This window comes from Corythoichthys intestinalis, chromosome 2, assembly GCF_030265065.1.
Source record: "Corythoichthys intestinalis isolate RoL2023-P3 chromosome 2, ASM3026506v1, whole genome shotgun sequence".
In the NCBI taxonomy this organism is placed as follows: Eukaryota; Metazoa; Chordata; class Actinopteri; order Syngnathiformes; family Syngnathidae; genus Corythoichthys; species Corythoichthys intestinalis.
In genome coordinates, this window is record NC_080396.1 from 38,608,118 (window position 1) to 38,859,236 (window position 251,119).

At 39.1% G+C, this 251,119-nt stretch overlaps 3 protein-coding genes across 7 annotated transcripts; 2 read left to right on the plus strand and 1 right to left on the minus strand.

The window, feature by feature from the left end:
- Positions 1-225: 225 nt before the first annotated feature.
- Positions 226-9,973, plus strand: si:dkey-32e6.3 (uncharacterized). Of its 3 annotated transcripts, none has more exons than XM_057855887.1 (6): positions 226-564; positions 833-1,005; positions 3,419-3,637; positions 6,018-6,178; positions 6,261-6,393; positions 7,408-9,971. In XM_057855887.1, the coding sequence occupies exons 1-6, from the start codon at positions 306-308 to the stop codon at positions 7,582-7,584; spliced, it is 1,122 nt and encodes a 373-aa protein (XP_057711870.1). In that variant the 5' UTR covers positions 226-305; the 3' UTR covers positions 7,585-9,971. The 3 variants fall into 3 exon arrangements, with proteins under 3 accessions (XP_057711870.1, XP_057711878.1, XP_057711888.1); XM_057855905.1 differs by having other exon boundaries at positions 541-682; positions 7,408-9,973; XM_057855895.1 differs by lacking the exon at positions 3,419-3,637 and having other exon boundaries at positions 7,408-9,972.
- Positions 9,974-19,262: 9,289 nt separating this feature from the next.
- Positions 19,263-170,056, plus strand: LOC130912546 (kelch domain-containing protein 8B-like). 3 transcript variants are annotated; one of them, XM_057830694.1, is made up of 7 exons: positions 19,263-19,781; positions 59,929-60,374; positions 60,900-61,333; positions 126,997-127,161; positions 132,761-132,985; positions 154,101-154,202; positions 158,975-170,056. In XM_057830694.1, the coding sequence occupies exons 3-7, from the start codon at positions 60,943-60,945 to the stop codon at positions 159,169-159,171; spliced, it is 1,080 nt and encodes a 359-aa protein (XP_057686677.1). In that variant the 5' UTR covers positions 19,263-19,781; positions 59,929-60,374; positions 60,900-60,942; the 3' UTR covers positions 159,172-170,056. The 3 variants fall into 3 exon arrangements, with proteins under 3 accessions (XP_057686677.1, XP_057686679.1, XP_057686678.1); XM_057830696.1 differs by lacking the exon at positions 126,997-127,161; XM_057830695.1 differs by lacking the exon at positions 59,929-60,374.
- A 13,836-nt stretch (positions 170,057-183,892) lies between these two features.
- si:dkey-8e10.3 (serine/threonine-protein kinase SBK1) lies at positions 183,893-188,885 on the minus strand. The gene is made up of 4 exons (XM_057829657.1): positions 188,736-188,885; positions 188,239-188,411; positions 185,336-185,538; positions 183,893-185,185 (listed from the first exon to the last, which is right to left on the minus strand). Exons 2-4 carry the CDS (start codon positions 188,399-188,401, stop codon positions 184,574-184,576), a joined length of 978 nt encoding a protein of 325 aa, XP_057685640.1. The 5' UTR covers positions 188,402-188,411; positions 188,736-188,885; the 3' UTR covers positions 183,893-184,573.
- Between the last annotated feature and the right edge of the window lie 62,234 nt (positions 188,886-251,119).

Below are 251,119 nucleotides of genomic sequence, written 5' to 3' on the forward strand. Positions count from 1 at the left end.
GTCTGTGTTGTCCGCCATATATTTATTTTTTGTCTAAGTCCCAATATGATAAGGTAATAATGCAACTGACATTCATATATTTTGTATCATGTTAACTACTTGATTTTGAGTTGTAATGTCTGAATGTATTTTGTATTGTTATACACTGTATATCACCAAAGGATGGCGCTCAAGTTGAGCGTAATGATCCTAACCCGGCGAAGAAGTAGAATTTGACAACAGACCGTAATGAGGAAGTTGTCGAGACGGCGTAGTTAAAGGCAGGTTCAGGTGTGGTAGCGTCGTCAAACAAACCTCCATTACTTATGGCCGACATCATTCAGAACAACAGCCATCAAACAGAAGACACTGACGAAGAAAATTACCGGGATGACTCTAAACCTGCCCACGGTCCAAACGATATTCTACCGGCGTGTCCTCCCCAAATCAAGAGTAGTAAAAAAATAGTTCTGCATGTCGACCTGAACAACACCATTCTAGTGTCAGACGCCGTGAGGTGCCAAGGAACAGTGGCAGCCCTGGATTATTTTCTGACCACTGTCACTTGGGGCCAAATGAGGAAAGGTGAAACATTTTTCTCCAGGCTTTACAAACGAAAAACCGCTTGAGCTTCATTTGTGCTGAATCAGGTGACGCGGAGAGGACAATACAAATGGAGCTTGAATGGACCGCTTAGGGCAAGGTTTATGTCAACTTCATTTGTTATCTGTATAAATAAGGCAAAAGAAGATGTGTGCGTGACTGTCGAAAGTTGGGCAAGCTATTCTAGAATCCTCAAGACTTGTGCGGTCCAGACAGTCCACACCTCTAAAACGTCATTTTCTATTTACAGGAAAGTGGGAATGGTTGAGTGACTCCCCTTCTTTGCACCCACCATGTGATAATGCCATCAGCTACTATTCTCAATTTGGAGCCACTCCTTGCTTTACCTCCACTGCAGGTAGACGCTTTCGTGGGATCCTGGAGGAACATCTTCAGCAGCTGCGCTGGCCTGAGGGTGTGAAGGTAAGACTCTCATGAAGGCAGAATGGGAAATTTCCAAAAATGGCAAAAGTAGAAAAAAAAAAAAAAGACAAAGTATTTTATCAAATTAATTGATTATAAAATTAGTAGAAAATTACCCAGAGAGCAGACCGACATTGAATAAATGTTGATTTTCCATCAGATTCATCAGTGTGGTTGACATTGAAATTTTTGACAATAAACAATGTTGAATCTGTCTTGTTTTGTGCTTTTTGGTCAACAAAGGTATACAACACAGGACATGCTGGCACTTTGTTTCTTTATTAGCACATGGAGCTTCAACATTAACACAACTTGTCTCTCGGCAGGCCGTAACTCGAACTCACTCCCACATCATGGGAGCAAACAACACTGACGTTGCGTGCACTTCAGGGTGCCTCAGAAAATACTGTATCAGAATATTACAGAATCAACATTGCAAATCTCCATGACACCTGACTGTTATGCTGAAACAACATTGTTCTGTGGTGTGTCAGGTGATAGTTGGGTTAACATTGTTTCATAGTTGATGAAATAATGTCGAAGAATGGTTGACTTTTGATTGACCGGGAAATATTGAAAAGTCATCGAATTACGAATGAGCGGGAGTCATGGTAAAAATATAGTTGTGTTTGTGGTTGAGCGGGAAGACAGTGTATCACTTCAAACCAACTCCACTGGAAACGCCTCATTTAGGGATAGCCATATTTAAAGGTAAGCCTGTTGCTTTTCTTCAGAGCCTTTATCAGCAATCTTACGGTAGAATAAACCGCGTTTGTCATCTGAGTTGTATAAAAAACAGTTTGCCTTACACAATGTGACAAAGTTGACAGAATTGTAAGAAACGGTGCATTTGCTGTGACGAGCGAAAACCTACTTAGCCTGGATGTTAGCTAAGTAGAAAGTTCAGGCAAACGTAATTCTTTTTCCAATTAAAGCACTAAAATCGCTAGATATGACACAATAGAGCCTTGTCTAAATTAATTTATTGAACACCAGGACATTGTGGTCATTTTTCAATCTTATTTAGCTAACTAGCTAGCTCTGTACCCATATGTAGCCCTAATTTGGTTTGAGATTGGTCGAGAAACTCGCTTCACCACAAAATACTGAAGTAAGTTTTTAAACTAACCCATGATACCCGCTTGAATTCCTTGATATAAATTAACATGAATGCTGTTTTGTTTGTATTTTTCAGATTCACTGAAGAGGCAGAAAGGGATGGACACGTCACGACATGCATTTGCTACTGATGTGCTGAAGTAGCTACACTATGCCCCAGACCATGTTGGTGGCAAAGTTTGCAGCGAAGTTCATCAGACTGAGGAGGAGGCTGAAGTTGGAAATAACGTTTTTTTTTTTTTTTTTAATCGTTCATGTATAATACATTATTAGTCAGCGTAGCTGTTTATTCTGTCTGTAAATAAAGCAGGACCTTTAAATTTGGGCATCTTTAAAAGCATTAATAGCATCATGGTTGAAAATGAGAGAAATCATAACATTGATTCAGCGTTTTTGCAATATTATTAATAATTGAAATGACATTTAGGTTATGTAAGGATTTCAACATTGGAACAACATTGATCGAGGGTGCAAAAGTAATGACAAATCAATGTCAGGTGTCAGCGTTGATTCACTGATATAAGATTGACAGTGGAATGTTGATTCAACATCATTTCAACGTCTGTCTGCTATCTGGGTATTTTACTCAAAATGCTCTTATTTGGCAAAATTGCTCTACAAAATAACCAACTATTGTAAAACTTTGCTAACAATTGTTGACACGTATGGTGAAGCTCGGTCATGGGTGTCCAAACTACAGGCCAATTGCAGCACGCTGCCCAGTATTTATGAACAATGTTCAGCAATTATGAACATTTTGAATACGGCGTGCACAGGAAGCTTAAATTCAGCCTACTTTCTGTTGCGCTTCTGAACTTCAACACTAGATGGAGCTAGTCACTTAAAAGTGCCCCTCCCAAAACCTGACATGTTAAAATCAATGTAGCAAACTAGAATTTCAGTTTTTTTGTTTTACATAAATACAAAAATAATCCGATGTGATAAACTGAGTTGACCTTTGTTGTGATTTTCTTAACCTCTTTGCTGTCACTGGACATATTCTTTTTGTTTAGCAAAGTTTTTTTCGGTATTGTAAATATATATATTTTGAAATCCAACTCAGGATGTAGCCTGCTTACTGCCGATAGTTACTGGGATAGGCTCCAGCAACCCATGTGAGAATGAGTGGCATGGAAGATAATTAATTTTGCTGAAAATTTGGACACCCCTGAGCTAGGTCTTGCCAGTTTACCCACTTTATTTACAGACCTCAAACATACATACATTCCTAGTTTTTCGAACCAAAAACTTATTTAAACTATGATGTGTGGTGATCCGACTGAACTCCCTTCAGGGAGACCGAGAACTGACAATAAAGGCGGAGGATGGGCGACTTTACCACTGGATCCTTCCCTCCTTTTTCCAACTGCTCAAAGACCTGACATTGCAAGGGACAGAGTTTGCCATCCACTTTCGTACATTTGGATGCGACCTACCTCGTGTGCTGAGTGCTGTATCCAAAGCACTGACCCAGGGAGCTCATCCTCTCTTTCCTGATCTTCCTGATCTGAAGGTATTCCACCTAAACATTGTCTACTTTTACTGATTTTAACAACAAAAGACACAGGTGTGGGGTTTCAATCAAATGCGCTTGAATTCTAAAAAATCTGACATTTATCTGAAAACAAATCACTTTCCTGAGTCACAACTTGGACACTTATTCCCTGATGCCGATGGGAAATCTTCTGGGAGTGGTCGTTTACAGCTTCAGCCTGCTCCTTTTGAAAACCCACCAGTGTTCTGGGAAACCTTTCTTACCTCTGTTACATTTGTGTGTCATGCAATAAAGTGCTTGAAAACACAATCTCTTTCTTCACAAAGACAAAATTAATGCAGAGAAATCCACCTATTGCTCCGGCCTGCGATCTCATTGAAACTAATCAACACAATTTAGCTTTTAGCCACTCTGCCTCCCAGCTCTGGAACTCCTTACCCCCTGACATCAAAAAAAGGTTCTTTTCCACTCTTTGAATCCAAATTCAAAACACATCTGTTCAAATTGTCTTATCCAGTTTTTTATTCTATGACGTCTTAGTTTCTTGTTATTTTGATGAGCGCTTTACCTGTTCATTTCCATTTGTATTTCTTGTACAGTGTCCGTCGATGTTTTAAAAGGCACTTCGAAATAAAATGAATTGATAATAATTATTATTACACAATCAGTGACTGCAGTCCTGTGATTGTATTGAAAATAAACTTTTTAACACATTCCCTTTTTTTTTGTTTGGGAGAAGTGACACTGTGCTATAAACACACTTGAGTAGATGAGGTTACCTGGCTGTAACCTGTACATGAGACACACAAAGTCTTTCCAGCATCGACAATGACAAAACTCTTAGTTACGTCAGTTGGGGCTGCATTGATTGCTTCCGAAGACAATCTCTTTTCACATTTAGTCCTTAGATTATAGAGGTTGTCAAAACCCTTTACTTTTCAAAAAATTAATTGCTGCAGTTGAGAACTAATGGGTCGTTTTTCTGAGCTGTCAGGGTATGTAATTCCCCGTGCAAAGTCTAATAATAATCACTTGTCAGGTGCTATTTATCCTCCAAAGAGAAGGCTGGAGTGTAGAAGACTGCACTGCAAATGTTTTTTGAAAGGCTGCATTTATCTGCCATGAAAAATGATTGTAAATAAAAATGTTGTCCTTATGACAACTTCGTACTAAATTAAGCAAAGTGAGCGTGAAGGCGATTGTGGAGTGGTGCGATTTGGCTTTTGAAAATGCTGTCACCTACCGTGTGTGGAATTGCGCTTTTTTCCTTTTTTTTTTTTCCTTTCCAGATTAAATACCCAGATGATCTTAATAAAGGTTTTTCCACTCACGATACAATGTCAGTATCACTGGGAATTGTTGGGATGATTGTGAAAATTTTGATATACTGTACTTCAAAGATTCATTAAATTAAGATTTATATACGGGAACTTGGAATTGCCTAAGAAATGTATAAAATAGCATATATGCTATTACTATATTATTATAGAGTGTATATATACTGTATATGTGTGTGTATTTTTAATCAAATAATGACTTTTATTTTGATACTTTGCCTCAGTCCACTTGAATAAAACTGCATACCTTAAATAAAACCCTCAAGCTAGAGTTGCATAGCATCCCTCACAGATAAGATGTGTCTTTTATCCATGAGGCATGTGCATGTGCATGTGTCATCAGCCACAGGGTGCGAATGTAACGACTGCATCCAGCTGCTTAGCGCGTGCGATATTATTGATAGTTCACATAAGATCAGCGCGCGATATTAAACAACAAGCTTGACGGTTTATAGGAACACCCACATTGCTTGCAAACCATTTATCCCCATATGCTCTCCCTGGTGACAAAAATATAGTTCTTCGGCAATGCTCTTTCATTTGCTTTATTGAATGTTTGACAATCGAACAAACACGTTAATAAAAGTTGCTATCTGCCACAAGCTCAGTTGCTACCGCACTTTTTTTCACATCCTCCTTCGTCCTCGCTCACAAAATATACAAAAATAAAATTCTTGTGCAATGCTTTCATTCGCTTTATTGAACTTGCAAGAAACAAACAAACACACTTGTTATTAAAAGTTCCTGTCTGACAACAGTTCGTCTGCGCCGTTCCGCTTTGTCACTCCTCCTTTCACTGTCTTCCCCCCAATGCATTTCGATTGCTTCAGCAATGCTGTCTTGCTCTTCTTGCTTTATGAATGTTTCATATAAATAGGATGTGATAGAAATAATGGTAAGGTTTTGACCATTCAAAATAACATCTTTATTGACTGACTTGTGAAGATAAGACATTTTGATTCTTGAGTTCAACTGTGGCCCCATTATTACAAGAAAGATAATTCAACGTATTAGCTAAAGTTTATTGTGTAATGTTCTGATAATATTTCTCTTCTACTCAGTTGAGTGTGAATAACACACCTGGCAAGATTCGCTGCAACCAGAAAGGAGTTCTTCTGACCAGAGGTGCAGAGAGGCTGTCAACCCGCGATGGAGAGAGAGGCCTGTACCAATTCTTTAGCAGCGCAAATGGGGTGGGAGGCTTCCAGGATGATTATCAATGGTATACCTAATTTCCAATGTTCGTTTGAGTAGATTGCCCCTTGAATGTACCCTTTTCCATATCCAACCCCTCCTTCATTCAGGTGGATGATGAAGAATTTCTCCATCCAAGGTGGGAAGCCTCTGTGGGTGGACCCCTTTGACCAGCATGTTCATCATATTTTCATAGATGACAACATACGACAGAACGATAAGGATACAGTAGTGCATCCCAAGGTAGTGCTACTATGACCATTGGCACAGCTTTTTATTTATTTATTTATTTTTAATTATTATTATTATTTTTTAAAAATCATGTTCCATTTCATTTGTCATACTTCATAGTATGCATAATGAGAAAGAGGCAGTGTTCTGCCTTCCTATCTCATTCATGTTTTATCTAAGGTGTTTATTTTTTGAAAAGCCATGTTAAATGAAGTGAGAACAACATTATGAAACCATTTCAAGTACCGTAACTTACCAGGTCAGCTCTACTTGAAGGAAACTGCTGACTCTCTTCTAGATGAGGTGTACGTGATAACATTTATAGAAGCTCCATTCATTAGGAGCTTCAAGGCCCTCATGCTGTGCTGTACATGCAGTTGCCAGCAGTTACTTCTGTTTATTTGCCCTACTGATGAGTTTCACTGAGTGTGTTTCTTTGCAAATGAGCCCAAAACATCATAACAAAAATCTCAACTGTTTGCTTCTGAATTTTGTTTTGTTACAAAAGTAATCTCCTCCAAGCTATAGGCCAGTGAAGAAGTTACCGCAATTTGGTAGAAGTTGGTTAAACTTGTGACCAAAGGACAACCTTCAGTGTTGGAAAATGAATCTCCGGAAGTGTTTTTAAAACCTGCACTACCTGAGATTGATACTGGAGGTTGGCTTCAAAACAGATCAAAGCCCAGTCCTTTCAATTAAAAAAACATTAATTTTCACCCAATTTAAAGCTTGGCGTTTGGTCTACATGGCGACATCATTGCTTCATGACGTATTCATGTATTTGGGAGGATTGTTTTGTACCATAATCATGAAGTCTCTACCCTCCTGGCCCTAATGACGTCATTGGTTAGCCAAAGCCGACATGAATCAAAATTCATTACTATTGAATAAAAAAAAATCTGAAGTCATTATTGTCAATCTGTTCAACAAAACTCCTGATTTTCAACTAGTAATGTTTAGTTGATCTTTTTTTAAATTTGTGTGATCTTTAATTTGATCTCTAATATCTATATGTGTGTGGTGCAGGTTTTCATAGACCCAGAAGGCTCAGACACTCGCACAGCCTGCATCTCAGAGCTTTATGACATCGCTTTGATCCAGACTGACCTTCTCAAGGCCATTTCTGAGCCCAACTACTTCACTCGCTGTGTCAGCGTCTGCCAGAAGAACTATGAGAAAAATATCCAGCATGGATCAGGCTAGAGCAAAGCTGAGTGTCCATTCCTGACAGTGTGTGGTGTTGATGAACTCCAATATCAGGGTTATCTCAGGGTTGGGGAAATTTTATTGAGATGGTTTGGGGTGAAAATATTACTTTCTTTTAAAATTACTTTTACATGTTTACATGAACAATGATTGTAAAAGTAGCAGTGCACTGTAAAGCGGTTCTAAATAGTATTAAGCTCTTTATTCTGGAATGGGGCTAAATCAAAAGCATTGTTACACGCTAAGTGCAAAATCAATGACAAAAAGAAGGGGAAAAAAAGTATTAATACAGCTGCAAACTGCATTTCATGCCAAAGCATCAGGTGGCATTGTGACCATTACCTCTTCTTTTGACCTAAGGCAGGGGTGTCCAAACCTTTTCCTACGTCGGCTGTTTTCAGAAAAATCAAAACTGTCAAGGGGCAACTTGAAATCCTTCTTCATTCATTTGTTAGAGGATTGGAATCATGTTAAAAATAGCGTTGTTAAAATGTAAGTCTTAACTCATTGGCTGCCATTGACGGCGATAGATGTCCAAACCATTTTGACTAGGACAGGGGTCGGCAACCCAAAATGTTGAAAGAGCCATATTGGACCAAAAACCCCCCCAAATATGTCTGGAATCGCAAAAAATCAAAAGCCTTAAATAAGCCTAATAATTAAGGCAACCCATACTGTATGTATCTGTATTGGCTACAGTATATTAGCCTACTATCAAAATGACTTAAGTCGGCTAAAAGTGCATAATGAGCCTTCATGAGATAATGTTTATTTTCCCTGCAGTGCATCCAATGCACCATGTGACTACTATGTTGTATGATGCCACCTCAAGTTTAACTTCATTACTATATTAATGACTTGTTTCATTGCTTTTATGCAATTATAGAAATGCAAGAAAGAAATCTGATTTTTTAAATGTCATTTTTATTTTGAGGTTTCGAAAAACAACAAAATGGAACGTGCATAACATGCCCCTTTTCTGGGCATGTCTTTTATTTTTTATTTATCTATTTTTTAATTATCTCTGTTTTGTTTTTGAAGTCTGCAAATAGGTGTTCTGATATGATATGTATGGGCAGCGGACCTTAATTGGCCCTGGAGCCTCTAGTTTGGACACCCCTGGCCATCTATGTGCTGCCACTACACATTTGTGTGCGGAAAGGACAAAATTGGCAAAGTGAAGGAAAGGAAAAATTACCTCATCTGAACAATTTAAGTAATTGATGTCCAATGTGAATCTTGTCCCTATCGTAGAAAAAAAACATGTATCTCCCAAGTTTATTAAAAAAAAAAAAAAAAAAGTGATTGTATTCAGTTAAAAGAAAAACTGGAGATTTATTTGCATTTTAGCTATAGTGAACAATAACAATAATAATAACCCAATGAACCCCCCCCCCCCCCAGGAATCTGCAGTGAAAAAACGTAAATTCTGCAGAGAGCAATTCTTGATTGTTGTTTTTCCCTCAGCAATAAAAAAATTACCTAGTTGGAAAGCAAATTAATGCAATGGCCAGATAGGTCGAAACTAAGCCGATGTTGAGACTGGAGCCTGTACCTGTGGGTGGAGTGGAGACCACCCGGGTGTCCAAGGCTCAAGCAGTGCAAGCATGTGAGGCGTAGACAGCCCAGGCGTAGCCACAGAATTAGTAGGGTTACGGTCACCCAGAAGGGACCTCAATTCCGCCGGTTCCCCGTGCAGCCGAACTAAGTCCAAGGCACGCTGATGGTCAGCCTTCAGTTTCTTGGATCGAGGGGAGTGTTGTAATGGAACATTCGCCTTGGTGGTTATACCTGGAATGCACCCGACAACGTCACCATGTGCCGGGCTGCGGAATGAAATGAAAACGTCAATTATTTTTTCAAACGGGGAAAATATGAAGTCGGAAAGTATAAGTAGGAATTTATAGTCCGATAAATGAGGTAATTATAAATAGTATACTTTTCTAAACATTACCGCTGACCGCATGTAAAATTGTAAACATTCAGTCAATTGAATGTAGTTTCTTTTCTGTGTGTGGCGGGTGCTATTTAAGAGACATCCGGCTCCTTTAATGAAAACTACAGGGAAAATGTAATATTCTGCTCCTCGCCCTGTATTCCGCGGACCATTTTGACTTCCATGGAAGATGTTAATCTATGGTAAATTCCACGATTGCGGATTCCTGGGGGAAAAAACAATATCTTTACCCATTATTCAATGCCATGCTTTGCCCACACATGGAACACGATCATTATGCAGCACTTTACAAAAATGATTGTGGACCACCAATACGCATTTTTAGTAATTTATTATATACGGTTTATCACAAAATTGAGTACACCCCTCGCATTTCTGCAGATATTTAAGTATATCTTTTCATGGGACAACACTGACAAAATGACACTTTGACACAATGAAAAGTAGTCTGTGTGCATCTTATATAATAGTTAATTCATTTCCCCCTCAAAATAACTCAAAATATAGCCATTAATATCTAAACTCCTGGCAACAAAAGTGAGTACACCCCTTAGAAACTACGTAATCCCTAAATGTCCAAATTGAGTACTGCTTGTCATTTTCCCTCCAAAAGGTCATGTGACTCGTTACAGGAGTGCTGTCAGCATTGCTGCAGAGATTGAAGAGGTGGGGGGTCAGCCTGTTAGTGCTCAGACCATACGCCGCACTCTACATCAAATTGGTGTTCATGGCTCTCACCCCAGGTGGGTGTACTCACTTTTGTTGCCAGGTGTTTGGATATTAATGGCTATATTTTGAGTTATTTTGAGGGGAAAATAAATTAACTCTATTATATAAGCTGCACACAGACTACTTTTCATTGTATCAAAGTCTCATTTTGTCAGTGTTGTCCCATGAAAAGATATACTTAAATACCTGCAGAAATGCGAGGGGTGTATTCACTTTTGTGATACACTGTAATATATGAGTAAATTGCAGCAGAGGCTCTATGAATAACACACTTTGGAAATAATTGCTCTGCTTGCTTTTTTTTCTGTTGCGGTTCCTCAGTAATTGGGGTCAAATGGAGTCAAAAGCCTATTTTATTTACGTTTGTTCAGACCTGGAAGGCATGACTTGAATTTTCTGAATCCTTTGATGAGGTTTAAAAGGGCAATACCTTTGCTAACACCTCATGAAAAGCTTTGCAATCTTTTCGGCCGACTATTTTTAATGCAGCATTGCAGCTGTAAAGATATATTATGCACTCAAGGGTTTCACATAACTATTTACTGTACTGTGAGATGTGGAATCTTAAAGGCACCGAGTCCAATTATTAAATTGGAATGGTGTTTGGGTCAGGTTTCCTTTATATCTTTTTTTTTTTTTGCCTTATAACAACCTGACTGCACATTTGTTACTGTGGCATAAAGTGGTTGTTGTAGTGATTATGACTGCACAGTTTGATTATAAAAGATAAGGACATAGTTTTATTTATAATTATCATTGAGTGGACAAAGATTAGGCAAGGAAAAAAAGCATCCTTTGGGCATTGCATTGCATTACATTTTTATGCAGGTTACAAGATGGAGCTGAACAACTTCAGCGTTATCATGACCAAAATCCTCCATAAGAAGGTACTGTATACTGTATTTTGGGATATACAATTTTGTGATTATTCAAATTAGGACTTTTAGACCTGGGATCATTTTACACTCCACAGATGATTGTTTACCGAGATCCACTCAAAGATGGAGCGTCATCTAGAAAAATATTGATCCCCAACAGAGAAATGCCAAAAGTAGCCCCTTTCTGTACTAAAGTGTTGAGTTTGGGATAATTTGAACATTGGCTGGTTGCCTAATCCGTATAGTTATGTATCACAAATAGTGAAATTATATCTTTTGAGTAGTGGTTTCAGTAAGGTTGTGAATGCCCATCAAAATGTTGATCCAATATCTCCATCTCTTGTGAATAATAATTTCAGTGCTGTTACACATACTGAACTTTGACAATAATTCATATTTGTAATACATAGGACTGTCTTGTTATCCCCTTCTATACGCTTTTCTTTTACAACGTTTGCGATTTATGTCAAATAAAAAATGTTAGTTTAAACATATCTAAATAAATGTGACTTTGTCAATCACTAATTGACAAACTTCGCTGTATGTTTGTGATTGGACCACCTTGGGTCTGTGGGGATCATTACAAGTCAAATCTTGGTGAACAAAGTTAATCAGTAGCTGTTGAAAGCTGGAAAGATTCCAGATCATAACGTTTTGGCAGCCATATTTGAGTAAGTGTTTGAGGCGTATTACTTTCGTTCCCTGCAGTGTGTATTTAATTGAGGATGTCACCAAGGAAGGGTCAAATGGATTAACGGTTTTTGTGTCACAGGTTGATGGAAGATGATGCCCTTCACCCAAGGGGCTGGCTGGGCTCAGTTTTTATTAGCTGTATAAGCAATGTGATACTGCTGATTCTTTACTAGATAATCTAAATCAGTGGTTCTCAAACTGGTCCATGAGCTGTGACATGAAGATCCACGAAGTCATTTGAATGATTACTTTTAAATTACATTTAAATTTTAGTGTATATGATGTGCATGGCTGCATTATGCATATTGTGATCAGCGCACAAACAACACAAAAATACGAAATAAATTGCTCCACTCAAAATTTGTTTTTGGGCAATTAAAAACTGATAGGATTCCAGTTTTTCAAAATTAGACAACCCCCACTGCTGTTTAGCAAGTCAAATCATATAGATTTATAGCCTGAAATTATGAAAAAGATCCCAAAGGGCTTTACAGAGTAAATATTAGAAATAAAAATTATTAACCTGTTATTATTTTCCTGCCTTGATATATACTAAGTGGAAGGAGTGCACTGGGCATACAATTAGACCAGCAGAAAAAAGGTTGTTTTGTGAAATATATAATTCTCATTATGACATCTAGCCTTGCATATAGCTGTTATGTTTGGATCTTTTGACCACAACTTCACTCAGATTTCCAGGAAGCAGAGGACTGAGCCTTACACTTGTAAACAAGCTTTTCTACTGTATGTTACTTGAAGTGTTTTTGAAAATGGGGTTAATGGACGAGAATTACAAAGTATGATTTGAGGCTTTCTATCGCTGTAGTTTGAATGTATAGGTCAGGGGTTGGCAACACATGCTGTATGTATTTATATTAGCATACTATCAAAATAACTAAGTTGGCTACAAATACATAACGAGCCTTCATGATTAAATGTTTATTTTCCCTGGAGTGTATCCTACAGAGAATGACGCACTACGTGACAACTCTGTTGTACGATGCCTCCTCAAGTTTAACTTCAGTACAATATTAATGAATTAGAATGTTCGTTCTACAGAAAACATATTAAAACAATACATTTTCCTCCCCCATCTTTTTGTATTTTCAAACATTTTTGAAAAAGCTTCCGGGAGCCACAGGAGCGCTAAAGAGCCACATGCGGCTCTAGAGCCGCGGGTTGCTGACCACTGGTATAGGTCATCAAAAGACATTTTGGACATCATTCATATTTAGACAAGTACCCTGGTTAATACATATACAGTATGTATGTGTGTGTATAATATATGTAGTGCAAATTCAGACATTTAATGTGATCATTGAGGGTTTGGATGATCTGGCTTTTCTGTTACTTGGATTAATGGCAAAGATGTGTTAATTTCGCTGTTGGGGTAGGCGGGGATAACGAGACTATTTCAGCAACCTGTAATTAAATGCCATCTGCTACCCGACCGAGGGTGGAGGTTTGGTTAATGTCCAAGTGTGCCCGTTTAAAATACCTAAACATATTGGGTTCTAGCTGGCAGTTTAACCCCAAACCAAGTTTTTGTTATCGTTCCCTTTTCTGCCTCCCAATTACTTAACAATTACAACATTACAATGCCTAATGGGGTCTGGATTATGAGGGTGTTCTTGGAACAAAAATATTCTCAATACATTTTTAGAACCTAATGGTACATGTAATAGTATTGAACCGTTTCGGTACGTGGTGCTCGGTTCGGAACGGACGCGTACCGAACGAGTTTCTGACGTAATATTACCCTTACTTTTCGAGGCTGTGAGTTGATCGGGTTACAGTTTATTTGTGTAGATTATATTTACTCTGTCTTTTCTACTATATTGAGGCTTCTCTACTATATTGAGGACCTACACGGTAGGACAGTATAACCCAGAAACGTCAACGGTGCGACAACGTGGCCGCCGCGAGAATGCAGTGAAACGCGGGTGTTAGAGTCAATCAGCCAATACACACCAGTCGCAGTGCGGCCGCGTGTTTGATGTGTCCCAGAAGCGGCGCAACGCGACGCACGCGAAGAGAACGGCAGAGTTTATTATTTGACGCGAGACGCGGCCGTCGTGCGTCAATACTACTACCGGTAGCTAGGATCGGGCCGGAAGTCACGGTGGATCCGGTCGATTTTCAAATTAATATGCAATCGTAACCTACATTTTGAGCCCATCAGATCTCTTGAGTGGTAGATCCGGGCACAATTGACTTGTCTTTGTTGATCTACTGCTGTCTTCTCTGCTTTAATAACCAACACGGCCCCGTGTTCAATACAAAACCCTCCTACCACAACAAAACAAGTAGGAAGTAATATTCACATAGGAACTAAAGTTATACAACATAAAATATACAATATAAATGAATACTACATCACATTTGTAAAATATAAACACATAATAAAATAAATGATAGCCCATTTGAATAAACTGAAATGAGCTATAACACCTGTAATTAAATAATAAGAATAATACATCCTGCTTACACAATTAAATGTATTAATTTCTGTGTGAATGGGATAAAACACTTTTGTAGCAACAATACCAAAGTATGTTGTTTTAATAAAGCAACTGTGTCTGATATCACAGCTAGTATCCTGAGCATTGCTGCTCAGCATCCAACAGCCACTACTCTGATAATACACACAGGAGCACTCGATATTGCGAAGCAAAAATCAGAGCTTTTAAAGCAAGACTTCACTGAACTGATAAACAAAGTCAGTACTTTAAATACTGAGGTGTTTTTCAGTGGACCCATACCAGTGCCCAGGCTGGGGGATGAAAGTTTCAACAGAGTGATGATGCTCAACAAATGGCTCAAAGCTACATGCGCTGGACAATCGATGTACTTCATTGACAATTTCAACATATTTTCAGGGCGCAGGCATCTCTTTAAAAATGATGGCCTTCACCTAAATAAGTCAGGAGTGCGGTTACTAAGCAGCAGCATGTTTTATCTCTTGAGGCACAGACAGTCTGCTTATCTCGAGGAAAGGAGGCAAGCTGTCCCAAAACATCTGATAAACATTGAGGCTGGTGAGCACGTAGGATCGTCTCCTCCAAAAATGGAGCCTACAATCGCTGAAGGAGAAGTGACTAAGCCAGCACTGCCAGGCTGTGACCAACCCTCTGCTGAGGCTCCACTGCCTCAACGGGAGGAGACCCTGGTAGCAGGTGATCGACCTCCTTCAGACGAGACCCAAGAAGCGGCTCCATCAGCTCAACAGGAGGAGAACCACCTGACCGTGCAATCCTCTGCTGACGAGGCCCCATCCAGCCTCAAATCCTCACACTCCAAGACGCCAACACGCCGCCGACTCCAGGATAAGGCCCCATCCAGCCACAAATCCTCACACTCCAAGACGCCACTACGCCACCGACTCCAGGATAAGGCCCCATCCAGCACCAAATCCTCACACTCCAAGACGCCACCACTCCGCCGACTCAGTCAGGCTAAGGCCTCATCAAGGCCTAAATCCCCACAGTCCCGGAAGCCACCCCGCCGACGACTTAGTTTGGATGGAATAATGAGTCAACCTGGTGTGGACTCCATGGATCTAAATAGCAAGGTTAACCAGTCTCTTGATCTCCTCAAGTTCATGTCTTCGCTTCCACCCTGTACCTGTCACACCCGACAGGTGCCAGGGGAAGATGGCAACAAACCAACCAGCCTCCCCTGGAATTCTCTCGGGGCAAAGCCAAAGCACTACAACTCTGGAACTACACGGTATTATCCTTCTATGGAGGAAGCCATGTTTGCGACACCAATATGATATGCACCGGGTCCAGGCTGTGACAACATTACAAAGACTGTTCTGTCCCAGCAAAAGCCGGGGCCCTATGGAGTACAGTCTGTATGCTCAACAATCCCAGTGGTGATAAACAACACAAAAAGGGCTAGATTGGTGAGAAATAAAAAACGTTCAATCAACTCTGCCAACCTGTTAAGCATAGTATGTCATTCCCAAAACTCACCAGTGAATCCAGTCTGGCATCTCCAATTGGCTCTGCTAAATATAAGATCTTTAGCTGGCAAATCTTTCTTAATTAATGATTTTATCAGCAAACATAACCTTGACATGATGTTCCTAACAGAAACTTGGTTAGATAAAGATAAGAGCTCGACAGTTCTGATTGAGGCAACCCCCACAAACTTCAATTTCTTTAGTGCGCCAAGAACCCATAAGAAAGGAGGTGGGGTTGCCAGTCTGATCAGGGACAGTTTCCAATGCACAAATATTTCATGTGGTCAGTTTGATTCCTTTGAATATATTGTCATTCAGCTAAAAAGCCCTTGCAGAGCTGCCTTGGTAACACTTTACAGACCACCAAAGTATAACACAATGTTTTTTGATGAGTTTACCAAAATGCTGTCTTCTGTCTGCATGGACTTTGATTGTGTTGTTCTAGTGGGTGACTTTAACATTCATGTTGATAATCCTGAAGAAGGATGTGCTATAGAGCTTTTAAATATTTTGGATACATTTGGTTTATCTCAGCATGTCACAGTTCCAACACATAACAGAGGGCACATACTGGATTTAATAATATCCAAAGGTCTTAACATCTCTGAGGTCACAGTGAATGATGTTGCTCTATCTGATCATTACTGCATTATGTTTAAATTGACCACCCCTGTCCATCCTCTGAAAAGGGAAACAGAGGTTATTAGGAAGCGTTACATAAGTGATAACACTTGTGCGTTACTCACACAGGCCTATGCCTCACCATTAACCCCTACAATAGCTCCAGTGGAAGAACTTGTAAATAGTTTCAGTTCCAGTGTGATGACTGTAATTGACACTATTGCCCCGATTAAGACAAAATCTTTGTCAAGAAAGAGGAGGTCACCCTGGAGAAATGCCATACTAGCTATAAAACAAAAGCAAGTTTGTAGACGAGCAGAACGCAGATGGCGAAAAAACAAACTCCTAGTTTTTTATGATATCTACAAAGACAGTCTTCGCAAATACAACCAGGAACTGAAAAATGCTAGACAGTCATATTTTTCAGAGATCATTAGTAGAAACACTAACAATACCCGCACACTATTTTCTGTTGTTGACAAACTGACAAACCCACAAGCATCAATACCTCAGGAATTGGCATCTGAGGTGTCCTGTAATAATTTCGCAGCATTCTTTACACACAAAGTACTAAAGATTAGACAGACTGTGTGCAACTCCAGATTAACAAATGTTACACTAAATGCCTCCCAAAATGTCCCCCATGTCAATCTTAGACAGTTTAGCCTCTTGGACTATGCCACTTTAACAGAAATTGTGTCGAAATTAAAGCCCACAACATGCTGCCTTGACATCCTTCCTTCAAACTTTTTCAAAACTGTTTTTCATTGCATAGCCCCAGACATACTTCAGATTATAAATACTTCTCTCCAAACAGGAGAGTTTCCTCAGACTTTAAAAACTGCAGTAATAAAACCTCTCCTAAATAAAACTAATCTGGATGCCTCAACCATTAGTAATTACAGGCCAATATCAAATCTGACATTCCTGGGGAAAATTATCGAAAGGGTTGTGTTCGAACAGATCCAGAATTATATGATGCAAAACAATCTTTTTAACTCATTTCAGTCTGGATTTCGACCACAACACAGCACCGAGACTGTGCTTATCAAAGTCCTAAATGATATTCGTCGGAATACCGATGCAGGCAAATCATCTGTTCTGCTACTATTGGATCTCAGCGCCGCATTTGACACGGTTGATCACAACATACTACTCAGCAGATTGGAACAGTGGGTAGGGCTTACTGACACTATTCTTCAGTGGTTCACATCCTATCTACATGATAGGGATTTCTTTGTGTCAATCGGAAACCATCAGTCAGAACGAACCAAATTCACGTGTGGAGTCCCTCAAGGGTCAATTCTTGGACCACTCTTATTTAACATCTATATGCTTCCGTTAGCTCAGATAATGGAACAGTATGACATCTCCTATCACGCCTATGCAGATGACACACAACTGTACATTTCTGTGTCCCCACATGATTATAGTCCCTTAGTCACCCTGAGCAAATGCATTCATCAAATCAATGAATGGATGTGCCAGAATTTTCTCCAGTTAAATGTGCAGAAGACAGAGGTGATCATTTTTGGGCCAAAAAAGGAAAGGTCAAAGATAAGCAGCCAACTTAGCACAATGTCACTTACAACTACAAATCAAGTCAGAAACCTTGGCGTAATTATTGACTCAGACCTAAAATTTGATAGCCATTTAAAGTCCGTCACTAAATCCGCTTATTACCACCTAAAAAATATAACCAGAATTAAGGGGCTTCTGACTCAACAAGACATGGAAAAACTTATGCATGCATTCATTTTCAGCAGATTGGACTATTGCAACGGTATATTTACAGGTCTTGATAAAAAATCAGGAAGTTGCAGCTGGTACAGAATGCTGCAGCCAGAGTCCTCACAAATACAAGGAAGCTGGACCACATTACACCAGTTTTGAAATCGCTACACTGGCTTCCAGTAAGTCAAAGGATAGACTATAAAATACTACTGCTCGTCTACAAAACACTTAATGGCCTTGGACCAAAATACATGCTTGACTTGTTAGAGTCCTATGAGACATCTAGACCCCTAAGGTCGTCTGGAACCGGTCTTCTGCATGTTCCAAGAACAAGAACCAAGCAGGGTGAGGCAGCATTTAGTTATTATGCTCCTCACCTCTGGAACAAGTTACCCGAACGTCTGAAGTATGCTCAAACTGTTAGCTCTTTTAAATCAGGGCTAAAAACGCTTTTGTTTAGCACTGCATATCTATAACTGTCTATATATTTCAATCTACCTGCTTTCTATTCCTCTTGTTTTTATCTCCATTGCTGGTTTCAATTATTATTATTTGTAGTAGTTTTTGTTTTATTTTATTTATTTTTATTCTGTGATTAAATGCGATCTTTTGTCTTCGTTTCTACGTTGTGTTAATTTCAATGTGATTTTTATGATCTTCATGTGATGTAAAACACTTTGAATTGCCTTGTGTTGAATTGTGCTGTATAAATAAATTTGCCTTGCCTTGCCTTGCCTTGCCTGTGTGGTGCTTTAACTTGAGAAAATCCACCAATAAAAAATGTTTTACTGAGGCATTTCATTTGTAAAATACATGTTAAAATCTTTGTCATTGGGATTGCTTTTCTCTTTAGCACAGGACTTCTTCTTTCTTTCAGAAAGAAAGCTGACCAATACACGGGGTCTGAAAGGCAAATTGTTGTTGGATTATCATTAAACACCCGCTACTTTTTGAGCAGAATTCTAGCTTTGTATAGGCTAATGTTCCTATTGTTGAAAGCACAAAAGTGTGTAATGAACAACTAGCACATTTATATTTTGCATGTTGTTTTCTTACTGTACCGAAAATGAACCGAACCGTGACCTCAAAACGGAGGTACGTATCGAACCGAGATTTTTGCGTAACATTACACCCCTACGTACTAGTATAGTTAATGACGTGTTGGGTGTAACAGTGACTGCAATATGTACTTTGTCCGCATGAGAGCAGCAGCGTCCCTCGTATTGCCCATCTCTCAGGTGATTTACCTGGTTGTATTGGAGGCAAAAGAAATAGACCTGAGCACTTTTTTTTCACACCTGGAGTAGCATGTTCACGAGTGTGTCAGAGTGACAAAATTGCTTCTTGAGGATGGTGGATAATGCGGCTTGCGCCCACTTGATAGTGGCGTGCGCAATGGTGCGCCACAGAGGGGATGAGAGAGCGAGAGAGAGAGAGAAGTAGGGAGGGGATCGAAGGGCATCTGGGTATTATGAAGAAGGCTGGAAACTGTTGGATGTCGGCGCTTTAGAGGAGCCAAACATTGGCAGCTGGACTGTGGGAACGCGTCACGAATAATTCGGTACCTGTGGATTTACTGGCACCAAGACTGCACCATATCTGCCCTTATTGAAAGGTACCCTCTCTTTACACAACTTTACGTGTCATTGCTCATCAGATTGGAAACATTATGTTCTCTCGGGGATAGCGGTTCGCACATGCAGAGACAACCGAACACCTCCAATGTCTGATGCGTCCAAATTTAGCAGTAGTGCGGACTTCTTATGTTGAGAGCTTTCTTGACTTAATTCGGCATAACTTTCCCCGGTAATTTCCGTCCACCCTACTTTTTTCAACCATTGTAAAGTGGTAATGCAAATACAATGAAAGGTGTGGAATTTCTGACTTCTTCAGTTAGTACCTCCAAGCTATATTGTGGCCACTTGTGACCTATTAAAACCCACTAACACTTTTTTATTTATTTATTTTTTTTATTATTATAAACGATTAATTTATCCCCCAATGCAATTTCCTAGTTTGCAAAAGTGGCTGGGAATGTCTTACTGTACACCGAGTGAATGATGCAATATTTTAAGAAGTGAAGATGCCTTCTGCTGACCACAAAGAAGAGGTGTTTTTTCCCCATCAAATTATACTCCGAAGCGCTACTGAGAATGCGCGTGGCCACACGCCCCCCAATGGTTATCACAGGTCAAATGTCCATCAATCGGAACTACCAGTTTGACTCTGATGTCGTTTCTACTAGTGAGTAGTGTTTTTTTTTTTTTTTTTTTGTGCCTTTTGACCAAATTACGTATGCAACAAAAACATTGAAACGAAATATTTATGATATTGCAAGATAATGGCTGTGCTTGAGTTACGCTGCTGTGAACAAAGGTGTGCTTACTTCGACAAAGGAGCCCAAATCAACAGAACATCAGATCCTGCTGAACAGGATCCGGTACTTTTTAATTTTAGCTTCACTGCGTTGCGGGACTTTTTGACCAGCCCTGTTGTAGTCGGCTTGTCGACTTGCTACAGTTGTGGAGTATTACATTCGACAGCAATTGTTATTAGCTGTGACCACTAGGCGGTGTTTTTGTAATGGTAAATGGTGTTACACTTATATAGCGCTTTTCCACCTTTCAGGCGCTCCAAGCGCTTTACACTATCTCACCATCCACCTACTGGTGACACAGCACCAGGAGCAACGTGGGGTTCAGTGTCTTGCTCAAGGACACTTAGACGTGTTCATCAGGGTGGAGAATCGAACCCACAACCTGTGGGTTGGGGGACAATTACTCTATCACTGAGCCACGCCACCCCCAAATTAATGCAAAGCGTTATTGTTAGATTTTGTGTTGGTTACCTCCTAGTGCAGGGGTGGCCAACCCTCGTCCTCGAGAGGCGCAATTCAGCTTGTTTTCCATGTCTCCCTCCTTTAACACACCTGAATCAAATGATCAGCTCATCAGCAAGCTCTGCAGTTGCAAGCTGGATTGCGGCTCTCGAGGACCAGGGTTGGCCACCCCTGTCCTCGTGTGTCCCTGTGATTGCCCATTGATTTCACCTGCAGTGCTTGCTCCTAGAGTAACCTCCAACCTACATCCTCCTGTGTCACTCACCTGTTCCTTGTTGTCTCGTTACCCCTTGTCTGTGTGTGTATATATTAGCTCCCAGTTTCTTTTCACTCCTTGTTGCGTCATTGTTGAAATCAATCCCAGTGTATATGTGATATCTACGCCTATGCCCTTGTGTTCCAGCAATCCCTTTTTTAGTAAGTTTTGATGCCTTTTATTTGTATTCGGTGTCCCTTTGTTGGTACTTTGTGTTTTTGTCAATTATCATTAAACCATTTTTGAGTTCACTGCCACCCGGCCTTGCCTCCGTGCCTTGGATTTGTTTCCCTGCTGTTGGGTCCACAACGCTCGTCCGCCCACGATCCGTGACAGTTATATACTGTGATATGTAAATAATATGTGTCACCTTTAAGAGAATAGAGGTGATGGGGGCATGACGGATGCGGAAGAAGTCTGATTGGTTGCAGCGGTTACTGACCTTGTTTGCTTTGATGTGGCCGACAGTGGCTTGTTGTATTTTTAAAGTTTTTTCCAATACATGTTAAAGCGAGTGAAACGAGCATCGCAGAGTTTTTCCTTCTATGTGGTCACGTGATGGCATTAGGGCATATAATCTGTTGTCTGCATGAGATGTCATTCACTTAAAAAAAAAAAAAAAAAAACTACCAAGTCAAAACACCTTCTTAGTCACTAAATGAGAAATCATGCAAACAAGCAGATGTTCCATGTGACATGAAATGTATTGCAATTTTTTTCGAGACTCACAATTAAATTTTGTTATTTTCTGCTTGACATCATTTACCAAGGATATTATCTGAAATTGAGGCTTGTAAGACCCTCAGCATGGCAAACTGGCATTTACATGTTGAATTTCAACCCATTTTGGATGTACTGTACTTAGGATGTGATCTCTCTTTTTAAGAGCAAGAGCATGACAATAAAGGCATGGTCAATTTGATTTGTTTGGGAAATTGGCTACTCATTGGTACAAACAAAGCACCTATTTTGTGAAATGAGGCCAACTCAAGTTGGCACTGCCAACATCGCATACTTTACCTTTTAACGCAATATTCACAGATCCGTTATATCACTTCTTTCCACTTTAAATCATCCCTTTTTTACATACAGGTAATCCCTGAGTTACGAACGAGTTCCGTCCCTACACTGGCGACGTAACCCTAATTTCCCCGTAATGCTGAGTTAAGCCTTTAAATTTCAGAATAACTATCGAAAAACATGTATTATATGTTATTGTACTGTCCTCGCCAAGACGTTGGAGCTAAGTATTAGTTGGACAACGAGCTAAACTGTAATCTTTCCCCTCTCTCGCACTCAGTCAGCTGCGGGTCTTCTTCGTGGGAGCAAATGCGGTCTTCTCCATGTGTGCAAATACGTTTTTCATGTATACATGTGCTCTTATTCGCGTACGGAAGTAGGAAGTACTGCCTGCTTTAGGTTTCCTGCGCCAAAAACAAAAGCATGCATCGCAAAACAAAAGTTAACATTATAATCAAACACGCATTTCGCTAAAGGGCAGAACAGTCAAGTTAATAAAATAAAGTAAAAAGATACTGTGAGGTACAATTAGATGCCGTTTACATAACTTTAAAAAAAAAAAAAAAAAAAAAAGACTGGAGACAAAATATCACACGGAACTCTCCAGCATTGTAAAGTTGAAATCACGTAAGTCAGATATTTCCAAAATCCGGTCCGGGGGCCAAATGCGGCCCGTGGTCAAATTTCATCCGGCCCCCAGCCTCTGTCATAAAATCAATAACGTCTGGCCCCCACTCAGACTTAATAAATTGGTCAGCTGTACTGCTACCAGCATATGAAGTAGCTTACACACTAAATGCTGCTCCTCATTTACCAACTAAAAGGCAGCAGCACTCTAAGCAACATTACCCTATGTGACCCCTTACTTCCAATTTTCTAAAATGGGGACTATCAACAAAAAAAAAGTTGACTGCGACAACAGACGCTTCAAGGATAGGTGGAAATTGGACTATTTCTTCACTAAAATAGGCAACAACTGTGTCTGCCTCATTTGCAAAGAGACAGTCGCTGTTTTTAAAGAGTTCAATGTGATGCGATATTACCAAACAAGAAACGCTGACATGTACGACAAGATTAGAGGAATGATACGCAGCCAGAAATTGAAGCAACTTGAAGCTAGTTTAATTTCACAGCGGCAGTATTTCGCATGAGCCCGAGAGTAAAAGAGAACGCCACAAAGGCTAGTTACGAGATTGTTGAAATTATTAGTTAAAAAAAATAATACAGCAAATGTGACACAAAAAATGGCTTGCTAAAATTTCCTTAAATATATTGTTCTACAGTACGTACAGGACGTCAGCCAAGGTCGGCCCCCCACATTTTTTCCACACCAAATCTAGCCCCCTTTGCAAAAAGTTTGGACACCCCTGACGTAAGTCTTGTACATCGTAACCCGGGGACTAGCTGTACTATAAATGATGAATCTTTATTTTTGATGTAGTTTTAACTTCCAGAGTAGCGAACCGAACAGGGTAATTTAAACAAAGGAAGAATCTTTGTCCTTCATGCATCCCCTCTTTTGTTGTCTTGTCAGTGCACGACATTGTTTGCTTTACCCTTCCTTGGTCTGCTCTTTGGGGTCCTTTTATTTAAAGTCTGCTACTTAAACTGGGATGTATTGTCGATAATGGGCCACAAAGTAATGGTCAATCTATTTAGGCAAAACTCACAATAGTGCCTGTTTGTTCAACACAAATGTTCCCGGTAAACAAAAAAACGCAGGTTGCCGTCGTGTAGTTTATTGAATAACATCACGCATCCAAATGTTGAATTATTACCATGATTATACGGTGAAGGAATATATTCCTTCAACAGCCAAAATTATGGATTCCCGAGTAACTACAAAATTTTATAATGAAATTAAGGATAAAATGTTTCGCTAAGTTATGAATTGATTGACATTTTTTATGTGCCCTTTGGTTTACTGGTGACCAGTCGAGGGTGTGGACTCCCTTTTGCCTGAAGTCAGCTGGGATAAGCACAGGAAGTTAAATTCCAAACAGGATGAATGGTATAGAAAATGGATGAGTAAATGTATCATCACCTGTTGTTGGTTAACACTTTATTTTTTAGATGTACCTAACTAAGCGACCAGTTCATGTAAAGTGACTAGTGAAAGTAGCCAGCGAATATTAAAAAAAAAAAAAAAAAAATCAATAATCACAATTAAACATATGATGCAAAAATAAAAAAACATTTAAAAAAAAATACTGTGGCTATCATCATCTCATAATTTCACAATCAAGGCCCACAAACTAAATCGTGTAAAAATGTTCCTGATGTCCCTGATCATTTTTAAGACTGAAACGAAGCTGTTATAGCAACTACAGTATTATTGTGTTATCTCCACATCTCTGTCGCCATGGTTACATATTGAAACATTTTATTTTTTATATAAGAAGTGGAGGGTAGTAGTGAAATGATTTAGTGTCATATAGTGCGTTTTGTCTGTTGCTATTTCAAGATTAATGTAAAGGTTGCAGGACAAACAGTTGCATCTGTAAGGTTATTTCTTTTCTCATTTTTAACTAGACAAGTGAGCACCATCTGCTGCTCTTTCCACGTCTGGATCACCAGTTGAAAGAAATGTTCACTCTCATACAATATCTGGTTAATCGGAATTTGCAGTATGCACCCCCCGTCCGCTTTATCTCCGATTCCTAACACATGCGATGATCAGCGTAATGAAGATCACAACAGACATGTGACGTCTGGGCCTGTCTTGTCGGGTTCCAGGCAGGCTTGTGTTGGACGTTGGCGGCCCTCATTGTGCCAGTGAAATGCCACATTTAATCAGGAAGAGTCACTATGAAGGCAAACTCTCAGAGGGACACTGGCTTATATGAAAGAGGGATGATGTTATTGAGTCATGCATGACTTAGGTCACGGGTGTCAAACTTGTTTTCATCGCAGGCCACATCATACTTCTATTTTCCCTAAGGGTACCGCTCATATTGTATAATTGATAGAGGTGTCATGGTATGTCAAAAAGCATGGTTCAATACAAGCCTTTGGTTGAATTTGCACTGCGATACACATTGGATACAGCAAGGTAACAAAATCCAAAAGAACTTTATGTAAACATGATCACAATTGATGTCATTTTAAATTAAGCCTCTAAATAAAAGGGCTGTTTACAATTATTAAAAAATAAATAAATTAATTAAATAAAAACATGCGTCATGGCTGTTATACTAGTCACAACCAGTCAGTCAAACAACCAATCAGAGGTTGTTTGACGTTGGGTGGTGTTCATCATTTGTAATTCACGTGCAAACCCCTGCAACCTCACATTGACCTTTTCCCGGAACCCCAGAAGAGCACATTAATTATGAAGGAGAGTCATTTTCACAGTGCATGTCATTGGTTTGAATTTGTATTTTATTTTTCAAGGCCATGGATGAGGGCCCCGATGTGAGAGCACAGCAAATGATTGACACCTATTATTCATGCCTTCCATCTTTAATTGGTTGTTTTTCCTCAAGTGCATTGATTTCTTGCATATTAGACATTAGAGGCACAATATGAGGCTAGAAAGAGCTGATTGTCACATTATACAGTCAATTCATGTGTTTGTTAATCTTATTTATTATTATTTTTAAATCGACATATCCCCCTTAAATCTTCTGTCCTGGAAAATTAAAAATCCCTTATTTATTTACCTTATATTTCGGACTATAAGTCTGGTTTTTTTCATAGTTTGGCTGGGGGTGCGACTCACCCTGGAGCGACTTATGTGTGAAATTAATACATTATTATATTATTTCACATGTTATTTTGGTCTTTTGAGTGACACTGATGGTTTGGTAAATTTGTTTGCATGTTCTTTGTTGCTATAGTTATCTGAATAACTCTTAATAGCTATGTTACGTTAACATACCGGCCACGTTCGCATTTTGTTGTTCATGCATCATATAACATTATCATACTGTACACTTATTCGGCATGTTGTTCTATATTGTATTTTTATTTTAAATTAACTTAGAAAGATGACGTGTTTTATGTGTTGGATTTTATCAAGTAAATTTCCCCCCAAAATGCGAGCTATACTCTGGTGCGACTTATATGTTTTTTTTTTTCCCCCTCTTCATTGCATATTTTTGGGCTGGTGCGACTTATACTCAGGTGCGACTTATTGTCCGAAAAATACGGGATTCATGAAATGGAATACACATAAATCACGCAATAGTAACAGTTGGATCAGTCTGAAATTTTATGATTTTACAGCATTATGACAAAGCTGACGATCATGCGAGAGTATCAAAAATTGTTAGGAAGATGTCCTAGTATTGCACTTCTTTATTTTTCATATTTCAGTCATATTCAAATCAAAGTGATTCTATCTCACAAGTTGACAAGTTGTGTTCTGCAAAAATCAGATGAACCATAAACCATAAGCTTAGCTGTACTGTGTTTAAGGACTAAGCATGTGCTTAGTGTGCACGGTGGTAACACTTTTGTCGCTTATTAAAAATGTGGGAACCCTATCATATTTATAATTTATCAATATTTTGTATTATATGCAATTGCAATATACGTTTGATTGGAATGAATTCTATGCATAGGTTTTCAACAAAATATCTTCCCCTACACCAGAATCTATAATATTATGTGGAGGGCTGGATCTGATCAGTTTGACACCTGGAACCTAGGGAGTAGTACTATGTTGTGAATCATGAGTTCATTGATCACCAGTTTTGTGGTGTCCACTGTTTAATTTGCCATGTTTTGTGTATGGAGGATGCATTGGCTCAATGGGCTTAAGCACCTCTAAAATCTAACACATTAATAGTGGATTTTGTTTCCCAGTACTCACAAATTATTACATTATAGAAAAATGAAGTTGACTTTTGTGTTACAGTGTCTTAAAATGTGATTGTTTCAAAGTCCTCCCACATACTGTACACGCACACACAAGCCGGCAATGCAGACATGAATCTGGGTGGATGAGTGTGGAATGGAGCCAATTTTCCCATCAGAGGATTAAGTAGGACGCTTGCAGCGGACTGTTTGGACATTGTGAGCTGTCAACACTGACATCAGTGTCAGATGTTTGAACAAAAAGAGCATATGCAGTCGAGATATTGTAGTATATACCATTATCTTTTCAGTTTTATTTGACTTAGGAGAACCAATTTCCATAAATGCAACTATAGCACTTTTCCTCATTAGGTTAGAGGATGTGCTGAAGCCATACTAGCTCACTTTGGATGAGAAGCTTGGTACACCTTGGACTAGTTGCCAGATAATGGCACTGCACATATTACCGGTGTGTGTGTGTATATATATATATATATATATATATATATATATATATATATATTAGTGCTGTCAAATTTATCGCGTTAATGGGCAGTAATTAATTTTTTAAATTAATCACGTTAAAATATTTGACGCATTTAATGCATGCGTGGAATGACCCGCTCATGCATTGCCTCAAACAGATTACAATGACGCCGTTTTTTTGCACATTGTGAGCTAAGAGGCAGAGAAAGGCCAGTGGACACAGGCGTTCATTGGACCAGGTCGTTTATTGGCATAAGCTTTGGCAACTCCTAAAAATAATATTCCTATCTCTCAAAAAAAAAAAAAAAAAAAAAGTACACAAAAAGAAAAGCTGGCATTCCCAATAAAAATAGCTATGCAAAATACACATAAAACTTACTCAGACTTTGGGTAAACTCTATTTAAACATTTCGTTTAGCTCAACAAATACACTGGATGGCAATATTTAGTCATAATATACAAAATATCAGAGGTCTCGTACGTTGTGAAGCCAGCACTCAAATAACCGTGAAGTACATTGGATGGGAACTACGGCGTCAGTCGAGGGACAAAACATAGTTATTGGCTTGATTTCTAAGTAATTTAAAACTTGCCATTGACACCTTACATAGTTAAAGACACTGTGGAAGAACAGCAGGGAGCCCATGTGACGTCATCGCTCGGCGACGTCAACAATGGCTACTAGTTTATTTTTAGATTGAAAATTTACAAATTTTAATTTTATTAAAACGAAAACATTAAGAGGGGTTTTAATTTAAAATTACTATAACTTGTACTAACATATACTATCTTTTAAGAACTACAAGTCTTTCTATCCGTGGATCCCTTTAACAGAAAGAATGTTGATAATGTTAATGCTATCTTGTGGATTTATTGTTATGATAAGCAAATACAGTACTTTTGTACAGTATGTTGAATGTATATATCCATCTTGTGTCTTTCCATTCCAACAATAATATACAAAAAAATGGCATATTTTAGAGATGTTTTTAATTTTTAATCTGTGATTAACTCGATTAAAAATTGTAATCGTTTGACAGCCCTTATATATAAATATATATATATAATTTTTTGGGGGGGGTGTATAGGTGAAAAACAGTAATATAATAAGGGTATTAATGCAGAAACCGCAGACATCAAGAAGTGGTCGAGATTTTTCGTTTTTTAAATATTTGCCCTTTTAAACGTTATTTTTCAAATTTTCTTTGTTTGGATCGATTATCATCTAAAATATTGGGGAGAATGCAACAGTAACCAAAAAATTACAATTAAACCATAGTTATGAGGTAGATATCTGTGACCTATTTACAAATATTAGACATCAGTTAATGATTCAAAGCTAAAAATGATAGACATTTTGAATAATAAATATAATTACATACCCTCTTTTTATGGCTGGGTTTAAACAAAAGCGGTTGCGCAGTGTCTGTAAAAGGAGGTCTCCAGGGTAAAATGGACAAATTAAAAATAATTCAGGGGCTTAATGCACCATGAAACTGCTATGGCAGCATATAGACATGTTGTTCTATCAAACACAACAGTTCTTTTGTTCTATTGTTTTTGGCGACCTTTTTCATGGTGCTACTGCTATCCTGTTGAACCTACTCACATGTGGAAAAATACAATTGTACAACGTTTTAAATGTATTCATTTGTATATTTCACCACGATTTGAGAGCTCATTAAATTGAAGAAAAGTACGCCTTGTGTTAGGAGGGTTTGTTTTTGGGTTTGCTGGGTATAGTCTAGGTTCTATTTATTTTAATTTTATTTAAAATATTATATATAGTTTATTTATTTTCACATTAATTTATTTTCACATTATATTCATGTTCCAATTTGCAAATATGTTCTGAAAAAAAAACAACTGTTCAATGGAAAAAAGTTTTTTTTTTTTTTTTTTAACCCATACATCTCAAAATTTTGGAGCTATAATTGCAATACCGTGAAACCGCGGTATTTTTGCTCACGGTTATCGTACCGTCAAAATCTCATACCGGCACATGCCTAGCCACAGTACATATAAGAGCAGCTTGGTGGTCACATGCAAAATTTTTCCATAGCGATGTGAAAGACTCATTACCAGTTATTGTCAACACTTAATTTCAGTTATTGCTGCCTAGGGTGGCACAACCTGTTATTAGGTTCAGGGGGCAATTACAGTACTTTTTCATATCAGAGGGAAGTACGTTGGTATTTTTTCCCCTTTAAATTTTCAATCAGAAAATGCTTTGTTTTTCTTGAGCTGTCTTTTTGATATAATAAAATGAGTTTGATTTGATACACTGAATAATAAAAAGAATTATGTAAATAATAAGCAATTATTATATATTTTTAAAATGATTACTTATTGTATTTTTACATTAAAAAAAAAAAAATTATAAATCAATAATTTAATACACTACAACTGGCTGGCAACCAGTTCAGGGTGTACCCAGTCCCCTGCTCGTAAATAAATAAATTAAAATAATTTCAATACGAACTAAATTAAAATGAATACAAACAAAAATACACAGTGGTTACGGCCCCAAGTAAGTTGTTATTTTGAGCATTCGCCTCTCCCAGTCAAAATTGATTGGATGTCTGTCGCCGTCAATGGCAGCCACTGACTTCTAAATGAATGAAAAAAAAAAAAAAAATCATAATTCATTCATCAAAGGGTTAAATTTCAAAGAAACAGTTTCTCCGTTTTCAAATTTCCCTTAAGACGCATTTGCAAAGAACACTACTGTCTACTTTTAATGTACAAACCGTGCTTGAATGTCCTTGTGCTCTTGTGTTTCTTGGCCTCGAGACTGTAGATTGAGATATTATGCAGGAATTAAAGTATGTAGATTAATACCATCAATTTACTGTGTAGCCAAGGACTCATTGCTGTCATAAACTTCACAAATTAAACGTGAAAAATTGCATTTGGAGTTATGCACAAATTGAAAACCGTCTTTTAGGTGAATCTCACTTTTTACAGCACTTTATGTAGATTTTATACATATCTTGCACACAGCTAGCAATTTAGTGCTGTGAAACAATTTAGGGAGGAAAACAGTCTGGAATGCAGAGCCAACAACGCTACTCTGCAGCGTACAGCTCTTCGATTATTTTTGCAAGATTGCCTCCACATTTGTGTCTCTGCGTGTGAGAGCTTGGCTGTGTGACACCTGCTTCTTGGAATTGTGGGCTTTATCACGACTTTGCCAGTGGCGCAGCGATGCATCAGTTCATGGCGACTGTGTGCCCTTTGATGGCTTCGTGAGAGCACTGTCGCCACAAAATACACACTTTGAGTTCAGGGCAACTTGACACTCAGAACTAATAGCTGCCAAAATATTACTGACAAGAATGACTTTAAATAAAATAAAGTGATAAGGTGGCTGTAGGTGGCATTCAGTCACTGCAGTTGAATTGATTCTTTGCCAAGTGTTCAATTGTCTCATTACTTATGGTGCCTTCACTTAGTAAAGACAAGACAAGGGGTTGACGGCAGGAATACATTGTTATTCCAAATTGCACGATAAATGTTCCATAATCAGTACAGTGGTACCTCGATATACAAATTTTAATTTGTTCCAGGACCTGGTTTATATGTCGAAATGGTCGTATGTCGAGACAGATTTCCCCATAAAAATACATTATAATTCGATTAATTTGTTCCACAACCCAAAAACCTTAAAAAATACTGCAGGTACAATTACAAATAGCAATTACACATAGCAAAACAAATAAGAAATTTTTTTTAAAAAAAGTGTTTTTATTGTCAGCTTAACTGGCGAACAGAGGTCTGAGGAGACAGCGGGTATGGTGGTTGAGGAGGATACGTTGAGCTGTGTTCTGTCTAACTCCAGTTGACTCATTCACACCACACTCATATTTTCCTATGATTTCTTTCTTCATTTCAATGGTAAGTGTCACCTTCTTCCTTTTTTCACCGCTACTAATCACCTGCACTAACCTTCTTGGGACCCATGATGATTTCCCTCACTAATAAATCCAACGTGCTTCCGTCTTGCGGGAAAATAATGAAATTGCGACGCTGTTATAAATTATCGTATTTTAAGCTTGTACTGATATGTTAAAACAGATTACGAGTCAAATTGTACGTCGTATGGCGATGGGTTCTTATGTCGAGGTACACTGTACTTCCCCTTTCCATTATGAATTAGCTCTGCATGGGTTTTCCTTCATGTAACAACACTGGCACACAATTGAACTGTAATAAGAGGGGGAAAAAAGTAGGGAGAGTCAGTGGCTGAGACGCCCTGCTGCCGGTTGCCTCGTAACCATCTCATGCTGAGGCTGCGGAGGGAAAGGGGACACACAGCTTGGACCAGCTGAGATGATCTTTGTCAAATGGGCAGTGGATCTGATGAATGTGATAATAAAAGTTAAGCTTTGACCATGCGGAACAAGTACAATCCTAAATTTAGAACAATCACAAAGCATACAATCTTTAAGTATCGAGGACCAGGAATGCAAATATTAAATAAATTTTAAAATAATTACATGTGTCATTAAAATGTTAACATTTCAATATTTATTCAACCAATATTTCATTATTTATTTATGTTTTAATAATTTTTTCAATATTAATTTCATTATATAAATATTGATTTATATAACTGTTTCTGCATTTCAATTTACATTTATTTCAACATTTGTATACAGGATATTTCCATTTTTATTGAATTATGTGACTGCCACTTTTAACCTTTTCAGGGAAAGTGGTCAATACAGTGGGCAGATATTTAAATTTTGACACTAACGTGGCCACAACCTCGAAAACCATTCCTGTGTTGGGGGCCGTCTCATTGTTGCCCCTATGATGTACCTGTTGTTTATTTTTTTTTTTAATTCATTTTTTAAAAATATTGTTCGTGGCGTCCAGGTGGGTACAGTTAATTGAAAATAATGTACTATTTCCCTGCTGAGTGTGCATTATCATCACCAAGTTGGCCTTGTCTTTGTAGACGATGCAATATACCGTAATAATATATATTTTTTAATATACACACTCTATGGCTACGTTCATGCGACAGGTCTTAATGCACGAATCCGATTTTTTCGTGTTTTTCCGACTCGAGTGAGGCATTAACTTGACGGTCTGAACGTGACAAGTCGCATAGAACTGGACCATTTCAAATCCGATCTGGGTCACTTTCGTATGTGGTTCAAATCCGATCTGGGCCACATTTTTCCAGAATGTCGCGGCGGTCTGTACTGTCCAGTCTCTGAAATCGGAATTCATGCAGCAATTACGTCATCAAAAAGCGAGAGAGACGACAGTGTAGCGGTGCAGCTATGCGTTATTAGCGCCTAGCTTGCCTTGAACACGGCTTTTTAGGAAGGGTCGGACTTGACAACAGTCATAAAAAATAAAAATGGGTTGAGGATAAGCCTGAGAATGATCGGTTTTCTCTCTGCTCCATATAAGCAATATTTCAACATTGCTTATACGGCCGAGAGTCGGGGCAAACTGCGCGTATGTGTGTGTGACATGCACGGACAGTGCGTGCATGCTATCGATCCATATACTTTGAATATAAGCCTAAACTGAGATTATTTATGTCTGTTATTTGTTTCCTCTTTTTAAAAAGCAAAATATGATATCCCTGGAATGACGGATGACGGCTAGCATGTGTGGTTATTTGTTTTTATGCTTCTGCGCATGCGGGTCGTCTTGCTCAGCGCTTGTCGGACTGCGAATTAGTGCGCATGCGTAATACTTGAATGGTCTCAATGGACAAAGGCAGAACGGGCACGCCTAAAAAACAGATATGACAAAAAATCGGATTCGTGCATTAAGACCTGTAGTATGAACGTAGCCTATTTGTGTAAGGTAAATGCTGGAATTGGGTCCTCAGTGCAGGATTTATTACTTGGGGATAAAGAGAATGCGTGTGGGCAGATGCCGCTTCACACACAGATCATGCATGAGAATCTGTGCGCATGTCGTAGCAAGCATTTACACAGATGTACTGTACATGACAGGCTTCATAAGGCTGCAGTGGGTCTGACTCCATCTGTTGATTTAGTAATACCACAAATCAGTCCAAGTTTTAAGCCATTGCAGAGTCAGAGTCACAGGTCATACACATGGCCTACTTAGCCACTGGCCACATTTATTCTTTCATTTGTTGCTTAGGGAATGGAGAGAAAGAGAGGGAGAGCTCATAGCTGCCAAATAATGCAATGGGTAAATAAATGATAAAAATATGCTTAACAATAGGAGAAAACAGAAAAGTAGGGCATATATATATATTTACATGAATACCTTTCTAAATATGTCAATTTAAAAATAAAAATGGTCAGTGCTTTAGTTATCATAGTAATTAACAATCAATCACACTGTTGCACGTGTAGATGTTCTTAATGTGTTAGTTCCCTCAAGCACATGTGATTATATATGAGTTAAAAGCGAGAGTAAAAAATACGAGACTTATTTCAACAACAGCGTTTGAAAATACAATACTTGATTGAAACTATGACCCTATTCTTATTGCTCATATATGCTTTATTCTACTACACGATATTAAAGGAGAATATTTTCTTCTTAGATTTGTTTTGCGTGTAGGGTATTCCACTTTCTTTTAACCTTAAAACTTGATTGATGTAGTTTAATCAGGTCTCCTCAAAATACAAGAACGAGTAGCATATGAGGAATACACTAAATCATTGTCAAGTATTGTGTTGTGCATGAACCAAGGTGGATAACAATAATGTAAATTAATTAAAGCCTTCAGATGTTAAATCAACCACAGAATCTTGCAGAATTCATGATGTTGGAATTAACTTGTCTCATATGTCTGAATATTTGTATTAATATACTCAACATCTTATTTAAAATAGTAATTAATACTTTAAAATTTGAATCAACAATGACACATTTTAAGCAAAGCTTGTTCACTTTGTAAGATTATTTACTTAAACAGATGACAGATGAGGTTGTAATTATAATGGGTGCATTAATTTCGTATAAACATACTGTCGTGTTTTCTACTCGTTTTTTGTTTGTTTGTTGTTTTTAACACATTTCTACAATAAATTGCGTAACACTCAACTTACAGAGGTGGGTAGAGTAGACAAAAATTTTACTCAAGTGAGAGTAGCGATACTTCAAAATAATAATTACTGTAGTTAAAGTAAAAGTAATCATCCATAAAATTTAAAAAAGGATTCGGTGAGAAGAATACTGAAATAATTAGCAACTACTCAATGTCAGATTTTTTATTTTATTTTTTTCCCTTCAATGTTATGTTTTTTTTTCTCAGCGCAACGTCATCTATTGCAACCAATTACTGGACCATGAACATATTAAGCCAAAAAAATGGACAAAAGGGTTAGGGTTAGAATATATATATTTAATGTAATAATGTAATATTTAATGTAATAAAAATATCTATGGAAGCACTGGTTTGCTACTATAGTCCAGACTGCACTAATCTCACTTACTTTATACTATAAAGTATTCTTATGTATAATCCTACCTACAGCATAGTAGTAAACTATAATATTGATACTATATACAGTGGGGCAGATAAGTATTTAGTCAACCACTAATTGTGCAAGTTCTCCCACTTGAAAATACTAAAAAGGCCTGTAATTGTCAACATGGGTAAACTTCAACCATGAGAGACAGATTGTGTAACCCCCCCCGAAAATCACATTGTTTGATTTTGAAAGAATTTATTTCCAAATTAGAGTGGAAAATAAGTATTTGGTCAATACCAAAAGTTCATCTCAATACTTTGTTGGCAATAACGGAGGCCAAATGTTTTTTGTAACTCTTCACAAGCTTTTCACACACTGTTGCTGGTATTTTTGCCCATTCCTCCATGCAGATCTCCTCTAGAGCAGTGATGTTTTGGGGCTGTCGTTGGGCAACACGGTGAATGGAGCGACAAACCTATACAGATGAAATGCGAATGAAAACACAAATTCAATTGTACTCGGTCGTAGTCTAACCTATGCTTCACCTATTTTTTTAATACATGGAATTTTTATTCTTGCTCGCGCTTAGACGTTATGTGTCACAGTGCATCTTGCTTTATCCTACCGAACACTGCATCATGAGCCACAAAAGGTCATGCGGGGATATTCGGCTACATTCTCCCCACGTGGCTCAGCTGCTTCCATTCAACGCGCTTCCCTAAATAGATGGAAGGCAGATTCAAATTAAAAAGAGGAAACAACACGAGGGAGGAAAGAGATGAAAGAGAAATAAACAAACACAAGGTCTGGCAGGGTTGTTTAAAAGAAAATTAGGGGGGTGCCAAAATATATTAGGTCGGAAGGGTCACTGGTTTAAATGGCAGTGTGTACAATTTTGTAAAAGGTATTAAAAAAAAAAAAAAAAATCGAGGTAATTCTGCAGAGACTTTTCAACAGGACATAGCAGGAGATGACATACAGTATAGTGAAAGATGTGGTAGATCAATATTCTGATATATAATGTCACTAGTATGCCTGTTTATACATTGAATGTTAAACAAGCAAATATTGTTTATTATACTTTATATACTCATCATTTACACGCATATGTCTGTAAGATAGCTGTTTTGAATTGTACATTTACATGAGTATGATAACTTTTTGAGATACTAAGTTTACCTAAACATTACTTTGATACATAGACACTGCAGATGAACACAAATATTTTTTGGTATTATTTATCCATCCATATTATTATTATTATTTTTTTTTTTGTACGACGCTGATTCTGTGGTTGGGGCTTACCATCATGTTTTTTTTTTGTTTGGTCTAAACTCACTTTTGTAATTAATTAAAGACCTAGAGAAGGACGGGAGAAGGATCAGACCAGGAACGGAGATAAGTTTTCACTGGTGGCCACCAGGGAGAGAGTTGACAGTGCTGTACGCTTTACTCGCAAAGTCAGTGAGTCTCTCTCAGCTCCCCCCCCTGGGTTGCACCTTTTATTGAGGGCTTGTTGATGGGCAGAATACAGTTACAACACTGTTATCCAACGTGGCAGGTTCGGTCGGGCAAATTCCTTATTCTAGTCAATGATTGAACAGTCACACTTCCTGATTAAAACTTCCTGATTGAATTACCTGAGCAAGCAAGATATCTTTGTTTTGAACCCACATTTACACTCAAAGTACTGCAGCTAGGTAGAAAAGTACTGAGACGTTGTGTGATGAACAACATATGTGTGTGTTTCTATTCATCAGCAGGATGTGAACAATCACCCGTAAGCACATGATGATGACTAAAACTGTATTCTTCATAATAGCTTGGGAGTTCGCGTATAATAGCTGTGGGAGAGCAAACTGGCATAATACTGTATATTTGGCACCCAAAAACAAGCTTATCTTACAATCACCTTAGAACATTTGTTTAACCCTTTCATGCTCAAATTATGACTTAAATTGGTGTCCTGTAAGGTTGTTGTTTTTTTTTTTTTAACTCATTGGCTCCCATCGAAGGCGCGAGACATCCAATCCATTTTGACTCAGAGTTGAAATGGATTGGACGTCTAGCACGTCAATGGCAGTGAAACATGAGCATTAGCGGGCAGTCCTCCCAGTTTAAATGATTTGGACGTCGATTGCTGTCAGTGACATGAAATGGGTTAAATGCTGTGGGGGAAGAAAATCAACTATAGAGTGTTAACCAGTGTTTATTCCTGTTTTTAGAAATTTTAACGTAAAGCTTTTATTAACATCGTATTAATTTAGACATGTATTTATAATCACCTAAAAATAATGTTAAAAAACTGTTTTTATATACAGTATATATACTGTATATACACAATATATATATATTGTGTGTATGTGTATGTATATATATATATATATATATATATATATATATATATATAGGGATGGGAATTGATAGGATTTTTCCGATTCCATTATCGATATTGCTTAACGATTCGATTCTTTATCGATTCTCTTATCGATTCTAATTTGGGGAAAAAGAAGAACAAACGTTTTGATTGGCATCGAGTTTGTTTCATCAGAAGTCACAACCTTACAAACTCACAACAAGGTCAAAAGAGGCCCAAAGCCTCAATATTAACTGTGGCAATAAGTGGCAAATGCACAAGAATGTTTAACATTTTACTGAAACATTTTTCTAATAGAAATAAAAAATATTGTTATATATTGGCAAATAGGTCGTTGGTCTGCCGTTAGCAATATATGTTAAACTTGCAGGGGTCCCCAAACTTTTTCCAGTGAGGGCCGCATAACTTTTCCCTTCTCTGATGAGGGGCCGGGGTCAGTTTGTAACAGAAAAAGTGTGATGATTGCAGGAGTGCCTAAATGTAAAAAATTATTGTTTTTCAGAAAGCCACAATCAAATAACCCTTTCTGGATATTTCACGGAACAAAAGTAAATAAAATCAAAATAATAATATAATATAATAATAATTAATAATAATAACACTATTAATCAAATAGATACTAACCAAATAACCCTCTCTGAGTTCTTCACAGAAAAAGGCCAGAAAATAAATAACACTATTGAGAGAGAAAAAAAAAAAAAATTCAAAATGTCGGGGCGGGCCCTATTCGGCCCGCGGGCCGTAGTTTGGGGACCCCTGTTGAAGTGTATTATTTACTAGTATATTGAAATGCATGCCTTTTAGTTTTTATGGGGCTTTCACGCTCAAGTGGGGGCGCCCTTGCGTTTCCTCACGCGAAGAAGAACGCGCTCACGTGAAGAACAGCGCTCTTACACGCGAAGAAGAAATGCCACTGTAGGCTCACTATCCTCTTCCCTCACTATCCACTGGCGGGGGCCTGCGCTTGTCAGTGACGTTCCTTATTCTCGCTATATGAATATACAACTTTAGCATTTGTTAATAATATGCTCTGTGTGTAGTATCATCCATCAATTTTCCTTTTTAAATGAGCACTTTTAAGCGAACGCAAGAAGTAACAAGGGGAACATTTTTAAACAGGCATTTCACGGGAGAGCATTTCGACTCTTCGGCCAATCACGGGAGAGCATTTTGACTCTTCGGCCAATCATATAGACCCTACCCACGTGACGTCACAACTCCGCTCTCCTGAATGGTACCGCCCATTTGTCCGTCAAAACATAGTGTTAACCTGTTACGGCTACGTACATTTCTCCTATTTACGGCGTGTTTTTCTGCTCCTTAACATTAATAATCAAAATGGTGAAGGCGTGTGTGGCTGTTGGTTGCACTAACAGAGAAGATGGAAGGAGAGACTTGAAGTTTTACCGTATTCCGAGGGATCCAAAGAGAGCGAAATGGACGGCTGCAATTCGACGTGAAAACTGGGCACCAAAAAATCACCACAGACTATGTAGTAGTCATTTTATATCCGGTAAGATGCATTTAAGATATACTTAGAGGGTTTTGGGCTGACAAATAACCACAATTAAGATCATTGCGAGGCTAATCGCCGACAACATACGACGTAGTACGACATAGTTTCAAATTCAAGATGTTTGTGACTTCCCTTTCTTCCACCATCGTTATTTTTTTTATAATATTTAGCTGGTACCAAGTGAAAGAAACTGGCCTCGTCTACGGGGCTGACAAATAACCACAATTAAGATCATTGCTAGGCTAATCGCCGACAACATACACGTATGTATGTAGTGAGAGTGCTATCGCTAAACCATATAAACATTAAAAGCCTTAACTCCATTGACAAACGACATGAAATACATTAGACTTGACAGTGGATGTTAGCAATAACAAAAGATTTTGAATTGAAAATTTCGTAACTCACCTTTCCAAGCACAAGATAGATTCCTGCCGAATTTTTGTGGACGAGGACCTGTTTCACCCAACCAGCAACGAAGTATTTATAAGCCTCCAAGCTCTTGAAGTTTTTCATATTTTCGTGAGAATAGGCTGATTTAGTGTTGACAAGATAATTGTAAATATCTGCGTAGCAGATGTCAGGCAGACAGGGCGAAGACAGTGGGTCGAAAAACATCGATTTGGGCATCAAATATGGATCTGGCGACTGTATAGAACGAAGCTTTTCCTCATAACGCCTTTTATGCAACAGATCCAGTGAGTTTGCGGCATCAGAAAGCACCGGGTCTTCCATGAAATGCATTTTAAATTCCGCCATCAATTGAAAACAATGCTAATACAGAGTCAAAATGACGGACAAGTGGGCGGAACCATACAGCGAGCACGTGGTTTTGTGACGTAGGTGGGTAGGGTCTATAGCGAGAGCGAGTGGATAGTGAGGGGAAGAGGATAGTGAACCTACACCGCATCCAAGCGAGTTAGTGAGAGAGGGAAGCACTGCTACGACCCTACATTCTTTGTTCATGCTTGTAAAATATCTACAGAGGCAACGCCTGTATGTATCATCTTTTGTGTTGTTGTTGTGTGTTTCCACTCGCGATCGGACACTTAAATCCAGTTGTGTAGTGGTTTGAACGATGTGCTAATGCTAGCGAACGCATGCTAACTGTTTTGTTATAACTGAATTAGCAGCTAATCATCGCTGATTTACGTTGATGCAAACCTGTTTGTTACTGGGGATGAAATTGATTTGTTTCATTTCTATTTTTAGATTCATTCTTCAAGTGATGGTTGAATAAAGTCAGCAAATTATACCAACGTCTTCTGTATCATCATTTCGGAGTTTAGCTAGCTGTATAGCTGTCTCGGTGAGGACCGTGCAGTCTATTCCCTCCCGATGCAGTTATCTCCACGCTCCCTCCCGATGCAGTTATCTCCACCTTGCAATGATTGCATGTCGTTTTGTTGTAATTTTTCCTCGTGAAGTGAAGACACGCTTTCGAGCGTTTGAACCTACGTGCTGTCATTGTTATGTTTATGGCTGCAATGCTCGTGCTTTGTACTAATCCATCGTAACCTTTCATTTTCACCCTCTGTACTGGTGAAGTGTAGCCCAACTTTGGAGCGGGTGGTTCTTGGCGCCATGCTAGTTTGATGCGTTTGGACAACAAGACTGTCACGACGCAATATGCGTCTTCAGGACTCGTTAAAGGGATCGTTAAGGCTTTTTCATTGTGATGTCGAGGCCTCGAAACACTAGGAACCGGTTCCGAATTGGAATCGGATTTCGATTCCCATCCCTATATATATATATATATATATACATATATATATATATACATATATATGAATACATTATTTGAATAGTAAAAAAATAGAATTTAGAAAAACCAATTAAAAATAGCCATGAGTATTAAACAATATAAATGATTCAAAATAAAAGTCCCCCAAAATTTTGAAAAATAAAACAATGAGTTTTAAATTGACAAAAGAAGAAGAATAAAGACATGTGTTGCCCTTGTGCATTTTGCTCTTGCAATCCTTTCTATTTATTTATTGTCGTGACCTCACATACCTTTACTCTTTGGCTGCAATTGACAGCAGTAGACATCCAATCCATTTCAACTTGGAGGAGCTGGAAGTGAACGTTCTATTGCCATAAATAAGAGTTTTCGATATCAATTTCCCTATTTTAATAACTACCACAACACATACTCTATGACCTGGGCTGGTAGTGACAGGGTTCAGCTAATGATAACTTTTGAAAATATGTGTCAACTGTTGTGAACATTCTCTCTCAGACTAATGAGGATAATTGGCATGGAAAATGCAGACACTACTCCCGTTGCATGATTGACAGGGTGCGCAAATTCTTTATAGAAAGCTATATCGTACAAGTACTAGAAATAGTGGGGGTCATCCTGTATTTCAAAAAGTAATTGATAATATCAAAGATGCATTAATAGAGTTCGCATTCTCTCACTTTGCACAGAAATCCATTTCATCCCAATCAATGTCATCCTTGAGCCGTGTGTCCATCCATCCATCCATTATCTTCCGCTTAGTCCGGGGTCGGGTCGCGGGGGCAGCAGCTTTAGCAGGGAAGCCCAGACTTCCCTCTCCCCAGCCACTTCAGCCAGCTCCTCCGGCGGGATTCCAAGGCGTTCCCAGGCCAGCCGAGCGACATAGTCTCTCCAGTGTGTCCTGGGTCGACCCCGGGGCCTCCTGCCGGTGGGACATGCCCGGAACACCTCTCCAGGGAGGCGTCCAGGAGGCATCCGAACCAAATGCCCGAGCCACCTCAACTGGCTCCTCTCAACGCGGAGGAGTAGCGGCTCGACACCAAGCTCCTCCCGGATGACCGAGCTTCTCACCCTATCTCTAAGGGAGAGCCCGGACACCCTGCGGAGGAAACTCATTTCGGCCGCTTGCATCCGGGATCTTGTTCTTTCGGTCACGACCCACAGCTCGTGACCATAGGTGAGGGTAGGAACGTAGATCGACCGGTAAATCGAGAGCTTCGCCTTTTGGCTCAGCTCCTTCTTCACCACAACGGACCGGTGCAGAGTCCGCATCACTGCAGACGCTGCACCGATCCGCCTGTCAATCTCCCGCTCCCTCATACCCTCACTCGTGAACAAGACCCCAAGATACTTGAACTCCTCCACTTGGGGCAGGATCTCATCCCCGACCCGGAGAGGGCACTCCACCCTTTTCCGGCTGAGGACCATGGTCTCGGATTTGGAGGTGCTGATCTTCATCCCAACCGCTTCACACTCGGCCGCGAACCGCCCCAGTGTGAGTTGGAGGTCACGGCTTGATGAAGCCAACAGCACCACATCATCTGCAAAAAGCAGAGATGCAATGCTGAGGCCACCAAACCGGACACCCTCAACGCTTCGGCTGCGCCTAGAAATTCTGTCCATAAAAATTATGAACAGAATCGGTGACAAAGGGCAGCCTTGGCGGAGTCCAATCCTCACTGGGAACGAATTCGACTTACTGCCGGCAATGCGGACCAGACTCTGACACCGGTCGTACAGGGACCGAACAGCCCTTACCAGGGGGCTCGGTACCCCGTACTCCCGGAGCACCCTCCACAGGACTCCCCTAGGCACATGGTCGAACGCCTTCTCCAAATCCACAAAACACATGTGGACTGGTTGGGCGAACTCCCATGCACCCTCGAGGACCCTGCCGAGGGTGTAGAGCTGGTCCACTGTTCCACGGCCGGGACGAAAACCACACTGCTCCTCCTGAATCCGAGATTCGACTTCCCGACGGACCCTCCTCTCCAGCACCCCTGAATAGACTTTACCGGGGAGGCTGAGGAGTGTGATCCCTCTATAATTGGAACACACCCTCCGGTCCCCCATTTTAAAAAGGGGGACCACCACCCCGGTCTGCCAATCCAGAGGCACTGTCCCCGATGTCCACGCAATGTTGTAGAGGCGTGTCAGCCATGACAGCCCCACAACATCCAGAGCCTTTAGGAACTCCGGGCGGATCTCATCTACCCCTGGGGCCTTGCCACCGAGGAGCTTACCAACCGCCTCAGTGACTTCAACCCCAGAGATCGAAGAGCCCACCTCAGAGTCCCCAGACTCTGCTCCCTCAAAGGAAGGCGTGTCGGTGGAATTGAGGAGGGCTTCGAAGTATTCTCCCCACCTACTCACGACGTCCCGAGTCGAGGTCAGCAGTACACCATCTTCACTATACACAGTGTTAATGGTGCACTGCTTTCCTCTCCTCAGACGCCGGATGGTGAACCAGAATTTCCTCCACGCTGTCCCGAAGTCGTTTTCAATGGCCTCGCCGAACTCCTCCCATGTCCGAGTTTTTGCCTCGGCGACCGCCGAAGCCACAGTCCGCTTGGCCAGCCGGTACCTGTCAGCTGCCTCCGGAGTCCCACAGGCCAAAAAGGCCTGATGGGCCTCCTTCTTCAGCTTGACGGCATCCCTTACCGCTGGTGTCCACCAGCGGGTTCGGGGATTGCCGCCACGACAGGCACCAACCACCTTATGGCCACAGCTCTGATCGGCCGCCTCAACAATGGAGGTGCGGAACATGGCCCACTCGGACTCAATGTCCCTCACCTCCCCCGGGACAAGGGAGAAGTTCTGCCGGAGGTGGGTGTTGAAACTCTTTCTGACAGGGGATTCTGCCAGACGTTCCCAGCAGACCCTCACAATACGTTTGGGCCTGCCAGGTCTGGCCAGCAACTTCCCCCACCATCGGAGCCAACACACCACCAGGTGGTGATCAGTTGACAGCTCCGCCCCTCTCTTCACCCGAGTGTCCAAAACATGTGGCCGCAAGTCCGATGACACGATTACAAAGTCGATCATTGAACTGCGGCCTAGGGTGTCCTGGTGCCAAGTGCACATGTGGACACCCCTATGTTTGAACATGGTGTTCGTTATGGACAAACCGTGACGAGCACAGAAGTCCAATAACAGAACACCACTCGGGTTCTGATCGGGGGGGCCGTTCCTCCCAATCACGCTCCTCCAGGTCTCACTGTCATTGCCCACGTGAGCGTTGAAGTCCCCCACTAGAACGAGGGAGTCCCCAGAGGGGGCGCTCTCCAGCACACCCTCCAAGGACTCCAAAAAGGGTGGGTATTCTGAGCTGCTGTTCGGTGCATAAGCGCAAACAACAGTCAGAACCCGTCCCCCCACCCGAAGGCGGAGGGAGGCTACCCTCTCGTCTACGGGGGTAAACCCCAACGTACAGGCACCAAGCCGGGGGGCAATAAGTATGCCCACACCTGCTCGGCGCCTCTCACCGTGGGCAACTCCAGAATGGAAGCGAGTCCAACCCCTCTCGAGAGGATTGGTACCAGAACCCAAGCTGTGTGTGGAGGAGAGTCCGACTATATCTAGTCGGAACTTCTCTGCCTCACCCACCAGCTCAGGCTCCTTCCCTGCCAGAGAGGTGACATTCCATGTCCCAAGAGTTACCTTCTGCAGCTGGGGGTTGGACCGCCAAGGCCCCCGCCTTTGGCTGCCGCCCAACTCTCTACGCACCCGACCCCTTTGGCCCCTCCCACAGGTGGTGAGCCCATGGGAAGGGGAACCCATGTTGCCTTTTCGGGCTGTGCCCGGCCGGGCCCCATGGGGACAGGCCCGGCCACCAGACGCTTGCCTTCGAGCCCCACCTCCAGGCCTGGCTCCAGAGGGGGGCCCCGGTAACCCGCGTCCGGGCAAGGGAAACTGGAGTTCATTTCTTTTTTGGGGATGGTGTGGCTCAGTGGTAGAGTAGTTGTCCCCCCAACCCAGAGGTTGTGGGTTCGATTCTCTGCCCTGATGAACTCGCCTAAGTATCCTTGAGCAAGATACTGAACCCCACATTGCTCCTGGTGCTGCGTCACCAGTAGGTAGATGGCGCTGTAGTGTAAAGCGCTTTGAGCGCCTTGAAGGGTGGAAAAGCGCTATATAAGTATAACACCATTTACCATTTTTCTCATCATAAGTCAGTCATCATAGGTCAGTTTGAGCCATGCTTAGTCTGGCCCCTCACCTAGGACCTGTTTGCCATGGGTGACCCTGCCAGGGGCTTAAAGCCCCAGACAACATAGCTCCTAGGATCATTGGGACACGCAAACCCCTCCACCACGATAAGGTGATGACTCACGGTGTGTCAAATAATTACATTTTTTGGGATTATCTGACTCAGTGACGCATATATTGACTACGATTTCATCAGATTGGAAAGATCTGGGTTTAAATCTCATCTCTGGGCTTTGTGCAATTTACATGTTCTCAGCGTGAGTTCCTCTGGATTCCAACCATTAAAAAAGAAAACGTGTTAAATTCGCAGTGGACTGTAATTTGTTAATTTAGTAATTGTGCATTGTTAAATATAAAAATAATATAATTTTTTTTCTTCTACTGTAAATAGCATTCATACAAAGGAAGTACAGTATATTAATGGCATTGGAAGAGGTTACTCTCTTCGTGTGATACATGGTTTGGGCAGCCTTGACGGCAATGGATGACACAACTGGTGATCAGATTACACACACTGTCTGTTGGTTGTTTTCAGGCCGGGATGTGATGCATGATGGCTAAACGATGTGGGAACACAAGGGAAGATGTAATAGTTGTTGCATACTATTTTGTTATCTTTTTGGATTGGAAATTTTCTGTGGAGTCTCTCTGACTGAAAGTGAATTCTAATGAATTCATTTTGAATTGCGGCAAGCTCTATGTCTAGTTGATAACATCCATCAGTTGTTACAGGGACACGCAGGATAAGAAGGATTAAGACGATTAAATGTTAGACAGTGTATTGAAACGAGCAGTGTTGGGTTTCTAAAAACATTAGTGAAGCATAACTTGGGGTGTCAGTGGTGCTGTCACCGTGGCGACAGGTGTAGTGAAGCAACTGATTAGACAGTCAACCTTGGGGGCATAGTATTGTCTCTTGGTGGCGTCAATGGGAAATATTAGCCTAACAGAAAACAATTTTACCTAGTATGGCCACGTGACAAAGCGAGGGGATGTCAATATGTTTTGCAGATGTGCATCTCGTGACTGTTACCATTTAAATTTTGCATCTCCCTTTTTCATTTCTGGTAGCTTCATGCATCCTCCACACAATTTTCTGGCTCACTTGTTTGTTTGCTCTTCTGTATTTGTGTTACCAGGCGTGCATTGTTCGACAAAAGCATCCACGTGTGTTTAAAAGTATCCCATTAGAATACATTTGATTTATACTGGAGGAAAAAACACAAACAAACAAGCAAACAGACAAATATTTACCCAGACCTGTACATGTTACAAACATGAATTAATTAACTTTGATATACATTAATTTATTCTTTTGTGTTGCTCAAATTATACTATACAGTAATAAACAAATCAACAAAATATCAATAAAATTTTTCATCTGTTTTCATTTTCTTTATAAACAAAAGAACATGCAATTGATTTCCTTTAATGAACAACTAATTGAATTTACCATACTATTACATTATGCCCGTCTCATCAGACCATAGAACATTGTTCCAGCAATCCATGTGCTTTGTTGACATGTCTTCAGCAAACTGTTTGCGGGCTTTCTTGTGTACTGTCTTCATAAGAGGCTTCCTCCTGGGGTGACAGCCATGCACACCAATTTGATGTATAGTGCGGCGTATGGTCTGAGCACTAACAGGCTGATCCCCCCACCTCTTCAATCTCTGCTGCAATGCTGACAGCAGTCCTGTACTGAGTCACATGACATTTTGGAGGGAAAATGACAAGCGGTTCTCAATTTGGACATTTAGGATTGTACGTTTTCTCAAAGGGGTGTACTCACTTTTGTTGCCAGGGGTTTAGATATTAATGGCTATATCAGGAGCTATTTTGAGGGGAAAATAAATTTAACTCTATTATATAAGCTGTACACAGACTACTTTTCATTGTGTCAAAGTGTCATTTTGTCAGTGCTGTCCCATGAAAAGATACTTAAATATCTGCAGAAATGCGAGAGTTGTAATCACTTTTATGATACACTGTAAATATATAGTGTATATCATAATAAAAGAAAAGATATACTTAAATTGCAGAAATGCGAGGGGTGTACTCAGTTTTGTGATACACTGTATATTTTAGATGTGGAATAGAATTCTTAACCCAAGATGGTTGGCAATGACTTCTATTGCCATCAGTTGCACTGAAATGTGACCATTCACTGCCAGTCCTCCCAATTAAAATTGATTGGATGTCTGTTGCCTTTGAAAGATTTAATATGTTTCCCCCAAAGCTGCTGAGCTGGTTTTACGTTGTCACTGCATGTCTTTGGCTATTGCAGACAAAAAAAATGCTTGGGTCATTAATGGTCACCCCAATTTTTTGTGTGACTCTTTGTTGCTAGGTAGAATTAATAGGAACGAGACAATTGTTTGTTTATTTCCTTTTCAGGCATAACAGATCTAAACATACAGCGTTCAGTTGTGTTTATATTCAGTAAAACTCGAAAAGAAAAGGGCTGACGGGAGAAGCCGAAGCTTATTAAATGCCGCCCCCAGTATACCATAGGACGCAAATGATCGAATAACAATTTTGACATTTCAGATTGTGTGATTACAAAATTAATTGGCGATTAGTTCATTAAGTTGATTTGATCCAGTAGATTAGTTGTTCGATCCAGGATAGGGAATAGCTGAGTAGCTGAGGACCGATGGCAGCCTGTGCCAGCCACCTCCTTTAGTCGATTCAGTCCTTGTCGCGGTCTCTATTCCTTGCTGCATTCCGACGAACAGCCATCTCCAAGTTGCGCAGCTCCGTGTTAATTTTCATTACCATCCTGGTTGTGGCAATGTTGGATGCAGCTAGGTCGCTCTTCACCTGTAATATATCATCACAGGCCCTGCTGAGGCTGGCGTGTACTCCAGCGATAGCGCTCACAGCCGTAGTGGTCAATTCCACTGATTTCCTTTGGCTATCCAGCACTTTTACGATGATCCGACGAATCCAGTGGGCTCCGAGCCCTCGCAAAAGAATCACAGCCAGCGGCGTAACGAAGAGGTAAATATCCTCGATGTCCTCAACTTCGAGTGTGGTCAGACACAGCGGCCGCCATTTTCCCCAGCTATCCTCCATAAATCCAGACTCGAAAGTGTTGCCCGGACATGGGCGTTGTCCAGGTTCTGTTCGCATTGTAGAGAAGATCTTGTCCAGAGGACTCAGTGACCAATTAACCACTTCCATGTCAATGGACTCACTTACGCTCAAGAAATAACTTAAGTTTCCATCAGTACATTCCAAAAGATAGCCTGAAAAATAACAAGTCAGGGCATTTTTGTTTTCCAACATAATCTTCCCTTGGGCATCTTGCACTTCACCTTCATTCAATTACCTTGAGGATTCATATGAATACCGAACTTATGGTTGTTTAATCAGCAAGCAGACTGTGAAAAGCATGATCATCCACATGAAAAGAGTCATTTGCTTTCACTTACAAAAAAAAAATGTACCGCATCAGTTATGCTGCCTGCAGGGAGTAAACGGCTCTGCCTCTTTTTAATTAGATCTTGTAGCCAATATCAACAGGTTGTTGCTTTATACTTCTAATATTATTAGTTTCACAGGTTTGACTAATGAGGTACATGCTACCAAGTTATAACAAAGTTTTACCTTTGACAGTAGGACTAGATCATCAGTGCCATTGAAAAATAATTAAGAAATTCGATTATCAGTGAACAACAAACACTTACGCCGAGTACTGCTGTGTGCCTTTATTTCAGGCTACTTCTACTGTCATTTAATTACAGAACTTTTTGGATTATACGGCGCTACCGTTTATCCTAGCTTTGAACCTTGTGGCTTATAGTCCAGTGCATCTTATTTATGGGTTTATATAGTTTAGTGAGATGCATGCATTTTGGTGAAAATATCCCATAATGCAGTACAATTTGGACACCAGCAATTTATAGTGCAAGGTGGCTGACATATAAACAAATACAATAATACAACAAATACAGAAAAAAAAAAAAGATAGGTTTGGGTAAAGTCAGGTCTGCCTTATTATCCAAAAATTACAGTAAGTAAAATAATATTACTAATGAAATCCATATAAATTCTGATATCCCCTGATTTAACCCTTTCAGGGAAAGTGGTGACTTTGGTGGACATCTATTCAAAAGTTATCATTAGCTTAACTCATTCACTGCTAGCCCAGTTCATAGAGTGGGCTATGTGTTGTGGTAATATAGACAAGTTTCCTGAGCAAAATATGGGCGGCGCCATCTTGAGAAATGTCTGCTCCGAACTTCTGGTTTAGAAAGAACAACATGAATTGCGGTTGAAGTAAGCAGTGTGTTGACAAAGTTAAAACTGCAAAGCCCGAGGAACCCATGGAATCTCCAAAAATGGATTCAGCACGACGTAGATGAGACGTAGATAAGATTGTTTGATTGTTCTTATCACTTCGTTGATCATTCGTGGACAAAATTATAACAACCTGTCAGCCTGTGTTGAAGTCAGGTATAGACAGTGTTGTCACAGATTACTTAAAAAAAGTAATTTAATTACTGTTTACTGATTATGCCTCAAAAAGTAATCTAGTTACTTTATTGATTACTTCATTATCAAAGTAACTAAGTTACTTTAAAAGTAATCTGTCAGTTACTTTTTACCCATTTTTCTCCCTTTGCCGCCTCAACATAAGAATGACAACAGAAAAATGTCATCACATGTAATTGACTTTCCGATGATTGAATTTAAAGGGGCATATCAGAATTTCGCGCTACCTTAGCCACTCCGGAGCCCTGAAATGAACAAATATCTGACAAACTGCTTGGAATTTGTTGAAATCAACTCCACCGACCAGTTAAACCCAGCTAACTCTAAGATTAAGCATAATGTCAAAACTTCTGAATTTCAGGTTATGGTTAACAGCATATCAGTGCCAATGTAAAACAATGCAAACTGACTGCACAAAATTGCAAAGGTGGTGGCGGGCACGGATGCGTGTCCACAACCCGGAAGTACTCCTCTCAACACACACGCGGTCAATTTGGCAACAAAACTTGGCGGCAACTAAGCACTTTACACTCAATCGGACTTACAACACATCCCACAGATGCTAGATGAACACATCACCTCACGGCATAAATGTGCAACACGCATATGATGTAAACTCTTAACCTCGAGAAAACTAAATACATAGTATTTGGAAGAAAAAATTTGGATCCGAACCTAAAGATACTAATAAATAATGTAGAGATACAAAGGGTACAACAGCACAAAGTGCTAGGCATAATTATTGATCAACGCCTAAACTGGAAGCCTCATATAGATAGACTGAGAAACAAAATTGCTCGGAGCATCTCAATTCTCTATAGAGCACAAAACATGCTAGACACGAGGGCTCTCCAAACCCTATACTGCGCACTCGTCCTTCCACATTTCAGTTACTGCTTGGAGATCTGGGGACGAACTTATGAAACGCACCTCAACCCACTCTGTGTTCTCCAAAAGAAAGCCATTAGAATTATTCATGGAGCTTCCTACAGAGCACACACCAACGAGCTTTTCATCAAGTCCAAAACGCTGAAATTTCATGACTTGGTCGACTACAAAATCGCTCAAATGATGTATAAAGCCAACACATACAGTCTTCCAGCAAATTTGCAAGCTTTATTCTGCATTAAAGAATCCTCCTACAATCTGAGAGTATCCCGAACTTTTTCCTACCAGTCCATTAGGACTAAAATGAAAACTTTTTCCGTTGTAAACACTGGGGCTCGACTATGGAATACATGTGATGCAGCACTAACGAATATAAACTCATTACACTTCTTCAAAATAATGTATAAGAAAAGCAAAATAAGCCAGTACATTGCCCAGACATAACAATAACAGCACACACTATACAGATAAGAATGTCCTCACACCAAACCAGGCTTAAGGCCAGGGACAACTAGTGATGATATAACAATCTGGGACGCGCCCCGCATCTAAATCACATTACGGACTCTGCTTCTGCAACGTACAAGCTGAGCTTCCTCCGGAGGAAATTATGGAACTGGTTAACTGGGCCCTGAGTTCAATGGATGGAATATTCTCTACTATGCGACCCTCCTCTGGACAAAGACCTTGCCCGGTCACCACCTTCACGTCTGGATATGTGGAGGACGCTTGGGGTAAATGGAGACCGCTATGCCTAACGTCCCTCCTGATAGAAGACGCTGAAGATGTGTACATCTTTGGCACACTGCTGGCGCTTGCCTTCCTGATGCTACTGGCTGCTCTCTGGGTTCGTCGCTTCTCGATCAGGATGAAAAACCAACTCCACGACGCAGCTGAGATTGTTCGACGCAACGGCGACCAGTTGGCCCAGTTAATGAAGGAACAGGCGATGCTAAGCGACGCTGCCACACGACTGGCCGCAAAGATTGACGTGGAGCTGCGTGATCAAGAGAGATTCGCTCGTGCCAACCGGGCCAGAGATGACGATGACTAAACTCCTAAGGGGATGCTTACAACAAATCAACGTGGACGCAACTCAGGCGGGCCTCCACAACACCCCTAGCTGTCACCACTCACCAATCAAGGACATGGACTGATTGAAGTTACATAAATTTAATTGTGAAATCGCCATGCAAATTAATGACTTTTTGAACAATAGGCGCTAGACTGTCATTGGACTGATCATGAGCTGTTGCTTGTGCGACCTTGGTGGAAGGGGGACGGGTCCCGATAAGCTTTGGCTTTTTTTCCGTTCCCTTTGTCATGTCTCTTTTCATCTTCTTGGAGAAACAATATTTTTTATCTTTTTTTCTTCCTTTCATTTCTTCCCTTATTACATGATTTAATGCTGATGATGATGATGTTGATGTGATGATGATGATGACAAATGACAATGACAATAAATTCAAATTCAAACAAAGCTTGCCAACTTGGAGCGATGACTGCCCGTCGTTGCTACAGCAAAGCTACGAAACGGCCGCGCGTGTAGGAAGTCCAACCTTTTGCTGATACCATCCACAATGAAGGAAAAATACTCACCTTCATTCATGGATATCCACAGATCAACATTCCCTTGCAAGGTGTCAACACTCGGCTCCAATGTCCACCCGCCTGGCCCACGCCTTCTGTCCCACAGCACGTGACACGAGACCAAAACAGAAAATAGCTAAGAGGTTGTCATGGAAACACGTACCGGGAACCTTTTATTTTAGCATTTTCTATTCAAAATGCTCTTCGTACATGACTACAATAATCTTCGTTTTACATACGTTATGAGGCAATGACGTACGTAAAAGCTTGTTATATGTCCATCAACGTACAGTAAGTGTTGATGTGAGGCACATCAACTTGTCTTCCTTTGCCTAACAGCGTTTACTACCTGTTAAAAAGCAGACAAAAAACTTGTAACACTTGCATTTATGCGTTGACATAATTGTGCCATCTACACGTACTGATTAGCAACAGGCTAGCAGCCTGTACTGCTACAGCAGTACAGTAGTTGTAGTAAATATTTAAGATCATCATAATTACAATCATCATCATAATAATAACATCAAAGGCAACAAGTCATTTCATGCGCAAGATTTTAGCTTTAGTTGTTTTTTTGAGCACCGGACACATAAAAATGCAGGGATAGGAAGAACATACCTTCCGTAACACAGCGGCAACATAGCTACAAAAACACCTGGTCTTTGAGGTGGCACGAGCTTGGTTCCACATCTGGCTTCATGAACATTTTGTCCTCCCCTGTCGTGATGATGGCAGATGGATGCGGTATTTCCAAATTGTCTTTTTAAGGGATTTTGATGAGTAATGTTACTCCAGCTCCACTGTTGTTTTGGATAAAGAAATTCTTAAAAGGGAAGTTGCTTGCAGACATAAGGAATTAAAGCGGAAGTATCTCGGAAACTTGTCTATAATAAGGAACTTGATTTTGAAAACACCTATTTACGGCAATAAACATTAAAATCCATACAAACTAAGAGGGGCTTGAAGCAATCATTCGATATTGATGTATACTTACAGCAATAGACGTCAAATCCATTTCAGACTAAGAGCGAAGTCAGTTCAAATGTTTTGGACATCTATTGTCGCCAATGGCAGCCAAGTTAAGCTATGCAAAATATTGTCCCGTGGGCCATATGTTTACTATAGTAAGTAGACAGTTTAGCTGTAAGTCTGTTTTATACTGTATATCTGATTCCTTCTCATTAACTCGCTGGGACTGTTTTCAGTTTGCTATGACTTCTTTTTGTTTTATTTGAGTGTTTTCCAAGTGATGTATTGGCTCAAGTTTGGCTTTAAAATCAGCCGTGCATCTTTCTCCTCTTCGAATGCATTTTATAGGTTGCCATGGTCACAGTCAACCTTTAGTAGAAATTAAGAAAATATTCAGTCATGAAGCAGACGGCATATGTCTTGCATCCTTCTCATCCATTTATGCCCGTCATCGTGTTTACCCTGGAAGCGAGGAAGACTGGTGGCAAGATTCCTTACTCTGCCTTAAAATACCTTCTAGGATTATATGGATAGCATTAGTAGCAGACGGTATGCAGCTGCTTGCAGCAGTCCTTTATAGCTCGATCCATGCCAATATCCGCAAGAAAGGAAGCAAATCTCCCAAAGCTCACAAGTGTGATCGTGCTCAGACATGTTGGATTTTGTAACACAAATAAACCAAGGAATTATCCCCCCCCACAACCCACATACTGTATGACATAAAAAGTCCTGATAAATAAATGTCTTGATATCAAACAGAGTCAACAGTGATGCTGTTATAATAGGAAGGGACTGCAACATTGTGCATTAACAAAGATAAAAAGAATCGCATTAGTGCTGTTAGGCAGACACTATTAGTGAGGCCTTTTCTCCACGTGGGTGGAGGTGAATGTGTATGTTTGCATGGCAACAAGATTGGACCGATGCTCGCCACATCATTTCATCATTTTGCTGCTCTTGTTCTTTTAACATGGTATGTTGTGTCATGCGATTCTAGCGAAGGTATGTTAAGATTAGTTTTACAAAACAAAAAGCATAGCCACCATCAAAATCACAAGCTGTGGTACTATTGTTTTTTAGAAATTTGCGATGGAAAAATGAAAAAGACGCACAAAACCAAGCAGAATCCCTTTCATGCATAATTTCAGACTTCAGGATATCTTTAGATGCCTCAGATCTATGGGTGTCTTTGAAGGATAAAAATCGATACAGGATGCATCCACATGTAGGATTTTGTAGGATATCCAGTCAAATTAAATAAAGTTTTGATTTGTTGGTAAGTCATCATTGAGTCATAAAGAGTTCTAGTGATTCTGGAGGATAAGAGGCAGAAAATAAGTGATGCATACCTTCACTTTACAGCACAATAAGTAGACAGCCAGTAGTGGTAATTGTAGGTAAGCCATTGGGACAGTGTTACCATGTTGTGTCATAAACAACAATTTGACTGAAACACCATACTGAAATATTCATGTTCCAAAACAAAGTGCTCTATCTCGTTCGTGTTTTCAGTTTGGAGAGACACTGCAATTTTGAGTTGTAGGTAGTGAAATATAAACATATTTGACCTTTTCTTACACAACACGCCTCAAGAGTGTGCCACACTTCTCATTTAGAGATTTAGTCTGCTGCCATGAGTCAGTTACTTACTTGACCTACTGCGTTTAAGGCTGTCTCTGCACTATTTCTTGCCCATTTTGGATACAGACTTTATTTCAATTGTTTTTTTTACTTGAAATGAAATGGAAAAGCAATGAAATACTCCTACTCTTCTATGATACAGAGTTGTAGTTCCTTTGGAATTTACAAAGTCTATCATTTCCCCTATATATTGTTCTTCTGAACACCACATGTTGAAGCTGTTATTTATTTATTTTTGAGCAAAATGTGCCCTAGAAAACCACAGAGGGGAAAAAAAATCGTGGTAAGTAATGACACCATTCATGACAGCAATTTGAAGTTCCAATTATGGTATCAAGTGAAGTGATTCAATTTAAGGGTGTTGAATATTATATTAATTGTGTGATTGCTAGTAATTGCTAATGATACAAAAAAAATCCCCTAAGATTATTTTTGCTCTGATTTTATTGCTTATTAATTAGTGGTGAGATTTATTTGGTATGACACCTGTTGTAAATTAAAATCAGATATAAATAAATATAAATATTGTTCCTGTTATTGTAAACTTTACATTTTGTCGTATTTGTTGCCGCAGTCAGTGTGCAGTAAAAAAAATTTAAAAAGTATGGTTCCTTGAAAAAATATATTGAGACTTTTTGTCTATAGACCAGTCTTCTAAAAGTAGGCGCTACATCCTGAGAACTGTGAAGAAATCAAATACCGGTAATCAATTTCCCATTTTTCTTTCGTTTCCTGTTGTGCAGCTATTCAGCTGGAAGCTTTCATTTCTGCTGTTAAATTTAGATCCGGAAAAGTGTATGAACACCTAGAAATACCTCGACCTCTTTCCTAAGACTCTAAGCTTCCTTTTGTGTTAATAAGTGTGTGTGCTTTCCTTTCCCGGGGTTTCTTCTCTTTCAAATAATCCTAAGGTTGTTCAAAAAAGGATGCATTGAAGCATTAGGGAGGACTAATGGCAGAATGAGCAAGCACTCGTAGAGATCATTCTGAAAATTGTATTTTACTTTTTCGTATCCAATTCAATTAATTTGGGTGTATTAGGACCTTCGGAAACAAAGCTCTACATACATATACATCAAGGCCGTAGGTTTGCATAGGGATGGTAGGGACAGAACACTTCCAAATTTTCAGGATGCTCAAATTGTAACCACCAACTTTGAAGCAATCTTATTTTCATTACATAATAGTATAATAGTTCAGTTAAATAGGTAATTTAGATTGTCTTCCATTATATTGTAAGGATAGAATTGACTCTACCATTATTAAGTGACTTAAGACTTACATTTACCCCTTTTCACTTGCTGAATGTGCCGGTACATTTTTATCCCCCCTCAAATGAATGTTTGATTGGCTGCTTACTTACCCCCCGAGACACACGTGCACACTCACGTAGCCCCGACAGAATTACATGTCGACGACATGCAGCATATTAGAAGTTTGTTTTTTTCCGGCCAGCTAAAGCAGCCACTGTATAATGTAAAAAGTAGGACTGTCAAAATTATCGCGTTAACGGGCGTTAATTAATTTTTTAAAATTAATCACGTTAAAATATTTGACGCAATTAACTCAGATGTCCCGCTCAGACAGATTTAAATGACGGTACAGTGAAACGCGCCCTTGTAATTGTGTTTTATGGAGTTTTGCCGCCCTCTGCTGGCGCTTGGGTGCGACTGATTTTATAGGCTTCAGCACCCATGAGCATTGTGTAAGTAATTATTGACATCAACAATGGTGGGCTACTAGTTTATTGTTTGATTGAAAATTTTTACAAATTTTATTAAAACGAAAACATTAAGAGGGGTTTTAATAGCCTGGTACACCAGACTCAACGCTGTTCCAGCTATTGAGTCTGGCCACCCTTCCCACGGAAACAATTTCCAGGGCGGAGCAAGCCACAGCATACAGACAGCGGAGTGGACCAATCAGCGACGGGCAGACGTGACGTTAGTAAAATGGCGACTTCAGGATGACGGACTTGCGCGCGGAAGTAAACATATGAAGAGAGCGGAGTTTATTCGACATGGCTAGCGCGAGACAGATTGTTGTCAGTGACTCGTGTCGATGTGTTTTTGGTCATTTAAAACTGATTTTACCGTGGATTGGAACATATTCTCGGCTCTGCCGTTCACCGTCTGTGTTGCTGAAGGGACGACTTTCGACGCGCAAGAGTGACGTTGCTCGTGAAGAACACGTCACGCAAATAAACGAATCTGATTTGTCGATTGATTTTGTACCTGCTCGAAAAGGCCGTCAATGGGATGGGTCCCAGACTATTTCTCTCTGTTTGAAAAATACAGGGAGAATAGTCTGGCAGAGCCAGGCTAGGGTTTTAATATTAAAATTTCTATAACTTGTACTAACATGTTTCTTTTAAGAACTACAAGTCTTTCTATCCATGGATCGCTTCAACAGAATGTTAATAATGTTAATGCCATCTTGTTGATTTATTGTTATGATAAACAAATACAGTCCTTGTGTACCGTATGTTGAATGTATATATCCATCTTGTGTCTTATCTTTCCATTCCAACAATAATTTAGAGAAAAATATGGCATATTTTATAGATGGTTTGAATTGCGATTAATTGCGATTAATTACGATTAATTAATTTTTAAGCTGTAATTAACTCGATTAAAAATTTTAATCGTTTGACAGCCCTAGTAAAATAATGTCAATGTTGTGTAGGTGGGGAACACACCACTAATTTTGATACTGAAATTACGACCTGCATCAGAGTTCCTAGAGCATAGTATTAAACTGTGTGAACTTGCTAACCTGGAAAACTCGAGTAGGAAGCTGCATAGAGAGAAGTGTCCTCCTGTATGTATTTTCTACTGTTAACGTTAACTAACCTGTGGGAAATGTAGTGAACTCTACTGGAAACTTTAGAACCAGAAAACATGAGCAAGATGCTGCTTTAAGAGTCTGTTTCACAGGAAAGAAAAAAAAATGAAAAAAAAAACACATGCTGCTACTTCTTCTTGTAAAAGTTCTGGTTTAGAAGGAAAGAAGGCCAGAGCGTGTTGTGACTACACTTTTGAAATCAAATACCTATCAGTCCATTTCACCACAAATTAAATTTATTTATTAAATTAATTTTCTACATAACTAGTCCTTCTCAAAATAGTCAAGAAAAAACAAAAATCCCTATTAAAAAAAAATTAGCATATTTCTTCCGCCCAATACAAAAAAAAATCAACCTTCAATTAATTATATCAGCTATGCACTCAATACTTGGTTGGGAATCCTTTTGCAGAAATGACTGCTTCAATGCGGTGCGCCATGGAGGCAATCAGCCTGTGGCACTGCTGAAGTGTTATGGAGCCACAGGATGCTTCGATAGCGGCCTTAAGCTCATCCACAGTGTTGGGTCTGGTATCTCTCAACTTCCTCTTCACAATATCCTACAGATTCTCCATGGGGTTTAGGTCAGGAGAGTTGGCAGGCCAATTGAGCACAGTAATGCCATGGTCAGTAAACCATTTACCAGTGGTTTTGGCACTGTGAGCAGGTGCCAGGTTGTGCTGAAAAATGAAATCTTCATCTCCATAAAGCTTTTCAGCAGATAGAAGCATGAAGTCCTCCAAAATCTCCTGATAGCTAGCTGCATTGACCCTGCCCTTGATAAAACACAGTAGACCAACACCAGCAGCTGACATGGCCCCCCAGACCATCACTGACTGTGGGTACTTGACACTGGACTTCAGGCATTTTGGCATTTCCTTCTCCCCTTCCTCCAAACTCTGGCACCTTGATTTCCGAATGATGTGCAAAATTTGCTTTCATCTGAATATAGTACTTTGGACCACTGAGCAACAGTCCAGTGCTGCTTCTCTGTAGCCCAGGTCAGGCGCTTCTGCCGCTGTTTTTAGGTTCAAAAGTGGCTTGACCTGGGGAATGCGGCACCTGTAGCCCATTTCCAGCACACGTCTGTGCACGGTAGCTCTGGATGTTTCTACTCCAGACTCAGTCCACTGTTTTTGCAGGTCCCCCAAGGTCTGGAATCGGCCCTTCTCCACAATCTTTCTCAGGGTGCGGTCACCTCTTCTGGTTTTGCAGCATTTACTCCCTTGCTTTTTCCTTCCCACAGACTTCCCACTGACGTGCCTTGATATAGCACTCTGGGAACAGCCTATTCGCTCAGAAATTTCTTTCTGTGTCGTAATCTCTTGCTTGACGGTGTCAATGATGGCCTTCTGGACAGCAGTCAGGTCGGCAGTCTTGCCCATGATTGCGGTTTTGAGTTATGAACCAGGCTGGGAGTTTTTAAAAGCCTCAAGAATCTTTCGCAGGGGTTTTGAGTTAATTCGTTGATTCAGATAATTAGGTTAGTAGCTTCTTTAGAGTGCCCTTTCATAATACGCTAAATTTTTGAGATAGGGATTTTTGTTTTTTTTCTAGACTTTTTTGCCAAAATCATCAATATTAAAACTATAAAAGGCCTGGGCTACTTCAGTTGTGTGTAATGAATCTAAAATATATGAAAGTATAATGTTTATCAGTACTAGTACATAACAGAAAATAACTTTATCACAGTATGCTATTTTTTTAGGAGGAGCAGTATACTGTATATTTAATAGTACTTTTATTTTCACCCTATGCAGACATTTTTTCATACAATCATACATGAATGATAATCATGGTAAAAAGTTTAATGAATCCTGATTTAGTATTTTTTCCATAATTGCGCAACCCCCTCATGCACTTAGAGATGAAAATAGGCGAGAAGAAGATGAAAGAGATAACTATTTAAAGCAATGTATTATCGTGTGGTGAAGGACAATTTACGCCAACATGTAGTTCTATGTATAGGTTAAGTGGTATTTAGCCTATCAATTAACTGGGTTAATATTTGTGAGAAATATAACCCTGACCCCCGTTCACCCAATCTGTTTGGTCTTATTAATGTCCCGTCCCCAGCAAAAAGTGTACATGCAGGTTATGCTCCTACATCGTCCCTACCAATGTTGAGTACAGTATGTATATATGTATGTATATACTGTACAGTTGTACAGTATATACATACATCATTACAGTACACCAAATATACTATACGTTTAAAATAGATGAATGATTTACATTATAACCGTCATATTTTAACAGGAAAAGTCATATCTCGCATTTGTGATAGTTGTATCACGACATGAACTTGGTGTTTGATTTGTCTCTTGTTAGGATGCTCGATCGGTGCAAGTATTTTCCACTGAGGAAACGAGCAACTGAATCTGTTTCGAACGCACTTAAACGATATTCTTGTGAATATCCAAAGACACGCTCCCCCCAAAAACAAACTAACAATGGTTATTGTGTTGTCTTAGTAACCACATTTCCCATTAGGATGATCAGCAGTGTAGGATGTCTAAAGGTGATTTGCATTTATCATTTTGGGATTCCTTTGCAAACACGCCCACCATCCTTTTCATGCCGATTTGGCTTCCATCATATGAGTTTAGGCAACATTTTGTATTGTGACTCAAATCCCATTTTCTCTGTGCTCTTGCAGGTTGGCAGCACCAAGGGACCTTCTACACAGCTCTTGTGTGCATGTCCTCTTATGAGTCACCGAATATTCCTCAAGGATATTGAGATGCTGCCTAATTAAGGCAGAAAAACTTTTGGGATGTCCAGAGAAGTTGATCTCGTGAAGTTTTCATTTTAGAATACGGATCATTTACTCTCGCTGCTTCCTTTTTTTTTTTTTTTTTTTTTTTTAAAGATTTGTTGTCACTTGAGATTTTTATGGGATTAGGTCATCAAGACACCCTGCTTTCTAGGGAATGCATTCAAGTCCAAATAAAATCATAGCAGGACACACTGAAGGAACGACAGAGACAGAGGAAAGTGGGAAAACTAATACGTGAAGAAGAGCAGATGGCATTGATGCTTTTCGACCAACAGCCGGATGAATAATACATTTATTTAGGGGGAGTTGAGACATCTGGAAGAGGGGTAAGTTTCACACCAAACACCTTTTTCTCCCCAATTTCCTCAATTTCATCACTCCTTCTGTCTTGCACTTCTCCCTGGAACGGAAATGTGCATTTGGTTATTACTGTCTGCCAAACTCTAATTATTTGATTTCGGTTGCATTTTATCGAAAATGTATATTGGTAATTCCCAACCACAGTTGCAGTTCTACATTCTACATTCTTGTAAAATATAAAAAAATAATCTGGAGTCATTAAAAAGTCATAGCAGGATTATAGTAGAACAGCTTGCGTTATCATAAAGTAGTTGTGTCACCCTCCTACGTTTGGAAAAACATGCATGACAGGTTCATGGAAAACTCTGCATGGTCCTTTGCTGTGAGTATAAATTCTATTTTGTCTGCATGTTCCCTGCCATTGGCTTGCCTCCAGTCTATGGTGTACCAGTTCAGATAGGCTCCAATGCACCCGCAAACCTCTTGTGTTTTGTTTGCAGTTGTGCTTTCATCTTTAGTCGTTTTACTCTCTCTTGATCCTTCTTCCCCAGCTCAGACTGTGATGGTGTCCTCTCTCCCCTCGGTCTCGGAGACATGCCTGTGCAGGAGATGGCGGTGAGTCCTGTGAAGTCTCTCTACTGGGAGCAGTTCCCCCCCATGTCACAGTGCCGAGTCTACTGCACCCCGATCTACCACGAAGGCCTGCTTTACGTGCTGGGGGGCTGCAGTGAGACCGGTATGCCCCTGGACAGCGTGGAGGTCCTGGATGTGGAGAGCCAGACATGGAGCCAGCTGCCACCTCTGCCAACGGCGAGGGCGGGGGCTGCCGCTGTGGCACTTGGGGGGCAGGTCATGGTCCTGGGAGGCATGAATCAGCAGCAGACCCCGTTGGCTTCAGTCGAAGTTTATCACCCAGATGAAGGCAAGTGGGAGCCAAAAGCCAGTCTGGGGCAGGCGTCCATGGGCATCACCACTGTGCAGAAAGGTATAGAGACCAGTACATTGTGACGTGAATTAATGTTATGGAAAACAATGATCATAAGAATTATCACAATTAGAGGTTCAACAATTAAGTGATTAATCGACAACTATTTTGAAAGCCAATTAATCGTTTAGGACGTACTTCACCTTAAACTTAGCTAAATTCTTGAAATTGTAATATAAGTATATGTAACTTCTCAATTGTAATAATATTAAATTTCTTCATTATATTTTTGTTATATCAAAGTAGGACATGAACAAAAATCTGCTTTTACTTTGGAAAACAAAAACTCATATTTTTGCCAATTTTCGGACATCTTACTGTCTAAACTCGCTTCTTATTAAGGCTGCAAGAACTAAGCGATTAAAATCGATTAATAAATTAATGCTAACAAGTTTGATCATTGATACAGTTGTAGACTACAGTTAAGTAAGGAAGCTGTAATAAAATATTATTTTCGACAGAAATAGCCATCCATTTTGTCTTCATTGTTATTTACAACATGCCTAAACGTGAAAAAAGTGACATTTATGAAAGTAATCGCTAGTTTCAGCCATAGGCGGAGTTCGACTTTTGGGGCGGGGGGTGCACAACATGTTGATGACCCTGAAACGCAGTGTCAGCAATAAAATTAACTTGCCCGGTACAAGGATATTTATAATGACAAGTTGAAAATGAGCGTTTTTTTTGTTTCCCATCATTCTTGAGGGGAATTCTAAATCAGGCTGCTGGCAGGACAGCTATACTTTTCACCAAGATCATCATCCATTGAATATGGTACGTCCGCCAGGGTCGCGCCAATGTAGTTACCTCAGTCAAAAATTGTATCCCCTGGGCGCAGCCATATGGAGGTAGATTTGTGCCTTTATTATTCGATCAAAAAAAAACAAAAAAACAAAAACAAAAACAAAAAAAAACAAGTTGATTCAATCAAAAAAAAAGTTGCTTCAATCAAAATATATATTTTCAATTAAAAAAGTCACTTCAATCAAAAAAAAAAAAAAGTTTGAATGCAAAAATAAATTTGAAATTAAAAAATACATTTGAAAGCTATTTAAAAAAAAATTTTTTTTTTTGATTGAAGTCTTTTTTTTTTATTGAAGCAACTTGTTTGATTGAAGTAATGTTGTTTTGTGTTTGGGCCACATTTGGGCAAGGACATTTGTGTCATTATTAATCAATCAAAAAAATAAGTTGCTTCATACAAAAAATATATATTTTCAAAAGAAAAATCACTTCAATCAAAAAAGGAAAATTTTAATAAGAGAACATTTTTTTTGGATACACATCTAAAAAAAAAAAGAAAATGCGAAAAAATATTTGAGACTCAAAAATTTGCATTTGAACACAATTTTTCATTGAAAAAAGTTTTCTTTGATTTCAGCAATCCTTTTTGTGTTTGGGCCATATTATGAGTAGGGTATTTGTTTCTAAATCATTCAATCCCCCAAAAAGTTGCTTCAATCATATAAAAATATTTTCAATCAAAGAAAAAAATAATTTATAAAAAATAAAATTGCCCTCCCTATTTTTTTGGTTTTTTGTTTTATTTTGAAAATGATATGCAAAGCAAATGACCGTCTAAGTTGCTAGTCACATGATCTGTTCGAAAAATAATTTAGACCCATTATAAAAATATCTTTTTTTGTTCATTTCATTCATTTTTGTTGTTTGTTTTCTTGCTTTACAACTTATATATATGCAGGAAAGTCAATTACATGCAATGACACTTTTCACCCCCCTAAACTCCGCTTATGGTTGCAGCCCAAATCACAATTAGGTTCTATGGGGAAAAAAATTGTCTTCAGACTGATGAAGTAGCACAGTGTATAACTGATTAGTGTGTCTTGCTCACATTTCTGAGATTAAGGGTGCAAACCCAGGTTCCTGTGTGGAGTGTGCAAATCAAGGGGTGCAGATGATGGGTAGATGGGTGCGGAAAAACAAAAAACTAATAGTATTTCCTGTGACGTTTTGGACTTAATTAATTAGATGTTTTCTGAGGAGGGAAGAGGCAACGTTGATTGACAGAGAAACTTCTCCAGTGTCTCTGGAGTGGAGTCTGCTCGCTTGTAATTAAAACTGAGTGGCGCTGAGATCAATGTCCATTCACGCAAGTCAAGAGGGTGCTGCTTAACTAAGGTTCAGGCTACTTCCAAATTGCACGGAAAAAGTCCCAAGATTCTCATTATGAATACATTTTCAGTATTGAATGTAGGCTTTTGTACATGGAGGGAAATGAAGTAGATCTGTGATATTTGAATATATGCATGTGGGTGTATTTACAAAAAAAAATAATGTCAAAATACAAGTGCCAAAGATGTGTCAAACAGTCAATAGCAGATGCATTAACGTGAGATTTCCGTTCTTTTTTCGGACTGCTGCAGACTGTCTTGATGAAAGTATTTGGGTTTGTGCGTGTGTGTGTGTTTCTTAGCACGTAGGAAGTTGTATTCATGACAGTTGAGTGGGAGGAAAGTGTTTACACTCTGTCAAAAGGGAGTAGATGCAGTATCTGGACATGTCACACCTCTAAAATATAGGAATTGTGCCTGGATTTGGACTACATCATAAGCTAATAATATGCAAGCTAAGGTGGTTTCTCATTTTTGATTGCAGTGCAGCAACTAGTGAGTTTTCACAATCCCTATTTAGGGTTTTGGAGGTCAGGAAAAAATCTAGTCTGCCCGGCAATGCCAGGCCATACCCCTTGTGTAAACAGTGAGGAAAATAAGTATATGAACACCGTGCGATTTTGCAAGTTCTCCCACTTATAAATGATGGGCTTGCTTCGTAAAAAGCATATCAAGGTTCTGGAGGGGCCTAGCCAGTGTCCAGACCTAAACTCAATAGGAAATCTTTGAAGTAAGCTCAAACTCCGTGTTTTTCAGCTACAGTCCAGAAACCTGGTTGATCTGGAGAAGATTTTGGTGGAGCAGTGGTGCAAAATCCCTGCTGCGGTCTGTGCAAACCTGGTGAAAAGTCACAGGAAATGTTTGACATCTGTAATAGTAAACAAAGGGTACTGTACCAAATATTGACATCGATTTTCTCACGTGTTCAAATACTTATTCGCAGCATTATATTACAAATAAATTGTTTAAAAAATCATACACTCTGATTTCTAGATTATTTTTTTAGATGTCTCTCGGGTTGGTAAAACACCTATCATGAAAATTTTCAACCCCCCCCATTATTTCTAAGTGGGAGAACGCAGACTGTTCAGATACTTATTTTCCTCGCGGTATACATAAGCAATATGGCCTGGCATTGTCGGGCATACTACTTTTGCTGAGTTGTTGGGGCCAAGGTTTGTTAAATCGACACATAACAAACCTCGAAATCAAGTCTTCCCCATGATTTTTGGCCACCATTTCAGTGGTTCCACACTAAGCAACAGTAACAAATTGGTTTTTTGGATTTTGTCGATTTTCTGCACTATTGAAAGCTCTTTTACCTTGGAACTACTGAGAAACACTATTTATGCCACTCTCAATGAGTGTGTCGAATTTGGTTAAAATTGGGCCATTCCTTCTGCAAACTGATTTTCTTAAAATTATCTATTTTCAGTACTTATCAGGGGTACTACGATACAAGACCTACCCAAGAACAATCGCAGACGCCTGTCGTACAAATGTGTAAAATTTCAGGAAAATCAGTCAGGCCGTTTTGGAGTTCATAGGGAACGAACACACATGCCCACATGTATATGGCGAAAACACTCAGGTGACTTGAAGTTCTGCTCTGAGACCCCCATTTTGGCCAAATTTCAAAATTGTCTTATATGCATGTGTAATATTTCATTGGAAACCTTAAAATCTCTATTTTCTGGTAGAATAAAAACATTTGAGCAGGAGGGCATTTTAAAAACAAACAAACTTTTTTTAAACCCCTAAACCAGTGGTGTCCAAACTATTCCACAATGGGCCGCAGTGGGTGCGGGTTTTTGTTCAAATCCTTAATGAGGACAACCTTTCACCAATCTGGTGTCTCACGAGTGTAATCAGTTGATTGCAGTCAGATGCTGCTTGTTTTAGCACAAACTTCATTGGTTAAACTGTCTGTGCTCGATTGGTAGGAACAAAAACCAGGACCCACAGCAGCCCATGAGGACAGGTTTGTTCACCCATGCCCAAAACCCTAACTCGAGGTGAGTGCTAGTGACGGGATCTGTTGTTCACTTGAGTAAACGAATCCATTCTGGTTCGTTCAGTAAAAAGATTCGTTCAAACAAATCGTTCAACGAATCGTTCGCCCCCCTCATCTCCCTCCCCGCCCAAATGACTCGTTCGGTGAGTGAACGGGAAGTGACGTTGCCGAACGAATCACCAAAGACCGCTTCGCAGTATAACTGAACGGGAAGTGACATTGGTTGGTTCCTCCCTCTCTTGCAAACAGACTCCTCATTGACCACTCGTCGTAGTTTCCGAAATGAGTGACAGGCGATATCATTCTGCTTTGACAGACAGCCTCGTCTCCCTCCCGCTGCTGCAAAAGCGAGGGAGAACTTCCGCGTCATCTGTCCAAGTTCAATGGGATCAAAGTCATGGCTCGTGCTTGCATTTCGATTTAGGACACGGTTAAACATTTTCCTTTTGTGGGGGGAGTGGGGGTTTGGGGTCGGGGGCGCACGGACTTTCTTTAGCATGATCTTGATCACATATACAATGCTGCTGCTACCAGCCAACGCGGCATGCTTGCTGTCACGAAAATAAAAATAAATCGAAAGTTTAATTTCTAAATATGGAACGACCAACACATCATATTTACCTCTCGCTCTGTTGTATTTTAGTTTTTATGCTCATCACTATTATTTTTGGTCACTATTGTTAAAACTAAAGTGTAAATAGCTAGTTGTCAAATGTGCTGCTCTGAAAAAAAACAATACTACATTTTGATATTTGACAGTTAAATTGCAAATCAGTATTAAGATGATCGTATTGAATTTTTGCACTGGTATTAACAAATAAAATAATCCGGTCAGCTCCCCTGTCGTCCCCTCATCTCAGATCGTCAAATGCTGACGAGAAATTATTGTTTGCTCTTTACGATGTCGCCTTTCTACTCTCATTAGTCTGTTAAGAAAAATGTAGACATATTGCGACATCTCCCGTGTCCGCGTGCGTTGTTTTTGGGCGCTTGAGTAGCACATGGTGGACGGATGGTGGACATAATTTGACAAACCAACCAACTCCCGACACGCTCTGACACGAAAAAAAAAAAAAAAAAACAGTCGGAAAAAATTGACATGTATATACAGTTTCATTGCAAATTAGTATTATGGTGATCATACTAAATATTGTTTTTTTTCTGTGCACATATGAGGTAAATATCGCTGCCATGAAGCCTCCATATAGTGACAGTTCTCTGCCCCCTTCACTGCCGTCATGCGACCGCAGCTTACTTTTGCTTGCCTCGTAGCTACCCGTGTTTTAAACTACTGTAAATTTGATAGTATGTCGTCATAGGCAATCCCGAGTCTGTTGAGAAAAGTAGTACACTAAACCATGCTCGCTAGATTTGTGTGGTGTTTTTGTCTGTTTGGGCAGCATTTGATAGGCTCCACATTAACAAATATGTGACAAAGTCATTTCCTTTCATTTTTTGACTCGTTCACCGCATTACTGGAAAGTCAAGTTAGCAGCAAGCTAGGTCAGGAACCGGAGGACCGAGTCACTGAACGGGAAGTGACATAACTCAGTCCTGCCCCCCTGCCTGCACGCTGGCTGCTTATTGGCTACACGTGGAAGTGAGTGACAGACGCCCTGATTCTGTTTCCGCTCCCTCCCCTGCCCGCGATGAGGCTGGCGTCTGATTGGTCGTGTGCGATGTCAGAAGACGCTGCCGCTTGCTCAACGCCCTCCCACGCAGCGAACAAGCCCCAACTTCATAGAACGAATCAGTGCAGATTGTGATTAGTTCGGTCTCGTTTACCCAAACAGTTCGTTCAAAAAGAACGAATCGTTCGCGACCGATACAACACTAGTGAGCGGATGAGAGAGCATAATTAAAGACGGCATAATTTAAACGAGATATTATCGCGTACTTACCTTATTTTGATCCAAAAACTCTGTGTAGCATGTATCACCGAGTGTCAAGACACAGCTGTGAATTGCCACAGCTGGACTTTTTGGGGATTTTATGGGTGAAACACAGTAATATAACAAGGATCGCAATGCAGAAATCGCAGACATCAAGGCGTGGTCGAGATTTTCTTTTTCAAATATTTACCTTTTTAAATGTTTTTTTTTTTTTTTTCAATTTTTCTTTCTTTGGATTGATTATTTATCATATAAAATATCGGGAAAAAAATTGTTTTATTACCATGTTTCACCCATAAAATCCCCAAAAAGTCTGACTGTGACTGTTCGCATCTGTCTTGGCACTCATTGAGACATGCTACACGGACTTTTTGGATCGAAATATGGTAAGTACGCGATAATATGTCGTTGAAATTATTGCGTCTTTAATTATGCTCTCTCATGCGCTCACCTCGAGTTAGGGTTTAGGGGTTTAAAAAAAGTTTGTTTTTTAAATGCCCTCCTGCTCAAATTTTTTTCTTCCACCAGAAAATAGAGATTTTAAGATTTCCAATAATGTATCACACGTGCATATAGGACAATTTTGAAATTTGGCCAAATTGGGGGTCTCATAGCGGAACTTCAAGTCACCTGACTGTTTTCCACTATATTTATTTTTAATATGACTTATCGTTATTTGGGCCGTGGGTGTGCTGCAACAAGGAATTCGATTACAGCTCTTTGTTTCTGACGAGCTTCAAGAGGGGCAGCCATTTTGGAAGCTAGTTTAAGCTTTAAAAATCTGAAAATAAGAAAAACACATATAACAATCGCAAAAAGGTGTGTCCTATCATGTTTGTGCCAAATATAAACAGGATTGGTAAAATCCTGTACGAGCAATGCAATTCAGTGCATTACTTTTTTAATGCTCCTTGTATATACTGTATATACTGTATGTATTAGGGCTGTCAAACTATTAAAATTTTTAATCGAGTTCATCAAAGCTTAAAAATTAATTAATCGTTATTAATTGCAATTATGTATATATATATATATATATATATATATATATATTAGGGCTGTCAAACGATTAAAATTTTTAATCGAGTTAATTACAGCTTAAAAATTAATTAATCGTAATTAATTGCAATTCAAACCATCTATAAAATATGCCATATTTTTCTGTAAATTATTGTTGGAATGGAAGGATAAGACACAAGATGGATATATACATTCAACATACGGTACATAAGGACTGTATTTGTTTATTACAACAATAAATCAACAAAATGGCAATAACATTATTAACATTCTGTTAAAGCGATCCATGGATAGAAAGACTTGTAGTGCTTAAAAGAAAAATGTTAGTACAAGTTATAGAAATTCTATATTAAAACCCCTCTTAATGTTTTCGTTTTAATAAAATTTGTAAAATTTTCAATCAAAAAATAAACTAGTAGCCCACCATTGTTGATGTCAATAATTACTTACACAATGCTCATGGGTGCTTAAGCCTATAAAATCAGTCGCACCCAAGCGCCAGCAGAGGGCGGCAAAACTCCATAAAACACAATTAACAAGTGAGCGTTTCACTATACCGTCATTTAAATCTGTCTAAGCGGGACATCTGCGTTAATTGCGTCAAATACTTTAACGTGATTAATTCAAAAATTAATTAACGCCCGTTAACGCGACCATTTTGACAGCCCTAATATATTTATGTATAATATTAAACAACATTACATTTAAACTACTACAGTGCTTGCCGTGGCACTCTTCATCACTGTGAGAGATATGCAACCAGAAAGACAGGAGCAGCAGCAGGAAGTTGGTGGAGGTCTTCAGATTTCAAATAAAGATGTCGTGTTTACATTGCATATACACTGATGATCTAACACAACGCCCACACTTGGAATAGTAGAGCCTCTGGTGGTTACATTCTTCTACTTGGTCCTGCCAAGCTGTAAGCAAGTTTGTGTTTGTAAGAAGGGATTGTGTTGGCGCAATGCGTTGCCATTCATCTGGATATGTTGCAAAATAAACTTGAAGATTACATTCAGGATGAAAAAACCAACACATATAATTCTGTAGTATGATAAAAAATTGCAAATTTAACATTTCTTCTTGATGGTATTCCCCCTTCATCGCTTATTTTACTGTTATTGCCAGATTGATTACAGGACATACAACTTCCACAATGACACAGAGAAAAACATGAAAAAAATCATATATTATTGAGCTTACTACACGTTTGAAGTCTTATTGAATTCCAATGAAACCAGGCTGTCCAACGATGCATAACCAGTTCACTTTCAGCCATATTAAAGTAGCTGTATTGTTTAATTAATTTCCTTTTCCACATACAATTTTCTACATACGCAGGTATAATCAATACATGTTATATGAGATGTAAATGTACTTTGACCATTATAGTAGGTGATTATTCGGTATGCATGCTAATGATCAGCTTTGCAATAGTTGGAAAATCACAATGAGGCGGCAGTTCACGTATTTTCTCATGCCATTCTAATCTTACTAAAAAATGAGGTTGCCTTTTCACATTATGTTACATTTAAACATGAGCGCTTCTAAATTGTAGAAGGGCATATACACCCGTGAGAGTCGCAGTCACAAAAGGAAGCCTGAACGCATACGGTTGCGCAGCAGGGTGAGGGTAAAAACTAAAGAGCTCTGTGACAGACTAATACGTCAATCAAGACCACAGCGCACACTCAAACCACACTATAGTTTAACATTTTTTCAGTTGGGTGGAATACTCCAATCTGTCTCCTTTTAGCCACCTACAGTAAGACATAGCCTGGTTTTCAAAAGTTTGAGCCCAAATTTCTGCATGCGACTGTCTGTATTATAGGACCTAGTTGGGAAAATGATGGCGCCCATCCAAAACCTTTTCTATCTTCAAAATTGACTTTTTTTCACCCATAGACAGCTGTCCTGTTTTCATTTTGGTTGCTGTATGACTCTTTTAATTGACGTGTTCTTTCATCCTTCTCTGTTCCTGTCTGTCTTTTGAGTTGTTAGCTGATCAAGTGAGTTTCAACGTTGCCTGGCAACGAATGTGTGGGGCAGAAGCTTTTTTCCTTTTTCTTATTTACTGCAAATATGTATATTTACTGGTGTGTTTTAACAATCGCAAGGACAGTTTGTTAATCTGTATTTCAGTGAAAGTGTATGTACTGTATGTGGCTTTTCTGATAGTAAGTACCATCCTTTTCTGATATCCCTTGGATGCGAGGAGACATGGAATGCATTAGAATAATGACCCAAACACTTAGTATGCAACTAGATTACTACAATCTCACTATGCAGATTTACAAGAAGACACTTTTTATAATCGCTACTACTGGTACTCCAATCGGGCAGCAAAATACAGTTTTAGTTTTGTGCTACGATCTTCTCAGTCAGCAGTCACTTTACCTTGGTGTTTAGAGGTCTATGTACAGTATCTACAAGAAGTAAGATGTCTCAAAAGTACTTCAAAAGTAAATCATGACAATGAATTCTCTAGTGTTCCTCTAAACTTATAGACAATTTGTAATTTTGAAACCTGACTGATCAATTAATTCTACACATTTTAAAATCTTGTATTCCATTAAGAATAATAGAAATATAACATATTTGCCCCAAGATCAGACTGTTATCATCGTAAAATTTACTGTTGTTATGACATGTTCACAGTAAAACTGTCACACATTATGATCACAATACATAATAAAATGTTAAACTCATTTGGTATTTCCCTTTAATATAAATGGCTGCAGATGACTTGATTTAGGGGAAAAAAACAAAATTACCTTAAGTGTGCCTATTGATTTTTATGTGGCAGAGTCTCTATCATAACATTTCTACTAACAAGCATGACCTCACACCATGACATTAGAGCACGTTAATCCTCTAGATTACTTTGTCCCCACCAAGTCGTGTCCTATTACTGTGGAGTTGTCTGCAAACTTCAGAATGATGTGTCTTTCTGAATAGGGAGTAGAGGATGGGTTTGTGTTTCTGGTGGTGCTGGTTAAAACCATAATAATGATCTTGACAGACTGCGGCCTGCCTGTTAGAAATTTCAAGGAATGGGTCGCAGAGGATTTCGTTCAGCCTGATTGTAGCGGTTTAAGGGGCAGTCTGTACGCAACAGTATTTAAGACTGAGCTCTCTCAAAAGTGGTATTTTTATTCTTAGCTTTTGCAGAGCTAATGATCTCATCATTTCTGGATTACAACTGAAGCCCAGATCATTTGCCCATGTCACTAAAGGCACCCAACAAGTGTCGGACCCAGGTGTCACTACAGTGGCACTACAGGTAGCTGCCAAGCTACATGAATACAGAATAAATGTGGAACCCCAACACATCCAGCACTGCTTTCTGCTCCCATCTGGGGGGGAGGATCGGCGATGGTGGTCATGAAACTGGCAGACCACAAGAGCAAGACTGCTCTACCTAAGCAGGGCCACCGCCTGAAAGGATCTAACATCTTCCTAAATGACAACTTGAACCGCCGGAATGCTGAAATTGCAAGAAAAGCACGTCAACTCAAGAAAGCTGGGAAAATTGCTGCCACCTGGACCTCGGGTTGCAGAATCCTCATCAAGACGCAAGACATTAAAACCAAATCAATAAGGCGCCTCGAGGAGCTGACCCCATTCAAAAACTAATGATGACAATTGAAACCTTGTGCTCATTTCAACGAAAAGTGGATGACCAGAGTGAAAAATGCCATGACGACTCAAATTAAAATCTTGATCCGGACCACAATTTACCCTAATCAATGAGCAAAGAGATGTCTGACAGCTTTACCCAAATGTTACGTCGAATCAATGACTTTTGGGAAGAAAATTCATGTGAAAAAAAATATTGTACATGTACCACAACGTGAAATGCGTAATCTATCATGTAATGATGTGCGTCCTTGGTCTAATGGGGACGGGATTTAATAAGCCCTGGCTTCTCCCGTCAGCCCTTGTCTTTTCTTCGGTTTTCTTCGGGTTAATCTGATCACAATGCTATCTTTTAACTGTCAATGGTACCGATGATGATGACAATAAACAATAACCGAGCAAGTATTTAGCTTCCATTATCTGTATTTATTATGGCATCCTCTCATTTGCTTGTTATTCCCTGTCACCTACATTTATAACACCATCTTGTCACTAACTAGATAATAAGTGTCAAAGAGCGTAAGCCTTTTTAATAAATAACAACAAAAAGCAGAACTGGTAAATATTTCAGTCCAAACTGCACAGTGCCCCAAATACAGTACATCTTTGATCTGCCAAGCTGTTAACAGTAGGTAGCCCCACCAGTGCCTCTCGAGTATTTGCCGCTATCAGCAGGGTGATGGAGGAGTGGGAAGCGAATTACATTAGCCAAAGCCCATTTCATTTGATTTGATGTGGCTCTTTGGCTGCACTCTGTCCCAACTGACTCATTGGCAGATTCCCTGGTGGAGAGCATATTTGTAGTTACTCACATATGTATTTTACAGCAGCACTGTCTAAATACTGAGGATTTTTAATTGTGTAACGACAGGGTCTTCAATGGTCCATTAACAAGTGATTGCGTGCGATTTTTGCAATAACTGTGACATTACATTGAGATTAGCTGTAGAGAACAAATATTTATTGGATCAGACTCAGTACTCCAAAAACAATAACAACATGAGCAGTTTGTTTCCTTTTAATTAGGCCAGCACCCGGAGGTTCAGAAGGGATCATATCATGTCAAGCCAAAAGCGTTTGGGTAAAACCAGAAGATATATGCTGTCATTGTTGCTTGTCTTTAAATGTGACTAAACAGACTCGTATTAAAAAAAAAAGGTTATGTTTTTTTCTGAAGAGGAGAGGTTGCTTTGTTTTATTGTGTCTATGTTCTGCAAAATTGTGCCAGGAATGTATTGTAATCTGACAACTGACAAGTTCCATTTTGATCAAAGCTTACTTCATGCCCATCTAGCCGTTCATCCATTCTTCCATGCATCTCATCATTTATCCACATACAGTGCTGCTCAAAAGTTTGTGAACCCCCTCAACATTTTGGAATTTTCTATTATTTCAACCTGATTTCCTAATCAATCAATTCAGTAGGTTTTTTTTGTTTTTTTAACAGTTGTGTTGTCGAGACTAAATTAAAAAGAGTTTTCATCAACTGATGTAGGTGCAAAATTGAAGTGTTTGGTCACAACCAAAACCGCCATGTCTGGCGAAAAGTCAACACTGCATACCACCAAAAGAACCTTCTCCCAACAGTGAAGCATGGAGGTGGGAATGTCAAGATCTGGGCTTGCTTTTCATCCTCAGGACCTGGACAACTCCACATAGTCCAGGGAATCATGAATTCTGAGGAATATTGTCAAATCCTAGAACATAACCTGACGCCATCTGTTTTGAAGTTAAAGCTTGGCAGAAGGTGGATCATGCAACATGATAATGATCCAAAGCATTCCAGCATTACAACCAAGGAATGGCTGAAAAAGAAGAAGATTCGTGTTCTGGACTGGCCCAGTCAAAGTCCTGACCTAAATCCCATTGAAATGCTGTGGCGGGACCTGAAGCGAGCAGTTCATGCCAGACGCCCATCAAACCTCTCTCAACTGACTGCGTTCTGCAAGGAAGAATGGGCAAAAATCCCCCAAAGTAGATGTGAGAGGCTGATTAGTCACTACAGAAACCGTTTGGTTGAGGTAATCTCTGCAAAAGGAGGCGCAATATCCTATTAACTGAAGGGGTTCACATACTTTTGCACACATGATATCTGAGTTTTTCTTAAATCAACCACTTTTGTTAAATAAAGAATGACAATATAACTATTTCTTTTGTTTCAGTCCATTATTTGGAATGTCAGTATTGTGGATTTGGGTATAACTTAACATTTAATAAGGTTATTTTAGTTTTTTTTTACAAAAAATCTGACCATCGCTGTGGGGTTCACAAACTTTCGAGCAGCACTGTATAATAGTTCTATCATCCATTATCACATCGACCATGCATCTAACTGTTGAAATTATCCATTAAGACAAATCAATCAAATCAAGTGCACAAATGATCTCATGCCAGCTGAGTAAATGTTCTTGTTGGAATATTGTATGTTGTTACAGTTTTACTACATTATTAACCTCATATAAATGCAAGTGAAGCCACCTTTAGCAGGCTAATAACCAACACCGACCACTGTTACACAAGACACAAATCATTGTTAAAGGGTATTAAAACACTAAGGGGCTGTGAGATATCAATAGAACCATTATGTGGCAAGATAACAAATATTAATAAAGTTAACAAAAAAATAAATCACATTCATGAGCAATTAAAGAAAATAGATCGAAAATTACGAACATTTCCGAAAGTATTCCGGAAACACACGAATGGGGCGGAGACGTCATGACAAGGAAACGAAAGGTCGAGGCAGGTGCCATCGTTGTTTATCGACGAGAGAGTTGCGTTCGTGTTTTATAAAAAAAAATCGCTAAAATGGTTCAAACCTGTCATGCTATGTGGTCTACAAATTGCCATTTGTCGCAATGTAGTACCCATGAGTTCCCGAACGCGAGAAAAAGAGCTGGACTACGCAGACAATGAGTAAAGTTCGTCCGTGCCAAGAGGGCTAATTTTGCAGACCCGGCCTCCGGCACGGTTTTGTGTGGTGCGAATTTTACACCTGAAAGCTATGCGAACTATGGACAAATGAAATCAGGTTTTGCTAAGGAATTGCTGATGAAAGCAGATGCGGTGCCCACCATACACGCGCAGTCACCTAAATATCCCGAGATATCAAGAAAGAGGACGATGACTGGTTCTGATGAGACCACCCCAGGCTAACCAAAGGAGCGGAGCAGCCAAGCTCAAAATGGCCAGAGTGAGTACTCTTTTATAATAAAAACATATCACGCATTGGATATAGGACTGGACCCATGTATAAATTATCGCTCGTAAAATATATAGAACAAATCCTCCAATCCCATTCATATTTGTTTCTGTTGGCAGAGCAAAAACCTATGATAGCACAATAAATGATAATTATTCTATACATTATATTATTTTGCAGTCACGGTGTATCAGCTTCACAAAAAGAAATGCAAAACAGACCATTCGGTGTTTCCCACAAGATATGTTGCCGGTGTTTCATCAGTGTGATTGCTCCCCTCAATGATCCTTTCATTAGGCTGCAATGGCTTTCGTTTGGGCTCAAATTGATAACCCAAAACACCAAAGAAAGGTTCATAACTCTCCTCGTCACCATTAGAAGAATGTTCGTGACGTCGGATTCGTCGCTGCAACCAGAAACAAAATTGTCCGCCATCATCGCCGCCATTCAGTACTAAGCACTGAGCCGGTTGTTTCCTTGTCGTGACGTTACGCACACGATATGCTAGATTTCCGGGATCTCGGGGGAGGGTCCTTTTAGCTTGACAATCGTTCCAAATTTCTATCATTTTCTTGGTGTTGCGATGTGTGTAATTACATGAAGTGGCATGATATGAATCCAAAAGGCATGCGTTTATGGGTAAATGATGGAATATTAGCATTTCCCCAGGTGTTGTCATACCCTTTAAGGTTCGGGTGCGGTCCATTTTCTAACTGATTCCACTTTCTTACTGGTATTATTCCTCATGACTTCTTGTCATTTATGGCTGCCTCTGCCTGCCACTTTATCTTTGTCTCCACTGGCATAATAATAGTCCGGGAGCAAGATTGTAGAGTATCAGTATTGTCCTGATGGCACGGTCTGAATATGGAAAGAGAATCCATTATCTCATGGGGCAGGTTGACATGCTGCTGATTTTCATTAAAGTGAACAATGATGAATACAATGAAACTTAATTTAATTCATCTCACCTTATTTAATGTCTATTAACTAAGTGAGGTCAGGACAATAAAAGGAACTACATTTGAATCTCTATTTGCCCTGCAGTCCTTCCTTTTGCTGTGCTTTACCTAAGTAAATGACGTCACAGACTCTTCACATTCATTCATTTATTGTCATTAATCCTATTGTTTCTGTCACCATTTATCATCTCTACATGCATGGAATATACTTAGCAATTTAGGCTATTTGTCTGCTGCTCTCTCTCTTCCTGTTGAAATTGTGCCGCAGGCTTGGCTTCACATAGTTTGAGTGTATGTTTATTTAAAGGCACTGTCCAGTCAAAGTAAAAATTAATAAATTGTTTGACTGGGGAAAGCAAAGACTGTTGTAACAAGCCTGCCACATTTGTATGAGTACAAAATCAGTGAGTATATGTAATAAGGCTTTAAAAAAGGGGGAAAAAATCTTGGCCTGTTAGTGCTGGGATGCTGTAGGCGTGTCAGTTGACTGAGCTAAAACCAAAGCCCTCCTTTGTGTCGACTGTCAATCACACTGCCAGCACTTGCTAATGTTGATGCTATTTTGATTAGCATGTTTCCTCTGTTAACACAACCGTGAAAGTTTGAACCATCAAGACCGCGTGTTTCTAAGGCCAGGTTCATACCGCAGGTCTTAAAGGGCAACTGAAGAGCTTTTCGGATTTCGCTCTTGAGTGTTTTACTCAGTTGAATTGTATTAAATGCATCATTCGCTGTCTCAAAAAGTCACATTAAAAAAAAAAAAAAAATTGACCGCGTAGTTTTTGAGTTATGGCCATAGCACTCCATAGCAACGAGGGACGCGCCGCCCTGCCGACTGCTACCTGACCACTCTGAACATGGAAATATAGCACCACGCTACCCTCGCCAAATATTGCAAACATTTTCTGGGTTTTACCCGCGAGATTCGTCATGCCATCTCGATGTGTAGCGATGAATTGCTCACAGGAAGACTCGAGACTCTATGAGTGGTCCAAAAAAACTTCTCCTGCAAAGGTTTGGACCGTTTTTGTGAGCATGCATACAGGTCCCCAATCGGCTCATTGTTTTCATCATTTCAGCGACGACAGCTTTGAAAACCTACAACAAAGCAACCTTGGTTTTACAAAGACGTAAGTAGACCCTTACCTTTCTAATTCTAAAATTTGATGCACTTCTGTTGATAAACGAGGGGGACTCCTACTGCCTGTCTGTTGAAGCGCGACATTTTTTGTTGATGTTGCTGTTGCCCTGTCATAAGTAGATAGGTTTGCTGACAGGTCTACTCATGTGATTTCATTACTATATCAATTGGTATTATGTAAATTCAAATGTCCCCAGCACCAAATAGGTCCTCGGCTCATTGTTTTTTGGCCTGTCACAGCGTAAATATAAAGCCTATATATAAAACAATCCACCTGCCAGGCCCTAATGTATCAAATACATCTCAAGAAAACAATAACTATTGTACTACAGCATCAACATCAAGGTATGCCTATTTGAAGAGGGAACAATGGCATCAAATAGATGCTGCTTTGACTGGGGCATTATTATTTGATCACCAAGAAATTATTATTAAATAAAAATTAGGATTCATCCAATATTTTCATGCTGCTGTGATTTTTTTTTTTCTCCAGGAAGCCAAACATAAAAGATTAAGCGGCAGAAACCCTCAACACGATGAAAAAAGCGTTGCAAGTCAGTCGCCACCCAGTTTCCCAAAATCAAAAGAGAGTGGGTTGAGTCATATGATGACCCAAGTGATGCGGTGTCCAGCGATGACGACTGAGGCCTGCCAGATGCTGAATTTCTTCCGTCTGCGACATCAGATGACGATGACTTAGGAGAAATAAATGTAGCAAATTTTGATGACCTGAAATCATAAACTAGTCATATATACAGTACACATTTTTTAAAAGAAAAATCTAGTTACCTTCATATATTAATGTTAATGATTTATCTTTGTATAGAGAACACTTAATGCTACAGAAAAGAGTAAATACATATTTCCCACTGCCATTATCATTTTTCAATGTTGCGCTAGTCCGTTGCTATCCTAACTTTGTGTTGCTTACTAAATTTATGTTCTTTGATGTGTGCCATTTTGTGCTTGGTATAACTTAACTTTCTATGTTGTGTCACAATCTGACAGCGAAAGCTGATGCTGATTCAACATAAATGTGATATAATTTATTATTGTGGCCTATTGAATATGTTATTTATACATACATATATATATATATATATATATATATATATATATAATTACAATATATTATATACCAATAGAATCATTAAACAGTCAACAAAATGTGTCAATGTTGTTTACAATTTATGGTTTTATTTTTTTAAATGTAATTCATGCTCCTGTCAGTGCTTCAGCCTCCTCAAGTTTGGCTCTCACGTTTGGGATCTCCTGATGACACAGGCATACTCTTGGAAGGGTAATTACTTGACGGTTTACAGCAACACCTGGAAAATAAAATCGTTTTGTCATTTATTTTGATAAATCAATAACATATCATTCATTTAGCCACATTTGGGCTAGCTTTACCATATTTAGATCAGTAGGAGCTGTCCCATTACCTAATATCCAGTTTTAGCTATGTGGAGAGCATGGAAAAATATACAACCACGTAATCGCATTCTCTCAAATAAAAAAATCATGATGCTGGATTTAGGCTTACCACTCACTCTCCCGTTCGTGAAGTGTCGAGCTGTCAATTGGCATCATGGCGACATCTGCTGTGTCAAGTAAATTGCCGTCATCTGACGCCTCAGGTTCAAACATGTAGGGCAGAGGTGGGCAATTAATTCCCAAAGGGCCGCAGTGGGTGCGGGTTTTTGTTGCAACCCATTAAGAGGACACCTTTTCACCAATCTGCTGTTTTACAAATGCAATCAGTCGATTGCAGTCAGGTGCTTCTCATTTCTGCTGAAACCGCATTGGTTAAACTATCTGTGCAGGGTCAGTTGGAACAAAGACCAGGACCCACTGCGGCCCTCGAGGACCGGTTTGCCCACCCCTGATGTAGGGATTAATTGTAGTTAATCTTTCCTGGGAGCCATTGCCATCGATAGCGTCACGAAAGATCGATCCTGAATGGTTACCTTTGGTGGAAATATCACTGACATCGTTGTTGCTGCTATGCTAGCTGTGGATAGTCTTCTCTGTTGCGTCGGGGAATCTACATCACACTTCCGGGTTTGCGAAGGGACCATTAACGGAGTGCAAAAAAAAAAAAAAAAAAACGCAAATTATCCTTGCAATTACGTGTTGATAATGTCAGGGCTGTTTTCCGGAAAGGTCTTCAGTTGCCCTTTAATGCAAGACTCCGATTTCTTTGTGTTTTTCCGACTCGAGTGAGGCATTAACCTGATGGTCTGAGCAGGAAAAGTCACATGAAAGTGGACCTTGGTGTGCCCTGTTAATCGATGCCAGCATCGCTAATGCTTGAGAAGAGGAAATAAACCCTTTTTGCTTTATCTTTATGCAGTTACAAGCATTTGTGTTGATTCCACTTCTGCCACCGTGATGTTGACGTATGCATAGAAAAGACTTATGTTGGGGGAGGGGCTTAGAGCGGTATGGCAGCACATCACTTTGGCAAGCGGAGAGCATACGAACTGTTTCAATACGTGAGGGTGAACTTTCTGTAAAATACGGTAGATCTCCATTTGTGTGGCTCTTAATGAAGTCTTTGATTTCCTCTTTTTTTTGGTTTTAAAATAACGTCACCATGTTGTTTATTGATTTGTGCAGTCCAGGAAATGTGCATATTAAAGGTCCTTGCTAAAATGGAAATCTGACTGACTAACCAAGAAGAGCCACTGACGGAGTGCTGAGGATTATATAGTGGGAGGGGGGAAGAAAGCCGCACGTGACGTCACCCGGCCTTGTGACGACACCCGATTCACGTAAAAAAAATCCCAGCAAAAATCCAGGCAAAAAAAGAAAAGAGTTTCTGGCTTTAGATTCATAACTCAATTGTTTTCAGCTTGTGTCCATGTTTTCAGCAAATATCTTCCAACATACAGTGTATCACAAAAGTGAGTACACCCCTCACATTTCTGCAGATATTTAAGTATATCTTTTCATGGGACAGCACTGACAAAATGACACTTTGACACAATGAAAAATAGTAGAGATTGAAGAGGTGGGTCTTCCCCACCACTATGCTTAACTGTAGGCATAACACACTTATATTTGTACTCCTCACCTGGTCACCACCACACATGCTTAAGACCATCGGAACCAAACAAATTAATCTTCGTCTCATCAGACCATAGGACATGTTTCCAGTAATCCATGCGCTTTGTTGACATGTCTTCAGCAAACTGTTTGCGGGCTTTCTTGTGTACCGTCTTCAGAAGAGGCTTCCTCCTGGGGTGACAGCCATGCACACCAATTTGATGTAGAGTACGGCGTATGGTCTCAGCACTAACAGGCCGACCCCCCACCTCTTCAATCTCTGCAGCAATGCTGACAGCACTCCTGTAACGAGTCACATGACATATTGGAGGGAAAATGACGAGCAGTACTCAATTTGGACATTTAGGGATGTACGTAGTTTCTAAGGGCTGTACTCACTTATGTTGCCAGGGGTTTCGATATTAATGACTATATTTTGAGGGGGAAATAAATTAACTCTATAATATAAGCTGCACACAGACTACTTTTCATTGTGTCAAAGTGTCATTTTTTTCAGCGTTGTCCCATGAAAAGATATATATCTGCAGAAATGCGAGGGGTGTACTCACTTTTGTGATACACTGTATTTCATATATCTACAAGAAATCAAGATACAAGATCATTAAAATGACTGGGCAGTGCCTTTAAAGTGGCTTCAGGCTTCAGTCTCCTCAGCAGTCCCCTGGAAAAGACAACCACCGAGATTACCAAACTGCCCTTTGTTTCCAGTTTTCTTAGAATGTTTGTATTCACATTTTTATTTGCTGCACCATGGCTCTGCTGGGGGAGGAAAGGAATTCATGAAAAATCTTATCAAGTATTTAAAACATTAGGGTGATAACTCTCTTGCACCACATTAAAATGTCTCACTACCCCTGTTGACTAGACTGAAATTGGCATGTGCAGTATGCAGTTGCATTGGGAATCCTACCTTGCCAGGCATCAGGAGGGTAAAAAGGTTTACAGCTGTTGGAGAACAGCAGGAGTCAGGACACCAGATGGCTAGAAGCTAAGATAGCTGTTTTTATGGTTTTTAGCCTTTGTTACCTCTTCCAAGGAAAGGAATTTATGCAATACAAATGCTTTGTTAGTTTTTATTGGTCAGGCTAACAAAATGCAATTCTAAGTACAGTGTCAAGTTACTATGCAGATAAGAGGGGTCCCAACTTATTCGCCATCTCAGTCATACTATATTTTGTAGACATGACACTTACTTTGATTGTGCCACAGGAGACGTACACCAATGTGCCTTTCTGAAAACCATCAATGAATAATGTCCAATATATTTTTACTGAATTGCAGCATTATGCAAAGCTAGGAGGGGGAAGTTTAGTGCTCCCTGGCATTATTTTTCTGCCATGTTTATGATCCTTGCTCTATTCGATACACTTTTCAATAATGTTTTTTTGTTGTTGTGTGTTTTTTTTTTTTTTTTTAACTGAAAGGGGGATTAAGTCAATGTTGGCGCTAGCATTCTTCCTGGAATGTGACCTTTATGTCGACACTACTTTTTCTTCTTGAGTTCCTCCCCCGTCATATATTTAAATAGTCCCACTCTTTGCATTCGCCCTCACTTTACATTCATTCACCATCATTTATGTCTCAATATGATCTAATCCCTGTGTCATTCATCAAATGGCTAAATCTTTTTATTCCCCTGGGGAATAACTGGAATGCCAAGGTGTGAAAACCAATAGCACTATAGTATAGACCAGGGGTCAACAACATTTTTGGTGTGGAGTGCCAATTTCAAATTTTCTTGTCACTGAGTGTGCCACACCAAGATTAATAACGCACATCCGAATTTTTATATCCAACACAGCTGTAATTTTACTCCAAACAAAACAACATGGACATACATTGAAATCGTATAATTACCATTATTCTTTATCAATTAACTAAAAAAATAAATAAATGCATATTGTAGAAAATATCAAAATTTGAAAATAAGTGCAACAGTAATAACAGCTGTACAGCAGCATCATCTTATGTAAACATATTACACCCCCCCACACCCACACACACAAGCACGAAAAGGGGAACAGGTGTGATTCTCAGTGCAGGTCTCTCACACAGTACAGAGCGGGATGTTTTAACCTTCAAAGTAAGAACAGCAGACTCGTACATTTTGTCTTGTTCACTAGCAACTTGAAACAGTGAATTATATGCACGATTTTATATTTTATATTACAAATATAAAAGCTGCCTACCTTAATGTGATCCCTGGCCGTTTTCATTGAATTTTCATGTTTTGTCTCGTAGTGGCGTTTGACAGTTGTTGTGCGACACACAACGCACAAACAGAGCTAGCGGAAGTAACCATTCAACCATTTGTTACCGGCATCCCCAAGGAGCCGCTGTCCCCTACAATATGACCGGCTTACTAGTTAAGCGCAGAAGAAGAAATGGGCGTCTGGGCGAGAAAAAGAGAGGCAGCGAAGCAAGCTGTTGAGAGAGAGTTGCGTGTAGAGCGCCGTGAAAAGAGTTTGTGTCCCCCACTATGTTTTTGTACACATCGGCACCTTTCCGAAGTAAGCACTGGACGGCTCGACGACAACGAGCCACGTTAATCGCCGGTCCACTCCACACTACGGTGCAGATATGAAAGCACCTCAATTAGTGCAGATTGTCAACACAGTGTACTTCGCCAGCTCTCTGGTTGGCTTCGTGACACGTTAGTAGCCTGTTCTGAATTGAGTGCACAGAGAAAAAAAAAACGACGAGCGCGGGAGTCGAGAAATTGAGGAAGAGCTGGAGGTTTGCTTAAAATCCATTATTGCTCGCATATAATGCCATAGGCAGAGGGGGTGGATGGGCGATCCCGTAAAGCTCCTAAATAACAGGGCGCGCAACTGAAAATGTCTTAATTTCAGGTAAAATGGTGTTTTTTTTTTTTTTTGCCACGTGGTTGCGTGTCACTGGTTAACCATTCGCGTGCCAGTGCTGACACGCGTGTCATATGTTGCCAACCCCTGGTATAGATCATTATTGGAAGTCTGTCAATCTTGGGAAGCTTGCGCTGCGGATCATTTTTAAATTCATTTCTTTTACAAATCAGATGATGGAATAGAACAGAAGGTCTTGCTTTCTACTGATGGAGTACAGTGTTACCAGTCTGTGCAGCCTCAGCTTCAATTTAGGATGCATTTCAAGTTGATACCATGTCTTTTTTTGCTAGCAAATGTCATATACAGGCTTGCAAAACAACTTAGTAAAAACCTTACTTAAAAATTATAATGACAATATTTTTTGCATACTAAATATGCAATTGAACATGACTTCGGGGTGTGGATGCGAGTGCGCAACATTATTATGATCGCTTGGCATGAACGACGCTTGTGATGAGGGGGATGGCTGTGTTGGTGCCAACACAAACATAGCGGTGTTTGGAAACTCTAGCAAGTTGGAGTTTATTTATTTATAAGCCACAATGTATAGATATGAGTAAATACATCAGCATTATTCGATAGTACATTCCTTTGCCCACACCGGCTATGCAAAGAATTTGGTGTCCTGTTATCCCTATGATGTCAGATTGGGGGAAAGGGGTGGGCATTTTTGAAGGTAGCTGTTAGGATGGAATTACTTATTTACATATTACGCCAAACTGGACTATGTCTTTCATACGAAAACACAAAGGTGTTTTGTATGAAAGACATTATTAGCACATTAATGCATGACTGGAATACGGTGCACTTTTTGTACCACACATGCCACTATTGCTTGCTATAATTTGTATTTATGCTGGGCTTAGCTAATTTTGTCTATGGATTTTGATTACAGTAGTTCTGGTTAGTAGTGTTTTCTGGTGTTGAATGTCAATCACAATTGACATCCTACTTGTTTTGTTCTCATTGTTGTCTAGACCTGTATACAGTATATGTACTGTATACTGTAACATCATCTTATTCACATGTACTTCTTGCATATTTCATACTCTGGCAGGTTTTCTTTTTATATCAGAGATTTCCATTGGAAACCTCATATTTTGACTCAATGAATGTGGAAACTGTAAACGGAAAAGTGTTTCACGCAATGGACTGATTTCCACTCAGCAGCACACCACATTTAGTTGCAAGAAAAAAGTATCTGGAATTACCTTGTCTTAATGCATAAAATTGTGCATCAGTGTGATCGGATCCATCTTTTCACTGAACATGTGAACAATGCAAGGTGGAAAATATGTACATAAACATTTGGAATGAACAATTGGTTGAGCCTTCTTTGATAACTTAACAAAATGTTTTGCTCCAAGATCAGAAAAAAAAATGTTGTTTTGTCTCACCCATCATAAGCTTAAATTGGCAAATAGATGGTTCTAAATTCTCCTGCAAAATGTCTTCGGAAACGTGGGAATTAATGTTAATTTGACAGTAGTATGACCCATGTAGAAATGCAGTCCAAAACCCTGCCGCCCCATCATCATACCGTGGATGAGCTTTTGATTGTGCCTTATTTTTTTCGTCACACATGGCGGTGTCTGTCTGTTCCTCTTGAATATTTTGGTTCACTTCACACAATTCTTTTCATGTAAAGGTTTTGTGGAACATCTAAGGCCCTGTTTTGCATACTTCAAACCTAAAAAAATGATATTGCCTTTTTTTTTTTTCTTAAATCATACAGCAGTACCCTTCTCTGTGGTGTCCTTAAATCAGGGGTCCCCAACCTTTTTTGCACCACGGACCGGTGTGATTTGGGTCTTTTTTTCACGGACCGGTGTCCTGTCAAATTTTCCACCCTTATAAAATTTTGCTCCCAAAGCTTTTGTGGCGGTGAAAAAAGCCCTCTTTTATATTCAGTTGGACTCTCAATGTTACCCAATGGTGCTAAAAAACTATTTACATCATAAACATACATGTGCAACACGGAAATGGCGTAAATTAATGCTTAACGACACGGCGAAGTCGTTAAGTGAGAGGGCTACGTGCAGTTATTGTGTGCACCTAACATGGCAAACGTAAGTTAATATTCCTTCCTTTAAAGAAAGTTTGTAGTGTGAACTTTGGAATCGCTGCATTCGCGGTCCTTTTTAACGTTACGCGCATGCCAACTTTGTCAGAACACCGGCAATGTGAGGCAGAAAAATACAGCAAATATAAAATAGCATTTGTTTTTAGCCCCGTTGTGTTAAGTGCAGGGAAAAAATACAACTCACCCGCTGAATCAGTGGAAGGCCTGAGTTTGTTTCGTTGAGACGAGATGGTCCCAAGATGGGAGAGTGAGAGAAGCTAGCATCACAAATATACGATGTTGGAAATTGTAGCACAGTTTTCAGCGCGCTCCGAGCGATGTCAGGATATTCCGAAATGACTTTAATCCAGAACTTCGGTAGAGTTGTTGTCTCAAATGTACGTTTAAGTCGCCGTGATTTGCGATCTCTACAAGCTGATATTCCTGTTCCACCGACATGTCCGAATCAAGCGGTTTATTCACATACGGGTCACGAATTCACTCCTTCGCGGTTCGTGGGTCTTTAGTGATTGGGAAGTAGCATAAATTTTGTTTTCTTCGAGGTTGTAGGCACATCTTCTGGCTCGTCAGGTTCCCTTTTCCCCGTAAAAAGTCTGTCCAAAGACGTATGTTCGTCAGTCATTCTAGTGTGGGCCGGGGGCTAATTATTTCCGGGAAGAAATGTGATTGGCGACGACCTACGTCATACGTTATTATGGAGTCCAAGCGCGCATAGATATACAAAACGAGATTTAGTGCTAACAGCCCAATCAATGCATTTCTATGATGACCTCCTATCCTGTAGTTGTATATCTAGAGTAGACAGGGATATTGGTGTGTTAAGCGGCACAGGCCAAAGTCAATTGGCCAGAATGCAGTCGTTAATAAATTATTTATTATTTCTGCGCGGCCCGGTACCAAATGCGCCACGGACCGGTACCGGTCCGCGGCCCGGTCGTTGGGGACCCCTGCCTTAAATGACGTCCATTTTGTTTGCAGGTTCACTTATTGAAGATTGTTGACATGATTCGGAAATTTCTTAGTCTTAACATGACACCCTGGAATTCGTCACGGCATTGAGCATTCTGTGCTGTACTATTACAGACATTTTTACAGGCCAGCCACACCTTAGCATCACTTAGTGTCTGTGCTGAACTTTATCCCTTCATAGACAATCTGTTTTACCTTGGACATATCGACACCAATTGTTTTGACTTTAATCATGTTGCTTTCCAGCTTCAGACGAGTGAAGCATTTTAATGGGAGGCAGTCCCTTTGCTTTTCATTCAAGGCATGGTAAGAAATTTAATGTTCCTTGAAAACAGAACTCAAAGAGGTGTCACTTTATATCATTCATAACAGCCAACACGTCCAATCTGGTCACATTGACTGGACTCTGATTAGCTTGTAGAGAAGTCTTTTGGCTTGTGTCTGAGGTTTCACAGATATTTTCTTACTGCTGCATACCTGTAGCGTGATTACATTGACACAATAGGAGAATAGGAAAACCTCCCATAGCAGAGTCTGTGATTTTGATGTCAGTACCATTTGATTGTAAGGTCGACGCACTCAAAACAGGTGCCACAAGGCACAAAAGTATGCCATGGCACATTATTGTTCTGTTAGAGATCATGAAGTGTGCCACAGTAAATTATCCAATGTAATCTAATTTGGACCCAAAAATATATTTCTTAAAAAAAAAATGTATATATCTACATTTGCCAGTGAAAAATAGTACAAGGCAAAAATGTGAAATGCTCCTCCTTGAGAATAAAGTACCAGATTGAACCTGCGTATCCACGTGTTGTGATATTTTTGGTAAATGGTGTGCTGTAATATTTTTTGAAGTGAAAAAAATGCCTTGCCTCAATAAAGGCTAAGAAACACTGTCATAGAACCTCACATGCAATAGGTCGACAGCAGGAGAATTCATTTTATCGAGCCATTCGTGTGAAAAAAACGATTTCCACCACTGGTGTGAAGGAAAATCACAAATCTTTAACCACCCTCTGTATCTCCATAAGTAGGGAACAGATGTAACTTGGCCAAAGAGATCAATACAACAGTCAAAATATCTCACATAAATGATAGAAGTCAATCACAGTACAGTATATAAGCATAGACTTCATAACAATTATGAAATCAATAACATAAGTTTGTGAGCGTGCATTTAACCTGGAGAAGCTAATCAAATGAATAATTGAAGAGCCCCAGTGGATCAGTGTGTTGGAACGATTAAACGCCCTTCTCGCTGCTACTTCTGTTGCTGCAGCGAAGTCATGCATATGCATGATAGAGTTGCACATGCTTCTGTATGTGCAGAAACAAGATCAGTATATGCAGCACAAATTGTGTCACATTTTATAATCCATAACTGCCTTAAGCGATGTCATACCAACCAACATTATGTTGAGCTGTCTATCGCAAATGGTGTTCATGTTCAGTCACATAACATTGAAAAATATACATGAAATAAAAAGAACAATCACAGCCTCACGTTGCACATGCTACATATTTCATTGTCAGATCCTAAGTAGAGCAACATGGGATGCAATTAAAGAGCACGAGAGATTCAAATGTTGAAGAGTCTTTAAGTATAAATGAATTGCTTCGAAAAACACGAAACACGAGGTGCGCGGACGGATGATAGGCATGTAAAAAGACTTGCGTAAGGATTCTAATTATGCTCTGATTCAATTTAAGGTAGTACATCGGGTACACTATTCTAAAGTAAGATTGTCCAGAATCTTTTCAGAAATCAGCCCTTTGTGTGATAGGTGTAAGCTGGTGGAAGCAACACTGATCCATATGTTTTGGTTATGTCCGAGCTTAGAAATATTTTGGAAGGGTATTTTTGAAGCCCTCTCCCTAGTGTTGGGGGTCGGAATCACTCCTGATCCTTTAATATCAATATTTGGAGTTTTACCGGAGGGTCTGCGGCTGCCTACTTGGGGGTGTAGGGTTATTGCATTTACCACCCTTCTGGCACGACGTTTGGTTCTTTTGAGGTGGAAGGAGGCTGCCCCACCCACAACATCGCATTGGATAAGGGATGTGCTGATGAACCTTAGGCTCGAGAAAATCAGATATATTCTTCGTGGTTCTGAAAAGAAATTTTACAGTACATGGGGACCTTTTCTTTCATTCTTTGATAACACCGCTACACAAGTACAGGAATGACATATGCACTGTTACTGTACATTGTTAATTTAGCTATGGGGGATGGGCAATAGTATGGTCGCTTTCCATGCTGCTCCTATTTGGACATTTGAACGTATTGCACGGTATTTTGATTCTGTAACTATTATGTATTGAGAGTGATGGCACGGAAGAACCTTCTATGGCTCTCTGGACATTTACGATTAGACTTGGACTTCATGGTTGGCTGTGTTTGATAACTTAGAGTGAAACATTAATTAAAAAAAAATTTTTTTTTTTTTAAAGTTTGGGGAGGGGGGGTGTTCTGTATTTTTGTAAAACCAATAAAAAGAAATTTGAAAAGAAATAAAAAGAACAATCACAGCCTCACGTTGCACATGCTACATATTTCATTGTCAGATCCTAAGTAGAGCAACATGGGATGCAATTAAAGAGCACGAGAGATTCAATGTTGAAGAGTCTTTAAGTATAAATGAATTGCTTCGAAAAACACGAAACACGAGGTGCGCGGACGGATGATAGGCATGTAAAAAGACTTGCGTAAGGATTCTAATTATGGATTTACGGTGGGGCAAATAAGTATTTAGTCAACCACCAATTGTGCAAGTTCTCCTACTTGAAAAGATTAGAGAGGCCTGTAATTGTCAACATGGGTAAACGTCAACAATGAGAGACAGAATGTGAAAAAAAAACAGAAAATCACATTGTTTGATTTTTAAAGAATTTATTTCCAAATTAGAGTGGAAAATAAGCATTTGGTCACCTACAAACAAGCAAGATTTCTGGCTGTCAAAGAGGTCTAACTTCTTCTAATGAGGTCAAACGAGGCTCCACTCATTACCTGTACTAATGGCACCTGTTTTAACTCATTATCGGTATAAAAGACACCTGTCCACAACCTCAGTCAATCACACTCCAAACTCCACTATAGCCAAGACCAAAGAGCTGTTGAAGGACACCAGAGACAAAACTGTAGACCTGCGCCAGGCTGGGTAGACTGAATCTGTAATAGATAAAACACTTGGTGTAAATAAATCAACTGTGGGAGCAATTATTAGAAAATGGAAGACATACAAGACCACTGATAATCTCCCTCGATCTGGGGCTCCATGCAAGATCTCACCCCGTGGCCTCAAAATGATAACAAGAACGGTGAGCAAAAATCCCAGAACCACACGGGGGACCTAGTGAATGACCTACAGAGAGCTGGGACCACTGTAACAAAGGCTACTATCAGTAACACAATGGGCCGCCAGGGACTCAAATCCTGCACTGCCAGACGTGTCCCCCTGCTGAAGCAAGTACATGTCCAGGCCCGTCTGCGGTTCGCTAGAGAGCATTTGGATGATCCAGAAGAGGACTGGGAGAATGTGTTATGGTCAGATAAAACCAAAATAGAAATTTTTGGTAGAAACACAGGTTCTCGTGTTTGGAGGAGAAAAAATACTGAATTGCATCCGAAGTACACCATACCTTCTGTGAAGCTTGGGGGTGGAAACATACTGCTTTGGAGCTGTTTTTCTGCAAAGGGACCAGGACGACTGATCTGTGTAAAGGAAAGAATGAATGGGGCCATGTATCAAGAGATTTTGAGTGAAAATATCCTTCCATCAGCAAGGGCATTGAAGAGGAGATGTGGCTGGGTCTTTCAGCATGACAATGATCCCAAACACACAGCCAGTGCAGCAAAGGAGTAAGAAGCATTTCAAGGTCCTGGAGTGGCCTAGCCAGTCTCAAGATCTCAACCCCATAGAAAATCTGTGGAGGGAGTTGAAAGTCCGTGTTGCCCAACGACAGCCCCAAAACGTCACTGCTCTAGAGGAGATCTGCATGGAGGAATGGGCCAAAATACCAGCAACAATGTGTGAAAAGCTTGTGAAGAGTTACAGAAAACGTTTGGCCTCCGTTATTGCCAACAAAGGGTACATAACAAAGTATTGAGATGAACTTTTGGTATTGACCAAATACTTATTTTCCACCATGATTTGCAAATAAATTCTTTAAAAATCAAACAATGTGATTTTCTGTTTTTTTCCCACATTCTGTCTCTCATGGTTGAGGTTTACCCATGTTGACAATTACAGGCCTCGCTAATATTTTCAAGTGGGAGAACTTGCACAATTAGTGGTTGACTAAATACTTATTTGTCCCACTGTACGTCAATAAAATATGCTATGAATGGTGTAAAAGCAGCATATCTTCATGTTCCATTCAAATGTATAACAACCTAATATGCAGGGGTTTCATCCAATAACCCTGCGCCCTGCAATGGCTAACATCAGTGTGGATTTTCCAAGTGGTTGAGAAAAAGAATGGGTCCTTAAGTTATTCCTTAAGACCATTGTAAAGGAGACATGAGCAAAAAGCTGTTGGCAAAACTAGAAAATATCCCGAAGAGCGTTCATTTAAATCTGACATTTTTATCCTCACCCACGACACATTTTACTCACTATTCATAGTACACAACATTGCAGTGGGCCATACACTGCTGCAACAGCTTCTGAATTCAAATGTCCCACTGAGTTTTTATCCGGAAAGTCACCTGACACTCCCTGTAGGGTGCGTGTGTGAGAGAGTGTGTGTATACGTGAGAGAAGGAGAGAGACGTGACAGCGCTGCAAGCTTCCTGCGGGAGTTATGTTGAGGTTTTTGCCTTCTTTCTGACACAGCAGAGGAGGTGAGAATCACAGCAACTTAGGGCGATGAAATGTGTTAAGAGACGGGAGCGGTAACAAAAGCAAAGTGCATGGCAGCAGGGGGTGCATGCAGCATAGGGGAGGGGTAAAATGTGGACAGAGAGTCGCATTCTATAATATTTTGCTGCATTGGCTCATTTTTTTTTTTCTTTTAATCTCCACTCAATTGCAACACCCTTCTAGTTACATATTTTGTACTTCAAACAGGGACTTAACACAGTAGCATCTTCATCACTGATTAATAAAAATATTTAATATCTTTGTCAGGTTTATTCTGAGCTTTGAATGCAACATTGTCTTCAGATGTTGAAAGAAAAACAATTGTTCCTGACTCATGAAGGAGCTAACAAATGCACATGAATCAGAGTTGACATTGTATAGCTTTCCTCACGATGCTCTGTTAGATCTGACCTGCCAAGCCGTTCACTTTTAAGACTGGTAAATGACTCATAGCAGTGGCGCAGTGTGGGTTGTCAGCCCCTCGGGCGAGTCATGGATTTGCTATCTTCAACTGGTAGACCTGTAGAACTCCCTTGAACCTTTTACTAATCCTTTTTTAGCAGCTCTAATTCTTGCTTGTGAAATGGCCACTAATTTGTTTCTTGCATTGTGCATCACAATCTTTTATCTCAGGTACACTTTGTCACCAGGATATTAGGGCACTTTCACATTAAACTAGGGCTGCAGCTATCAAATATTTTAGTAATCGAGTATTTGACTGAAAATTCTATCGATTAATCGAGTAATCGGCTAAAACATTTTTTTTAGGTAAGGAGCAATTATAAAAATACATGAGAAAACAAGGCATTTCATCTTATATTGAACCATTTTCAGTCAGTCAATTTCTTTAATTTCAATGTACATCGTTGAAAACAGCCAACAATTGCATCTCAGAAGTGACTAGGGAAAAAAAAAAAAAAAAAACTTTGTTACTATTTTCACCCAAAAACTTCTAGATCTTATTAAAAAAAAAAATAAAAATCTTATTTCTTACCTAAAAATTTCATTACGCTTGATAACACCCTAGGGCTGCAGCTATCGATTATTTTAGTAGTCTATTATTCGATGAACTAGTTAGTTCGAATAATCAAGTAATCGGATAAACATGAAAAAATTAAAATACCTGAGCTGGGCTGGGCCTCAAACGGTATGAAAAAAAAAAAAAAAAAGGATCTACATATGTACAACAAAAGAACAATTGGCTAACTTACTTGGCAAAAGTCCACTAGCTTAAATGCTATAAAATACTATTTTTTAAAATTTTTTATTTATTTTTTTTTACAATACTTTGAACAAATGGTTCGGACACATGTTCCCACAAAAATTGGCTAAATATACCTTTAAACTACTTTATGAATGCATTAAAAAACATTAGCTCAAACAAAAACCTAGCTTATGTTTGTTTAACAGGGAGCAGCTGGATTTGGCCAAGTAAAATGAGGCAGACTAGAGGGCAGCGTATCCACCCAAATCAATGAAACTACATGCAAACACTTTTAAAAACAAACCATTACAATGCCACTTTAATTGAACGAATACTCGAAGCAGCAAAATTTAATTTGAATATTTTTTTCTAATCGAATACTCGACTTAATCGATTAATCCTTGCAGCACTACATTAAACCAAGAGGACCAGGGTTTGGTTGGAGAGCTACCTCGCAAAAACCCTTGCAAATGTTAAAAAGTTTCAGTATTCACACTGCGCCAACCGAACTTTCCGAGTAGCATCACGTGGACGAAAGGCAGACTCATTGATTGGACAAATTTAAAAGGAATACCTATCTCCTGGGAGTGCAGGGAGCATGGAGCGTCACAGCAGCTGCAAGTAATGTAGCATAAACGCACCCTCGTCAGCTTGCATTAACAAGCGAAGCAGGGTGAGCTTAAAGCGGACCGAGACCCACAATTTTTCAGCGGACCAGAGATCGTTTGTTTGGTCCGAACTATCGTTCGAATGGGCGTTCACAATAACAAAACAAAGCGGACTATCTGAGAAAAAGAACCCTGATCAGTTCAAAATGTACTAAACAGTGCTAGTGTGAAAGTGCCCCTAGAAGAAAGATCTGGGCTGCGTTTCAATCGCGGTTTAAATGAGCCCTCGCTCACTTGCCCTAGCCACCGCCCCCCGGGGGAATCCCTGCCGCCATCTTAAGGGCCGTTCCAATTCCCAACACAGCGAAGTGAACTTTGTGAGATGGACCCTCAGTGGGCTCAGTGATCGAGTGAAAAATGATGGTCACTCCAGAGCTCCCTGTATCCCACAATGCATTGCAGTGGTACACGGAAAATATGTCCATGCAGTGGTGATAATGAAGCTCAAATACCGTTGGCTGCTGTCTATTTATCACCAAAGAAGAAGAAAATGAATGGAGGAGCCAGCACAGTGTTTGAATGTGATACCAAACTGCCTTTGGAATTGTAAAATTTATCATTGTTGTTAATAAATAAAAATAAAACAATTAGACTGTATGTGGCAGTTATGGCAGGGTGTATGGAATCACAGGAGTGCCGAAATAAAAAATAGATCAATAAATAAACATGAGAAATAAATGAATAAATAAAGACTAAAGTTACTTTCTTATTGACATTCACTTTTGTCAGTAAAGATAAGGAAAAAACAATGACCATTTTTGTCATTGATGTTTCTATTTCACTTGCCTTTTCTATTTTGCTTTTAACTAAAGAAATGGTCTGTCAATCAAATGGCGTTGGGAGGGACTGAACTTAAACTTCAAATAGGTTAAACGTATTTGAACAACAAATCTGTTTATGTAAGGTATAGACAAATAAATAAATTAATACATTAATAAATAATGAAATGCCCAAACAAAATTTGATACAAAACTTATAATTCTGATAATTCCCAGGTACCAACGTATTGCCATCAAGCGCGGAATACTTCTCCGGCTTATTGACATGAGTCGCAGTATATTTTGTGCGATGTGGAATAATGTTGCCACCCGGGGGTGGCGAGGCCTGGCCACGGCTCCCCCCAATAAATTTGTTGGCTACCCAACTGGTCACCCCACTCGCCAGTATAATATCAGATTGTAGTAGCTGCGAAACTCAAAATTTTGACCGGACTATTATGGACTATGTACATTGACACAATATAATAGTCTACAATAAACAATATAACACCATCAAAAAAAGTACAGTATATCAGAAGGTGTGTCTTGAAGTCTTTCTGACAATTTTCTACTGGCCTGTTTAATAATACAACATAGTAAAAACCTGAAATTATGGCTTTTATTTTTGGGTGTTGGTTGGTGTTGGTGTTGGTGTGCCACCCCAAGGTTTTAAGTGGCCTCATTTGGCCACCCCTATGAAGAATTTCTGGGGGCGCTACTGATTTGAAATAGGCAATATAGCGCTACTCCAACACCTTGTGGTTGTTCCATGATTTTCTTGCCTGTGAGTGAACGAGCGCAGGTGTGTTCCATTTACGTCTTTTGCTGCCCCTCCGCCCACTTTCCCTCCACCCTCCAAGTGGCCTCCATGTGACGTCATAGCAAGTGCTCAGGGCAAGTGAGCGAGGGCAACTCAAACCGTGATTGGAACGCAGCCCTGGTGTTTCGTTCTCCTGCTTTTAGTTTTCTTCCCCTCCATGCAAAATTATGTATTATAGGTTAATTCATGCCTGGCCACTGTCCAAAGACAATGTGGATTGTTAATTGTCTATATCCCTTGTGGCAGATGTGTTGTGACGTGATCAGGAAAAGCAGAGGACCCAGTTGCAGAGGCGGTTTAGTTTTTATTAACAAAGGTGTCAAAGAAAACTTTCTCATAAAGGCAAAAACACACTAAAAAGGAATACTCAGGGAGCTTGGCCTTCTCAGGAGTCAGGCTACAAGGTGGTAGTGCTGGAATCTTCTGGCAACTGGTTTGTGTTTGGCCTGCGCTTAAAACGGCTCAATCAATAGGCCACAGGTGTTGCCTGTTAGCCTCGCCCCTGAGGAGACCGGTCCCTCTTGCACCCGTGCAACCTGCAGACAGGGAGGAAGGCATAAATGCCGAACATGGCTCAGGATCATAACAGATGCCGAGCATTTCAGGGTGTACCAGTGACCTAGAGGAGACATCTACAGGTCTCGATGGTGTTCAGCACATAGTCTGCTATAGCCAGAGCAAACTTTGCAACCTTAGAAATGATATTGAATGTATTGGTTATAGTTATCGCTGGTTGAGGGCATTATTGTCCCAGGAGCTGAATATCAACACAATACAAAAATATCTACATACAAAGGACTGTAGCTATCATAACAGTCTCAGCCAACTCAGCCTTCTAAAACTCAAATCTCATAATACGCCACCTTAGACTTTTGTTGGTGCACTTCCACATGACTAAACATCAAGGTGTGAGTACAGTGGCTTGAGCCAAATATCGGGCTGTTGAAGTAGCTTCATCCTTCAAGTTTAAGTCTTTTACAGGCCCTGGGTGCTGTTTCAGTCTGTGATACAGTAGATAGACCACGAGAAAATCTCCTCTTTGGGAATGCATTATTGTAATCGTCCATTGTGTGTTACTCACATCTAAGGAATCCTTCACAACTTGTAGTTGTGATTGGTTGATGACCATTTCCAGGGTAGATGCTTGAAACGTTTTGTTTTTCATCATCATATTATCCCATGCACCTCATTACTGCTTACCCTCACCTTTATTTGTCCGTCATATGCTTCTTTGTCAAGTACAAGTATTCCAGGCTCCTCCTCATCAGCCTTTCCCTTACCTCGACACATGTCATATTTGATTACACAGCCCACTGCTTTACCTTTTGGCTGCTCTGTTGCGGTCACTGAGAACTCAGCGGACCTCCACTCAACCCATAAAAACATCCTCTAGACACCAATAAAATGGGTGAAGGTGTACCTGATGACGCTTTTCCTTCATTCCACTTGTTTGAAAAAGACTGTCTATACAGTCATGCACTGCTGACACTTGTAACTCTGTTGTCTTTCTCTTTCTGTTATCTCCTTACGGCATAATGCATTCTGCACAAGGCTTTGCGTTGTAATTCTGTTAAACACAAGCTCACTTCGTTTGAGCACTTGGGATCATTACAGTGTTTGTTTAGGACTGCAGTGGCTTAGTGTATGAAGATAAACAGCTGCGATGTTCTGGCTGCCTTACTTAAGGATGCATGGTTAATTTCACACACATTCAGTGTTGGCAGAGGAAAATGAAATCCGACAGCAGAGTAGGGAGGATGCATAGATACCCAAAACTTTAATTAGTAAATTGTCACAAACAAATTTTTGGATGCTTATCGGAAAATTCCAATGAAATAATATTGTATGTAGTGTAATGCCCATGATGGTTTGGCATTATACTATAATATCATTCCCCCCTACCCCCTCCAACCCACATTTAAAAATATATATATATTTTGGTTTTTAACTCATGGAATTAAATTTTGCTAAATGTAACCATTCAATTGCATAGATTTGAATCCATTGGTGATGTGATGTACAGTAGTATCATCACCTTGTTATTCAAGTACTTGCCCACTTTGTGCTTGCTACACACCCACTCATCTCAGGAAAGCTAGGTGAGAGAGTGAGTGAGTGACAAGTTTCTCCTGCGTCATGTAAAAACCTTTGCATTACCTGTCAAGCTCTGACGGGTTGAAAAAGAAGTGATTTTCAGTTCATTAAGTGGAAAATTACTAAGCATTTCAGAACCAGAATTGGGCTGTATTCGAATACATTTGGTGGAGGGTTACTTTGTAAATATAAGTTTGCATACACTGCTGAAGTGTTAATTATTGTTTGTTGTTCCAGTTGTTTGGGGCAACAATTGATGTGGAAAACGAGCCGAAAAGGACAAAGTGGACATGAAGAAAGATGCATTATTTGGTCAGGGTGTCTATTACTGGGTTTTCCACATGTGTGTGGGTGTGAGACTGTAACAATAACCACTGTATATCTGAATTTGTTGCTGCCCCTTCATTTCCCTCCTCCTCATCCTCCCATCTCCCCAGACCAGAGTTGAGCTTTATAACAAAGTTCCATTCCCTAGTGCCTTGTGCAATAATGAGCCATCCTCTATGCAGGAATATAGATAGAAAGACACACGTGGCATACAGAAATAATGAAAGCTCCAAACTGTGGTCCCCGATGACTCTGCTACTCAAATACCTACATATGGTAATCACCTCTGCAGCATGGAAGTCAGCAGTGCACACAAAAACATAACTTACTGTGGCACAGTGATAACATAATTACTGAATTTGGGCCGTAGGCACTCATTTTGCTTTAATAATTACGCTATCACCTGTTCAACTCAGACATAAATCATTTAACAGAGACCTCAGTGTGACATTGCATGTGTAACTTCACAGGTTTGCATTTATTATAAATGGTCTTGTTTGGAATGGAATGTAGGCTAGCATATAGTGTAGATAAAATATCTCATCACATTCCCTCCCTGCTGTCTTTACGTTCTCTTGTTTGCTAGATATCATTTGCTAATGCTGTAGGCAAGAGTGGGAATGGTAAATGTACGAGGCCATGTAAGGGTAACGATAGCATACCATTCCATTCATTTTGAAATGAGACGCAACGCCAAAGAGGAAATTCAAAGCCGTGAGAATCAAATGTTTATTCATAGGCTGCTGCACCAGTGCATGCTGTAACAAGCTACCAAGCAGGAAAAAAAGTCTGTTCACAATTTGTGATGTGGCTCAGGTGTGGTGAGGAAGAATGGGAGCACCTTGACAGCTGCATTGCTTTTTTTTTTCTCCAAACCCCGGCCGCTCATTAGATTCACTTTAAAAAAGATTTACACAGATAGTGGAGCACTTGATGGCAGCTGAGCTCTTCTACAGCTTGATTCATTATTGATTGCATCCTATTCTTAGACCTTTGCTGCAACATTGGTAGAGCTTCATGTGGCCTGCGTCTAAATAGGCAACCTACAGGTGGTAAGCCTGAAAAAGAGAAATGTCAGTTCTAATAAGGGCTGCAATGTGAGATTCTCGTAATGATAGATTTTGCCGTTTTTCTTCACTTCAGAGAATAATGTTTTTTTCTTTGGTAATTGTTTCATTAAACGGATAAAACGCAACCCATTCCTGATTAAACTGATGCTATTCCAACATCCACACTAGCTGCTGTGATAGAAATTGTGAGTCAAGACTGTTGAACAACATCTGCTAATGTTACCATAAAAACTTGTGAAATTCCCGTATTTTAGAAAGTTGAACTGGAAGCGACTGGCACGTGTGAATGATGCACATTAAAGATCACATTTCACACATTTTACTTTAGCAATACCATATTTGTTCAACTAATAGCAACAAACACATTATGATAATCACCATATACTGTAGGGTCACGTATTAAGGCGGATATATGCTTCTACGTTGCGGTGACGGTGGACCTACGCCGTTAATGCTGAACCCGATTTACGACCCTATGCCGTAGCCTTATGTGCACCTCCAAAAATTCTGACTACGCGTCACGTCAACGTGTCGTGACGTGAACGTAAAAGGACTGATTGGGCCGCTCGGAACATTGTTTCAGGTTCAGCACAACAACACAGCCGTTTTCAAACATTCACAAACGTCTTCTGTGTCGCCTACGCTTCAACATTTGTATTCACAACTGTCAGGGTCCGTGAATGCGGAAAACAAGGTTGACTCCCAAAAACAGAAAAGAGTGGCGCACAAACGGATTTTTTGTAATCAAACAAATACACGCGATCGCTAAAAAGGGATAACAAAAAAGGTCTGTGACAAACAGGTCGACGGAGATCACTGTAAATAACCCGAGGGTTTACTTTAATACCTGAACAAGGTAGAGGCTACTAAACGAAGGCGGCAGACAAACAAACCAAGGCAGGGCGAAACTAGCCAATTGCGAATAACCACCTAGAGACTACTAGAACGGCCGATGGCGACCAGCAAGGCAATATCTTGGCACCCTTTTCACAGATGGCCTATGTTTATATTCTACTGCTGATGAGCTGGGATTAGCTGCAGGTGCGACGTCGGCACGCCTCCCATAGTTCTGCAACAAAACAAAATCTGACCAGCAGCAGAAAGTGCGAGTGAATAATTTTTAAAGTCTTTTTTTTTTGTTTGTTTAAACTAAATATCAGACTTCAATTAATGATTCTAAGCTAAAAATGATAGACATTTTGAATAATAAATATAAGTACTTTCTTTTTATGGCTTGGTTGTAACAAAAGCGGTTGTGCAGGGTTTGCAAACGCGGAGCTCCAGGGTAAAACGGAGAAATTAAAAATAGTTTGGGGGCTTAAATGCACCATGAAACTGCTATGCCAGCATAAAGACATATTGTTCTATCAAACACAACAGTTCTTTTGGCTTAAAATACAGTCGTTCATTTAAAAGAGGGGTGCAAGAGCAGAAACTGCTTTTTAGCCTTGTCTGTGTTTTCCGCCATGTATAAAAAAAAAAAAAAAAAATTATCAAATAAAAATGAATACATGGATATACCCTCAAGAACTTATGTGCTGAAAGTGTGTGCAGAGCATGAACATTTTCTATGCACTTAAGTGAATGAAGCCCATTGTTTGGTTTAAACTGAGCAGTTTTTTGTGTTCTTTCTTTTGTATCAGATTTTCTGTCTTTGTTAATGTAAAACACTTTCGTTATCAAGAATATGTGTACACTTTCAGAGCTTTGCATTTTCTTCTTCTTTCTTGCATTCTTTGCTACTCATTTTCATTCTGATTTAAGGAAACAATATTATATGACTTCCACCCTCCCAGTTTTTCATAATCCGTGTATGTTACGTATTTGGGGCCTTCTGCTTGATTGGTCTACACGCGGAATGCAGAATGAGTGACGGTAGACACAATAATCTAGCAATCTGCTGCAACTACCATTTTATTTATCACTGTCAGTGTCAAACTTGCGGCAAATCTAAGTTCTGTAAAATTGTGGTTTACTTCAGTTTTAATACCGGCTTCTGGGATTTCATAGGCTTTGAAGCATCATGGCCAATTTGCAGTATACAGTAGGTTTACAACCCAACTGATTGAATGTCCTTTATATCCTAGCGGTGTCTGAGTTTATGATAGGTTGTGAGGGCAACACAGACAAATGTAGTTGGAAGGACCCTAAGAACTGGGAGCCAAACCCCAGGGGAACCGGGGCACCGAGGCTTAAGTAGTGGTAATATTTGCGTCAGTTCTGTTTGATTCCCAGTTTCCCTCAAGTCCTGTTAAAGTTGATATGAGCAAGTAAACAGGAAGAATGCATGATTGTTGTTGTTATTGTTATCAGGATAAACGAGAAGTTAGTAAATTTTATTAATCATTGTTTTAATTAACTCATTCACTACAAAAGACATATTCAAATATTTTTTGGAACACAATTGCTGTCAAAGACGTATAAACAATTTGGTTTATGATATTTAAATGCTCATAACTAAAGAACGAAAAAGAGTGTACACAAACTTTTTTTTTAGTGATAAAAGATGGGAATCTAATATTTCTTTTTGTATCTCCATCGAACACAATATTCTGTGGCCCTTGAAATATCAGTCAAAATCATCGCAAATGGCCAGACAGAAGGGGAGGTCTTGTTACAAATGGCTGGGAGTGAATAAGTTAGGACATTTCTATAGACATTTCTTTGAAACACAGCACATATTTGCAATGTTTGTGATTGTTATTCTATCTAGGATATCACTTATCATTACCGTGTCTTGTAGCCAATTATAAGTTTTGCATAAACCGAAGTGACAGCACATCATCATATTACTAGGTTAATTTACATCCAGTCTTTAGATGACAGTAAACATCCCTGTGCATAATTTGACATGTTACGCTTCCAGCAACTTGTGTTTCTGATAAACAACACCGCTTTCCCTGAATAAACAAAACCAAATGCCAAAGAGTCCTTACAATCAAGTCCTCTTAGACTAATGCCCTTTGTCAAGAAGCCCATCGCCGTAATGGAGAATAATTTCTTTTTCATTATCCAGCTAGCAATGCACCAGTTAGGACACAACAGTAAACCTGAGATTTATATTATTGCTTTTGGTAATTTAGTGCACGTCCTGTCGCTTGTGCATCACTCTGCCACATAATTTTGTCAAAATGACGCAAACAACAACAACAGACCGGCATCCTACTTCAGAATGAATTAGGTGTGCAGCAATCGAACTGAAAGTAACTCAGTATATGATTGAAGGTTTTTGACTGGTTGTATTTTTAATAATATACAAGTAGGTTGAATCCCAGTGGCCTCGTTTCAGGCACATCTCTTTTGTGTTCATTTAACCGAGACCTTTTTTTTTCTGTCATCTGAAGTCCAAGTGGCAGCCTTTTGCTCAATGATCTAATACTTTCCCTCAAAAGCTATATTCATGGTTCAAGTGCTATATCATGTAAAGAGTTTGGAGGATGAGATATGTCGTACTAATTGCATTACATTTGAATAAGAGAAACTTCCTGTCTGACAGATGTGAATTGGTACAACAGAAAAGACTTACTTAAAACCTCAAATATCTCTTTAACACTAAAATTTGATGCCTTCACTGAACACTTTATTACAGGTATTACACAGTTGCAACATAAAAGTAAAACCAAATCTATTTTGAGATGCTGCTTGACCTGTAAATTGTTCAGTTTCCAATCAATGCTGAGTATGTTTCCAGAAATGTGCTCTATTTCATGGAGACGTGTAGGTCTGGTGCTCATTTAAATGGAATGAGCCTATTTTTATTTAAAAAACAAACAAACAAACAAACAAACAAACAAACAAACAAACAAACAAACAAACAAACAAACAAACAAAAAAATACACTTTTAGAGCCTTTGGCCTTTGTGACATGATCACCGTTGTAAATCTAACTTAAAAAAAATAATAATTACAGTTACAAATTACTTATCCCAAAAAGTAATTGAGTTAGTAACTCAGTTACCTCATTGTAAGAGTAATTAGTTACTCAGCAAAGTAATTGATGTTGCTATTCATCTTCTACATGTTATTACAGTACATTCTAAATACTACATCTTTCACATGAAGATGTTTCTATTAGCTGATTGAATTGAACTGATTTTTTTCACCCCCACCCCCCAAAAAACATAGATCACACTTTTATTCATTTTTTGATTTCACTTTTATAAGAGTGTAAGGGTATACAAACTTTCAAATGCTGTTTTTCCTGTTATACTGAACCCGCACCAAACTGTGATTCCTGTACCGAGGTACGTACTGAACTTTGCCTTGTATGTACAGTACGTATGTATGTACAGTATGTCACACCCCTATAGTATATAGGTATATATTTCAATATGCAGGTGAGGCTATGAATCTCCTGACACTCCTGTCTTTGCTCTAAAACACAAGGTTCATGGATACATCATTCAAGAAAAGTTTAAGGCAAGTGACTATTTTTGGTTAAAAAAAAAAAAAAAAAAAGTATATATATATATATATATATATATATATATATATATATATATATATATATATACACATATGTGTGTATATATATGTATATATATATATGTATATATATGTATATGTATATGGCGGAAAACACAGACAAGACTGTAAAAGCAGTTTCTGCTCTTGCACCCCTCTTTAAAATAAACTGCTGTATTTTAAGCCAAAAGAATTGTTGTGTTTGATAGAACAATATGTCTATATGCTGCAATAGCAGATCCATGGCGCATTAAGCCCCCGAACTATTTTTAATTTGTCCATTTTACTCTGAAAACCCCCGTTTACAGACGTCGCGCAACCGCTTTTGTTCCAAACCAGCCATAAAACGAAGATAATTAATTATATTTATTATTCAAAATGTCGTTTTTAGCTTAGAATCATTAATTGATGTCTCATATTTCATTTAAAAAAAAATAACTACTTTAAAAAATTATTCACTCACATATTTTAAACTTTTAAACAAATTATGTCACAATGAAAAAAATGGCATCTGTAAAAAAGTCACGGATATCTACCTCATAACTATCGCCTAATTGTATTTTTTTTTTGTTACTGTCGCATTTTCTCCGATATGTAAGATGATAAATCATCGATCCAAACAAAGAAAAATCGAGAAAAAAAAAACGTTTAAATGGGTAAATATATGAAAAAGATAATCCCGACCACTCCTTGATGTCTGCGATTTCTGCATTGCTACCCTAGTTATATTACCATGTTTCACCCCCAAAATCCAGCTGTGGCCATTCACAGCTGTGTCTTGACACTCAGTGATACATGCGACATGGAGTTTTTGTATCGAAACATGGTAGGTACGCGATACTATCTCGTTAAAGTCATGGCGTCTGTAATTCTGTTCTTGTGTGCTCTCACCTCCAGATAGGGTTTTGATGTTTAAAAAATTAAAAAAAAAAAAAAAAAAAAATTTTTTTAAATGCTCTCCTGTTCAAAATTTTTCTTCCCCCAGAAAATAGAGATTTTAAGTTTTCCAATGATGTATCACACATGCACGTAATGATGCGTCACCCATGCAATTTTGGAAGTTGATAAATTGGGGGTCTCAGAGCGGAACTTCAAGTCACCTGAGTGTTTTCCGCCATATATACAGTGGGGCAAATAAGTATTTAGTCAACCACCAATTGTGCAAGTTCTCCTACTTGAAAAGATTAGAGAGGTATACGTACAGTATATATATATACAGTGTCTTGCAAAATTATTCGGCCCCCTTGAATCCTGCAACCTTTCGCCACATTTCAGGCTTCAAACATAAAGATATGAAATTTAATTTTTTTGTCAAGAATCAACAACAAGTGGGACACAATCGTGAAGTGGAACAACATTTATTGGATAATTTAAACTTTTTTAACAAATAAAAAACTGAAAAGTGGGGCGTGCAATATTACTCGGCCCCTTTACCTTCAGTGCAGCAAACTCACTCCAGAAGTTCAGTGAGGATCTCTGAATGATCCAATGTTGTCCTAAATGACCGATGATGATAAATAGAATCCACCGGTGTGTAATCAAGTCTCCGTATAAATGCACCTGCTCTGTGATAGTCTCAGGGTTCTGTTTAAAGTGCAGAGAGCATTATGAAAACCAAGGAACACACCAGGCAGGTCCGAGATACTGTTGTGGAGTAGTTTAAAGCCGGATTTGGATACAAAAAGATTTCCCAAGCTTTAAACATCTCAAGGAGCACTGTGCAAGCCATCATATTGAAATGGAAGGAGCATCAGACCACTGCAAATCTACCAAGACCCGGCCGTCCTTCCAAACTTTCTTCTCAAACAAGGAGAAAACTGATCAGAGATGCAGCCAAGAGGCCCATGATCACTCTGGATGAACTGCAGAGAGCTACAGCTGAGGTGGGAGAGTCTGTCCATAGGACAACAATCAGTCGTACACTGCACAAATCTGGCCTTTATGGAAGAGTAGCAAGAAGAAAGCCATTTCTCAAAGATATCCATAAAAAGTCTCGTTTAAAGTTTGCCACAAGCCACCTGGGAGACACACCAAACATGTGGAAGAAGGTGCTCTGGTCAGATGAAACCAAAATTGAACTTTTTGGCCACAATGCAAAACGATATGTTTGGCGTAAAAGCAACACAGCTCATCACCCTGAACACACCATCCCCACTGTCAAACATGGTGGTGGCAGCATCATGTTTTGAGCCTGCTTTTCTTCAGCAGGGACAGGGAAGATGGTTAAAATTGACGGGAAGATGGATGCAGCCAAATACAGGAACATTCTGGAAGAAAACCTGTTGGTATCTGCACAAGACCTGAGACTGGGATGGAGATTTATCATCCAACAGGACAATGATCCAAAACATAAAGCCAAATCTACAATGGAATGGTTCAAAAATAAACGTATCCAGGTGTTAGAATGGCCAAGTCAAAGTCCAGACCTGAATCCAATCGAGAATCTGTGGAAAGAGCTGAAGACTGCTGTTCACAAACACTCTCCATCCAACCTCACTGAGCTCGAGGAAAAGGAAAAATGGGCAAGAATGTCAGTCTCTCGATGTGCAAAACTGATAGAAACATATCTCAAGCGACTTGCAGCTGTAATTGAAGCAAAAGGTGGCGCTACAAAGTATTAACGCAAGGGGGCCGAATAATATTGCACGCCCCACTTTTCAGGTTTTTATTTGTTAAAAAAGTTTAAAATATCCAATAAATTTTGTTCCACTTCACGATTGTGTCCCACTTGTTGTTGATTCTTGACAAAAAATTAAAATTTTATATCTTTATGTTTGAAGCCTGAAATGTGGCGAAAGGTTGCAAGGTTCAAGGGGGCCGAATACTTTTGCAAGGCACTGTATGTACAGTCCCTGACAAAAGTCTTGTCGCTCATCCATTTTGTAGAAACAATTGCTAATAACCTGACTTTTAATTATTCAATTGGTTTCAGAAATAGATTATATGAAAGCTAAGACCCTCCCAAATAATGTTGAATCTTCAAAAATATATTTGTTTCAATGAAAAAAGATTTAGCATTTAATTAAGACATAAAGGTCAAATTTTGGCAAGACAAAATTTTTGTCACCTACAGAAAGTAATGTGAAAATTGAACAAAAAAATGTACTTTAAATACAAAAATATGTTACATAACATAAGCGAATTAAGTAGTGGCGCTGTGAGATCCAAATTTAAATATTTTGTGTGACTTCCATGGGCTTGAAGGACTGCATCCACGCGGTTCGGCAAGGATTCATACAATTTATTGATGAAGTCATCAGGAACATCAAAGAAAGCAGTCTGGCATGCCTACCAGAGTTCATCAACATTCTTGGGTTTCGTCTTCCATGCTTCCTCTTTCATCCTGTTCATGTCTGGTTGTTTTCTGAGTGAATCTCGGATCCATGCGGGCTCCAGTAGGTCTCCTGCAATATTTGTATTATTCAATGGAAGATTCATCTGAAAAATCCACCTTTTGCCACAAAACAGTGAAGTTTGGTGGTGGCAAAATCATGGTCTGGGTTTACATCCAGTATGGGTGTGTGTGGGAGAGATCTGCAGAGTGGAAGGCAACATAAATAGTCTGAAATATCAACAAATCTTAGCTGCCTCTTACATTCCTTACCATAAAAAGGGACAAATTCTGCAGCAGGATCGTGCTCCATCGCATACTTCAACCTCTACCTCAATGTTCCTCAAGGCAAAGAAGATCAAGATCCTCCAGGACTGGCCAGCCCAGTCACCAGACATGAAGAGGATGAAAGAGGAAGCATGGAAGACGAAACCCAAGAATGTTGATGAACTCTGGGAGGCATCCAAGACTGCGTTCTTTGATGTTTCTGATGACTTCATCAATAAATTGTATGAATCCTTGCCGAACCGCATGGATGCAGTCCTTCAAGCCCATGGAAGTCATACTAAATATTAAATTTGGATCTCACAGCACCATTACTTAATTCGCTTATAATATGTAATATATTTTTGTATTTGAAGTACATTTTTTACAAGGACTATGCCAACGTGGTGATGATAATGCCCACCCAGCAGGAAAATAGTACATTATTTTCAATTAATTGTAACTACCTAGGCAACAAAAGTTGCCCAAGAGTCGTTTGACTCATGACGGTCACCACGTTAAATGCTAATGCTAACAAGAACGCAAATACTATGCTAATGCTCCGAGCCACCTAGCCAATCATCATTGTGTTTGCGACGGTGTCACCAACCCTTTCCCTCTTCCCCCCTCCCGCTTTGCTTTATCCGGGCAGCAGTGAAAAAATCTGACAACTCGCGTTTAATTCAACCAAATTGTAGTACCGCGCCCCCTCACTTCTTCAATAGCAATATCGGCGTCGCAAAGATGGGAAAAGTAATTATTTAGATTACTCAGTACTGAAAACAATAAATCTGTCAGAAACGTCGTTATACTCTAACACCATTATTAACAACACTGGACATGATGCACCATCCTAATGAAAATACTAGAAAATGCATTGTGTTACACGATTCTCAGAAGCAATATTCAGAAAGGCTATGTTTTTTTTTTTTAACTACAATGCTAATTGTTACTAGTGGTGACCGAATATGCCTAAAAATTTTGCCAATAACTATTACATCAGTCAAAGCTGTTTTTGGAGGCTTCAATAGTGTAAGTACGTTAATCAGAATGCGTCCCAATCATAAGCAATCTGAATGGTTGTGTGGTATTCTTCGGGCTGGTGTAGCATTGTTATTTTTCCTCACCACATCGGCTAATGATCAAATATTATTGTTTTTTTCTGGACATTACACCCTGTACAGTCTTTGAAGTGCAGATAACAAATATTTTAATAATATACGGTATAGGTATATTTTTACAATACAAGTTTTTCATTTCCTTTCTGTACTTGCTGTGTTGAATCATTCTGTTTCTTTTCGGACTCTTTGATAAAGCATGCAAGCAAATCGCAGTACTACTGTGATGCTGAATGTGAAGCATATGACAAAGTCTTGTATAAAAGTCTCTGATATCTCTCTCCATCCAATTCATTGTCTTTTTCATTACATCAATGCCCTGTCATCACATGCAACCCATTTCAATCATGCTGTCATGCCTGCACAACGTAACATATCAGACAATTTACATGATTGGTCTTTCTTCAAATGTCGGGAGCAAGCGAGTCTGTGCTAATGTATTTGTGCATGCATGTGTATAGCTGTCAAAACTGTCAAAGTTTACGAGCTTCACTTCATTTTACAAATTAGGACAGGTCTGCAAGCATCAAAGCCGTTGTCTCTCTACCTCGTCATCAGCATCACTATCACAATCATCATCATCGTCCCACTCACATTTTGTGCTCTCATAAAACCTCTTATTTTGTTACTTAAAGCACAGTCACATTCAATTATGCTGTGATTATACTTGGCTCATGAATTAAAACAGCAGATAACAAACCTGTCGTACACACAACCAATCATTTCAACATCTTATCAGCTTTGATTTAGCCTCTTTGGTTCGAAATTAGTCAGGTGTCAAATTGGCATTGACATGAAGATTAATTTGAACAGTGAAACAACATGTTGATGCAGTGGCCAGGGTTTCAATTCATGAAAAATGTTTAGACTGTGTGTGGGTGTATACAGTATATATATTAAATAAATCCATAGATCACCCTATAAGTTGTTATCAATTAAGCCAGACTTGGCAACTATTTTTAAGTACATGCAAATTTTTTGTTTGTTTTAAGTATTAATTAGCGGTCATTGTTTTGAATTACCTGCAACTTATTCAGTCACCAGAATAGTCATGATCAGAACCATGTAGAAAGAGAGTTGCGACACTCCCATAGGGATCAATTATACGATTTTACTTCGGTAATGAAGCCTCGAATAGTTCCAAACAGCACTTCGATGAGGGCAGACCCCATTCACTTGAATGGCTGGCTGTCCAGTATATTCAGAGGTACCCTATTTTTCCGACTATAAGTTGCAGTTGTTTTCCTAGTTTGGCTGGGGGTGCGACTTATACTCTGGAGCGACTTATGTGTGAAATTATTAACACATTATTATATCATTTCACATGTTATTTTGGTGATTTGGAGTGACGCTGATGGTTTGGTAAACTTGTTAGCATGTTCTTTATGCTATGGTTATCTGAATAACTCATAATAGCTATGATGCGTTAACATACCGGCCACGTTCGCATTTTGTTGTTCAAGCATCATGTAACATTATCATACTGTACACCTATTCAGCATGTTGCTCTCCATTGTATTTTTATTTGAAATTGCCTTTCAAGATGACATATTTGTTCTATGTGTTGGATTTTATCAAGTAAATTTCCCCCCCAAAATGCGCCTTATACTCCGATGCGACTTATTTGTATTTTTTTCCTCTTCGTTGGGCATTTTGTGGCTGGTGCGACTTATACTCAGGTGCGACTTATAGTCCAAAAAATACGGTAAGTTGATTAAAAAAATTACCTCTTTTGAATTTTCAACTGTCTGTATTTTATCAGTGGTGCTTTATGATGTATATGTTGAACTTTATTTGTATGTGCATGGCGTAATTTTATTTATACATACTACAGTATACATATATATATATATATATATATATATTTTTTTTTTTTTGGTTGACTAGCGAATTTCTCCTGCTTTTTAAGCTAACTCTGCTAACTCGGAAGGTATCACCAGTGATAAATTGATTGTCACGACCTCTTTTAAATCGTCAACTCTTTCCGAGGCCCTTTGTGACGCATACACTTATCTGTATTTCTGAGTATTAGTAGACAACTGGCTTTCATGTGCTTGTTAACTCGATTTTGTAAGCTTTGAAAGTATCACCCTCATCAAACAGTACCAAGTTAATGCATGACAACCTGTATTCTTTACATCAAAATGTTTGACATTATTATAGAGATGTGTATGGATTGAAATGTGATGTTGACAAATAATAGACACAAAATTATAATACAAAACTACAGTGGTATGAAAAAGTATCTGAACCTTTTGGAATTTGTCATATTTCTGCATAAAGTCACCATCAAATGTGATCTGATCTTTGTTAAAATCACACGGATGAAAAAACAGTGTCTGCTTTAACTAAACCCACCCAAACATTTATAGGTTTTTCATATTTTATTGACGATAGTATGCGAACAATGACAGAAGGTGGAAAAAGTGAACCATCACTTTTAATATTTTGTGTGTGTCCCCCCCCCTTTGGCAGCAATAACTTCAACCAGACCCTTCCTGTAGCTGCAGATCTGTCTGGCACATCGATCAGGACTGATCTTGGCCCATTCCTCTCTACAAAACTGCTGTAGCTCTGACAGATTCCTGGGATGTCTAGCATGAATCACTGTCTTTAGGTAATGCCACAGCATCTCAATGGGGTTCAAAGTCTGCACTTTGACTTGGCCACTCCAGAACATGTATATTGTTCCTCTGAAACAATTCTGAAGTTGATTTACTTCCGTGTTTTGGATCACTGTCTTGTTGCAGTATCCATCCTCTTTTTAGCTTCAACTGTCTGACAGACAGCCTCAGTTTTTCCTGCAAAACATCCTGATAAACATTTGAATTCATTTTTCCATTAATGATTGCAAGTTGTCCACGCGGCAGCAAAACAGCCCCAAATCATGATGCTCCCTCCACCATGCTTCACGGTGGGAATGAGGTGTTGATGTTGGTGAGTTGTTCGAATTTTCCTCCACACATGATGTTGTGTGTTACTCCCAAACAATTCAACTTTGGTTTCATCAGTCCACCTCTGTGGAGTGTCCAAGTGCCTTTCTGCAAACTTTGAGACAATTCGACTATATACAAAGAGCATTTTATTTAGATCACCAATGAAGGCTGCGAGAAAATGTATTGTGTTGTGAGAACGAACTCAAATGCGTGAAGGACATGCTCGACGCGTGACAGTTGAGAACCTTGTGTAGCGTGAATATAGTTGACATAATTAAACGCTTCCATGAAGAGACATAGAGGTTGGAAAACATTTTAAAATGAGTTCCCTTCAGGCCTACCACACTGGAGCGTAATGTATTGATTTGAAGTCTACTCTTAAATAAGCCGAGAGTGTCTGGCTACCCAATATATCTCCAACATGGTTTGACAGGAAAGGAGCCTAATAACTGAGGTATTGCCTTCCAATCTAATTTTGAGATTCTTGAAAAGACAAATAAATCTCAACTCAAAGGCCAGCAAGCTCCAGCCATGCCACTTGAACATTTATAGCTTTGTAGGTGAAGGGAAAGCTATATATTTATCTATATAAAGATAGATTGATAAAGCCGTTATGTAAAGTTGTAATGTCTTTTCAATCATCCATCAACCCGTTACTGTGAATGTAAGTTGTGGACAGTTAGTGGAAAACAAAGTGCTCTGAAATGATGCTACTGTTAGAAGAACACACTTTTGAGTTTAGATGTGTATGTTTTCATCTGTCAAGCGTAATTTGAAGTCATCCTTGTGGTTCAAATTCATCTCATTGCAAAAGCACCATTTGCTTTTTGAGACCTTATGTTACGCCACTATAAATTGAAACAAAATGTGAGTCTGCAGTGTTGAAGCAAGCGCTGTCTTTTGAAATTTAATACAAATGGTTCCTGTCTAATCCAATTCATCCCCATATTGAACCATTGTGTGCATGGATCATTAAAGACCTTCTACAATTTGACACCTATGGGTTTACAGTTTGAAACAACAATTACATCACATACTGCAAAACTAAATGACATCCTGTCATTGTGTTTACCAAGCACAATTGGTCGAATGAGTAGCTTTTATTTGATATAGGAAGTGAATTTTAGGCTACTTGTGGGATGATTATTTTTAAGAAGAGAATAATTGATCATCATGTAATGAACTTGTGATCAAAAGTTTGAAATGGTAGTTGGGTGCGTGGACTGGCAATGTTTTTAGGATGTTTCAGGGATGGCAAACTCAGTGAGTTCATATAACATACCCCTGTGCATTAGAAATGGTCACAGTGAATGTATTTTTTCATTGTTTATTACAGCATACAACCTTATGTCAAAAACATAAAGAAAAAAAAAATATTAATGTGCAATACTTCAAAATTATACCTATCACGATAGAAATTATTTTACATCCAAGTGTGAAACAATTTAAAGGTATTCTTAAATGATCACTTGCCCTGTAAACAAGTAAAAGGTGAAATCACAACAACTCATTTAAAAGAGCTGCATTTTACACCACTAATATGTTCAAAGTGTTATGTAACAATATTTTGTCAGCAGTTCTTAATAATTTTGTCCGTTGTATGAACATTGTAATAATCTTTTAAATCCCGCACTTATCCTACATTGCTGCGTCACAAATAAAGTCCAGTGTTCCTTAAAGTAGACAGGAATGAAATGTCTTATACAGTTCTTTTAAATGTTATTTTTAGCCCCCATTTTCAAAGTTGTAATTAACTCAAAATTTCCTGCTGGTCAGTCATAAGGTTTATTTTGGCAACTTTCTGAGCCCTTAAATTCCAAGAAATGGGAGAGGAGCTTACTGCTGCCAGCTTCCCAGATTATAAAGTGAGAAAGGTTTATGTGTTATAAGACGTTGTCAATGGAGAAAGTGGACTTTAAGATCACACTGACAGAAATGGAAAGGTCAGGACCAAATTTTCTGTTATTTCTAAATGAAGATGAAAATAACCATCACATTATAAGCAGTGGTGAAAGTGGCTAGAATTTCTTGCCGGAACTCCATTGGCTCCAACGCCCCCGTGACCTTCGTGAGCTTAAGTGGCTCAGAAAATGAATGAATTAATTAAAAGGTTTCATACATGCATTAGGCTGCTGCATTACACCAGAACAAGGCATTAATGCGAAACAGATTTTCATTCAAAATACGGTAGTATTTTTTCACTGGTTTACAAAATTCCATCTAAAACGCTGTCTATTTTTTATATTTCCTCAAATTTAAGGGCAAAACGTCAATTTTAACTATTCAAGAACATAGGATATACTTTAACATTGAAGATAATATACTGAAAACACTGGCTTTGTTTTTTTTTTAATAATAAAGATCCATTCAATAATAATAAAATCCTTTTTTTTTTTTTTTTTTTTTTAAAAGTGAAAATTACTTATATTATGCAAAGTGAAATGCAATATATTTTGAAGACAAAGCAAGCATAGACTTTACATAGCCTAGCATAGCCTTACATAAATTAACAAAATAAGTGCACATTAACATGGAAGGTGTTCTGAACCACCCAAATACAATAAAATAATACAAAACAAACTTATTCAACTCTTTACTCTCTCTTAAATATCTGATCAATTTTTCTGTTGCATTGCACCGTTAAGTCAACAAGTTTTTTTTTGTTTTTTTTTTTTTTTTTGTCGAGGATAGATCTTATGCCCGAACCCAACCGATTGAACCCGAATTTCTGGCCGGGTCGGGCCAAAAATGTCAATTGTTTTCGTTCGGGTTGGGCCGGACTTCTCTCTCGCTAACTTTTTTTTTTTTTTTGTAATAAATATATATTTATACATGTATACTAAAACGATGTATGGATGTTGAACTAAGGAATATAAAAAAGGAGAGTGCGGCATGGAAAGGCTTCAAATTGATTGTTGAAAAGGCTATACAGAAACCTGTGTCGACTTTGCTGAATGTAAACAAATGTGACGCTTTGCTCCCATACGAGAAATATATTTAACAAACTTTTCCAGCGTTATTTCTTTGTTTAAATGCATTTATAATTATCATAAAAATATATAGACTATTTACACATTGAGAAAACTTGCGTTTTTTTCTGCCAACTCAAAATAAAATAAATGTCAAAATCATTATCCGCTGGACAGAATAGACACACAAATGCCGTATTAGCCGGAATATAAGACGGTGTTTTTTTGCATTGAAATAAGCCTGAAAAAGTGGGAATCGTCTTATATTCGGGGTCTAGACATTATACCCATTCACGACGCTAGATGGCGCCAGATATCATTGAAGCGAATGCTGAACTTGAGGAGTAATGTTCTGTCATGACAGATCTCAGCTACTCTCAAGTTTAACCAGTTTGCACTATTTTATTGCAATGTTTTTCCTTATTCAGATTTGTTTTCAAAACTACAGTTGCAGTTAGACCTCACTTTGTAGGTTAATGCAGTTATTGCAATTTTATTGTTTTATCACAACAAATTGGTTTATTTACATTTCAAAAACCAGAAGCCATTCATTTACGAATGTGGTTGCACTTTAGTTTGCATATTTAAATTTTCAGATATTAAGATTTGAATGAGGCAAAATAACATGCTTTTTCTCTCAAATATATTGTTATAATCATTTGTTTCAGATGTACTGTAATTATTTTCTGCCTAAAAATTAATTTGGTGTTCAAAAAGTCTTTTTTCAAACTTGAGAAAAAGAGGGGGTCGTCTTATAATCAGGGCCCTCTTATATTTGGGCCAATACGGTATAAAAGATATAAATGTTTATTTTTTAACTGGGAGAATTAGTTACAAAAGACAGGCTTTAATTTGCTATGTTTATGGACAGGCATTGTCACAAATGTGATCACACAAAATGCAACCACGCATCGCATCCCCGCATTTCCTCCTTCTCCTGAGTCCAAACAAATAAAACATACAATTTCGGGGTATTTTTTCGGGTTTGGGCCTGTAAATCAAGTTAATTGATAGGGCCGGGTCGGGCTTTAACACCCGCAGGCTGGGCTGGGTCGGGCTGGATTTCTTAGGCCCGATCTAACCCCTACTTGTCAGATACAGAGAGATGCTGGGAAGAACTACGGAGAGTAAATAAATGAATAGAATATATCGGTGGAAACTGATGACGCTACACAAACTCTTTATCATACTTGTTGTTTACACTTGTGTGTGTAAATCTGACGTTAGTAGATTGTTCTTATTGAGATGCGTGTGTGGCAGCATGGCAGGGTTTTTTTTTTTTTTTTTTTTCCAAACATGGGGTTTTGACAGCTGCTGTCATATTTTCGGGATCAAAGCACCGGATGCCGAAACGGCGTTCCGCCTGAAAAGTTCTTCCCGGTACGCCGTTCCGCCCCGTTCCAGCGTTTGCCAGTGTGTTTGCAAAAAAGTCTAGTGCATATGTCTAAATACAAATTTATACATCAAGTATTAATGTAGAACAATTCTATAAAACATGCAAGGTTTGTAGGATTTCTATTTAGAATGATAAAATAGCTATTACTTTTTAAATTTAGTTGATAAATTATTCGGAGTATCTTGAGTTACATTTTAATGACAAAATATACCTGTTTCATGACAGTTTGTTTTGCATACATCTCTTTATGGAGTTTTTCCCAGCATATTCTCTATTATATGTTTTTTTCAAGTGTGAACAGTGATCGAAGTTGAGTAATTCATATATGTGCGGGTAATCTACCAAATAAACACTGTGGCGCCTTCAGCATGTAGGTGACACATGACGTGAAACATGTCAAATTCTAATTTAAAGCAACACTAAGAAACTTGTCAACCTTTACAAAATATTTTCATAACATTTGTGATTATATGTCGACTGACAACTAGTTGAATGACACCTCTGTTATGGCCTGAGGGGGTCAGTATCGCTTTCACCGGCACTAATTAACTTTGAGGATGGTGGCAGGAACCCTGCCACACAAAAAAACTATGTGCTGAATGTTTTACGGCACACGTCACTTCCCTCTTTCCCCATTTGTTATAAAGATAGAAGCCGATGTGAAGGGTTTCGCACAAATTCTGCAAAGTAGTGACTGGATAAACAGTTCACTTGAGGGAACAAATCCATTACGATTTGTTTGGTAAAAAGATTTGTTCAAACGAATTGTTTGCCCAAGCTCCCTCCCCTGTTTGCAATAATGCTATCTTCTGATTGGTCGTGCGCGATGTCAGACGCTGCAGCTTGCAATTCAACGCTCAACGCTCTCCCACACAAATCCCAACTTACTTAAGAATAAATCAGTGCGGAAGGTGATTAGTTCGGATTTGTTCCTCCAAACGATTCATTAACAATGAACGAATCATTCGAGACCGACTCAACACTACTGCAAAGATAGCAGAGCAACAAAAGAGACGAAAAGGTTTGTCCGAGGGGACAAAAAAAAGGGAGGCTACCAGGATAAAAGAACACTCAAAAATAAACATTAGCCCGGAATTCACTCCCTGGCGTTACCCTCCCGCCACTGGAACTTGTCAGGGAGTCTGTCGCTGATGAGTTTGGGAGCAGGTGGGGGTGAGGGCGCTGGGGGAATACGGTACAAAATCAAACGTTTCTTATTTTCAAAATCGTCATATGATATTGTTTACCACAACTGGATTCATTAACTCATCACTATTCATCCATCACACATCCGCTGAAAACAGAAATGCAGTTAAATCCACCTGCAGGCCATCAGAGATTAGGATTTTACGATACTGTGCGCTGGTCCTCATGGAAACTGCAGCCTTCCTTAAGGCACAACACTTCCGCTTTTGTCCACCTGCCCAGCAGAAATCGACCAAAACTGAAAGTACCCTCATTTTGCTTTAATACAAACCGTGTAGATCAGGGGTGTCCAAACTTTTTGCAAAGGGGGCCAGATTTGGCATGGTAAAAATGTGAGGGGCCGACCTTGGCTGACGACCTTTATGGAGAACAATATATTTAAGCAAATTTTAGCAAGCATGTGTGTCACATTTGCTTCATTATTTTTTTTTTTAATTAATAATTTCAACAATCTCGCTACTAATCTTGTGGCGTTCTCTTTCGACTCTCGGTCTCTTGCGAAATACTGCTGCTGTAACATTAAACTAACTTCAAGTTGCTTCAATTTCTCGCTGCGTATCTTCCCTGTAATCTTGTCGTACATGTCAGCATGTCTTGTTTGCTATTATTGCCTCACATTCAACTCTTTAAAAACAGCGACTGTCTCATTGCAAATGAGGCAGACAAAGTTGCTTCGTATTTTAGAGAAGAAATAGTCCAATTTCCACCTATCCCTGAAGCGTCGGCCGTCGCAGTCACCTTTTTTTGTTGATTGTCACCATTTTAGAAAATTGGGAGTAAAGGTTCACACGGGGTAATGTTGTTTAGAGTGCTGCTGCCTTTTAGTGGGTAAATGTGGAGCAGCATTTAGTGTGTAAGCTACTTCATATGCTGGTGGCAGTACTGCTGACCAATTTATTAAGTCTGTGTGCAGGCCAGATGTTATTGATTTTATGACAGAGGCTTGGGGCTGGATGAAATTTGACCACAGGCCGCATTTGGCCCCCGGCCCGGACTATGGACACGGCTGGTGCCGATTGAATCCCTTGTGAAGGTATTTAACCATGTGTTCGCAGGCAGGGTCCAAGGTTGAATTAAAAAGCAAGTTAAATCCCATTGAACATGCTCCGGTGCTTACATAGGTACCAGAGATCTTTATTGATTTGGTTGTGATTTACCATGTTCATGTAGTACAATCAGGCCCTTTTTGAAGTTCATAACAGTTCCTCTTTGTTGATAACTCTTTACTTCTCAAGATGATTTGATACTGCTATTTTACCAAAAGTCCTTGAAGTGCTTGAAAAAACTTGCATTAGAATGTATTTCAATGCTACGTAAAATGAATAACAACTCAGTTTCTCACTGGGCAAAGTTTAACCTTGTACACCCACAACAACTATTCTATAGCAATTTGTCATTTTTTCTCTTTTCTTTTTTTTCTGTACTATCTCCACCACTGCTGCAAAAATGAGGGTTCATACAATTTAAGAGGTGTGTTTTTCTTTTTTATGCTCCTTCAGATAAGAGTAAGATAAAATAAAAAATAAAAGGCACTACAAAGGAGGTTGCGAAAAGGACAAACGGAGGAGTCAATTAAGCAAATAGGGGAAAAAGAGCATCAAAGTGGAGATATAAATAGCCAAAAGGGGATGATCGAGAGAGTGACAACTAGATGTAGACAAGAGTGGGATGTCACTAATAAAAGATGCTTGGAGATCATCAAAGTATTCGATTGAATTTTCTCAACTACAGCTTTAGAGGAGAGGCAACATCACAAAAAAGAAAGCAGCGCATTTACACTTTGCTGTGACTCACTGGTCTGCCTCTTGGTGATAACGGCTTTGGTCGCCAGGCACCGCGCCGTCAAACCGCCACACCATAATAAGTCTGTAGGTTACGCTGCGGTTGCCATGGCGACTCCCTTGGTGATGGGCAAAGAATAGAGCCAGCGCTCCTTAATTAGAGGAGACTGCACATGATTAAACCAACGCTTGGCCAAAACACGGGTGCACTTGCACATATACAATAAACTATTACATAGAGTTACATATAATATCTTGGGAACTTGAATTTCAACCATGTTAACCCGCTGATAATGACTCAAAAGCTCAGTCAGCTGACTTTATTTGTAACTCAACTGTATAAATCAGCGCATGTAACCCCATAAAAAATTCTTAAAAAGCATTATTATTGCCATTAAAATCATATTTTGAGACAAATCGACTTATGTACAACAATTTGGAAAAGCGCAAATGACGAGAAATGAGTCTTTAAATCTACTTATATAGAGTCCTTATAGCACTCTGGTGCCTCCATCTAGGTGATGAGGCCAGCGGAGTAGCGTTTCAGCGAATTTAGAATTCAGCCCATTGGAGGAGGAAGATTCAGAATGAGAAAAAGGCGACAGTGAGCAGACTGCAAAATTGTTTTTATCGCTTTACTCCAATATTTTTACAGGATATTCTTTGTATCTAAGTATATGCCCAATTGCTAAATAAATTGTATGGTCTTGATAAATAAGTCTTGTGCTAAATGGAATATGAAATATTAAAAATGTATTTATTCAGTACGACAGGGCTAAATTACTGCATAATGGTAAAATCGCCGACTTCATAAAGTTCCCGAACGGTATTTTATGCCACCAGCGTTAGTCCGGCTCTTGTCATTTTCCTGAGGGGACTCTGAGACTAAGAGCTAGGCTACATGCTAACTCAAACCGAGTGGCTCTTCAAAGTTTCTTTCCCTCCTCTCGAACTTGAAAAATCACAAAAAACTACCCCGACTCATGTCACGGCGGTGGGGGTGATTGTCTTCACCGATCAACCAGTCTCCGGCGTCGAGCAAGTTTCAGCCCGTGGTATCCCTGTCGCAGGGGACGCAGCAGGGGAATGAACGTCGAAAATTCACATTCTCGGTGGACAAACCGGCCAACGTTGGAGCGCGTGGCTGCCCAAGCCCAAGCTGCGTATAGCACTCTCTAGGCGGGCACGTGAAGAGAGCTGAGGAAGGTGGAAGTCTCGACACAATCGAGAACCGGTGACGACAGCGCGTGGCTGCCCGAGCACGGATGCTCTCGCCTACGTTGGCCGTCGACCATAGTGTGCGACAGGTCGTCGGCTGAGGGAGGCGGCCACTCCCGCCTTCTCGGTGGACAGGGAGCATTGTCACCCACAAAATGCAAGCCATCTCCTTATTAAAACGTGTGCCATGATCCCAATATTTGACATAATATAAAACACGGAGGTCTCTCACTTCCTCGTCCGTCCAATGATCCCTTGGTTTTCGGACCTGTTTTGCCCATTCTTCGTGGTGAACAGAATCTTTTGGAAATCCAAAAAGGAAACTCAGAAAGGCTCACACCACTCTCCCTGTTGTAGCAACAAAAGCCTGCAGCACATTGGGCTGGTGTGACGCGAAAAGTAAACAAAAATAAACAAATTAATCCGCAAAGTCAGTTTAATCTGCAGTCCTTTTGCATACAATACCATGGCTGAATAGATGTCGAATGTAGTAATAGAGATCGAATGTGATCTCACCCATTAACGTCACATCCGCCTACTTCCTCATTCCGAGACCAGGGCCAGAATAGACTTGCTTCTGCACACATCCAAGTTGTCCATTTCATTCAGGAGCATAAAATACCGCGTGTAATTTGAAATAAACATGCTCATTCCACTATTTTCATCATGTACATTTTTCATTCTAAGTAAGTTATAATTATGCACTTATAGCTCTAGAGCATATATTTTCTATTCATTTATTTTATTTATCAAATACATATGTTTATACTGGAGTGCCACGTCCAATTTCGTTGTTCACAATGTTCTGTTGTTGACAATGACAATAAAGACCTATTCTATTCTATTCTATTCTATTCTATTCTATTCTATTCTATTCTATTCTATTCTATTCCACATTTCTTAATTGTAGAAGTGGCCTTTTTAGTAACATTTTCACATTCCTAACTGATATGAATAGTAAAATACTAAAACCACTTCAGTGGTGAATTCCTTTTGAATTCTATTGTCATAATTTCCATTTTCACCACAGACATAAATTCACCGGCGGTAATATGAAAGACTGTAAAAATGGGATAATACCAATAAATTTAATAAATATATATTATTTATTATTTCATGAATTGTTTTCAATCAGGTTCTGAACGCTTATTCTACATCGGATGTGTGAATTGTTTTTTGAGAGGAGGTGTTAAGCATTCTTTGTTAAGTGATTATATGAATTTATTTTTTTTTTCCTGTTCAACTACAACTACTTCTAGCTTGCGAGCACTAAATATAGTATGTGTGTGTGTGTGTTCAGGGTCATTAATAATATCTTTGCTCTTTTAAGATGAATCTTATACAGTATGCCCTTAAAACAAATTCATCTAAGGCAGCTGATGCAAACACAAATCATACAAAAATGTACAGTACATTGTGGTCAATTAAAAATTTTTTAAAATTTTTTTTATTGATGCTTATACCTTAAGTGTGTCCCTTTGCAATTATGTTCTGCTCAGGCCACCCGACTCCCGAGTGAGAGCCAAACAAGCAAAGATCTTTAAAAGGTTTTCTGGTTTGAGGAAAGGCATTTTCTTCAATTCCCAAAATGCATCACATGCAAGCACCTTCTCTCAAGAGAGAAAGCAGCATCTGCTTTTTACAGTAGAGTAGGATCTTCTCAATAGTAAATGGAAATTTTTGCGGCGATCACACTCATAGTGAGCGACATATTTATTAGTGCTGAATTCTTCACAGTTTGAGCAACAGCTTGGTGGCCGTGCCATCCGTCTGCATGACTGAGCAGTCATCCTCGCTGTCCCACAGTGGCTCACTTTTTCCCATTTCGACACAACTCTCTGCGCGCTAATGGGCTGCTAATCTGGAACATGGCTTAGGGTTCACTGCACCCCTCACCCATTCCTCCATCCTCCCTTCCTACTTTCCATCCTTCCCTTCAACGTCTTCGATTTTCTGACCTTGCATTTCCTTAACAGGCTTACAAGATTTACTTGCTCAGCATTTGGCTCCCCCTATTTTTTAAATCTTAATGACTGGCACTGCAGTGCTGGAGCACCTTTGTTTTCTTAGTTTGCTTATTATCGACTACTATAACGACTATTCTATGGTATAATTTAACTAATGGAGCTTGAAAGCAATAACAAAAATGCTATTGAGTGATGGGTGACTTGACACCAGTGTTGTGGCTAGTTACTCAAAAAAGTAATATATTACACATCACTTTCAAAAATAGTTTGGCTGTACACCATTATTATTTTAGTCCCTGAAGAATGTAATTACTAGCAAGTTATCCCCCCTCCCTATTTTATTCACTGATATTGATGGTGGTGACCATAGGCGGAGTTTGACTTTTGGGGCAGGGGGGGCACAACATGTTGATGACCCCAAAACGCAGTGTCAGCAATAAAATTAACTTACAAGAATATTTATAATAATAAGTTGACAATGAGTGTTTTTTTGTTTCCCATCATTCTTGAGGGGAATACTAAATCAGGCTGCTTAGGTAATACTTTTCGCCAAGATCGTCATTCATTGAATATGGTATGCCCGCCGGTGTCGTGCCAATGTAGTTACCCCAGTCAAAAATTGGAACCCCCTGGGTGGAGCCATATGGAGGTAGATTTGTGTCTTTATTATTCAATCAAAAAGAAATTGCTTCAATGAAAAAATATATATTTCAACCAAAAAAAGTTGCTTCAATCAAAAAATACTTTCTTGATTGAAGTAATGTTGATTTGTGTTTGGGCCACATTTTGGCTAGGACATTTTTGTCATTTTTCAATCAAAAAATAAGTTGCCTAAAAAAACTATATTTTCAAAAAGAAAAATCACTTCAATCAAAAAAAAAAAAAAAAATCAATAATGGTAAAAGTTTTTGAATGCAAAAAAAGATTTTAGATTTGTATTTGAACACTTAATTTTTCATTGAAAAAGTTTTCTTTGATTGAAGCAATCCTTTTTGTGTTTGGGCCATATTATGGGTAGGACATTTGTGTCTAAATCATTTAATCCCCCCAAAAGTTGCTTCAATCAAAAAATAAAAATAAAAATAATAAAAAAAGAAAGATATTTTGGGGGGGGGGGGGGGGGTGGATTTATATGCAAAGCAAATGACCGTCTAAGTTGCTAGCCACAGGATCTGTTCGAAAAATAATTTTGACCCATTATAAAAATATATTTTTTATGTTCATTTCATTCATTTTTGTTGCAGTTTTATTGCTTTACAACTTTTATATAGTAGTATATAGGAAAGTCAATTACATGCAATGACACTTTTCGGCCTTAAAATCCGCTTATGGTGGTGACATCATGCCACATCTTTGCTCATTGTCCCCTCCCTCTTCAGTCTGCATTTCAACAGAAAATGTTTTCTTGGCAATCAAACATTCTAACTACTGAGCAAATGTAGACCAGTCGAATAAAGTGCTGCCAGTATTTTACCGTAAATTCAATGTCGTTTCTGTTTTTACGGTGTAGTGTTAATGTCATCAAAATATGTGTCTCATTGCTTTGCTAACTTCGTGAACAGATGAACCACAAATACAAAAAGTCAGAGCGTGTCATCCTTTTCCATCTTAAGTAATTATCTGCATTCATATCTTGGACTCCAGACAAACTTTCAGTATTTTACTAGAAACACAGTTGCCTGTAATCTAATATTTTAGGGGTGTATGCAGAACATTTAGAGGCTGTTAGACCAGGTTAACTGTGGGGAAACCGTTTGTTACTCATTGTCAATGATTTTAGGCTGGCACAAGTCCCCAGATATTTTCTATTAACTGTTCTCTGAATTAATGCCATGGCTCGGGTATTTGATGTATTTACCATCCAAAAGTTGTCTGAAATAGTGCCATAAGTGGTTTTTTTTCTTGCTCCTCAGAATTTGCTGCATGGTAATTAGCAATGCTCCCTGGTCCTGATCCTTCACGATGCTACTGTCGCTTTTCCCACACCTCCGATGTTTCCAAGATCTTAGTTAATCAGTTGAATGCATTTTAACTACGGTTGACTTAACCCTCCGCTATTTACTTATTACATTTCGTTATCTGCAAGAGTTGAAAATTTGACATGCCTAATTTGTAGAATGTGCACATATAGTACTTGCCTCTAAATGCAGGGAGTAAAAATAAGGCATCAGAAAAAAAATTCTCAAGTGAAATACAGAAACAGTAGTACCGCAACATACGATCGCTTCGACACACGATCTTTTCGACATCTGACTTAAAATTTGACTTGCCATTTGTTTCTACATCCGACGACATGCTCGAAATACGACGATTTATGACAGCTCCGCAGAGTCTTTGTTTTCCCGCAAGACGGACGCATGGCAGATTTTCTTGTCAGAGAAATCAACATGGGTTCCAAGAACGTTAGTGCGTGTGGTGAAAAAAGGGAAAAGCCATTGAAATAAAGATGAGAAAAATATGAGCGTGGTGTGCGCCTCCATGAACTGCCTCGACAATACAATGTCTACGATCTCAACAGTCCTCTGTTCACCAGTCTTTATAAGTTAAGGTGACAATTATTATTGTGGTAACATCGCCAAAGAAATCGCCAGGTTCGTCAATTCATCATTTATTTCAGAACATGTGCAACACATCACACTTACTGTTAGCTGCATAAAAGAAGAGAAAAGAGAAAGTAAAATCTCTACCGCACCTATCTCACTGTTACGTCAGCCACACGGTGCGTTCAGGTACAGCATGCAAAAATAAACTGCCCCATTAGAACCCTTTTCATTAGAATTTTTCCAGGAATTACTATTACTATTGTTATACTGTATTAATGTTCCTATTTTGATTTATAATTTATTTGTTTTGCTATGTGTAATCGCCATTTGCAATAGTACTAGCTGTATTTAGTGTAGGTTTTCGGGCTGTACGATGAATTAGTGGAATTATAATGTATGTATTCTAATGGGAAAATCCTGCTCGACATACGACCATTTCAACTTACAAACAAGGTCCTGGAACGAATTAACCTCATATGTAGAGGTACCACTGTACATGAAAAATCTAGTAAAATATACTGGAGCATAAAGTACAGTGGGGAGAACAAGTATTTGATACACTGCCGATTTTGCTGGTTTTCCCACTTGCAAAGCATGTAGAGGTCTGTAATTTGGATCATAAATTCTCTTTAACTGTGAGGGACGGAATCTAATACAAAAAAACAGAAAATCACGTGATTTTTAAATAATAAATTTGCATTTAATTGCATGAAATAAGTATTTGATACATCACAAAAATCGAACTTAATATTTGGTACAGAAACCTTTGTTTGCTATTACAGATACCAAACGTTTCCTGTTGTCCTTGACAAGGTTTGCACACACTGCTGCAGGGATTTTGGCCCACTCCTCCATGCAGATCTTCTCCAGAGCCTTCAGGTTTCGGGGCTGCTGCCGGGCAACACGGACTTTCAGCTCCCTCCATAGATTTTCTATCGGGTTCAGATCTGGTGACTGGCTAGGCCACTCCAGGACCTTAAGATGCTTCTTACGGAGCCACTCTTTAGTTACCTTGGCTGTGTGCTTTGGGTCGTTGTCATGCTGGAAGACCCAGCCACGATCCATCTTCAGGGCTCTCACTGAGGGAAGGAGGTTGTCAGCCAAGATCTGGCGATACATAGCCCCATCCATCCTCCCCTAAATACGGTGCAGTCGTCCTGTACCCTTGGGAGAGAAGCAGCCCCAAAAAATGATGTTTCCTCCTCCATGTTTCACGGTTGGGATGGTGTTCTTGGGGTTGTACTCATCCTTCTTTTTCCTCCAAACACGACGAGCCGAGTTTAGACCAAAAAGTTCAATTTTGGTCTCATCCGACCACATGACCATCTCCCATTGCTCCCCTGGATCATCCAGATGGTCAGTGGCAAACTTCAGACGTGTCTGGACATGCACTGGCTTCAGCAGCGGGACCTTGCGTGCGCTGTAGGATTTTAATCCATGACGGCGTAATGTGTTTCAGATGGTTTTCTTCGAGACTGTGGCTCCAGCTCTGTTCAGGTCATGGACCAGGTCCTGCCGTGTAGTTCTGGGCTGATCCCTCACCTTCCTCATGATCAGTGATGCCCCACGAGGTGAGATCTTGCATGGAGCCCCAGAACGAGGCAGATTGACTGTCAACTTGAACTTCTTCCATTTTATAATAATCGCTCCAACAGTTGTTACCTTCTTACCAAGCGGCTTGCTTATTTTCCTGTAGCCCATCCCATCCTTGTGCAGGTCTATTATTTTATCCCTGATGTCCTTACACTGCTCTTTGGTCTTGGCCATTGTGGAGAGGTTGGAGTTTGTTTGTTTGAGCATGTGAACAAGTGTCTTTTATACAGGTAACAAATTTAAACAGGTGCAGTTACTTCCGGTAATGAGTGGAGAACAGGAGGGGTTCTTAAAAAAGAACTAAGAGCCGAAATATTTACTAGTTGGTAATGTATCAAATACTTATTTCATGCAGTTAAATACAAATTTATTATTTAAAAATTATACAATGTGATTTTCTGGATTTTTGTATTAATTCCGTCCCTCACAGTTGAAGAGAATTTATGATACAAATTACAGAGCTCTACATGGCTTGCAAGTGGGAAAACCAGCAAAATCGGCAGTGTATCAAATACTTGTTCTCCCCACTGTATATGTATTTTGTTAATTCCCACTACCAATAACATATTGCAATTTAAAGGATACAATGAATGCTTGTTGTAGTTTTTGGCCCTTTTTAGTTTTAGCCTTTGTTTTGCTTGGTGTGCATATCATATCTGCAAAATAAGCTAGCCGGAGGCATTTCTATTCTATTTAGAGCCCAAAAAATGCTAGATGAGAAGGCTCTCCAAACACTCTACAGTGCATTGATTTTGCCGTATCTCATCTATTGTGCAAAAATTTGGGGCCACACATACAAAGTACACCTTCATCCTCGACTGATCCTTCTGAAGAAAGCAATTCGGATCATCCACAAAGCTCCGTATAGAGCACACACAAATGAGCTTTACATCAAATCCAAGTTTTTAAAATTTTATGATTTGATACACTTCATAACTGTTCAGATGATGTACAAGGCCCATACAAATTGTCTTCTGTACAACTTACAAATTCGCTTCCAAGTGAGGGAAAGGAATTATGATTTGAGCGGGAACAATGTGTTTACCTATGGCCATTTTAGAACTACCTTATAATCATTTTCGATTATCAACATAGGCGCTCGCTTCTGGAATGCTCTTGACCCTGCACTGACCAACATAGGATCCCTAGCAGCGTTTAAAAGAAAATACAAGGGCAGTATTCTTAGTCGCTACCGTGATTGACCTCCAGTTTTGTAAAACAACCGCGCAAAAGTCAAACAAACGCGTTCTGCCAGACACACAGACACCACACAGTGCTCCCATAACAAAAGTGAAGGAATTTCAGAGGCTAAAGATAAGGTAGTCATAACATGCCCTAATAAACAGATCTGTCACAAAGACAGAACATTCAACAGCTGACATACGCGAATGCTGTCCACCTTTGATTAAATCTGCAACATTTGTGTACAATGAAGTTACTAAACTGATCGCCAAGTACACTGGACAGGTTTTCTCAACAATGCGACCTACATCAAGCCAACGCCCATGTCCAGCCAACACTTTCACGTCTGGATTTTACGGTGGATGGCTGGGGGAAATGGAAGCCCATATGTTTGACCGTGCTTCAGATCGAGAATGTGGAAGATTTTTTCCTCCCTCCGCTATTCCTCCTTTAACAAATCAGACAGTCTTACCCTAATCAATGAGCAAACAGCTCATTGACAGCTTTACCCAAGTGTTACGTCGAATCAATGACTTTGGGGAAGAAAATTCACGTGGAAAAAAAAAAAATTACTGTACAAGTATCACAATGTGAAATGCCTGTTCTGTCATGTAATGATGTGCATCCTTGGTCTAATGGGGACAGGACTAGATAAGCTCAGGCTTCTCCCGTCAGCCCTTGTCTTTTCTTCGGTTTTCTTCGGGTTAATCATATCACAATGCTATCTTGTAACTGTCAATGATACTGATGATAATAAGCAAACAAACATACTGTATTTTAGAAGACTATGGATGTCAGTTATTGCATTTGCCCATGATGCACCACTTCCTCCCTCTGAATGCTTATTTGTTTTTTGTTTTTTTCCCCCCAAATTACCCACATTGTCCATTTCACTGCAGATGGCAAGGTATACGCATTGGGAGGCATGGGGGCGGACATCAAACCACAGGCCCTGGTGAGGGTATATGAGCCAGAAAAAGACCAATGGCAGCCGTTGACGTCCATGCCTACGCCGCGGTACGGAGCCACACCCTTCGTAAAAGGAAACAAAATCTACATTATGGGTAGGAAATTCTGTGTTGTCACTTCAGCTGCTCGACTAAATGAATCTAAACCAAACTTTCATGTTCTTATTTAAAGATCCCTTCCAAATATCATTATTTTGTTTTAATTATTGTTATTATTTTAATAATGGGAAATATTTCATTAGACAAATATATGGCAAAAACTTGTCCACAAGTCAATAGATTTGTAGAGTCAGACTTCTGCTGAGGTTGCATTAGAGGTCGCTTGATTTAAGCCTGCCCACGACAGGTCATTGATGCTCAATCCGCACACCTCAATAAGTGCTTAAGAGAAGCTCCGAAATATCGCGCCGTCATAAGGATTTCTGGGTCTTGTGCAATGTTTTGGGTAGCAAAGCCCTAGGAATGTCGCAATTAAGAAACTTTAAGATTAGCACCATGTGTTGCAATACACTGGTACAGTCTTTCGATTTCTGCTGCACGTAAATGCATTGCTGATTGTCATAGCCAACAAGTGTGCCACAGAAGAATCAGCCCTCCAGTAATCACCCAGGAAACTGGAAAGACAAAAAAAAGCAAAGCAGACAGGCAGAGAACAGCAATAGCTTGTCTTTTTTTCTTCTCCGTCACAGCCCAAAGCTGTTGACCATAGGCGAGAGTGGGAGTGCAGATATGTGATGTGTATTGAGCGCGTCGCCTTGGGGTTCAAACGGCTATATATTCTCAATTCTTTGTCCGTGAGTTTTGCTGTCAAGCACAGCTGTACTAAGGAGTTCCTCTGACTAATCCCAATTTAAAATCATAGAACATAAGGGGCAATTGAGTGTCAAGCATTGGTGTTAGTGAGTGCTGGAGATTGATGGAGCTGTGCTTATGTCAGCGATCACGCCTAAAATTGTCTGCTGCCATGACAGGCCTCTGAAAAGCTGAGCAGCTCCTGACAGAGAGCAGCAATATGCACGCTCTAGTGGAACAGCTTTGTCAGGATAGTCTTTTTCACCCGAGACGGTTTAGTTGAGTGGGAGAAAGATGACACAAAGGCCTTTTTATTGCTGTACGGTATATAAGAAACAGTAATTGCACTGTATCAAACCTGATATGGCTATTTCCAGTCTCTCTGTTTGCATTGTAATCTTGAGCTAATATGCTCTTACATCTTTTACTGTAATCCATCCCACTCACTTCAAACTTTTGCAATCTCTTCTCACTCAGTAACTGTCTGTCGCATTAGCAGACTTTCTCTTCTCCCTCCTTTCTCGCATCACTTTGTACATTATATTCCTACATTCTCGCAGATCTTTTTTGAATCTCTTGCTCCCTTTATTTCTTGTGTGTCGTTATTAAAAGATTTCTGGAAGAACACTCTGTGGGGGAGCAAACTGTTCTCGTGTTCTGTCCAAACGAATGAGGTCCCCAGTGATACCAAGACTTCACTGTACTGAAAATGCCAATTTGACTCATGGTTACATGGGGGAATTAATAAAAGCATCCATTAAATGATGTTTTTAAGTGAAAGACAGGATTTTCCCTTGGATTTTTTTTGAAGCTGTGGTGGTGGTGGCCTGCATCGGAGTTTGACAGCATGCCAAGGCGAAATTGTTTCTCATCATGACAAATAAGAATTTTTTTAAAACATTTTTTTCCAAGAAGAACCACAATAAAGATCTATTTGCAAAGTTTGCATCCTGCCTGCTCTTGATTTTCTTGGATTTCAAAAAACAAAGAAATAAACAATAACAAAAACAATTTCAGGGCTATTTTATAAAAGAAATCAGCAATAGGTGGTCACATTTATAGTCAATGTGAGGTATGCTTCCAGATGGTCCCCCTGCTGCCGGTTCCTCAGGTCTGTCTTCACCCACACAAGAATTTTTAAAAATTGAGATTTAGAAAATGACGACACACAAGCATCTTTAACTTATAATATATTGGACAGTTTTGTCTATTGTACCGTTGACCAAATGTCTTACTCTATTCATTGCAGAGAAATCTTTCTCACTGTTCACTGTTGAGATAGACACTGTCAACGCAATGCCTGACAGCTGGCTCAACCAAGGCTACAGCCCTCCCCATTCATCAGTCTGTGATGCCATGTTTGATATACTGACCTGACTGTCGATATTCTGAAACACATTCAATGGATTAGCCATTAGGACTACACTGTTTCAATCCCATGTTTTCACAGATTACATTAGTCAATTCAAGTTCAAACTGAAATGTCTTTGTGGGAGTTAGTTTTCCAACTGTTTTAAAGTTAGTCCCTGGTGCAAACTGATATTAAAATATGATTTGTTTCAATGACATGCATACTTATTTCAATGCAAATTTGCCATGTGTTTTGTGATTTTTGGGATAAGGAATTTGCCAAATTATAAACAATGAACCTTTGTCAACACTGTAATTTAAGGTAAAAACAATACAATAATGATTAATAAAAATAATACTTGCACAATTCTTAATATTCACCTTGATTTGTCTGTTACAGCCAGAGCTTGAACTTTGCCATTTCTGTCCATGTTAGGTCCTAGACAGATTCCGTGCTTGCTTTTTTCTTATTTCTCCTTCTCTGGACTTAATGCGACATCCTGATCTGCATCCCCAGCTTTGATCTTGCCTCATCCAGTTTTTGAAAACGTTATATCAAAATTAAAATACAACGCTTGCCATAACTATTTGGTTATTTCTACTCTGTGAGGGCTAAATATCTTGGGAACTGAAGGACTCCTCAGAACATGAGCTTTACGTTCTGAAATATTTAATTAGCCTCAGAGGCTAATTAAACATTTTGAAATGTGACGGTCTACATCACCACAACAATAATAGTGTTTTTGTTCCCTGACCCTCCTCCTCAGGATCTTTTCTCTTTCCAAAACACTCATCTGAAATTACAACCAGTGATATCAGCAAACGAACAAATGCTATGCTAGGACGTGACGATTTGGGTCAAAGACACGCCATAAAGAACTTAAACGTTACGTCAATGTCCATATTAAGGTCGTTTTCAGAGGCTTAAACCGGAATTACTTTCATTAAGTTGGAGTACCTTTCTGTGGATTTTTCTCCCGAATTGCAACTCTGTGTTGACGTAGTCAGGCGCAAGTTTACAACAGGAGAACCGATGTGATTTTCAACATAAAGCGTGTAAAGGAACAGTTTGTATTTGATGTGCTATTTCAGACGACTTATGGCAAATAGTGCATAAATAATGAGCCATATACAGTGGGGCAAATAAGTATTTAGTCAACCACCAATTGTGAAAGTTCTCCTACTTGAAAAGATTAGAGAGGCCTGTAATTGTCAACAAGGGTAAGCCTCAACCATGAGAGATAGAATGTGGAAAAAAATACTGAAAATCACATTGTTTGATTTTTAAAGAATTTATTTCCAAATTAGTGGAAAATAAGTATTTGGTCACCTACAAAGAAGCAAGATTTCTTCTAACAAGGTCTAACGAGGCTCCACTCGTTACCTGTATTAATGGCACCTGTTTTAACTCATTATCGGTATAAAAGACACCTGTCCACAATCTCAGTCAGTCACACTCCAAACTCCACTATGGCCAAGACCAAATAGCTGTCGAAGGACACCAGAGACAAAATTGTAGACCTGCACCAGGCTGGGAAGACTGAATCTGCAATAGGTAAAACGCTTGGTGTAAAGAAATCAACTGTGGGAGCAATTATTAGAAAATGGAAGACATACAAGACCACTGATAATCTCCCTCGATCTGGGGCTCCATGCAAGGTCTCACCCCGTGGCGTCAAAATGATAACATGAACGGTGAGCAAAAATCCCAGAACCACACGGGGGGACCTAGTGAATTACCTACAGAGAGCTGGGACCACAGTAACAGAGGCTACTATCAGTAACACAATGCACTGCCCGGGACACAAATCCTGCACTGCCAGATGTGTCCCCCTGCTGAAGCCAGTACAGGTCCAGGCCCGTCTGCGGTTCGCTAGAGAGGATTTGGATGATCCAGAAGAGGACTGGGAGAATGTGTTATGGTCAGATGAAACCAAAATAGAACTTTTTGATAGAAACACAGGTTCTCATGTTTGGAGGAGAAATAATACCGAATTGCATCCAAAGAACACCATACCCACTGTGAAGCATGGGGGTGGAAACATGTTTTGGGGTTGTTTTTCTGCAAAGGGACCAGGACGACTGATCTGTGTAAAGGAAAGAATGAATGGGGCCATGTATCGAGAGATTTTGAGTGAAAATTTCCTTTCATCAGCAAGGGCATTGAAGATGAGAAGTGGCTGGGTCTTTCAGCATGACAATGATCTCAAACACACAGCCAGGGCAACAAAGGAGTGGCTTCGTAAGAAGCATTTTAAGGTCTTTGAGTGGCCTAGTCAGTCTCCAGATCTCAACCCCATAGAAAATCTGTGGAGGGAGTTGAAAGTCTGTGTTGCCCAACGACAGCCCCAAAAATCAGTGCTCTAGAGGAGATCTGCATGGAGGAATGGGCCAAAATACCAGCAACAGTGTGTGAAAAGCTTGTGAAGAGTTACAAAAAACGTTTGGCCTCCGTTATTGCCAACAAAGGGTACATAACAAAGTATTGAGATGAACTTTTGGTATTGACCAAATATTTATTTTCCACCATGATTTGCAAAAAAAAATCTTTAAAAAGCAAACAATGAGATTTTCCATTTTTTCCCCACATTCTGTCTCTCATGGTTGAGGTCAACCCATGTTGACAATTACAGGCCTCTAATATTTTCAAGTGGGAGAACTTGCACAATTAATGGTTGACTAAATACTTATTTCCCCCACTGTATACTCATTTAGACGTCCTGTTAAATTATACAAATTATATATTAGAATGTATATTTGAATCTTAAAAAAAAAAAAAATCCAATTTGCAAGGCGTGGTGGCTTTTATTTTGGTGTTGCGGTGCGCCATAATCTTTATGTCTAGGGTAAACCCTGAAAGAACACATGCTGCTTGTTATCTACTTAGTATTTGGCAGAGAGGACAGGGGTTAGAAATTTCAAAACCTTTGCATTAAAGGAAACAAGAGATATGAGATAATCAATTTGTGGGTGAACATAGTTTGGTTAGGTGTCTGTTTGTGTTGTCCCCAAAAGATCCTACGCCATTTTTTTTTCACATTTTCTACCTCTTTGTAGCAATTCAAACTTTGGCAGTCTTCTTGGTTCTTGTCTTTTTTTTTCTTGCGTTGCTGTATTTGCACTAATGAGTTCAAGTGTTTTTATGAACTGGCCCATGATGAACCCCGCCTCTCGATAAAAGTCAGCAGGGATAGGCTCCAGTGCACCCGCAACCCTAATGAGGACAGGCAGTATAGAAAATGGATGGGTAGTTCATTTTTCATTGGTCCCGCAGAAAACTTTATCTTAGTCTCCTCCATATTCACTGTCATATTTCAAACGTCACTCTAACAAGTCTTCAAACTAATTAGGCCTGCAATAAATACTCCCTGTTGTGAGGCTGATACAATTGTTACATCAATCAAACTGCATACGATGGGAAAAAAAATCACCAAAATGTTCACGCACCATCTATTTAGTGTAAATCTTCCTCGTATTGTTGCCTACCAGGCTTTTGAGACATGTGTTTATGCCTTGAAGGAAGCTAAATGCATTCTTTCCATGACATTCCCAGGTGGTCGTCAAGGAAAGATGCCGGTGACGGCGCTGGAGGCATTCGACCTGGAGATGAAGAGTTGGACTCGCTACCCATGCATTCCCAGCCGGAGGGCTTTTTCCTGCTGTGCAACAAATGAACGAAGCCTTTTCAGCCTGGGGGGCCTCCAACAACCGGGTCCGCACAATTTCTACTCCAGACCTCACTTTGTCAGCACAATGGAGGAGTACGATCTGGATCAAGGTAAATAGGGTTCCTTCAACTGCACTTTGGAAAGGAGTAGCACATATTTGCTTCCTGATAGCTTTATTTTTATATCTCTCCAGCATTAGAAAGGAACGATTTTTCATATATACAGGTACAGTTAAGTGTTCTTGAGATGTTTCTTTGTTCTTTAAAAGAGGAACTTCGGTTCAGCCGACTGAGTTCAAATCCAGTACAGTTATAAAACAACCGCATGATTTTTCTGCTAAAGCTGAGTCATAATGACAGGCTGGTCCAAGCTACATGAAAACTATGGAATTAGTCCGTAGTGAAATTCCAATTATGGATAACTTGGAATCATCAACAAAAGTTATGTAAAATTAGAAAAAGAAAAGCTATTGCTGAAGGTACCGTTATTGGCTTTTTAGTGCATCTTTTTTTTTTAGACAATGATCATAGATTGGATAAACAAATGTGTGTTTAAAGTTTGAAAGTCTCCATTTTTGCTGCTTACTGCCGTATGAATTGCAATAATAGAAATGGAAGAACTCAATGTGACTTATTTAAAGACACCATTTTTTTCATTGTGACGTAATTTGTTTAAAAGTTTAAAATATGCGAGTGAATAATTTTTTAAAGTAGTTTTTTTTTTTTGTTTAAACGAAGTATTAGACATCAGTTAATGATTCTAAACTAAAAATGACAGACATTTTGAATCATAAATATAATTAATTACCTTCGTTTTATGGCTGGGTTGAAACAAAAACGGTTGCACGACGTCTGTAAACGGGGGTTTCGAGGGTCATACGGACAAATTAAAAATAGTTCGGGGGCTTAATGTGCCTTGAATCTGCTATGGCATATACAGTATATATATATATATATATATATATATATATATATACACAACAGCTCTATTGGGTTTTCTGGGCCAAAAGAGGAAAAATGCTATAAATATAGTACGTCTAAATTGTTATGATTTTTCTGATAGTGAAGTACTTTAGAATTTACAACTGAATTAATTAAAACAAACAAACTTGTGCTGCATTTCTGACGTTGTTTTGTGTTTCACTAAACCTTTTCCTTGATTACTAAATTTTCAGAGATGCATTGATGCCAAAGCAATGTCGACCAGCGATAAGCATATTAACATGATAAGAATGTGATCTGCCCAATTCTCATAATCCTATCCAAATGAGGGCGGATTATGCATTTTTGAGTCAGAGTGCATCAAAGATTATGACAATGCATAATAGGGGGTTAAAAAAAAAGTCCTATTCTGCATTCGATTTTTAAACTCTGCCTGAGCATCGATGTGCTTCAACTGACATTTTGTGTAAAAATAGAACAGCAGCATTGCAAAGCGGGAGCACTATCTTCAAGGGAGATTCTTTGGTGATTGAGTTCCTTTGAGGGCCTCAGCACTTGCATCACTTTTGTGTGCATTTGAGTGCCTGATGATGAGGTTGTGGGCTTTTATTCCATTTTCTTTTTAAATGATTGAACAATATTGTCAATGCATTTTGCATGTATCCAAGGGTAAGGATGAACTAGCTGTATAATGAGTGAGATATGAATTTGCATGTTGTCTGCAGCCAATTCAGGGTGTACCCTGTCTCCTGCCCGTTTTTAGTTGGGATTGGCTCCAGCACCTCCACGACCCTCTTGAGGATAAGCGATTTAGAAGATAAATGAATGAATGACAGTTGTTTGCATGCCATTTTGCGGGCTCTGCAGCTGAAGATGGGCATTCATAGTGCGTTTGGTATCAGATAGACACGTAATACAACCGGGGAGCTTGACATAATGCAAACAGTGACAATAGATTGAAAATGCTTTATTATGTGGTAACCTCACCTTGCTTAGCAGTAATGCAGTAATTATTACCACTAATGATAGTTAGTGACTGTATTCCTGAATAACAAACAGTTACAATTAGAACAATACATATTTTATGATGTACAGTATAAGCGGATGCTGGTCTGTCAATGAGGGGAAGCTCAAAGTGTGTCCGCTGTGAGTGCTTTGTGACGGTAAAGGGGTTCAGTGGCACTGCTGCTTGGTAGGGAAAGACACCAGAGTGCCAGAAGTCAAGTCTCCAAACACAAGCAGCTGCAATTCAAAAAAGGAACATCAGAAATAGAAGCTCTATTTTTCAGGAAAGGAAGTGTCACTAGGATGATTATGAAAGTCTCCAGTTCAACTCAGAACAATGAAATGCAAATTGAAAAATGCCTCTTGTGGATGTTAATGCGAAAGATCACTGATTCTCTCATTTCGCTGTCAATCGAAAAGGGATACAGCCTCAGATAGATGATCCTATCATCATGAAGAGAAGCAGAGCGTCTAGGTCATCCGAGCCCCGCCCACTGCCCCTCAACCCCCAGAGAAGCACGGCTTTCGATAGGCGGGATAAACCCAGCCTTTAGCCGATAACTCGTCTTGTTTCTCTGTAGTGGAACAATGTACTCAGAACTCTGGAAATGCACAGCATCTGTCAGGAAAATGCGGGCAGGCAGGTGGTGTGGACCCAATTGCAGGGAAACAAAAAGCAGCAAGGCAGGTGGCGGTGAACTCAAAAAACGTTTTAATAACCACCAACCAAAAGCACTGAGTACAACCAAAAGGACTGGGGATCAAAAAGGCAATGTTCAAACTAAAAGTTACTTAAACGGAGGGACTGGTACACGAGGGCTTGGACAGGATTTGAAATTAACGTTGACATAGACAATGATGCAGCAAGGAGTGAAAAGAAAATGGGAGCTTATATACACACACGCATACAAGGGGGTAACGAGACAACGTGAAACAGCTGGGTAACACATGTGGATGCAGATTGAAGGATACACTAGGAGCAGGCACAACAGGTGAAATCAATGGGCAATCACAGGGACAAGTCACACTAGGAGAAAACCAACACAAAACCTAACAGCATCCACATTGTTCAAAAAAAGACTGTGAAGCTTTGCGAATGAAAGAAAAACAAACCGCATCATAACCAGTGATAAAAAGCTAATTCTGAACAAAAGTTGAGAGTGTTGTAGCATATACGCTGCTGGCCAAAAGTATTGACACCCCTGCAATTCTGACAGATAATGCTCGATTTCGCCCAGAAAATGATTGCAATTGCAAATGCTTTGGTAGTAATATCTTCATTTATTTTGCTTATAATGACAAAACACAAATGAGAAGGAAAAACACATTTTTATAATTTCACACAATACTCCAAAAATGGGCCGGACAAAAGTTTTGGCACCCTCAGCCTAATACTTGGTAGCACAACCCTCAGACAAAATAACTGTGAACAACCGCTTCCGGTATCCATCAAAGAGTTTCTTACATTGCTCTGCTGGAATTTTAGACCATTCTTCTTTGGCCAACTGCTCCAGGTCTCTGAGATTTGATTTCTAGATTTCTAGTGCTTTTTGAAGTGTGTTTTGGGTCATTGTCCTGCTGAAAGACCCATGGCCTCTATGAGAGACCCAGATTTCTCACACTGGGCCCTACATTATGCTGCAAAATTTGTTGGTAGTCTTCAGACCTCATAATGCCATGCATATGGTCAAGCAGTCCAGTGCCAGAGCAGCGAGGCAACCCCAAAACATCAGGGAACCTCCGCCATGTTTGTCTGTGGGGACCGTGTTTTCTTTGAAGGCCTTGTTTTTTTCCCTGTAAACTCTATGTTGATGCCTTTTCCGAAAAAGCTCTACTTTTGTCTCATCTGACCAGAGAACATTCTTCCAAAACGTTTTTGGCTTTCTCAAGTAAGTTTTGCCAAACTGCAGTCTGGCTTTTTTATGTCTCTGGGTCAGAAGTGGGGTCTTCCTGGGTATCCCACCATAGAGTCCCTTTTCATTCAAACGCCGACGGATAGTACGGGTTGACACTGTTGTACCCTCGGACTGCAGAACAGCTTGAACTTGTTTGGATGTTAGTCGAGGTTCCATCCGCACACTTTCTTTGAAATTTCTCATCAATTTTTCTTTTCCATCCACATCTAGCGAGGTAAGCCACAGTGCCATGAGCTTTACACTTATTGATGACACTGCGCACTGTAGACACAGGAACATTCAGGTCTTTGGACATGGACTTGTAGCCGTGAGATTGCCCATGCTTCCTCACAATCTTGCTTCTCAAGTCTTCAGACAATTCTTGTTCTTCTTTCTTTTCCCCATGCTCAATGTGGTATACATAAGGACACAGGACAGAGGTTGAGTCAACTTTAATCCATTTTAACTGGCTGCAAGTGTGATTTAGTTGTTGTCACCACCTGTTATGTGCCACAGGTAAGTAACAGGTGCTGTTAATTACACAAATTAGAGAAGCATCACATGATTTTTCAAAGGTCGCCAATACTTTTGTCTGGCCCATTTTTGGAGTTTTGTGTTAGATGATAAGATTGAATTCTCCCCCACCCCGTTCTCTTCTGTGTTTTTTGATTGTAAGCAAAATAAATTAAGATATTACTACCAAAGCATTTGTAATTGTAATCATTTGCTGGGAAAAATTGAGCATTATCTGACAGAATTGCTGGGGTGCCAATACTTTTGGTCAGCAGTGCATTTTGTCAATGACATGTACACACAACAGTACACATTTGATCACTTTTTTTTTTTTTTTTTTTTTTTTGACACTTTGTGAGAAGCTGAGCTTCCCTTGTAGTCTTAGAGCAAACGCCACTAATGGGCTTTATGCTAAGGATTCTCTTGCAGATATCACAGAATCAGAAAAATATTTATTATCTTATAATAGCTGAATATGGCCAGGAAAATTGTGATCACTAAATTCTTTTTTGGGACATTTTGTAAAACACGTGTATATTAACTGACTGCTATTGTATCTACAAACCATCAACAGTATCATTCTCTTATAGGTATTGCCACATTGACGACAGAACATTTGAGAAAACTATCTTCATTAAACATAATTTATAGCTACAGCTTCAAATATAAGTTAATCCACAACTTAATCAACTCACAAACGCCGCTGTCATCGCCATCTCATCTGAGATGGACCGAGGAAAAGTCAAAGTCGAAAACAGTTGCTGTGGCGTGAGTCCCCATTTCATTTTTTTTCTTTTTTTGTTGGGGGGGGATCATGGATGTCATATCCTCCGAGCCAAAGGGGATATAAATAAATAAATAAATAAATAAATAAATATGTTGTCAGTTGTTATTAAATCCAATATCTGTTATGGTATGGCACTGTGTTTTGTGCCCAAGGCATTAGTAACTTCAACATATGTGAAGGTACCATTAATGCAGAAAGGTACATACTGGATTTGGAGCAACATATGCTGCCATCCATGCAAAGTCCTCTTCTGGGACATCCCTGCTTATTTCAACAAGACAATGCCAAGCCACATTCTGCATGTGTTACAACAGCGTGGCTTGATTATAAAACAGTGCAGGTACAAGACTGGCCTGCCAGCTGTCCAGGCTTGTCTCCTATTGAAAACGTATAGAGCTTTATGAAGAGCATAATACAAGAACAGAGACCAAAACTCTTGGGCAAGCGCTTCCTTAGTGTCACCCAAAAAGAAAGGTGATGTAAGACTGCGGTAAATATGCCCCTGTGCCACCATTTTTATGGGCAAAAGTGGGAGGCTTGAAATTTAACATGTGTAAATACAGTGGTACCTCTACATACGATCACTTCGACACCCGATCTTTTCGACATCCGACGTAAAATTTGAGCCGCCATTTGTTTCTACATCCGACGAGTTGCTCGAAATACAACGACATGACAGCACTGCAAACGAACGCACGGTGGATTTTTTTGTGTGAGAAATCAACACAGTTTTAAAAAAAAGTTGATACAGTTGGAGAAACAAAGAAAAAAGTGATGCTTACCTTTGAAATGAAGATGCAAGTTATAGAAAAATATGAGCTTGGGGTGCGCGTCCCTGAACTGGTTCAACAATACAGCTCCATGGTCCTCTTCCGACCACCGTTCGCCACTATTTATAAGTTAAGGTGACAATTATTATTGTGGTAACATTGCCAAGTAAATTGCCAGCTTCGTCACGTTTTTATCATTTATTTAAGAACTTATCCAACACAAAACGCCCATTGTCTTAAGCAGTTGACTGCTCTCAAGAAAACGAAAGTATTATCTCTACCGCACCGACCTATCTCACTGAGACGTCACCTTCGCGGTGCGTTCAGTGACAGTAAAAAGTGTCCGCCATATTAGAATCCGATTCGTTACATTATTTACAGGAATAATTATTAATTATTCTTCTTATTATTATATTATTCTGAATTATTTATTTATAACTTATTTGTTTTTCTATGTTTAATTGCCATTTGTAACAGTGCCAGCAGTATTTATTAAGAATTTAGTGTATGTTTTTAGGCTTTAGAACGAATTAATGGAATTATAATGTATTCCTATGGGAAAATCCTGCTCGACATACGACCATTTCGACTTACAAACAAGGTCCTGGAACGAATTAAATTCGTATGTAGAGGTACCACTGTATTTGCAAAAAATTGATCAGTTAAAAATGAAATGTTTTCTATTTGTAGTGTATCCAATTGAATATAGGTCGAATTATTTTGTAGCTCATTGTATTGATGTTAAACATGATGTCCTAATGTCATTTAATTTGGAGTTTGGAGGACTTAAAATATCTCATAATAGAACTTGATAAATGTAATATTAATTGGTCAGTGTTTTTATATCATTATTACTAACTCGCTTTGAAAGCTTGAGGCAAGGTTTCATCAGCAGTATTGTTAACGCTGGGGACTATCACTCTCAAGCAACCAACTGGATAGCCTGACATCATAGTAATTCATAAAAGCAAAGACATTTTCAAAACTGAACGTGTGTGACACAGTTCTCAGAACTTTGTGAGAGAATAAAGCCATTCTCTTAGTTGTAATGCACCCTGTTGAAGTTTTTGAAATCGGAGCTCTGCGTGACGTATTTTTGGGGAATATTCATTTTAAACTGATAAGTTGTTTGTCAGTGTTACAGTATAAGATGTTTTTGTTCACACGTAAAAAGATCTACCTATATTTGTGAGCAAAATAAAGTCCTATCCATAGTAAAGGGACACTATCACAGCTTCCTCTGCCTTAATCCTCTTACAGGTTGAATGTGCCCATCCTAAAAGGATAATAGCTACTACCACTGACTGGAGGGCCCATTTCTCGACTTATCTTTGACAGTAATTGCATCTCAAAGCTGTTAGAATAAATACAAAATTCTCTGTTTACACATCGCATTGCATGTGTGTGCTTTAGTGGAGGCATATAAATAGGCTAGAGGTTGAATAATGACATTATTTTCCAAACCGGTATAGGAAAAGATACTTTTGAAACCTTGTATCTTCCAATTATGAACATTGTACCACAGGTGAAGCTAAGCTTTTTCCTGGAACCAATGAAGCCCTGAGAACTGGGTTCAAAAGAAACAAATCACTTTATTAATATATTGTGTGACAAGCAATGCACATCGGTGTGGTCTTACAGTGTTGCAGCAAATACAAGCCTGGAAGATAATAACGATTGTCTGCTCCAGCTGTGCAAGTAAGAGTTCTCTGTTGCCCAATAAATTACCATTAACTGCATGTGTCATGTTCCACCTTTACACAAGTGTTTCTAAAAATAAAGGTTTCCCCTCAAATCGGAAAACTGGGTACAGTCTGTGGTTGCTAAAATAAACCTCTATACAAAATAATCAATACAGTATCAAGATGTGAGGTTAAAGTACCAGAAACACATGAGAAACTTGGGACCCTTAACAACGGTGCGCACAATGACAGCACTTTCCAAGAGGAGGATGCTCCCACAACTCAACAAGGCATCAGCTGTTAATTAAAACAGCTGCAGTTCAGAAGCAATCGAAAGGTCAGAGTAGGAGGCTTGATGGCAAAAGGTCCCCAATTTAATGCCGGGGATTATGAAGGAAGTCAATGCGGATGTGTGTCAGCACTAACAATTAAAAGTACATTGCAATACATCTGCACAAATTAAATTGTATGCCTTTATTCCAATAACATACAGTGTATCACAAAAATGACTAAACCTCTCACATTTCTGAAGATATTTAAGTATATCTTTTCATGGGATAACACTGACAAAATGACACTTTGACACAATGGAAAGTAGTCTGTGTGCAGCTTATATAATAGAGTTAATTTATTTTCCCCTCAAAATAACTCAAAACATAGCCATTAATATCTAAACCCCTGGCAACAAAAGTGAGGAGACCGCATGGGAACTACGTACATCCCCAAATGTCCAAATTGAGTACTGCTTGTCATTTTCCCTCCAAAATGTCACGTGACTCGTTACAGGAGTGCTGTCAGCGTTGCTGCAGAGATTGAAGAGGTGGGGTTCAGCCTGTTAGTGCTGAGACCATACGCATTGGTGTGCATGGCTGTCACCCATTAAGGAAGCCTCTTCTGAAGACGGTACATAAGAAAGCCCGCAAACAGTTTGCTGAAGACATGTCAACAAAGCGCATGGATTACTGGAACCATGTCCTATGGTTTGATGAAATGAAGATGAATTTGTTTGGTTCAGATGGTCTTAATTAAGCATGTGTGGCGGCGACAAGGTGAGGAGTACAAAGATAAGTGTGTCATGCCTACAGTCAAGCATGGTTGTGGGAATGACCCCCCCACCCCACCACCACCTCTTCAATCCCTGCAGCAATGCTGACAGTCACATGACATTTTGGAGGGAAAATGACAGGCAGTACTCAATTTGGACATTTAGGGATGTATGTAGTTCCCATGCGGTGCACTCACTTTTGTTGCCAGGGGTTTAGATATTTTTGGCTATATTTTGAGTATTTTGAGGGGAAAATAAATTAACTCTATTAAATACGCTGCACACAGACTACTTTTCATTGTGTCAAAGTGTCATTTTGTCCGTGTTGTCCCATGAAAAGATATACTTAAATATCTGCAAATATGCGAGGGTTGTACTCACTTTTGTGATACACTGTAAATGAAACAGAAGTGGGCAGAGTTTAATAAAAAAAGAAGAGTGGACTATGTTTCTAGGTTAATGCAGTGAGCATGACTTGATGCAGTTGAAGCAACATTATCTGGCGTGAAAGAACATTTTACTGTGATGATGGTCTTCAGAGTAGGTTATAGCCCTTCTTTCATTTCCTATTACTGAGCAGATTCATTTTAACACTGTCTCAAATGTAATCAATGTGATTTGCATTTAAATGTTATCTGCAATGGCATTCAGTGCAGCTGCAGGGTTAGTTAGATGCCCCACTCCACACAAGTCGCCATAATAGAAACTTGGAAAGATGTTTATCTATTTTACCAGAAAAACAAACTAACATATTTTTTTATGTTATTGCTAGTTTTATTATTGTTGGTGTTTTATGACTTTGTTTTTCTAAAGTGTTTTGATTACATTGATAAAGGACAAGATTCTCAAATGTCTGGCTCAGGGGCCAATTGCAGCCCACCGGACAATATTTTGCAGCCCCCATTTGCCAGCCATCTGCAATATTAGTGTTCCCCGCATGTATTTTGCAATGAACAATAAAAAATATAGAAATAATTTCAAATAAAATATTTGAATTAATTAAGAAATCCATTTTGGGGGGAAAAAAAATCAATGATTTAATATTAATGATTTAATAATAAAATAAAACACAAATGTAAATAAAGCCCCCCCCCACACACACACACACACAAACACCATTTAAGTGGTTCAGTATGCTTTGAAGCAGTTGTGTTCGTTACCTGAGGTCCCCCACCTTCTGTCAATTAATAGACTTCCATTAGAACCAATTCATTTATAGCAGGCAGATGTCCTTCAATCCTTTGTTGTTAGTGAGGAAGGCTTCCTCTTAGTGTTGAGTGGCCTTGCAGTGTTTGTTCAGGGGGTAATCAATCTTATTGAGTTCATTTACTCACAAACACTTTTGTAAACAACTGTGGCTTTGTTGAAACCCTATCACTCTGGAATACGAAGAGAAGAAACGACAGGCTTTTTACATGGCTTGGACATGCTGTCGCACAAAGCTATAAATAGACCTGAGGGGAGTGATAGTGATGATCATGAAGGGTGTTTCTATGCTTGTGTGTGTGCGTTTGCGTGTCTATACTATGTCACCAGGGTGATGGCAGTTGACGTCTTTCCTTTGGGAGGATGCTAAGCAAAGACATAAATGTGGAAATAGAAGATATGAGATGACTGTAGAGTACCACAAGCACTATTGCTGGGATGTTATAGTTCCTGATATCTTTTAAATCCTACACAAAGGAAGGCAAAATGAGCATTACTTATAAGGATTGCAAGCTTTGCTTGTGCACCTAGAAGAGTACCATGTGAATGTAAATTATAATATAACCTGAAAACTTAGTTTGGTTGACTAAATCATCTTAAAATTACTAAGGATTGTTTCACATCTTGGAGTTTTACATGAACTTTGGTGACCAAGTAAATTAAATGTTATCAAGAGGCATTCATATGTCAATGTTCTCACCCAAAACACCCAGGAGATCTTGAGGCAGCACCTTTATGTGGCTTAAATAAAGGGATCACAAAGACAGAAATGCCAATGTTGAGCTGCAAATGACGTTCAAATATTCCCCGGCTAAGTATGTAATACATACTAATCGTACCGGGTCTTTGCTGAATACAAATAGAATCCTGACCTTGGATAATTGGCTCTTTGCCATGAGTGTCAAAGGAGGAGCACAGAGAGATATAAATCACCTATTTTAACATGTCACAATTGAAAGATCTTATTAATTGAAAACTTAATGTTGACTGTCAAATACCATGTGGAAGAACATGTTTAACCACAAAAATACTGCAGGACTGACATTTGTTGGGGATTGGAATTTGCTGCACTCCTAGAACTCCAGTTGCATTTCTAGTACATCCTACCAAGATTAAACATAACTATAACAATAATTTTCACAGATTATATAACCGGCTTTAAGATGCCAAACCAACAAAATGTGTGCAATATATGGTTCAAAGATGCTTGTTTCACCCTTCTTTTTATTGAGGCTATCCTAGGGGGCTTTGAAACAGCAGCATTTATCTACACTGTTGTTAAATTCACCAGAACAAGTACTGATATTATCCTGTGATTAGAAAAGTATATCAAAGTGTTCCTGCTGATTGCATCTTGTGCCCCCCCCCCCCCCCCCCCCAAAAAAAAAAAAAAAAAAATAGTTATTACAATTTCTAAGTCAGAGAGAAAAGAAATGTAGAGGTACATGCTGGACCTGGTGTAAACGCCCCTCAGCTGTGTCACAAATTGAATTCTGTTTGCTCTCTGTGGGTTGACACTTTACACTCTCCCTTGGATATCTTGTTTTTGTGAAAACATTTCTCTCTGTTTTTTTCTTGATTACTCTTCCCTCTGCTGTGGTCAAAGCATTGTGCCTTACTCTTACCAACACATTTCCTCTGGCATTTAGTTGTCTGCAAAGCATCCAAACTAATACATGGTTGCTTCATTTTGTACTTAGCAAAATTTATCTGGTTATTATTATTTTAAAAAATCTTCATCCCCCTGTAATAATAGAGTGTACCGTATTTGTGCCCCGAGCCCGATCAATTAACTTTATTCACTTGCCAGAGCCCGAAAAACACCAAAATTTAATGTTTTATTTGTAGGCACGAGCCCGAAAAAAAATTAAATTTTATGTTTTATTTGTTAGGACTCAGGAGAAGGAGGAAATGCGGGGATGCGATGCGTGGTTGTGTTTTTTGTGATCATGTTTGTGACGATGCCGGTGCATATACTGTATGCATAATGATAACAAATTAAAGCCTTTCTTTTGTAACGAATTCCCCCAGTTAAACAAGACTGTAAGATGGATATTCAATAAACATTTATATCTTTTATATTTGCTTGTCTGTTCTAACAGGCGGATAGTGGATTTGACATTTATTTTAATCTCAATGTTTAAATAGTCTACATATTTTTATGATCATTATAAATGCATTTACACAATAAAATAATGCTGGAAAAGTTTGTTAAATATTTCTCGTATGAGACCAAAGCGCCACATTCGTTTACATTCAGCGAAGCCGACACAGGTTTCCTTATAGCACCTTCAACAATCAATTTGAATCCTTTCCATATCCCACTCCTACCGCAGTTGTTTGCTTTTCAGTTCCACTGTCTTTAGTTTGTTTTTCACTCCTATAGCTGCTCCATATCGAAAAGGAAATACCAGGATGCTCACGGAGGGCGCGGGAGGGGAAGATTGAAAAGAGAGCCACTGTGTTCAAGTGCGCAGGCATGCACAGCACCTTCTGTTTTATCCAAATTATTTAACATCCATACATCGTCTTAGTATAAATATAGGAATATATATATATATATATATATGTATATATATATATATATATATATATATATATATATATATATATATATATATATATATATATATATATATATATATATATATATATATATATACATATATACATATATATATATATATATACACATAAACATATACGTATATATAAATATATGAATATATACTTATTTAAAAAAAGTCAGCGAGAGAGAAGTCGGCCCGACCCGACTGTAAATGATCATACATAAGTCGCTCCACAGTATAAGACTTTCCAGAGTATACGACGACTCTGCCAAACTATGAAAAAAACTGCGACTTATAGTCCGAAAAATACAGTAAGTATATGTTTGCCATGTATTACCATAATTTTCGGACTATAAACCGCAACTTTTCCCCTCATTTTGAATCCTGTGGCTTATAGTCTGCTTATTTGTTGATTTATTTGGGTTAGTAGTTAACACTTTGATAGTGGCGTCATAAGACTGTCATAAGAACATCATAATTATGACATGACACTATCATGGGCATTCATTAATTTTTGACAGATGTCATTCAGTCAGCACGGATCTTATACTTCCATTCAAAACAGAGATAATTTGCCCGCTATCTATCTATGAACAAATGCAGTGTTGGTGTCGAATTTGGTGGTTGGTGGCTTATAGGTGCGCCTTACGGTCCAAAAATTAAGGTAGTTAATGGGTGTTTTGTTAGGCAGTTATTTTCTGAATACTCAGAATGTTATCCCTCTTCTGCTGGTCCAACATTCATCAGACAAGAAAACATATTTAATGGCTAAATTACTGTAGTATGAGACAGTACAACCATGTGTTTTTTCTAGATCCCTACCAAATGTTATGACAATGATGAATTTTCAGCACGGTGGGAAATGTTTGGCATGTTTGCCTCGCAGTCAGGATTTCAAATTTCTGCAGGAAAACCTCTGTGTCGAGCGTGTTGATGTTTTGTCCTGATCCCCAAGGGTCTGTTTTGTCCGTAGATGTGAATGGGGGTAAATGTTGCTGTTGTTCTGAAAGTGCAATCCAACTGATTGGTGGCAAAGTCCACAGTCTTCATGTCTCGCGGCTGAAGTTAGCTGGCACTTAGCAGCCAATATATTCCTAGTTTATCATACTGTGTTAAAAATTACCTTGCCTTGTGATAAGTGAAAATAACCAGCATAGTGAATATTTATCCAGCAAAATATATTTTTGTTCAATAAACACTAAATGGCAAATTAACTTTGTCTATCAGCTACGTTTTGCCCAGCGGTTGATGTAAAGAAGGTTGCAGTGCAATCATTCTTCATTTGTATCAGCAGCAACACAACCACTTCTGCATAGTCAGTACACTGTGACAAATTAATCATGAACCAACTGTCGACTGAAATAGTAATGTAATCGATTTAGAGAAGTAATAGGTTTAGAGCTCCTTTTTTTTTTTTCTTTTTTTTTCATAATGGCGTTTAGTTAATAGGGTTAGGGTAGAGCCCTGATTGGACTTATTAGAAACTAGCTTAGAGTTTTGATTCAGCCCTGCTTCAAAGTACTAGTAGAAATCCAACATCTGTTTAAAGCAGAACCAACGATATATATTATTTATTAATTGAGAAAAAGTTTTGGTTTAGATTTTCTTCTGCAAACTATTTTGGGTTGAAGGCTATTAACTAACTTAAATTTAAAAAAGTAATATCTACAGTAAATTACACATGTACTGGTGTTTCAAAAGACGTATTGACATAAGACGTAAGCTTTTGCTTTTTGTAACTTGTGTTGGCAAACCCTTGCTTTTCAACAAGAATTGAGGGGCTGGAATTACAGTTTTTATTGCAGTAGGTTCATGCGTTTGAATGGGGGCTTGCCTAGAGACTTAGCCATTATATAAAAAAGAATACCATTCAGTGGATTCAAGTATAATATGTTTTTAGTTCAGTTGTGATATGGTCATGACAGCAGGACAGATTAACGGCAAGTTGTCTTTGTGAGGCTAGCCTCAAGACAAATGTGTTGTAAGTGTTGTAAATGCAAGACCAAATGAAACCATTAGCAGACCAGTGAACCCTGCAGTTCTTCCACCCCACTGTACTTGAACACCCCCCACAACCCCGCTGGCTATTATTGAGCCGCAGTAATCGCTATGTCAAGGATCGTGTGCTGTCTCTAGACAAATGCGCTCCTCACTGTGGAGCAGACCTCTTGTTGAGCCACTGAGGTTAAAAAACAAAGTGGCCATCCTCCAGGAACACTTCAAACATTCACTCAATTTTCACAAAAGCTGCAGATTAGTGAATTGATCACTAGTTGATCGATAGCAGAGTGATATTAAGAATACCGCATTGCAGCAGATTCCTCAAACTGTACATGAAAGGGAATATGTACAGTATATATGTAAAATACTGTCTTGAAGCTGAAATTTACTAATTTAAATATGTATTTACTTAGAATAGTATGAAGTTTAACGATCACTCGCTGCTGGTTGCTCACTTCACATTACAGAGTCCTTCCAGTCCAGAGTACTAGTCCTTCTCATACAACATTACGGCTGGATAGTGAAGAGGACTCCTTCTACCGTACACGTCACAGCGCCCTCTTTCTCAACTCGAGGTTGGAGCCAGAAGTCACTCATTTTCATGACGCGGGATTCAAAAATTGAATATGTAAAACGATCGCTTCCACACACATCGAAGCAGTCCATTTCATTCAGGAGCATAAAACACAGTGTGAAATATGAAATAAACATGCTTTTTGGTGTCATACACACTTTAATGGAAGACAACATTGACTGAATTGGGTTACAGTACCTACATCCGGTCAATTCCATTATTGTATATTTTGGATCTTTCTAAATGTAACCTTTAAGCTGTGGTTGTTATTACGGTGGGATCAGTTGAACTTAAAGAAAGTGACCATCTGCATGCCAAATAACATCATATTCAGTTTTCAAGACAGAAAGTAAGCTGGCTTCTGAGAAATGTCATCAACGTGTTGAACATCAGCGCACATGTCACATTTCCAGAAGTGCAGCAGTCTGAGAAGGCTTGTGGGCTTTGACCACATACAGGGAGCACAGTGCTTTGTGAAATATTCAGTAGTCGTATTCAGTTCAATCGGCTGTCATTATACCTCATTTCCATGTATTCCTTGTCATGACATTTGAAAAATCTCTGCATGATGCTTGTACAATCTCTGTGTGTACATTTGCTGTATCTGACTATTCAGCATCTGCTGATTGGTGTATCCTTCGGTTCCGATGTCATATGTCTTTTTGAGTGAGTGTCTTATTGAGCCTGGTGAATTCTGCAGAGTGCTGCTGTCTGGAATGGCAAAACAGGAGAAGCGAAAGGATTGATTCAGAGCTTTAAATAAACGTGGTCTGCTCCAGCTGGGTCTGCCATACACGTATCTGCCCCCACACGTAACACAGGCAGTGCATGTATTTTAAAGGCGGATAAGTGTGCATGTTTGCTGTATTGCCAGATATGCTAATGTTCAATTGGGAATTAGGTCTCGGTTGTGGCTTTGCAATTTATAAATTCAAGTTTTCTTAGCTAAGTTGTAACTTACTAGTGCTAATCTTTTCCTAGCTGATACCTTGGGTTTATTTGGATGTACAGTATGTTAAACTGCCAAATAGTATAGAAGGTTTCCGAGCTTGAATTATTCTAAAAATATACTTTGCTATGACTATTAAGTTTTGGGATCTGGCACAGTATTGTTTTCATGCCAAACATACCATTTGGACAGTTCAGACTTTGATTTTCAAATGTTTGTTCCTGTCAGAAAGCACAACTGCTACTACTCAATAGACAGGGGGTCTTCAAACCGGTCCTCAAGGGCCACTGTTGGTTCTGTTTTTTTTGCTCCTACGGATCGAGCGCAGACAGTTCACCTAATGAGGTTTCTAAGCAGTACCTGAGTGCAATCAACCGATTACACTTGTAAGACACCAAATTGGTGAAAAGCTGCTGTCTTGCTTTGTCGGAATGAAATCTTGCACCCACTGCAGCCCTATGTGGAATAGTTTAGATACCCTGCAGTAGACATTAGTTTAGTAAAAATTAGGGTTGCAGCTATCGAATATTTTAGTAATTGACTGAAAATTCTATCGATTAATCGAGTAATCGGATAAAACATTTTTTTTTTTTTAGGTAAAAGGCAATTAAACATATAGATGAGAAAACAATACATTTCATGTAATATTGAACCATTTTCAGTCAATCAATGTCTCTATTTTCGATGTACATAGTTGAAAACAGCCAACAATTGCATCTCAAATGTGACAAAAAAAAAAAAAAGACTAATTCACTGCTTTCACTCCAAAAACTTTTAGATCTTATAAAAAAGAAAAAAAAATATATATATATATATATATATATGTATATATATATATATTTCTTACCTAAAAATGTCATTACGCTTGATAACACACGTCTTAAAAGTTAGGTGTTTTTCCTACGTGTTTCAATTGAATTTCCACTTGTGTCAAGCTATAAGTTCTAGTTAAGTTTTAAGTTAGTCTAAACTGTAAGTCCTGATAGGATTTTGAGTTTTTGCAGTGTTCAAAATAAATGCTGTGCTGTATTGGAGCACATTAGGCACCAGTGCTACTTGGTGTTTCATCCAGCAATGACTACTGAGCTAAAATTGACAGTTAGCATTATTATGTTTTTATTTTACACCCTAATTACTCTACAGCGCTGTTTTCACAGATTATATAAAGCCTGTATGTATGAGTTAGCCACGCATCGACAGTGGTCATAATAAATAGAAACCTAGCCCTCCGCAGGGATAACGTTACGTGAGCGAGTGAAAGTAACGTTAATCTTATTTATGAGCGCCGAGAAGTGTACTGCTTTAAGATGGCGGCTGTTTTATTAACGCCGCCGAGTCGGTCATTTCGCGTCTAGTTCTACGTACAGTACATGGGATATCTATGACACGCATAAGACGCTACCTGCTAGGCTGCTACCACCGTAGCAACATACGGGCGTAGTTTTTAGCAACGTCGGCGCAGTTTGTAACTGCTGTCGGCTGCTGTAAGGTATTTTTTTATTGCTTCTTCTTCTACGCATGTGACGTCAGCGCGTTGTCCCACATTAATTAAAAGTAGTCCGGGCAAAACGTGATGCTTAGAGCTGGCAAAATTAAATGATTCCTCGAGGTGAATAAAATTACTCGGATCAGTTTTTAAACTCCAGTTACTCGAGTTGCTCGAGTATTCGTTTCAGCTCTAGTATAAATGCACACTGTTTACAGGGAGTCCTCGCGTTACGAGCGAGTTTCGTTCCTACACTGGAGACGTGGAAAGTAGAAATTTACTCCAAAATACTTCATATAAAAAAAAATAAAAAAAAACACATTAGAATTTAAAAAAAGACTTACTTACCGTAACTGCTGAGAGAGGTAAGGAAAAGAAGCAGGGGTGACCGTAGGCCGTAGCCGACGCCAACAAAACAAAACCAATGTATTTTTTTGTGGACTTTGACTGTTGCTGACAAAAGGTCTGTGTGAATACAAAACTGCTTGAGCAATGTGTTTTTGGGCGACGGTTTAACTTTGGTCTGTACGCAGCATTTCTTTACCGATGTTCGTCAGTCACTCTCTCCGATCTTTTTATGATGTTAAGCTTCATTTCCATAGTAATTGATTTTCCTTTGTCTGAGGAAGCATGATGACAAGACCCAGCTTTCTTCTTTGGGGCCATAATGTGAAAAAAGGAGGACGAAAAAAAGCAAAGATACTCCCTTTGCACAAACACAGACAAGCACTATGCACTAACTAAGAAGAAACACTGGTCCTGGGGACTAGATGTGGACTAGGCACAGGCATCGTAAAGTCAAAACATCCTAGGTTGAGGACATCGTCGCCAGAATACTCCTTGTATTTGTCGCTCAAGGAATAAATCCATAGATAAACAATTCTATATGTGATGTTTACTGAATATTTGTGAATTTGTCTGCTGTATAGATGGCATAGTGGCACTCAGCAGAATTTGTTGCAAGCTTGAATACCTCGCTGGAAATATTTCGCCAGGCCTATCGCCTCCTATATTTCTGTTTTCTGACTTAGTTATCAGTTACAGCAGAATGGCTGTTCTTTTTTTTTTTTTTTTTTTTTTTTTTTTTTTTTTTTTTTTCTTCCTTTGCAGGCAGATAATAAGCCAGCAGACTGCTAGTGGTGTCGCCCTTCTCTGACTGTAACTCTCCAGCAACATCCAGTTATCAGTTAACATTAACAGCCTTTCCTGTTCACAATTATCTTGGGTAGTGAGGCAGAGTACATTTTGGGTGGCAGTCTAAATGTAAACAGGAAATTATCAGCTATTTACATGCACAGAACTTCAATGGAAGAAAAGCTAGTCTTCTTGCTAAAATATTTCATGCCTCTGTTGTTTTTCTAACGCCGTAATACTAAGAATTCTGTGTTGTGTTCAAAATTGGTGAGCATTTCATACCAAGTCACTATCCACAGCCTGTAAACGAAGTGTATAAATCAGCAAGCAATGTTAAGCAGAGGTGGGTACAGTAGCCAAAAATTTTAATCATGTAAGAGCAGCCTTATTTCAAAATAATATTATTCAAGTAAAAGTAAAAGTAGTCACCCAAAAAATGCACTCAAGTACAATTAAAAAAGTATTTGGTGAAAAGAAATTCTCAAATAATGAGTAACATTGTGAGTAACTGCTTATCATTTTTGTTTGATATTTAAAAAAATAAGATTAAGCAATGGTATTTTTTTTTCTCTGCAAAACATTATCTATATGAACTGTTGTTATACTGATACTGTACAATAACCCATTACAAAACCACATAAAACCAAAGAAATACAAAAAAAAAAAAATCACTGAATGAAATTAAAAGGATCATATCGCCGGGTTTCCGTGGTCAATCGGTCCCAAATAAAAACTGGGAGAGGTTAAAATACGTGCTTTCGAATCATATTGAGGGCAGCGTGTTATGTCGAATACTTTATTTTTTACAGTGCTTTAAAGACGTGATCATAAAACAAACAGCAAAAGCAAACTTGTGCCTAATTGGTATAATGGAGTCATATGATTATTGTTGCGACACCTCATTGTTGAAATTAGTAGAGCTTATCTTGGCATCGCTGGCAAAAAAATGTAATATGTAGACTAAAGAGGAAAAATGTAAAGACCCTTGTGTTGCCCAAAGTGTAGCGAACCGCTTGGAATGATGCGACACGCAGAGGGTTTCGACGGGTGTTCACGAACTTTATTTTCCATCAGTTTTCATTCTTTAGTTGACACCGTGAAAACTAGAAAAACTTCACAAAATGTAACACAACGGCGTCCTATTAAAAATACAGTTCACCAACACCAACAATAAAACAGTTCCATTTCCTCCTACCTCCATCTGCCTTCCAAGGGTGCTATCTTCAATCGAACCAATTATACATCTCCACACTGCAGTCTTTGTACAAACAAACAAATATAATCCAAAAGAATATAAACGTAAATTCCCACAAAGATAGTAAAACTCATGATTTTTTTTAATAAACTCACCTACGATGTGGCTGCACTGCTTCTCAACAAGCGCAGCGTGCGTAAAAGTGAGGTGAGGGAAGTTTCGTCATTACGATAAAACCGGAAGCATAGGGTTGTGTGCGATGCGCCTTTCAAAATAAACGCAGAGACGGAAGTGCCGGCAAATTCACACAAACCAACACGCCCCTTACACAAAGTAACGGAGTAAGATTAGCGTTTTTTTTTTCTTCATAAATCTACTCAACTAGAACTAAAAAGTATGTTTTATGTATGTATGTAAAACTACTCTTAGAAGTACATTTTCCTCAAAAAGTTATTCAAGTAAATGTAACAGAGTACATACTGTATAACGCGTTACTACCCACCTCTGATGTTTAGTGAGATAACAACTGACCTGTCTCAAATATCCAGATCCCTAAATCCATCTAAGAAAGTGCCAGCAGAAACTTATGTCTACTGTTTACCGTCCCATCCTTTGAGGTCCAGTTCAAGCAAGAAACTGTATTGACAAAACTACAGCATAATACAGTGCTTTTCTTTTTAGCAATTGCAAGTGCCTCATGTTTAGAGGCCAGCATTAGCAGCAAAGAAATACCAATGCTAGTACAAAAATACAATGTGTCATGAATATCATAGAAATTTTGAAAATAGAATTAGGAAAATAACAAAACTGTAGTTTTCAAGAAGTAGTTTTCTGTCTTCAATTGTAATTAAGCCCAGAAAAGACAACACTCAACACATCAACAGTGCAACCTGAATCATACATTCAACCTGATTCGTTACATGACTGGAAGCATTTTTACGTTATGTCAACTGTAAATTGTCTGGTTTTGTGGACATTGACTTTTGGCAACATAAACCCTTTGTGAACAATAACCTACCCAATTGTTTGAGGATTCAATTCGGCAAAAGGACACTTTACGTGTTTGATTTGCTTCTACTTCAACTTGGATCATGAATTTGTAGCATTATATAACACTTTCTTCATTTTTACATTTTCTTGTACCTATTCAGCGTCTAATATTCTCTCAATGTTTTTCTTTCTTCCTGTTTCAACAGGACTCCTTTGAATATTTGGGCTTTTTGCTATAAGAAATGTGCAAGCAATAAATTGCAGGATGGATGAACAATTGATGTTCCTACTGCAATTTTGAAAAGTCAACACATTGTTCAACAGACATCTCATGTCAGCAATGTAGTTGGAAAATGCCTATGCTCCTTGTGACTCTGTCAATGACAAATCTTAGATAGAGAACTGTCTTGTCATCTAATCTGTGAAATATGTTTATTTGGTAAAACATGACTAATCACTTAGTCCTCTCTGTCCTCCATTAGGTATCTGGCTAAAACCCAGTCGAACATCAAGGATGCGAGAAAAGAGGGCAGACTTTGTTGCTGGTTGTCTGGGGGGAAGGGTCATTGCAGCTGGTGGTCTCGGTCAGTACAATTTTCGCTTATAACTTTATAATATGAGCTAGTGCTGTACGATATATATCGCCACATGGTATATAAAACTTTCTCTCGATATTTTACGTCTCTTGTCATCATCGCCATAAATTGACCTGTTCTCCCAATGCACATTTTGGCCACATATTCTGTCCAGCAGATGGCACCCAATGTGCAATGACTTGCTACATTTATACAATTCCATTTAATTTTTTTGTCAAGAATCAACAACAAGTGGGACACAATCGTGAAGTGGAACAACATTTATTGGATAATTTAAACTTTTTTAACAAATAAAAAAACTGAAAAGTGGGGCGTGCAATATTATTTGGCCCCTTTACTTTCAGTGCAGCAAACTCACTCCAGAAGTTCAGTGAGGATCTCTGAATGATCCAATGTTGTCCTAAATGACCGATGATGATAAATAGAATCCACCTGTGTGTAATCAAGTCTCCGTATAAATGCACCTGCTCTGTGATAGTCTCAGGGTTCTGTTTAAAGTACAGAGAGCATTATGAAAACCAAGGAACACACCAGGCAGGTCCGAGATACTGTTGTGGAGAAGTTTAAAGCCGGATTTGGATACAAAAAGATTTCCCAAGATTTAAACATCTCAAGGATCACTGTGCAAGCCATCATATTGAAATGGAAGGAGCATCAGACCACTGCAAATCTACCAAGACCCGGCCGTCCTTCCAAACTTTCTTCTCAAACAAGGAGAAAACTGATCAGAGATGCAGCCAAGAGGCCCATGATCACTCTGGATGAACTGCAGAGATCTACAGCTGAGGTGGGAGAGTCTGTCCATAGGACAACAATCAGTCGTACACTGCACAAATCTGGCCTTTATGGAAGAGAGGCAAGAAGAAAGCCATTTCTCAAAGATATCCATAAAAAGTCTCGTTTAAAGTTTGCCACAAGCCACCTGGGAGACACACCAAACATGTGGAAGAAGGTGCTCTGGTCAGATGAAACCAAAATTGAACTTTTTGGCCACAATGCAAAACGATATGTTTGGCGTAAAAGCAACACAGCTCATCACCCTGAACACACCATCCCCACTGTCAAACATGGTGGTGGCAGCATCATGGTTTGGGCCTGCTTTTCTTCAGCAGGGACAGGGAAGATGGTTAAAATTGACGGGAAGATGGATGCAGCCAAATACAGGAACATTCTGGAAGAAAACCTGTTGGTATCTGCACAAGACCTGAGACTGGGACGGAGATTTATCTTCCAACAGGACAATGATCCAAAACATAAAGCCAAATCTACAATGGAATGGTTCAAAAATAAACGTATCCAGGTGTTAGAATGGCCAAGTCAAAGTCCAGACCTGAATCCAATCGAGAATCTGTGGAAAGAGCTGAAGACTGCTGTTCACAAACACTCTCCATCCAACCTCACTGAGCTCGAGCTGTTTTGCAAGGAAGAATGGGCAAGAATGTCAGTCTCTCGTTGTGCAAAACTGATAGAAACATACCCCAAGCGACTTGCAGCTGTAATTGGAGCAAAACGTGGCGCTACAAAGTATTAACGCAAGGGGGCCGAGTAATATTGCACGCCTCACTTTTCAGTTTTTAATTTGTTAAAATAGTTTAAATTATCCAATAAATGTTGTTCCACTTCACGATTGTGTCCCACTTGTTGTTGATTCTTGACAAAAAATTAAAATTTTATATCTTTATGTTTGAAGCCTGAAATGTGGCGAAAGGTTGCAAGGTTCAAGGGGGCCGAATACTTTTGCAAGGCACTGTAGAGGTACCACTGTACTCATCTCTAAGTCATTTGCAACATAATTGCGGCACCTATGAATTCTTAACCTAAACATTTCCTTTTACATTCATTATTAAAAGATGACAATATCATAGCTTTGACTTGGTAAATCCAGTTATCCATGCAGGCAAGCTATTATGCTGGAGTATTTTAAATGGTGTGTCTGTCTCAAAATTTATCAATTTATATAATTTGCTGGACGGATTTTGGGGGGTGGGATTAAAAAAAAGTTTCTGTGCCTCAAGAATCACTATGATATAATTTATATGATTATTGATCAGGTGAGTGTTAAAAAGATTTGTTTTTGAAGTCTATGTTGACTTTCGATTACAAAAAAATCGTACATAATTAGACTATATGACAATACAAATACAATACACCGCTAAATTATTACCAAATGGTGATAATAAAATATGAAACAACTGTTACAGTACCCTCAGTCAGTATTACCCTCACTGCACACTTGATGACAAATACTCAGAAAATATTTCATGATATTCAAGCAATCACCACCCCCAGACAGACATATTTTGAAAGAAGATTAATTCTCCATCAACTTTTCATTTTCTCCTTGACTGAACTAAATTTGTTCATATACAGCGTGAGCAATCCTTACAATTAATCAGAGGTCAGCTTTTTTCTCCTCAATGACATGCTTATTAAGCAGATATTGACTCTCTGTTGTGCAACTGTAAGCAACATTACTCATGCTAACTGTTACAAATTGATTTGAATTTAAAATTTCTTCTTACCCAAGTATCTAGACGGAATACACACACCACTCACTTCTCCCTTCCCTCCTTATGGTCATCTAAAAATTTAGTGTGAAATGAATAATAATCAAAAATCCAAGTCTATTATTGAGAATTTTGGTAGCTGTCACAGCAGGCAACATGAGGCAGTGAGTAATCAGGCTACTGTTGCAAAGCCCAAGTCCGTAGCAGAAAGAACATTATACCAAAAAGCCGTACCTACGTATATGGTGATATTTAGTTAGCTGCCATTATGTAAATGAAACACTTGAGAGGAATCATTGTGTATTTAATGGGGCCCTGGGGAGAAAATGTATCTAAAGTAATAGATAAGAACCTAAGATCATTTCAGACAAGAGGCCTTGGAGAGGAAAGAACCAAAATGAGAGTAGGACAGAATCAGATCAGAGGAGAGTTAGTAGACATGACTGCAGAAAAAGATGAACACACTTGTGTGGTTAGAAAAAAGGGAGATAAAAAGCTATGGAAAGAAAAGAATAGGATTTAAAAAATGAAAGATGAATGGAAAATGAACTTCAGAAAGAACAACAAAGGAAGGACCAGATGAAGGATGGGATTAATGGGAGAAAAAAAATGAGCAGCTGGAGAATCGACATGACATCTGTGGGCCGACAAATCAAAGCAATGACGGGAAGCCTTTGAGCAACAGGAACCAAGCATGCGTGTGTGCGTACGTGTTCATGTGTGTTTTCAAAATAACGAAAGAGTCCAAGCCCAAGCTTAGCCATCCCATCATGACCACAAAACAAACCTCATCATGTGATGTGAGTCTCCATGGTAACGGAAACGAGATGATTTCTGTGTGATGTATAATGGCAGCTTTGCACCTGAGCCTCAGGTTAGCAAGAAATCAGTCTACAATCCCAGAAAACATTTAAAATGTGCTAATTTGTCATCTTAAATTTGGCCCTCTTCCCTTGTGGTTTCTATTGAGGTGAATTCCTCATGGAGTTATCTTTGCAACTGTGCATTTAAATGTGTTCTCCTGGTTAAAAAAAAAGCCAGCCTAAAGTAATAAAGTAAAACCATTGCTTATCCTGTTAGACTATTCCCAAATATTTTCACGCTAAATTGCATTTGTGTCTTCTTTCCTTATCGTTTTTCTTATTATTTATGAGACCTTTGGGTCTAGCTACTGAGGGTAGTGGGTTTGGTATCACAGCAACAATAAAAAGAGCAAAATCAGCTGAGTCAAATCAAGTCAGATTTACTTAATTTTTCCATTTTCTGGTATGCTTATCGGATATGCAACCACACAAATCTTTTGTGGAATTAAATATTAATTCCCAAATTTGAGCTAAAAGAGCTCTGATCATCGAGTTAAATTTGACCCCTTTGGGAAGTTAACGTTAATGATTCATCAATAAAATAACTAATACATAATATTTTGGGTGTTGTAAAAAATGGCTTCAAAATAGAAATATAGATAGCCAACATTTAAAGAAAAATAATCACATTTGTTTAAATTGTAAAGATTTATCATATGTAAGCATTTCATATTTTACTTGTATAAAATCTCACATTATGGTACGAGCTAGAACAGTCCATCATCAAACTGCTTATCTCATGTGCAAAATGTGTTCCAAAAGATGCCATGTCAAAGATAAAATCTTCAATTTGAGACAGAGAGACAGAGAGAGAGAGAGAGAGAGAGAGAGAGAGAAAATCTGATTTCTCAATAACCTTACAAAACACATTCCTTCAAAGTGATGGATAACATTGGACTTTTAGGGCATCTGCAACTTGGTATTACATTTGGCCAATATCTATTATAGAAAACCTATACATTCACTTCACAATGAGTAGTATTAGTAAAATGAGTACAAAATTATTCTTTATACTGATACTTGTAGGTAGGGGAATTCCTGTGTCGATATTTAGGAAAACAGTAAGGAAACGAATACCCGGTAACTGTTTTTGAAAAAACCACTGACATCTTGGGGGACTACCATTTACCAAAGGCAATTTTTATATACTTTGCACTTTATTTTGTAACAAAGGAACTTTGAATCGATACATGAGGTATTTATAAAATGTTCAATGAGGACAAGTAAATTTAGAAAATTCCATCCAGTGAAACATTTTGCTTTTCAATCACCTCTAAATCATTTCCCTATGCCAGGGCATGTCTAAATTGTGTCTGTTTCTGTGTGTGTGTTTTTTTTTTTTTTTTTTGTGCTTTATTTCAATTGTTATTGATGTCTCTTAACTTTGCAGGTAATGAACCATCACCGTTGGGCTCCGTTGAGAGCTACAACCCAATAAAGCGACGTTGGGAGTACGTAGCGCCCCTTCCGACCGCACGCTGCTCGTCTTCAGCGCTGCAGATCACCAGCATGATGTTCGTCATCGGAGGGGTTGCGCAGGGACCAAGCAATGCCGTGGAAGCGCTCTGCTTACAAGAAACAGTGTGACACGTTTGCAGAAAGCAACCTACCCACCAGAGTGAATCCACACTGGTTTTGATATATTATTCATTCTTGTGTGGAAAAGGCCGAATCACATGGTTTGGATATGGAAGTAATCAGCCACACGTACTTTTCTACCTTGACTGATGGAATACTCTTGATAGTACACAGATTCAGCAAGCATTTTTTCAAGGAAAAGGCATTCAAGGACATTTGCTGACAAAGCTGGACGAATAAATACAAGGACAGCCAAGATTGCTGTGAATGATAAGGAAAGAAAACTGACAGCTTGTCTTTGTTGTAGATATCAGGGGAGGATGAAAAAGGGCAAAAAAATGACGCATACACTCACATCATATCTGAAGACTTCTCATGCCTTTGGTCTATTAAGCATTTTTTTTTTTCAGATTAAAAGCAGGGTACTTTTCTGGATATTAAAGGAACATGGGCCATATTAGTGTCGCGCTCCCCTGCTGCTGTGTCAGCAATTTGTCATTTTTCTAGGATTCTTTTTTTTTTTCTTTTCTTTTCTTATATCGACGTGCTCGTGCGAAACATTTTGTTCTTGAGCTTTTTGAGTCAGTGTTCTTGGGAACTTTTATCATGATCAGTGACTAACAGACAGTGGCAGTGACACAGTGCCCGGGCGGGTAAAAGTATCATGACACCTTTTTTTTGAGCCTTTATGCGGTTGAGGAACAATATTCAGCAACTTACACCTTTGTACACATTGCTCACGAACCAAATCTTTAAAAAATCCCTTGTATGTCTATATTTAAAATACCGTATGTAGATTATAAAAATATAATACACAACTGGAGTTAAGATACTGTAAACTCTTTCCCTCACGACGACTTTTATAGGTAGTTATTTTAATCATGATGTAACTCAAATATGAATTTATTTGTATGGTGTCTTTTGATTTTAAGTGGGTGCAAAATTAACCATAACTTAAAACCAACGCTCTTTCTTTGATAAGTGCTGAGTATCTAACTAAACATTGGCAGCCTAAAGTCAATCTGAGTAATAATTCCAGAAACCACTCCCAGTCTTACATACGTACCTGATATTAATATGTTCGAAATACAAATGCACAAAATGGCCAATGTCAAATGGCCATTGTCAAACTAGAAATACATATTTATGTAATTTTAGTTTCTAAACTGCTACAAAAGTTAGGACTAATGAAATCAGCATACTCACAAATTGTCTTTGTGGAAAATCTCGGCCTGTTTAATCGATCAAAAAGCGATTCCAGAGGCCACAACCTATTCTGTTATATAAACGACAACTGATGAATGCAGGGATGTATTGCACATTCTGCCATCAAATGGGAGAGAATTTACACACCCCAATTCCAGTTAGGTTGGGATGTTGTGTAAACTATCATTTTACTGAAAACGTTTTCCTTTTCAACCTCCTGTATATTCATTTGAATACTATACAAAGTCAAGACACTGTTCATTGGGTTTATATTTGTTTCAAATATTCACACATTTTGAATTGGGAAAGAGGTATTAGAACGATCAGCCTTCCATTAGACAACACTAAATGATTGATAAATGCGTACACTAATTATTGAAGCTTTGATATTATGGACCAAAGGGGATAAAATATCTGAATTCCTTTCAATTGTTCGGTGACAAGCATTTTTAAATCATTTGACTTTTTTTTGCCCGTGCAGTTGTTCATAAAGTTTTGAACCTCTTTCATACTTGTCACCTGTTTCCAACAAACCTTTTCATCTTTTTCAAACCGGAGTTTATTTTTTTATTTGCTCTTTTGGCGGCACAATGGTTGAGTTGCTACCACTTCCGGATTCTTTTCTGACTTCTGAGATCATGGCTTAATTCCCTGGAGAACAGGCAAACACCACACAGAAAGGCCTGAGCCAGGTATTTTTGTTTCCTTCCACATCCCAAAAAATATGCACGGTAGGCTGATACAACACTTCAAATTGTTCATAGGTATGAGTGTGTGCGTGAATGGTTGTTTGTCTCGTTGTGCCCTGCTATTGGCTGGCTAACAATTCGGAGTGTAGCCCAGCTACTGCCCATGGTTAGGCTCCAGCACCCCCGTGACCATCTTGGGGATAAACTGCACAGAATACTACTGAATGAATATTGATCTATTTTTTAGTATTTCACAACTTTCCCAGTCTATTCTTTCCCATTCTTGTTTTTGTTGAAGCATGAAATGTTAAAATGAGAACACATTCACACACACACAAAAATAATAATAATGTTCATCTATTTGAACATTAAATACCTTTATAGTTTATTCTCTTGAATATAGATTTAAAAAGATTTGTAATCCGTTGAATTACATTTTACACAACTTCCAAATTCTAGCTGTGTATTTTTAATTGAAAAATAATCTTCAGACAAATGACTGTAAGTAAAATTGGTCAATTTTCTCATGATATCTTGCCTGACAATGCAATTATGCAAAATAAATAAATAAATAAATAAATAAATAAATAAATAAACGACAATGTGCACACAGTATCAATGTGAGCCCACAAACAAATACAAACCAGACTACATACGTAAAGCCTGAAATGTTTTTTTTAAAACACTGTGGAAAAAATATTAATGTGTTTAAATTATTAATTTTGCCATCAAATTGAATCCTATATGCACTGAAGTTGAGTCAGTCCAAGGCCACAGCATCCTCACCTGCCATTGGCCACTGTCATTGTGTGTTTTTTTTTTCTTTTCAATTCTCCAGCCATCAGCAGCAAAGTGATTTATCATCACCGGCATTATCCATCACGCTCTAACACGTGTTGGTGTGTTTTTGTTTGTAGACACTAATCATTGCTGCTATATTCAGCAAGCTTCTCAGCCAGCTTTACTCACTGTTGTGTTTCCTCCATCCACTGATGCCACCACCTCAGTTTAAAGAATGATAGCGACACAGTGTATATATTACCTCAGTTTGACATCAAGCGCATTTTGGATTCTATAGATAAATCACTTGAAGGTTCTAAAAGCTAGGCAACCTTTTGAAGCGTGAAATTGGAATTTGAAGATAGGAAAAAACACTTGTTGACACATCATTGTTGATGTTTCTTGCTGGCCATACTGTTCTTAGTTTGTACACAAAAGCATGAGTCCAGCTTTGTTTTTTGACAATGCAATTGGGCCGGCAGAAATGATCATTTTTGGGACTTTTTCAGGAAATAGAAAAGAAAAAAGAAAAAATTATAAGTGGTGCAATGAAGCCATCAATTATCCAATTATTTAGTTTACTTTTCTATATGATATTGTCAACAAAAACAAACAACATGGCCCCTAATAAAAAGTGGACAAGTGCAACATCAACAACAACTTAAAGTCTTTGTGGTAAACTACAGTAGTTTCAGTTGAGGCAAAGCTGTCGATTTATCTGCCTGTAAATTCTTGGATTGTCTTCCATGACATTCACTTTTGACATCTCCGCAAACTGGCATTTAGGCTTCAGGCGACAGAGAAGGAATCTCCAGAGCCAATGACGGGTGATCACGGCCATGTGTTTTCGATCAGTGACATGTTAAGAACATCTTACTACGTCCCATGCGTAGCTTGTAGGCTGATGAGTGCAAATTTCCCTCCAGTATGAGTATTTATCTTGCCATAATTTTTTACCTTATCTTGTTGGCTCACACATTCCCAAAGCATCAGTGATCCACATCACCGAAAGTAAAAATGGTGTACTTTTCGTCATTGCCTGTCTTGTGAAGTGGATGGTTGAGGCTTTAAAGATAAATTTGAATGAATTACAGTGGGGAGAGCAAGTATTTGATACACTGCTTTGCTGGTTTTCCCACTTGTAAAGCATGTAGAGGTCTGTAATTTGTATCATAGGTTTTCTTCAACTGTGAGGGACGGAATCTAATACAAAAAAAACAGAACATCACGTTGTATGATTTTTAAATAATAAATTTGCATTTAATTGCATGAAATAAGTATTTGATACATCACAAAAATCGAACTTAATATTTGGTACAGAAACCTTTGTTTGCTATTACAGATACCAAACGTTTCCTGTAGTCCTTGATAAGGTTTGCACACACTGCTGCAGGGATTTTGGCCCACTTCTCCATGCAGATCTTCTCCAGAGCCTTCAGGTTTCGGGGCTGCTGCCGGGCAACACGGACTTTCAGCTCCCTCCATAGATTTTCTATCGGATTCAGATCTGGTGACTGGCTAGGCCACTCCAGGACCTTAAGATGCTTCTTACGGAGCCACTCTTTAGTTGCCTTGGCTGTGTGCTTTGGGTTGTTTTCATGCTGGAAGACCCAGCCACGACCCATCTTCAGGGCTCTCACTGAAGAAAGAAGGTTGTCAGCCAAGATCTGGCGATATATAGCCCCATCCATCCTCCCCTCAATACGGTGCAGTCATCCAGTACCCTTGGCAGAGAAGCAGCCCCAAAAAATGATGTTTCCTCCTCCATGTTTCACGGTGGGATGGTGTTCTTGGGGTTGTACTCATCCTTCTTTTTCCTCCAAACACGACGAGCCGAGCTTACACCAAAAAGTTCAATTTTGGTCTCATCCGACCACATAACCTTCCCCCATTGCTCCTCTGGATCATCCAGATGGTCAGTGGCAAACTTCAGACGTGTCTGGACATGCACTGGCTTGAGCAGCAGGACCTTGCGTGCGCGGTAGGCTTTTAATTCATGACGGCGTAATGTGTTTCCGATGGTTTTCTTCGAGACTGTGGTTCCAGCTCTCTTCAGGTCATTGACCAGGTCCTGCTGTGTAGTTCTGGGCTGATCCCTCACCTTGCTCATGATCAGTGATGCCCCACGAGGTGAGATCTTGCATGGAGCCCCAGAACGAGAAAGATTGACCGTCAACTTGAACTTCTTCCATTTTCTAATAATCGCTCCAACAGTTGTTACCTTCTCACCAAGCTGCTTGCTTATTTTCCTGTAGCCCATCCCAGCCTTGTGCAGGTCTATTATTTTATCCCTGATGTCCTTACACAGCTCTTTGGTCTTGGCCATTGTGGAGAGGTTGGAGTTTGTTTGTTTGAGCATGTGAACAGGTGTCTTTTATACAGGTAACAAGTTCAAACAGGTGCAGTTACTTCCGGTAATGAGTGGAGAACAGGAGGAGAGCCGAAATATTTACTAGTTTGATAATGTATTAAATACTTATTTCATGCAGTTAAATACAAATGTATTATTTAAAAATTATACAATGTGATTTTCTGGATTTTTGTATTAGATTCCGTCCCTCACAGTTGAAGAGAACTTATGATACAAATTACAGACCTCTACATGGCTTGAAAGTGGGAAAACCAGCAAAATCGGCAGCGTATCAAATACTTGTTCTCCCCACTGTAACTCTCTTAATTTGGAAGTTTGCCTCTGTGCTGTTAAGCATGCTGTCAGCAGGCTGCTTTGTGACATCCCTGTACTATCAGATTCCCTTCTGGTGACTCGACAATGGAGTTCTGCATCTCAAATTAAGTATTTGCCATTTATTTGCATCCTCCACAATTTTCCTACCAGTTATGCCTGACAGTGGCTAGTGGGGGGGGGGACAACAAAGCTAATAAAATCTACAGAAAGTAGTACCAAAAAACAAGATTAAATATTTAGAACAAGAAACAAATTTGCCTTATATGTTTGGACCAACAATAACCTTAATGATAGATCAATTAGTGATTATTTGATGCCCCAAAGCAACCTGTCAATTCCAGAGGTGGCTTACCCTGTATTCCGTTACATTTACTTGAGTAACGTTTTGAGAAAAATGTACTCCTAAGAGTAGTTTTACTAAGCCATACTGTCTACTTTTACTTGAGTAGATTTGTGGAGAAAAAAAAAAAAAAAAAAAACGCTACTCTTACTGCGCTACTTTGGGCTACACAAAAGTCATTAAAGTCAATTTTTCCTCTTCATTCTACATATCACATTTTTTGTCAGCAATGTCAAGAGTAGCTCTACCAATTTCACCAATGTAGCTCTACCAATTTCACCAATGAGACGTCGCAACAATAATCACATGACTCCATTATACCAATCAGACAAGCTTGCCGTTCTATGATCATGCCAACCTGTTCAATCACGTGGCGTCTTGAAAGCACTGTTAAAAAAAATAAAGTATGTGACTCGGAAGCGCGGGGTTTAACCTCTCTCCCAGTTTTTATTTGGCACCGATTGACCACGGAAAACCGGAGATATGATCCTTTTAATTTCATAATAGTAACTATGAAGGAACTAATCACTATTCAGACTAAGGACTATTTTCTCCACCAGGGGGTTCTCATACTCTTTGGACGAATAATGCTTCATTTCTGTCATTTTTTTTTTCTCTCGCTGGAATTCAATGATCTTTTTTTTTTTTTTTTTTTTGTATTTCATAGGCTTAATGTGGTTCTGTAATGGATTATTGTACAGTATCATTATCACAACAGTTCATATAGATAACTTTGTGCTGAGACACAATCTTACTCATTATTTGAGTTTTTTTTTTGTTTTGTTTTTTGTGACCAAATACTTTTTTACTTGTACTTGAGTACACTTTTTGGAAGACTACTTTTACTTTTACTAATATTATTTTGAGGTAACGCTACTCTTACTTGAGTAAAATCTTTGGCTACTCTACCCACCTCTGGTCAATTTCAAAATAAAGAATTCTTTCTGATCTCACAATACTAAATTCAATTATGGGGAGAAAAAGAAACATGCTTTCGATGAATGTAAGATAGCCGTGGCCATTGTTGTCACAGATTACTTGAAAAAGTAATTTAATTACTGATTACCAATTACGCCTCAAAAAGTAATCTAGTTACTTTACTGATTACTTCATTATCAAAGTAACTAAGTTACTTTAAAAGTAACCTATCAGTTACTTTTTACCCATTTTCCTCCCTTTGCCGCCTCAACATAAGAATGACAACAGAAAAATGTCATCACATAACTGACTTTCCGATGATTGAATTTTAAAGCGGAATATTAGAATTTCGTGCTAGCTTAGCCACTTTGGAGCCCTGAAACTCACAAATATCTGACAAACTGCTTGGAATTTGTTGAAAGCAACTCCACCGACCAATTAAACCCCGCTAACTTCTAAGATTAAACCTAATGTCAAAACTTCTGAATTTCGGGTTATGGTTAACAGCGCCAATGTAAAACAATGCAAACTGACTGCACAGAATTGCAAAGGTGGTGGCGGGCGTGGATGCGCATGCAAAACCCGGATGTACTCCTCTCAACACACACGCGGTCAATTTGGCCACAAAACGTGGCGGCAACTAAGCACTTTACACTCAATCAGACTTACAACACATCCCACAGATGCTAAACGAAAACATCGCCTCACGGCATAAATGTGCAACACGCATATGATGTAAACAAAGCTTGCCAACTTGGAGCGATGACTGCCCGTCGTTGCTACTGAAAAGCTACGAAACGGTCGCGCATGTAGGGGGTCCAACCTTTTGCTGATACCCTCCAGAATGAAGGAAAAATACCTTCATTCGTGGATATCCACACATCAACATTCCCTCGCAACGTCTCAACACTTTGCTCAAATGTCCACCCGCCTGGCCCACGCCTTTCAGTCCCACAACACATGTGACGCAAGACCAAAACAGGAAATAGCTAAGAGTTTGTCATGGAAACATGTACCGGGAACCTTTTATTTTAGCATTTTCTATTCAAAATGCTCTTCGTACATGACTACAATATTCTTCATCCTACATACATTATGAGGCAATGAAAAAATAACGCAGAGACACTAAGGAAACTAACTTTAATCAGATTACTGGTGTAGAAAAATGAACGTGTTAGATTACTCGTTACTGAAAGAAAGTAATCAGATTAATAGTAACGCGTTACTAACTAATGTGTTACTGACAACACTGGCCGTGGCACAGGATGAAAAACACATACATGCCCGCGCACACATTTTCCGGGGATGTAGTGCATAGATTTCTTGTCAGCTTCCAGCAGATCGCTTTGCTTTCAAGGCTGGTGCCAATAGACAGTTTGTTATTTTGGGTATTCAAAATGTGATTGTGATAGATCACACAGCACAATGAGCAAACACAAATACTGGATGTTCATGATGGTGCAAATGCATTTTCCACTCAGTTGTGAAGACAGTTCTATTTAGGAAAAAAAGGGGAAAAAAAAAAAAAGGCAAGAATATAGGCTTGCGAGCTGTACAGTGGTATTGTTGTTTTTGCCCAACTTTGATATTAATAGAACTGTCGTGTCTAGCTGCCAAAGTCAAATTGAAGAATGATTTTACTGATGCAGACTTGTTCAATACATTTGATTTATACCTGCAGTAGAATATAAGACAACAAACATTTTTTGCAATTGCAGTGGACGTGGGTGGTTCTGAGACATATCCATTGTGGCATTTTACAAACACACTGGTGCTCGTTCGTGCACATTAGTGCAAAACCTCCGTGTTTATTATTAGGCAAGCCATCTGGTAGTTGTACTGTGTCATCTTGTAATTTCATCTTGTTTTTCTTTGAACCCCCCCGCCCAACTCCTCTAAAAACTGTAAGGTTTTACAAGGTTGCCCTATTTCCTCTCATTAAGCCACATTGGCTCATTGATCTGTTGTGCTATATGTGCCAGGTTAGTTTCTCATCAGATTAGAATTTCACTCGTAGCATCTCTCATTGCCTAATGAGAAAGAAGAGCAGGATGATTCAAAGCAGGTACAGTAGATGCCATGCTGTACCGTTTGAAAAATTAATTATTCATAAACCTGCATGATTGCGAATATACATTATTTCTTGTCAAAAGCTAAAATATTTTTGCCAACCTGCGTCCTATGGTGGTATGTACTTGAGCTACATTTTTGGTTAGTTCTTCTAGTTGTATTAATAAGGAGGGGGAAAATCAACAAAAGGCTGAGCTTAGTGGTGGCAAGAAAGCATCCACAGTATATTACATTTTGGCGCAGAATTATTCTATTGATCACTTTGTCAACTCCCATTTTATTCTGCTGATCCAACATTAATTTACAGTAAACGCCCACCCCACACCCTAAAAAACATGTTTTCATGATATATACTGTAGTTAGTTCTGTACTATCTAGTTATTCGTATTAAATAGTTTTCAAATCACAGTCTTTTCTCCCTTTTCTTTTGTATTACTGCAACCTACTGGCTTAAATAATAATACTAATAATACATTTAATTTGAAAGCGCCTTTCTGGCACTCAAGGTCGCCGTACAATCATTTAAAAAAAACAATTAGACAAAGTGGTACTAATGATTTATGTACCTATTTAGGCATCACAACATACATTAGCAATATGGGATCTTTGTTTTGTAGTTGTATTTATTTAATATTAGTAATATTATTATGACTGACATAACTTTTGTGTACTTATTTATTAACATTTTAGAGCAAAACAATTCTGTAAAATTAAAACCACAGTGTTATCAATTCTGCCAAACTTGAATGGTTTAAAAAAAAAAAAAAAAAAGCTTGCCGTTTATACAAAAGGAGGTTTCAAAATGGTGGAAAATTAAGAGGTTTATTTCAAGATGCGAAATATCGATCAGCCAAATTTTTGTTTCTCATTTTGAGTGCAAATTTGGGAGGCAAGGACTGTATAGTAGCAAGTACCTCAACACATTTCACAACATCAGTTGTTAGCAGATTGTCAACACTTCTTCAAAAAGAAGTTTTAAGCTGTCTATTACTGATTAGCTGAAGGTTGCTTTCAAACGAAACTTAATACTAACATACAATAGGAAATACCATAGATAAACGGGGCTTGATGCTATTTGTATCTGCTGTTACCCTTTAAACAATATCTGAACAAAAATGATTGAGCAACACATGTGCAACACGTACAGCAATGCTCATAGACATGTTTTGTTTATCCTCTGCAAAGAACAACTGCAGAAACAGAGAGGACCTCTCAGTAGAGCCTATCCATACTGTATATGTTTTATACTACCCCTGAGGTGGCAAGCACACCAGGATGACCAGCACAATGAAGCAGAAAGTGTAAAAAGCTCTTTAACAAAAATCATATTTGGTGGCTTACTGTGGACCTAGATCATCAAATAAGCTCACAGTTTCACATGCACGAATTGATGTAACTGATGTAATCAGCACTAGGCACCTCAATTTCTAAAATCCATTAATTTTACACTGACGATTTGCGTTTTTTTCTAATGTGTCCATATTGCTGATTGAACAATGTTTAAAAACCCTCAATTTGATGTCTTCTGTTTGCTGTGCTTATGTAAATTGATAAATGAAGCTGGAATTTTAGTTTTAGTCTACTCTACAATATGTAATCCTTTCCAACCGTTTTTTACAGCTGCAGCCAAGACTTTGAAATTTAGGTTGTCAAACGGGATGTCAAGCTAACCACTATAGCACTATGCTGCCACTATATAATAGGCAAAATAGTGGTTTGCAATACCTATCAATGAAAATAGGAGATACATTACAGCAAAAGGTTGCTCAGCATATGCTTATCAGTAAACAATAACATTACATTTAAACATTCGACATGCCGAGACGCAGTCTTGGGCTTCTTTTCACGTGCCATGGTTGTCCATCATTTAACTCACAATCAGGACCAGTGTTGTTTTTGGCAGCTCTTTTTCAGCATCTAATTGTTATTGAAGAAAACTCAAACAAATTTCATCTAGTTTTAGTCGACGTTTACTCAAAATGTTTTCGTCTGTAAAATTTTAGTCCAAAATAAATAAATGTTTCCAACAATTTCGAATGAACATTGTTAGACTAGTTGTTCGAGAGTTTAACAGGCTCGCCGTTAGCATTAGCCTAGTGCTAATGCTAAAGCAACATTGCATATTCTGTCTTGCCAAGATAAGAAAACAAATCTTACCTTGTGTGTTTCAAAACAAGCAAGCCTGGAGAGGACACTGGTCGGTTGGAGGGGTGGTGGTGTTGGTGGTGGGGGGGGGCGCAGCACGTGTGTGTAAGGGACACAACCAAACATTGCTACAATTCAGGCTAACTACACATAAAATGTTACACATTGTGAACATGTGACGGAAACTATAGCACATTTTGGTCTCGCTCTCGTCCTGTGAGACAAAAACTAGTATTCGTCTCATGATGTTTTAGTCTCCCAAGACAAGTTTTTAGCTCATTTTCATCTTGTCATCGTGAAAAAATCATTCGTCGACGAAATATTTTCGTAATCTTCATCATTGATGAAAACAGCACTGCTCAGGACGAAAAAAATTGAGCTGACAAATGGGAGCAGAAGCTGCTGATTCAGCCTTCCGCATTCATACAGTACAGCCTTTTGTGAGTTTTATTTATCAATGTATCAAATGCAGTGATTTATGTTGTGACATCATTATTAAGCTGTCTGTTTTCTCTGCGGACATTGTCCTGTTGGAGAAAAAGAAATGTCCCTACACTTTCAATAAATTTGAGAAGGTTTGTGTTGTTTTCTTTATAAAATTTGTATTGTGAGTGGAGATCGTAAGTGACCGATATCCCTTGTTCCGTTCTTGTTCCATGTTCCCAAAGTGTCACCAGTTGCGCTGCTTTTTTATTTTTTAAATTAATTAATTAATTAATTAATTACTTTTTTTTTAATGCATTGTGTGAATGAGATACATACACAAACAGCGAAAAAAAAAATCAAATAAACCACTTGAGCACAAAAGATCGGCTAACCTTAAAATTAATGACAGTGAAAACCTGGGTCATTGCCATGAGTGTAAATGAATCACTTTCCTTTTGATTCTACTTTTCATGTTAATACTGCTACTTCAATGATTAAATCGAAGCTAACTTGGACACAAGTCTTGGGAAACAAGAGGGTAGAATTCTGATTGTGTTGTGATCTCACTCTCCCTCTTGCTGTACTGTGTTGTTTGACTATCGTGATTAATATGATAGAAATGTGGAAAGAAAATGCTTTCTGATATTCAGTGAACTATTGCTGTTTGAGATGTGTATGCAAAAGTGATTACTGCACTGGATGAAATGATCAAAAAATGATGAGGTGGTTTGCAGGTGTGATCGTTCCAATGTTATGTTGATGATTACAGTATGTATATGTCATAATGTTTTACTTCCCGCGTACTTTGTCATTGTAATGACTATGTACACTATATCTTAATTTTGAAGAATGCAAGTGCTGTCAGCAAAATCATCTCCTGCACTGACACCTATATGATGTGCTATATGGAGAATTTAATTAACAACTGTGTGGAAAGTTATTGTATTAGAGTTACTTCAGCTAAATGCCTACATTGTTCTGAATATAGAATAACCCTTATTATGGGCAGTAGTCATATAAATATCAAGTCCCACCACAACATTTTCCACCAATACAGTAATCATAATTTTCTACTTTGCCACTTAAACGCAATATTCTGTCCTAAGAGGATAGAGGGCACAGTATTTCCAGACATTCATTAATATAATATATATAACTAATCAAGCTCAAAATTTCACCTTGATTGAATCAAATTGGGAAATCTGCAATTTATTTGGTGCACGAAAGGAAACATGTAATCTAACATTCAATTAATGTTGTCACAATGGACATGGTTCAATAATTTAATTTCTATACCCTGAAATGAACAAGTTGTCAGGTCATCAAACTCAAAACTGTCTAATGATTGCTGACTAAGCAGCAGTTGCTCAAATTAAGTATTCTAAGCCTTAAATCTATAAAATTCATTTCAATTCGGCTTCAGCTACTTGCACTTTCAATTTGTATAGATTAAATGACCAACAAAATTCAGTGTTTTATACTGCTTACAAATCTCCAGCATTTGCGAATATGCAAAAATAAGCCATACTGGGCTATGGGGCACATTTTACTTCTGCATTTGTATTCTTCTGACAGGCAAACTGTAATTGCATCAGTAAGAAGCTGCAGTTTAGACATGCAATCTCTTCTAATAGTTGAAAACAGCTGAGAACACAAACTGCTCCTTTGTGTGTTGTTATTTTAATTGTACATCTGTGCTTTAGATTTACAATCCTATTATAACAATAGTGATTAACACGGCGTGATAACGCCTAAATAACAGCGTGGCAGGCGAGTTTTGCCATAGCCCAATCACAGAAGAAACAAGGTCTGTAATTGTATTTCACTATAATAACGGTGAATATACAATTTGTCTGCCATAACAAATAATTGTGATACTATCCATCTTCAAGATGTGAAAGTTAATTTATGGTGGATCTTTTTAAGAGTGCATTAATCTGTTTGATTGATAATACAGGTGTCATGAACAAATGGAAGGCCTCCCTGCAAGCCTGACACACCTCATTAATTCGGGTTCTCAAAGCATTTTTAATCCATGGAGAGCAAAGTTATACTAATGAACCACTACATAAACAAAATGACGTCAAGTCTTTTTCATTAACTGATGATTCAGACCATGCTGCACCACTGATTAGATTGTAAATGACTTAGTTCAGTTAAGTTTGTCACTCAGGTTGATCTGAATATGTCTGGCAGGTGTTGGTTGTCACAGCAGTGCAGTAGTTCAGTGCCTATAATAAATGTGAGGTTGTGCCTCAAATATGAAATCTGTTCTATAATAAAGTATTTTGATTTGCTGTCTAAAGACCTAGTGTGGAAGAATCTATTTTCCGCCCAATTTTCTTTTTTGTGTGCCTGTGCTACTTTCGGAGAGGAGTAGTACTAAAACGAAACCCTCACAGCATGTTTTTAGTTTATTTAATTTTATTTTACTGTAATTAAGTGTTTTGTAGTGCAGCATAGGTTTTATCCCCACAACCAAAACTTCACTGGTAGTGTCATCAGGTCACTATCGTCATCAGTCACAAGTCTAAATGTTGATAATATTTACACAGTTGTGTTAAAAGCAAGGCGGGGGGGTGATTCCAGATTTATCTCTATTTAACCCTTTCAGGCACAGTGGCCACTGCAGTGGATAGCTAGATGATGATTTCTAAGAATGCCAACAGTTCTAATCTTTTTTTTTTTTTTTTTTTTTTTTTTAAGAATCCTGATTGAAATAATCATATTTCATGCATAAAGGGGTTAAAGGTCAATGATTGTCCATATTTCCCTGGAAATTGGCAAGCGACCATTTCAGGAAGGGATGGACCCCTAACCCTAACCCTCGTGAGGATAAGCCGTGTAAGGAAAGAAAGAATGATTAAAAAAGCCAAATTAACTAAAATGGTCTATTCTGCAGTCACATTCATTTGGCAACCTCAAAGCAGCAAAACTAAATAGGCAGTTAGCCGAAATACATTATTTCAGTTTTTCAATTGTACAATAGTATAAGCGTTGTGGAACAAAAACACAATCCTGTATCGTCATAATTAACAAATGCATTGGGAAAAAAGGGACAGAGTTTTATTTTTTTTAATTATTTTTTTTTTTACCACAGTCCCAACAGTTTCACCTGGCAGCAAAAATGCTCGTCTTTCCCCAGACAGAAAAATCACCCCAGTTATTGCACTATTAAAGCAATATTTTTTGTTCCTGGATATTTTACTTTAGCAATGCTGTAATACAAGCAATAACAATCTGAACAATATAAAGTTCTCCTATGTGAACTTGCACAAAGCAGCTAAACAGTGATGAGTCTCCTTGTGACAATGCTCCAGACTGCACAGGGCACCAAAGCAATATGTGAAAAGATTTGAATGCATAAACTATACGACTAAATATAATTTAAATGTCACAATGCACTTTAGCGAGAGAGAGAGAAAAATAAAACTTCCTCTGTTCTTTGCCCTGTGGCAACGCAGTAATAAGTCAAATACACTGTAAACCCATATGTTCAAAATACAGGAATTAAATGGATTGAATGGTGTAAACTCAAAGTTTGACAAAAAGTTCTTATCAATATGAATGTTTTCATGCCCCTGAAGAGCATGTTACAACCGTATCTTGCAACAAACTCTAAATTTGTTGAGGTGACTTAATGAACATTTTAACTCATCAGAAATCAAATAGTACAAATAGTTGTACCAAATATATATATATATATATTTAAAAACAATATTTTTAAGTTTATTTAATTTCAAATTTTAGGGTAATTGATTGCCTCAAATTTTGCTGCCATAGCAGTGACCTGGTTTCAATTCCTGCTGTGTCAGGGAGGCCATCTGTTGTAATAACCTTGTGAGCCAAATCTGTAGGATACATTTCCAACTTACCAAAAAGGAAAATTTGAAATCATTACAATACAGTAACACAATCATTCATGTAATCAATCTTTCACACAAAGACAACTTCTAATGTTTCTACAAGCAGTTCAATACAGCATTCTTCTGCCATCTAGTGAAAGAAGACAACACACTTGACAGGCAGTGTATTACTCAATTTGTTACCATAAATGAATTAAAATTCATGTTGACCTATTTTTATTATATTTACACTTGGATCTAATTTTGCGTTTGACCATTCTCTGTGTCTTTTGTTTGTTGATTTAAAGAAAACTTAAGCTGGAAAGAATAGTGATGCTGTTATCATGGATACGCAATGCAGTTTTCTGCTTTCAAGCAGTGAGGGACTTGATATATCTCTTTCTCCCTCCCAAAATAATGTTTACATGCTTCCTGGAAATGATAAATTTAAGGTTACGCATTCAATTCGATATGGCTTTTGGGTCTATTTTTGTGTTACCAGTCCTTCTGGCAACCTTGCTGTATTGAGCCTGTTCTACTGGGTATCTAATTTCTTTAGTTATGTTTTACAAAGGTTTTTCGAACATTATCTGCATGAGACAGGCTCTTCCGCTCAGCGTTTCAGTATTGTTACATTGTGGCCATCCCCAACCTTTATGTCTGCATTCAAAAGGTAACCCGTGCTATGTACATTGACAGTCAAACAGAATTGATTATACTTTTATATAGTACTCTAAAATACCTTTAGCCATACATTAACTACAGGAAATTTTAGCTCATTCAGTTTTCTGACATAATGTACATTTAATGTATGACAACTCATTTTCAAATGCAAGTTTTTATCTTTTTGGTGACAAAATGATAATGTCCTTATATACATTTGCTAAGAGATATAATTATCTGCACCTCATTAGAGTGCAAGAAACTGTAACTACCATTTTTTGCAATCTGATCTTATTTGGGGCATGTGCACCCTGGACTTGTCATCAGCCAATTATAATGCATGTTCAGGTAAATATTCACATGCACAACAATGTACAATTGGGAATTTTTAATTAAACCTAACAGTCTTCTTTCATCAGGACCGGGGCACAGTTGAGTCATGCACGTTTCTGATTTATGGGACAATGTCTTATCCACTCTACAGATCACATTGAGCACATAGTTTTACACAGTGACGTGCGGTGAGGTTCATGGTTGGTGAGGCACTGACTCCTTTAGTGTCAGATTTCCAAATATGTAAACCAAAAAGGGTAGCTTATTCAATTGGCTACTGGTTATTTCATATCTCATCAGCATTCTTCACAAAACATGCACACACGGTACATATTATCGATACGTAAAAGTAAGAAAATAACATGCATTTGCTCTACACCCTGGTGTACAAAACCACAGAATTCAATTCTGACCTTTAGTGAAATATTCAGTTGTTTTTAAAACTTTTAATTCTGAAACTTTAATCAATTTATTACATATTGCTAAACAAAAAGTGTGAAAAGAAAAACAAAGAATTAGAATTAGTTTTTAAATATTCTATTGTATTTTTCTTGGTCTAAGCTCTTTTTTTTTTTTTTTTTTTTAAATAAGATTGAAATGAAAACTGTTTGTGGTCTTGCGCCTGTCCTTCACCACAAAAACCGGCGTTACTTTGGAAGGGCATAGGTTTGGTCTCGACATTCGTAGGGACGATATAACAGCATAACCTGCATGTAGGTACACTTTTTGCTGGGGACGGGACATTAATTAGACCAAACAGATTGGATGAAGGGGGCAAAGGGCCACATTTCTCATGTATATGAACCTAATTAATTAATAGGCAAAATGATCAATGCAAAATAAATCCTTATCTACTGATAATAACTTTTACGTGCATTGGTTCAGATGATACACTGTTCGATTCAAACCTTTGTTTTCAAAAAATACTAAAGAAACATTTTGAAAACTTCCTGAATAAATGTCTGGTTTTTATTAGCAAACATAAACATAGTGAAAATAATTCACTTAATAATGGTAGGGTCAATTCTATCCTTACAACATATGGAACTATTGAAAGATCTAAATTCTCTTTATAACTGAACATTGTATCATGCAAAAAAGGTAAGGTTGCTTAAAAGTTGGTAGGGACAATTTTAGCATGCTGAAAAGTTGGTAGTGTTATGTCCCTACCGTCCCTATGCAAACCTACGCCCTTTTAGTAAAAGTCCTCCTTATTTTCCTTTACTTTAAAAAAAATCTCTCCGCCTCAATGGAGAGGATTGCTTCAATTAGATCGTTCTGTGTTCTATTTGACAAGCCAGAAAACACAGTGGATGTGTCCAAATGTCTAGCTAACCTTTCATCTTTCTCAGCAAAACCATGTAATTGTTCTACATATATGCCACGTTTAGAAGAGCTTACACGCTCATCGTTACCACGAAATGTTACCTCCTGTTTAGCTAGGATGCAGGTTGCATTAATGAGGTCTTTCAAAGTCTTTCGGTTTTCCTTTACCTTAGCATTGTGGATGCTTCTGTTGAGCTTCCGCTGTTCGTCAAAGCCAAATCGATCCTTGAGCTTCCAAAAGTTTTTAAAGCAAACAGGCTTTGAATGTGAGTGGTCGAGCTCTCATGTTTGCTGAGGCTTCGTGGTAGTTTTTTAATGTCACAATATCTCGTGTTAGTCCAGACATTGGCACAAGTTGAGAAGAAAAGGCAGGGAAAGCAGCAAAGGCGATTTTTCGAAGGACAGCCACATAGCCAGTCTTTTCGGGTGTACCAGTCCGTTTGAAAAGCGCGAGTTATCCTCTGTCCCGTAGTTTGAAGCAAACCTTTTAGCTCCGGCGTTGTGTTAACCGCGTCCATTTTTAATGGAAAGTCCAGTTTTACGTACGCCCCCTTGCAGTGCGGCAGAGTACTATCTGCCGCAACCTGCGCCTTTTCACTGCGGTTTTATTTCCCATCAGCAAAACTAAATATGTCGCTAACAAACATTAAACTTTAAGGGTTAAAGACATTAGCAAGACTGAGGAAAATCAGGTCAAATAAACGTATCTGGAAACATTATAATGGCGACATGCAGATGTACGGCAACCAGCACGCTCCAATTCCATGTATCAACCCAGTTTGTTAAGGATTGCGCAATCAGAGTGGAGGCTTTACTTGTTGCTGTGCACCTCTCGTTTCATTTCTTTATTTGAACAGGAAATGGGCAAATTCAGCGATTTTGACTATAGAAAATGTTTGAAATGAGTCATACATAAAGAGCAATGGACAAATATTAATATAAATTTGATGCTATAATTATTTTTTTGTCATGATGACAGGTGAGGCTCTGCCTCACCTGCCTCCCCTGACCGCACGTCACTGGTTTTACAAGGTAAGATGCAAGCATTGTACAGTATAATATTTCAGGACACCGCTACTTGGAAAATATGCAGCAAGTGCTGATTTTGCTGTAAGATTTCTCCCAGAATTAATTCTTTCACAAACAAAATTTGCAAATTTTTTGGACTGTGTTGATATATGTTTTACATATACTATAGAGTAACTGGTGACATAAAGTGCACAAATATTTCATTATCTACTTGAGAAACAAATCTTGTTTTCCCATCTTTAAAAATGCCACTACGGTGTTGAATTGAATTTCCATGTAGTTTGGCTTGATATCACTAATCCAAACAAATGTCACAGTGAAGTGAAGATAAAAAACACTGCCATTGGAACTATAACTATTCACACTTAGCCTGCCAAGCTAGTGCAGCTAGTGATCTTGATGGTGTTGCCAGTCATAAACAACTTGAAGAAAATAAAGAGTAAACATATCCTTTGGTAGGGGTATGACTACAAACTTGACCTGTGTGAGAAATTTACATAGCCATGTAAAACAAGATTAAAGTTTGTTTACAGCATTGGTAATGTATATTACATTGGTATGTATGCAAGTGGCTAACATAGTGTTAAACGAGGCAGCATATCAGGTTACAGAGTCTGTAGAAAGGGGGGCAGTGTGGGCCACCCGCGCGCCCATCTACTGGCCCTCGGAGATGGCAAGAGGGGATGCACCACCAACCCCACGTCGTCCCCAAGCCCGTCCGCCCACCAAGCCCAGGGCAGGGCAGGGTCCCCCGCCGTAGCAGGCAACATCCAGCCGATACACATATTCAGTTCTTTATTAAGAAATATTCACATATCAATGTTTAATGTTGTTTTTCTTTATCTCTGGAAAAGAAAGTGATTTAACAGCAGGTAAACAACAACTAATTAAAACAAGTTTATCAACAAAAATGCATAATCTAACTGAGGAAAAAGTTTGGAAACCCTACCACCTGATAGCTAGAGTTACCCTCTTTGGCTGAAATAACTTCAGTGAGATACTTTTTGTAGCTTTTCTACCAGTCTTTGACATCGGTCTGAAGAAAGTTTGCCCCACTCCTCAACGCAGAGTACTTTCAGATGTGAGATGTTTGAGGGGTTTCTTGCATGTACAACCCGTTTCAAGTCACCCCACAGCATCTCAATGGGATTAAGATCTGGGCTTTGACTCGGCCATTCCAGGACTCATTTCTTCCTTTTCAGCCAATCTTTGGATTTACTGGTATGTTTTGTGTTCAGTTTCGCTTCAGTTTAAGTTTTTTCACAGATGATCTCACATGTTACTCAAGCACCCTCTGATACACGACAGAATTCATGGTGGAATCTATAATGGTGAGTTGGCCAGGTCCTGCTGCAGCTGGGCATCCCCAAACCATGACACTTCCACCTCTATGCTTCACAGTTGGTATGAGGTTCTTTTCCAGGAATGCTGTATTGGGTTTATGACAAACATGTCCTCTTTTCTGGTGTTCAAATAATTCATTTTTTGATTCATCTGTCCAAAGAGCATTATTCCAGAAGCCCTGGTCTTTCTCTACATTCACTCTAGCAAACTTCAGTCTGGCCATCATGTTCTTCTTGGAGAGCAGAGGTTTTCTCCTTGCACACCTTCCATGAAGGTTAAACTTGTGAAGTCTCTTTCTGATTGTAGAGGCATGCACTTTCACCTCAACAGTAGCAAGAGCCAGCTGTAGGTCTTGAAAATTTTCTCTGAAATTTTAGGGTTTGTGGAGACTTCTGTTAGCATCTTGCAGTCTGCTTTCGGGGTGAATTTGCTTGGACGGCCAGACATGGGCATCTTGGCAGTTATTTGAATGTCCTCCACTTGTAAACTATTTTTTGGACAGTGGAATAGCTGATTTTACATTCTTTTGAGCTCTTTTGAAATCCCTTACCAGACTCTTAAGCATCTACAATCTTCTTTCCGAAGGCCTCAGACAGTTCCTTTGCTCTCACCATCGTGTTTTCACTCACTTCAACAGTCAGTCGCTGTTGAAAGTATTCTGCGTTGAGGAGTGGGGCAAACTTTCTTCAGACCAATGTCAAAGACTGGTAGATGGCTACAAAAAGCGCCTCACTGATGTTATTTCAGCCACAGGGGGTAACAGTAGCTATTAGGTGGTAGAGTGTCCAAAAATTTTCCTCAGGTAGAATATATATTTTTGTTGATGAATTTGGTTTAATGTGTAAAACAATGGTAATTTTCGTTGTTTACCTGCTATTAAATCACGTTCTTTTCCAGAGATAGAGAAAACCAAGATCAGACATTGATATATGAACATTTCTGAATAAAGAACTGAATACGTATTTAATGGGATGTCTTAATTTTTTCACATGACTGTATATATATATTTTTACGATGTACTTCTTCCCACTTCCCAGACCTTTATGGTAGGTTACTCCAAAACCCTCAATTGTCCATTGGTGTGAATGTGAAGTTGAACTGTTGTACTGTATGTGTATTTGTGCCTTCCAATCGGCTGGCAAATAGTTCAGGGTGTCCCCCATCTCATGCCTGAAGTCAGCTGGGTTAGGCTCCGGCACCCCTGCGACCCTTGTCACGATAGGCGGTTCAGACAGTGGAGTACTTGAGAATCAATAATGCTTTATTTGCTAAGGAGTGAATAAAATGTATGTATTGTTAAGGAATATGGCTGTCAGATGAAACATATGATTGCATGAATTAAAAAAAAAAGTGTTGTACTTATACAAACAATTATTGACTGTTAGTGTATAGTTACCCAGCTACTGAATGAAAACTGATTTTGTACATGGCCTAGACAGAATGAATTGGGCAGCACTGGTTACAACTTAATCACATCAATACATTTTATAACTTCAATCGCTGTAAAACAGCCCTTCAGCTTAAAGTAAATCCAGTCACGCTTGAATTGGGCTGACAAAAATAATATTTTGATGGCTCAAAATGTAGCTTAAGTGTTGATTATAATTTGCCATTCACATTGCTATAAACTGTTTCGTTTCTCTTGCAGGTCATCAAAAGTTAGAACATGTCAAAAGAGGACACACAAGAGAAGATTGATGTCCCAGCATGCCTTGCATGCTTTATCAGTGGGTGACCAAAGCACCATGGCTTTGCAGAGGCAGCCATACACCCAAGGGGACTCATTTGACAGATACTGTATGTAAACAACACATGTAGCCTTTTTGTCTGATGATATGCTGATGGATTACAATCTTGGATCAAGTCTGCTTTGAAGATGAAGTAGATCACCAAAATGGCAGAATAAAAAGGAGTTTCTAATGGATGCAATTAGTCAAGCCCATAATTTAACATAAAAGCAGGCAGTAGGTTTGCATTCTTGAAGAATTGAAAGTACAGTATTTACTCATTGTTTGTGGTGTATAGGAACTGAGCTATGCTGAATATATTGACAACATGTGGGTAATTGAGGCCTCCACCTGGAAGGGTATTGTTTATATCAATAATTCTAATTGTACAATATCACAATATCATAATACTGTATAAAAATAAATGACTTACAGCTGATTTAATTCTAAATCCCAAAAATGCATGTGTATTGTTTCCATGCAAAATCACAATGGGCATCTGCTTGATTGATGATGCAGATGTCATGAACAACTGGCATCTGGCAACTGGGCATCAACTGTTTTTGTGTTTGGCACAGAAAGCCTCTTTCACTATCATTGCTGTATCTGATAGAGTTACTGCATTTTCCAGACTACGAAATCACACATTTTTTTCATTATGTGGCTGGGTTTGTGAGTACAGAGTTGATGGAGTTTTTCAGAAATTATGCTAAAGATGAAAATTTGATCGTGATTTTGAGAGACATTAATAGTTTGGTAAACAAGTACTGTTGTTTTGTTTTGGCTATAGTAATCTGAATAACTCTTAATATGTTACTTTAGTAGACACCTATTTTATTTGTATTACTCTAATGTATGAGATTTTTTCTCGGTGTCTTATAAAGTACAATTCCCCCAAAATGTAACTTGGGGGACTGTAACTGTAATCCAGTGAGAAACCCATGCCCCACTTGATTGTGCATTTTCCGGTTGGTGTGACTTATACGCTGGTGTGAAAAATTCAGTTGTTTCAATCATGGATATTTAACTGAAATGAAAGAGTAAATCATATCAATAGTCCTGATTATACGTAATCACAATAAAATTCTTTCTCAATGAATAGCAATACATTTGCGTGTTACTGTTCTAGGCTTGTTCCATGATGCTCTCCTCAGCACAGACTTTTTAGCAGTATTTTCGTCAGAAAGCCATTATATGCACTACAAACTGCACATTTGATCACCTGCCTCATCAGATTATTTGTTGGATAACTAGTTTTAAAATCAGGAAAATGCAATTTTTTTCCTCCAACTTTTGCAATACTTGTAAAATCTGCTGACATCGATGTACTAGACACAGTCTGGCTGCCATGCCTTGTGTTTGATACCTGTGGAGTATATGATCATGTCCAGAATGCATGCCTCAATTTTATAAATGTGAGAAACGTCTCAGTTATGGAGATTTTCCAAAACAGACATCATGACATTATTTACAGCTGACCAATGTGATAGACAGCTGGCTTGGATGTGTGTGTCTACAGCTGTGTGAGTGTCTCATGTGTGTAATGGTGTGCAATTTAGTGTAACCTTTGAGTGAACAACTGAATGAGCAGCGCCATGGCAACTTGTCAACATGACAAAGTGTTGGTACTATGGTCCAAATATGTTTCTCAACGTGATAGTAGCATGCATAGTTTAGTTATCTTTATAAGATGGTTGTACTGAGAGCTTTCCTATGATACAGCATCAGCAATGTCAGATGCGACTGGCTCCAGCAGCCCCAACCCTGACAAAGTTGTTGAAAATCCATGCATGAATATATATATATATCTTATTCTCTTGAAAGAAATAGTTGTCTTGCAAAATAGCAACTTCATTCACGTTTTTTTCCCACAAATAACACGCTTTTGTGCTTGTCTAATTTGAAAATGCAACCTTTTTACTCAAACTACCCTGACTTTATCAATTTTTTCATTTTATGTTGGAGAAATTTTTTTTTTTCCTCTTAGTGTTAGGAATTTCTTCAAACGTTTAGTTTGTTGTTAACCATGTGTAGTTTACAGAGCTTTAAAATGAAATTAAAACAATAAATAGAATTGAATATTGTCAAACACTTTTTATCAAAATATTAAAATCGCTATTCCAGTATTCTGACTTTTCTGAACAAAATATGACTAATATCAACTGTAATAGCACCCCTGTGACTTTTGTGGGGATAAGCGGTACTGGAAATAAATAAATGATTATTTATTTATTCATTTATTTATTTATTTATCAATCACTGATATTGTAATGGTGAATTCGCCAGCCTTTGGCAGATACAGTTTGGGATCTGTTCTCCGTGCAAATGGTTGTCTCGCTCTGTGTGGGTGTAGCTTGCCGTCTGCTCAAAGTCAGCTAGTTCCAGCACCCTGCGACCCTGACAAGGATAAGAAATTTGAAAATTAATAGATTATTTATATTTATATGTATGTTTATATTTTTTCACCGTGACCATTTACTCCCACGGACATTACATAGTGGGTTGAGTCAAAGGCATGCATACACTTTGCTGCTGGATTTACTTTAGCTTCATCAGTGTTTGTTTGACAAGCCTGAATGTGCAGTTGGGTCAAGGGGGAGCTGAAAGATAACTCTCATAGTATGAGTTGGGCCAAGTGAGTTGATGCCCTATGTCCCATGCTGAACATCCATTTGCTGCGGGCCAGCTGAGGTTTCATGCCAGGGAATCATTCAATCGAAGGGGGTTCGGAAAATGAGATGGCGCGATAGTCACACTAAGGTTGTACTGAGGTCACTATTCTATTCTATTCTATAGCTTCAAAGGGTTATATGATCTCTGCCCAAGAGAGTGGATGCAGGAATGATAATTGGAAGGATGGATTTGTATAAATATTTCTTTCCGTGCACCTGCTGTCACAGTCTAACCAGTTACAGTATCCAATCATCATAGCAGATGCTATTCTATTGAACATAAACTTTATATTTTTAGCTCTTTTGCCCCTACCACCCATGAAAATTCCATATAAAGTGTTGCTCTTTGCACATGAGCTTGTGGAGAATCTGCTTCCAAAAATGTGTGAATATTTATTTGTAAAAATGAAAAATACGTAAAAGTTGTAAAAGTATAAAACATGCCATTTGGATTGTTCAAAGCATTCTTTATTTAATTGTCTTTTGTAGTATTGTTTATACCAGTCACAATTACAGTAAATAAAAGCACCGCAAAATTCCATACTCCTTAATTAATTAAACTACACATATTTAAGAGACTGAATCAAGCCCTTACATGGGAGTTTGTATCTATCGCTCAAATTATTCAAAAAAGGTCCAAGCCTAAGCCTATATATTATATTCAAGTGACACAGTTAAAAGATTTTCACTCCTCAGGGTGACCTCTGCGGCTTCTTTATTGCAATCCACTCAGGCAAATGCAATGCTAACACCGCTCAGCCTTGCACATCCCAACCAGAGTGTCGTATCTTGCCAGACTGTTGTCAAGTAAACAGAAGAAAGCAAAGGAACATGTGCATACTACAGGGCTTTGCCCTGCTTATTTATGACACTTGTGATACATTTCTGGCTCATTTACCTTTTCAAAAGTACACTGGCGGATTTTTAAAATGATGATACAAATGTCTCAAAGACTTGTTCTGGATCTAATTCATGTTCAATAAAAATATACAAAATAAACACAATAACTGAACAAATTTTAAAAGATGACATTGATTAATTTAAATGCAAGTTAACTATACTGTACTTTTGACAACATTTTGACCAAAGCAGCAATAGATTGTTTTGTACATTTTTATAACTCATTCATTCATTTTCTAACCAATTCAGGGATTGATTTAAAACGTCCAGCAAATGGAATTTTTCGTATTGCTTAGCTTTTTATGACTAGCATTATACTTTGCCTTGTTTAACTGGCTGCTGCTCTTCCATCCCATATTCCTTCTTAAGCCAAGCTTCCCCTACATATTTTTTCACCACCCCTTCAGTGCACCTTTTTTCGGCATCCACAGCCAGGAGCTTACTGAACAACTCCATAGCTTCTGGGGTGAACTTTTTCCACAACTGAGGATTGTCCTCCTCAGCGTTCTCTCCCAATCTTAACCAATCAGCAAACTCCTGGTAGCAGTCATCCGTGTCCATGCAACGCTCCCAAGGAAAGTAACCCGTCAAGATGCAGAATATAAGCACCCCAAAGGCCCAAGTGTCAAGACTTGGCTCCACACTGAGTGGAGGAGCAGTGACTTCTTTTTGGCCCTCCAAGAGAGCAACGCTGCAAAGCTCAGGGGCCATATAAGGCAGGGTCCCTGTGATGAAACTGATTAGAGTACCCCTCTTTTGGGCAAGGCCAAAGTCTGCCAGCTTGACCTGGCAGCAGTCATGATCCAGTAGAAGGATGTTCTCAGGCTTGACATCACGGTGGACCAGGCCGCGGCTGTGGATGAACTCCAAAGCACTGGCAATCTGGACCACGCAACGTTTAGCAGATGGCTCAGGAATCCCCACCTGAAATAAAGGATTTACAAGTATTGAATTAAAGAATGGACAGTTACTGTACACATATGATCATCAAAGTAAACAAGTATAATTACTAAAATGCTGCAGAAACAGAAAGAGCATTTCCCCCCCCTTTCTCTGGTTGATTACCGGTTTTACCTTGGGCTGAATGACAGCAAACAAATCCCTTCCAATTACAAGCTCCTGGGCAAAGCAGTAGTGCTCACTCGACTGGAAGGCGATGCCAAACAAACCCACGATGCAGGGGTGGCTGGACAGATGCAAGGAGATACAGTACTCTCGCAGGAAGCCCTGGAGTTTAGTTGAGGTTTTCGGCATTACTTTCAAAGCCATGGGAGTCCCTGCAAAACATCCAGATTTTTAAAAATCTACTCTATATTAAGTAAAAAGGTAACAAATACATTTGGAGTATATACTGTGTCATACAATCTCGATGGAAACACACTACCCCACATTGCACTGTTTAATCCATCATCACTGTCAAGAGATCTCATTTGCACGTCACATGAAGCCAGAGCAAATTCAATAACTGTAGCTGAAGTATGATAAAATATACCGTATTGCATTTTAAATTTCATTTATAATTGTTTTTCATTAAAGTCACGTATTTTAAAGAGTATATTTATTTCATAATTTAGCAATTTTGTAGTATTTTTTAATTAAATCAATAATTCATGAATCAATGTTACTTATTCAAAAAAATTTTTTTTTTTTTTTTTTTGGGCAGTCAACTTATTGTTCGAAACAAAATTCCTGGATACATCGTAAATAGTATATCTCAAAATCATAAAACACCCTTTTTTTGAGGATAGCCCTCAAATAGGTTTGATCGAGTCCTAGGTGTACAGTGCGTTCGTTGTCATAAATATTCTATGATAGTATTACCTTATTTTTTAAATTAAATATATTAAATAATTGTATTATATTATAGTATTATAGTATTTTATATATATATATATATATATATATATATACACACACACACACACACACACACAGTATATCCTGTAAATTGCAGCAAAGGTCTTCAACCATTTTTTCCCACCATTTCACTCCCTTTCCCCATAGATCCCAATGTAATATAAACAATGTAAACTTTGTTTTAAATATCTCATCTGTTGAATAGTTTCAGTAAAGGTTTGATTGTTTTTCTAAAAAAAAAAAAAAAAAAAAAAAAAGTAGGGTCAGGGTTAGGCTATAAAATTGTAAAAGTCAATTTTTATTGTCTATTTCTGGAATGGTCATCCTAATCGACTTCAACAATTGTTTATTATTTCTTCTATCATATTGGTCTTTTATTTTTCTTCTCTTCCTCTTGGCTGTGTCATCCGTTCCATTGCCATATTTGGTGTTTTTGTTTATTCTCTTCCTCTTGGCTGTGTCATCCGTTCCATTGCCATATTTGGTGTTTTTGTTTGATTTTTATCCAATTCGAAAGGCAACCATTGATTTGGAGGACATTTTTTCACCATCGGGACTTCAATTCTTGCTCATAAGTTCGTGCAGACATAAGGATCTCTATTCGGCTTACCTGGCTCATAGGTTTAGCACAAGTAAATGAGAATCCCCGTTTGACTTGCATGGATGCCCTGGTTGACGACTCGAGCCGGAGTTATCCGTCAATTCCAAAGATGGAAATGTTCGTCAATTCCAGTGACGTAAATGTCTGCCAATTCCAACAACAGATGTATCAATAAACTCTAATGACATCTATAAAGAGGTGGGTAGTAACACGTTACATTTAGTACGTTATATTTACTTGAGTAACGTTTTGAGAAAAATGTACTTCTAAGAGTAGTTTTACTACTATTTTTACTTGAGTAGATTTGTGAAGAAGAAACGCTACTCTTACTCTGCTACTTTTGGCTGAACTAGTCGTTACATTTTTTTCTCTTAATTCTACAAATTTTTGCCAGAGACGCCAGCAGTGGCTCAATCAGTTTCACCAATGAGATGTCGCAATAGTCATCACATGAGTGACTCAAGCTTGCCGTTATATGATAACACCAGCCTGTTCAATCACATGGCGTCTTTAAAGCACAGTAAAAAATTAAGTGCTTGACATAGAGCGCCGCAGTCAACATGACTCAAAAGCATGGATTTTAATCTCTTTCCCAGGTTTTATTCGGCACAGATTGACCGCGGAAAACCGCAGATATGATCCTTTTAGTTTTATCATGGGAAATGTGTTTTTTTCTCCACTAGAGGGTACTCATGCTTTTTGGAAGAATAATGCTTAATTTCTGTATTTTTTTTCTCCCGCCAGAATTCAATTATTATTATTATTATTATTTTGTATTTCACAGGCTTAATGTGGTTCTGTAATGGTTTTTTTTGTTGTTGTCGTATTTCTTTAGGTTAATGTGGTATGTAATATGTTATTGTACAGTATAATAATAACAGTTCATATAGATGACTTCGTGGTGAGAAAAAAAATTACCATTGTCAAAAAAAAAAAAAAAAAAGAAAAATCTAACATCTTTCGCAGTTACTTACAATGTTAGTCATTACTTGAGTATTCTTTTCACCAAATATTTTTTGACTTGTACTCGAATTCATTTTTATGGGTGACTACTTTTACTTGAGTAACATTATTTTGAAGTAACGCTACTCTTACTTGTGTACTATTTCTGGCAACTCTACCCTCCTCTGCATTTATAGGTGTCAATTCCAATGGCGCACATAACCGTCAAATCCAGTGACGACTATATAAGTCAATTCCGTCAATTCTACTGATGGATAAAGCAGACAAGCTGTCAATTCCATTGGGGAAATGGGCAATTGTTTTTAGTGTTTTTTTTCTTTTAAATTAAAAAAAAAAAAGTATAATGACGTGGTCGTATCTCAGTCCCAGTTTTGGGTTGTCCTCATCTCGAGTGACAAAAGTCGTAGTCTTGGTGAGTTCTGGTCTCGAGCAGGTCTTGGTCTCTAATTTTGTGCTCTTTAGCGCAACACTCTTGTATGTTTTTACACTGAAGTCCTATGAGTACAACTTCCCAACACACGCTTTGATCTGATCGTAAGCGATGACAAAGATGTACCCTTAAAGCGATGTGTGACCAGCAACACTTTGCCATATTTTCCTCGGCCGATCTCCTTAATGACGTTGAAGTGTTCTTGGATCTCCAGTTGCCCAAGGCTCTGCGATGTTAGCACCATCAACTCATCGATCAGGCTGCCGTCGGTGAGGCCCAAGTCAATCATCTCTGGCCCACTCATGATATTAAGAAAAAAATAAAGGAAATACTCTTATGTAAGGTTTTAATTGATACAGTACCTGAAACAGCAACCCATAAATCCTCATCATGAGCTAATCACACAAAAGTCTAAGTAACGAAGTTTTTCTGTATTAAGTTCTATCGTACTTAAAAATTAGCAACTTTTGTGGCAAGTGAAAATACTGAAAATTTGCAACAAAACCATTATTATGTCAGAATGTCATGTTATTTTCTCGGTAATCTAATTTATCTTCTTTCTAATCCTACTTACCTATAATATCAATCTTAATACAGACAGTATGTTCATATTGAAATCTTACCTTAAGTGGAATACAACAGACACCTTCTAGTTGGAAGTGGAGCTACACCGATGGTGTCAAGACACTAAGTCGTTCACATCCACTGCTGCTGCTTGGATGAACATACCGATGGGACCTGAGAGCTTTCCCCTGCCCAGCACATAGCTCAACTCTCAATGGTTACAATGAGAGCACTGCACACAGCTGATTACAAACTGTGTTTTTAAAGGGCGCTCACTCGCTCTCTCACGCGCATACAAACACACACGTACACAAGTTCTGTACATGTACACTCTTAACACATGCTTGATTTTATGTATGTACTCAGTTGAAGGCATGGATAAGTTAGAATTTTCTTTATGTTCTTTCTAACGACTGACATGATAAATTGCAAAAGTGTATAGACAAATACTTTGGCTTTTGTTAATTTATGCCCAAACAGCTTCATGCATGCATCGCTTGGACTTAAATTACAAATCAGTTTCATCTGCATAAAAACACATAATACTGTATGTAAAAGTGGACAGTTTGATTCTTTAAATATACACCAAATACAATATGAATTTAAAGTGCCTGTGACACGAAAAAGCATGTTCATTTCATAATACACGCAGTATTTTATGCTGCTGAATGAAATGGACCACTTGGATGTGTGAAGAAGCGGTCGATACGTTTATTCAATTTTTTGAATCCCGTGCTACGAAAATAACAGACTTCAGGCTTCAGTTTTGCATTAAGGAAGAGGGCGCTGTGACGTGTACGGGAGAAGGAGTCCTCTTCACTACACAGCTGTACTGTTGTATAAGAAGGACTAAGGATTCAGCTGATTTTGCGGATTAATTCGTTTATCTTTTGCATCTCGCCAGCCAAACGGCTGCAGAAAAATCTTGCTGTTTTGGGGTTTCAAAAGGTTCCCTTTCATTGGTGGAGATTGGCCAAAACAAGCCCTATTACTCTGGGACCATGGGACTTACGAGGAAGTGAGTAAACATCGTGTTTCGTATTATGTTAAATACTGGGATCATTTCAATATGTTGGTGGCTTGCATTTTGTGGCTGACATGCTCCTTGTCCCCTCGGCCGACGACCGGCGGCTTGTCGCATATCCCCCCGCCGGGAGAGCACTATACCCGGCTTATTGCCGTCTTTGTGTGCCCGGTGTTCTGTCAAATTTTCCAACCGATCAGAAATTGCAACTTTGTGTTAAAAATAGCCGTGATAACAGTGATTACAAAGTAAACACTACAAAATTTCTTTAAAGGACTACTCACGTTTGATCATGTATGGGCATGTGAAAAGCTCTCCTCATACACATATCGTCATGTTAGCTGCATAGAAACTACTGTTTACGACTTCACCGTGTAGTAAAGCATTATTTTGCCATATTTGTGTTAACCATTTGGCAGCTACACGCTCCTCTGATGTCGGCCGGCATGTCCGGCGGTCATTGTTCAGCTGCTTCCCCGCAACGAGCTCTAACTTTTTCGCCGCCGGGTGGGTTGCCGATTGACGAAGACAATCGACAACCCAGTCGTCATGTGAAATGATCTGGGCTAGTTATGTGGGATTTTCCGCTTTGAAGACTTTGGAACATCACTCGGTTCGGGTTAGCATGTCGGCTAGCTGTCACGCCTCTTGGTTTGTTTACATTCTCCGAAGCCAGGGAAGGGAGATGACATAAGCCCGACCCGATAGGTGCGACAGTAAAGGGGAAGTCGACAGTTTTGACCATTATGGAGTCATTTTGCCATGTCGTCCTGAATAAATGCATTTTTATTATTTCATATTTCATTTAACACAAGACTGTTATTTGTCATGACCATGCCATTTATTTAGCTATTGGGGAAAAATACGTGTATAAAAAGAATATCCTGTAAAAATATTGGAGTAGAGAGATTGAAACAATTACATTTTGCGGATCTCTTCGTCGCGTTTTCCCTCGTTCTGAATAATTCCCCCCTCACTTGGCTGCATACTAAAGCAGATGAAATTGTTACTCCGCTGATGTCATCCACCTGTTGGGGACGCTAGAGCAGGGATCCTCAACCTTTTTTGCAACACGGCCCGGTGTTATTTGGGTCTTTTTTTCACGGACCGGTGTTCTGACAAATTTTGCAACCCATCAAAAATTGCAACGATGCGGTTCTGTGCATGCGCGTAACGTTAACCATAGCCGCGAAATGTGCAAATGCAGCGATTCCAAAGTAAACACTACAGACTTTCTTGAAAGAAAGGAATATTAACTTACGTTTAATCATGGAAGGACTTGTAGAAAAGTTCTCCTCAGATACTGTACATCCTGCCATGTAAGCTGCACCCAACAACTGCACACCACACATACCATTAACGACTTCGCCTTGTCGTTAAACATTAATTAAGAAGCCCGCTTCACAAAGATACGATGTTGGAAATTGTAGCAAGGTTTTCAATGCTCTTGTCGCGATGTCAGGATATTCCAGAATGACTTTAATCCAGAACCTCGGTAGAGTTGTTGTCTCAAATGTACGTTTAATAAGCTCGCCGTCATTTGCGATCTCTACAAGTTGATCTTCCTGTTGCACAGACATGCTCGGATCACATTTATTCACAAACGGGTCACGAATCCACTCCTTTGCAGTTCGTGGGTCTTCGAGGTTGTAGGCTCGTCAGGTGCCCTTTTCGCCGTAAAAATATCCTTTTCGCTGCAAAAATATCTCCAAAGACGTCTGTTTCCAGTTATCTTCGCTCGTGTGGGGGCTAATTATTTCCCGGAACAAATGCGTTGCGCCCGCGGCCTAGTAATACGTTATTATCGAGGACGAGCGCAGATAGATATATTATATACACAAACAAGATGTACTGCTAGCAGTCCAATTAATGGATTCCTATGACGACATTGTAATCTATCCCGTAGTATTATATCTAGAGTAAACAGGGATATTGGTGTGTTAAGCAGAGGCACGGGGTTAATTCGGCCAGAATGCGGTCGTTATTAAATTATTATTTCTGTGCGGCCCGGTAGCATATGCGCCACGGACCGGTACCGGTCCGCGGCCCGGCAGATGGGGACACCTGCGCTAGAACCCTATAATGGTAAGCGTGGCTAACCGGCAGATTAAAAGACTTAATTTCTCGTCATCTGCGCTTTGTATATAGTTGAATAGTCTCAAAATATGATTCTAATAATAATAATTCATACTTCTCCTGTTGTACGCACTTTAAACATTAATAGAATGGATAATGTTGTTGTTGCCTTGTCTGGAAATATGTCAAATGTTGTTTTATGCAAAATACCACATATCGAGTAAATTATGTTGTGATTGTCCAGTCATTCTGATGAAAACTTCACCCCAAAACATTTTGAATCATTATAACAGTTTTAATACCTTGTTGCATTTATCAATTTAACTTTGTATTGCCTCAGGGGGAAAAATGAATAAATAAAAATATAAATAAAGACCTCTTCATCAGGCTGAAAATGGGAAAAAAATGACTGTTTCCTGTAGATGAAGAGGAAAAAAAAGATTATTCTAGTACTGTAAGATGCAACTCTGACATGCAATTTTAAACATCAATGCAAAATGCTGGTTTTACAGTATATGTAGCAACTGAGTACATGCCATCATATAGTGGTAACACTCACCGAGCCCCTTAAGATGCTTCGTACAAATTGGGCACAGCCTAATAGGTTGTTCTCATTTGGTCTAATGTTTGTGTGTGAGTGTGTGTCACATTTTGAGCAAAGCCACCCTGCGCTGAACCCAGGCTTCTATTCTTGGCACACGGGCATCAACATGTGCAGGACTTGACGACACAAAGAAACAGATCCGTCGGTGTTTTTCCCTCTCGGGCTTTTGTAGGACATGTGGGATCATGACGTAGTTCTGGGCTGGGTTTGGCAAAAGTCTTTTTTTTTCATTTTAAAGTTATAGTATTTGCAAATTAATCCAAAATATGATTTGTGATCAAAATTCATTGTAGTACATTTCATTTTCTCTAGATTTTAGCCAATCACTTACTGATTGTCAAATACATGAGAGGGGATGACATATGACATTTTGCACAGGGCTTGAACTTGAATATTGTGTCATCTCCAAAAGTGTTTCGCTTATCATCTATCTGATGTGACAGCTGCATTGAGCACCATCCAGACCATTAGTGCTGAGGTGTTGTGCTGTCTTTGACAACCAATTGTCTTTACATGATGTTTTGACAGTTTTTCCTATTGCAGACACTTTTGGTTTAGTTTGGCATGCTGTCAAAGTGTTTGCGCCCACTGTATGAAAGACAAATTGTTGGCTGAATAAAATGGGGTCATGTTTGTACCCACTCAGTGGAAGCACCTGCTGTGAAAGTGAAGTTCCATTCAGCACCAGCGGTGATTCTCAGAATTGGACGTGAGCAACAATTCTGTACTATACTTTCCCCCATTCGAACAAAGACTAATGAATTTTAACATCAACATTAAAAAACATTACATGGACATTGATTTTATGGTGTGATGTCATTCCAAGCCAATGTGGTAAAGTCAGTAGTACTGACTCTGTCGCTAGTACAAAATGAAAGGTCTCCTGGCTGCTCTGCCAATAATGTAGACCAAGAGAGCAACAATAGAGCTGCTGTTATTACAAACATCTGTTCCCAAAAATAGTTTTGGCTCTGGGATTTAGTAGCACATTACTGTATTTACACTGTAAAGGGGACACGCCAGCATTGTTAATGTTCTTGCACTGCCAGAACTTTAATTGTTTTTTTTTTGTTCACAAATAGAGTAATCAGATGCTTAAACATATCGTCGATGGGTTGCATGTACAGTAAAGCCTGATGAGGCGTGTAATGAAGAAAGAAAATTCAATTAAATGGCTTCACTCTGGCATGTTAAATATTTCCCCTTCGGAGCCTTCCAACAGCACACATACGCAGCAATATTCTAGGCTCAAATTGAAGTGTACGTCCACGTTACTGTATGCATCACTATCTGATCTCTATTAACATAGTTGTACTAAAGTGATAATGCAGCGAAAACGCAGTAAACTGAGCCTGCTAAGTGTGTCATTTACTAAAGGATGCCAATGATGAAATGTATACATGTCAGCATCTACAAGATGGCCCTTAATATGGAAACTGAAAGGTTTACCATGAGTGTTGATGGAGTAACTAAAGACAGGCTGTTAAATGTGGACTAACATTGAGCTGCCCCTTACAAAGTAAAGGCATTCTTATAAGTAGTTTACCAATATCGTTTTCAAGAATTTCTGCTTTAATTCTTTTTCCAAGCTCCTTCTGTTGGAAACACATTGTTCGCTAAAACTGAATGAATAGTTCACCCTCCCCTGTATTTCAACACAATATTTGTTGTTTCCTTAACATTTATTAGACTATATAAAAAAATAAATAAAAAAAAAACGAGAATACCTAAACAACAAGTATTAAATACAATTCAGGATAAAAATCTAAGAAATGAAAATGAAATAAACAATGAAATTAAGGCTCTCCCATACGATTATTTTTTTGCCCAATTAGTCTGCAGACTTTTTTAACGATTAGTGGACTAGACTAGTATTTTGTTTTACTTTTTAACTTTTTAAAAAAAAAAATTTTTTTTTAACTAATCTTGCAGTTACATTTTTGTTGATAATTACTAATTCACAAAAACATTTTGGAACACTTAAATCCTTTATTAAAGTACAAAAAAAGCACATAAATAACAGTAATAAATCACAAATAAACAATAAGCTCCAATTCAAAAGATTGGAATTTAAACAGAATCAGAACACTGTGACTTCACTTTTCCAATCGGATTCAAAACAATTCTTACTTTCTCTATTTGTGGCATGTCTATTTTTTTCTCAGCATTTGAGTGAGGACCAGCAGAGTAGACAGATAAATGTTGCGGATCACTGGAGTGAAGTACGGGAAAAAACTTAATGATGCACATTGATGTGACGCTACAACAGAGTATAAGGGCCAAATAAATACATTAAAAAAAAAAAAAAGGACTATGAAATTAATGTCGTACTTTTGTTATGAGAAAAAAAAGTCGCATTATTACGTAGGGTTAATGTAGCTGTGAGCAGCTATGCACTTTTCATACATGTACCTTAGCTGGGTGCTACGACGAAGCATTAGTATAAAGTAGTGCTGTCAAACGATTGAAAAATTTAATCTAGTTAATTATATGTCAACTGTGTGATTAATCATGATTAATCACATTTCCCTCGGGATGAATACAGTTGCTCTTCAGGAAAAAAAAATCTAGGAAAATACTATAATTGACTTAAAACTTGTTTTAAGATGAAATGTATGATGTGTGAATGAATTAATACTTAACCAAATAGAGTTTTAAAATTTTATTTAACAACTTAGCTCGTATAACATTTTTAAAAAATGAAATAAATTGTCTGTATTATACAGCAAATAGTTTTAACAGATTAAAGCGCCTCAGACTAACAATGTGGCTCAAGTACCGTTTGGCATATTACCCAAAATTAACTGCCAATTTAAAGAGCAGACAAGCACATTACAGTAACAATAGCTAGTGTTTCAAAAATGTGTAAACAACTTGTCTGTTAAATTGAACATTTCACACAAATAAAGACAGCATTTGCAGTTTTAGACTAAATGGCCTGAAAGCTGTGTGAGATATAAAAAAAAATAAATTGTCAATTTTCATACACTTAACTGAAAAACATTACGCTAAACTGTGTGTAAAGGTGTTTAGAAAAACTTCTTAAGTTAGCCAAACTCTTAGTTTTTTTTCAACCAACAGCTCAGGCAAACTAGCTTGTTGACATTTTCAGATAACAGAGCAGACCTTTTCTTTTGAACAGTGTGCCCTGTCAAAGACAACACAGTCTCCCGCAAAGAACGGTAGTTTTAGGTGTGACCAGATACTTTTTTTGCTATGTGGGCCGGCTTACTGTGGGCACCATTGTGCGCAGACCACCACTGTAGTGGACATGAGTCAATGCTGGCACTGCCTTGTACCTGTCTAGTGGTTTGTCATTGGTTGTTGTTGTTTGTTGTCATTGGATTTTCAAGGCCCTCGTCTTCGACTATGTTAATGGGTCTACACTGTACAGTCTCTGGCTACCCACGTAGCGATGGCAGTAGTCAACCTACTTGTTGTCTTTTTGTTGGCAAGTCCGAGTCCGCACTCTGCCAGTGTAGCTTGATGACTGCGGCTTGTTCCCACAGTGTTCGCGTCATTGCTAACACTAGCGAAGATATGCTTCGCCCAAAAGTGGTACTTTAGGCTGGTTGAGCTTCGATCAAAGGAGAGTTCATTACATCAGTATGTGCACACAGCTTGGGTTTTATCCAGATTTCCATTAGGCAGCTTTTTAAAACGGAATTTGGTCATCATCCTCATTCATCCTCACTCATCGTGGCTGGCTGCATTGCCGCGAGTAGAATGTAAACATCAGAGTGTGGGACTACAGGAGGCAGTTGTGGCCAAACTTAGTGTGAGCGGTAATTTGCGTTATTTTTTTTTTAATGCGTTAATATTTCCAGATTAATCATGGTCGTTAATGCATTATTGTTGACAGGCCTAGAAAAATTCTTCTATTGATTATAATTTAATTTAGATGAAGCCAAATAATAAGGATTTCCTTATTTGCAAAACTGATTCTAAAACACAATATGCACAATATTGTTGATTTTAACAAAGGCGGCAACGTGCTTCGTAAAGTACTCAGCTGCTTCTTCAGCCATATTAGCCCAACATTAACCCCTAATGCTACGTCGTTCGATGCACTTAAAGGCAACATCAACAAAAAAATGTTGTCATATGGACTTATGAGCCGTCAGCTTGTTGTCTCCTGTCGCCCACCAAAATTAAACCTGGGTGACGGTGCTTCAGGTGTTCATTCATGGCCGACGTGCTGCCGTGGTATGCAAGCTCGGCATTGCAGAGACTGCACACGACAGTGACACCCTCTTTTATTTCATTAATATAAATCCAGGCTTGGCCACTAATATATATATAATATTTTATTAACTGTATTATGTATTGCTGTATTTTAAGCCAAAAGAACTGTTTTGTTTGATATATGTCTATATGCTGCCATAGCAGTTTCATGGCGCATTATGTCCCAGGACTATTTTTAATTTGTCCGTTTTACCCTGCAGACCCCCGTTTACAGAGAATCCGCAACAGCTTTGTTTCAACCCAGCCATAAAAAGAAGGTAAGTAATTAATTTATCATTCAAAGTGTCTGTCGTTTTTAGCTTAGAATAATTAATTGATGTCTAATATTTAGTTAAAAAAAAAAAAACTTACAAATTACATCACAATAAAAAAAATAGTGTCTGTAAATATGTCACGGATATCTACCTCATAATTATCGCTTAATTTTTTTTTTTTTTTTTACTGTCGCATTTTCCCTGATATTTTAGATGATAAATAATCAGTCCAAGCAAAGAAAATTAAAAAAAATAATAATTTAAAAGTATAAATATTTGAATAAGTAAATCTCGACCACTCCACGGTCTTTGTCAAATAGGGAATTTTTTACGGCGCTTTAACAATGCCACGTGATAGAACAGGCTGGCATGATCATAGAACGGCAAGCTTGAGTCTGATTGGTATGATGGAGTCATGTGATTATTATTATTGTAATTTGTGACGTATCATTGGTGAAACTGGTTAAGCCACTATTGGCAAAGTAAAATCTAATATGTAAAATAAAGAAAAACGTAACGACTAGTGTAGCCCAAACTAGCGGAGTAAGAGTAGCGTTTCTTCTTCACAAATCTACTCAAGCAAAAGTCATAAGTATGGCTTACTAAAACTACTCTTAAAGGTACATTTTTTCCTCAAAAAGTTACTCAAGTAAATTTAACAGAGTAAATGTAGCGCGTTACTAGCCACTTCTGGCTTTTATGCGATGTCATTAATTAAATGGTTAATTGTTTGAAATGACTTAATATCAGAAATAATACATTCATTTTTAAAAATGACATCAAATTATGGTTTATTGTTAAAATTTTAAACTGACCAGCCCATCTATTTGATTTAATATTCAAATTTTCCTTTTGAGAGCCAAAGATGCCCAAATCTCTATAGAAGCATGCAAACAGGCCGCCACCTAGTGTAATAACGGACAACAACTACCACAATTTCTGCCTAATACAGTTGCAAACCTGTTTCAGAGCTTTTGCATTTTTTTCTATTTGCTAGTTAATATTGATGAGAATACAAATCATATTGATGAATGGAAGGATGGACGGAGAGATTAATGGACGGACAGACGGATATTGCAAAAGCAATTTTCACTAAACCTTGTCTTAGAATCTTATTTACCATTTTTACTTCATGATGGTTTTTTCTTTATCATTACGGCACACTGTAAACACATTGGCCATTAGATACTGCATGATGAGAGCAAACGGACATGCTGGACTGGAAGCTTGTTTTACTGTAATTGATGGATCAAACAGATGCAGTAAATATAGGAAGGCGGTTATTTTATGAGGCATGATGGTTTATGACACTTCCAGGAAAGAAGAAGTTTGCTTAACTTTTGCAAAGATGACAGCTTTCACACAGTGTACTTCCTTTTTCTTCATAGTGTGTTCATTTTTCCCTTATGTGTCTGTATTCGGTAATCGTGTGTCGAAGTTTGCATGCACAAACGCTTCACAAAGTTACAAATGGACTACTCCTTCTAAAATTGAGTGGGAAAAAATGTGTGACAGTGTGAAATTTGTGAATGTTGTACCATGAATTCTCGTGAATAATTCAGATTTTTCGCGGGGCTGAAATAATTAGTTGTATACAACCAATTTAGGGCTTGTAAAGATGATATTTTCATGAGTTGATTTATTATTATCTTTTTAAGTTCAATTTGATGAATTATACTAGGAAAAAGGAACCAATAGTGTGCTGTAGTGTCACGTAACAATAAAAGGACGTTTTACCATAACATACAATATTTTTGTATAAGATTGCCAATTACAAAACTAAACACCGAAATTTTTTTAAAAAAGCCTTTTAAAATGTTATTTGTCATAGGTATTTGAGAGAGTTTGTAGGAGAGAGGGTGGGTTGGGGGTGTACATCCGCAATTTGTGCCACTATGACCAGCAAGAAGTATTTTAACACAATTTAATAAGGTATGATCGTAATAAGGAATCAATAATGTGCTCAAGTGTCATGTACTTTTAAAAGGGTGTTTTACCTTGACATCTTTTTGTATAAGATTGCTAATTACAAAACCACAAACAAACAAACTAACAAACAAACAAAAAACATTTTAAAGTTTGATTGACAATAATAAATTGGTGAAGCGTGTGTTGGGATCCAAACACGGTTTGTGCAGCTGTGACCAGCAGAGAGCGCTCTCACACAAGTTTAGTTACACTTTGATATTTTCAACCCTTTAGCGCTTTAACACTGGTGCCAAGTGTACATTTAGCGAAAATATTACTTTTAACACAGTGGTCAGTCAGTGGCCTACCTGGAAGAAAGGAAAAATTGTGAAAGGCAACCCTTTATCGCTTCCATCTAAAGGGGTTTCGGTATCTGATGATATGACGTCGCACTTCCTTTTTCCCGTAAACGAAATAATCTTTTTTGTCTGTCTCACCGCAGCCACCACATTGCTCTTTCTCAGGAAGAAATTGTATGTGTGTGGGTAGTTGTGTTTGCTTGCGTGTGCGTGTCTGATTTATGTAAGCAATTTGTTATGATCGTTCTTATTTCTTTTAGATTATTATTATTATTATTATCATCATTATTTTTACGTATTATTATCATTTCTATTAATGTTTTTTTTTTTTTTTTTTTTTTAGTATAGCGTGTCATTTGGTCGTAACAGAGTGGACACTAATAAATAGGACAATATGGGGTGCTGCGTAATGGCTGCCAGTTGGGACCTGGCAGGGGGGGCTTGGGGCTCCGATCCCGCGCCTCCTCGCGGCGGCTTCTCGGCGCTCTCTGCTACCGTCTTCCCCTACGCGCGAGTCGCTGGCTGGGTGCCAGTGGGTCGGCTGGGTATTGCCTGCTCCGTGTGGGGATCCTGCCCTGCCCTGGCCTTAGTCAGTGGCGCCACCAGGGGGTGGCCAAGGGTGGCCACGGCCACCCCTATAAATTGGTCGGCCACCCCACTGGCCACCCCGCTTGCCAGTATATCATTAGACTGTTGTAGCACCAGTTATGCTAGGGTGACCAAACGTCCTCTTTTGCTCGGACAAGTCCTTCTTTCACGCAGTATCCTCGTTGTCCGGGCGGGTTTTATAAATTCATAAAAATGTCCGGTTTTTATGATTTTTTTTTAACGGGACCAACTTGAAGAGAATTCCTCCAGCCGCTAGGGGGCAGCGCTTGCCTGCGTTGACGTTGCTCCTACTAGTAGGGGCGGGAGAAGGAGTAGATCTTCTTCTTCTTTTTTGTTGGCAGTTCACCCTTTGTTTCATGGGGAATTACCACCATCTACTGACGGTTTGGCGAGAGCTCAGACTACAGTAAGGAGTTCAATAAGAAGTTCTAAAAGACGTGGCTCCATACACCTTTCTGTAAGTTTCTCCTGTTAATGTCGATCACGTGTCTTCTGTTGTACATAGGGTTATATGTGTACACAGAGATGCAGTATATTGTATGAGTCTTGTAATTGTTCTGCATTAGTGGTTGAATGCTAGTATAGCTAAATGGCTGTGTTGCTTATGAGTTTTTTTTAACGATAAATACGTATATAATGGCAACTGTTGACTTCTGTCGGAGATTTGTACTGGTGTAATCTGTAAAATCCCGTTTGTTGTCGCATCTTTGCGCTGCCGATGGTAGTAAACTTTTATAGCAAAGTCTGATTTTGCCTCGGCTCCCGTATTCGCTAATAGGGTAGCAATCAGTGAGATCAGCTGCGCTAGACATTATGGGCAATGTAGTTTTGAATTTGAACTGCTGCGTTTGGAAACATGCTGGTTGAATCGCTCGTCAGTTTATTTCAGTTATTGTTTGCGTACAATTTAGAACATTGTATGAGAATAAAAATTGAGTGGGAATAACATTTTGTCAACGACAATTGTCGTGATCGTAATTTTAAAAAATGTTGAGTTGGCACATAGCCAACTGTGTGTGTGTATTAACTGGACTACATTTCCATGAGTCTGCATTATATTATTTTTTTTAATAATTATTCTTTTTTTTTAAATTTTTAACATTTTTTATTGTTTGATTATTTTTTTTTTAGGAAGAATAAAGCCTGTTGAGTAAAAAAAAGTGGGAGATATACGCATCTTTGAGTGATCTTCGAGTAAAATTCAAGTATCTCGAGGCCGGGCCGAGTGTCCTCTTTTTTGGAAATCAAAATATGGTCACCCTAAGTTATGCATTTCATCCCAAATGAATGCATTTATTTTGTTTTGTTAAATGTAGGGCTGTCAAATTTATCACGTTAACGGGCGGTAATTAATTTTTAAAAATTAATCACGTGAAAATATTTATCGCAATTAACGCATTCGCTGTACGACTCATTCACGCATTGCCGCAAACAGCCTACAATGGCGCCTTTTTACTTATATACAGAGATAAAAGGCAGAGTGTAGTAGATACAAGCATTCATTGGGGCTGTGCTTTTAATTGACAAAACCTTTGTCATCTGTCCCACAGCAACCATAAATATCGTGGGAAGCGATGTGGGGAAGAATGACAGGAGTTGATCTTTTTCTTAACACTCTGTAGTGTACCCAACACAGAAAATATATATCATTTGCAGCCACTACACACAGTCATGGTTGCACCACTTCCCATCATGCATTTGGGCAGAACAATTAAGTCGCTACAGTATCATTTACTGAAACCTCAACAAATACACTAGATGGCAATATTTAGTCACAATATACAAACTCATATTTATCCTTTAAGAATTACAATTCTATCTGTGGATCCCTTTCACTGAAATAATGTTAATAAAGCTAATGCCATCTTGTGGATTTATTGTTATAATAAACAAATACAGTACTTATGTACAGTATGTTGTTGAATGTATTTATCCATCTTGTTTTATCTTTCCATTCCAACAATAATTTAAAGAAAAATATGGCATATTTTAGAGATTAATTACGATTAATTAATTTTTACATTGAATGTATTTATCCATCTTGTTTTATCTTTCCATTCCAACAATAATTTAAAGAAAAATATGGCATATTTTAGAGATTAATTACGATTAATTAATTTTTAAGCTGTGATTAACGCGATTAAAAAATTTTATCGTTTGACAGCTCTAGTTAGATGTACACCTCATACCTAATATATACATAACACAATAAAACAGAATTGTTGTGGAACTCAAAATGTTGACTGGACAGTTATGGACTATGCACATTAAATCATTAGTAACATCAAATATTACACAATACACCAAAGTATATCAGTAGCCATGTCCTTAAGTCTTTCTGATAGATTTCCCCTGACCTTTTTACTGCAATAATATAATGAAAACCTGAAATGATGGCTTTTAGTTTTGGCCACCCCAAGATTTTAAGTGGGCCCCATCTGACCACCCCTATGAAAAATTTCTGGAGGCGCCACTGGGCTTAGTGGGCCGTGGGGGTCCCGCGGTGTGCCGTGTCGGTTGGGGGGCCGGGTGGGTGGCCGGTGGTGGGCATGCAGGGTTGTGGTACATCCGTTCATTCTATCCCTGAAACCCGGTTGATGGAGGTGCGGATGGTCCAGGGGACCACCCTGGAACCCAGGGGGATGACGATAGCTCCCTCGCTGGGCTGTGGGAGGAGGGATGGGCTGCACTGGCTCACCCCCCGGTTGGCTGGGAAGGGCCGTGGCCCTGGGGCGGCTCCCGTGCAGTATTTCCACTCGTCTGCAGGACTATCACATGTCAAATGGGATTCACGCATGACTCGGTGCAATTAGACACACTCAAGTCAAAAACTCGGTGTCAGCATTAGCGATCATGCAGGATAGAATAGGATGCCAACATACTCACAAGGGATTCACACAAATACTGGGTTCTACACCTTAAATGGCTGATTTGTGTACTCTCTACCCATCCAAATTCCTTATACCCCCCCCCCACCCCCCACCCACCACCCCCACACACACACACACCTCTTTCTCCTTGGTCATCAGGCCCCCTACATGGTGTCAACTGGAAATACAGCTAGCTAATGATAGCACCAACTTATTCAAAGTGAGTGTGGGCGTTCAATGTGTTTGTTGTTGTTGTTGTTGTTTGTGCTTCTTCTGTCTCTCCTTCTCTTTTCTTCTGTCACCCCCATTACCCCTTCCTGTTCGCTGCATTCTCCAAAGTAAACGAGGTATGTTGAATGATCACAATGGGAGTCATACGCCCATGTGATACATTAAAACTGTTCAGACCAATCAGACACTCAGATTTCCATTCTCCATGTAAATCAGCTGAACAGGACAGGTATTAAAAAAATAAAGAGGACATGTCATGCTAGCCCAAAGTTAGCCCACAGACTAACTTTGCTAGCATAATAGTTAATATGACTGGATAATTGATGAGAATTTTTTTTGGAAGTGATTCAATTAAATTAATTTCTTTGATATACGTATATATTTAGCATTAACAGAGTGGACACATTATGATCAACCACACTGACCATACCTTCATGAAACTGCAAAATATGAGGACACAAATGCCACCCTATAAAAAATGGCCCTCAGACTGATTCATGGGGTTAGGATTTTACAGATGTGATCAGCACCTCGTAAGCATATCTGAGTTGTGAATCTACTAATGGAAGCGTGACCATGGTGTGGTGGGTATACAATGGTAGTCCATTGAAAAAAAAAGTTATAAAAGGTATGTTAATGACAGTGTTAATTTCCTTAATTACTCACAAACTTCGTGCCAACAACAGAAGAAAGAAAAGAAGAAAATGGCGAAGTGACCCCCCCCCCCCCCCAAAAAAAGATAAAATCCCATCATTTAAGTTAATACATAGGAATGTGTTGTTACAGAACCTTTCTTTGACATTTTGCAGCTGCTCATTCCAAATTGACAAGGCACTGATAACAGTGGGAAGGTTTGCTCAGCTGGAATCTCCAGAATGGAACTTCTGATTTCAACCCATGACCTAGGCAGCCAACAAACCTTATTCAGACACATTTACAATTTTACTCAAACTTCTGAGTGTATTTAATCATTTAAAATCAGTTTAAAACATGTCTGAAATATGCATATTTTAAAATATGGTATTTTAATATGATCTCTTAATATTGTGAATTTTTGTTGGTGCTTCTGCAATGCACCATTTAACAACAAAAAAATTAAGGCTCACTGCATTTATCTTTGCTGGTGCCCTATAGCAGTCAAAGATTTGACATCCTGTGCTTGTCATTGATCACTAATCAATCATGATTTCATTGAACACTACCCAAAGCACATCTTGTTTGTATGAACAGCTTAAATTCCTGATTTATTGTGTTCAAACAAAGTAAAAACATTGGATGAAACACAATACACTGCTTGTAAACATCTTACAAAACGTACATTATGTTGGTTTGACACACTTGAACATTGACTCTGTGCTTTTAAAAATGGATTTATTTCGGTAGGCCAAGTGCTCATAAAATTACATTTATGAATCCCTCTTTGTGTATTTGAATTTATGTGTGCAATTGGAGTATGTGGGTTTACCCCAGTTAGAGGGAAGTGTCAAAAACAGTCAAAGTGTGTTGCTTACCTTCGAAGGCAGGTTGCCTTGGTAACATGAAAGGAAGTCCGCCACCCAATTTCTACAGAGAGGAGTCCCACGGTATTGAAACCTAGATTGACAGCCATCACACAAGCCCGCATATGGACAGATTGCATTGCATTTGCAACAAAGAGGTGGTTTGAACACCATGTGCTGAGAGTTCAAGTAGTGAGTGGAAGGGCATAACTCGACCCTATGTCCACTTCAAAAATAACTTACTTACAGTGGGGAGAACAAGTATTTGATACACTGCCAATATTGGTAGTTTATCAAATTCTCCCCACTGTATTATTAAGCAGTTGTAGCATTTTTGGAGGAGAAACACATTGTACATTTCCCTCTACAAGTACACATACTGTAGGACATACATGACTTTCTAAACATTTTGGTCTACGCATCAAACAAAAAGTGGCTCTTAATCTTACTCTGCCCCCAGTGGCCATTGGGTTCAGAGAGGAAGGTGTGTAAGAAGAGGATAACATACAGTATGTGAAAGAGGTCTGACATGGCTATGGCATGTAAAGCCCTAACAGTGCCTGCATGATCTCTAAGTACAATGGCAAATGAGAAGACCACTTGTGTATTCTCATACAGTAAGATACTCGTCTAACATTTTAAAATGTGAATTCTGTAAAATTGGGGTTACAATACAGTAAATCACTTTTTAAATACCGAGATATTATTTACTCACTACTGTGTACAGTATATACAATTTAAATAAAAGTCATTTTTAGTTACTTTTTCAGCAAAGAAAATCACACCTGTGATTGCTTTTACATTTCAAAATATTTTTTTAAATTTAATCATTTACTCATTACGTCGATTGCGATCATCAGGGGAAAAAAATAGTCCCCCCCCCCAAAAAAAGGTTTAATTATGTTTTCCAAAAAAAAGGTCTAATTATGTTTTGTTCTGCAACATTGCTGCTAAACTTTGAAGGCGCCCCCTTGTCTCTTTGAAAAGTAGACGTTAGTGCAAAAAATTGTGAGCACCCCCTGAGGTACAGCATTGTTCACAATGGTCCACTTTTCTACACCATACATGCTACTAAGATGAAAAAAGTAGAAAGTTGAAATAAAAAGCAATCTCCTGTCGGCTGTTCAATTCAGTATTTTCTAAATGTGCCACATCAATATTTCCTGCAACAGGTTCCAAACGCAAGGCTTGACCAGGCTGGAAATGGAAGATAGGTGCAAATGCTGACTGCTAAATATGCGGCTCAAAAAAGTACCGTCACCAATCCTCTAGTTTCAAACAGGCTGAGAAAGCAAATCAGCAGGTGTCACCTGCTCAAAATCTAAAATGTGCACCTATACTGTACATGCAATTGATTTGTTACTCCTTATTTCTATGGAGGAGAAATGTCAAGGCATTGTTTTGAAATGACAACAGATAACGGCACAGAGCTCCTGCTTTGTTTAAAGAGGGCTACTTTACTCCGTTTCTTTCCCAACTATCTCAAACCCTTATTATAATTTTCCTTCTTCACTTTTTAAAATGAAGTGGACTATGTTGCACTTCCCAGTTTAAGTTCTTTTTGAAATTATCCATCATTCTATTTGACATTTTTTAGGGATCTTACAGCAGTATCATTTGGTTTATTAAACATAAAAGTAATCAGGAATCTTTAATCAAGTTTGAGATGCCATCACAATTGAGAGACAAATATCTAAGCTCCATGAGACATTCAGTAATGCTTCATCACATGCATTTAAATTCACTTTGACCCCAATTTCAGCATGCCCTTCCAGCTCTCTTTGGGAGTCCTGCATCGGCTGTAATGGGATGTGACGGATGTTTGAGGGCAGCGCTGTGAGAAAACGTAACCCAGTGTGTTTTAGCGTCTGCAAACTCAATGGGAAGGAGAGCCTAGTCTAGCCTACAAGCCGCCCACTCCCTCTGAAGCTCCTGCAGATTGTTGTGTAGCTCTTCTTCCCATTACCTTCCCTTGTTTGACATCAGTCTTCCCCAGCGTGTTCACCCTCTTCTACTATGACCCGTAATCTCTCCATCTTCTCCCTCCCTTTCTTTTATTCTCTGCCTTTTGTTTCTAAGATCTGTCTGAGTGTGAAGCATGGAATGCTGCTGGCAGCCCCCATACTGCCTTCTTCTCTGGAATTCCCATGCTGGGTCATTGTGGGTGGGATTGAGTGAACGGAGGTCATAACCAAGGAAGTGAACTAGGAAGTTTTCCCAAGACTTTCCCTTTTCCACTCTGAGCTCAGTTTAAATGATGACAATAAAAACATATTCTTGCAGTAAATTGATAATGAATCTAAGATTTTCCCCATGACTGTGTCTTTTTTCCCCAGGAATTCCATTTTGCTCCCACATCTCAAAAACATGTATGGTAGGGTTGGAGTGTCTCTTTGTGCCCTGAAATTAGCTGATAACCCGTTCACGTAAAACTCTCTAATAATTTACACAACATATTGCTCACTCCACTACAACGTGTTGGAAGAAGTAAGAATGCTGCTTGTAAAATAACCACAGTTTGAGCAAATGTTAAAAAAATAAATAAAATAAAATAAAATAAACAAAGGCTCAGGCCTTCTTCCTGTGTGGGGTTTGCATGTTCTCCCAGTGCCTGCCTGGATTTTCTCCCGGTACTTTAGTTTCCTCCCACATCCCAAAAACATGTATGGCAGGTTCGTTGCTGGCTTCAATTTGTGTGCGTGACTGGTTGTTTGTCTCCTTGTGCCCTGCAATTGGTTGGCAACCAATTCAGTGTGTATCCTGCCTACTACCCATAGCTAGCTGGGATAAGCTCCAGTCCCCCCCTACCTACCCTTATAAGGATAAGCAGCTCAGAAGATGAATGAATGAATATTGGCAATTTCATGGGCTGTTACAAATGAGTATTTGAAGTTGCATTCTTATTGAAATGTTGCTGCAAATAGGAATGTGGAGCTACATGCCAATGTTATAACACACTGCCCATCAATGCATTTTGATACATTTCCATATATATACAAAGCAGTAGAACAAGTGCACTTTTATCCTGAATAGTTCACGCTGTAGTTTGCAGGGTGTGATGAGTCAAATTGAAGTTGTCCATGATTTCAAGACGGAGATGGAAATGCATGTACATTTATAATCATGTCTACATCATACTTTGTTTTATGATGATCGGATGAACTGATAATGGATGGAGCAAGTCGTTCTATAAAGATGATCCACTGAGATTTGCACATACGTAAATAAAAAACCTGATTCAATGTAGTGTTAAAATTTTAAACTTGAGATCTAATGGCCGTGAATGTGGCCTGCACACCAAAATGAGTTTGACACTTCAAACTCTTGTATTTGTTATTGTCACACTGCAAGTGGAGAAGCAGGCCACATGCAAGTTTTCTTTACTTACTGCATGTGTCTTCAAAAAACACCTTTCTCCGATTTTCCAAATGTTTTGAGTATTTCTCAGAGGAAATGTAATAGTGGTAAACATGCCCCGTCCCAGTTTTTTTTATGTGTTGCATGCCAAAAAAGTGAATATTTGCAGGAAAAAAATGTTTATTAGGTTTGAACATTAAAATCTTGTTGTGCATTCAGTTCAACATAAACGGAAAAGGATTGGCTCATCATTGTATTCTGAATGTATTTACTTTTTACACATCATCCCAACTTTATGGGATTTTATATATATATATATATATATATATATTTACATTTTGCACCTGCCTTCCATAACAATAAAATTTTTATCTGCTGGTGGTCACAACCCAATTGTGTAAATGTGGAAAGAAAAAGCGGTAGATGACACAAGGTGGGGGTGCTTGCAGATACCCAATGCATATCACACACATTAGTGAGCATGAGGCTGGTGGCTCCAACGGTCAGCACCAGTGAAAAGATTTGTCTGTTGTGGTCGCTGCCATTCTGCTGCCTTTCTTTCTGTAGCCTTTGTGTCTCTTCCAAGAAGAGCAAGTTCACTGAGGCACAAAGGGAGTGGCAAGAGGAGGGAAAGTGAGGCTGAACTCGCCTTTCTTTTCGGACTTCAAAGACGACACTTGCTACTTGGATGCCAATCATCCGTTTGAGGCCAACAAAACGCTTTAAACATTTTGCTCACACTGCATGTTGAGAAAGTAAGAGATGATGCTTGACGCAGGCACACTGAATGACGTGATTAAACCCGAGTGAACTGCTGCCCAGTGCATGGGGTTCACAGACTTGATTTCATAGGTGAGATTCAAAATTTGATATGTCTGATTTTTTTAATGCACTTTCAAATATGCATTTAATCAGAAGTGTAGTCTTCTGATAAATTACTTTTATAGGATAATATCATACAGAATAAGAAGACACATTCTCATCAAACAGGACTGTATTTTTCTTTTCCCACAGCAGTGTGCACATCTCAACAGAACTAAAAGTTATTTTCGTATTTAAAGTAAGCTATATTTCCGAAATGTATCTCACTGGCATTCACTAGTCTCAGAAAAAGACTATAATTTACAGCCAGCCTTAGACGTCAATGAGTTGCGCCTCTTTGGTGGTTGCACATACATATTTTCAGGGTTCAGATGGTAGGTGTGTGAGTGAATCCACGTGGGTTAAAGGTGTGCAAGTAAAAGACTGACACGAATAGGATTGTGTCTGTCACTGAATTGAAAGCAGTGTTGCACCGATACAATTTTTTGGGTCCTGATACCTGACTATGTAGTATTGGCTGATTCCGATACTGTACTGGTACCACATTTTTGGAAAAAAGTACACAATATACATTGATATACAGTGGGGCAAATAAGTATTTAGTCAACCACCAATTGTGCAAGTTCTCCAACTTGAAAAGATTAGAGAGGCCTGTAATTGTCAAGATTGGTAAACCTCAACCATGAGAGACAGAATGTGGAAAAAAACAGAAAATCACATTGTTTGATTTTTAAAGAATTTATTTCCAAATTAGAGTGGAAAATAAGTATGTGGTCACCTACAAACAAGCACGACTTCTGGTTTTCAAAGAGGTCTAACTTCTTCTAACGAGGCTCCACTCGTTACCTGTATTAATGGCACCTGTTTTAACTCACTATTGGTATAAAAGACACCTGTCCACCTACTCAGTCAGTCACACTCCCAACTCCACTATGGCCAAGACCAAAGAGCTGTCGAAGGACACCAGAGACAAAACTGTAGACCTGCACCAGGCTGGGAGGCTTGAATCTGCAATAGGTAAAACCCTTGGTGTAAAGAAATCAACAGTGGGAGCAATTATTAGAAAAGGGAAGACATACAAGACCACTGATAATCTCCCTCGATCTGGGGCTCCATGCAAGATCTCACCCCGTGGCGTCAAAATGATAACAAGAACGGTGAGCAAAAATCCCAGAACCACACATGGGGACCTAGTGAATGACCTACAGAGAGCTGGGACCACAGTAACAAAGGCTACTATCAGTAACACAATGCGCCGCCAGAGACTCAAATCCTGCACTGCCAGACGTGTCCCCCTGCAGAAGAAAGTATACGTCCAGGCCCGTCTGTGGTTCGCTAGAGAGCATTTGGATGATCCATAAGAGGACTGGGAGAATGTGTTATGGTCAGATGAAACCAAAATAGAACTTTTTGGTAGAAACACAGGTTCTCGTGTTTGGAGGAGAAAGAATACTGAATTGCATCCAAAGAACACCATACCCACTGAGAAGCATGGGGGTGGAAACATCATGCTTTGGGGCTGTTTTTCTGCTAGGGACCAGGACGACTGATCTCTGTAAAGGAAAGAATGAATGGGGCCATGTATCAAGAGATTGAGTGAAAATCTCCTTCCATCAGCAAGATGAGACGTGGTTGGGTCTTTCATCATGACAATGATCCCAAACACACAGCCAGGGCAACAAAGGAGTGGCTTCGTAAGCCAGTCTCCAGATCTCAACCCCATAGGAAATCTGTGGAGGGAGTTGAAAGTCCGTGTTGCCCAGCGACAGCCCCAAAACATCACTGCTCTAGAGGAGATCTGCATGGAAGAATGGGCCAAAATACCAGTAACAGTGGGTGAAAAGCTTGTGAAGAGTTACAGAAAACGTTTGGCCTCTGTTATTGCCAGAAAAGGGTACATAATGAAGTATTGAGATGAACTTTTGGTATTGACCAAATACTTATTTTCCACCATGATTTGCAAATAAATTCTTTAAAAATCAAACAATGTGATTTTCCGTTTTTTTCCCCACATTCTGTCTCTCATGGTTGAGGTTTACCCATGTTAACAATTACAGGCCTCTCTAATATTTTCAAGTGGGACAACCTGCACAATTAGTGGTTGACTAAATACTCATTTGCCCCACTGTATATATACACACATACAGTATTAAAAAAAACAAAAAACTCTTTCCTCCCCCTGCCCCCATCTCCCCTGGTGGGTGGCTGTTCATCTCAAGCTCGGGTCCTCTACCTGAGGCCTGGGAGCTTGAGGGAGCAGTATCTTTGCTATTCCTAGGACTGCACTCTTCTGGACAGAGATGTCTGATATTTTTCCAGGTATCTGCTGCAGCCACTTCCCCAGTGTGGGGGACACAGCCTCCATTGCTCCTATGACCACGGGCACCACTGTTGGTGTCATCTTCCAGGCTCTCTCTTTTCCATCTCTTTGTGAAGCCCTTGGTATTTCTCTAGTTTCTCGTGTACTTTTTCCTGATGTTGCCATCGTTGTGGATGGCTACATATAACGGCTGTCCTCTGCTGCTTATCCATGATCGCGATGTCCAGTTGGTTGTTCACGACATTCTTATCAGTCTGTATTTTTTTAATGTAAAATAATAATTGCTATCATGGCTCAGTCAGACACAGTTTATATGTATTTCATTATTTGCGAGTGCTCAGTCAATGCCATTACACCACACTAGTGTGTTCGCTAAGCCAGGCGTCACAAGTTCCAAAAATTAATTTCAGGGAGCTGTATGGCGGCCATCATGGGGAAGACAATTGATGTTTGGAAGCTAAATCTCAAAAGGTACATATTGCACAATATTGCATTACTTCTTAGTACGTGCTGATACAGATACCTGCATTTTAGTGCCAGGGCCATTTTCGATACTAGTATTGGTATCGGTGCAACACTAGTTGAACCCTTTCTGACTGAACAAGTCAAGGTGAATTACAGTAACTACTAACTACTTCAATCATTAACTAATTTAGCTTTTGTCGGCCCCAAGATAGAACGCAAGTTGCTATGGCCGATTCTATACATTTTCCTATTAGCACACATTGTACACATAGTAATTAGGGTGTGGTCCTAAAAAATGATCCTAAAAATAATGAATATGAAACATTTATTACTATTTTCTTTCTTTCTTTCTTTCTTTTTTTTTTTTTTTTTTTTTGCTGGTCTTGGTATCATCCACATCGTCATCAAAAAGCAGCAAAAATCAAGAATATAGGTTTTCATGTCTAGTAATAGCTCAGCAGAGATGATGAGGATCACTGATCACTAAGTTGACCAATTTGATTTGCAACAATGTGTGCGTGAACTGTTTGCCCCAGATGACCTAACACCCCCACGCACAGACACTTTCACATTTGGGAAGTAAAAAGGGCAAGCTGCACAGCAGTCAGTTAAGAGCTTAGTAAGAGTGAAAGAGACAAGAGCAGATGAGAGGAGAAAACGAGGTGAATGAAACAAGGCCGACAGCTTGGGCTTGCATCTCTACATCATTTTGATGTGAACTAATGGAGACAAGAGCGCGGATAGGGAAAACAAAAGATGAGAAGAGCCGAAGGTTAACCCCCATAAATGTGTAGAAGCAGCCACTGGATGCTCAGTAGGTGGCGAAAAGGGGGCATTGACCTCAAGAACTTATTGGATTATACAGGTGTTTCAAACAACTAAGCATTTTAAGTCAAACCTCAGAATGTTGGATTTTTTTTCACTGTATGTGTTTGTGTTTCGATTATGATTTTGATTGGCCCTTGAAGAGAAGTGAATTCACTCGAACTTTTATCTTTTTGGCCCTTTAAGCGGAATGAGGCTCACTCACCCTTTCATCACTCTCCTTCCGTCACAGCAGGGTGCTCGCTGATCAGCTACCATAGTGTCCAACCTCTTACCATAGCCTGTGTAAATAAGAGATGTAAAAGAGTTGCTGAAATATTCATTAGTTATTCCTATGTAAAAATAGCGCGTCGACGTTGTAAGCCTAAATGATAGTTGAATGCTAGGAGCCAGCCCTAGGAGCTAGCCACTAGTGCTAACTGTTGCTTTCTTTGATTGTAAGTGTTTGAACTAATTTGATGATGCTTCGCTTGGTTGTTGAGCAATGTTGCTATCATTATTATTCTCCTGCTAAATTAACATGTTGGTTATTGTCCATGATGATCATTATACTCATTACATTAGCAGTGTATTTCATTTATATTTATGACGATTGACCCAGTTATTATTTAATCAGCTATATATGTTAGACTACCAACATGTTGTATATGGTTATGGTTGTGGTGTATTCACAGAACATCATTCTTTGACGTAATTACATAAAACTCCTTTATTTGTTATTCCTAGTTTTAGAACATACACTTTCTTAAATAAGAGTAATAATTTTTTAGAAAAAAAAAGGATCATGATTGAAACAACACAGACTGTTTATGGTTGCAGTACATGCATCTCATCTTAAAAAGAAATTAAACTGCATTATATCTGAACAATTTCCGTGCCATGGCGGGATGGAACCACATCTGATTAACATAACAAGCTGTATTTTTCTTCCTAGTGAAGGTAGTGATCATTTTATTATTTCATTCTGCTTAAATATTCAAACATTCATTTCTAAGAAGCTGCCATACAGTAAATGCTCTCCTCCCCAGCCCCCAACTGTACAATAAATCCAATTATGTTATCTTATTTCATGTAGGATAACAAGCTTGAAATTCAGTGAAAAATTAATATCTTGTTGCCTGCCTCATTGAGTATTTTTTTTCAACCCATGCATTAATTTATAACATTGTAATTGGGTAGGATTCAGCTCTGCGTTATTAGGTGTGCATGTGAAATGTAAATTTATCAGATCCAACAGAGGTGCTTGTGTTTGTTTCGCATTAGTGGTTGTGTGTTATGGTTGTGGTGGCTGCTCTCCATCGGATAGTCAGTACCCCAAGTGGCCAAATACTGAGGGATTGGCTAATGAAATCAATGGTGGTCCCATCTCAAAAAATTGCATTCCGCTTTAAAAAGCAACATGCTACCACTGAAAATACAGTATATTCTTGAGTTCTGAGTGCTTTACTTTTGTAATTTGTATATTATTTTTTTACTTGAAAACATTTTACTGAATATTATATAGAGTCTGTACATGAAGTCACAAAGCCAATAGTTGTTTTGGTGAATGCATTTCTAAATCTCATTCGCCTAACTCTAATATTGGATTTGTAAACATTTTCATGCCATCTTATAGGACTATTGTCAAATTTGAATTCTGTCACGTTTTATGTTACATTCACAACAGAACATTCTGCAGACGTACTGTATGGAGATAGGTCTTTTCCTAAGCACTTCACTTTACATTTGCAACATCTTTAAACCTGTTTGACACATTTATTTCATGAATGAAACTAATAAAAGAGTATTGCTCATTGTATTAGATATTAGGTTTTCCACTTGTTCCTGTCTATTATGCAAAATTGCAGACCAAATGTATGACGATCTATCCTAGGAAGTCTAAGATGAATGACCTGATTGATGTGCTTGGACAGAAATATATGCACAATTCCCTATGAAAACAAAGATGGGTGTTAGCTTGTGGGTGTTCCCCATTCTTTCTGTTTGGGGCATATTTATTTCATGACTGTAACTAATAAAAAGCTTATTACTCAGAGTCAGGGCGGCTGGTAATGAAAAATATTGAGGGGGGGCACACAGACAATTCTATATGATGGCTGAGAAATTTTAGGAAAATAGCATATTCTGAACACTTTGCTAAAGGGAAAAAACAGCATTTGCTACAACACGAACACAAACTGAAAACAACAATTACAATACTACAACAAAAGGAGACATGAAAACACCGATGATAATTGCTATAACGCAAAAGCAAAAGGACGTCAACGGAAGTTGACATGATGAGATACGCATACACATACACATACACATACACACACACAGCAACACACCCCTACCACCCCCACCCCCATTCACAGAAATCCAGTCTCCAGTGCCGCTCAAATAGACCCCCCATTTCCCTCCTCGCTGGTGAACAATCCTCGGGCCACATGGTCCCCAAAGTGTTCACATCAATCCCCCTCTGTGCCCCCCCTATTTCAAATGCCCTCATTGAACTCGTGAGTGTGCGTGCATGGCCCGCCTCAGTGACCGCCACAATGTCTGCGGGTCACCCGAGGCTTTTAATGGTGGGTAGGGGTCTCTTTCTTTGCGTTTGTGTATTTGTGTGTGACCGAATGAATTAAAAAAAACACACAAACACCCGAACGCACCACCCCTTGCCCACCACACACAGTTTAATTGTAAGACCATGATAAATAATGTGGGAATAACGCATCATCGGTCATGCTTTGTGAGCAAATTGGGACTTCAAAACGAACCCTGAAGGTTTCACTTAGGCCGTAGAACCACATGCAACCCAACTAATCAAAATTGGAAAATGAATCATTTTTAATGTCACGTGAGTGCATGATTACAAATCATCATAATGAAATGAATTATTAACAATGAACAAATTGAAATGGCCTTCAGATGTAAAAATAGGTAGTCCCATTTGGTGAATTGACGTAAACCTTTCATTATCGTTTGTTTCTTTGTTTTTTTTTAATTTTTTAATTTTTTTTATTTTTTATTTTTCATTTTTATATGCTGTACTATCATATACAATCTCCCCCAATGGACTGACATCATTTTTCCAAGAAGTGAATTGGTCTGCTTGTGTCAAACATTTTCTTCCAGAAAATGTTATTTATTTAACTGTACAGGCAAGTGGCATTCATTTCAACTATGAAGGCAGGCAGTTAATGATTATATTTCAGTGTCATTGATAATGATGAATGTCCAATCCATTTAAAGTGGGAGGGCTGCAGTGATGAATAATCACTACTAGACCTCCCATTTCAAATGGAATGGACGTTCATCGCTGTCAATGGCTTCGGATAAGCGTGATGGGAAGATGATGTTGCAGCAATGATTGTGCAAAAACTGCAAATGGATGAAAAAGGTTTTAACGGTGTATAGAATATAAAAAATGAATTAAAGGATGGTTTTGGTTTGTTGTCTGTTCACTGATCACTATATTCACATTTGTGTTCAAAACAAGACAACATACTGTAATCTTGTGACTGAAAATGTTACTTCTATTTTAGTTTTTTGATGAGTCAGAGACGAAAACAAAGTTGTCCCTTCAAAAAGGCGCAATCATTGACCACATGTGATTGGATCCCCCTGGTTAACACTCTGGCACTGTTTAGGGACATTCATTCAGTGTTTCTAAGTATTATTTATGTGTGCCTGCAAGATAAAAAACAATTTTTGCCATGTCCAAATACCTGGAAGAGGCTGCATTCAGCCTTGAGCTTGTGTGGTCCTTTTGATAACAAAGGTATTTTGTGTGAGTTAAAAGGCTACTTGATTCCAATGATCCAAATGTCAAGGCGTGCGCTCATGCTGGCCCAGAAGGCAGGAAATTTGCTTAAATCATCCTCCTTGAGCCTTGTGACAGCTCGCAATTTAAATCTGTTTAATTCACTGCCTCCATCATTATTTTATTTCTTAAAATTTAACAATATTTTAGATGTACACAATTCTATGGGATGTTACAATAAATACACAATGTTATATGTACGTGTGGAATACGTAGTGTGAAATTTACACATCTCCCAACGAGGCATTACGATTAGGTTTAATCATTATTATTATCATTAGTTTAACATATTTATTGTTTTCATTCTGCCCTTTTGCACTCTTTAATTGGAATCATAATGAAAGCCTGATCCTATAGACAAGTTTCCTGAGCAAAAATTGGACCATCCTTGACATTTTCTGCTCCGGACCTCCGGTTTAGACAGAAGACCATCATTTCGTTGATCGTTTGTGGACAAATTTTAACAATCTGTGCTGCCTAAATAGTATGTCATTCTTTTTTATTGCAGATATTAATTGTAATAAAACTTTTGGACAACGTGGTTCGTTTTATTGTTTTATTTTTAAAACAATTGGTGCATGTGCAAAACAGGTCAGTAAATCATAATTGCATTAAATTACTAGAAATATATTAACAAATGTGGAACATACATCGAGGCTTCCATCAGCAAGGTAGAATGCACGTAGTCTCGATATGCTGTACCGTATGTCCATCAACGTAAGTGTTGTGAGGCACATCAAGTTGTCTTCCCTTGCCTAACAGGTTTCCACTTGTAAACAAACAAACAAACAACGTTTAACACTTGAATTTATGCATTTAGGGTAAAAAGCCCATGTACAGTGCCTTGCAAAAGTATTCGGCGCCCTTGAATCTTGCAACCTTTCGCCACATTTCAGGCTTCAAACATAAAGATATGAAATTTAATTTTTTTGTCAAGAATCAACAACAAGTGGGACACAATCGTGAAGTGGAACAACATTTATTGGATAATTTAAACTTTTTTAACAAATAAAAAACTGAAAAGTTGGGCATGCAATATTATTCGGCCCCTTTACTTTCAGTGCAGCAAACTCACTCCAGAAGTTCAGTGAGGATCTCTGAATGATCTAATGTTGTCCTAAATGACCGATGATGATAAATAGAATCCACCTGTATGTAATCAAGTCTCCGTATAAATGCACCTGCTCTGTGATAGTCTCAGGGTTCTGTTTAAAGTGCAGAGAGCATTATGAAAACCAAGGAACACACCAGGCAGGTCCGAGATACTGTTGTGGAGAAGTTTAAAGCCGGATTTGGATACAAAAAGATTTCCCAAGCTTTAAACATCTCAAGGAGCACTGTGCAAGCCATCATATTGAAATGGAAAGAGCATCAGACCACTGCAAATCTACCAAGACCCGGCCGTCCTTCCAAACTTTCTTCTCAAACAAGGAGAAAAATGATCAGAGATGCAGCCAAGAGGCCCATGATCACTCTGGATGAACTGCAGAGATCTACAGCTGAGGTGGTAGAGTCTGTCCATAGGACAACAATCAGTCGTACACTGCACAAATCTGGCCTTTATGGAAGAGTGGCAAGAAGAAAGCCATTTCTCAAAGATATCCATAAAAAGTCTCGTTTAAAGTTTTCCACAAGCCACCTGGGAGACACACCAAACATGTGGAAGAAGGTGCTCTGGTCAGATGAAACCAAAATTGAACTTTTTGGCCACAATGCAAAACGATATGTTTGGCGTAAAAGCAACACAGCTCATCACCCTGAACACACCATCCCCACTGTCAAACATGGTGGTGGCAGCATCATGGTTTGGGCTTGCTTTTCAGCAGGGACAGGGAAGATGGTTAAAATTGACGGGAAGATGGATGCAGCCAAATACAGGAACATTCTGGAAGAAAACCTGTTGGTATCTGCACAAGACCTGAGACTGGGACGGAGATTTATCTTCCAACAGGACAATGATCCAAACATAAAGCCAAATCTACAATGTAATGGTTAAAAAATAAACGTATCCAGGTGTTAGAATGGCCAAGTCAAAGTCCAGACCTGAATCCAATCGAGAATCTGTGGAAAGAGCTGAAGATTGCTGTTCACAAACACTCTCCATCCAACCTCACTGAGCTCGAGCTGTTTTGCAAGGAAGAATAGGCAAGAATGTCAGTCTCTCGATGTGCAAAACTGATAGAAACATACCCCAAGCGACTTGCAGCTGTAATTGGAGCAAAAGGTGGCGCTACAAAGTATTAACACAAGGGGGCCGAATAATTTTGCACGCCTCACTTTTCAGTTTTTTATTTGTTAAAAAAGTTTAAATTATCCAATAAATTTTGTTCCACTTCACGATTATGTCCCACTTGTTGTTGATTCTTGACAAAAAATTAAAATTTTATATATTTATGTTTGAAGCCTGAAATGTGGCGAAAGGTTGCAAGGATCAAGGGGGCCGAATACTTTTGCAAGGCACTGTATGACTTGTACAGTAGTAGATGAGTGCTTGTTTTCCATTTCTTAATGTCTTGCTTCCACATCTGCCTTCATGAACACAAAATTCCCATATTCATGTAAACGGACACATTCAACTGGATGCTTCGAAGCTTTTCAGGTCCCTGATTACGTTTCCATCCACTGCCATTAAATCAATAAAATACAAAATTACGTTGGTATGAAAAAGTATCTGAATCTTTTGGCGTTTCTCATGTGTCTGCATAAAATCCCATCAAATGTGATCTGATCTTTGTCAAAATCACACAGATGAAAAAACTGTCTGCTTTAACTAAAACAACCCAAACATATATAGGTTTTCATATTTTAAAGAGGATAGCGTGCAAACAATGACAGAAAGGGGAAAAATAAGTAAGTGAACCATTTCATATTTTTTGGCCCCCTTTGGCAGCAATAACTTCAACCAGACGAATCCTGTAGCTGCATATCAGTCTGGCACATTGATCAGGACTAATCTTGGCCCATTCTTCTCTACAAAACTGCTGTAGTTCAGTCAGATTCCTGGGATGTCTGGCATGAATCACTGCCTTTCGGTCATGCGACAGCATCTTAATGGGGTTCAAGTCTGGACTTTGACTTGGCCACTCCAGAATGTGTACTTTGCTTTTCAGAAACCATTCTGAAGTTTATCTACTTCTGTGTTTTGGATCATTGTCTTGTTGCAGCATCCATCCTCTTTTTAGCTTCAACTGTCTGACACAAGGCCTCAAGTTTTCCTGAAAAACATCCTGAGAAACCTTTGAATTCATTCTTCCAGTAATGATTGCAAGAAGTCCAGGCCCTGAGATAGCAAAACAGCCCCAAATCATGATGCTCCCTCCACCATGCTTCATGGTGGGGATGAGGTGCTGATGTTGGCGAGCTGTTCCATTTTTCCTCCACACATGACGTTGTGAGTTACTCCCAAACAATTCAACTTTGGTTTCATCAGTCCACAAAATATTTTGCCAAAACTTCTGTGGAGAGTCCAAGTGCCTTTTTGTAAACATTAAATGAGCAATAATGTTTTTTAGACAGCAGTGGCTTCCTACGTGGAGTCCTCCCATGAACACCATTCATGGCCATAGTTTTACATGTAGTTGATGTGTGCATAGAGATATTAGACTGTGCCAGTGATTTCTATAAGTCTTGAGAAGACACTCTAGGGTTCTTTCTTACCTCTCTGAGTATTCGGCGCTGATCACCTGCCATCATCTTTGGTGGACGGCCACTCCTTGGGAGAGAAGCAACAGTGCCAAACTCTTTCCAATTGTTGACATCTTCTGTGACTGCCGATTGATGAACATCCAGACTTTTAGTAATGGTTTTGTATCCTTTCCCAGCTTTATACAAATCATCAATCCTTGATTGTAGGTCTTCAGACAGCTCTTTTGACCGAGCCATGATGCACATCAGACAATGCTTCTCATCAAGACATTTCTTACTAAGTGTGTGTTTTATAGTCGACAAGGCAGCTTTAAACCACTCATCAGTGATTAGGCACACACCTGACTTAAAATATTTGGTAAAAATGGGTTTCAATTGCTCTTTAAGGCTCCTTAGACAGAGGGTTCACTTACTTATTTTTTCCCGCTTCTGTCATTGTTTGCATGCTCTCCTCATTAATATATGAAAACCTATAAATGTTTGGGTGTTTTTTTGTTAAAGCAGATACTGTGTTTTCACTTGTGTGATTTTGACAAGGATCAGATCACATTTGATTGTGATTTTATACAGAAATGTGAGAAATTCCCAAGGGTTCAGATACTTTTTTCATACTGTCCTCCCATGTCATGATTATGGAAGAGTGACACAGCATTTCCAAATGGTCTTTTTTGAGGGATTTAGATCAGTAATGCCCCTCTGGCTCCACTGTTGTTTTGGTTAGAGAAAGTGTAAAACGAAAGTCACGAGCAAAAATGCGGAAGTACCTCGGAAACTTGTCTATACCCAATTTGCACAACAGGAACACATAAACATTAATCTTAGAAGCAAACCCCACTCTGAAAGGCCAAGACAAAAACAAACCTGCGAACTTGATAAAAATAAAAACATTTTTGTATGACACCCAAAATTTCATGTAAAAATGCAAAAACGACTGTTTAATTAACAGTGTGCTACTAAAATAAGAGATTTCATAAACCACACTCTAATCTTGATTTTGGTCCTTCTGTAGAGCATTTGCATGCTCTTTTGTATTCCAGCTTTCTCCCACAATCCTAAAATATACATGTTAGGTTAATTAAAGAATCTAAATGCCTACAGGCAATATTGTCATTGTCATCTGTGCTTACTCAGGCTATACATAGCATACGATAAAGTAATTATAAAATAATCAGTTGAAAAAAGGTAAATGGCAGCAGTGTATTTGAGAGTCAGCAGATTAAGAGAAAGACCGTGAAGGATTCGTGAAGTCAAACATGAGTATATCCATTTATTCATTAGCCATACTGTTTATGCTCATGAGAGTTGTGGTGCTAGGGGCTATCAGGTGACTGTGGGCAGAAAGCAGCGAAAACTCAAAACTGATTGCTGGCCAGTTGCAGGGCACAAAGAGATAGCCATTCACACATAGGGACAATTTGGGGTATTCACGCAACCTACTATGTGTGTGTTTGGGATGTGGGAGGAAAACATATTAAACCTGAGAATACTGAGGCACAGGGACAACAAGCAAACTCCACACAGGCAAGCCAGAGCCCTGGATTTAACCCTTGATCTCAGAAAGATTAGGTGAAGTACTGACCAGTTCTCCACCGTGCCATCCAAGCACAATTAAGACTGAGCAAAAACGTACACAGGGCTTTAAATAATTGCACACCAATCTTGGTATTCCAATGGAAAATACAGCATAGGACATTATTATACAATATGTGCATATACTATATGTAGGATTTATCATACAAAACCACAAACACACATCAAGCCACCCACCCACCTATTCATACGCAAATGATGCATTTTCATTTGCCAATTTCCTTTATAATCTGTTTGCATATGACAATTGGGCTTTCCTTACTTGTGAAGGCATATAATTGCCTGAGATAATCTTGCAAGTGACATGTTAATAGAATAATTGGGTAACCATGGCGACAGAGCACATACTATACACGCGCTCATGCATGTATATATACTTCTGAAATCAATGCCACTATACCCATCCATAAATAAAAAATGTTAATATTCAAGGTGCTTTGAGGCTGAACTTTGTCATTGTTTATTATTTTTCTCGAGCGTGACGACACGAGGCAAAAAAAAAAAAAAAAAAAAAAAGGCTGTGCATGAAAATAAGTGCATAAATGCTTAAGGCAGGGGTCCCCAAACTTTTTCCTGTGAGGGCCACATAACTTTTCCCTTCTCTGATGAGGGGCCAGGTCAGTTTGTAACAGAAAAAGTGTGACGATTGCATGAGTGCCTAAATGTAAAAAAGTATTGTTTTTCAGAAAGACACAGTCAAATAACCCTTTCTGGATTCTTCACGGAACAAAAGTAAATAAAATAAGGATAATATAATATAATATAATATAATATAATATAATAATAAAGCTATTAATTAAATAGATAATAACCAAATAACCCTCTCTGGGTTCTTCACAGAAAAAGCTAGGAAATAAATAACAGTTGCCACATTTACATGGAGCCAAATATTCCAATTACAATCGGAATATTTGTTCAAACCGAATAAATGTGTTCCATATAAACACCTCATTCGGAATGAACAGGCCCAAACCGAATGGAATTTCATTCCGATTCACAGGGGTGGAATATTCCTTTTCCCAAACCGATTAGAAGTAAAATTATATCATGTAAACAGGGAAGCGGAATGGTGCCTGGTTGCATTCTTTCTGCACATGCTCCGTACTGACGTGGTGACGTCACTTTGTGACGTAAGTAACGTCACTTGCAACATGGCTTCCAAGCACAGCGCACCTAATTGGAGTCCGGCGGAAAGATTGTATTTAATTCAAACTTTAAAAGAATTGAATATAATTGCTCGCTTAGACGGGCGTAAAACGAGGAACAGTGAACTATTTAAAAAAAGTTCACGAGAGGTTACACGAAGCCGGAATAGACCGGAGCGTTGACCAGATTAGAAACCGGTGGAAAACCGGCTACTACAAGGCAAAAGAGCAAAACAGCAGAAGCGGATACGACCCCACAAACACAACAAGTGGGTTAAAGTTAAAACAGCAGCACTCTGACGATCGATCTCCATGTTTTGCAACGTGACGCTTTGTTTTGATTAATCTGCGCATGTCAGACGGCAGTTGTCAAACGTCCTTTCGGAATAAAGGCAGTCACATGTAAACGCTGGATCGGAATAGATGAAGTGACATGTAAACAGCTGATCTGAAATTTCCATTCGGAATGATTTGAATCGGTATGAATAAAAGTTAGCATGTAAACGTGGCTAGTATTGATTAAAAAAATATATATATATATTCAGGTGGCCGGACCAGAAGTGGAGGCAGGCCGTATCCGGCCCGCGGGCCATAGTTTGGGGACCCTTGGCTTAAGGGGTTGTTTGGTTTCAAGTATTTAGAGTGACTTGTGTGTGCTGAAGCATAAATACCTATGTGCTACTGCAACAAATTTAACCACATGAGAGATTAAAAAGATTTTAAAACTGGTCTTGGCATTGCTTGAACAGCTTTCAGTGGTAGGAATGGATGCCTTGAAAGATAATGGAAGATAAAGGCCTCATAACCCGACTCAAAAACAGCAGAAAATACATATTCCATGTTATTCATGAAAAAAAAATCTCTCACACATTCAGAAATATAGCAGATTAGTTGATCACTTTTCTAACTTTACTGGCTGCACTGCCACCTAATAGCAATTATACGATAGTTTAACGTGTAAATACACAGGCTTCATTGTAATCATTTGAAGTCATAACTCGCAGAACTTCCAGGCCAAAATGTCAAACAAGATTAAATCAGAACTGATGTGATCCACGTGGGTCTCATGGCGGTGCTTGTCCTTATCATTCTTCACACTAGTAGTGACATTTGTGGCTCGTGGCTGCTGTAGGCTTTGGACACGTTACGGTACCATGCAGAGGAGGCCATCTTACCACCAAACTAACACCGTGCATGTCATGAGTTCTTTACAAGTCATGCTGGCTTGCATGCATGCAGTGGGAAGTACTGAGGTGTGTATTGAGTTTTTTTCATGGACGGTTGAGTCTGATATTGATGTCATAAACCCCTTTCGCACACTCTGAAACACCAGGAGTATCGCAGGATTTAACCGTGCAGCAGTTGTATGTGAAAAAAATTTCCCATGTCGACTGACACAGAGATTTCACGGGTCGTGTCTATGTATGATCACCGGGCATGGGATAACATTGTGTGACTTCATGGAGGCTCCTTTTTCCATATAAGAATACAGTAGCTCGTTCAAGTCATATGACTGCTCGTGTGTAATTAGCAAGATTGCAAAACAGCTGGCTCTCCAGTGAGTGCAATGCAAACTGCACAAATTCTCATCATTACTTGATTTTGCTTCAATAAGGAATTAGATACAATACACACAATGATTTTTAATTGCCATATATATAGACCATGTGGATTATTGTACATTATTGACCATTTATTAACAGGAACAGCCATGTCTATTTTATCAATATTGCTACTATTATGGATCGCATGGTGAATGAATGGTTAGTACTACATCCGCCTTAAAGTTCTGAGATCAAGGGGTTCAATTATGAGCTCCGGCCTTCCTCTGTGGAGCTTGCATGTTTTTCCCATGCCTGCGTGTTTTTTTGTCCCAAGTACTCCGGTTTCTTTCTTCCTCCAAAAAATGTGCATGGTAGGCTGATTGAACACTTCAAATTGTCCCTAGATATGATTGTGTGAGTGACTGATTGTTTGTCTCCTTCTGCCTTACAATTGGCTGGCAACCCCACCTACTACCCAATGCCCTTAGCTAGCTGGGAAAGACTCCAGCGAACCTTGTAAGGATAAGCAGTTCTGAAGATTAATGAATAAATGTTACTGTTGTTATAGTGGCAAAACACCTACTCTCAGATCCTAAACAAACAAAAAGAATAACTGAATAACAAAACATTGAGGAAGTGTACTCAACAAGTGGAACAAAAAAGAAATAAAAATGGGGAGCAAAGCCACAATGGAAACAAGACAACGAAAAACAGAATTTCAGTGAGATAAGGCAGAAAGACATGAAACAGAAAATCCCAGTAGCACGGATACTTAGAAACTACTAGCGATTGTAATGTAAAATGCAATGAGAAACAAGTACAAGATCGCTAATGCTGTGCCAATTTAAATCTCCAGTCATAATCTGCTGTTTGCCTTCTGTATTTTCTGTGTCTGAAAACACTGCAAACAGTATAGACCCTACCCACCGACGTCACAAAATCACGTGCTCGGTGTATGGTTCCGCCCCCTTGTCCGTCATTTTGTGTCTGTATTATCAATGGTCTCAATTGATCGAGCAATTTATAATGCATTTCATGGAAGACCCGGTGCTTTCGGATGCCGTAAACTCACTTGATGCGTTGCATAAAAGGCGTTATGTGGAAAAGCTTCAGTTTATCCATTCGCCAGATCCATATTTGATGCCTAAATCGATGTTTTTCGACCCGCTGTCTCCGCCGTATTTGCCTGACATCTGCTAGCTGCCCTGATATGTACAACTATCTTGTCCACACAAAATCAGCCTATTCTCACGAAAGTTTGAAAAACTTTAAGACCTTGGAGGCTTATAAATACTTCGTTGCTGGTTGGGTGAAACAGGTCCTCGTCCACGAAAATTTGGCAGGAATCTATCTTGTGCTTGGAAAGGTGAGTTACGAAATTTTCAATTCAAAATCTTTTGTTATTTCTAACATCCACTGTCAAGTCTAATGTATTTCATGTCGTTTGTCAATGGAATTAGGGCTTTTAATGTTTATATGGTTTAGCGATAGCACTCTCACTACATACATACGTGTATGTTGTCGGCGATTAGCCTAGCAATGATCTTAATTGTGGTTGTCAGCCCAAAACCCTCTAAATATATATTAAATGCATCTTACCAGATATAAAATGACTACTACATAATCTATGGTAATCGTTTGGAGCCCAGTTTTCTCGTCGAATTGCAGCAGCCCATCTCGCTCTCTTCTCTCCGGGTCTCTCGGAATCCGGTAGAACTTCAAGTCTCTCCGTCTTCTCCGTCTATCTTCTCTGTTATTGCAACCGACCGCCACACACGCCTTCACCATTTTGATTATTAATGTTAACGAGCAGAAAAACATGTCGTAAATAGGAGGAATGTACGTAGCCGTAACAGGGCAACATGATGTGTTGACGGACAATTGGGCGGCACCAGTCAGGAGGAAGGAGTTGTGACGTCACGTGGGTAGGGTCTATAGAGTGACACAGGAGGCTCGAACTACCAACACTTTCCAAAGGTCCTTTAAACCTTTATTGCCAAATGTATTTTTTTTTTTTTTTTTTTTTGAATTTATTGAATTTATTGTCATTTGTCATCATCATCATCAACATCATCATCATCATCATCATCAGCATTAAAATCCACGTAAAACAAAAAAGAAGGAAAGGGGAAGAAAAGAAATATTTGTTTATCCAAGAAGATGAAAAGAGACATGACAAAGGGAACGGAAAAAAGCCAAAGCTTATCGGGTCCCGTCCCCCTTCCACCAAGGTCGCACAAGCAACAGCTCATGATCAGTCCAATGACAGTCTAGCGCCTACTGTTCAAAAAGTCATTAATTTCCATGGAGATTTCACAAATAAATTTATGTAACTTTGATCAGTACATGTCCTTGATTGGTGAGTGGTGAAAGCTAGGGGTGCTTTGGAGGCTCGCATGTGTTGCATCCACTTTAGAAGATTTGTAGTCAGCATCCCATTAGGAGTTTAGTCATCATCATCTCTGGCCCGGTTGGCACGAGCGAGTCTCTCTTGATCACGCAGCTCCGCGTCAATCTTTGTGGCCAGTCGTGCGGCAGCGTCACTTAGCATTGCCTGTTCCTTCACTAACAGTGCCAACTGGTCGCCGTTGCGTCGAACGATCTCCGCTGCGTCATGGAGTTGGTTCTTCATCCTGATCGAGAAGCGACGAGCCCAGAGAGCAGCCAGTAGCATCAGGAAGGCTAGCGCCAGCAGCGTGCCAAAGATGTATAGATCCTCAGCATCTTCTATCAGGAGGGACGTTAGGCATAGCGGTCTCCATTTACCCCAGGCGTCCTCCACATATCCAGACGTGAAGGTGGTCACTGGGCAAGGCCGTTGTCCAGAGTAAGGTCGCATCGTAGAGAATATTCCATCCCTCGAACTCAGGGCCCAGTTAACCAGTTCCATAATTGCCTCCAAATCACATTTGATACACCTAAAATTTCATGATTTTGAGACTAATTCAGAACTCTGACAGTTCTTTTTGGGGAAAAAAAAAAAAAATGATGGATGCAATATAACATGCATCTGCAGGTTCCATGAGAAAAAACAGGATTTAGCAAGGGTGATAGATATCAGAGCGCTTATTACACATATTCATTTTGACTTTTCTTTTTACAAATTTGAAAAAAAGGTTTCATTAGGACCCTCATTTTTCAAATTTTGGGATTTTCTGATTATTGCTTCATGTTGCAGGTATTTAAGGGTTAAGAAAAAAAGATACAGCTGCAGAAGGCATCAAAAAATGGCCATGACAAAGATCCAACATGAATCTTGACATTCTTGAAAACATTGTTTTTTGTTGTTGTTTTTTTTAAATTATGGTGATAACTATTATTATTATCATTGATGATTATAATAATAATAATAATGATCAAGAAAAATAAAGAATGAATACATTTCTCATATTTTGTGTGGGTGGGGTTATCCATTGTGGGGTTTGAATTAGTGTTAGGAATCTCTGGGATAAAGCTTATTCCATATATAGACAGGTTACGATTCGATTAAAAAAAGATACATTTTTAAGCCAGAACGATTCGATATGATTCGATACAGTGTGAAAACGATACGATAGTAAACATTTGTTGGGTTTGTTCTTAGAGAATTTTAAACAGATATAAAAGACCACATTTCTACAATCAAAATTAAAAAACAACATTTCATACCAATGTATGTTTATTTTTTTTGAGACACGATAAAAAAAAAATAAATAAATAAAAAGGCTTACTAAATAACCATCATTCTGTTGGATGGGGTTGATAATAAAATAAAACAGTGACAGACAACAATAAAGTGCAGTAATTCAATCTCTATATTTCCTGGTTTTTTGAACAAGAGGTAGGTAATTAAAGTGCAACCATACAACGTAAACATCTTACAAACTAAAATTATATGCAGCAGCTCTAGAAAAAAAAAAAAAATTAAACCTGCCAGTGTAATCATAATAAATTGATAATAAATAAAACAAAATGCTATTATGCTTTACCGCTGGTATAATTGGGGGAATACAAACATGGCATTTTAGCCAGACAGGTAAATGATAATTACCTTAACCTTATACACAGCAAAGTCATTCACCTATGCCTGTGCTTCCACATTTTTATTGCTTATCACTGTCCATATCGTTTTTTCACCGTCCAATATCTCCAGCAGGTCGTGCTGCCCTTTCTACCATTGTAGTGGGTTATTTTCAGGGTTAAAAACTCCTGATCTCTGTACCGTTTCACATCTTTACTAGCTCTGTCCCATACAGATCTGACTGCCGTCTTCACTTCAAAGTCTGACTTTTGTTTTCCTGTTGCGTTGAAAATCAATCGCTGTGATTCACCACTTTTGCCAGGCAAGCTGGCGCTGGCGTCGGTGCTCGTGCTGTTTGTCCATTGTCTTAGCATGTTGCTGCATTGACACTACTCGTTTACCTTTGGGCTGTGAAGAGAACGCTACGGAGCATGCGCGAATGTGGTTTCGTTAGCTCTCGCGTTGTTATGACATGTCTGTCACGATTGGGTAATGATAGCGACTACTATCTGTTCTGCCAAAATGCATGATGGGAAGTTGGGGCAACCACGACTGTGAGTGGTGGTATCCATGTTATATGATGTGTGCCGTCTCGCTGTAAGTGCGCTAATCCTTGGGGTCGAGCGACGTGTAAGGCACAAGCGCAGCATGTGGGAAGTAGAAGCTAATTTTATATCACTATTCCACTTGTTGCGTGACACATAACCAAATCTCATTCTCGCAATGGCCGAATCCTACCTCAATTATGGATTCATTGAAGGTTTAATGGCTGTTTACTGTCTAATGGTTAGTTTACTATCGATACAGCTGTATCGCTCGCCTGTAAAACCGAATATCCGGTCGTATCGGTTTATCGTTCTCAAGCTTAGTTTGCATGTTCTACCTTTCCCTGCGTGGGTTATCTTCAGGTACTCTAATTTTCTCCCACATCTCCAAAACATGCATGGTTTGTCGACTGTACACTCTTAATTCTCGTATGGTGTGATTGGGAGTGTTATAGGTTGTATTATTGTCTTACCATTAGTATTGTTGTTGTTGTTTATGTCGCCTGTGATTGACTGGCAACCATTTCACGACCCATCCATCCATCCATCATCTTCCGCTTGCTCTGAAGTCGGGTTGCGGGGGCAGCAGCTTTTTGGGCGGGATCCCAAGGCGTTTCCAGGCCAGCCGAGAAACATAGTCTCTCCAGCGTGTCCTGAGTCGTCCTAGGGGCCTCCCACCGGTGGGTCATGCCCGGAACACCTCCCTGGGGAGGCGTCCAGGAGGCATCGAACCAGATGCCCGAGCCACCTCAGCTGGCTCCTCTTAATGTGGAGGAGTAGCGGCTCGACGCAGAGTCCCTCCTGGATGGCCGAGCGTCTCACCCTATCTTTAAGGGAGAACCCGGACACGCTGCGGAGGAAACTCATTTCGGCCGCTTGTGTCTGGGATCTTGTTCTTTTGGTCATGACCTACAGCTCGAGACCATAGGTGAGGGTAGGAACATAGATCGACTTGTAAACCGAGAGCTTCACCTTTCGGCTCAACTCCTTGGTCACTACTACGGACCGGTGCAGAGTCCGCATTACTGCGAACCTTGCACCGATCCGCCTGTCGATCTCTCGCTCCCTCCTACCCTCACTCGTGAACAAGACCCCAAGATACTTGAACTCCTCCACTTGGTGCAGGATCTCATCCCCGACCCAGAGAGGGCACTCCACCCTTTTCCGACTGAGGACCATGGTCTTGGATTTGGAGGTGCTGATCTTCATCCTGACAGCTTCACACTCGGCTGCGAACCGCTTCATTGAGAGTTGGAGGTCACGGCTTGATGAAGCCAACAGCACAACATCATCTGCAAAAAGCAGAGATGCAATGCTGAGGCCACCAAACCGGACACCCTCAACGCTTCGGCTGCTCCTAGAAATTCTGTCCATATAAATTATGAACAGAATCGGTGACAAAGGGCAGCCTTGGCGGAGTCCAATCCTCACTGGGAACGAATTCGACTTACTGCCGGCAATGCGGACCAGACTCTGACACCGGTCGTACAGGGACCGAACAGCCCTTACCAAGGGGCTCGGTATCCCGTACTCCCGGAGCACCCTCCACAGGACTCCCCTGAGCACACGGTTGAACGCCTTCTCCAAATCCACAAAACACATGTAGACTGGTTGAGCGAACTCCCATGCCCCCTGGAGGATCCTGCCAAGGGTGTAGAGCTGGTCGACTGTTTCATGGCTGGGACGAAAACCGCACTGCTCCTTACAGACTTCCCAATGGACCCTCCTCTTCAGCAGCCCTGAATAGACTTCACCGGGGAGGCTGAAGAACATGATCTCTCTATAATTGGAACACGCCCTCCTGTCCTGGTCTTAAAAAGGGGGACCACCACCCTGGTCTGCCAATCCAGAGGCACCGATGTCCACGCGATGTTGTAGAGGTGTGTCAGCCATGACAGCCCCACAACATCCAGAGCCTTTAGGAACTCCAGGCGGATCTCATCAACCCCCGGGGCCCTGCCACTGAGGAGCTTTCCAACCACCTCAGTGACTTCAACCCCAGAGATCAAAGAGCCCACTTCGGAGTCCCCAGACTCTGCTTCCTCAATGGAAGGCGTGTCGGTGGGATTGAGGAGGTCTTCGAAGTATTCTCCCCACCGATTCACAATGTCCCGAGTTGAGGTCAGCAGTACCCAATCTTCACTATACACAGTGTTAATGGTGCACTGCTTTCCTCTCCTCAGACGCCGGATGGTGGACCAGAATTTTCTCGAAGCTGTCCGGAAGTCGTTTTCCAAGGCATCGCCAAACTCCTCCCATGTCCGAGTTTTTACCTTGGCGACCGCCGAAACTGCAGTCCGCATGGCCACGAGAGGCACCAACCACCTTACGGCCACAGCTCCAATTGGCCACCTCAACAATGGAGGTGCGGAACATGGCCCACTCGGACTCAATGTCCCCAACCTCCCCCGGGACAAGGGAGAAGTTCTGCCGGAGGTGGGTGTTGAAGCTTTTTCTGACAGGGGATTATGTCAGACGTTCCCAGCAGACCCTCACAATACGTTTGGGCCTGCCAAGTCTGGCCAGCATCTTCCTCCCCCATCGGAGCCAACACACCACCAGGTGGTGATCAGTTGACAGCGCCGCCCCTCTCTTCACCCGAGTGTCCAAAACATGCGGCCCCAAGTCTGACGACACCATTACAAAGTCGATCATCGAACTGTCTTAGGGTGTCCTGGTGTCAAGTGCACATGTGGACACCCCTATGTCTGAACATTGCGTTCATTATGGACAAACCATGACGAGCACGGAAATCCAATAACAGAACACCACTCGGGTTCTGATGGGGGGGGTGGGGGGGTCTGTTCCTCCCAATCACGCCCACATGAGCACTGCAGTCCCCCAGGAGAACGAGGGGGTGCTTTCCAGCACACCTTCCAAGGACTCCAAAAAGGGTGGGTACTCTGAGCTGCTGTTCGGTGCATAAGCACAAAAAACAGTCAGAACCCGTCCCCCCACCTGAAGGCGGAGGGAGGCTATCCTCTTGTCTACTGGGGTAAACCCCAACAAACAGGCGCCAAGCTGGGGGGCAATAAGTATGCCCACACCTGCTCGGCGCCTCTCACCGTGGGCAACTCCAGAGTGGAAGAGGGTCCAACCCCTCTCGTGAGGATTGGTACCAGAACTCAAGCTGTGTGTGGAGGAGAGTCGGACTATATCTAGTGGGAACTTCTCTGTCTCACACACGAGCTTGGGCTCCTTCCCTGCCAGAGAGGTGACATTCAATGTCCCAGGTTAGCTTCTGCAGCTGAGGGTCGGACCGCCAAGGCCCCCACCTTTGACTGCCAACCAACTCCCTACGCACCCGACCCGTTTGGCCCATTCCACAGGTGGTGAGCCCATGGGAAAGGGAACCCACGTTGCCTTTTCGGGCTATGCCCGGCCGGGCCCCATGGGAACAGGCCCGGCCACCAGACGCTTGCCTTCGAGCCCTTACTCCAGGCCTGGCTCCAGAGGGGGGCCCCGGTAACCTGTGTCCGGGCAAGGGAAAACTGACTCAATTTGTGTTTATCATCATATGGGGGCTTTGGAGGCTTTGTCTGGTCCCTCACCTAGGAACTGTTTGTCATTGGTGACCCTGCCAGGGGCATAATACCCCAGACATCATAGCTCCCAGGATCACTGGGACACGCAAACCCGTCCACCACGATAAGGTGATGACTCACGAAGGGGCATTTCACTACCCCTGTGAGGATATACGGTTCTGAAGATGGATGAATTGTTGTGGCAGAATAAGCGAAGCCATTGCGGACCAAAATGCGACCAGGAAGCAAATGCAGTGCGAAGTAATATTGATCACAGGCAAGGTGTTGCGTGGCTGGCGGGGTGATGAGTCAGTGAATGCCTGTGGCAGGTGGCTTCGTTTGGACAGGAGGCCTTGCTGGGTGCGTGTCCTGAAGGTAAAGGAAGAATTAGTCAGGCGTTCAACAATCAGAGTCAAAACCATAGACTTAGTTGGCCGATGTACCAAGGTTGACAGGCAGAATCATGTGGCACCTGCTTGCTGCCCAGGCCGCTCCTTAAACGCAGTGGTGATTGCTGATGCAAAGCAGGTGCACTCCCAGGTTTGCCACCCCCAGCCTGCCAAGTTAGAACTGATACCACATGTCAACAGGAAGTGTTACAACAATAAAAGTCAGTAGAGGGGAGTGTGGACAAGGACCACCACATGAATATCAATATAATGCCTGCTGATTTTAATTTATTTGATTTTTATTTCACTATCACTATTATTTCTTTATCAACAAACATATTATATATACTATATTTCTGAAAATATTTGTCTTCTCTTCACCAGTTCCTCTCAAGTTTTATAGCAATGCCATTTCTAGATGTTCGAATATGTGACTCCAATGATGACTGCACGGTGACAGGCGCAAATGCTTAGCGTCTGAAAACAGTGATAAATGGGCACCAAAATATAATAAATGCTAATTAAATTTGACCTTCTCAAAGATGCAAGTACCCCGAAAATAGATGCTGAAAATGCCTGAAAGTATAAAAGCATTTGAACGTGACCTTCAAAGGTGTATGAACTCTTCCAATAAAAGTGGATCAGGTGCATGCTGAGTGTCAGCATGTCTTTGCGACAATCAGATGAGCGGCCTTCACCATTGTTATTTGATTTAATTATTGGACAACTCCATCACCTTTACATTAGATTTATCCTAAATGGCATGGATTGGATGGAAAAAGAAAGGGTGTCATTCCTTCTTCCCTTTAACCTTCAGATACATGAGGACAAGCACATACACACACACACACACCATATGATCACATGGGGATGCCTCCCTGATAAAGCTCCTCTTAATCCACTGGGGGCTCCCTCCAGCCAGTTTTGGTGCTCTAACAACCACACAGGCACACTCATACCTCTTCTGTGGTGTAACCTGACCAACGTGCACTCGACAGCTGCGCGGCTGTGCGGCTCCTTTTACTCTATGAAAGCATCACTATGTGAAGCAAAACCTGAGACCTCCCAATTAATACACACACACACTGCTTGGAATCCTTTTTGGCCGCAGGTACAGGGCAAACATGCAAATTGAAAATGAGGTGAACAGCGCCTAGCTCACTTCAAGATCTTTTTTCTGTGTTCGTATTGCACAAGGTTTTCAAAAGAGTCAAGCAAAAAGAGAAAGGCAGAGTTTCCCTGTTTGTCTAAATCTGTTGAAGGGTGTGTAACTAGTGCTTAACCGGGGAAGACCCACCCCCCTACACCCCCACTTCTCTCTCTTTTTTGCTCTGCCTCTGCAGTGAGCCTCACCCATGTGAGAGCCAATCAGCTTGCAGCTACATGAGAGGAGAGAAATGATGGGGGAAGCCATGGATAGTGATAGCCTGCAGGGATGGGCGTAGGCGTCCGTGTGTGTGTTTGTGCTTTCTAAAACAAGTATATTTCATATCCAGTTACAATGACTGCGTAGTTGTATTTTTGTAGCTGTAAAAAATAGAAACAATGGAAACTTTACTTATTATTTTATTTTTTTCTGTGGCTAAGCATGTGGCTCAATTTGTTGAAATACTCAAATACTAAATCCAATTAAAATGCCAGCAGTTACTTAAAGACCCCTCAAAACTACAACTACATTGTTTTTATGTACTTTAATGAAAAAAAAAAATCACATTTTATGAAATTTGAAATTATAATATATGTGAATGCTAATAAACAGGTTTTATAAATTGTAATTACTGTACAATACCAGGACAAAACCTTTATTTGCTTATGCCTTAAAGTGGAGGGACATACAGAGTTGTGAAAGGAACATGTCAAGTTAGTCTTTGGATGAACATTTGGATGTAGGTTTTTGCTATAACAGCTGCTCCAGAGTGTTTACAACTTATGTTTCATATTGTTCAATATTGTGCACAAACCATTGTGGCTTTACTCACTTGCTTTTCTTTCTATGATCAAATGTCAATTTCCAAGATTTCCCACCCTTCCTTTCTTATGGCCCATTATCACATACGCCTGTGCTCAAGTACAGTGGTACCTTTACATAAGAATTTAATTCGTTCCAGGACCTGTTTATGAGAAGAATAGATTATAATTCGATTAATTTGTACCATAGCCTAAAATGCCGATCGATCGGGTCCGATCATGTGATTTTCAAAGTATCAGAATCGGCAAAAAAATATCGGCCATGCGTTTTTTAAATATACAGTGGTACCTCTACATACGATCACTTCGACACACGATCTTTTCGACATCCGACGTAAAATTTGAGCCGCCATTTGTTTCTACATCCGACGAGTTGCTCGAAATACGACGACATGACAGCACTGCAAACGAACGCACGGTGGATTTTCTTGTGTGAGAAATCAACACAGTTTTCAAAAAAAGTTGATACAGTTGGAGAAACAAGGAAAAAAGTGATGCTTACCTTTGAAATGAAGATGCAAGTTATAGAAAAATATGAGCTTGGGGTGCGTGTCCCTGAACTGGCTCAACAATACAGCTCCGTGGTCCTCTTCCGACCACCGTTCGCCACTATTTATAAGTTAAGGTGAAAATTATCATTGTGGTAACATTGCCAAGGAAATCGCCAGCTTCGTCACGTTTTTATCATTTATTTAAGAACTTATCCAACACAAAACGCCCATTAAGCAGTTGACTGCTCTCAAGAAAACGAAAGTATTATCTCTACCGCACCGACCTATCTCACTTCGCGGTGCGTTCAGGGACAGTAAAAAGCCTGAACTGGCTCAACAATACAGCTCCGTGGTCCTCTTCCGACCACCGTTCGCCACTATTTATAAGTTAAGGTGAAAATTATCATTGTGGTAACATTGCCAAGGAAATCGCCAGCTTCGTCACGTTTTTATCATTAATTTAAGAACTTATCCAACACAAAACGCCCATTGTCTTAAGCAGTTGACTGCTCTCAAGAAAACGAAAGTATTATCTCTACCGCACCGACCTATCTCACTTCGCGGTGCGTTCAGGGACAGTAAAAAGTGTCCGCCATATTAGAATCCGATTCGTTACATTATTTACAGGAATAATTATTAATTATTCTTCTTATTATTATATTATTCTGAATTATTTATTTATAACTTATTTGTTTTTCTATGTTTAATTGCCATTTGTAACAGTGCCAGCAGTATTTATTAAGAATTTAGTATATGTTTTTAGGCTTTGGAACGAATTAATGGAATTATAATGTATTCCTATGGGAAAATCCTGCTCGACATACGACCATTTCGACTTACAAACAAGGTCCTGGAACGAATTAAATTCGTATGTAGAGGTACCACTGTATATATTTTTTAATTAAATCGTTTTCTAATTTTATTTATTTAACGTTACAGACATAATATGTTACACTCATCCAGAGTCTTTTGTTTAGGCTTAAGTTAGGGTTATTAAATTTATCCCAATAACGGCGGTAATTTAACAAAAAAAAAAGCATCACGTTAAAATATTTAACGCAATTAATGCATGCACTGCACGACCCACTCCCGCATTGTCGCGCTCAATCTGTAATGGCACCGTTTTACCTATATATAGAGGTAAAAGGCAGCGTAAAATGAGTAGAGTGAATTTTGGCAGCCTTTGGAGCCTTTTTTTAATTGGCTAAAGCGTTACAATCCCTCTCCCTATGATTAGAAATATCATGAGAAGCAATGTGGGGAAGCAAGGTAGCAATTGATCTTTTTCTTAACACCTTATGTTATTTCCCAACACAGAGAAGATATAGCAATTGGTAGCACTACGCACAGTTATGGTTCCACTTCCCATCATGCATTTGGGCATGCCTAAAGTATCATTTACTGAAAGCTCAACGAATACACTAGATGGCAATATTTAGTCACAATATACAAAGTCACAAGTCTTTCTATCCGTGGATCCCTCTCACAGAAAGAATGTTAATAATGTAAATGCCATCTTGAGGATTTATTGTCATAATAAACAAATACAGTACTTATGTACTGTATGTTGAATGTATATATTCGTCCGAGTTTTATTCATTTTTTTCTTAATGCATTGCCAAAATGTATATGATCGGAAAAAATTATTGGGAATGATTGGAATTGAATCGGGAGCAAAAAAAAGCAATAGGATCGGGAAATATCGGGATCGGCAGATACTCAAACTAAAACGATCGGGATCGGAGCAAAAAAACATGATCGGAACAACCCTACTAAAAACCTTTGCTAAATCCTTCATAAATACTGTAAAGGGGATGTAGCGCCCTGGGAAAATTTTGATATTCCATCATTTATCCATAAACGCATGCCTTTTGTATTCATATCATGCCACTTCGTGTAATTACACACAAGAAAATGAGAGAAATTTGGCTCGATTGTCAAGCTAAAACGACCGGCGCCCGAGATCTGGCAGATTGTGTGCGTGACGTCACGTCAAGTGAAGAGAGTGCCACCGGCCACTAGGGGGGCAGCGCCTGTCTGCATCAATATAATTCCTTCTAGTGTGGGGAGGATTAGGGGTGTTTTGAGCTGTTTATGCTGATGCATTGTGTTCGTCCTGCACATATTCCAGGTTCCCTCACGAAGAAACACCGCTCGTTGTCAATAAAAGAGAATTCAGAGTTGGCAGTGAGGGCTGTTTCTTCAACAAGAAAAAGGCTCAGTGCTTTAATACTGAATGGCGGCGATGATGGCAGACAATTTCGTTTCTAGTTTCAGCGACGAATCCGACGTAGAAGGACGTAACGAATGTTCATCTAATGGTGACGAGGAGAGTTGCAAAGCTTTAATCGGTGTTATAGGTGACCAATTTGAGCCCAAACGAACGCCAATGCAGCGTAATGAAACGGTCATTGAGGGGAGCAATGACACTGATGAAACATCGGCAGCAGATCGTGTGGGAAACACCAATGATTTGTTTAGCATTTCTTTTTGTGAAGCTGATACACCGTGACTGCAAAATAAAGGAATGCATAGAATAATTATAATTTATTGCGCTATCATAGCTTTTCGCTCTGCCAACAGACACAAATATCAGAGGATTTGTTCTATATATTTTACGAACGATCATTTATACATGTGTCGAGTCCTGTATCCAAAGGCGTGACATTTTTTTTTATTAATTATAAAAGAGTACTCACTCTGGCCATTTCAAGCTTGGCTGCTCCCTTCTTTGCGTAGCTTTAGCCTCCTTTAGCAGTCATCGTCTCTCTCTTGATATCTCGGGACATTTAGGTGGCTGTGCATCTATGGTCGGCACCGCATCTCCTTTGAGCAGCAATCTTTTAGCAAAACCCGATTTCTCTTGTCCATAGTTCGAGAAGCTTTCAGTTGGAAAATGCGCACCACAGAAAAGCGTGCCGGAGGCTGTGTCTAGAAAATTAGCCCTCTTTGCACGGACGAACTTTACCCATTTTCTGTGTAGTCCAGCTTTTTTTTTCGCGTTCAGGAACTCATGGATACTATATTCCGATAAACAACTATTTGTACACCACATAGCACAGCAGTTTTGAACCATTGTTGTGATGTTTTGGTCAAACAAACCCCAACGCTACTCTCTCGTCGTTAAAAAACAATGGCACCTAGCTCCGCCTCGACTTTCAATCACTTGTCGTGACGTCGCCGCCCCATTCGGCTGTTTCCGGAACACTTTCGGTAGTGTTCGTCATTTTCGATCTATTTTCGATAATTGCTCATTAATGTGATTGATTTTTTTGTTAACTTTATCAATATTTGTTATCTTGGCGCATAACGGTTCTATTGATGTCTCACACCCCCTTTGCCGAAACATCCCCTTTAAGTACAATTACAAATAGCAATTACTCATAGCAAAACAAATAAATCATGAATACAAATCGTAGTAATAATAATGTAACGAATCGGGTTCGAATGTGGTGCTTGTGTTTTGCATGCTGTTCCTGAATGCATCGTGTGACTGACGAGGTAGTGAGAGAGGTGCGGAAAAGTGGGAAGTTTTTACTTTCTCTTTTCATATTCTGTTGTTGTTGGGGTCGGTTACAGCGGACACTAGCAGTGTTGTGTTGCACAAGTTCTGAAATAAATAATTAAAAACCTGACAAAGCTGGCGACTTCCTTGTCGATGTGATAATATAATAATTGTCACCTTAACTTATAATGACTTGTGAACGGAGGCTGGAGGAGGACTGTCAAGATCATAGACAGATTCCGGCCGTATTGTCGTGCCTGTTCACTGATGCGCACACCAGGCTCATATTTTTCTATAATTTTCATCTCAATTTCAATATTAAGCATCACCTTTTCCCTTGTTTCACCACCTGCACTAACCTTCTTGGGACTCATGTTGCTTTCTCTTACAAGAAAATCTGCCGCATTTGCGAGAAAACCGTGAAATTGCGATGCTGTTGAAAATCACCATATTTCGAGCATGTCGTCATATGTCGTGACAAATGACGAGTCAAATTTTACGTCGGATGTTGGAAGGATTGGATGTCGATGCGTTCTGATGTCAAGGTACACCTGTATCACTGTGTGGAGGTATACCTTACATCACAAAATGGCTGTGCTCACAAGTGCTATAATTTTTTCCCTTGTTTGTTTAACCATTATTTAGGTATAGAAAATTCTCCATTTGCATATTTAAGTATTTTGAGGTACCATTTTTTAAACTAAGCAAGGCCTACAGTAATTTATTCTAGGTGTTGTCCGTCCCTTTAAGTCATCTTCAGTAGGCATGATCATATTGAACATGTTAGACAGTAGGTGTTTTCGTTTTAAAAATATCATAACTTTGTAAGTTCTTACTTACCTTTGTTTTTTTTTTTTTTTGGAAGAAAATTCAAAATTCATTTTGTTGTCATTTGCTCCACCTGGGAAAATGAAATAAAGGTAGAAAAAAGAAACATACGCTCCATGCAATGAACCCCAATGCAATCCTTACCAGAACGATTTAACTGCTTCAATTGCACTCTATTTGGCATTGCTCTTATGTTGAAAATAGAAATGTGGAAGAGGACCTTGAACCTGGAGCCCTCTGGGGAAATCTGGAGATAATCAGTGAATTCCAGAGCTCCCTGGCTCTGCCTCTCTTCATGATGGTCTCCGGGGACCAGGACTTGTTAGTGTACATGTGCGTGCGTGCACGTGTCTAATGTGTAAGGAATGGGCCATGAAGAAGGTCAGTGCACGATTAAATCCTTATTATTTTCCTCCAGCCCAAATTTAGAAAATGCCATAAGTGACCTATAAGGGAAGATACACATGACGATGGGTAGTTGAGTACTAAGGTTTGAGGTCCAAGAGTCATAGTGGTGAACTGCAGGGCCACTTTTTTTTTTTTTTTTTTTGATGTACTGGTCTCTCTTTTTCTCATAGCCTGCACTCTTCATCAGTCATCATCCTTAAGTTAGAAATTCATGAAGATATTTAATATGAAATAAATATATCTTATTTTATTATCCACTATGATTAACCAGTGGTTTGCAGGCATTGCCTTCAATGCTTTTTGTGCTAACATAAACACTATCATAAGAAGTTTTAAAAAATTTGAATCTACAGTACATTCTAATATGTATTCCATAAATATGTTATTATTTATTCCCAACTTTCTATAAAGCTTTCTTAAACAAGTGAGAGATTCTGAGATCCTATTAATGAGGTAATAATTCATATATTTCGTAATTTAATATTCATTAAAACTTATGGAATGTCTGATAACATTCGCACATAAACTTCACCATCAGTTGACAAGACAGGTCTCAAAAACATTGTGCCACACCTTCCTGTCGGGGGCCGACCCAGGCAGAGCATTTGGCTTTCACTGTGATAAACTCAAACACACGCTGTGTTCAAACGCCGTATTTAGGTGGAAAAAGGATGAAAGTTTTACTGCATACAAGAGGGCAGGAGTGTCTCAAGAGGGATCTGGTCGAGGATTCAAGGTAATATTTATATAAGACAGCCTAATGCATGCAAAATGCATGGAAAAAAATTAGCGTAACTTCAGCTCGAAATATTTACGTAAAATGAATGAGAACTGCCTGTTTGTTTGTTTGTTTGTTTTTTTGTTTGTTTTAACCAAGAATCTAGATTGGTCTTTGTTCATACCTCTGGAAATTGCAGGATGTATGCATTTATTTACAAGAATTTAAAACTCAAATAGCTCTTTGTTTTGTGATGACCGCCATGTTATATCCATGCACAGTTGCATAAGTTTACATTCAAATGATCAGGTCATTTTCGGCCAAATGCCCATTTTTTGACAAAAAAAAGTAGTAATTTAGACATTTCTGCGTCCATACAAAAAAAAATTAGCCTTTTATTTCATGAAACATTTCAGTCTAAAAACGACGAGGGCCAGACACCTGATAAAATGTGCCTTCTTGCTGAGGCAATTGTAACATCGGTATTCAATCTGAATAAATTATATTGTAAATTGTACATAGAAAAATGTAAATTTTGCTCTTGTTGAGTAAAATTAAGATGATTATGCATGCTTTGCTCAAGTATTAAACTTCTGATGTGAAAATTGAGTGATTTATTAGCTGTTGAAAAAAAAGTTACTATTTTGGGCAAAACTAATATGGTATGTTAAACATTGCTATTGATCCTGAAAACAGGTGATTATCTCTGCATTTGGTGATTATTATGCATCTAGTGTAAAATTTGAGAATTTTATAGCTATTTTAAGTTTTGGTATACTGGCATAAAAAATAATCTGGATTTTATTAGGGAACGACTTTCAACTTTTTGATGTCACTGTGAATGGAGACTTATAAATGCCTAAGGGAGGTGCCTGTTTTGGTTTTAGGTCGCTAGCAGCTTTGGTTATGAAAATATTTGAATTTTAAGTTTTTTAAAATAGGCTCCCTACGGATCGGCCCCTAGCCCCGTGTCCTGTCAACTGATATTGAAGTCTATGATTCGCAAAGTAACAGAGTTAAAAGATGGCCCTTTCAAAAAACGGAGAAAGGCAGAATAAGTAAATGTAGTATATTTAATTTTAAAATAATTAAAAATTAAAATGAAACGTCATTATCATCTCTTGTGCCTTAACGGATGAAGATAACCTAAACTTTTGAAGACACATTGCAATCCAGTCGACTTCATAGTCAGAGGGTGCATTGCAGTGTCAGTTTGTGGCTTTGAGCTAAATTTTGGGGCCTCAAATACTTTTCTAAATGAAATGTTTGCCTTCAGAGAGGCTATTATCGTACGATATAAGACCGATGATAAATGGCGTAAAATATTTGGAAAACTCCATGTACTCAAGTTTGCACAGGTTGGAGCAGAGTAGTGGGGCATGTAACCAAAAAACTAAGATGTCCAGGAATTTCAGGCTTTCACGAAATAACACGAAGAGGATGTGACAGCGTAGGATATCATCACTTTCTCTCTTTGGCAAAGGGGAAGTCATTAAAAAACACAAATGAAGTAGTTGGTTCTTGGTGAGAACACCAACTAAAATGGTGTTCTCACCAAGAAGAAGAAGAAAAATGACAAGAACAAAGTGAGTGAGAACTTGGTCAATCTCTGGGCGTTCTAAAAAGCTACTGCTAAAACGTAGTCTATTGTAAATTGCCTTGCATCTCAGCCTACAGATCAATTTTTTCCCCCCCAGTTTTCTGCTTGTATCACATTAATACAAGTGTATTGGATATTGACCTGGCCTTTTTCAGGATTTTATGTTGCAGAAAAAGCAAAATAAAAACAAACAGGACGTGTTTATCCTTTGATGCCCAGTGTACGAGGTTTTATGAATCTTTCTTCCATTATTTTATCCACATGGGAGTCATTTGGATTCGGAAGCTTGAGAAAAAGTATTTGGCTAGTCTGTACAACCTCTGGGATGCTTAAAAAATCCACTCTTCCATCTCCATACAATATTGTGCGTGTTCAAAGCTAAATGTAAATTATAATAATTGGAGAATTTGAAGTAGTTTATACGGAATCTGATAGTTTTTGTTTTATCTAAGCCTTACATAATCACTGCAAGCAAGGCATGCATATGATAGCCTTGGGTGAGTGGAAGTGGGTTAGCAGGCCTTTTCGTCCCTGAGCTCTTCCCCACCCTAATTCCATGGCTCCCTCCTGTAAATGCCTGCGGTTGCGGTGATATTGTGGCAGCAAGGATGGGCAGGGCTGGGTCCTGACAGCGGGCCAGATCTACAGGGAGGAGCGGAGAAACTCAATGACCTCCCCTGATGTGGCTGCACACACAGAAATGATTTATTAATGATGCTGTTAGTAGCTGTCACGAATCCAATATTAGAGAGGCATCATCAGTCTGTGTCAGTGAATTTGGATAGCAAATTATCTGTGCTGACAGAGTCAGACTGAGTAACAAACCATATCAGAAAATCCGTCATTTAATCACATCCATAAATAGAGCTAACTACTATACGCTAATACCTATTTCCCTACATTCTTTTCAGAAGGCAGCCTTACTCCCTAGTGGCTCTTTGTCATATACAAGCAAAGCTCTGGATGTGAATGACAAGCACACTCAGCAGGAATTAACAATTCTGCTGCTGATGATGCTTAGAGGGGGATGCAAGGGTGATACAAAGGTTCAGCAGGACTCTGCGTCATTGCTGCCGGCTCACATCTACACTTCTGTATCGCATCCCTTGTCTACGTCATCCTATCTCGGACGTCTTTGCGGATGATTCACATTCCCGGAGACCGGCATCACGACTCACCAACAGGCAGAATGAATGAATACGCTTCGGGAGAGGCTGTTCAGCATCACAAACGCACTCTCTGACGTCAAGCGTCATGTCCCTCGTCCATAATTCTCTTTCATACACACACAGACCCCCCCTACCACCCTCCACAAAAACACAAACACACTCCTTTCACCGTCATCGTCCTGTGCCGCGAGCACTGAACCAGCAGCAGCATTGATCAGCTGACTGTGAACGTAGCTTGGTTTTGTAACACTTCTTTGAACCACGTTGCACTGCTGGATGCATGTCCACAAGAACCTCAAAGAGAAATGAGAGAAAAGAACAGGTTTGATGATCATTTTTGAAGAACTGAGTGAACTGATCAGATGACAATAAGTGATGCAAACCAATTATGTTTTCACTTTATGCTTTTTTTTTTCACTGTATCAATTTACTTTGGTTCATGGATTTGACACAAAGAAGCTGAGTCCATGTGTTTCTAACTATCATAGGAGAAACAGTCAGATGATTAAACATCCCATTTACATGCTAAATTGATTTTTTTTTCATCAATGTCATGACATGACATGACATCTTATGATGCCTTTTTCATCGCATCTGGAGCAGGCAATGTACTGTACGGTATGTAGTGACTGTATCAAGGGTGCTTGTGTTCTATGAAAGCCCAGGAAGCAAATCAATGCAACTCTTGCCGTGCGCACAGGGTGTTACCAGCATGTCCCTGGAGGTTGGAGAGGTCACAAAAGGCAGTTCTCTGTCCTTATGGCCCTTAGAATAAATAATGAATAGTGTCAATATGACCTTTATGGGAATGGCTAGAGTGACGTCAAAACACCACTTACATACCGCTTATTGCTATGTTATACACCATGGCCGGCCATAAGGAACAGATTACGTTTTTCCATAGTAAAGATTTTTTTTCTTCTAATTTTAAATTATTTATTTATTTTTTTACAACTTTGAAAAAAATATGTGGAAAAAAGGTATCAACTACTACAACTCAGAGTTGTAAATGTGGGCTGGTAAGAGGAAGTCGGAAAACAAATTTTGAGTTTGAGCTAGCGGAGTAAATACCTAGCTAACGCAACCTTAACTATTGTTTATGTAGCTATTTTAGAAAAAGTATCCCTTGCTGACAACTTTAACTGATTCTGGAAATTTCCTTCGTTGATATTTAAGGTCCATCTAAGTACAAACTCAATTCTGGTTTGAAAGCTATGATGCCTTTGTTCTCAGGTAGGTGTGCTACCAACTGGCATAACAAATAACACTCTTTAGCAGTGTTATTTTTTGTGAGGTTTGATAAAACTTTTCTCCCAGGTACATTTTGTCATGAAGTGAAGGCAAGTCGCCTCACAGTATTTTATTTTTTACTTCATTTTAATAATTGGACTGTTCGACCCTTTGGCGAAATTTGTATTTGATTATAATGTAATATGTAATGATTTTAATAATACCATTTTTGTTTTGTGACGCATGCTTTTAGTAGCAGGTTAGTACTTTGGCACTCGAGTAAGAGCGCATGCGCACACGAAGAATAACATATTTGCGCACACGAAGAAGAACGCACGTGCACACATGAGGAAGAGCGTATTTACTCCCAAGTAGAAGTCGCGTAGCCGAGAGAGAGAGAGGGAAAAGATTACAGCTTATCTGACTGTCTAGCTGGGAATTAGCTCCAACGTCTTGCGAGGACAGTAAAATGACGTATAATACATATTTTTGGATAGTTATTTAGGGATTTAGTGGGTATTTAGGGGTGCTTTAAGGTATAATTTCGACTCACGCAAATTTGGTTTACGTCACCAGCGTAGGAACGGAACCTGTTAGTAACCCGGGGAACTACCTGTAATTACTTCTCAACATCTGTGATGATTCATCTGTAAAAGTTAACATTACCTAGGCTAACGTAGCTTCTGGTATTCACATTCACTTTAATGTAATTTTCATGTTTAGAGATCCAACTATCAGAGTCATCTCTTCTCCTTTATGTTCCCAGTGCACTCAGTCAACATCCATGCTCGTTACTTTGCCATCCACGCTTATTTTTTATTCTACTTCACGTGTTCCATGAGTTGCTTCACTTGATGCAGTGAATGACTGTGCTGTACATCCTGTATCATATGATGTGTGAGTGTGACTCAGAAAGTCCATGTGACTCGAGCATGTTCACAGCTAGAGGTAAACATACAATTCTTTCCAGTAAATACAGTGGGGCAAATAAGTATTTAGTCAACCACCAATTGTGCAAGTTCTCCTACTTGAAAAGATTAGAGAGGCCTGTAATTGTCAACATTGGTAAACCTCAACCATGAGAGACAGAATGTGGAAAGAAAAAACAGAAAATCACATTGTTTGATTTTTAAAGAATTTATTTCCAAATTAGAGTGGAAAATAAGTATTTAGTCACCTATAAACAAGCAAGATGTCTGGCTGTCAAAGAGGTCTAACTTCTTCTAGCGAGGTCTAACGAGGGCTAACAAGGCTCCACTCGTTACCTGTATTTGTGGCACCTGTTTTAACTCATTATCGGTATATAAGTCAGTCAGTCACACTCCAAACTCCACTATGGCAAAGACCAAAACGCTGTCGAAGGACACCAGAGAGAAAATTGTTGACCTGCACCAGGCTGGGAAGACTGAATCTGCAATAGGCAAAACGCTTGGTGTAAAGAAATCAACCGTGGGAGCAATTATCAGAAAATGAAAGACATACAAGACCACTGATAATCTCCCTCAATCTGGGGCTCCATGCAAGATCTCACCCCGTGGCGTCAAAATGATAACAAGAACGGTGAGCAAAAATTCCAGAACCACACGGGGGAACCTAGTGAATGACCTACAGAGAGCTGGGAGCATGCCATTTTGTTAGATTCGGTCTTCTGGTGGCATGTAAACAAACAGATTGAAAAGTACCGGGTGCGACCTGTGTTTCACACTGCTGTGGTCCGTCCACTCTAGCTAGCAGCATGCAGGCTCTCTCAGCGAATCAGCGCATCGTTGTCATAGAGTTGACAACAGTAGTGGGAACATGGAAGAGATTTGACCAAAAATGAAACAGAATTTTGCGATAGAATTGTAGCACTTAGCGATAGATCAGTGATTCATACAAATATAATTTTTTTGTTTTAAAAGTGCCATTTGATCTGTGTCTGGAGAGAGGTGTGGCGTGGTCCAGTCGTGGACCGCGGTCTGCTAGTTGAGGACCCCGGGTATATAGCTTTCACAAATCAACTCAAGGTAAAATTGTTACTTGAATGGGCTGTAGAATTACAGTATATCATATGCCTGAAAAATAGGCAACCCCCCCCCCCTTCAATAAAAATGTAATTCATTCCAGGACCTAGTTTGTAAGTCGAAATGGTCGTATACTGAGCGAGATTTTCTCATAAAAATACATTATAATTTGATAATCTTTAAGAAATACTGCAGGTACACATAGCAAAACGAATTATAAATACAAATCGTAATAATAATAATAATTAGTGATGCACGATAATGCATTTTTCAGCCGATACCGATAACCGATAATTTCCTCCTCGTTCCAACCGATAACCGATAATGTCAAGCCGATAATTTTATTAAAGATTTATGTAAAATTTTAAAGTATACACAAGAGAAAATATTGCTCTTTTTTTTTCAACATCAAATGTGAACAAGTAGTAGTAGTAGTAAATTCCAACATCTAAATAAAGACAGATTGTCTGACATTGTGTAATGGTAAACTTTTGGCAGCAATTACTTACAGAGTAAATACATAAATTGCACAAAAATGGCTTTAAAAGTATGCCATTCCTAAAGTATAACATTACTACACAGCAAAAACACAGCTCCTTAAGACTAGTTAAAGTCCCTTGTTTCCAGTGTAAATCTATTGGAAATAAGTTAAATTAACTGCCAGTACTTCAAGTATATTTCACTCAGATTTCTTGAAGTAAAATGGCCAGCTGAAAATAAGATTAACAGCCTTATTTTAAGCAATAAATTATTATACATAATCCTAAAAAAAAAAAAAAAAAAAAAAACTTGTCAGAAATGTTCAATGGTTCAAAACATTATTTGAAAGCATTTTTTTCTTGATTTAGGTGAAAATGACCTTATTTTTTTAGATGTTTGGGCTTAATAAGAACAAATTGCAATATTTAGTTCAAGTAAGTGGAATAATCTGGCGCATTCAACTAGTCTTCAACACTCAAACAAGATGGAGAAAATTATTTGACTAGATTTAAGAAGAATGATCTGATTAAGACGTCATAAATTTAAAGCGTACTGAATGCATTACTGACTGGATGACTTCTTTGTGTCGTTTGGTGCATGTTACAATTATCAACTAACCACTGTGCCGTCATGATAAACATGGTTTGTTGACATCACCTGTGTAAATGTCCGTGGTAAAACTGATGTGATCGGCATGTCTTTCACGAAGAATCGTGGTCGTATAAACTGCATTATTTTTTCATCCAGGGATTTGGCTATCGGGTCATTTCGGGAATTTCCTCCTGCCTGTGCCCTTCAGTCCGCCCGGCTGCCAAATTAGCACCCGCGCCAGGCCTCTGTCTTGAACCGGAGTGGCGGCGGCAGCTAAGTTCGTACCGGATATCCGCCCGCCCCGGCCAGCTCGCTGCGGCGCATTCGGTGCATGGCTCTGCTCTCATCCTCTACCCGCCTTGGGCGAGGCGGCGGCGGCCTGCCGGACCGGCGGGCTCCGTCGGAAGACAGCTACTTGTCAACTATCGATCTTGTGAGGTGTATAGCCATAGATGGGAGTTTACCACTCGCTTTGGGCTGCATTCCCAAACCCCCCGACTCCGGGAGGACCGCAGCGTCTCTGTATCGTCACAAGCCCCGTAGCTTCCTTTATAGTTTATTTGTTAACAATAGCTTTAGCATTCATGCTAGCAGCAGCCTCATATTCGTTCCAAAAATCATTGTGATGCAGTTTTAAATGGCTGCTGGGTTAGTGCTAGTGGTGTTCAATGAGGACGCTTTCTTTAGGCCTTGAGGAACTGTTTTGTAGATGGCGAGAGCATCGTTTATTTCATTTCACACACGGGAAAAGCAACGCACGCTAGTGAGAGCGCCTCAACAGTGTCAACACTGATGTGTAACACCGCCTCCTCTATGACGCCGTACTCCTAAACCCCTCCTCCCATAGGGGCTTCAGAGAGGGGAGGGGTTGAGCAGGCGGCAGTGAAGAAGTGGAGAAAACTGCTTGGTTGCGCACATTTGGAGGCTAAATCAAGTACATAATTATCGGATTGCATTATCGGTTGATTTTTTTATTATCTGTATTATCTGTGTGACTCATAATTGCCATTATCGGCCGATAATTATCGGTAGCCGATATTATCGTGTATCTTTAATAATAATAACATCAAATGTAAGTTTAAAAAAAAAATTTATATTGTCACCTTAACTTATAGAGACTGGTGAACAGAGATGGGAAGAGACGGTGGGTGCATGCGGATACGGTGAGTCATGTTCTGTCTAATTTAACAAATGCATCAAATAAGACACATGAAAAACAAATAAATTATGAAAATATAAGAAATAACAGGCCTTTTTATTGTCACCCTAATTTACTGGTGAACAGAGGTCGGAGGGAGCCGCATTTTCTAGCCAGTTCACTCATACGCACACCATGCTCATATTTTTCTATTATTTCCCTTAGTTTCAATGGTAAGTGTCACCTTTTTTCGCCACCCGCACTAACCTTCCTGGGACCCATGTTAATTTTTCTCACATGAAAATCCGCCATGTGTCCATCTTGCGGGAAAAAAATTAACTTGCGACGCTCCCATAAATCGTCGTACTTCAAGCATTTCATCATATTGCGAGACAAATCACAAGTTAAATTTTACGTCCGGTGTCGAAAAGATCGTATGTTGAGGTACCACTGTAATTCATTAACTTGAAAAAATTATGAAATTTTAATTATAAAGTTTGAATATGATTAACTTCACAGATTTTAGAATAAGTTTGTCGGCCATGCAAAGTATGTGAGAGACACACCAGAATTTTTTATGTAGAGGTGATGCTTAGATTGTGAAGAGTCAAGAGAATTGACAGTTTCTTGCAGAATGCAAGTCCTCAAGAGTGTTGCTGCTTGGAGTCAGATTTTGTCCTTTTTTTATTAGCAGTACCAAACCAGACTGCTTAGATGAGCAGCACGAGACCGATTCAATGACTGCTGTGTGGAAGTAGCCCAACAGCTCCTTTTCATTGTTCAATAACAAGAAGAGGTATAACCTGTATAATAAAACATGGTTGTCTAAATGTGGGACTGAATTCAAATTTTGTATCCATTGGTGATGTGCACACTTTTAACCTGCACAAACAGACACAAACATTCAATGAGATGAATATATTAAAAACAAATATTAATAGCATCATCCCCCACTTTTTTATGTTGCAATCAAATGGCAAATTCATGCTCAAACCACAGAACACATGTTTGATTGTTTGTGGCTTGCAATATTTTACGAGATACCTAAATGTGTTGAAATATTTATACAGAATAAATAAGGAAATGAAGTGCTCTAAAATGACATAATAACCACACTTAAAAATGATAGCTCAAGCCAACTCATTGTGTAGAATGTCCAATATATTATCCCGAACATGTTCAGACCGAGCAAAGAGTTTTATGAGGGTAAAAATATTTTGTACAATTCAGTCAGAAAATTTGGTTTTCCCAAAATCATTAAAATGCATTTAAAGTACAGAATTGGGAAAAGTAGCTCTAAAAGTGTAATGTGATGGACCATGGTAAACGATAACGGGATTCCTTTTGTATAGCGCTTTCCAATGGTCAAGGTGCTGAATGCGCTTTAAACATTGTCCTTTCACAGTGTCTGATGACACAGCATCAAGAGCAACTGGGGGGATTTAGTATCTTGTTCAAGGACAATTTTGCATGGTTACAGAGGCTCATGATCAAATCTAACCTACGGGTCAGGAGAAGACCTCTACCACATTAGCCGACTGTCCCATTCTTTGTTTTCTTCTTGAAGTTGCTCGAGATAATGCTTACTGACTCACACCCACACCTCCCACGCCCCCACCCCCACATATATATATATATATATATATATATATATATATATATATATATATATATTAGGGCTGTCAAACGATTAAATTTTTTAATCGAGTTAATTACAGCTTACAAATTAATCGTAATTAATCGCAATTCAATCCATCTATAAAATACGCCATATTTTGCTGTAAATTATTGTTGGAATGGAAAGATAAGACACAAGATGGATATATACATTCAACATATGGTACATAAGGACTGTATTTGTTTATTATAACTATAAATCAACAAGATGGCATTAACATTATTAACATTATTGTTGGAATGGAAAGATAAGACACAATATGGATATATACATTCAACATATGGTACATAAGGACCAGAGGTTGCGCTAGACTTTTTCGTTGTCTGTCATTTTGACTGACAGGGTCATAAAAATCCGGTCATAATCTATTTTTACCCGTCACTTAAATTTTTAAAATGATGATAATGACATTGTGGTGACCCTTTGTTTGGCATAATTCACCTTCCGTACTTGTGTGTCCATTTGGCCGAGCGCGTTAGCGGCTACGACACAGTCACGTGACAGAGACACTTAAGAGCCGCGCGCGTTCCGGCTCGAATAGAGAGTTCATAGAGAGCAGCAGAGCTACAGCGGCTGGACACAGCAATTCGAGCTAACAAGACTCTGAACATTGCATACCGCTTCAACATATTTAATAGTATTTAGTTTTCATTCATTTTAAATTAATATTCTGTCCGAACAAGCTTAACAGAGAATCCACACCGTGCCATCACACATCAAGCAGATGAATATGTAACTTTTTCTCCGCAGTGACAAAAACAGCTGACTGTGGTCCCAGTAGGTAGGCTACATTATGAAACAATGAAATTAACAGTTCACCTGCTGTGGCCTGAACGGAGTCTTACACCTTCCTCCTGGTGCGCATGGACTTGAATTGCGTGCCCGCTTGTGCAGTCCCTGTTTTTTCACCTCTTTTATCAACACCATCGTTGTTTTGGGGCTTTTTGAAGAAACTTCGGACACTCAGTCGCCTTGACATTT

What these genes read in the sequence shown, in the direction of transcription:
- si:dkey-32e6.3 (XM_057855887.1), top strand. Translation starts at nt 306, where the DNA reads ATGGCCGACATCATTCAGAACAACAGCCATCAAACAGAAGACACTGAC. An exon ending in GCTGGCCTGAGGGTGTGAAG is followed by an intron (nt 1,006 to 3,418) that starts GTAAGACTCTCA and finishes AACTCCCTTCAG; the next exon opens with GGAGACCGAGAACTGACAAT. An exon ending in TTCCAGGATGATTATCAATG is followed by an intron (nt 6,179 to 6,260) that starts GTATACCTAATT and finishes TCCTTCATTCAG; the next exon opens with GTGGATGATGAAGAATTTCT.
- LOC130912546 (XM_057830694.1), top strand. Translation starts at nt 60,943, where the DNA reads ATGCCTGTGCAGGAGATGGCGGTGAGTCCTGTGAAGTCTCTCTACTGG. An exon ending in CATCACCACTGTGCAGAAAG is followed by an intron (nt 61,334 to 126,996) that starts GTATAGAGACCA and finishes ATTTCACTGCAG; the next exon opens with ATGGCAAGGTATACGCATTG. An exon ending in CATTGCAGCTGGTGGTCTCG is followed by an intron (nt 154,203 to 158,974) that starts GTCAGTACAATT and finishes TTAACTTTGCAG; the next exon opens with GTAATGAACCATCACCGTTG.
- si:dkey-8e10.3 (XM_057829657.1), bottom strand. Translation starts at nt 188,401, where the DNA reads ATGATTGACTTGGGCCTCACCGACGGCAGCCTGATCGATGAGTTGATG. An exon ending in GGTCACACATCGCTTTAAGG is followed by an intron (nt 185,539 to 188,238) that starts GTACATCTTTGT and finishes GATGTTTTGCAG; the next exon opens with GGACTCCCATGGCTTTGAAA. An exon ending in TTGCTGTCATTCAGCCCAAG is followed by an intron (nt 185,186 to 185,335) that starts GTAAAACCGGTA and finishes CCTTTATTTCAG; the next exon opens with GTGGGGATTCCTGAGCCATC.